Below are 232,494 nucleotides of genomic sequence, written 5' to 3' on the forward strand. Positions count from 1 at the left end.
CCGGTGAAAAATAAGTTGCTAATAAAGTGCTATATGCTTCATTGCATATTCCAAAGTGCCCGCGAGGCGAAGACGTTTGGTCACGTTTGCTTTTAATATGATTTGATTGGCCAGATGCAAAATTTGCATATATTCCCCTACCTAGAGAACCAAGCTGGGCCGTCTTATTGGCTAATAATTAAGCAATAGGATGAATAAACAAAAAAAAAATGCCTAGCGTCCTAACCTCGTTCCCAGCTTTATCTCGTGAGCCTCCAGGCTGGCAGACTGTGAGTCAGTGAGTATGGGCCACAGTGACAGTGTTAGAGAGAGTGGGCGCAGTTTTGCTCGTTCGGTTAATTTCTCCAGGGGGGAGAAAATTATTATAACACAGAGATGAAAAATAATGATTTTTTTATTATTGTAAACTATTATATATTTTTTTTACTGTTTATATTTTTGGGGAATCTTGGCTTCCCTTGGCTCCATGAATATTCGCCACTGCGTACTGTGTGGAGTAGAGAAGGATTGAGCCGAGATCGGAGCTCTACTGTGTGGAGTAGAGAAGGATGGAGAATAGGTCAGAGCTCTACTGTGTGGAGTAGAGAAGGATGGAGAAGAGGTCAGAGCTCTACTGTGTGGAGTAGAGAAGGATGGAGAAGAGGTCAGAGCTCTACTGTGTGGAGTAGAGAAGGATGGAGAAGAGGTCAGAGCTCTACTGTTTGGAGTAGAGAAGGATGGAGAAGAGGTCAGAGCTCTACTGTGTGTTGGCGGCACGTGGTGTAGTCACCTCACAGCAAGAAGATCCTTCGATTCCTGCTTGGGGATCAGGTTGCTGGGTTGCCAGGTACCCAGGTGGGGTCTCCTGGGCCTTTCTGTGTGGAGTTTGCATGTTCTCCCCGTGCTCGTAAGGGTTTCCCCCCAAAAAGAGATAAACCCAATGGAAGAACATGCAGAACAGATTGCTGACGAAGAAGGACAGGATCACTTGGATTGGTCCCCGGTTGTGGCCCATGTCTGCTCCCGGCTGCCCTTGGGGGGAAGGACAACAGGATGGGTCAAGCGCAGAGAGGCATTTCATGGAGAGATCAGAGCTCTACGGTGTGGAGTAGAGAAGGATGGAGAAGAGATCAGAGCTTTACTGTGTGGAGTAGAGAAGGAGGAGTCATACTGTATGTAGTAGGGAAGGAGCCTTACATGTAGTAGGGAAGGAAGGAGAAGGGGGTGGGGCTGTACTGTATGTAGTATGGAAGGTGGTGGGGCTGTAGTGTATGTAGTAGTATGGAAGGAGAAGGGGGCGGGGCGGGGCGGGGCTGTACTGTATGTAGTGTGGAAGGAAGGAGAAGGTGGTGGGGCTGTACTGTATGCAGTGTGGAAGGAGAAGTGGGTGGGGCTGTATTGTATGTAGTATGGAAGGAGAAGGGGGCGGGGCTTTACTGTATGTAGTATGGAAGGAGAAGGGGGTGGGGCTGTATTGTATGTAGTATGGAAGGAGAAGGGGGTGGGCTGTATTGTATGTAGTATGGAAGGAGAAGGGGGCGGAGACTTACTGCATGTAGAGAATCCGAGAAGAAAAAACGCAGTTCACCAGTTCACCGAAGTATATTCTCTCTCTCACACACACAACTCTCTATCTCCTCTCTCTCTCACACACACACACACACACACACACACACACACACACACACACACACACACACACACACACACACATAAAGAGTGAGAGTCAGAGATATTCTTCCTAGATGTGAGTTCTCTCTCTCTCTCTCTCTCTCTCTCTCTCTCTCTCTCTCTCTCTCTCTCTCTCTCTCTCTCTCTCTCTCTCTCTCTCTCTCTCTCTCTCTCTCTCTCTCTCTCTCTCTCTCTCTCTCTCTCTCACACATATACAAACACCCCTGATTGAAGGATAAGGGATGGATGGAGTGAGAGAGACAGAGAAAGAGTGAGAGTTCATGACTAGATGTGAGTTGACTATATTTTGCTCTCTCTCTCTCTCTCCTCACACATACACAAACACCCCTGATTGAAGATAAGGAGATGGATAGAGTGAGAGAGACAGAGAAAGAGACTAGACACTCTTTCTTCCTCCCTCTCTCTCTCACACACACACACCTAGTTGAAGGAAAATGAGGTGGTGAGAGATACATAGTTGGAGATGGATAGAGGCAGAGAGAGAAAGAGAGAGAGAGAGAGAGAGAGAGAGAGAGAAAGAGAAAGAGAAAGAAAGAGAGAAAGAGAGAGAGGGAGAGCGAGAGCGAGAGCGAGAGAGAGAGAGAGATAGAAAGAGAGAGAGAGAGAGAGAGAGAGAGAGAGAGAGAGAGAGTGAGAGAGAGAGAGAGAGAGAGAGAGAGAGAGTTATGTGAGAGTTCATGTCTAGATTGGAGTCGAGGCTGCGGAGGGTAACTGATTTTGCCAGGCCATCATCTTAACAGGACAGTCAACCATCTCGACAAAATCACTGCAAGGAGACAATCATTTAAATCTTCTCTTTGCATCAGAGTAACAATGGCTCAGCCGCCCCGCGGTCACCCGGTGCAGCACGAGAGCAACTCGAGAGCCGCTTCGCATAAGCGTCAAATATGAATGGATTCGAAATGACAGTAGGGAGAGAAGTTAGATAGAAGAACCTCATTAAGGAATCTGCACACTCTCTTCACAACCCCCTCCCCAGCTCGCAGTAATGCATGTTTGCGAACTGGCCATGAGCTCTGAAGGACATCTTGTCATGTGTGACAAGTGGAAACAGGCACCGTTAACATTAATAGCCCTATTGTCACCTGGGATAAATAAGAACGCACAAGATCGCGTGCATGGAGACTTTGTCACTCTTATATATCGTGAGTCGTGGAAAGAAAAACTGTGTTAAGAGGCAATTCCCCCCACGCTCCCCTAAGTTCTCACACACACACACACACACACACACACAGACACACACACACACACACACACACACACAAATATGTTCCCGTAGCCAGATGTGCGAGGGAGGGAGAAACAGAGAGAGGCTATGCTGGCTGCGTGCCCACCTCCCCAGTGGCCATTTGTCCTAGTGGCGTTATCCCTGTGGACGGCACAGCGGTGTGATGTGGAAGGGGAGCCCAACAACACGGGCACACAGTGAGTGAGACACAGTAGTAGTAGTAGTAGCAGCAGCAGTGGTAGTAGTAGTAGTAGTAGTAGCATCCCTCGAGCCCACCACAGCTGTCAGTGGCTCCATCAATCTCCGCTCTCTCGTAACGATACCACACGCCAATGGAGCTTGCACGCTGCCCGACCTGGCCAATTACAGTGATCCATTAAGACGCAGCGAGGAGTGCCAACAGATGGGAGTACGGGGCGATGTGTTCAATCGCTGGCCCCGTGTTTTGTTGACAGAAGAGACAAAACCTATTTTGCTGTTGATGCACTTCCTGTCTCTGATGTGTGTGGGGGGGGGGGGGGGGGGGGGAGATGGAGAATGTCTTGAGTCAACTCCTCACCTTTTTTTTCTCCCTCCGAGATATATTTTAGGATATCCCTGCTTTATTTAATAGCACAGAGACGAATGACAGGGAATGTGGGGTAGACATACAACACAAGGGCTGCAATTATATGGTACGTGCCTATGGCAGTGGTGCCTGCCACACACCTGTTTCAAGGCTCTCTGACACAAGGATGGTGATGAATGGCAATGATGGTACCAACAGACTCTTTTTTTATTGAGGAGGGTGGCAAGATGTTACAAGCCAGAGAGCAGATAATTACTGCCATAACATGAGGCTCTCTTTTTCTCCTGTAGTGGATGAGAATGGCTGCTTTAACCTTAGCTCTATTGACAAGCTTTATATGCATTACATATTTTCAGGATTGGGGGGGGGGAGAGAGAGAGAGAGAGAGAGAGAGAGAGAGAGAGAGAGAGAGAGAGAGAGAGAGAGAGAGAGTTATGTGAGAGTTCATGTCTAGATTGGAGTCGAGGCTGCGGAGGGTAACTGATTTTGCCAGGCCATCATCTTAACAGGACAGTCAACCATCTCGACAAAATCACTGCAAGGAGACAATCATTTAAATCTTCTCTTTGCATCAGAGTAACACACACACGCAGACACACACGCAGACACACACAAAAAGGGGAATCTTAAAGTTACCCCAGAGGGGTAACCACTGGAATCGCTGAGCGATGAGAGAGAGTGGGGGAAAACACAAGAATAAAATAAATACAAATAAAAGCTGTAGGAAACACAAAACACCAGTATAAAATAACTGGGGAAAACCCCCAAAGTAACCACCACTGCCTAGTAGTTGAAAACAACAAAACAACAAAAAACAGCACAGCACTAGAGACAGAGAAAACACTAGAAGCATGAGCTCGGGACACTCCTCAACCAAAATTATGTCATAATGTCAAACTGATGTCAGAATCGGAATCCTCATGGTCGACTTATAGATGGGAGGCCGAGTCTGTCTAAAGTGAACTTGATTGATCCATGTTGGCAGACTACACAATTCTTTGTGTGTGATATCTAGTTATTATGTTGAGTCAAAATACGTTTGTTGGCCAGCCGTCTGTTGGTCATCGGTGTTCGTAATCTTACATTTAAATTAAATGTTTGCTCATGCATATCTTTGGACACCTCTAGCTGATAAACCAATCAGGATACAGAAACGGGATTTCGGGACCCCAAAATTGTCAACAAGAACAACGGAGAATGGATCTGACTGGAACGCTAGCTGATTATACACAACATGAGACAGTAAATACTATTGTAATAAAACGTTCAAAACTATGTTCAATTTGTGTATTGTTTTGTTACTATAATAAGATTGTATTTCGCACTGTATTAACCATAACGACGTCACAGATGAGCTTTAGATGGTTAACGTGATATTAACGTTAGATCCGACGGTCTGACCTAAATACTATTGTAATAAAACGTTCAAAACTATGTTCAACTTGTGTTTTGTTTCTTACTATAAGATTGTATTTCGCAAGCCATACCGACGTCAGGTGAGCTTGCTATCCATTAGATGGATAACGTGATATTAACGTTAGATCTAACCGACCACAATTTGATTCGAAATGTATTACATACCTCACTTTGTTGGTCTCTCTCTGGTCTGCATCCCCTTAACAATTGTGTGTATTGAGCTGTACTGTATTGTACCCATTCTGCAATCTGTTAACCGTTTTCAATCAATGTCAGACGTCCTCTCTATAAAAAAAACGATTGAATTGCTCAGAATTAAAAATTATGTCCCCAATAGGACATAATAATATTAATATTATTCCCCAGTATGACACAATAAACACAGAATGAATGCTACCAAAGAGAATGCTATATGCAATTTGTGTATAAAGTGTGTATTAATCCTGTAACATGAGTCAAGGTCAGATCTAGCCTGGCATAGAGAACAGAATGTTGATTTTTTGATGTTCAAGTTTCTTTATTAGTTGTCATACAGAAGTACAGAATACTTTTATATAAAATGCTTCTTTCTGTTTTGCTCCAGAGATTGTGCTAGATAAAAATAGATAAGTATAAAATAGAAGTCAAGTACGTAGACAAGTGTTCAATATATACATACAATGTACAATGCAGAGTAGAAAAGTAACTGAGTTACAATACAATATACTATACAGTACAATGCAGAAATGGAATGAGGTACAATTTACAGTAAGGTGTAATGAGGTATGGGTTGTAGTGCAAATTCTTTGCCAATAAATATAAAGTGTGTTTAGGTGTTCTAAAGTCAAGTCAAGTCAAGTCAAGAGTTTTAATTGTCACGGCATACAGGTATACAATGAAATGCGGGTGGTCTTGCCCGCAACGATGTGCAATACAGTGGTACAACATATAATAGAATCAAAAATGAAAAAACAACATTGTGCAGTAAACAGGTACCAGGTAACATGAGTGACATCTCGGTATCTGTACATAGTTATTTACAGAGCATATGGGACATGCTAGTTAGCTTTGGTAGTGCAATACACTGTTCCTGTTATTCTAATTTAAAGTGTCCTTTCCTTTGGCCATAAGTGTGCGTGTGTGCGACATGAGTGTGTGCCCGCTCATGTTAAAGTGTTAAGTGGCTGCTCGTGTGTGAGCGTGCACAGCGTGCGTGTCGTGTGTGTGTTCATGTGTGCTTGTGTGTGGATAGTTCAATGTTCTGAGCACTCAATGTTCATTGTTCATGGCTCTGATGGCCTGGGGGAAGAAGCTGAGCCTCAGCCGCTCTGTCCTAGTAGCTGGGGTTCGCAGGCGTCTGCCTGACCTCAGCAGCTGAAACAGGCTGTTATTGGGGTGGTGAGGGTCTTTCATTATCCTGCAGGCTCTGGATTTGCACCTCTTGTTGTATAGAACCTGCAGGGGGGGTAGTGCAATACCCGTGGTACGCTCGGCTGAGCGCACCACTCTCTGTAGGGCCTTCTTGTCCTGTGCCGTGCTGTTTCCATACCAGGCAGTGATGTTTCCGGTCAGGATGTGGGTGCTGCAGTGAGTTGTTTGTTTAAAATGAGTGTGTGCGTGTGGATGTGTGTGCTGTGAGTGCATTTGATGGTTGTTACATAGTGTTATTGTCATTTGTATGTGTGTAATGTGTAACTAGTACAGTGAGAAGGCATTTGGCGATTTCTTTAAACAACGTCTCCTAACAGATGAGGTGGACTTCCATGCTCCTGTAAAAAAGATGAAACTCAAAACCTTCAAGGACACAGCAACATCAAGTGTTACCAAGGTGAGAGGCAAGGAGATGGCCCTGAAAGCAGACCGAGACCTCTTCGCCAGGCTTATAGTGGTGGGAACAGTCAGGAAGATTGACATCGGGGAAATGTTAGTCTACAGTCTGGGACCCTTCCCTGCAGCCATAGCGAACATGGATGGCTCTATGGTGAAAACTGATAAAGCCAAGTTAATGCACTTTCTCGAGGGATCAGTAAATCCACCCGCCACAGTTGAAGTCCCTGATGGCTCAACCTGGGTGTGTGATGCAATGGCTCTGATACAGGCAATGAAACCTCAGGATACATTTGGAAGATTTGCAAACAGCGTACTATTGAACCTCATCAACCCAGCCAAAGCAAGTAAATCCAAAGTGGTGCATTTTGTCCCCGACACGTACAAAACACTGAGCATAAAGAACGCAGAGAGAAACCGACGAGCAGCAAGAGGATGTCAGCTGACTACAATATATTCAGCTGACCAGAAAACACCAAAACAATGGTCCAAGTTCTTAGCTTGTGGCGAAAACAAAGAAAACCTACAGCAATTTCTATTTGAGACATGGTCAAAATCCAGCAAAGAGGTAATGCAAGACATCACGTTGATAGTTGGACATGGGTCTGAGTGCCATGTCATCAGAGTCAACAGCAGTGGCACAGGGGTGGAGGTGTTACCACTACAAACACTGTTCTCAATAGGAAGCAGACACCCGACTATTGCTTCACTGTGCTCATGCCTCTCAATACAGTTCCCATGTGGTGATCAGCAGTCCAGAGATTTCTTCGAGATTGACTGGATGTCACTTCCTCCAGCCCCAGTCGCAATCCTGGAACTTGTATACTGCTCCTGCAAAAAAACACAATGCATGAAGGGGCGATGCACATGCAAATCAAACAACCTACCATGTACAGACATGTGTCTGTGTTTGGACTGTCAGAACACTGTATCCTAAGTTTTCACTGGAGTTTTTTTCTTCTTTTTTTCATATATTTTATTTCTTTTTTGGAAGATAGGCACAGGTACAGGCATACAATGCACATTGTTGGTTCCAGCTATCTATTGTTTGATAGTTTGCACCATTTAATCTAGCTGTAGAAAGCTCCATTGTTACAACATCAGCTAATAACTGTTTCCAGTGATTAAAGGGCAGATAATGTGGAGCTTGCCATCAAAGCGCCAATTTTTTTTTCGGCAGTACTTCCTGCCAGCCAAAATCGTCTCTGAACAATACTTAAAGCTAAAGAATCATCATCATTAAGGAGCAGTAATTTGGGACAACAGGGAATATGTTTTTGTAATACATGTTACTGTTAAAATAAATAACATGTTATTTTCACACTTGTTATTGTGTTATAAATGTTGATTGATTGATTGATTGATTGAAAACGTTATTAACAGATTGCAGAATGGGTACAGTACAGTACAGCTCAATACACACAATTGTTAATGGGATGCAGACCAGAGAAAGACTTTCATCTTGTTTACATCAGGGTCCCCTATTTTCAATTCATCATAACATATTACATACATGACATACAGATAGACAGTAAACAACAGCACAGGGACCATCCAATATCAAACTATTGTTAATTGTTATATTGGAAGAGTATATTTATGAGACAGTATATTTGTACATATGTAACGGTTGTGACAACGTCAAATTTCTAACGTCACAGGCAACAACATAGACCGCTATTACCATAGTGTAACACACAGCAAGAATGTGAAACAAGTTACTATTATTAGTATTGGGTTAGAGTTGTTTGATTTACACTAACGTAATGTTAGATTGCTATCTGAGAAAGTTAAAATGCTAACGTAACTGTTGTGAAGGGCCAGATTAAAACTGAGAATCTACCTTTATTGTTTGATATACTTTGTATATTATTTATATATACACGGAATATCCCTTTACCTGCGTTCAAACCAGAGTAATATTCGCTCTCCTTATTGGACAGCGCCCTAGGCGCCACCTCGCAAGCCCCCAACGTCAGGTTCAAAGACAAGTTCAGGCATGTCAGAACATGCCCGGAGACAGCGTATTGATCCCAGACAAGGACTGCGGTTTGGGACTAGATAATCACTTAAGTATATATACAGCGCAAGGTGCGCACAGCAGTACCCTTCGTCTACGTTCAAGATCACCTGCTTGTCCATCTAAACAAGCCAACATAGTTCATCGTGTAAATTGAGCACTCGTGCGTTGAGAACATGTGCGAATAGAATAGTAAAGTGTCAGAGTTTAATGCAGTAACGTCAAGTTCGACCTAATCTAATGTGAAGTAAATAGTCGTTCATTTATTGTATATCGTGCAACCACAGTTCGTTCGTGTGTAGCATTACCCAGCGGTTCGTCGTGTTTTAGCTAGTGTACCTTAGCCAGGGTGTGTGGCCTAAATACGTCGCCCGCACCCGAGGAGGCCTAGTCGGAGAACCGTTGGACATGTGCACAGGAGAACCAGCGTCGGCGATTGCAGAACCATTACTGGTTGGATTATATTGATTTGGAACGTGTTACCCGGAGAAGAGCCTCGTTGATTTCCACTGTCGTTTGGGATTCAACCTTGTGAGGATTACAACTCGGGCTGGCCTCATGGACAGAGGCTGGCTAGCTGTCATCAGTGCTATCGAGCATTTGGATTACAGTTATTGCTTTGCTGCTGATCGTTGGATTTACAAGGACCGACTCCTGTACGTGGAGTCTCTTTATTCTTCATTGAATCAGACTGAGTATCCGAACATTCCTCTACCCTCCAGGCCTTACACCCCGGAGGGAACCCATTGTCTCCAGGCGGTACCAGCGTTGCCATATATAGTTGCTATTACACGACAGGTGGCGTCAACTTAGACCCATCGTAGGAATCCTGCTATTCCCAGTGACTCATGCTGCTGACTGACTTTATTCATATTCTTCGCCATACAAGCACGACCCTAATTCTCATTCTGTAACCTAATGTTGCATAATAATAAAATACCCTCAAATACTATTTCTTTGTCAATGCCGTGTTCTTGTGAGTGTTCACCATCTATATTTGATGTACTGTCTGGCCAGTAATTAAAGTACATAACTAGCAGTGGTTTAATCTATCACAATCTTTAATACAGTCAGGGTTTTGTAACCCCTCAGTTACAATTGGTCCTTCGAGCCGGAGGGTATCAGTGTAATATTTAATATAATATTAATATTGACATGGCCAGCGGTGAACACTCTCCAAGCGGCTCCCCTAAGCTAGAACGCCCGCAGCGCAAACGTCAGCTACCTCCATATCTGGAGGACTTCGCTGTCGTTTTACCCCCTAGCTTATCTAAACAGACGTTAAATACGGATAAATCGGATAGTTTAAGCATGCCCAATCCTATCGGCTTGGCGACCCCGCCAGTAGAGACCCCAGTGGGTTCAAGCCAAACTGACTTAGCTCACGGGGGGACCAAGTGGGACATGACGTGACTATACCTCCAGACAGCGTCACCGGGATAGACCCCGGAGCGCTCCAGGAAAACAGATCTCCAACAAGCACTGTCAGCACCCGATCACCTCCGTCAGTGTCATCCCCCAGCGAGGCGGACCAGAGACTGGCGCAAGCCTTGATCGCCACGCTGACAGCTTCAACCGAAAGAGACCGACTCCAGGGTGAGCGCGACCGGCTTCAAGCAAAGACGCTTAGTGAGCACGAACACTCTGCCACGGAACGAGAGCGCCTTCACGCGCAACTCCAAGCACAAGCCCTTAGTGAGCGCGAACACTCTGCTACGGAACGAGAGCGCCTCCGGGCGCAACAATTAAGTGAGCGCGAACACTCTGCTGTGGAACGAGAGCGCCTCCAGGCTCAACAAATGAGCGAGCGCGAACAACGAGAGCGCCTCCAGGCGCAACAATTGAGCGAGCGCGAACATTCTGCAGCGGAACGAGAGCGCCTCCAGGCGCAATAATTAAGCGAGCGCGAACACTCTGCAACGGAACGAGAGCGCCTCCAGGCGCAACAAAGGAGTGAGTACGACCGCATCAGACTGGAGGAGAGACGCCTTCAGACGGAAGAGAACATCGAACGAGACCGCGGCAATGCACAGCGCGAAGCAGAGCGCGACGCCGCCAATGCGCAGCGCGAAGCAGAGCGCGACCGGCTGCAGGCGCAGATGATAGAACAATTGATCGCCAGGGCGACACCCCCTCTCTCCGCACGGAGCTCCCGGAGATCGTCAAGACAAGGGTCTAGGGCACCGTCCCCTACCCGACAAAGCTACCCGGGACCCGGCCAACAGGAAGAACCTGCCTACGTCTCCGAGACCCCTCCCCGACCGGTCCATACGAGACCCAGCCAACGGGAAGAACCGGCCTACGTCACCGAGAGACTAACTAGGAGACTCCAGGACCTAGAGGAGGAAGAGGAGGGATATCAAGCCCACCAGCACGAACATACTTTGGACCAAGAGGCCCAGTACAGCCCCGACTTCAGCCCTGAGTCACTGCACTACAAACCCCCGACCCAACTCAAGGGTGAGTTTGACGTACAGTCAGCACAGAGGAACAGCACCTGGGGACCCGGCCTCTGGTACCCACCAAGTACTAACCCACGACCACCCATACGGGGAGACTCGCCCAGGAGGCCTCTTCCCCTACGCTCACCAATGAACCAGCCATCCTTGGCATCTTACCTTGGCACACCGACGTTCCCAGACTTTACGCGCGAGGACAGAGCACAGTACACGGAATTACGCATGTGTTTGGAGACTATGATGTCCGATGTCCACGACGAGTCGTACAAATATGCCATCCTCCTCAAGCATCTCAAGGTGCCCAGAGCGCATAACATAGCGCTGGCATATTCCAACTCAAGCACCCCATACTCCGCGGCTCTGGTGGCCCTCGACGCGCGCTATGGACGCATATGGGATTACGTGATCCAAGAAATACGAGATATCGACCGCCTCCCCCCAGCCAAAGACAATAGAGCACTGGATGACCTCTCTATCAAGGTACAATCCCTCGTGGGGATGCTGGGGTCCCAAAAGGAGAAGGGGAGATATGAACTGTATGCAAATTCTAATGTGGAGCGGATACTGGAGAAGGTCCCTCCAGCCCGCCAAGAGCGTTTTCGGCGGCAGAGAGACCACCGTGACCCCAACAGCCCAGAACCATCCCTCCTAGACCTGGCTGCTTTCCTCGCAAGGGAAGTTAGCAGTCTACGACTAGACACATTCGTGTGGAGTGGCTCTAGCCCAAGAGATGGACCTTGGAGGTCCAACGATAACCGCCGGTCAGTGACAGTTATGCACCAGGCCGAGTCAGTGCCGCAGCACAAGAACCACAGCACCCCCCACGTGAAGGGGAAGTGGAAGATTGTATGCCAGTACTGTGAAAATGAACATTGGCTGTCTCAATGTGACACCTTCAAGAAGCTGACCGCTGACGAGGTGAGTCAGTGGATCAAAGCCAACCGCCGCTGCTTCCGCTGCGCGCGCAGCCATATGGCAGCTGAGTGCCGCCTAAAGAAAAGATGCAGCAAGTGCGACGGCGCCCACTTGGAGGTCCTACACGACAGCAACAAGAGGAGACCCGTACCCCCAAGCAGCTCGAGAGTGAACGTCATGTACATAGACCCTGCGAAGAGCGGGAGCTCCCGAGTGCTCTTGAAGGTGGTCCGAGTGCTCCTAAGCTATGAGGACAAGGTCATGGACAATTACGCCGTCCTAGATGATGGGTCAGAAAAGACTCTCCTCCTCGCATCCGCTGCAGCCCGGCTGGGTCTGCGGGGGAACGAAGAAACAATGACAATCCGTACCATTAGAAGAGACCTGAAGACCATAAAGGGTGAAAATGTCTCCTTCACGATAGCAGCGGTCGAGCAGCCCGAGAAGCAGTATAGCATCACTAACGCCTTCACCAGCCACGACATAGGCCTGTCACGGTACACCTACCCCATCACAAAGCTGACGGAGAAATACATGCACCTACGTCAACTACCTATACCGCTCATCGACGACGCCACCCCGACCCTGCTCATAGGATCCGACCATGCACACCTCATCGTCCCCACGGACCGGGTCCACATCGGGCCCAGAGGCTGTCCAGCAGCGGTCGAGACCCGCCTGGGTTGGACACTACAAGGCCCCCTCTCCGGGTCTTCCAACCGACCGACAGCCCCTCGCTGCCTCTACACGAGGATAAACGAAGACGACACCACCCTCTTGCAGCACGTCGAGAGGCTATGGACATTAGACGCGATGCCCTTTAAGAATGAAAAGAAACTCGTTCGCTCAAAGGAAGACACTTATGCCATAGCCCTCCTCGAGCAGAAGACAAAGAGAGTCGAGGTCAACGGAGTGATGAGATACGCAACTCCACTCTTGAGGCGAGAGGGTATGCCCACCCTCCACGCCTCAAAAGAAGCGACAGAGCGATATCTACTGAACACCGAGCGGCGTCTAGTCAAAGACCCCACTCAAGCCACTGTGTACCGCGCTGAGATCGACAAGCTGATCACAGCGGGACACATAAAGAAAATTGACATTCAAGAGGCCGACCAGACGACTGAATCCTGGTACGTGCCCCACCACAAGGTCCACCACAACGGCAAGGATCGCATTGTATTCAACTGCGGACTACAGAATCTGAATAAAGAACTCTTGCCCGGCCCGACACTCGGCCCCTCTCTCCTCGGCGTACTACTACGTTTCCGCCAAGACAAGGTGGCCATCAGCGGCAACATCAAAGGGATGTTCCTGCAGGTGCGACTAGTGGAGGAGGACAAGCCCCTGCTGCGGTTCCTATGGAGAGAGAGGATCAACGATGAGCAACCATCCATCTACCAATGGGAGGTCCTCCCCTTCGGCACCACATGCAGCCCATGCTGTGCTACATTCGCACTACAAAAACATGTGACAGAAGACCCTGAAGCTGACGAGGAGGTCAGACAAAGTGTAGAGAGGAGTTTCTACGTGGACAACTGTCTGCAAAGCGTCTCGACGCCAGAAGAAGCCGAAGCCCTCCTACTCAAGCTCCGCGCCTCACTGATCAAAGGCGGCTTTGATCTCCGGCAGTGGGCCAGCAGTGACCCTCAAGTACTTCGCAGCCTCTCCCCAGAGACAAAGGCAGCAAGCAGCGAGACCTGGATGGCGACCACCCCAGGTGAAGCACAGGAAATGACATTGGGCCTAGTCTGGCAGACCTGATGACCTCACACGTCACAATATCTACAGTGACGGTCCTGAGTTCCTCAAGCTCCCGGAGGAAGAGTGGCCTACCCCCACCCCACGGGAGGCTAGTGAAGAGGAGGCAGAGATCAAGAAATCTATGTTCTGTGGACTTACGCACACCCCAGTCCCCACTGACCCTAACATAGACGACTGCCTCACCTTTGAGAGTGCACAGCTAAAAACATTCCTGTGGCACCACCCTGAGGTTCCCCCCACTACAGACCTTGACGCATCGAACTATGCAGAGGCAGAACTCCTTCTGCTACAGCGAGCCCAAAGAGACTCGTTCCCCGATGAGCTAGACTGCCTGCAGGGAACAAAGCCAATCCCGTCAGACAGCAGACTGCTCCACTTGGCCCCTGAGCGCGACACCCATGGCCTCATCAGGGTGGGTGGTCGTCTGAGGCGGGCCCCGGACTTAACGGATGACGTCAAGTATCCTATAGTCCTCAACAGCCGACACAAGGTCACTGAGCTCATCATAAAGAAATACGACGAGGATGTGCACCACGCTGGGGCAGAGAGAGTCTTCGCTGAGATCCGACGCCGTTATTGGATACTGCAAGGAAGAGAAGCAGTACGTCGCTTCCAGCGGACCTGTCTAGACTGTGGCGGCTTAGCCCAGTATACCCATGATGGCCGACCTGCCTCCCTGTCGCCTCCGACTCGGCGAGAAGCCCTTTCACTCCACGGGCGTGGACTGCTTCGGCCCGCTCTACGTGAAGAGAGGAAGAGGGACAGAGAAGAGGTGGGGCATTGTATTCAAGTGCATGACCACCCGAGCAGTACACATAGAACTCCTTCCGACCATGAGTACGGACTCATTCCTCATGTCCTTCCGGAGATTCACAGCACGAAGAGGAAAACCGTCTACGTTGTTGTCTGATCACGGGACAAACTTCAAAGGCGGAGAAAGAGAGCTGAGAGAGAGCTTCCAAGCCATGGGCCCAGAACTTAAGACCCACCTCGCTCCCTATCAGATCGAATTTCAGTTTAACCCCCCGAACGCCCCTCACTTCGGGGGAACCTGGGAAAGAGAAGTACGTTCCATAAAGACAGCCCTGTACGCCGTGCTTGGGGCCCAGACCGTGGCGGAAGAAGTCCTCACGACAGTCCTCACGGAGATCGAGGGAGTATTGAACTCAAAGCCCCTCGGTTACGTCTCAAGTGATGTAGCAGATGTCGACCCAGTCACCCCCAACACTCTCTTGATGGGGCGGCTGGACCCTGCGCTTCCACAGACGGTGTACAGACCTGAAGAAGCGAACGGCCGAAGAATGTGGAGGTACAGTCAAATATTGGCTGACCAGTTTTGGAACAGTTTCCTCCTCCACTACCTACCGTCTCTCCAAACCCGTCAGAAGTGGGTAAAGGACAGAGACAACTTACAAGTGGACACAGTCGTTATGATCATAGACCAGTCACTACCCCGAGCTATGTGGCCGGCCGGCCGCGTAAGCAAAGTGATCACTGGTGCCGACGGAAAGGTCAGAGCGGCAGAAGTTATTGTCCAAGGGCGGACCTACACCCGACCCGTGGCGAGGCTGATAGAGTTGCCGAGGCTCCCTGACTCCCCTGATGACGATCATGACCCACTGACTTTGTAGATTGCCCTACTCCCCACAACAGACATTGAGCAGTTGACTGGACTATTAATCTGTCTCCCTTAACTAATTAGGTGCGGACTAATTAGGAGGCGGCTGTTGTGAAGGGCCAGATTAAAACTGAGAATCTACCTTTATTGTTTGATATACTTTGTATATTATTTATATATACACGGAATATCCCTTTACCTGCGTTCAAACCAGAGTAATATTCGCTCTCCTTATTGGACAGCGCCCTAGGCGCCACCTCGCAAGCCCCCAACGTCAGGTTCAAAGACAAGTTCAGGCATGTCAGAACATGCCCGGAGACAGCGTATTGATCCCAGACAAGGACTGCGGTTTGGGACTAGATAATCACTTAAGTATATATACAGCGCAAGGTGCGCACAGCAGTACCCTTCGTCTACGTTCAAGATCACCTGCTTGTCCATCTAAACAAGCCAACGTAGTTCATCGTGTAAATTGAGCACTCGTGCGTTGAGAACATGTGCGAATAGAATAGTAAAGTGTCAGAGTTTAATGCAGTAACGTCAAGTTCGACCTAATCTAATGTGAAGTAAATAGTCGTTAATTTATTGTATATCGTGCAACCACAGTTCGTTCGTGTGTAGCATTACCCAGCGGTTCGTCGTGTTTTAGCTAGTGTACCTTAGCCAGGGTGTGTGGCCTAAATACGTCGCCCGCACCCGAGGAGGCCTAGTCGGAGAACCGTTGGACATGTGCACAGGAGAACCAGCGTCGGCGATTGCAGAACCATTACTGGTTGGATTATATTGATTTGGAACGTGTTACCCGGAGAAGAGCCTCGTTGATTTCCACTGTCGTTTGGGATTCAACCTCGTGAGGATTACAACTCGGGCTGGTCTCATGGACAGAGGCTGGCTAGCTGTCATCAGTGCTATCGAGCATTTGGATTACAGTTATTGCTTTGCTGCTGATCGTTGGATTTACAAGGACCGACTCCTGTACGTGGAGTCTCTTTATTCTTCATTGAATCAGACTGAGTATCCGAACATTCCTCTACCCTCCAGGCCTTACACCCCGGAGGGAACCCATTGTCTCCAGGCGGTACCAGCGTTGCCTTATATAGTTGCTATTACACGACAGGTGGCGTCAACTTAGACCCATCGTAGGAATCCTGCTATTCCCAGTGACTCATGCTGCTGACTGACTTTATTCATATTCTTTGCCATACAAGCGCAACCCTAATTCTCATTCTGTAACCTAATGTTGCATAATAATAAAATACCCTCAAATACTATTTCTTTGTCAATGCCGTGTTCTTGTGAGTGTTCACCATCTATATTTGATGTACTGTCTGGCCAGTAATTAAAGTACATAACTAGCAGTGGTTTAATCTATCACAATCTTTAATACAGTCAGGGTTTTGTAACCCCTCAGTTACAGTAACGTTAGTCTTTGTGAGCTGGCTACAACATTTTCCAATGTGTAATCGGACGTCAAAACGGACTGCATATAAACTGCTGATGACTCATAACTTCCTATCACGTTTGAATAATGCTGTAAAGTTAAGTAAAAATGCATTTCAATAGTAATAGTAATGAATTGAGAGCTTACCGAATGCAGAGCTATCCAGTCTTGTCAACAGACGAGTAGCAATATTTACTTCCTGGTTCCAGGGCTTGAAGAATGTCATTGGGAGAAATCAAGTCACCTGACGTTGTAACGCGTTTTGATTGGTTCCGCAGCAACGCCCCTTTTCACAAACGTAGGTAGTTTTTATCTTATCAACACATTAATTTTCATAAAGATATGACCCAAAAACCGTTGCCAACAAACGGAAATGTGTTATTATAGTATATTATGTAGTTCATATTACAATAACATATACTCTGTAAAACCAGATCAATCATTTCATTAACGGAAGCCTCTAGAGACCTTCGGCCTCCCATCTATTACACAGAAAAGTGTATCCATACATGATTCTAGGTGCTCTGGTTCAAAAGTACATTTTTCAACTCATAGAGTTCCAAAGCCAATGATGGTTTTATTCTAGATATCCTCCATCAAATCAGTGGCAATTACTTTCTAATTTATCTCCAATTCCTAAGGAAAATATGAAATGTCATAAATTACCATTGAAATTCAATAACATTAAATGGAAATTACTTACAGCTCCAAAAGCAATGCTGGCTTAATTTTACATATCCTCTCTCAAACCAGCCACAATTACTTTCTAAAATTGTTGCTAACACTTTATAATAACCATCATTATTAAATGGTAATTGATAGTTAATTCAACTTTAAGAGTAGAGAGTAATGGATAACAGTGTACAAAAGGGGAATTTTGTTCGAGAAGAGATACTGAATTCCAGAGGTGGGTGAAAGATAATAATAATAATAATAACTGGACTTTTGGAGAAGTCTTTATTCGGCATGCAGGCAGACACACACATGCGATGGGCGGCACACACACAGGAACACACACACATGCAATTAGTTGGGTCGCCGATGCAATTGAGTCTCTGTACTTGACCTATCCCGTCGTCCTTCCCCCCAAGGGCAGCCGGGAGCAGACAGGGGCATCGGCGAGGGGCTGTGCCCCCCGGGGACCAATCCAAGTGCTCCTGTCTGTCTTCGTCAGGGACGTGACAGTGTTAGCGATCTGTTGTGCATGTTTTTCAATTGGGTTTCTCTTATGGGGGGGGGGGGACCTTCTAGCTGTGAGGCGACAGTGTTAACCACTACACCGAGTAGTATCTGCAAGACAGGTTTAAACATTTCAACCAGAGGTATATAATAAAAAGAAATGGCATGATGCCACAGTGCAGGGTAGCCCTTGATATTATCTTCCTGGTGGCTGGTGTGCTACAAAACAATCCTTGACAAGTATTTTTATTTTATTTTTTATAGCAGACAGATTGTCAGAAAACCTGTCTTGTTGATACTACTAAATACCTTTCACCCACCTCTGGAATTCAACATTTCTTCCTGGACAAAGTTGCCCTTGTGTACACCTGTCATCCATTAAAACTCACAGTATTGTTAATTTAATTTATTGAAAATGTACATTGAACATTATTTTATTCATCAGCAAGTTTAATACTTTGTTTAAGTAAGTACTAATAGCATTGTATTGAAATTAATTTGGAAGGACATTGAAAATTAAGCCAGCATTGGTATTGGAACTCCACTATAACAATAATAACATTGAATTTCAATGGTAATTTATGACCATTTCATAACTTTCTTAAAAAATTGGAAAAACATTTGGGAAAGTAATTGTCGTTGGTTTGAAGGATGATATCTTGAATAAAATGAGCATTGGTTTTGGAACTCCAACTCATTTAAATTTAACGCAATTGGATTTTAATGGTAATTTCTGACTGTTTCGTAACTTCTCCTTAAAAATTTGAACAAGAATTTGAGAAACTAATTGCTGCTGATTTTGAGGGAGGATATCTAGAATTAAGCCAGCATTGGCTTTGGAACTTTAACTAATTTAAATGTAACACTATTACATTTCAATGGTAATTAAAAAAAAGGTGATCAAATACAAAAAAAGAAAATCTTGATTGTTGTCCACCCTAGCCTGAGTATGAAAACAAAGATTTTGACTTCCCCACATACAAAGGGGCAGAGGTATCAAAGATATGTGAATTGAATATTGAATATCCAATAAGTTTACTAGGGTAAAGTTGGTTTGATATATCCAATATCAAACTAACTTTACCCTAGTAAACTTGTATCTAAATCAACTCATTAGACATTGTATCTGCATGGTGCCATAATTGTATGAGGTGACAGTGCCCCCCCCTACTGGTGAGACAAACTGCAGGAGTAAAACAAAAAATACACCACCACAGGGAACTTGCACATATGGGAGAGACGCTGGGAGCATCATCTGCAATCATCTTAATCATAAACACAGAAATTATGAGACCTATAATCAGACGCATAAGAAAACCAATGGGCCACGACGTCAATAAAGGTAACGTGGGGCACTTTGGCTCAATTGCTTCCCAATACATTTTGAGCCCCTCAGTGGTGTTTATTTACTTTCAGGGGGACAATGAACACGGATGAAGGAGGCAGAGAGGGTTAGCAAGACGGAGCTGTTAAGGTAATGGGTCTGGGTTCTCTGATGGGCAACTGGGAACTGCGCTGGCTGGCTGGCGACAAAGAGAGCCTTACAGTGTCTCTTCATCCTAGTGGGAGGGGGGGCTCATCCTAAATCACAGTGTTATTGCTGTGAGTAGCGTACAGATATCGCTCCCCGGGGGACAGAACCTCAGCCTTTTTTACGAGACGAGAGCTTGGGTAATTTAACAGCAGGAGGTAAAACGGTCTAATCCACCTATCCGAGAAAGAAGTGGTGGTGCATTGAATGACTGGTAAATTGGGATTGGCACTCTCTCTCTCAGTTTGTCACTGAGATGTGTGTATGTGTGTGGGTACCAGAGGGGCCCAGACGCTGGAGCGATGGCATCATCTGGGGGATAGGTGTCCTGCAGTAAATAAGCCTTGTCACTTTATGCTTCATATGGAATATATGGGACAGTCCTGAGGGACGGCCGGGGGGTTTCGCTTTATGGTCCCCAGAAGCAAACTTGTCAGGGAAAACTAGCCCCATATGACAGTTAAGAGGCGGTGCGACAAATAGGTTCTGGCTCCTTATCTCACAGTTACTCAACGCAGACAGACTGTATGGAATTTAGAGTCGACAAACTGGACAGCCAGGAAATATTGGGTTGGTTATTGCAAACACAATGTTTTGCACTCGGGAAGGCACATATTTCAGAGGTGCTATGAAACAAAAACACAACTTCAACGGCAGACTTTTACCTGCTCAATCAACACAAGATATATTGAGTGTGCTGATTGATTGTGTCACAAGAGGGGTTTCATTATAACAATATCACAATAATTCATCATATCATTACAATATATTACCATTTCCATTCCCATGCCATTAAAAGCTAAAACTAATATCACCACAGGCGATAAAATGCCAAAACCAATCGTGCTTGTGAGCTAAAAGCCATCAAATCAAATTCACGGTGGAATTCTTTTGAGCACTTTTTCAAGAATTTCTTCTTTGCATTATGAAAGCATCATGCCGACGGGGGTATTCTGCATTCATTCCTCCTCAATTCCCCTGAAACCAGATCCGTTTTATATTCAATAATTACCCCCCATGTATTCTTCTAATCCCATACTAAACCAGCACTTGAATGAGATGTTAAGGAGAGAGAGCAAGATAAAAGGGTCTATCTATACATTCCTCATCTCAATTAGAAGTCATGAACCCCCCCCCCCCCCCCCCAGAGTTTAAAGGATCCAGTAACTTGCAATCATTTGAACATGTCTCATTTGTGTTTTGATTAAAAGGGATGTCTCTGTGAGACCCGGAGGGCTTTTCACAGAGGAAATCCAATTAACATTCAGCAGGGAGGCCCAGTAGGGAATCGGGTTGTAACCGGGTGAACCTACCATGCAGCAATCTGAAACAACCCTCTTTCAAAACATTGCACCTCCATCATACATAGCAAAAATATATATATATCCATCTCGACAAGTATTTTAAGCATGTGTTGAGTCTTAAACTTGTTCCAATCCTACTGAACTTGAATAAGAAATGGCACTTTCTATGAATGTAAACATCAAGATCATTTTGAGAAAACGGTCATTTGTATTGAAAACAAGTGACATTATCTCAGCCCATTAGCAGGACTCCCTCCCTACCTGCTACACAATAGAATATTAAATTACTAAATTCAATGAAAGTTTTCATAAAAAACACAATCTGATACACAGATCGTTTTGGCGGTGTGAATCTGCGAATCAGCATCAAGGGCGATCTAAAGAAAATACATGATGTTCTAAACAGTGTGTGCCTTTTATTTTTAGTTCAGGGGCGTTCTCTTCCACCCCCCATCCCCCTTCCAGCTCTGGGAACAGGAGTGCACAGGGAGGACTGTGGCACAGGGCACTAACACCCTAACTGTGACAGCTCCATAATGAGCCTGGAGGCCCACAGGACTGTCACCACTTCACGGCATCCCTAGTGAAAAGCACCGGTCGAAGTTCCTGTTTCCCCCAAAATGTGACTGTGTCCACTAGAGGGCGCCCTAGGCGGAGACACTCAGGAGTACTGCCAGGTGGCGAGTATAAGTAGCTATGTCTCCTCCCACTTCTTTCTCTCCCCCCATGTCTCTCAGTGAGAGAAGACCTGTAGAACTGCTGCTCTTCATGTGAATAAATAAACCACGCCAGTTAAGGCTCAAGATAGAAACCATGCCTCTTGACCACATTATTGTCGCCCTATAGCCGAATTCTGTTAACAGAGGGAGTGAGATAGAGTGAGAGATAGTGAGAGTGAGAAATGGAGAGAAACAGAGAGAGGGAGTGGGATAAAATGAGAAAATGAGAGAGAGTGAGTGAGATAGAGTGAGAGATATATAGAGAGAGAGAGAGAGAGAGAGAGAGAGAGAGAGAGAGAGAGAGAGAGAGAGAGAGAGAGAGAGAGAGAGAAAGAAAGAAAGAAAGAGAGAGAGAGAGGGGGTAAACAGATGTTGGAATCTAATCATATCCTACAAACGATCAAAGCCACAAGTCTGGAAAAATTTCTCCTTTGAAATGTGTAGGAAACATCTGTCTCTGGCAGCTTTGAAACCGGAGAGCCACATCTGTCTGACGCGATGACGTGGCTGCTACTGTGTATCATCGCATCGTCAAGAAAAAAATCTGACATCTGCACCCCCCCTTCATTCTCCCTCATGGCTTCTCACTTACCCTTGGGTACCCCACATGCTACCTTTTATGAAACTCAAATACATTTGTTATCACCCCCAAAAAATTGTATTCTTTCACATCTCCCAATAAGCTGTTTTGTTGGCACTTTGAGATCCCAGCCAGAGGAAGAGGATATATTCTTCTCTTTCTGAGATGATGATTGGTCCTGTGTGGACTGTGGACGCGGAGCAGATGGTGTTGATGTACCTCATGGGTAGAACGAGCAACAAGTGTGCAATTAATAGCCCGGAGAGGTGCTTCCAGTTCAAAACAAACAATCTGTGGAACGTAAATCCAGTCAGTCATATATGGGGAAATTAACCCTCGGTACTTGACACAATTGGCCAGGTAAATGTGACAACTATAAATCGACTAGTACTAATGACTAGATTCCACCAATGACTAGTAAAAAGCTATAATCAAATGCAAACGTGAAATGTGGATAACAAGTTTTAAGTGGTGCGGGCAGCAGCAATTATGATGACTTGCGGCTTCGCAGCTTGGCCAAAAAAATACATTAAAACGCAGCTGACCCCATGTGATCTAGAGCTTCAAGCATATTGTATAGTGTGGACTGTCTTCACGACACCTGCAACGTAGCACCAATCCCAAACACTAATAAAGGTAATTATATCCCCAAAATGTCAAATCCTATAGGCTAAATTGCCCATCCAGTTGTTCACACAAAGAACTGCAGACATTGTGAGGCCAAATGTGAAATGCAAACTGCACCATATGTAAAATAAAAAATAAATCAATTACTGTCAAATAAAAAAGAAAGTACTGTTCTCAAATGAGCCAATCTAACTTATATGCAAAGTCAGGATTCCTGTGCCTACTCCACCTGCTAACAATCCTCTTCCCTTACATCCCTCTTTCCTCCCTACAGTCTCAAGAGTCCCCTCCGGTTGGCCTGAACATGGCTTGTACAGGCTTCTAAATGGACCTGGCTGGTCAAGGCTAACCTCCATCACTCTGTGGAGGAATACATGTAGTGTGTCTCAAAGCAGCGAAGGCCTACTTGGTTAAAGAAAGAAAGAAAAAGAAAATACTGACTCGCTCCATATTTCATTCAAGCTGAGTCCGTATCAATCACCTACATGCTCCAGTGATAAATAGGCAATCTGATATCAATACCAGGAAGAGAGTGGTGGGGGGGGGGTACCTCACTCACTCAATCCTTGACCTCGTCAGTTTGGTTAAAAGGTGCAGCGATCACATAAAAATGGATTTTCCCTTTTTGGATCAATTGCCAGGGAGAAATGTTTGAGCAGAGAAAAAAATATATATATCTCCTCCTCCCCTCGAGTATTTTGACTGTGGGTTATTTAGAACCGAAATAAAAGACAATGCAAGCAGAATCGAGTGGCGTCGGTGAAGGAACTGCCGTTGGATTATAGGAACCATCTCAGCATGTGTGGAGCAGGAGGATAGACCAATTACCATCACCAGTACAGGCATGCAGGGAGACTGGAAGAAGCGGTGGAACATTTAGGTTGCGGAGAGTTCACGCTGGCACAGCTAAAGACCCATGACTTGAGGAAATCTGGAGTCAGGTCCAAGATTCATAATGTATGTCACGACATTATTGGAACAGGGTTTGAATGTCAAGGAACACGCACAACATACATGATAACACTGGTAGTGTGAAGAGGAGAAACAAAAGAGAAATAGGCTACAACTCAATGATTCATTATTCAACCTATTTATTTTTGAAGACATATCGCTCTAAGCGACTGGAAAATATTCGGTCACTATTGAATAGCATGAATGGAATTCTACCACTGGCGCAGTGTGGTTGGCACGGAATGTGCAAAATTGTGCAGTAAACTCAAATAACTATACTGCATGACTTGCTAAATGTGCTTAGCCTCACGGCCACTTAATGTAATTGCCCGTGTCTTGCTGCAGTTGACTTCATACACAGCAGCGTGCCAAACTACCATTCCTAATAAATCCCTTTGGAGTACTGCATGGATTAATTACAGTAGGTAAGAATTACTGCTGTACATTTGTGTACATACATACCAACTAATTTGCCTGTTTTATTCTGTTTCATTTATCGATCATCCATAGCAACACTACTATCACCGACATCCAAGAAGGGGGATCCTCCTTGAACGGCTCTTTTAAGGTTTCTCTCCTCCACATTGCCTGTGGTGCTTTTTTCCTATTGCTAAGTTTTTTATGAGTTTTTCCTTACCTTCGCTGGGGTATGTCTGGGAGTGTTGTTTTGGATTTCATGATGGGTTTTTTGTTCTTGATTTATTGTGATGTTTCTTCTTGACTTGTTTAAAGAAGACTTGTCCAAGACTTGTTAACGTGTGATTGCAGGCTTTACAAATACATTTGATTTGATTTTAATTTGATTTGAAACATCTTTGATGTCAAAGATGGGCGTAGGGTAACTACGCCCAGTTTAAGCATACATACATATTATTCCTATGGTCCAAGACGGTCCAAAAATATTAAGGAAAACAAACAACTCTCTCCAAAATCCAAATACTAGGGTGCTAAAACTCACATGTCTGATGTCATCCAGTATAAAGTCTGAAGCTGCTCCATAGACAACACATTGGGATAGATGTTATAGATGACAGAGCACCCAGGGAACTGTTCTGAGTATCCAGGTTTCAGAACCGAGACCACTACTATAGATAGAATAAAGCTCACTCGGATATAACAACTCAAATAAACATTATGTGGGTCCACAAAATCAGTCTCCCATTCATTGCCAATGGAGCAGCTCCAGACTTTATACTTATCTGGTTTCTGGCTTTGGGAGAGAGGAGCTCATGTTCACAAATATTGATTGAACTTCCAGGGTTTGAGTTATGGGGGGGCCAAAGGGGTCTTGGCCCCCATAGTCAACAACACCTGTGGGGGTCTCTAAAAAAAATATATATATTTTCAGTTTTTAAAATAACAGAGTAATTAATGTTGTGGAATAGGCTGCATTTCACCTCCAAGCCGATATGCGTCGCCCATGAGCGTGTCTACTAACGCTACTCCAACCCATTTGGTGAAGAAGAAGCAGCAAGCTGCATGTATTGTAGCTGGGACACATGCGAACAGCTACACACAGAAACACTAGATTCTAATCAAGCTGAGCATCATGTGTTCTTGCATAATTTTTCACAAATGTGTAAAAATAATCCTATCATCATTGACATGGGATTGAAGACATGCTTAGATGATATGGGTATGGCCTGGTGAAAGATATGTAGGCATACCTGGCTTAAAGGAATAATTGCACCCAAAAATATGAATTGAAACTGAGGAAGACAAGAGAGCTGAACTGAGACTGAATAGAGCTGAGAAAGACTGAAGAATGCATTTTATTACTGTTGTTTACTCGTAATGTTGCTGCTTATTTGGTGACATTTGGTGACAGTAGTTACTTTTTGTTGTTGTTCTAAGAAGATGCTGCTACTGAAATATGCGTCTGTTCAGTGCAATTCATTTTTCATTCAGTTCTTGATTACTTGTGCACATTTGTTTATAACATTATTTATTTATATTTATACAAGTATTTATGATTTTATGTTCTATCAGATGATAATGTTACTGTATCCTCTGCCAGACCCGAGTCCCCGCTTGACCTGGACCAACGTAATACAACTATTTATTTTCCATTCATTTTTTTTGTTTGTTTTTGTTTTATAAGTTAAATAAATGTTCATTCAAGTTCATAAATGTCATCTCATTTGTCAAATTAAATTGTTGTATTTTATCAGATGCAAAATGCAAATAAGTAAATATGGCATTATATATCAGAGGTGAGTAAGAAAATGAGCAAATATTGAGGGTTAAGAATGAGACTGAATAATGACATCACACAAGTCTAATGATTAGACTGTTGTGTGATGTCATTACTCATTAGTATTATACTCTAATCCTAATGAGATATTCCTCTAAATATGACTTCGAAAATGGAGACAATTTCAGGAAAAAAATAGCAAAAAAAATTCTGCCCCCATACCTCTCAGGTGATAACTCGAACCTCTATGGTCCTCATATCCTGCGACTCCTGTACAAGTAAAAAGTATGCCATACTAATAATAGCGCATGCCGCCAAAAAAAAAGACTGAACCCGCCACAAGGCTGGACAGCTTCGGGTTTGTAAAAGGGCCAAAGACTAACGCTGTTAGCGCAGCAGCTAGCAGCGCTACTGAAGTTGATAATGCTAGTAGCGTTAGCTCTGCTGAGGATGTTACCGCGGCTGCCACTGCCAGAACCGAGTCCCCGCTTGACCTGGACCAACTAAATACAACTATTTATTTTCCATTCGTTTTTTTTTGTTAGTTTTTTATTTATAAGTGCAGAGACAGAGGCCCCCATAGCTCTCAGGTGATAACTCTAACCCTGACTGTACGTGAGTACAATTTCGAGGTGCTTGTGCTTTACTTGAGTATTCTCATCTTAGGGAACTTTGTACTTGTACTTTTCAAAGAAAATAATGTACTCCGGGCGGCTAGGTGGTGCAGTGGGCAAGGCGCTCTCCACCAATGCAGGAGACGCTGGGTTCGAGCCCAGCTCTCCGCATTGCTATCAGCTTGGCTGGTCGTTCATACTAATACAATTGGCAGTATTAGGGGGTGGGAAGCTCATGGGTGGGGATCGGACGTTGTGGACAGCGACTCCTACAGGTCGGTTGGTGTGCCTGCGCAGCAGAATCAGGATGCGACGGGGGCGGCGTGCCCTCCAAACGCAGACCCCCGATGCTGAGAGATTGCGCTGTGCAGGTGAAAAGATGCGACTGCTGCTTCCTCGAGTACCGGAGGGGACACGTGATGTAAAGCTTAGTCCACATTGCAGCCGGCTTGTGGGAGGCATGGCCTAACAACGTTCGAGACAGGGGAGGGTAGAATTGGACGATACGAAATTGGGATGGGAGAAAAAGTAGATAAAAAAAAAAAAAATGTACTCCACTACATTTATCCGAACCCATGAGTTACTAGTTATTCTGAACGTACATAATCAATCAATTTGAAGCCTGCCAACTTCAAGAGGACATAATCAGAGCAGCATACTGTAACTGGACCACATACCAACATAAAATTTAGAAGTTGTTGTGAAGGATCAGATTAAACCGAATATATATATTTATTTATGGATATATATTTAATAGTATTTGTATATCGTTTGATATCCCTTGTATATTCTTTGTACATATACACTGAATATCCCTTTAGTCTACTACAGCCCATAATAGTTCATTCTCTCATTGGACAAGAACCTGGCGCCAGCAGACAGGCCCCTTGAGTCAAGTTCAATAGTGCCGACGAACATGTCCCAACTAGCCCCGGTTCCGCGTAGGAATACGGCTACCGAAATACGGCTACCGAAATACGAATGGTACTATTTGTTCACCGTGCATATAAATAGGGCGCAAGTAAAGTAGAACCTTCTTTTAGTCCATTAGTCCTTTACCCTCCAACCTAGTAACAGACGTGAAGCCTCACCCACGACCCACGTGTGGTGCAGTATGGCCTATTTTTGGCCCCAGAATAGGCATTGAGACCTCGTGTAAATTCATAGCTGAATTGTCATAGTTTGGCACTGTACCGTCGAGTGGGACGTATTTCTATTAAGTAATAATAGTCTATTATGTATGGTGCATCGTTCGGTTAAAGTTCTAAAGTGAGCAGCACCCCCATCGTTCCTCGCGTTATCTAGAGTCTTAACCAGGCTGGGCAGACCACGCGTGGTGCTTTCATCCGAGGAGTTCTGGGCGAGGACGAGTGGACCTGCACATTGGATTACCTACCCGGACGACTGCTGAGCCTATACGGCATGGAATATCTATTTGCTTTGGGTGCTTTGATTTGTGGAGCGGATAACAGCCAACGCCAGTGAGTGTTGGAATTACCCCCGAGAGGAGCCCAGGTGAGACGGCGCTCAACCCAGACCGAGGCCGCCTCGCTTCTCCTTCGTTGTGGACCTACAGCTACCGTCTACAAGAGGGCCCAAGTGTATTCATCTGTGGATCAAGATCCTGCAGGCACTGTTTTCTGTACCTGAATTCTCCCCAGGAATCGTTGGCCAGATGGGATGCAGCTGACGGCTCTCCAAACCCCCCCCCCCTTACTGACTTACAACCAGCAGGACCCCTTTAGTATCCCGCTATAATCCTTAAGTACCATCGCTATAGTTTCCCTAAAGAACCAGGTTGTATACTTGCTTCCTGCGTAACCAGAGATTGGACATTCAGTGTTGATTTGCCTACGAATACTCATTTGCCTTACAAGTGCATTCAAATCATAAATGTAATTAAGTGAATGTTGTATATACCTTTTGCTATATTAAACCTTCGACTGTTATATTTGTGTGGACCTGGTTTCATATGTGGGAAAGTGTTCATCATACTTAGATATCGTGTACTGGATGGCCAGAAGTTAAAGTACATCAAGCGGTAGTGGTTTAATGATACCATACTTATCAATACAGTCAGGGAATTGTACCCCTCAGTTACAATTGGTCCTTCGAGCCGGAGGGTAACTAGTGTAATATTAATATAGTGTTATTAATATTGAAATGGCCTATGATGAACACTCCACGAAACGGTCCTCCTAACGTAGAACGCCCGCGGCGCAGACGACAGACACCTCAGTACTTAGAGGATTACGCTGTCAGTCAACTACCTAGCCTTCTACAGACGGTAAACGCGGTAAAAGTAGAAAGTAAAATTATGTCTGACCTTAACGAACAGGTTACCCCGACCACAGAGGCCCTAGTGGGTTCTAATGTAACTGACCAAGCTCACGGTGGGGACCAGGAGGGAACAGACATGCCTTTACCCCCCGCCAATACCGAAGAAGTAGTCCCCGACCAGCTCCGGGAGGAAGACAACCCTCCAGAGGTGGAACCCTGCACGGAACAAGATGAGGAGAGCGCCGAGGAGATAGAGCTCCAGGACTCCCCAACGAGGACAGCCAAGAGCGGCTCACCTCTACAAGCGTCTTCCCCCAGCGAGGCGGAGAGGATGCTGTCACAGGCGTTCCTCGTCAGCCTGACAGCCTCTACCGAACGCGATCGACTCCAGGGTGAACGCGATCGACTTCAGGGTGAACGCGATCGACTCCAAACACAGCAACGGAGCGAAGAAGAGCACATACGCCTGGAGATGAGACGCCTTCAGACGGAAGAGAATATGGCAAGAGACCGGTCCGACACCCAGCGCGCCGCTGACGGTGCCCAAAGAGAAGCAGAGCGCGACATCGCTCTCATCCAGCGCGAAGCCGAGCGCGACAGACAACAAGCCGAGCGCGACAGACTACAAGCGCAGCTAATGGAGCAGCTGATCACCAGGGCAACACCCTATCCCTCCGCCAGGGGTTCAAGGGCCTCGTCGAGACAACAGTCAAGGGCAGCATCCCCTAACCGACCAAGCGACCCTGAACTTGACCACCAGAGAGAGCCTATACCCCCCGCAGACCCCCTTCCCCGACCGGTCCAAGCGAGACCCAGCTACAAGGAAGGAGCAGCATACACTGCGGAGAGGCTAAATAAACGACTACAGGATCTAGAGGACCTGATAGAAGAAGAAGAGGGAGAGGAGGAGAACCAAGCCCGACGACAGCACAGTACTCCACCGGACCAGGAGGTCCAGTACAGCCCAGGCTATACCCCCGCGGCGCTGCGCTACAGACCCCCGACTCTATTCACGGGTGAGCATGACGCACGACCAGCCCCGAGGAACAGCACCTGGACCAGCGGGCCATGGTACCCTGCCGGTACCAGCCCACAGAGAGGCGCAAGAGGAGACTCGCCTAGGAGGCCTCTCTCCCAACGCTCACCGATGTGCCAGCCATCCACGGCGTCATACATTGGCACACCGACGTTTCCAGACTTCACCCATGAGAATCGAGCACAGTACACGGAGCTCCGGATGTGCTTAGAGACAATGATGGTGGATGTCGTTGACGAACGCCACAAGTATGCAATATTACTGAAGCACCTGAAAGTACCCCGAGCGCACAATATAGCGCTAGCCTATGCCACCTCTACGACCCCATACACCGCGGCTCTAGCAGCGCTGGACCAGAGATATGGACGTATATGGGATTACGTAATCCAAGAGATAAGGCATATTGACCGCCTACCCCCAGCAACAGACAATCGCTCACTAGACGACCTGTCTATAAAAGTGCAGTCCCTGGTAGGGATGCTGGGAGCGCAACGAGAAAAGGGTATGCACGAGCTATACGCCAACTCTAACGTCGAGAGGATTTTAGAGAAGCTGCCGCCCGCCAGACAAGAGCGCTTTAGGCGGCAAAGAGACCACCGTGATCCTAACGGTCCCGAACCATCCCTCCTCGATTTAGCCGACTTCCTGAAGAGAGAAGTCAGCAGCCTACGCTTGGATACATTCGTGCGGAGCACACCAAGCTCCAGAGAGGGACCTAGGAGAGTAAACGATGGAAGAAGATCAGTGACTGTCATGCACCAATCAGAATCAGTACCGAGCAGTAAGAACCACAGTACCCCCTCGAGAAAAGAGAAGTGGAAGATGGTGTGCCCGTACTGCGAGAAGGAACACTGGCTGTCACAATGTGACCTGTTCAAGAAGATGAATGCAGAAGAAGTGAGTCAATGGATAAAGTCCAACAGGCGCTGTTACCGATGTGCGCGCAGTCACATGGCAGCCGAATGCCGCCTAAAGAAGAGGTGCAGTCGGTGTGACGGAGCCCACCTAGATGTCCTACACGACAGTAACAGAAGAAAGCCTGCACCTGCACCATCGAGCAGCACAAAGGCAAGTGTCATGTACATTGACCCCGCCAGCAGCAGCGGCGCCCAGGTGCTCTTAAAGGTAGTCCGTGTAACATTGAGCCACCAAGATAAAGTCATGGACACTTACGCCGTCCTTGATGACGGGTCAGAGAAGACCCTTCTCCTCGCATCCGCTGCGGCCCAGCTGGGACTGCGGGGGAGCGAGAACCAGATGACGATTCGGACAATAAGAAGAGATTTAAAGACGATAAAAGGCGAGAATGTCTCCTTCACTATCGCAGCAAGCGGGCAGCCAGAGAGACGGTATAGGATTACAAATGCTTTCACCAGCCAAGAAATAGGACTATCACAGTACACCTACCCCATCGCCAAGCTGATGGATAAATATGTGCACCTGCGTCAACTACCTATCCCGCTCATAGACGGCGCCACCCCGACCCTGCTGATAGGCTCCGACCATGCAGACCTCATAGTCCCGATAGACCGGGTCCATACAGGACCCAGAGGCTGTCCTGCAGCAGTCGAGACCCGCCTAGGATGGACACTACAAGGCCCCCTCGCTAAATCTCTCAACCGAACAGCAGCCACTAGCTGCCTCCACTCCAGAGTGACAGAAGAAGACACCACTCTCCTGCAGCATGTCGAGAGGCTATGGACACTAGAGACAATGCCCTTTAAGAACGAAAAGAAAGACATTCGTTCTAAAGAAGACATTTACGCCATAAACCTCCTCGAGCAAGGGACAAAGAGAGTCACAGTCGGCGGAGTGATGAGATACGCAACTCCACTCCTGAGGCGAGAGGGAATGCCCACCTTTCACGCCACGAAAGAAGCTACGGAGCGGTATCTATTGAACACAGAGCGGCGCCTAGCCAAAGACCCCGCTCAAGAGAGTGTGTACCGCGCTGAGATTGAGAAGCTAATCACAGCGAGACACGTAATGAAGATTGACATTAAAGAGGCCGATCAGACGACCGAATCATGGTACGTGCCGCACCACAAGGTCCACCACAACGGCAAGGATCGCATTGTGTTTAACTGCAGCTACCAGATCGGATCCCAGAATCTGAATAAAGAGCTCTTGCCCGGCCCCACACTCGGCCCCTCTCTACTAGGCGTGCTACTACGCTTCCGCCAGGACAAGGTGGCTATCAGCGGGGATATCAAAGGGATGTTCCTGCAGGTGAGACTAGTGGAGGAGGATAAGCCCTTACTGCGGTTCCTATGGAGAGAGAGGATCGGAGATGAGCACCCAGCCATCTACCAATGGGAAGTCCTCCCCTTCGGAACCACATGCAGCCTGTGCTGTGCTACATTTGCACTGCAGAAACACGTCGCAGAGGACCCAGCAGCAGATGAAGAGGTCCGACACAGTGTGAAGAACAGTTTCTACGTGGACAACTGTTTACAAAGCGTTTCGACCCAAGAAGAAGCCGAGGCTCTCCTACTCAAGCTACGCGCCTCCCTGATCAAAGGCGGCTTTGATCTCAGGCAGTGGGCCAGCAGCGACCCGCAAGTATTGCGCAGCCTCTCCCCCGCGGACAAGGCAGCCAGTAGCGAGACCTGGATGGCGACCATCCCAGGAGAAGCCCAAGAAATGACACTAGGACTAGTCTGGCGCTTCAAAACAGACTCGCTCCACTATAGACACAAACCCCTGACCACGGAGCAGGGAAGGTCGACGGCGATACCGACCACCAGACGGAGTGTGTACAGAACACTCGCCAGACAATATGACCCGTTGGGATGTATTCTACCTTACACCACCAGGGCAAAGATGATTGTACGAGCACTATGGGACAAGGACCAGGGCTGGGACGACCCAATACCCGCACACCTTGCCTCCACATGGAGAGAGTGGGAGACGGAACTCCGCTCACTCCCAGGCGTCAACATACGCCGCAGCTACTTCCCACCCACAGTGAGGCCAGAGACATGCAAGATGGATCTACACGTCTTCAGCGACGCCTCCGAAGTAGCCTATGGATCTGTGGCCTACTTGCATGCCCAAGAGAAGGGAGGAGAGATACACACCGCTTTCATCCTGGCTCGCTCAAGAATAGCCCCACGAAAGCAACAATCTATCCCGCGTCTAGAGCTCTGCGCAGCCCTAGCAGGAGCGCATCTAGCCACGTTAATCCAACGTGAACTCACCATCCCGGTGCAAAGAACAATCTTGTGGTCAGACTCTACGACAGTACTCACATGGATCAAGTCTGATTCATGCAGATACAAGGTCTTCGTGGGAGTCAGAGTCACAGAGATTCAAGAGTTAACAGAAGCAGCAAGCTGGCGGTATGTGGACACCAAACACAACCCAGCTGACGTCATCACCCGGGGAATGTCCCTAGATGACCTCACCCGTCACAACATCTACAGTGACGGACCGGAGTTCCTCAAGCTCCCGGAAGAAGAGTGGCCTACGCCCACCCCACGGGAGGCGAGTAAAGAGGAGGCTGAAAACAAGAAACCTATGTTCTGTGGATTGAGCACAGTCGCCTCCACAGACCCCAACATAGATGATTGCCTCACCCTACAGAGTGCGCAGCTAAAGACATTCCTGTGGCACCACCCAGAGATTCAGCCCACCACTGACATTTCAGCAGCTGACTACGAAGAAGCAGAACTTCTTCTACTACAACGAGCCCAGAGAGACTCGTTCCCCGATGAGCTAGACTGTCTACAGGGAGGAAAGCCCGTCCCATCAGACAGCAGACTGCTCCACCTGGCACCCGAGAGTGACGCCCATAATCTCATCAGAGTGGGTGGTCGTCTGCGGAGAGCCCCCGACCTACCGGATGACGTTAAGTACCCGATAGTCTTGAACAGCCGACACAAGGTCACAGAGCTGATCATAAAGAAATACGACGAGGATGTGCACCACGCAGGAGCAGAGAGAGTCTTCGCGGAGATCAGACGTCGCTATTGGATACTTCAAGGGAGAGAAGCAGTGCGACGCTTCCAGCGAACCTGTCTAGACTGCCGAAAGTGGCGCGCGCAGCCCAGCATACCCCGGATGGCTGACCTACCTCCCTGTCGCCTCCGACTCGGCGACAAGCCCTTTCACTCCACAGGCATGGACTGTTTTGGCCCGTTGTATATAAAGAAAGGAAGAGGAACCGAGAAGCGGTGGGGTATTGTATTCAAATGCATGACCACCAGAGCGATACATATCGAACTCCTTCCAACCATGAGCACAGACTCATTCCTTATGGCCTTCCGAAGATTCACATCGCGGAAAGGAAAACCGTCTACATTGTTGTCTGATCACGGGACAAACTTCAAAGGCGGAGAAAGAGAGCTGAGAGAGAGCTTCCAAGCTATGGGCCCAGAACTTAAGACCCACCTCGCTCCATCCCAGATTGACTTCCAGTTTAATCCCCCGAACGCACCCCACTTCGGTGGAACCTGGGAACGAGAAGTACGTTCTATAAAGACAGCCCTGTACGCCGTGCTTGGGGCCCAGACTGTGGCGGAAGAAGTCCTAATGACAGTCCTCACGGGGATCGAGGGAGTATTGAACTCCAAGCCTCGCGGTTACGTGTCAAGTGATGTAGCAGATGTCGACCCAGTCACCCCCAACACACTCTTGATGGGGCGGCTGGACCCCGCGCTACCCCAGACAATGTACAGGCCTGAAGAAGCGAACGGCCGAAGAATGTGGAGGTACAGTCAAGTACTGGCTGACAAGTTTTGGAATAGCTTCCTACTCCACTATCTACCGTCTCTACAGACCCGCCAGAAGTGGGTAAAAGAGAGAGACAATTTGACAGAAGGAACAGTCGTCATGATTATCGACCAGTCACTACCCAGAGCTATGTGGCCGGCTGGCCGCGTAAGCAAAGTGATCACCGGTGCCGATGGCAAGGTCCGAGCAGCTGAAGTGCTCGTCCAAGGGCGAACTTACACACGACCCGTGGCGAGGCTAATAGAACTGCCAAGACTCCCAGACACTATCGATGACGACCATGACCCCATGACTTTGTGAGTTGACTGACCCTTACAGCGGACCTTGAGTGGTAGACAGTGCGGTTAATCTGTCTCTGCTTAGCTAATTAGGTGGGACTAATTAGGGGGCGGCTGTTGTGAAGGATCAGATTAAACCGAATATATATATTTATTTATGGATATATATTTAATAGTATTTGTATATCGTTTGATATCCCTTGTATATTCTTTGTACATATACACTGAATATCCCTTTAGTCTACTACAGCCCATAATAGTTCATTCTCTCATTGGACAAGAACCTGGCGCCAGCAGACAGGCCCCTTGAGTCAAGTTCAATAGTGCCGACGAACATGTCCCAACTAGCCCCGGTTCCGCGTAGGAATACGGCTACCGAAATACGAATGGTACTATTTGTTCACCGTGCATATAAATAGGGCGCAAGTAAAGTAGAACCTTCTTTTAGTCCATTAGTCCTTTACCCTCCAACCTAGTAACAGACGTGAAGCCTCACCCACGACCCACGTGTGGTGCAGTATGGCCTATTTTTGGCCCCAGAATAGGCATTGAGACCTCGTGTAAATTCATAGCTGAATTGTCATAGTTTGGCACTGTACCGTCGAGTGGGACGTATTTCTATTAAGTAATAATAGTCTATTATGTATGGTGCATCGTTCGGTTAAAGTTCTAAAGTGAGCAGCACCCCCATCGTTCCTCGCGTTATCTAGAGTCTTAACCAGGTGGTGCTTTCATCCGAGGAGTTCTGGGCGAGGACGAGTGGACCTGCACATTGGATTACCTACCCGGACGACTGCTGAGCCTATACGGCATGGAATATCTATTTGCTTTGGGTGCTTTGATTTGTGGAGCGGATAACAGCCAACGCCAGTGAGTGTTGGAATTACCCCCGAGAGCCCAGGTGAGACGGCGCTCAACCCAGACCGAGGCCGCCTCGCTTCTCCTTCGTTGTGGACCTACAGCTACCGTCTACAAGAGGGCCCAAGTGTATTCATCTGTGGATCAAGATCCTGCGGGCACTGTTTTCTGTACCTGAATTCTCCCCAGGAATCGTTGGCCAGATGGGATGCAGCTGACGGCTCTCCAAACCCCCCCCCCCCTTACTGACTTACAACCAGCAGGACCCCTTTAGTATGCCGCTATAATCCTTAAGTACCATCGCTATAGTTTCCCTAAAGAACCAGGTTGTATACTTGCTTCCTGCGTAACCAGAGATTGGACATTCAGTGTTGATTTGCCTACGAATACTCATTTGCCTTACAAGTGCATTCAAATCATAAATGTAATTAAGTGAATGTTGTATATACCTTTTGCTATATTAAACCTTCGACTGTTATATTTGTGTGGACCTGGTTTCATATGTGGGAAAGTGTTCATCATACTTAGATATCGTGTACTGGATGGCCAGAAGTTAAAGTACATCAAGCGGTAGTGGTTTAATGATACCATACTTATCAATACAGTCAGGGAATTGTACCCCTCAGTTACAGAAGTCAATGGTTCAAAGTTTGAACGCTCCCAAAGTACTGGAAACATCATGTAGAATGCATACTGTTACTTTTGATACTCAAGTACATTCAATATCAAATACTTCTCTACTTAAGTAGAATTGTGAATGGAGGACTTTCACTTTCACCAGAGTACTCTTTTATCCAGGTATTTCTACTTACTTAAGTAAAGGAACTCTGAAGGAACTTCTTCCACCATAGCTTCCCTCTGCCATGCAAATAACATATTGGAATTCTCAATTTGGGTGTCGTTCCCCTTTAAGCAGGTGGCTTTGGGTATGTGTGTGGTCATGTAATACAGCAGCAAGAGTATATTTTAAGTTAAACATCAGTTACTTTACACATGCAAAACCAAACTGGCCAAATAGCACCATTTCTTGTAAATAATTTACAGGAGACGGTATAGTTACCCACACGATGCAAAACAAGACTCATGACAAGGAATACTATTTTAATTTTAGCGTTTCATCAAACATATCAAAGTTCAGTCAACTTCTTTAATCCGTGGCCAAGAGAACCTCACATTACTCCTCCAAATACTACAGAGATTCCTCCCTAATGATCAGAATTATGCAAACAGTAATGCAAATGAGTTTGACGTGAATTTAAATAGGCTTCGACCATTCATAATACAGGATACAAACAATATCTCAAGTGACCTTTTGGGATCACAGCATGGGAAAAAGAAAAAAAGATATATCGGAATTATTAGGTCTTCAAAGAGAATTGAATAGTTAACTGCTTTATGATCTTTAATGTGTGCTCTCTGAGGTCCTTTCATGATTTATAAATAGACTAACCACAGTTAAAAAGCAAAGATCTAGGACATCATCTAATCAGATATTGGCTCTTGCTGTTGCATTAGTGATGCGGATAGACTGCTGTGATATGTTGTTAGTAAACTGTACCAAGATACGCTCGTGTCTGCCCCTCCCCCTGCCACTGCTTACCCCCTGCTGCACGCTCACCAGGACGACCAGGGATGTAAACTGAGTTAGTTTACCCACAGCGCTTACAAAAGTTGGGAAGATTGTGCTCCGATCAGCTGGAGACGAGGGGCTGCCTCCTCCAGGGGGGCTGTGGGACGACCGCGTGAGATCAGATTAAATACTTCTCAGTGAAGCAGTTCACAACAAGGTCTGTGGATTATCTTGAGTAACTGTCATGGTTTCTGGAGAGACATTGCTGTTGGGAGTTTTTCTCAAAAAAAAAAAAAAAACGATTCTTTGGGCACTTTGATTGCCACAAACCAAATGCCACTGAGCTCCACTGTAATCAAGTCAAGTCGAATTTATTTATAAAGCACATTTAAAAACAACCCACGTTGAACCAAAGTGCTGTACAGACCAGGGCAGGTCGTAAAGTCACAAGAAAAAAACTAAAATAGCTAAACATAGGCATCAATACACACAATAGTGCATATTAGGCACAAATCAACAAATTAAAAACAACAGATCATAAGCATAGGAATAAAACGGGGATCCAAAGGCTAGAGAGTAGAAGGAATCAACAGAGGGGGATCCTGTTCCAGTCTAGGGGCTGCAACAGCAAAGGCGTGGTCACCCCTGAGCTTAAATTTAGAACGCGGGACGGCCAGGAGCCCCAAGTCAGCCAACCTGAGGGACAGCATCAGAGTGTCAGCAGACACATCTATGGCAGATATCTCCAAAACCCGGAAAGCTACACACCAAAGCTATCTGGGTGGATAGATGGCACTCTGGGCAAAAGGAAAAACCGGTTTGGTTTTATTTTGGGTGAACTGCACCTTTAAACTAAGGGGTGGGACTCAAAATGGGTCGCAAGCCTTTTTCTGGTGGGTCCCCAAAGCACAACAGCACGGTCCTACAGGAAATACATTTGTGATTTGTTTCAATGAGCCTGGGTCCCATGAAGAGAAGAAAATTAATAATTGGGCAGAGGTGTAACGTACAGTCGTAAAGACAGATCTGTGAGTGTGGTTGTAGCCTACTCAGTGATGGTGGGTAAACTGAATACAATAATATCACAATAGTATTATTTGCTTTTAAAAATACCATATTTCTGTCTGTTAGAGAGACTCTTAAAGGTATAATCTGTAATGCCGCCAAACATGCGACCTCTAGGCAAAAGAGCCCCACTTGGTATTGCACTTTGTTTACCTTTTTGTTTTGGTCTGACGTGTGGGTTGGAGTTTAGTCACTTATTAATACTGTGAATTTCTCCAGACCTCTCTTGGTATAGCCTGAGGTGTGGCCAGCAGTAGCAACGCCTCCCCTATATCCACTGAAATCCAAACCACACATCAGACAAAAACAAAAACTGTAAACAAAGTACCATGTTGTCATCTTTTGCCTAGTGGTCGATGTTTGACAACATTACAGATTATACCTTTAACTCAGTCAGCGCCATCGCTTAATGAGCCAGGGGGCGCTAGAACGCCATCGCTTTAATCAATGGGGAGACTGCAAGATTTGCGAGTGCTTAAAATATATCTTATATTATAGCTATGGGTCTAATACCCCCGTCAATTGTCAGTGAGTTGCTTCCAGTCAACATGCATAAAACAGATTGTTTTTTCATCCGTACATTTCCGTTTTGAATATGAGTATAGTTTTGGTGATTCTTAGTAATCCCAGGAAAAGACGCAATAATAGCCCTTTAGTGGAATACACTAATAAACACGTTGTCATTTTTCGCCTTCCTGAAATCAACGCTAGATTATCATTATTATCCTTCCTCGTGCATACATGAAATGGCCCTCATAGCGCGGCGCTCCCTCCGCCACCTCCTGCACTCAACGGTAAACAGCCACACACACACACAGACAGCTTCGATCGCGGTAGAAAGAAATATCAGATCAACGCAAGATTTTATATATAGAGTCCTTACCTGGTCTCTGATGTAATGCAAAAGAAATAATCCAATTATCTGATCGCCATTCCAAATACTGCTCGTGGAGGTCCGTCCCACATTGCCCGGCATTGCTATGAAGGGGGGGGTGTAACGTTGTAAACGCTAGTCCTGCCGGAGTATTTAAACCCTGCCTGCACGGCTCAGATCGGCCCAGAAAAGAAACTACACCATTTCTAATAGAGTGCAATACCGGAAGGCGTAGGATATAGCTAATAAAAGGAAAAACGAACAAAACCAGACTATACTCGTGATTGGCGCTGAACGGTTGGTGAGTTAACCCGACTTTACTCGTGATTGCCGCTGAATGAGTTAAAAGTCCCTCTAACAGACAGAAATATGGTATTTTTTAAAAGCAAATAATACTATTGTGATATTATTGTATTCAGTTTACCCACCATCACTGAGTAGACTACAACCACACTCAGAGCTGTCTCTACGACTGTACGTTACAGCCTCCGAAACACCTCTGCCCAAGAGGGCAACATTTTCTACCAAATCGGGACATCTGCTACCAAATTAGTTTGAAGGAAAATGCAGCTGTAACGTTGAATTGGGTGAATACAGAGTATCACTAATAACCAAACATGTATCTTGTCTGAACATTTGTGAGTTATGCAGTTATCAGAAAAGTTAACTATAGTGCCATGTATTTTCTGCATATGGAAACCATAAGTGACAGTGAATAAACTAAGCTGTACAGACAAAATAATATAATATTATTTATTCAATATGTTAAGGAATTACGAGTAAAAGTAGCACCGGTCGGTTAGTTTACTTCTTGTTCAGTCTCACCTCAAAACCCAGCTGTTCAACCTTGCATACCCTCACTCCTGACCCTCCAACCCCTGCATCGCTTACATTTTCAGATCTGTACACACCTATATATTAGTATTATATACTATTATTATTTATTAACATTTTCTCTGTCTTGTCTCTAAGCTGTCTCCCTTTCTCTGTAGTACCCCCACCATGTTGTCATTGTGAAAGTCCATGTACTGTTTGTCCATACTATAATGCAATGTCTGTAAAGTGCTTTGAGATACCTTATGTAAGGCGCTATATAAAATAAATTTATTATTATTATTATGTAAGAACCTGCTACACACTGAAGGGCTAACACCACACAGACGAGACTGTCCATAGCTACTTTAATGTAGTTTAGGGGAAGGACACAGGAAATCAGGAGTATCGGTTCAACAGAACCTTGGTGGTTCCTTTATCATCTGTTTGAGGCAAAATGCAGCTACTGTACTCACTGTAGAATTTTCACAATGTTTCCCATCCTGACATTATATATATAAAACAGAGAACCATGGATCTGATTTAGGATTGTTTCACTCTTGTTATATGAGAAGTATAACATTTACATTTTAACAGCAAATGGTTATTCCATCATCTGAAACCAAACCGCAAAAATAATGTAATATAATTTCCAAACTTACAGTACAGCAATGTGTCGAGCAAGGTTCATCCCAAATGTAAAATAGTAAACATTCCCTTCATGTTTACTCGACAGATGGCGGCAAGAAGGTCAGAGACTCGTATGGGGCTCCCTATGTAGGGAACAATCCAATGAGCACTCCCTCCATCGCTATGGTGGGGAACCCTGGGGAGGGGATGCCACCAAAGGCTTTTTGAAACCCAGCAGGCTACAAAGAGGGACCCCCTACGTCAGGTCCCGGCTCCATGGAGGCAGACAGAGCCCAGCTGAGTGGAGGACAGGATTACTCAGAGTGCATTCACAACTTATGCAACCTATGCAGAACAACTAACTGGATGTTTTACTAACAATAACCCAACCTGGTAGTTAACTAGACAGATCGGCAATTCCCCTAGCTGATTATATCTGACAATGAGTTTACAGACACAGGGCCAGGTGTTCACACTATAGCCTAAATTGTGATATGGAAAAGTCACAATATGCATCAAGGAACTGACAAATAAAGTCATAATCTGATCTGATATACTGTACTTACAACTAGGTAATAAAATTCACAAAGTAACAAACATTGTCCTCCTAATGCAGGGGTCGGCAACCTGCGGCTCCGGAGCTGCAGGTTTTTTTTCTTATTTTGGAGATCGATGTCATACTGTGACACTGAAATGAAAAAATATTTCATCAACTAAAATATTTAGTCAACAAAAATATTTCATCAACTAAAATATACAGTACGTCACACGCCGCGCCTCTCCCTGCCGTCTGCAAGTGGCTAATCTTGAGTTATATACTCGTACTGGCATCGCGTCCCGCTCTTAAGCCATATCGAGATATAACTCATCTCCTGTACCTACTGTACTCCATGAACGAAAACAAAACACCCAAACACTTGACCAGGCCCCGCCCCAGTGGCTTACTATAAGACACCGGGCGTGGTCACCACTCACCCTTCCTCTTTTTCGTTTTCCATCATGGTGGATGCTTGCACCCTGTGTGACTAGAGTTTATGATCTGCAGCAGGGTATCTGCAGGTTTAGCCCAGTCAGATTTAATGCTTTTTAAGACTTTTTAATGCCACTCAGAATTAAATTTAATACCAATTTCACAATAACAAAATGACAAATCATGCAACGACACCAATTAGTTTAAGTTTAGGGACACATTGGTCCAAAGATGTTTATTAAAACATAACTTGGAAACTTAAAAATCTTGAACTTAAAGGAGTAACTGGATTGGATGAATTTCAACAAAGGGTTGACCAAACATAAATAGCAAATATAGCTATACAAAATATACCAGGGGCCAAGCAGCAAGTGCAACAGCCACTGTCAGAACACATAACTATTACCACCCTCCCCAGGGTATCAAAAAAGTCAACCAACAAACAAGATTCTTGTGCCGGATCTCCTCTCTGGTAAACAAGAATACCCTGAAGACTCTAACAGGAGCACTCATTCAAGGGTACTACGACTATGCTTGCACCTCATGGTACCAAAGCACCTCAAAGGCCCTAAAAACAAGATTACAAACATCACAAAACAAACTGGTCAGACTACTGCTTAACCTCACTCCTAAAACCCACTTTACCCCTGCCCACATTCAAAACCGCTCTTAAAGAGCACCTACGGGAGGCTGCAATTAGAAACTGGGCACCGTAAATGTCCAAACCCCCCCCCCCCCCCCCCCCTCATAATGTACAGTCTCCTCCCCATCATATGTATATATTTTCTGTTAGGATCTCTGGGTAAAAGTACTGTATATTTGCATATCGTATATGTCACAATTGTAACACTACAGTACTATATACCTGTATGTCATGTATGTCCCTATGCCATAAATGTCATGATGTCATGTATGTTGAGTATGTCAATACACACGGCTTGTGTGTATTGAGCCGTACTGTATTGTACCCATTCTGCAATCTGTTAAATAAAGTTTTCATTCATTCATCCAGTTGTTTTGTTTTTGTGGTTTGGTTGAATGAATGAATTCTTTGTTTAACAGATTGCAGAATGGGTACAATACAGTACGGCTCAATACACACAATTGTTAAGGGGATGCAGACCAGAGAAAGACGTTTGTCTTGTTTACATCAGGGTCCCCCATTTTCAATTCATAGTGACATTTATGACATACTCAACATACATGACATTTATGGCATAGGGACATACAGGTATATAGTACTGTACTGTTACATTTGTGACATATACGATATGCAAATATACAGTACTGTTACCCATAGATCCTAACATACATGGGAGGATACTGTACGTCATTAGGAGGGGGTGGGTGGGAGGAAAAAATACATAGTGGGTGAAGCTCTCATCGAACATAAACACAAACGTGTCCTTGTTTACATCCGTGAATAGATTATTTTCAAGTTAAGACCTCAGCTTCAAGCTTTGGCGTGGAGCCGAATGTTATCCGGACTTCATAAACACAAACGTGTCCTTGTTTACATCCGTGAATAGATTATTTTCAAGTTAAGACCTCAGCTTCAAGCTTTGGCGTGGAGCCGAATGTTATCCGGACTTCTGTTGGTGCAAATGTTATAGTCCTACCTGATGGCGCAGCTGGTGTGGAGGAAATAGTAGTTTGCAGAGGTAACATGCTTAGTGCTCAGCATGTGCGACGCGACTGCTATTTTTTTTGTTGCAGCGGGGCTCGTAATGGTCTTTGACTGGGACCAACCATCGCGCAAACAGTGGATTGTCGAGCCAGTTCTCGTTAAATTGGCACTTTCCCATATTAACGAGTGCAAATGCTAAACTAAACTAAACGTAATGTTAGCGTTATCGCGTCGCCTTGCTAACGTTAGCTAGACTCCGTTGCTGAAATGGTTCCCCGGCCCAACACAACTCCTTGTTGGTTCCGCCCCATTCCGGTCTGCGTGATTCTACAACACGGTCAATGAAAAGTCAAACTTTATTTCCCGTTAACAGTTTTCCCCCAGATTTCATAATAAAACATAAGATGACATTGCATTTTATCTTTCCTTTCTATGGCATTTTTAAGACCTCTGAAAATGGATTTAAGACATTTTAAGACAAACTAAGGCCTTAATTATTGATAAACAAATTTAAGACCTTTTAAGACTTTTTAAGGATCCGCGGACACCCTGTGCAGAGAGAATTTGAACAATGCCGGAGATTTGCCAGCCCCTGGAATCTTCTCAGCATGTTCCATCGGCGCTCGTATGGGTTCTGCGGTCCTGCAGCTGGATGCATTTTGATGCATCTCGGCTTCGGGTCTGTACTGGGGTTTCCTTCGTCTTGTTGACAGCAGACAGAGGGACGTCGTGTGATGTGTAGCTATCGAGCTACCTCACACCCAGGTAGGATCTGCGCCGCTAGGCATTAACGCTGGTGTTTGTAATGCTGCTTGTTGTTCTGTTAGACAACCGAGTTGTGTATCTGCGCAAGGGGCAGGATGTCTGGGTAAACGTCCCTCTGAGTTGGATGTTTTCCAGGCTATCCTGGAGCGCGCGGCTAACGCTATGCTATATGCTGGGTACTGTTTGTTTTCAAATCCCCGCTGAGGGATGTCTTTATACAAGGTCTTCCCTCCTCTTAACCATTCATGCTGACGGTCAATCGGTGTCTACTGTTATGAGTATTGCGGGGGGTTTGTTTACCTTTTTCATGGGTGAATGGGCTGAGGTCTAGGGCTGGTGTGCTTTTTGTGAATATTATGAATGGATGCAGGACTGGTTTTCTCTGGTCCGCATCCCCTTAACGTTGTGTATTTGTATTTTGTATTTATTGGTTTAAAATACAGAGACAGTGCATATTAAGGAACATTTGACTGTAAATATGCCAGTTTAGCCAAGTTGGCTCATTTTCAACTGTAGTCTCTGGGGCAGGTGACATGAGCACAGTGTGTTGGTGTTTTAGTTCATTTATTCATTAACCCCTTCATGGGTGCACACCACAGTGGAGGTTGCTGGTTGCAACCACCACTGGTGCTCCGTGTTTATGAAGCAGGTGGCATCAGTCCTTTGCCTCTGGCATGTTGAAACAGTGCCCCGCCCGGCCGACACCATGAGGTGAGTCGGCCCGGCGGGTGGCTGGTGAGCTGTTAAAGCCTATACCGCCACGGTATGGAATTAGCAGCGATTAGTGACTTTGTTCGAATTGCTGTTTTTTCTGTCAAAAATGGTGTCTGGTGGCGGGGCCATGAGGGCCAGCCGACGTCGAAACATCAGGGGTTTTTGACGTTATTAGCTTTGACCTAGCCGCAAGCTATAACCGCAGGGAGGGGTCTCCCTTTGAGGGGGTGAGAAGTTAAAAAGATTTTTTCCCTCCTCAGGGCTCCCCTCTCCGCAGAGGATCTTTGGTCTTCCGCTGGAGCGCGGGCGGTATTGGTCCTAGGCCCCACACCGCCTCACGCCGCGCAGCCAGAGGTGAGAGCACGGCCTCGTCAGCGGCTATGGCGAGGCCCTCGACAGGCGGCCATGTTTCCCCCGCCAGAGGTACCCTGGGCGTTGAGTCAACAGGTGTCCACAAGGCCGACAGCCTTGGCGGCCGAGGGATCGGCCATATTGGATGAGCACGGCCTGAGAAACCGTCGCCGTCCTGCCGCGAGCAGCCCGCTCTCCGATCACTCCCTCCCCCAACACCGGCGGAGAAGGGGCTCTGATTTGTTTCCTTTGGCTGCGGGCCGCGAGCCTTCGTTGAAGCGCATGCGGCCCCACGTTTCGCTTCTCATGGGGACAAGGGCTGACACCCAGTTGATGGCTGAGCCTGGGTCTGTCCGTGAGAATGTTGTGCTGTCAAGCGGCTCCCACACCATAAGCTGTGTTTGGTTGAGCCTGGTGTTACGTCTGTCAACTACAAGTGTTGTCAGCAGGGGGGCTCGAGACCTTTTTTGAGGCAAACAGTGCGGGCTTCCCCGACCTCGCCTTCGCCAGGCCGGGTATCACGTTGGTGCCTCCCACTCCTGAAAGATTGGCAGTGGTCTCGCAGGCGCGCGTGATTTGGGTGGTAGTAATATCACTGCAGGGGCCTCACACCTTGCATGTCCAGCTGCAGAACAACTCCTCAGCATGTTCTGGAGGGGTGTTCAGTGGGGGAGCTTTTGTCACCTGGTATGATGTCAGCTTCCCCCGTATCAAACCGGCCCTTTCTGTCGGGGTCCCCCCTGGTGCGATTGCCTCGTGGGTTGTATCAGGGACCGTTGTCCCGATTCCACGGAACGCCCTTCCCGCACGGTTGGCGGGTTCAGAGTTGGCTATGCACAGCGGGAGGGACCGGGCCGCCTATCTACAGTTCCTTGCGGACCAGCGCAGAATGGCGGCGGGTGCGCTCTGGGAGTATCATCACATATGGCTTCAGCAGTGCCATATGTCGAAGTGGATGGAGAGAACGCTGAGGCAGGGACTTGTATTTACACAACCCCACCCGTTTTCAGGTTTGGTACAGACCCTATTGTCAGGGTCACCAGCAGTGACAGCTCTGGTCAACGAGATCCAATCTCTGTGGACGAAGCAAGCCATCGTTGTGGCGTTTTCCTCCCGGTATTCTCTGGTGCCCGAGAAATCGGGAAGGGGGGGGTGTCAGACCCATGCTGGACCTGTCCCATGGGAAGGTTCAGCATTTTTTGGATCGTCTCCTGCCTGTTGAACACTGTCAGGTGGGGGCCTGGTTCTCCTCCATAGACCTGTAGGATGCGTATTCGCATCCCCGATCTTCCATCCTAGGGCTTACCTACGCTTCCTTTGCAGGGTTTGAGTACCAGAGGCTGCCGTTCGGCTTTTCTCTGGCTTCACCAAGTGCGTGGAGGCCGCACTGGGGCCTCTGCGTCGTCAGGGGTTACGAAGTGTATTCTGCCCTGACAACGTTCTGGTCCTTGGCGGTCAAGGTGGATCGTCAGGTCTCATACCAGGCAGGTGGTGGAATTCCTACCAGCCTGGGGTTTGCTGTAGACTGGAAGTAGAGTATTCCTCTTCCCAGTCAACGGGTGGAGTGCTATGGGCATCCCTCTCAGAGCGTGTTATCGACACGCTCGGGAGGTTCCGTCCTAGGACGGTTACGGCGCTGTCCGTGATACGCCTGCTCGGTATGATGGCATCTGCTCATTCCGTGGTCCCTCTTGGCCTCCTCTTCATCCCAGGAGGTGGTTACGGAGGTGGATTTTTTCCAGTATGGAAATAGACCTCGCCCCCTGGGGAGGGCCTGGGGTCCTCACCAGGGGGGTCCCCATGGGCAGTAGGCTGTCACACGTCACATTTTCACCGACGCCTCCCTCGCTGGAGATGCGTCGGGCCAACGCAGTAGGGGGCAGCTGGCAAGCCATGCTGCCCGGTCTGCGCTACGTTCAATGTGTTGGTATTGAAGGCGGTCCTTCTGGTCCTCAAACTGTGTTTTGATCAGGACGGACAATACGACGTCAGCGTCGTATGTCGACAGACGGGGAGGAGTACGCTCCCCCCGTCTGCACCGGGCGGCGGACGGCTGGCTATGGGCGTTCTCCATCTGCGCAGCCTGAGGGCTCTCCACATCCCCGGCAGGGTGAATGTGGGTACAGGTGTGATGTCGCAGGGCGGTCCTCACCCTGACGAGTGGGGATTACGTCCGGACATAGTCGGGCAGGTCTGGGACCGATGCCATGGCCGCCTGGGATTCTTTCCCCCCATACATCTGTTAGGTCAGTTGTTGGGGCGGGTACGTTGAGGAGCACAGGACCTTGATCCTGATTGCGCCGGACCGGGGCGCAGCTGTGTGGTTCCCGGTCCTGTTCCAGCTCTCGGTAGCCCCGTCGTGGTCTGTTCCTTGGTCATCATGGCTGGTGAGAGGCTGAGTCTGGAGAGGATGGATCCTTCTGTGGTTGATACCATCCGGGACGCGCATGCTCCCTCCACTATCGCGGTTTACGCGGGTAGGTCGCATATTTTTCCAAGAGTGGTGTAAGGTGGGGGGCCGGGACCCGGTGTCCTGCCCCCTGAACGCTGTCCTTACCTTCCTTCAGTGTATCCTTGATAGACTGTCGGCTTCGACGGTGAGGGTATATGCTGCGGCTATATCCTCTTGTCATGAGGGGTTTGAGGGCGTACGTTGTTCAGCCACCCTCTTGTGAAGCGTTTCCTGCTTGGCGCTCGGCGTCTTAAGCCGGTGAAACGTTCTCTGTCTCCGAGTTGGGATCTTCAATTGGTCCTCGGTCGGTTGTCTGAGGCCCCGTTTGAGCCTCTTGAGCAAGCGCCTTTGGAACAGCTGTCGTTCAAGACTGCGTTCCTGCTGGCCATCCCCTCCGCTGAGCGCATGGGTGAGCTCTGTGCTCTCTCGGTGCGGCCTGAGTGCCTGTCTATTCGTGTCGATAGCGGTGCCACTCTGAGGCCTAATCCAGTCTTCGTGCCAAAAAATATCCTGAGCTCTTTTCGCTCCAGGGATATTGTGGTTCAGGCGTTTTCATCCGCCTCCTCACGCTAGTGAGTTAGAGGCGAGCCTTCAGCTGTCATGTGCGGTCCGGGCTTTTGGGTTTTACCTCAGCCAGACTCAGGACCTCAGGGCTACGATCAGCTCTTTGTCTGTTACGGTGGCTCTCGCGCTGGTAAGGCACTGTTGAAACAGCGCCTCTCCCATTGGTTGTGCGAGGGCATTGCCCTTTGCTACACGTTGGCTGGGCTGGCCCCCCCCCGGGGGTGTCAGGGCGCACTCCACTCGTGGGGTGGCGGCCTCTGCCGCCCTGTTAGGAGGGGCCTCGGTGGAGGACATCTGTGCTGCGGCCTCATGGTCCCTTCGTAAGGTTTTACCTCATGGACATGACTGGGGATTCTGTTTCCCAGGCGGTTCTGAGGTCTGGAACCTCCCCTGCTTCCCGCCTTTCGGTGGGTTAGCAGGGATGTGTGGGTGTGGACCGCAAGGTGTTGTGTCACACGTGGTCCCGCCTGTGCTGTGCGTTTAGAGGTTCTAGTCCCCTCTTTTCGCACTTCGGTGGAGTTGACTGCCGCCCCCTCTTCACTAGGAAGGAGGGGTGACGGGACTCCCCTCCCCCCTGATGTGGGCTTACGGGTCCTCAGGGGGTACATTTGTCGGGCCTCGCGTCCGCTCTACCCCATATCTCGATATGGCTTAAGAGCGGGACGCGATGCCAGTACGAGTATATAACGATAGGTTATGTATATAACCTAGTTATACGAGTACTGGCTAAGCGTCCCGCTCTTAAGCGTGCCCTGAGGTCCCTTGGGGTTTTTTTCTGATGGAAAACTCTTCCCGAGGAAGGGTGAGTGGTGACCACGCCCGGTGTCTTATAGTAAGCCACTGGGGCGGGGCCTGGTCAAGTGTTTGGGTATTTTGTTTTCGTTCATGGAGTACAGTAGGTACAGGAGATGAGGTATATCTCGATATGGCTTACATTTACATTTACATTTAGTCATTTAGCTGACGCTTTTATCCAAAGCGACTTACAAGTTCTGTACGACAAGCCATCAGGAAGGGCACAACTCTATCAGCTGAGTAACAATGTTCATCAAAGTGTTGAGTGCTACAGTGTAGGTTAGTTTATTAGGACAAGTGCATGACAGTATGGTTAGTTAGGGTTAGATAATATTTTTTTTTTCTTTTCTTTTTTTAATTCAGATAATGGTTGAAGAAGTGCGTCTTTAGTCGACGGCGAAAGATTGGACGTGTTTCGGCTGTCCTAACTGGGGTCGGTAGTTCATTCCACCATTGTGGGGCAAGGATTGAGAATAGGCGACTTCTCTTTGATGACCCTCCCGGAGCTTGGATAGGAGTAGGTCTGAGGCGGCCAGAAGATGCAGAGCGTAGGGGTCTTGAGGGTGTGTAGTTAGAGACCATTGACCGGAGGTAGGCGGGAGCAGTTCCCTTTGCCGCACGGTATGCTAGGTCGAGGGCCTTGAAGCGGATTCGTGCAGCAATGGGGAGCCAGTGCAGGTCCCTAAGAAGTGGGGTGACATGGGCCGACTTCGGTAGGTTTGAGATCAGGCGGGCCGCTGCGTTCTGAATGAGTTGAAGAGGCTTAGTGGCAGTGGCCGGGAGGCCAGCGAGCAGTGCGTTGCAGTAGTCGAGGCGGGAGATGACTGTTGATTGGACGAGCAGTTGGGTGGCTTCTTTTGTCAGGAAGGGGCGGATCCTTCTGACGTTGCTCAGGAGGAATCGGCAGGTTCTGGTTGTCGCTGCGATGTGAGCAGAGAAGTTCAACTGGTCGTCGAGGACAACACCAAGGTTCTTGGCGGTCGGGGACGCGGTCACAGCTGCATTCTCGACTGTGATGGAAAGGTCGGTCAGGGGGGAGGATTTGGCCGGCAGGTGGAGCAATTCTGTTTTGCTTAGGTTCAGTTTGAGGTGGTTGGTCGTCATCCAGGCGGAGATGTCGGACAGACAGGCCGAGATCCGCTCAGAGACGTGGATATCTGAGGGAGGGAAGGAGAGGAAGAGTTGAGTATCGTCGGCATAACAGTGGTAGGAGAAGCCATGAGACATGATAATGTTACCCAGTGATTTAATGTAGAGGGAGAAGAGAAGGGGTCCTAAAACCGAGCCCTGGGGGACACCCGTCCGCAGGGGGCGGGTGGCCGACAGGGTCCCTCTCCATGACACTTGGTAGGAGCGGTCATTGAGGTATGATGACAACCATGTCAGCGGAGAGCCAGCCACTCCCATTCCTGCGAGGGCCGCGAGGAGGATCTGGTGGTTGACTGTGTCGAAGGCTGCAGATAGATCTAGGAGAATCAGGACAGAGGAGAGGCCTTTCGCTTTTGCTAAGTGAAGTGCCTCTGTGACCGCAATGAGGGCTGACTCTGTGGAGTGACCAGTTCTGAAGCCTGACTGATTAGGGTCTAGGAGGTCATTCTGTAAGAGATAAGCAGTAAGTTGGTTGGATACAGCACGTTCAAGTGTTTTAGAAAGGAAGGAGAGAAGAGAGACAGGACGGTAGTTGCCTATGACGGTAGGGTTCAGGGATGGTTTTTTTATGAGGGGCGTGACTCTGGCTTGTTTTAGGGAGGTGGGGACCACCCCCGAGTTGAGTGAGGAGTTGATGGTTGCAGTTAGGAATGGGAGGATGTCTGGTGCTATGGTCTGGAGGAGTGGGGAAGGTAGTCGGTCCAGCTGGCATGTAGTCGGACGGTTCGACGTTACCAGTGTCAGGGTAACTTAGGGTAGCTTAAGAGCGGGACGCGATGCCAGTACTCATATAACTAGGTTATATACATAACCTATCGTTTCTGACCCCCCAGTAAGCTAAACATGGATAAATCCAAAAAAAGGAAAGTCTGAGGAAAATAGAGGGTTTAATTCACTGTGGACAGATTAATTTGCTTTCACGACTAACGATGCAGGCTTACCTGTATGTCTGATACTGTATGTGGTGCAAAATTTGCAAACAACGAAAAATGTACTTTTTATTTTATAGATTTTCCACAAATAATGGAAGGACTCAAATAGAGCTGCATAGTTCAGGGTTTTATTTCAAAGTAGGTCTACAGATGCCAGTGTTTTTTTCTCCGTTTGTGTTTTATTTCAAAGTAGGTCTACACATGGTAGTCTTTTTTCAAAGTGGACTACTTTTTATTTTATAAATGTTCCACAAATAAGGGAAGGACTCAAATATACCTGAATAGTTCAGGGTTTTATTTCAAAGTCGGTCTACAGACACCAGTGTTTTGTCTCCTCTTCTGTGTTTTATTTTAAAATAGGTCTACACAGCCAGTATTTCTTCTCCTCTTCATAAGAATTTGAGGTTTTCCTTTGTTAAAACAGGTAAAAACACCAATAAAAAGTCAAAATCTTTCTTTTTGTTGCTTTATAATTCCATTAATGCAACAAACTGTGTGCTATAAGTATAAAGTATAATAAATCGCAAATTACTTTGGGTATGGAATTGTCAGGCGTTTTATGCTAAATGTGGGGTATGCTTGGGGATATATAAAACGTTATACACTGTTATCTTCATTTTAAGGGTAAATAGGTTGTGTGAGCATTTTATTTTGTGGGAGGGGGGAAAAGTGGCTCTTTTGATAGTAAAGGTTGCTGACCCCTGTCCTAATGCATTTAATCCCATACTGTATATTGAGGAAGGACAACCACTTTGCTCCAATATAGGGTAAATCGTGTTAATTTCAACTTAATGTATGTGACAATATTGTACCAATGTACCATGAACCCAGTAAGTCAAATTGCATTGTGAGCTGAGCTGACATTAGAGCCATAAACTGCATCACCTCAAAATTACGTGTGAACGTTTCCTGAAAACACGTCATCTACCCGTCTCCAAACCTAAAACACAAAGTGCACAAGGCCTGACCTCTGGGAAGGACCTCTCGTACAGCATTCTCTCAATGCAAATGAAGACGGGACTTGTCCAATGCAGAGCAATCATACAGGAGCTGCCTAATTCTAGCCTATGACCGGATCTGCTCTGATCTACTCGTTACCTAATGAGGTGTCATGTACAGTTTATATAAAAGGTATGACCTTATTAAACCATGAGTGAAAGGCCGAAGTAGCTAATAGCCAGGGAGAGATGAACAGCAAGGCTGCAGCGTATTCTATAACCTACTGGTGGCATCACTCAATTAGATTTGAGATATTTATTTGATTCACACTGTGGCACATTTAATATCATAGCATAATATAAGATGTAGGTTTAGTTAATCAATACAAACCAGAATTTATTTCCATGTAAAACTAATTACACATTTTATTTAGTTTTTACAAAAGAATCATTGAAATTCTCACTTTTCTCACAAGTGGAGGAATACATTAATAAGTGCTTTTTTAAAACAAGACCCAACATTACAAAACCTTGTTAAATTATAAACCACACAAATATGATTAAAACTTTTTATGATTTTGGCTGATACCATTAGGCTATATTGTATACCGCAAAGGCAAAAAGAAAAGTGTGGCACGAAGCCAACATCGGAGCGACAGTATAACTCTAAATACATAAGCTTCATTCTTCAGAGACAGAGGAACCATTTTCCTAAGAGCCGGCGCGCTCTTTAAATCAACCCTCCTTCCTGAGACTGCTCCGAGCGTTCCCAACGCCGTTCTATTTATTTGTCCTTTAACTGGATTTCTGACAGCCAATTCAATTAAGCTGGTGTATGTGTGCGTGTAAAAAGAAAAAAAAGGCAACATGACACGCTCGGAAGATGGATGGCAACCTTTGCTTCACCATTAAAATCACAATCGCACTGTACTGAAGCTCAACCCGTCAGAGCGGCAGCGGCAGAGGCAGAATCACACAAACGTCTACCGCGGTACCAGACAGGGGCGCCGCTAATCATCTACTGCATTTCAGTTGCTGGTCTCTGCAATGATATGCATGCTTTATAGGTCTCCATGTTGAGCTGTGAATAGATGAGATAACTCTGCCGCTGTTGATTTAAAGTCAAGATGACAAAAGAGAAAGTAGGATGTTTTAGATCGGTGGCACTTCTGTTCCCGGAAGGTGAGGCGTGTGGTGACTCATCGGCCACCCGACCTTAGCGGCGGTCTGCGGGGAGATGCCGTCTGACCAGGGCCCCTGTCAAGGGCTGCTGGGCGCAGAGGAGCCGACCCGCTCGTAGAGGAAGGAGTAGAGGCTGACGTCAGGGCGCAGAGTGATGCAGTTCTTACACGCTGTGCTGTAGTACTCCCTCAGGAGATCACACACCTCCCCTGTAACGGAAACCGGGAGAATGGGTCATCTCACTCAGGACGACCATGAAAAACAAGCCAACTTTGTCAACATCACAAAAATGCGTAAAAAAAAAAAACATGCATACATAGTTTCACATACAGTAGCGAGAAAAGGGACTGGGAGCAGGGATGTGTCTCCCCCCAACACCGTCTTGGTGAAAAACTGGTTAAAGTAACATGCAGACATTATGGAAAATGCACTTACAGTCTTCTCCAGAATCAGATAAAAGATAGATACTCCTTTCCACTCTGCGTTCAGTAGAAAACTATCCGGCTGCAAGCTAGCCTAGCTTAGCACAAATTAATGGAAGCGGATACAGACCACTAGCCTAGCTTAAAAGTCAGTTTGGTGTTTTTGTCCATTTGCGGTTCCATTCATTTGTGCTAAGCTACTGTAGGTTAGCTTGTAGCCGGATAGCTTTCTACTGAACAGAGAGGAAATTGGTATCTATCTTCTTGTCTGACTCATTTCCCCTTCGCATTTCCCCTAATGTTGGCGTGTTCCTTCAAGCTGCATGTATTTGAACTTAGGCACAATTTCCACCTCCTAATAAGTTGTTTATAAACGTCCCACACTAACCTAAAACAGAGGTGAATTTCATTTGTTGTTGTTGTGATAATTGATTTCACCACGGCGGTTGTGGAAAGAGAAAAAAGAACAGTGCGGCAGGGAGACGGTTTGCCTTACCAACGCGGATGTTCCTCTGACTGAGGAAAGAGTGCATGTCGTGGACGTCGGCCATGAGCTTGCCGTCACCGAAGGTGAAATAGGCCACGTCTCGGCCCGCCTCGGCAGCCGCCAGCATCTGGAGCAGAGCTGAGGGAACAGAAGCCCTTTTAGTGCCGTCAACGTAGCACTGAAATCCATAGAACGGATATTTTTGAGTTTATAGCTATTCTTATGTCTGAAATGTATGCAATTTCTTATTTTGTCAATTTGTGTGCTGATTTTATGGCTATGTTAATTGTATACTAATTGCCGTGGTGCACTCTGGACTGCGGTCCATGTGTGAAGAGTACTATATAGATAGTTTTAATATTTATTATTGTTATATTGTAGAAATGTGTGCATTGAAATGTCTGTAAAGTCTCGACTACATTGAAAATGAGGGTGACCTCAATTGTAATTTCGATAATAAATAAAGGTTGACGATGATGATGAGTCTCATGCACAAGTCTATGCAGAAAAAATAAAACGTTTCCATGGCGACACTATCTAAATTCTATGAAAGCACATCTTAGGAGGCATCAAAGGAGATTGCTGTGACACACTGGGGAAGGCACTCTCCATCCACTCAAGTTCTGCTGTGATAAATCTCTTGAGAGAAAGAAGCACGAAAGCTTGTCACAATAGGACCAAGACTCCAGGGGCATATTCAAGTCTTCATATCCACCCAGATAGGCCAGCAGCTACATGCAGAACTAACCAGATACAGACAAGAACAGAGCACACAGCGAGGTATCAACTGAATAACGGCAAGCGCAACTGTGACGTACGTGGGTTGGTCATTACCATTATTACTGTATTTATGACACCATCTGAACATCAGGTTAGTATATGTAAATATGTTATGTTTTGGATGTGTGTGTGTGTGTGCATGATAGCTAATGCTGTCTCTTTTTCTCTATCAGGTGCCGCCCGTCCCTACACTGAAGAGTGCTGATTGCCTAATGGGTGACAGCTGATGGCAATCACCTCGAGAGGGACGGGTGGACAGATATACCAGACAGCACACACTCGTCCGGGCGCCTCATTCTGTCAATTGCCAGTGACCAGAGTGGAGTGGGGTTGCCATTGTTTTCCACTGTTGTGTGGATTGATCTCGTGTTGGCCTTATTGTCACTATTGTGTGTTCTCATGTTCACACTACTTACCTAGTAGGCATTTGTGTCTGTGTTGGTGTTGCTGCCAGGTAAGTGTATATATATATATATATTGTGGACTCTGTGCCACTTGCCACCTATGTGGAATTAGTTAATATATATATCTATGTATTGGGCCTTCTGCCTTTTTGCCTCCCTTGTGTGGAGCTATAGTGTACAGTACATATTTCCACTCTTGTGTGGGTTTGTATGTGTAGTTGGCCTCTGGGCCTATTTTCTTCCCTGTTAAGGGATTACTACACATACTGTTGGCTTTTAGGCAATTTTTTTGCTTACTCCATTATATTACTTGTTTGTTCTCCCCTTACCCTTCTCCCTGTTTGTTAATTGTTTGTGGGTTGTTTTTTCCCTTTGTTAAATACTCATATTACAGGTGGAGGTTTGAATTCCTGCCACAGATAATAAATATAATGTACCTTTTGAAAGCGCGTTTGTGTTGTTTTACTATCTGCCGGGACCGTGCTTTAAACGCATCTACTGAGGGGGTTGTTTTTGTTCATGTGCAGCCTGCTTCAGTTTCTATTCTATGTGGTCATTAGACCTTGGTACATGACAGCAACATATAGTATAATGGGTAATTTGCTCACTCATGTAAATACAAAAAGAAAAAGAAACAAAGACCAAAGGCAGCCAGAGACTAAAGAGTCGTCCAGTAGCTAGTGACGCTTGTCTCAATGGTCTGTAGAAGGCAAGTCATCCAGGGGATAGGACTCACCCCTACTGAGAAATTAGGATTAGTCACATATTTTGAGTGAGAGAAAGAGAGTCTGGCCCCGGAGACTTCTGAATATTTAAAGAGGCTGGAAATAAAGTGTGCTGATTAATGAAGCCTGAGACAAGAGGCACATTAACACAGTCTGTCCCAAAAACGGCTTTTTACGTGTTTGGCCGCCAACCGTTGAGTGCCATAAACGTAAAAAGTAGTTTTTGGATCGTTTGATCTTTTTACTTTGATCCACGCTCTACACAGTTGCTCAGAGCGATCTGCATCATTTAGGCACGTCCCGACACATTGGAACTGCATTCTGATAGACTATCACCAGGTGGCAGTATCGTCCGTGTCTGAACTGCATGGGGCTCTGGGCTGATAATCAGCTTCACTTTCATTCTCTCCTCAGTTAGTAGCCCCTCCTTCTCCTGGGACAGAAATGCACAGTCCTCGCCTCGGAATTCCGTTAGACTAGATAGATAGGGAACGGTCACCTTGTTTGTAGAGCTATAACTATATTCTATATTATAGCTATGGATACAATACTATGGCCCATTTGACATCACCTATCTATCGTTCAATATGTGAAAAAGAATAAATGTTTCCATCCATACGTTCCCGTGTTATACCGTGGTGAATATAAGTGTGGTTTTAAAGCGGTCTAGGGTAATTCCCGAAATGCTGAGTTATAGCCTCATACGTCGATTCCACTATAGACACGGCCGTTTCTTGCCTGTACACGCTATTATTCCAAAATCAAATCTATATCATAAGTATTATGTTCCATCATTAATGCATGAAAGGGGGGGGGGGGGGTCGTTTCTGATTATTTGATAGTCAGTAACGGCATTCGTATTGAACACTAAAAACGCTTATCAGCCGATCGGTATAAAAGCAATGCAGGATCAAGCTAAAATGTACATCAAATCGTCCTTACCCGTGAATGGGAGTATTCCAAAAATAATATTCCAATTGTTTGATCGCCATCTGGTACATTCAATGCCCATTTGGTTGACGGCATAATCCACCACAACATATGGATCGGGGATATTTGACGCGCTTCAATGGAACCGGCCAACCGGGAGAACCGCTCCCCTCGCCCGACAAGGAAAAGTGAAACCGGAGACGTTTGGCCATTACACAGGCCAAGATACAAGGTTACAAAGGGTGCTCGATAACGCCGTCTAGCTGGATGCGGCCGTTATTGCACTTTGGCGACCTCAGACTTATTCCCTATGGTAACGCCAAGGTCCCTGGATGAATAATGAAGAAAAAATATCGAATAAAGGAATAAACAACCAAAACCCGAGAAATCTTTATCTTATCTTATCTCAGGTTTGGCCTCCATTGAGTTAAGAGGCATGGCAGGCAAATAGAGGGGAACAGTTCCCCAGCTCAGCATTCAATACCATAGTCCCCTCCAAACTCATAGCCAAGCTCAGGGACCTGGGCTTGAACTATGACCTCTGCCAGTGGGTCTTGGACTTCCTGACGGGCAGACCCCAGGTGGTGAGAGCAGGCAACTGCACCTCCTCATCCATCACCCTCAACATAGGGGCCCCCCAGGGCTGTGTTCTGAGTCCACTCCTCTACTCCTTGTACACACATGACTGTGTGGCTCAGCGGAATAACAACACAATCATCAAATTTGTTGACGACACAGTAGTGGTGGGCCTGATCTCTGCAAACATACTTATCTTGTCTTATCTTGTCTAATCATACTTATCTTGTCTTGCACAGTCTCTGGAGCGTAAGAGTAAGAAGCATTTTGTATAAAAGTATTCTGTACTTCTGTATGACAACTATTAAAGAAACTTGAACTTGGAAGAGGTCAAGGTCCTGGCGGGATGGTGCCAGGAGAACAGCCTCTCCCTGAACGTTAGCAAAACAAAGGAGATGATTGTGGACTTTAGGAGGTCGGGGGTCAGGGACTACAGCCCCCTCAGCATCGACGGGGCACCGGTTGAGAGAGTGAACAGTTTTAAGTAATAATAATAATGGCTTGGATTTATATAGCGCTCTTCATGACACCCAGAGCGCTTCACAGAGTCCATTATTCGTTCATACACAGTCATACCGGTGGTGGTAAGCTACAATTGCAGCCAGAGCTGCCCTGAGGCAGACTCACAGAAGCGTCGCGAATAATCATCGCCTACGGCAAATAGGTTAAGTGTCTTGCCCAAGGACACAACGGCGATGGGAAGGACATGGGCTTGAGAGGGATTCGAACCACCAACCCTTCGATCATTGGACGACCCGCTCTACCCCTGAGCCAAAGCCGCTCCAGTACCTCGGAGCCCACATATCCGAGGACTTGACATGGACCACACACATTGACAGTGTTGTGAAGAAGGCACGACAACGCCTCTACTTTCTCAGGCGCCTAAGGAAGTTCCAAGTCAGTCAGAAGATCCTTAAGAACTTCTACTCATGTACAATAGAGAGCATCCTGACTGGCAATATCACCTCCTGGTTTGGGAATAGCACCGCACAAGACCGAAGCAGACTACAGAGAGTGACACGTTCAGCCGAACGCACAATTGGAGGGGGGCTTCCCACCCTCCAGAACATTTACAACAAGCGGTGCAGGGGTAAGGCTAAGAGAATCATCAAGGACTCCAGCCACCCAAACAACTGCCTCTTTGAACTGCTGCGGTCAGGCAAGCGATACCGGAGTCTCATGGCAAGCACAGAAAGACTCAGAAAAAGCTTCTATCCCCAGGCCATCAGGCTGCTCAACGAACAATAAACACTATGCAACAACCATCAAATGCACACAGCACACACATCCACACGCACACACTCACTTTAAACAAACAACACACTGCAGCACCCACTCTCCACACTTTAGAACACCTAAACACACTTTATATTTATTGGTAAAGGATTTGCACTACAACCCGTACACCTTACTGTAAATTGTACCTAAATTGTACCTCATCGTATTTCTGCTTTGCACTATATAGTATTGTATATTAGTACATTGCATAGTATATTGTATATTGTATGGTAACTCAGTTACTTCTATTCTGCATCGAACATTGTACATATGTATATACTGAACACTGTGACTTCTATTTTTACTTCTATTTTTACATGCTATACCATTTTATTTCACACTTATCTTGTCTAGCACAGTCTCTGGAGCGTAACAGTAAAAAGCATTTTGTATAAAAGTATTCTGTACTTCTGTATGACAACTATTAAAGAAACTTGAACTTGAAACAGAGGCAACGTCATGAAGGAAGACAGTGGGGAAACTCTGGCAATCGAGGCTACTAATTAGCAAGTCTGCATAAATGTACGTATGGTTTGTGAGCACCGTGGCTCCTATGGGCAGGCAGAAGATGACAACAGTGCTACGGGAGGGAAGCAGAGGTAACTCGCTTCAGCAATTTGAGCTACTGCCGTGGACGGTGCGTGGAGACTCTCCCGAGCCTCTCTGGTCACTGACAGTGATACACTGGCTCTGACAGAACCCCACAGCAGATTGATGGACTCGGGCGCCGGCGATCAATTTCACTATTAATGAAAAATATTAACTTTGTCAGTTGATCAATAAGAGGAAGGCGGACGAATAGGCCTTAAGTAAATGAACGCATTCCCCCCCCGAAGACTAATGGACAGCCCGCGCTGATCCGCTGGAGCCTTTCATTCGGAGATTCACTCTCGGCGCATCCAGCAGCACTGGCCACTCCGTCCCACCGCACGAGAACGCAGTGAAGGGTTCCTGCCCATTTGATCTAATAGAATTCCATGACTTTCCTATGACTGATTGTAGGGCCATCCTAGGGCAGTCATAGGACTAATCGATTAGCTGATTTAAATTGACAAATCTGTAAAATTGTGTTTTCAACATGCAGTTGTTGGATGCCAAACTTCTTTTCGTTGTACTGTACTTGTGCTGTATAATGACAATACATTTTAATCTAATCATGTAGAAGGACCTCTTTAAATCTAGTAGTATCTACGTAGCGCTCAACAGAGATGTGCTTATCATTATAAATCTAGTGCTTACCAGAGATGTGCTTATCATTATAAATCTAGTGCTTACCAGAAATGTGCTTGTCAATTTTCAGCATGGGAAAAAAACATTAAAAGCGGCTAACTGACTAAGTCTAAGAGGCAGCGGTCCTAAGACTGCTCCGTAACATTCAGGGCACTTTCCAATACCAATATCTTTCCGGCATGTATGTTCAAATGTTACTTTTATTTTATTCTCTTCTTTATTAATTTACTCAGGATTTAAATGTTCCAGGTCTTATTCTGACTTGCCTTATGAAACTGTGAAATTTATTTGGGTCATGATTTCCCAAAAGGTAAGAAGATGCCAACAGCCAAGCTTGATGCAAAACAGTTGACCAGTTGGGGAAACAAGATTTCTTCATTTCCAAAACCTTTTAGATATGTATAAGATATTAAGATTATATGACTTTCTATGAATTCTCTACAGAACAGGGGTACCCTTTATAGAGGTTGGAATTTTCCCTTTCCTTTCCTGAAACATGGGACAATTGTATGGATTATTTTACTTTATGAAAAGATTAGGAGCAGGAGTTTGGGGGACAAGGACGCAGAGAGGGGTGAGTAGGACATATGAGGCACACTCCTATGCAGAGCTGTCTCTACACCTGTACGCCACAGCCTGCTAAACAGCTCTGTCCAGGAGAGCCTAAATCTGTACCACATCAGGACATGTGGCTATAACTTATAGCCAAAGGTGTTGCTTGTCTGAGCATTTATGAGTTATGCAATGGTGTAGTAAGCCTTTATGGATATGTTATACACTGGATGTGTACTGGAGGGGGGTCTGTCTCCTTACGAACAACGGCTGGGTTAGCCCCAAGGAGATAAAGATACTCTCCCGTTCATGCTCGCCGGACCTGGAACATCTGTCCATCCAATGTCGCCTGTTTCATCTCCCCTGAGAATTCACCGCCATTATCATGACAGCGGTGTACATTCCACCACAAGCGAATACCGCCAGGGCCCTGGCGGATCTACAGGTCCATCTAAACAATCACCAGATCAAACATCCAGACGCAGCCATGATCGTAGCCGGCGATTTTCAATCAGGCGAATCTGAAGAAAGTGATGCCAAACTTCTTCCAGCACATCGCTTGCACCACCAGGGGAGGAAATACGCTGGATAGTTGTTACACCCCGTTCAGAGTCGGTTACAAAGCAGTACCGGCTCCTCCATTAGCTGGATCAACGAGCACATCGGATCATGACGCAATCTTGCTCTACCCGGCCTACAGGCAGAGATCACGTGACGCTGTCGTGTCACGTGAGGTAAAGAAGTGGTCCGACCAATCAGAGGCCACGCTACAGGATGCACTTGATGACGTCGACTGGGGGATGCTTCAGGCGAGCTCCAGTGACGTCAGTGAGTTTGCTGATGTTGTTGTCAGTTTCATAACAACTCTAGCCGATCGCATTGTACCCACGAAGACGGTCCAAGTCTTCCTGAACCAGAAACCGTGGGTTGACAATACTATCCGAGTGGCCCTGAATGCTCGCACCACTGCTTATAATCTGGGCAGAGAGTCAGGAAACATGGAGTATAAGGCTACAGTCTATACTCTGCGCAAGGCCGTAAAGCTTGCTAAGAGGACATACGCTGGCAAGATGGAGGCACAAATGGCCCAGAACGACACGAGGTTTATGACGAGGACTACGGACGATAACTGACTACAAAGGGGGGGGGGGGCACTCTCTCATTGACGGAACACAGTGTGAGAAGAGCATTTATGCGGGTGAACACCAGAAAGGCAGCTGGCCCAGATGGGATAACAGGATGTATACTTAAGTCCTGTGCTAACCAGCTAGCCCCAGTGTTCACCACCATATTCAATCTATCCCTGGCTGAGTCCGTGGTCCCTGCCTGCTTCAAGGTGTCCACCATAATCCCGGTACCAAAAAAATCCTCTCCAGCAGGCCTTAATGACTACAGACCGGTGGCACTCACCTCTGTGGTCATGAAATGTTTTGAGAGGCTGGTCAAGGATTACATTTGTGCCTCCCTCCCCAGTGATATGGACCCTTTGCAATTTGCATACAGGTCAAACAGGTCCACTGACAATGCGGTCTCTCAGGTACTAAACAACACCCTCTCTCACCTAGACAGCCAGAAGGCGGGCTATGTGAGACTGTTGTTCATTGACTATAGCTCAGCGTTCAACACCATAGTCCCCACCAGACTGGTGGACAAGCTGATTGAGCTGGGTCTGAGCTCCGCTCTGAGCGCCTGGATACTGGACTTTCTGAGTGAAAGGCTTCAGGCGGTCAGGGTAGGGGGTCAGACCTCCAACACCATCACCCTGAGTATCGGGTCCCCCCAGGGCTGTGTCCTGAGCCCCCTGCTGTATTCACTCTACACACATGATTGTGTGGCCAGCTTCAGCTCCAACTCCATAGTGAAGTTTGCGGACGACACAGTGGTGGTGGGGCTGATCTCTGACAACGACGAGAAGGCCTACCGGGAGGAGGTTGATGTACTGGTGTCAGGACAACAGCCTGCTCCTGAACATTGGTAAAACCAAGGAGCTGATTGTGGATTTTAGGAGAACACAGCAGGACGGACACACACACCACTGTGGATAAACAGGGCTACCGTGGACAGGGTGAGCAGCTTTAAGTACCTGGGGGTCCACATCCAGTGTTTCCCCTACCATTGCCTTGGCGGGGCGGCCGCCCGCCAACGGGACGCGCCGCCCCTCCAGATTTTTTTTTAATAAAAATGTAAAAATGTAAAGTCTTCACTAAGACTTTAAAATGGTGGTGCGGCACGGTCTACGGAGACGCAGAAAAAAGCAACCAAATCCATTCCGAGACAACTCCGAGACTGACTAAGTCTCAGTCTCTCTCTCTCCTTCAAGTAGCCAAACGTTACACTATAAAAACGAACTGGCTAGTTGATATAAGTTGATATATGAACTGGATAGTTCATATAAGCCATTCTCCCTTTCTGTGTGTGTGCGCGTGCAAGTTTGATAGTATTTACTGAAGATGGCCAGATAATGTTATATTTAAACTTAAAAAATAATTATACAGAGAGAAGCTTCAGCAAGTACAAAACGCTGCTGACCGACAAAAGAGAATCCCTCACTGAGGAAAACACATACCGGTAGGCCTAACCATCATGTATCACAATGGTGATGTCAGCCAGAGATGGGGAGAAGCATGAACCTTTAAAGGACATATCTTTGAAATAAATTACATTTTAGTTTTTTTCTGATTTCTTTTAAACAAATTATTATTTTGTATTATTTAACTATTTAATTATTATTTAGTTATTGCACTGCACTGGCAGTTGAACTGCATTGAAAAAAATGAAACCGCATAACCTAACTGGCACTGAACATTGAACTACACTGGCATTGCTTGCAGATGTACTGTTATTAAAGTTAGTTAAAAACATAATTTTGTATCGTTTTTTTTGTTAAATCCAAAGGAAAAAATATAAAATCAGATAAATCCGAAAATGGGAAAATTTAAAACCGAGAAATCCGAAAACTGGAAAATTCTTATCCAAAAACTAAAAACGGATTTCATAGGGCCCTAGTTAAGGTGAGTTATCACTCTAAAAATCTGCTCCGCTCTGATAAACTGACTCTTTGGTCAGAGCGTCCAGTGTGCACTCTGAGCCCTCAGAATTTCCGAACAACTTGAGTGCGCTCGCTCCAACACTGGTTGTAAATAGTTCATATGTGTGTTGTCACTACTGTATGTATAATTGTAAATAAGTTAATTTGTGTTGTAAATAAATAGTTAATATTTATTTACCTAATTTATGTGCAATCGTTTCATTTCAGCACAGTGTAGAGAAATGCACCGATACTAACTGCGCGCCCTGCGAAAACACTAGTCGTTTTGGGGGCCTAACACCCCCACTGAAAAAAATCCTAGGGGAAACACTGACATCTCAGAGGATCTGACATGGACAACACACATAGACTCAGTCGTAAAAAAAGGCGAAGCTGTGCCTCTACCACCTGAGACAGTTAAGGAAGTTCAGAGTATCGGGGAAGATACTCCTGTCCTTCTACTCCGGAGCTGTAGAGAGCATCTTGACTGGAAACATCACTGCCTGGTATGGAAACAGCAAGGCACAGGACAAGAAAGCCCTACAGAGAGTGGTGCGCTCAGCTGAGCGTACTACGGGTATTGCACTACCACCCCTGCAGGCAGGGCCGCCTCAGGGGGTGTGCGAGCAGTGCGGTCGCACAGGGCCTCGCGGGAAGGGGGGCCTCGCACAAAAAAAAAATTAAAAATACAAAAAAAAAATTATTTATTATTTTTTTTATGCGAGGCCCCCCTTCCCGCGAGGCCCTTTTTCATCACAGACCTAAAATCTAGTTTTGCTTATATGCTTATATATTTCACATTAGACACGTTCCTGGCTCTGAGACTGAATTGGTTTCAATGAGGGGAGGGGTTACAGCCAGGTAGCGTCTGTTGAGTTCATTGTGTGTGTCTGTGTGCGTGCCGGGGGGGGGGGAGGGGGGGGGGGGGGGGGGGCGTGACCCCGACTCATTGCCAGACGTGAGCGATTCGACTCACGCTCACGGCAATGAATCGGCTCTTATGAACGAGTCGCTCATGACCGACCCATCACTAGCGTCTGACTATTTCGCGCGTGCAGCATTGGAGGTTATGCCAGCCAAGATGAAGAGGACATCGTTCGGCAGATGGACTGAAGATGAAAGTTGTTGCATGTTAGACAGTTCAGTCAGGCTAGCCATCCCGGCTAAAGACAGGGACAGCTAGTTAGCTTTAGCTACATTATAATATTAAGTGTGGTTCAGTCGGGATATAGCCATGATGATGTCGGCTAGTAGCTAGCTTAGCTAAAGGCTAACTAGCGTTAGCTAACCTAGAGACAGCGCGTGCAGCCAAGATGAAGAGGATGGTCGTTCGGCAGATGAACTTCGTCAACTCCACGCGGTTGTCTCCATCCTCTTGGACGTTTGGTGAGTTTTTAATGCACTCTATTCTATTCCCGCCGTGGATATCTCTCTCTCTCTCTCTCTCTCTCTCTGGAGCCAAACTGGCCGACTAGCTGTTGTAGTACTAGTAGCTAACGGTGTGTGGCCTGGTGTCAGCACCTGTATTGCTTTTCTCACGTTGTACAGTTTTTCAGTGGTAGCCGCATAGCTTGCTTCTGCGTTAGCTAATGGTTAGCGATAGCCGGGTTGAGCTAACTGTTAGCCAGTTAGCTGTTTAGCTACGACGTTAGCTGCCGGCTGCGCTCGGCTGGGAACGTTAGTTTGATGCTATCAGTTAGCCTAGAGTTAGCTGTTAGCTTGTGCTACGACCATTGACATTAGCCGTGAGAATAGCAGGGGGTTCTGGCACTCTGACTACGACATCATCTTTGACAGAAGAGCCTTGCACCATGACAAGGCTCCGGCCATAGCTTCTTTTTGTCCCGCCAGCGAGAGGCCTTTCGTCAACGTGGAGACCTGTGTTGCGGCCTTTCGCCCTGCGTTCCTTGGTGCAGGTAAGATGAATGAAAATGTCATGACATTACCCCACTCTTCCTTCCTTCCCCTCCCGAATGTTTTGTTAATAACAATGTTTTTTTCCAGGCAAAACATTATGTTACTTCACAACATTTGGAGATACGACATGTGCTGTGTGTGAATTGTCTTGGTCGTTTGTGTAGCTTGGGTAGCGTTGGGCCGTTGGCCAAAGCTGTGTGTGGCCTGGTGTCAGTACCTGGCTAGCCTATTTAGCTGATGTCGGCCATTGGCTCCTTGCTGCTTTGTTTTCTCTGGTATAGACCCTCTTCTCTTTGGATTTAAGTGTTGATCTTTGTCCTTTTGGATCTATGTATATTCATGTTGCCTTTGTGAAGTTATCTTTTCCTTCTGTTTTGTTCTTCCATTAAAAGTTGAATATCCTTTAGGGGCTCATCTTTGCTTATCTCTCTCATACATGCTCTCTCTCTAACACACACGACAAACACACATGCTCTCTCTCTCTCTCTCGCTCTCTCTTTCTAACACACACAGTCTGCCTATGGCGGCCTTTCTCGATGGCTAGGCTGTGCTCGCTGAGTCTGTACCTAGTCAAGGATCTTCAGTCACAGTGCTCAGGTATTCTGCCACTGTGTACTCTCTGTTTAGGGCCAAATAGCATTTAAATTTCTTTCCAATGTGTCTCTCTCTCTCTCTCTCTCTCTCTCTCTCTCTCTCTCTCTGTACACTGTATATTGACTGTAGAACGGGAGCTCTCTCTCGCTCTCTCTCTTGCTATATGTTGACTGTATCATGCCCAGCCTCGGGCAGCGCTATTATTTAAGAATATGTTGACTGTATGAAAAAAAAAAAAGAGAAATTATATATATATATATATTTTTTTTACCTTTCGGGGGGGGGGGGGGGGGGGCTCGCGTTTAAATCTCGCACAGGGCCTCGCATTTCTCCCAGGCGGCCCTTATACAACAAGAGGTGCAAATCCAGAGCCTGCAGAGTAATGAAAGACCCTCACCACCCCAACAACAGCCTGTTCAAGCTGCTGTGGTCAGGCAAACGCCTGCACACACCAGCAACTAGGACAGAGAGACTTCGGCTCAGCTTCTTCCCCCAGGCCATCAGTCTTGAACACTGAACTCTCCACACACAAGCACACATGAGCACACACACAACACACATACTGTATACACTCACACACTAACAGTCACTTTAGCACGAACACACACACACACACACACACACACACACAACACACACACATGCTACACATGCTGCACACGCTCACACCAAACGGTCACTTTACAAAATGAAAAGGTCACTTTACTTTATAAAAAATAAATAAAAATAAAAATAAAGAACGGGGGTGGTTCTTGTATAGCAATAGATGGATATAGCAAGATAGCATAAGGATATATAGTATAACTGTATATTGTATAGTATTGTATAGTAGTGAGACCCAGTGCCTCATCTGTAGCTTTACACTGTATTGCACTATCGCAGGACCTTAGCATGTCTTTTACCATGCATTTTAAACTTTATGTACATTATACCTGTTATGTCTTATTCTTATTACTTGTATTATTGCACAATCGCTGCGGGCATGACCACCCGCATTTCACTGTATGCCCTGTATGCCGTGACAAATAAAACTCTTGACTTGACTTGATCAAAGTTTCCATGGACACCGTGAAATAAAATTGTTATTACTTTTTTCGAACAAATTTTCTGTGCTTATTCATGAAAGAGACAACTAAATATGGGGGGGACCAATAATATGATATTACTTGAGTTAAGGGGAAATAATAAGAGTATATGTAGCGCTGGCTAGTTGACTTCCTCTTTAGGCAGAGATGTTTGACAGTGCAAGTGGAACATTGTTCAACTCATATAACTCATAGAATGCATATTAGGGGGGGTGTGTATAATGTGGGTTGGGTCGGTGTGTCGAGGGAGATGCTGAGCATATCAATTGCTTATTTGTAATGTGATTTTGTTTTGCACGTTTATTTCATCATTGCTGAAACAGAGCACAGTGGTATAAGAGGTGCTCCTTCCGAGCACACGATTAGTGATGATCAGATGATATTATTATAGTCATTTTAGTTTGACTTTCGACAGACATTTTTTACTTTCCTCATTTCCATATCAGAGGGAACCAATAAGAGATTCCAACCCCAAGGCTGGGAAATCCTGCTATGGAAGCTACTTGGCGGCGCCTTTGCCATGAGTTTACCTTTCAACCGGGTGTCTCCCTGGAAAACCCCACAACCCCAGTTGCCTGTAGCCACAGCTGAGAGATCCTGGCTCCTTTCCTCAGGGCGAGCAAAGCCACAGTAGGCCTGACGGAGAGAATGAAAGAGATTATATTTATTAGAGATGAAAAGATAATGCTGTATAGGATGGGATGAGATATCTATATATATATATCTATATATAGATATATATCACACATGAAAATAAATAAAAACAAATAACAAGGACACAAGGTGTCATACAGTAGATGTGAAGCAATCATTGACATTAACACTTTCAGTGCCAGCAGGGGGCGCACGATTTAGTGCTTGAATGCCCATCATCCACTTCAATGTTAGCGTTAATAACGCCTAGGGATGCAACGATTAGTCGACATAATCGACTATGAAAAATCGTCGACAAGATATTGTTGCGTCGATTAGTCATTAAAAAAATTTTTTTTTGCACTACCTATCTTTGTGAAAGTGGCTTCTCAGCTCTGGTCCAGTCAGCTGAAGACTTCTTAGCTTAACATAACAGGCCGACAGTAAGTTTGGGGGAACTAATGGGATAACTGGGGATGTTGTTTGGTCCTGACAAGAGTCTCAAAGCAACTCTGAGGTCATGCTCAATGTCCAATCTGTTCCTCTGCTCTGTCTTCAGCTGGACCAGAGCTGAGAAGCCACTTTCACAAAGATAGGTAGTGAAAAAAAAAAAAAAAAATTATATATATATATATATTTTTTTAGTGCTGTCAAACGATTAAAATATTTAACTCGATTAATCGCATGATTGTCCATAGTTAACTCGCGATTAATCGCAAATTAATCACATTTTTATTTTTAATTTCTTTTTTACCTTAAACAGATCTTTTTCAAGTTCCAAGTTTTAATACTCTTATCAACATGCGAGTCAACAAATGCTTTCTTTGTGCAGCCATTTAACACAAAAGGATGACCCTCATGCATTGCAAATTTGCATCAAATTCAAAACAGAGTGATGCACAAAATAACTTAAAAGAAAATAATAATTTAAAACAATGAATAAAGTGTGCATGAAATAATAGGGGAAAGAAAATGTTAGGAACTTGTTACATTCACCAGCTCTCCACATTGTTTTCAGTTTAGCTGGTCGTCCGCAGTAATACACATTGGCCGTATTACGGGGAGGGAAACTGAAGGGTGGGGATTGGGCGTTGTGGACCGCGTCTCCTACAGGTCGGTTGGTGCGCCTGCGCAGTAGAATCAGGAAGTGTCGGGGGCAGCGTGAGCCTCCCACGCGTTACTCCTCGCCACAGAGATCGAGCTGCGCAGGTGAAAAGATGCGACTGCTGTTACCTCAAGTACCGGAGGGGACTTGTGCTATGTATGACTTAGTCCACATTGCAGCCGGCTTGTGGGAGGCAAGAAACAGCGTTCATGACAGGGGAGGGTTGAATTGGATGATACGAAATTGGGATGGGAGAAAAATATAGAAAATGGGAGAAAAAGTGGATAAAAAAAAAAGGAACTTGTTACATTCACACACACAAGGGCTGATTAATCACACACCCCCCTCTCTCCCTCACACACACACTCTCCCAGATCTTTTTATCTTTTGCCCCTTCCTCATCTCTCTCACCCCCCTCTCTCTCTATATCTCTCACACACACACACACACACACACACACACACACACACACACACACACACACACACACACACACTTCAGAAACAAACATAGTATCAATGAGAGCATCAATAATACACCTGAGTGAAGTCTAGTAAAAAAAAAGATTTTTTTTTTTTTTTTTTTTTTTTTTTTTAGTTAATCTTGAGTTAAAAAAATTAGTGGCATTAATAGAAGCGGGAGTTAACGCGATATTAACGCGATATATTTGACAGCCTTAATTTTTTTAATATAATTGTTTTTCAATTAGTCGACTAATCAAAAAAAATCGACAGATTAGTCGACTACAAAAATAGTCATTAGTTGCAGCCCTAATAACGCCTAATCTATGTTTTAAATTATGGCTATGTGCCCGTCGCTTATCAATGACTCATTTTCCAGTCAACATTGTCGAAGCGGATTGTTTTTTTATCGGTTAATTTCCGTTTTATAGCATTTTGAAAAGCCCTCGTTTTTAAGGAAAATAAAAAGATTCCATAATAAACACCCTGTACTGGAATATTCTAGAATACACAAAAACGTTGTAATTTTTCGGCCTATTTATGAATCGTTTTCAAATAAACGCTAGATTATCGATAGTATATGTGTACGTATGCACGCTGGGGCCGCGAGCTGAAAATCGATTACCTCATTTCCTCAACATCACACACGTACACACACATAGGGCGAACGCTGAGAGCTCAGCGAATACAACTCTGATTATCCCAAGACTTGTCAAATAGATTCCTTACCTCAGATCAGAAGTTCTCCAAAAAGATCATTCCAATTCCTGATCGCCATTCCAAAAATCGATCGCTTTTATTGATCCAACGCTGGGTGCTCGAAACACATATTCCACGCTGTTCTGAGGGACCAGAATGACGGATTACATGCCTGAGAAGTAAAAGGTGGATTCCGGATTTTTCTTTTCTCATCCATTTTCATTGAGTCCATTCCAAAAGGGTGCATTACCATCTGGGAGACGATAGGGGGTGCTTTTTTCACATCTGAGCTCCTGATGGGGCTGGTTTCCCAACGAGAGACTCGGTTGATGAAATATGAATTCAGAGCGCTAATAAATAAATAACACGCTAATTGTCGTGGTGGGCATTCAGGGGGCGGGCTGATAACACGTGTTATGTCGTGGTGGGCTCTCAAAGTGTTAAGAGGCATACCTCAGTGTCTTTATGATTGCCTAGGCTGAGCAGAGCTGTAACCTATTTCCCGATGGTGCAATAAATTATGTGTAGCCGAAATATTGAACATTATTGTTGAAACCTATAACACCTATAACACATGTCCAGCACAGCAATTGCTTGCATGTATTGTACTGGTCTTACATAAAGTACCATGAACCGCAACTAGGGACATATCGGTAAATGTGAGTAGTGAGTGTGTGAGTGTGTGAGTGAGTGAGTGTGTGGTGGTTACCCCATCAAAAAATAACTTGTTTCTCAAGTTAAGACCAAAGCTGACAAGAACATCATTGTTGATCTGTAATCTATTAAAACTGCGCTCAAGGCTTGGGGGTGACAGTGGCTCAGGAGGTAGAGCGGTCTTCTTGTAATCTGAAGGTTCGATTCCTGCTCCTCCCGGCAGCATGTCGAAGTGTCCTTGAGCAAGATACTTAACACCTAACTGCTCCCGATGGGCATGTTTGCACCTTGCATGGTCGCTTCCGCCGTCTGTGTGTGAATGTGTGAGTGAATGGGTGAATGTGAGGCATAACTTGTAAAGCGCTTTGGATAAAAGTGCTATATAAATGCAGTCCATTTACCATTTAGGTGCGCATTGTAAGAGAATCCAATGTCAAAAGTGGGGACTCTCTGATGTGTCTTCTTCTCTTAGGCTGCAGTGTGTATTTCATGGAGGCAGGTATAATCCTCAACCCTACTGGTAGAATTCAAGTTTAAGATGAAATCACCAGCACTGTTTTATCCTTTTGGACTAAAGGACTTCTTCTATTTTTCACTTAAGAAAATACAACCTGAAATCTCCCTAAACACCCGCTATCCTACAACGAGTTGTTTAAAAAGACTGTCCATCAACGTAAGCCTGCTGTACTTTTGATCAAGCCTGAAGTAGTCTTGCTGTGAAAATGCTGCGGGATAAAAGTGTTTTTGAGCATCACACCACTCTGCGCTGTGGCACCGCGTCCGCTAAAAACAACGGTCTAGCTCAGCGCAGCTCTGTCAGCATCTGGTTTGAAAGCCCTTGAGGTGTTGCTCCCCTGATGTGATCATTCACACAGAGGCGTACAGGCCAAGTAGCCTGTGTAGTGTGTTGTACCAAATATTGACGGTAAGAAAGGAAGCGATGCTCCCAGATAGTAATAAGTTAAGTAATACTTTTGAAGTAACAAGTAACAAGAAATACATAACTTAAAAAAGTGAGTGAGTGCATGAGTGAGCTTGTGAGTGAGCGAGTGAGCAAAATATTGAGTCCAGCTGAACTCTATTTTGTCCCAGTCATCACTTCCCAAGGTAGATTATTGTCAGTCATTATTTAGTTCACTAGATATTTGGCTGTAATGCTTTGGTTTAAAACTATTCACCACACTGTATATAAAACAATAATTTGAACACTACATTTAATTAGTATCCATCCATAAATATATAGGCTATGCCATTTTTTTTTCAATTAACATAATTTCATTGAGCTATAATTAACACCAGGAATCGGCTTCCTCACATTACATGAGGACAAATTAAAGCTCGTTAAACACTCAATATCATAATGAATTTTAACGAGACTGTTTACAATGTGGGTCACTTTGAAGTGCCACGTTGAATCACTGCGTCAAGTCAACAGCCACATGCAGCACGGCTGAATGTCAGCAAGTGGGGAACGATATCTCATTTGGTGAGTAAAGCCGGAACCAGGTCTTGTGCGCCTCTGGGCTTTGGACCACTGTGTACTGTTCCAGATCACTGGTATGTTTCATAATAATGAGGGCCTGTGTCCTCCTGCATTCACACCTAAATGGAATATAACATCTAACGCAACCATGTAATTCCATTTGCCCGCTGGCCAAATATTGCCATATTAATCAATGCATGCTCACATAAAAGCCTAGGGAGATCCGGTTGCCCTGAAAAAACGCATACATTTTTAAAATTATAATCATTTGACAAGTTCACAAGTTAAAGCTTGGTTTCCACTCATAGGTGCCGACTACCTAAAGTAAAGCCCAGGCATTAAACAAAAGCTATTTTGACATACGCACGCGTATGCGTGTAGACGCACACACACACACGCCAGGTGGGTTGTATGTCACGTCAGTCACCAGCGTACGGATAGGAGAAATTCAAAGAATGATTTGAAAGGGGGAACTGGACATTCATTTTCGCCTAGGAAATGAAGTGGATAGTGAAAATTAATTGACCAATCTCAAGCCCTGCCCTCTTTTCCTCGTAAGCAACAGTTGTGATTGGAGGATCAAGAAAAGAGGGCGGGGCTTGAGATAGGTCAATTGTAAGTACCCATCCTTCCCATAAATTCATCCTGCAAAAAGGTCAGATCTGACAGCTAAACAATTCTCCAAACAGGATTGATCTCCATGTCGGGGCATCATTTTTCACACACCCCTGTCAAGAGCCGTCGGATGCATCCATGCTTTCAGAAGGCAGACTTGACAACATCAACATCTTGATTATATACTGCCAATATCCATCTATGACAGGGAGAAATACTGTAGTAGATCCTGAAAAATAACTCATTTAAAATATTTTTGGCAGATTCTGGATAGATAGAGGACCTGAAATCATCAATACACTGGAAGACAGCATCATGTCAGCTACACAGTGCATTGGAATGGCCACACACTTCAGCTAATTAACTTTTAATACAATATTCCTTTGTTCTGCATCACACGCTCAGGAAGCTTGACTAACTCAAATATTTACCCCAGGAACGGTAAACATGTTAGTCAATTTCAGATCGGTTAACATTTGCCCGTGATTATGAGGCAGTGTTTTCCGATCATGAAATGTAATGGATGGATGGATGCTGAAGCTATTAAATCTGCACACGGCGGTATTCAAACTGAAATACCAGTTTAAGTTCTTCTCTGAAGCATAGCATTATATGAGGCATAAGCGCCACTTTCGTTGCTCTACCGTTAGACATTACGACTATGGAAGATCAAAGCCCAACATCAAAGAACAGTGGTAGACTGCTGCCCCCACACTTCCACTGTCATAAATAATACAAAATACTCATATTTGTGTCTACAACGGATTACAAATTGCACTCAGAGCAATGCTCATGGTATAGTGTTGCCAAGATGTGTCACACTGTGTTTTTAAAGGTTCCTTTTTTTTAATCTTTTCAACAAGTTTATATGAGTTCATCAAGAAAATTAAATAATAATAATTTTACAAATTGGGCAGTATATCACTGTGCCTTCAAGTGCACATCGGATATATTGTGTTTCACTGTACAGAGTTAGGAGCATATGAACGGCCCCTGGAAGTTGTAATTGACCTATTTCAAACCCGCTATCTTAATTTTGATCCTCCGATTACAAACTGTTGCCTCCCAAGTGATTGGAGGATCAAGAAAATATCCTCTCACAGCATCCATGTTCGTTGTTATGGTTACCCCTTAATTCCAAGCCAAGTACTTGATCGCCAGTCAAGTCATAAGTATAGTTTCTGACGCCATAAGTAGGAGCTTCCAGATGCACTTGAAGGCACCATTAGGTAGGTAGTGTTACTGGCTCCAAAAAGGACACATATTTGATTAATTAAAGCATGTTCATATCCTTGGTATGACATCACAAATAGAATACCTGTTTTGTTTGTATAATCTAGTTTTTTCAGGTAACAATATTGTCCACGATAAGGAAAGTACCTATGTCTTTTTTTCCCTAGTGCCTAAATAATATTTCCAACTGACAAATTTACACCAATATTAGGTAAAACCGATTTCCCATAATATGGGACTTTTAAATTGATAGTATAAGTTAAGTTAAGCATTTGACCCATTCTAACTATTTAGGAGCAGTGTGGCACCCCGGGGACCAACTCCAGGTGTAATGCCAGTACCTTGGTCAAGGGCAATGGCAGGAAACCTAGCATGCATGTATTTTGCTGTGGGAGGAAACCGAAGCACCCAGAGCAGGGGTCAGCAAAAACCCACGGCTCTGGAGCTCTCGTCAGCCCCTCTGCAGTGGCTCCCTGTAGCTTTGAAAATAATTTATAATATGGAAATAAATAATAATTTTGGAGATTGATACTGTGAACTGAAATAAAAAAAGTGTTTAATATTTCATCAATTAAAATATACATCACACCCCGCGCCTCTCCCTGCCGTCTGCAGGTGGCTAATCTTGAGTTTCCGACTAAGCTACAGTAACCATGGATAAATCCAAAAAAGTTAAAGTATTGGAGGAAAATAGAGGGTTTAATTAAGTTAATATAAAACTTTTAAAAAATGTGTTTGTTAAATTCATGCAAAAACTAAAACGAAAAAGCTACTTATGTCAATGAAAATGTCCAATAGCCCTAACTAAATAACAAAAACGCTGAAAACAACCAACTGTACTAACGAAGCAACAAGAGCAACTAAGCAACAACATAAAACATAAACATAAAACATAAATAGCCTGTCTCAGACTGACTCACATGGTCTCTGGGTGTCAGATGGGAGCGCATGCAGCCTGGTAACAATCAGTCCAAAAACACTCACTCGGATGGTACGGATGTCGCGGGTATACAGAGGTACTGGCGTGCCAGCTTTGCCAGCTCTGCCAGCGAGGGGAATCTCCTCGCATTGACTTTCCACCAGTCAGCCTGATTTTTACCCAGGGATTGGGAATGGCTTTATGAGAGACAAGTGACGGTAACATTCTCGAAGACACTCTGATGTCACGAGACTGCCGCCATCTTGGTATGGTGGAAAACAAACGGATTTCTACAATCAAATGTATGCGTTGAGCTCCGTTTTTATAACATATTTTATCACATTCTTGTTCATTTCATAACCTTTTCATATAATTTTTTTTGAAAATATTGAGGCCAACATGGCATTTCACTATTTCGAAAGCCTTTCTGGTGATTCTAAGGCGAAAAAATGGTATGTAGGCTACTTGAAGAGAATGGACTAACGTTATATGGTGAAGTAGCTAGCAGCTAACATTTCTCTGCGTGCTGTTTACAGCCTCACAGCCAATAAAACTTAATTTACGATATACATATTTGTTCCTTATTCTCACCTGTTATGAAATGGGTAGAGCAGACATACGTATGATTTGACTTGGGGGCCAGGGTCTGCTTTGATCGACTCTCCCGTCTGAGTCTACATGTGCCCTCTTGATAGCCGCCAGCTATCCGTGATGCCTCAACTGGTATTATATACAACTTTCGATTTGGATTTTTGATTATGTTATTACTAGTACAAAGCGTAACACAGCAGCTCTTTGGCATTGTGATGCACTGAAGAAAATTACCCTTGATTGCGTTTAATTTGCCGCTTTTCCGATCCGTTTCTGCACTAAATGAACCGTACACAATGTACGCGGCGTGCATGTTTCCCCCACGCCGCAGTTGCCTAGCAACAACAGACAGGAAGTTGACTTCGAGAATAGCTTTCGGTCATCAGGGCAGTCCAGCTGTCTGTCGTCAGGGCAACCTTGTGACCTAGCTCTCTCCACAAGTGCCCCTCTCTCCGTTCCGTGCGAGCACCGCGTCTGACGGCCAAATATGTATGACAGCGCACTGGAGTAGATGTATGAAACAAAATATAGAAATAGATGCGTTCTTAGAGAAAACTAATTTCAATAATATATGCCTTATTATATGCGCACTGCCAGCCACCATTATGCAACGGAAAGATACACTTTCAATTTTGACAAAGAAGATAATCTCCTGATTCAGATACAATTTAATACAAACGGTTCCAAGGATATTTAATGTTTGTAGGCATATTTTCACACCACCAACAAAGTACTGGGTCCGTTGTCTATTATTCGGAATGGATGGTGCAAGCTGTCATTTCTGCCCATCTCCTCTCCGAATTATGCAACATTTTGGATAAATTAGATTTTTTTTAAACAATAGGTACATACTAGAAATAAGCTTTTGAATAAATTCCAATCCCTCTCTATAGTATAACTATATATAAAACTGTATACACTGTGTTATATTCATTTTAAGTGTAAATAGCAGGGCTGGGCGATATGGCCTAAAAATAAAATCCCTGATTATTATTTTTTAAATCCGATTTACGATTTTAATCGATATTTTTCTCTTGAGCAAATTATTATTGTTATTATTTTTATTTGACACAAAAATATTATCAAACCAAGATGAATGTCCCTATTGGGATTGAAGTGCAAACCTAACTTTCACCAATCTTCACTTAAAAAAAGAAAATGATAATATATATATATATATATATATATATATATATATATATATATATATATATATATATATATATATATATATATATATATAATATAAAAGGTTACTCTTGATCAAACAAAGATGAATGTCCCTATTGGGATTAATAGTGCAATAACTTGCTTTTTCACCAAACTTCAATAAAAGGTGCCTCTTGATCATCAAACAAGAATGAATTTCCCTATTGGGATTAATAAAGTGCAAATCTAACTTTCACCAAACATCACAGAAAGGACCCCTGCTGGGGTTTGAACCCAGGACCTTCTTGCTGTAGGCAACTACTGCAACTACTGCTAACCACTGCACCATTGTGCTGCTTATAATGGCGTGTGTTTCGTTTGTTTATTTGTAAACATTTTCGAAAAATTATTTGTTTATGTTTATTTATTTGTATTTGTAAACATTCAAAATAAAATAATTCATTCATTCATTCATGTAATAAATAAATAAATAAATAAATAAATAAATAAATAAATAAATAAATAAATAAATAAATAAATAAATAAATAAATAAATAAATAAATACAGACAAACAAACAAACAAATGGACAGACGGACAGAGACAGGCAAGAAAAGAAAAGAAACCTTATTGAGTTCTCTGTTGATTTTTGCAGGGTGAAATTGTTCCAGAAAGCTCCGGAACTGCAGTGCATCAATGGCCACAATCTCTGTGCATTTTCTCTGCCAGCCATCCCTGAAATGAATGAATTACAGAAAGATTAGTCAATGGTTTTGTCCTAATAATTCTCAGGTACGGTTGCTATAAAAGGTGTGTCCCCTTGAATATTTGCTCAATGATTTCAGAAAAACATTTACCAGATCCACACACCGGCCATTTTGCTCTTATATCATGCTCAGGTTGGGCTTGAATCCCAATAAGAGCAAAATGGCTGCTGTGTGAATATGGTCGACGGTCATATCCTAATAATTCTCAGGTACGGTTGCAACATTCTTTTAAAATAAAAAGGTATTCACACCCCTTGAATCTTTGCTTATTTTGCAGTGCTACAAAATTATTTCAACATTTGTTAATTTTGGGGTCTAAGTATTTTATTCTATCAAATTGTAAAGTTCATTATAGATATACAGGTATTGTAACTGTAAATAAATGGTAAAAACTGAATTGCTAACTTTTCACTAATATTTTTGTACCATCTTAGACCAGAGGAATAATATGTATGAATTCTGAAATCGGGTGTAGTTCCCCTTTAACACTTTCAGAGCCCAAGCTTAATCTTGATTTACCGGTTGAATGCCCACCATCCACTTCAATGTTAGCGTTAATAACGCCTAATCTATGTTTTAAATTATGGCTATGTGTCTAATCTGCCCGTCGCTTATCAATGACTGGTTTTCCAGTCAACATTGTCGAAGCGGATTGTTTTTTTATCGGTTCATTTTCGTTTTATAGCATTTTGAAAAGCCCTCGTTTTCAAGGAAAATATAAATTAATACAACTCTGATTATCCCAAGACTGGTCAAATAGATTGGCCCCGCCTCTACATAACACTGATCCCAGGTCAGTCTAAGCGACTGACGTGCAGACGATAGGGGGCGCTTTTTTCCATTCTGAGCTGCTGATGGGCTGGTATACCAACGGGAGACTCGGTTGATGAAATATGAATTCAGATCGCTAATAAAAAAATAAAACGATAATTGTCGTCGTGGGCATTCAGGGGGGGGGGGCTGATAAAACGTCATATCACGTCGTGGGCACTGAAAGTGTTAACAAGTACTGTATTCACTTCATGCCTTCTTCCACCCATGTCTTTGTATTTCCAGTAGCTGAACTTTGTGACGAATATGCTAACCATTTATATTGGATATTACCAAACTAAATAAATAATGCATCTGGTATGAGGACAAAGCGGTTAAGCTAGCTCACCCCCCTTGTAATAAAGAATATTTGCAAAGAAATAGAACAAGAGGACTCGTGTTTTTCATTAATAACTGAAGGACTTCAAAGTCTAATATATCCCTTTCTATATAGTGTTCTTCTTGCTTAAAAACATATGATTAATGAAGACGTTTATATGACCTGCTTTTAGCTTACGTTCACAAATATTGATTTAACCGTCTTAGGTTATGGGAAAAACATATTATAATGTTTAATTGAATGGTGTTCCCCTTTAACTAGAATCGGTATATACCTTGGAGTTGTGTCCTGATGGCTCCCATCCCATCTGTAGCTCTGTGCATAACCTGTGTATTTACTGTACTGCTGCGTCCCTGTCGAGCACATACAACACACACACCAGTGGAAACTATGAATCAATATATTAACACTGAATCTGAGACTAAAGTTACAGGTTTTCTTCTCTTCACATCACAAGTCAGATGGTTTTTTGTCCTGAGAGTAGTCTTTGACCAGGTGACACTGAAAGTCCAAGTGTTCCTTCTCTTGTAATAACCTCACCACCAGGGGAGGAAATTAGGCCACTTTACTCGCCAATTGCGAGTATTTTTTACGTTTGGCGAGTAATTCATGAAGAGCACTCGCCAGTCTGGCGAGTACTAGTAATTACAAAACAAAACAAAAAAATCATTCTGCAATCTGCTGATTCGCTCACTGGCACAAACCGAACTCTGACTCCCCCCTTGATTCCTCCCATTTGCGCCACATAATAATCAGACCATAACCAATGAACATCATCGTTGTACAGATGCGCTCTAAGCTCCTCCAATGAACACTCGTTTTCTAGAAGATGCCGCCCATCTAGGGGAAGTGGACAGACCACTGCGCGCAGACCTACAAACTCCTGCCACCGGCAGCCGGCTTGACAACGTAGACAAACTTACAAAAACACATCAGTGGATGAAAATAATTGCATGTAGAGTCGTCGCTTTCGGATATCGGTGCGGTCTGACATGGGGGCGAACAACAGCACGCGACGCGTCTCCTTCGAGTCGGATGAGAATGACAAGTCAACCAGCATTAGCCGGCTAGCTACCTAGCATGTAACAAGCTACCATAACGCGCATTCAACATAGTGGACGACTATACTGAGCGGCTTTGCTTAAATGCAGCCGAGTGACATTTTATTATTACCGGGTTTCCCAGCATATCACCACTCGCCCATATGCCCTTCACAACGGTGATGTTGTCATATTTGGCATTCAGAACACACCTGCTGAACCCCTAGCGTTGTCGATTCGGTTCCAATGTATTGTCATCTTACAGCACAAGTACAGTACAACCAGAATACATTTGGCATCCAACCAGAGTGCAAATGTAACAAGTCAAGTTCAAGTTGTTTTATTTAGCTATTACATTACAGTGAAATGCTTGGTTCTTTCACTGCCCAACCCAGTATTGATTGATTGATTGAAAACTTTATTAACAGATTGCAGAATGGGTACAATACAGTACAGCTCAATACACACAATTGTTAAGGGGATGCAGACCAGAGAAGGACTTTAGTCTTGTTTACATCAGGGTCCCCCATTTCAGTCCTGTTTGCTTAATGCCTTGTCCACTTCCTCCACACTCCAATATGTTATGATGAATTGAAAATGGGGGACCTGATGTAAACAAGACGAAAGTCTTTCTCTGGTCTGCATCCCCTTAACAATTGTATGTATTGAACTGTACTGTACCCATTCTGCAATCTGTTAATAAACTTTTCAATCAATCAATCCCTTCAACCCTGCTCCTGTCAAACCTGCTCTTTCCATTCCCTCCATCATGTCCCCCCTTTCTGATGAATATTTCCTGCACTTAATAGTCAGACACACATTCCTAGTAGTTGAGCTGTGATGAATGAAAACTTTATTTAACAGATTGCAGAATGGGTACAGTACAGTACGGCTCAATACATGCAATTGTTAAGGGGATGCAGACCAGAGAAAGACTTTCGTCTTGTTTACATCAGGGTCCCCCATTTTCAATTAATTTTCAATTCATCATTCAGTATAACCTAGACCAGCCCAACCCAGCATCTTTCACTGCCCAGTTCAGCCCAACCCAGTCCAGAATAGTTCCCTCTTTCATGTTAATATGTGATTTAATGATGTAATATTTTGAAGAGTAGAGACAGTGTGATTAATTTACTATGATTGAAAATCAATTTAGACGAAGACGTACAAAGAAGTAATTATCACAATTAGCGATTTTTTTTGTCTGGTAAAAAATCGATTTGGCTGGTAAAAAAAATCAGATACCCGCCAGTTGGCTGGTAAGCCAAAAAGTTAGTTTCCTCCCCTGCTCACCACCTATCCCCCCCCCCCTCACAGTAAGCTGTGGTGTTCCACAAGGAAGCATACTAGGTCCGCTACTGTTCCTAATTTATGCAAATGACATGTCGTCAGCTTGTGACTGCAACTTGTTCCTGTTTGCGGACGACTCAGCCCTGCTGGTCTCTGACAAGAACAAGTTACAGGTTGAAAAAACCCTCAGCTCAGAACTAGGCAAAATCTGCATATGGCTCGCTGATAACAAACTATCATTACACATGGTCAAAACAGAGTCCATTCTCTTCGGTTCAAATAACAAACTCAGCAAGACCGACGGCTTCTCAGTTACAGTGGGTGACAATATTGTCACAAGGAAAGAAGATATTACCTACCTGGGTTCCATCCTAGAGGCAAATCTTTCCTGTGACAAAATGGCATCCAATGTAATAAAAAAAGTCAACCAACGAACTCGTTTCTTGTACCGGATCTCCTCACTGGTAAACAAGAATACCCTGAAGACTCTAGCAGGAGCACTCATTCAAGGGTACTACGACTATGCTTGCACCTCATGGTACCAAAGCACCTCAAAGGCGCTAAAAACAAAATTACAAACATCTCAAAACAAACTGGTCAGACTACTGCTTGACCTTACTCCTAGAACCCACCTCACCCCTGCCCACTTTGACAACCTAGGATGGCTTAGAGTAGACGACAGAGTACAGCAACTTGCAATGGGCCTGGTCTACAAGATACACTACACGACCAAGGTACCCATGTACATGTCAAAATACTTCCCAAAGGTCAGTGAATACCACGGTCACAACACCAGAGGGAGCTCCACAAATCATGTTAAACCCAGATTCGGCTCAAACAAGGGACTAAACACGTTTCGCAATTATGCCACATCAATGTGGAACGCCCTACCCAAAGCTGGAAACGAAATGTGAATCACTACCCACTTTCAAAAACACTCTCAAAAAACACCTAAGGGAGACTGCAACTCGAAACTGGCCCCTGTAAATGTCCGAACACAACCCCCTCCAATGTACAGTAAATTACCAAGTATGGTCTTGTCAATAATCCAATGTACAGTTTTGTTTGTACAGTTGTACAGTGTCCCCCACCCACCCACCCCTCCTACCCACCCCCCCCCCCCCCACCCACCCACCCACCCAACCACCTCCAATGTACAGTCCCCCCCCCACCCCCACCTACCCAATCCAATGTACAGTTTCTACGTCAAATGTATATACTCTTTTTTCTGGACTCTTTTTGTATCACAAACAGTACTGTAATTGCAAATCTGGTATGTCATAAATGTATAGATGTAGCAGTACTGTCTATCTGTATGTCATGTATGTCATATATGTTACGATGAATTGAAAATGGGGGACCCTGATGTAAACAAGACGAAAGTCTTTCTCTGGTCTGCATCCCCTTAACAATTGTATGTATTGAGCTGTACTGTACTGTACCCATTCTGCAATCTGTTAATAAAGTTTTCAATCAATCAATCAAACCAAGGGTCAGCAATTTACCGTATGCAACGTTAACGTTTATGGTCAAATGAATGGGAGTCATCATCACAGCAATCACGCGCATAAATTCTGCTCAGTTCAGTTCGACTTTATCATCCCAGATGGGAAACTTTACTCGCAGTCACGTCATAAGATAAGATAAAAAAAAACACAAGTACAGAAGTCTTCTCCTGGACATATATACAGACCACAACACAACACACAAAGCAACGTCTGTGAGCAGGGTTATTGCACAGATAATTAATGAGTTTTGACCTATTCTTTTAGGGTATTCTATATCTACAACATGAGGGCAGAGTCTCAAACTCAGAGTGAAGGGGGTGGTCTAAACTGTCTAATATAAACTAACGGGAGAACGTGCTGGTCAAAGATACATGTAGCCGACAGGGGAGTCTGTGGTGTGGGACGCCACCTTACTCACCTCGTCAGAAAATTTTGGTGAACTCAACCTTGTTTAGCAGAAAACAAAGTGATGTTGATTTAAGGTGATTCTGCGAATATTTATTAAAGATGTCGTTACCCTCGACGATTCCCTCGACTATCGGGATAAAAAGAGAGCAACAGGAAAGAAGCTCTGGAATTAAGAGGCAGATTGGTTACTTCGAGGAAGTTCTTCAAGATGATGCAGAGAACCTCGGAGCGCCAGAGTCTGTAAAATGCTAAAGGTGAGGCGTCTGCGGTACATTATAAAAACATAACAACCTTTCAGAGGGGGGGGGGGGGGGCAGTTGATTCTTACAGCAAGCGTCTCTTTAGTAATTACACCCCGATATGTGAACTGATGAAACAGGAGCAGCTGTCTCCCAACAAGAGGAAGGTCAAGTTATTACCCCCCTGGAAAGATGTGAGAGGCAGGCAACGGGCCAGTCCACAGGGGAACACTCTCTCAACACTCGTGGGGGGTGGGGTGGGGAGCGGGAGCGGTGGTGGTGGTGGGGGGGGGGGGGGGGGGGGACACACACACACGACAAGAGCACATTCAAACAAGCGAGGCTGCAAATTAACTCCCTGTTCATTAGGGCTCATTAGTACCTGGATGTGGCGGAGGCCCCTCCATGCGGCTGCCGGCCGACTAAACTAGCTGATTAGCGGCGATGGGCCCTGGTCAGCGGGTATTAGGAGGACTCTCCTGCGGGAGGGGATCTCTAGAGCACGCTCCACTTGACAAGACACGTCACTAATAATCAGCTTGAGTCTCTCTCTCTCTCTTTTTTTAACTAGCACAATCAACAGGACAGATCAGCAGAGGCTATAAATAAATATGCAATATACCATCGAGATATATATATTCTTTTTAATAAAAAATTCAAAAAACATTCGGAATAATAATTTCATACATAAAAAGAAACTGTGGATTTCAGAACTGAACATCAGCTCACACTGTGGTTGTCGATGTCAAAAATAAATGTATAGTGTAATAACCATTATTTTAGGATTATGCCTTTTTTTGGTTGGACCGGCAGGGGCCACATCCCTACAGAATGTCTGTCGCTGTCCAGTGATCTGAGTGACGGAAGTTACACGGCTGGGCAGCTGGATCAGGTGACCATCACTGAAGTTATGATTGGTCAGCGCAGTCCAGGCATTTACTAGGTTTTGACCTAGCCTTGTTACTTCTCGTATGCTGCAGAGGCCAAGTTCCATTCCAAGCTAATGGACTTTAATGTGCAGACATTATTAGCCTGAGGCATAATTGATAAAATGTCCAAATGAAAAGTCGGAAATAAAGTATAAGCTATAGGCTACGTAGTTAAATAGATTGTCAAGCCACTAAAAGCTTCGTGGACGGCCCTTGGAGCCTGACAGAGTAAGGCACCCAGTCAAAGGAAAGGCCAGCATCTGAAGGAGCAGGAACAGTTAAACATTATTCTTTCTCTCTATTGGCAACTCATAGATATAAAAGAGATCCGGTCCTCAGTATGCACGCATATGACCTTCCAATAGTGGAATATCATAATCAGTCGACGGTAATGAATGATTTGTCTGAAGATTATTGTCTGACAGAATTCTCTAAATTATCAAAAAGGTTGCATACAAAATTCCAGAGACAATTCAAATTGTTCCTGAAAAAGGCAGCGTCACAGAACACGGCGAGTTGCTTCATTCATCCGCTCTTTCATGTGTAAATATGTCTGATCAGAGTTTTTATATTTGTGAAGGAATGGCAGGCTGTAGAGAGAGGAAAAGGTCAGAGACGCATCTCATTGGCATCTCAAAGGCAAAACTGGGTAAGATTTCCCTTGAGATGTTATTGTGAAGGTCTGCACATCAATAAACCAGGAGATAAACAACTTTTATCCTTAACACTTTGAGTGCCAACAACGCTATATGTCGTTAGTTCATGCCGACCGTTGAATGCCAGCAACAACATATAGCGTTTGTTTGTCATTATCTTTTTTATTATTAGCGATTTGAATTCATATTTCATCAATCTAGTCTCATGTTAGTGCAGCAACCTCTCTCTGAGCTCCATTGGGAAAATACCACCCCCTATCGTCTCTCCCTGTGTAACTGCACCCCATTGGATTAGACTGATGGGGGGGGGGAATCCAGTTTCCTCATTTTACTTATCCGGCAAGCCATCCGGAGAGATCTAAGTCTTCGCCGACCCTCAGAACAGCGTGGAATCGGTATTTCCAGTACCCAGCGCTGAATCAATAAACGCGATCGATATTTGGAATGGCGATCAGGAATTGGAATAATCTTTTTGGAGAACATCTGATCTGAGGTAAGGAATCTATTTGACCAGTCTTAGGATAATCGGATCTGTTTTCACAGAGATATCAGCGTGTGCCATATGTGTGTGTGTGTGTGTGTGTGTGTGTGTGTGTGTGTGTGCAGGGCTGTACGCTAAGCTTTTTAGGGGCACATTTTTAAATAACAATGTTACCATTATTTATATTGATTGTTTTTGATTTAAAAAAAAAAGAAAAAAAATCTTTATATACATTTTTATTTTAATAAAATATATATATTATATAATCATACTTGTAGTTGTATTATCTGCGAGACATCGCCACCACGCAACAAGTCAAAATGCTTGCTATATGCAACCAGCTCCACTGTCTGTGTGTACTCGAGTAGCCTCCAGCTACGGCCAGGATTCTCCGGAGCTGCAGCTGGACCTATACTGTAGCCTCCAGCTACGGCCAGGATTCTCCGGCGCTGCAGCTGGACCCTATTGACTATATTCAGCGTGCCCTCAGCTCGAATACGCATCGACTCAGTGTTATAAGACATTGATATCAGGAGCTATCTGAACTATTTAGTTTAATGGGACGTTTCGTTTTGAACAGTAAGCTAACGCGAGCTATCATGCACTACTAGACTTGCTGGAGAATTTGTTGATATCAGTAGCTAGCCGGCTGGCAGGCTCACCGAGGTCCCAGTGTCCCACTAGAGACTAGTGTTTACAACAGCCACGGGTGCGGGAGGAGCAGCAGACGCCGCAGCTCTCTCTGTGTGTCTGAGTTCAGTTCAGTTCGGCTCACTATAGGAGGTCGAACGCGTCGAAAATATGAAGCAATACTAACTTTACTTTTCTTCATAGCTAAATCAGACAGTCAGCCAGTCTATCAGAGTGAGTGCTCAGTCGATTGTTCCCGCTGATCATACCTGCTGAGTGCTCACTGCTCAGCTCGCGTGAGTGACGTCATCGCGTCATCACATGCCTTGGATAATTTAGGAGTGAAATGCGAATGCAAGGCTTGAAAGCACTACTCGCAAGCCCGCCCCCAGATAATATTTACCAATCGCAACGGCCAATTAAAGGGGCAATTCGCGACCATCTCGTCGCAGTGTACAGCCCTGGTGTGTGTGTGTGTGTGTGTGTGTGCGTGCGCTGATCAGGAAATGAGAGAATAGATTTTTCAGCTCGCTTCTCTAGCGTGCATAAGTACACATATACTATCGATAATCTAGATAGTCTAATCTAAATTTCAATGTTTTTAGTGTATTCCAGAATATTCCACTAAAGGCTGTTTATCACAGAATCTTTATATTTTCCTGAAACTTTCAAGAAAACAAGGGTTTTTCAAAATGGTATAAAACGGAAATTAACCGATTAAAAAACAATCCGTTTTGACAATGTTGACTGCAAACAAGTCATTGATAAGCGACGGCCATATTATACACATAATTTAAGATCATTGAAGTGGGTGGTGGCATTCAACGGGGGTAAGGCACACCGCATTGCTGGTAATCAAAGTGTTAATGACCTTAATAAAAAATAACACCCATGCAAAAAAAAGAAGCTTTTAACTTAGATGAATCCTAAATTCAGATACGTTTTGATGTAGGCTATTTGTGGAACAGAAAATACTTAACCACTAACCCAAACCTCTACGAATAAAGTAGGGTTTGTGCAGAGTAAAGGGAATGCTCTCTAGCTAAGCCCACTATCTCCCAGTCGCTCGCCTGACTGCTTGCGTCACATTTCCTGGTCAGGAGGATTGCCATCGATGAATCACCTGCTTTCCCCTTGGTCCTATTTATACCTTTGACTGCTCTGATGGCAGCCAGAGATGTAGCAATCAAGGGAAATTCAATCAGGCCCGGGCACTTTTACAAATTTAAATGGGGGGGGGGGGGGGGGGGGGGGGAAGGTCCATTAGCCCCACCCGCCCCCGCCGTATACGCCAAGACGTATCACAGAGGAATATGATTTACCAACCTTGCCACAATGCAGCCAAGGCTAGGACTTTTGAAAGACAACAAATACAGGCAAGGTTTTAATAAAGGTGATGGAACGGATGAGTCCATTAGTGGAGCAGGGTTCGGTCAGGGCTTTTTCCCTCCTGCTATAATTAATTCCGGGCCTCTGTAATACAGTTAAGTGGTGTAAGTGGAATGGAGAGGAGGCTGAAGGTGACTCCTTCAGGAGGAAGGAGGGATGAATGGTGAGGAGGAGGAGGAGGAGGAGGAAGAGGGTGGAGCTGCCCCTCCCGGTGCCCTCGCTTTCTGCTCAAAGCGGACCTGACATTCAGTGTAACATCTAATGGCCTTTGGGCATCGATCCAACATGTCGCAGGGTTACGCAGCAAAAAATTCATAAAACTCAGATAAATCTCGTATTGAGTCTTAAAAGGTTCTATAGATAAAATCGTTATGTAGAGTAATCGTTATAATTTTTTTTGGATTAATTGATTTATCATTTAAAACATTTTTTGCAGGTTCAAAATGAATGGTTGCAGGCAGGGCCGCCTCAGGGGGTGTACGAGCAGTGCGGTCGCACAGGGCCTCGCGGGAAGGGGGGCCTCGCACAATTATATTTTTTTTTTGCGAGGCCCCCCTTCCCGCGAGGCCCTTTTTCATCACAGACCTAAAATCTAGTTTTGCTTATATGCTTATATATTTCACATTAGACACGTTTGTAGAATGTGTCTGACTTGTTCCTGGCTCCGAGGCTCTGCAGGCAGCAGAATTGGTTTCAATGAGGGGAGGGGTTACAGGTAAGGTAGCGTCTGTTGAGTTCATTGTGTGTGTCTGTGTGCGTGCCGGGGGGGGGGGGGGGGGGCGTGAACCGACTCATTGCCAGACGGCAATGAATCGTCTCTTATGAACGAGTCGCTCATGACCGACCCATCACTAGCGTCTGACTATTTCGCGCGTGCAGCATTGGAGGTTATGCCAGCCAAGATGAAGAGGACATCGTTCGGCAGATGGACTGAAGATGAAAGTTGTTGCATGTTAGACAGTTCAGTCAGGCTAGCCATCCCGGCTAAAGACAGGGACAGCTAGTTAGCTTTAGCTACGTTATAATATTGAGTGCTAACGTGTGGTTCAGTCGGGATATAGCCATGATGATGTCGGCTAGTAGCTAGCTTAGCTAAAGGCTAACTAGCGTTAGCTAACCTAGAGACAGCGCGTGCAGCATTGTTATGCCAAGATGAAGAGGATGGTCGTTCGGCAGATGAACTTCGTCAACTCCACGCGGTTGTCTCCATCCTCTTGGACGTTTGGTGAGTTTTTAATGCACTCTATTCTATTCCCGCCGTGGATATCTCTCTCTCTCTCTCTCTCTCTCTCGGGAGCCAAACGGGCCGACTAGCTGTTGTAGTACTAGTAGCTAACGGTGTGTGGCCTGGTGTCAGTACCTGGTGCGAGGGAGGTGAGCTTGGTGTTTCATTATGAGAATATCTCCATGCTCAAGTCGGCTATAGTCCACGAGGGACTTGTTGCCGGCACCGCTATGGTAAACACTAGGGCTGTCTTAAATGCTTCGAAGCTTCGAACGTTCGATTCGATGGCACAAGCTTCGAACATTAAAAAAAAAATCGAAGTTAAAAAAAAAAAATCAAAAAAAATCAAAAACAAATTCAATTTTTTTTTTTTACTTCGATTTGTGTGTGTGTGTGTGTGTGTGTGTGTGTGTGTGTGTGTGTGTGTGTGTGTGTGTGTGTGTGTGTGTGTGTGTGTGTGTGTGTGTGTGTGTGTGTGTGTGTGTGTGTGTGTGTGTGTGTGTGTGTGTGTGTGTGTGTGTGTGTGTGTGTGTGTGTGTGTGTGTGTGTGAACTACCCATCCCAGTTAGGACAGCCGAATCCCGTCCAATCTTTCGCCGTCGACTAAAGACTCACTTCTTCAACCATTATCTGAAATGATTAAAAAAAAAAAAAAAATCTAACCGTGACTAACCTTACTGTCATGCACTTGTCCTAATAAACTAACCTACACTGTAACACGCAACACTTTGATGAACATTGTTACTCAGCTGATAGAGTTGTACCCTTCTTGCTGTCTTGTCGTACAGAACTTGTAAGTCGCTTTGGATAAAAGCGTCAGCTAAATGACTAAATGTAAGTGTGTGTGTGTGTGTGTGTGTGTGTGTGTGTGTGTGTAGGTGTGTGTGTAGGTGTGTGTGTGTGTGTGTGTGCGCGCACCTTGTAGAATTCCACACATAAGAAAGAAAGATACTGGGATGAATAAACAAAATAGGAAATAAAATGTAGAAATGCATGCAATACATAAATAAATATGAATCTCCATATATGAAATATAACATTTAGATAAGGTGCTACTGAGATGTTTTGGTGAGTTCTTTGTTTTTTTGTGGAAGTTGCCCTTCTTAAAAATGCATGAACATTCACTGATAATTGGTCTGTAGTGGAGTCTACAAGGTCTACATTGCCGGACCATGTAGAATCTGGACCTTGTAGACTGACATAATTCTGTGCATAGTTTAGTCTACACAGGCCATATTTCAAATAATCAAAATCTTACTTCATTCATCTTAAACATTCTTGATTTGGGGGATTGGTAGTTCCCATGAAATCTGAAGTTGTTCAAACGACAACAGCGATCCACCTTGAATTAAATCACACAGCCGAGTGAAACCTTGTTGGATGCGTCAGTCACGAAAGGGGCTACTTAATTAATTAATCCAACCCACTTTATTTATAGAGCACATTTAAAAACAACAACGTTTACGAAAGTGCTGTACAAGTCCCACAACATAAGATAAAAAAATAAATAAAAAATTTAAATAAAAAAAAATATATATAAAAAAAAACAGTTTTTTGTATTTTTTTTTGTTTTTTGTTCGAAGCTTAGAATTAAAATCGAAGCTCGGCCCCGAAGCTTCGATTGCCAAAAAAAGCTTCGAAGGTCAGCCCTAGTAAACACCACTCTGTAGTGGGACGTGTATTGCCTTCTTTTTCCCTTCTCTCTTCGTATGAGAAGAGGAAAACACAGCGGCTGTCTGAAGTGTTGGCCTGTATTGCTTTTCTCACGTTGTACAGTTTTTCAGTGGTAGCCGCATAGCTTGCTTCTGCGTTAGCTAATGGTTAGCGATAGCCGGGTTGAGCTAACTGTTATCTGTTTAGCTACGACGTTAGCTGCCGGCTGCGCTCGGCTGGGAACGTTAGTTTGATGCTATCAGTTAGCCTAGAGTTAGCTGTTAGCTTGTGCTACGACCATTGACATTAGCCGTGAGAATAGCAGGGGGCCCTGGCACTCTGATTACGACATCATCTTTGACAGAAGATGTAGTCGGGCCTGCACCATGACAAGGCTCCGGCCATAGCTTCTTTTTGTCCCGCCAGCGAGAGGCCTTTCGTCAACGTGGAGACCTGTGTTGCAGCCTTTCGCCCTGCGTTCCTTGGTGCAGGTAAGATGTCCATTGGACATTACCCCACTCTTCCTTCCTTCCCCTCCCGAATGTTTTGTTAATAACGATGTTTTTTTCCAGGCAAAACATATGTTACTTCACAACATTTGGAGATACGACATGTGCTGTGTGTGAATTGTCTTGGTCGTTTGTGTAGCTTGGGTAGCGTTGGCCAAAGCTGTGTGTGGCCTGGTGTCAGTACCTGGCTACTCTATTTGCAGTTAGCCTATTTAGCTGATGTCGGCCATTGGCTCCTTGCTACTTTGTTTTCTCTGGTATAGACCCTCTTCTCTTTGGATTTAAGTGTTGATCTTTGTCCTTTTGGATCTATGTATATTCATGTTGCTTTTGTGAAGTTATCTTTTCCTTCTGTTTTGTTCTTCCATTAAAAGTTGAATATCCTTTAGGGGCTCATCTTTGCTTATCTCTCTCTCATACATGCTCTCTCTCTAACACACACACACGACACACAGACATGCTCTCTCTCTCTAACACACAAACACACATGCTCTCTCTCTCTCTCTCTCTCTTTCTAACACACACAGTCTGCCTATGGCGGCCTTTCTCGATGGCTAGGCTGTGCTCGCTGAGTCTGTACCTAGTCAAGGATCTTCAGTCACAGTGCTCAGGTATTCTGCCACTGTGTACTCTCTGTTTAGGGCCAAATAGCATTTCAATTTCTTTCCAATGTGTGTCTCTCTCTCTCTCTCTCTCTCTGTACACTGTATATTGACTGTACAACAGGAGCTCTCTCTCGCTCTCTCTCTTGCTATATGTTGACTGTATCATGCCCAGCCTCGGGCAGCGCTATTATTTAAGAATATGTTGACTGTATGAAAAAAAAATAAAAAAAATATATATATATATATATATTTTTTTTTACCTTTTGGGGGGGGGGGGGCTCGCGTTTAAATCTCGCACAGGGCCTCGCATTTCTTCCAGGCGGCCCTGGTTGCAGGCATGTATGCCCTCCCTACTTTCTATTTCCCCACATGGAATGCACCTGATTGGATATAATGACATGCTGGTGCTCTAGTGCGACACCTAGTGGCTGAATGTTATCTATAGGACCTGTACATTTGTATTAAAGGGGACATGCATTGCTATTCCTTGCACTATTTGGGCAACTTCAGACAATTCCTGAGTCTATGGAAGTTCATTGTTTTATATTTCTAATCAAGTACTCAAACGCATCATTTTTCAGCCTCAGGATTTCAGGCTGTTATTGGATGGGCTCCGCCCATAAGCGCTTTGAGTGACAGAGCGAGAGAGAGGAAAGATGCGTCCCCGACACACACGCAGTCAAGTTTGTGTGTAAATGCTCCGACGAGGGAGAGATGGCGCACACACATTTTTACACACACTTCGGCACGCGGTCCCGCCGGTCCCTCTCTCTCTCTCTCTCTCTCCCTCTCTATCTCTCTCCCTCTCTCGCTCTCTCGCTCGCTCTCTGCCTCTCTGTCGAAACCCGTTTGAGGAAGTGTCGGGTTACACTATGCGCTACAACCATAGAGGGGGCGTTACTGCAAATCAGTGCTATATTCACGTCAGCAAAACTGTCAAATCAGAACAGCTTAGTTGAGTGAGGGAAGATCTCGTGAACTCGAGACTAGACTGATGAGTCAATATGATAATTACAGGGATTAAAGCAAACAAACATCTCCTGACTGAACTTTTTTTCAGGCCAAGTCAGTCTTATTTTAACCTCCACTATATGTTTTTATTTATTAGCGTTAGCGTTTTAAGGGAACTAGATCATTTTTACGTAATATCAATGCTGTTTTCAATTCATTAAATTAAACTGATTGCAAGGGTTGACTGACTTTGTCATACAAATAAACAAATCTACATACTGTAACTTTTCAGTATTATGTATAGTTCAAATTATGTATTGTCTATAGTTCAAATTCAGTATTGTGTATAGTTCAAATTATGTATTGTGTATAGTTCAAATTCAGTATTGTGTATAGTTCAAATTATGTATTGTCCATAGTTAAAATTATGTATTGTGTATAGTTCAAATTATGTATTGTGTATAGGGCAAATACAGTAAAACAATAGCATTTTAAAACTCTGTTCTGTAAAATTTTATATGTTTAAAGATAATGTAGCGTAGATCAGCCTATGATTTATGGTATAGTCGATTCCCTTCTTCAGATGACTTTGGTATCTCTCATAAGAAGACAGGCACATGCTCATGCTCCTCAGTGCAAGGCTGATCCATTTTGGAGGCGTTTTTCTCTGTTGCCTTCATGTGGGACTTGATAATGGCTAAGCCTTCATAATTATGTCTCAATGTTCAGCCTGGCCCTGTCTTTTTCAATGATGTCATCCATGATGTTAAATGATCCTTCGACAAGAGGGCCAGTGAACAATGACAGAAGGGCCTTTACCAACTTCCCTAAAATGGGGAATATCATCCCTCCTTCTGGCGTCTTCATGGCCAAGATCTTACTCCACCAGTCAACATTGATTCATTCAGTATTCTCCTCAAAGTGTTTGGCCTGTGCTCCTAAATCTGGTAGGCTTGCACCTGTTCATTCAGTTGACCAAGCTCCTCAGATTTCACTGCATTTGGCAAGGACTTGGCTAAGGTGTTGAATGCAAATTATGTATTGTGCAGGGCTGTACGCTAAGCTTTTTCACTAGGAGCACACCTGCCCCTAAATGAAAAATTTTGGGGCAAAAAATATTTTTTAGGGGCAAATTTTTAAATAACAATTTTACCATTATTAAAAAAATATGTTCCTCCTGCCTCATTACTGTGGTCCTTTTATTTAACATTTAAGTGCGTTTGTTTTCAGGTTTGTATCTTTTATAATGAACCAACTGAGAAAGTGTGTAAATCACTAATAGAACAAAAACAACAAACTGTGTGTGTGTGTGCGCGCGCGCGCTTGTGTGGTGCTCCTTGAATGAGATCATCACAACACACACACCATTAATCAGGAGGACAAGAAACTCTGCATAAATTTGTTTCACAATGAAAAGTGCTTTAGAAATCAAATGAATTATTATTATTGTAAATAACCCCATGAAAGGTTTATTATTTGTATGGGTAATTACCTGCTTCATATTTGTGATGTTACTGGTTTCAGTGTGTGCCTAAAGTGATCAATGTGTTGGGCCGTTTATAGTCAAGTCAAGTCAAGTCAAGAGTTTTATTTGTCACGGCATACGGATATACAATGAAATGTATAGAGATCTATGCCAATTAATGTTTATGTATATCCGGGACTTTTTTTTATAAGAATTGAGAGAAATTTGTATATGTGACCTTTATTTTGAAAACTGTTGCAACGCAACCTTATTTACATTTGCGCTTTTGACAGTGAAATGTTCAGTCCAACTTAGCTCGAAGGAAAGACTAATAAAAAAGGTTTAATTGACCCGTATGAGGCTCTTACGGTAGGACTTTGATTGTTTATAGAAGTGGAATGTAATACTATGCAAAACGAGAAATAAACAGTGATTTTACCAGCAGTAAAGTTGCAAGCCACTTTCATTTCATATATGGGGAACCGACAATTATTAGTATTATCTTATTTGCATATTGTCTCATTATTAGATAGATAGATGTAGATAGATATAGATAGATAGATAGATAGATAGATAGATAGATAGATAGATAGATAGATAGATAGATAGATAGATAGATAGATAGATAGATAGATAGATAGATAGATAGATAGATAGATAGATAGATAGATATAGATAGATAGATAGGTTGATACTTTATTGATCCGCGGTGTCAATTTAAGTAGACAGTATTTCACGTCCTAATAGTGGGGTACTCACGTAATGCATGGCTGATCCTGAACGTTAGAAGTTTCCGTGTCCCCGTCAATCAATCATCACATCAATCATCATCATCTTATCATCTCTCCACATCGGACGTGGTTGTCATAAAATGGACTGATATCCATTATCCACTCCGTTGTTCTTGCGGAGCAAGAGCCATATTATATTATTGAAAGGAAGCGGCCACATTCAGTTTCGTTTCGCTAGGAATTATGGGATTTGGTGTTGGATGTATAGACTACGCAGACAGGGACATGGTCTTTAATCGCACGATAGACTACAAGTACCAAGTATATAGCGTGACCCAGATTCACTTCACGCAAATCTTTTTTTCACTCAGGCTATCGCAGTAAGTTCATTCATTGCCGACAGATTCTTTCATAGCACCACGACATTGTGTCTCACTGTACAGCCTTGGTTGTAGGCTAATGTTTTAAATATTTTTTATCCAATTTGTATGGATTAATTTAGGAGTGAAATGCGAATGAAGGGTTGAAATCTCTACTCGCAACGTTGCTACCAGATATAATATTTCAATCGCAACGGCCAAATTAAGGGGCAATTTGCGACGATTTCGTCGCACTGTACAGCCCTGTTGTGTATAGTTCAAATTATGTATTGTGTATAGTTCAAATTATGTATAGTTCAAATGATGTATTGTGATGTAGTTCAAATTATGTATCGTGTATAGTTCAAATGTAGCATGTGTAGTGGCTCTGACTCCAGGAGTGGAGGATTTTGAGGCTGTAGCAGATGTAGTGGCTCTGACTCCAGGAGTGGGGAAGAAGGATTTTGAGGCTGTAGCAGGTGTAGTGGCTCTGACTCCAGGAGTGGAGGATTTTGAGGCTGTAGCAGATGTAGTGGCTCTGACTCCAGGAGTGGGGAAGAAGGATTTTGAGGCTGTAGCAGGTGTAGTGGCTCTGACTCCAGGAGTGGAGGAGGCATAATGCAGGATATGTGTAATCTGACATGCGTTTTCAGTATACCTGTAACTGAGGGGTACAATTCCCTGACTGTATTAATCAAGTATTGGTATCATTAAACCACTACCGTGTTATGTACATTGCTGGCCGTACCGTACACAGGTATATCAGATGAGAACTTCTCCACAATAACACGGTTTCCACACAAATACTTGTTTAGAATATTTATTACAGATAAGAATATTATTACATAATATACTTTACTTAGATTGCGCTTATAAGGCAAAGAATGTGCAGGCAAATCAATAATGAATGTTAGGAATTAGATCTAGGGATATTCTGGGAAGGGGGGTGTACTACCGGTTGTAAGCCAGCAGGGGGGGGCAATGCTCTATGCAAGTCAATGGTTCCAAAGGGAGCTTCAATAGGCACCTGGAGACGGTATATTGCTCCCTGAGTCAGCGGGGAAAGGCAGTGGTAATCCCAGGGTGCGCGCCGCGCAGATGAAGCCGTGGAGTCTCTGCTCCGACAGAGACAGGCTCGAGTGATGTCCTCACGGGCAGGTGTAGATCCCACAGCCGTGGGTGTAGACGGTTCTCTGCTCCAGCAGCTTGGTGAAGAATGAAGAATAATAATAGTAATCCTGCCGGAAAGTGGCTCTGCAATCACCGGTGTAGGTATCCTCCGTGGTGCGCGGTGGTCCACGGTTGAACTTGACGTTACTATCCTATTAGCACGCGGCAATAAGTGCTCTATGTAGACACACAATTACCCACTTCACGTGGTCTTTGACTCGTAATGAAGGCTTACTCGTAGATAACGAACGATACGTTTAACAAACGTAGTAGGATAAACACGACTCTATTTGGGGCAATACGAGCCCTACTCTGCCCACGTTGCGTAGTGGGTGAGAGACGTCGCTTGGATAACTGGAACTGAACGAGACTGAACGGGACAAGGGACTAAGAGGAATTCTACATTTCTTGCGCCCTATTTATATGCACGGTGAACAAATAGTACCATTCGTATTTCGGTAGCCGTATTCCTACGCGGAACCGGGGCTAGTTGGGACATGTTCGTCGGCACTATTGAACTTGACTCAAGGGGCCTGTCTGCTGGCGCCAGGTTCTTGTCCAATGAGAGAATGAACTATTATGGGCTGTAGTAGACTAAAGGGATATTCAGTGTATATGTACAAAGAATATACAAGGGATATCAAACGATATACAAATATTATGCAATATATATCAATCAATAAATATATATATTCGGTTTAATCTGACCCTTTGTAACAATACCGGTAGTTAAAATTCAGTATTGTATATAGTTCAAATTCAGTATTGTGTATAGTTCAAATTATGTAGTTCAAATTCAGTATTGTGTATAGTTCAAATTCAGTATTATTGTATAGTTCAAATTATGTATTGTCTATAGTTCAAATGATGTATTGCAGGGGTGGCCAACCCGCGGCTCGCGAGCCACATGCGGCTCTTTGCCCGTCAATGTGCGGCTCTTCCATCCATTTAAAAAAAAAAAATATATATATATATATATATATATATATATATTTTACCCTTTTTTTTTTATGTCACTCATTCCATAAGGACATAGAATAAACATTTACAATGCTTTTTAAATGGTCCATTGGCATGTTCTTGGGATCTGAATCTAGGGACATAATAGATCAGTGTCAGAAATAGTGTGTCTGTTACTAGGCTTGAGTAAATTGTAATGAACCAAAGGAGAATATCAATTCTATTTAATTTTTTTGTATCTTTGACTGTGAATAACACCATGCTAAAATTGACCAGACCTGAAAAATCTAAGCAAATCAAAGGGAAGATTATTAAACAGAAGGTTTTGTAGATACAGTACTGAATTCTGCCATCTTTTTTATAATGTAAATTTCTCCACCATTTTTCATCGTATTGCAACACCGTTTTTTGCAAGACGTTCACAGAAAGATAGAGAAACTAACTGCGTTCTGTTTTATGGCAATAACGTTCAGGTTTGTGGGAGATAATCCCAAAAAATAAGAGAAATAAAAAAGTAAATCCAGAAGTCAGATGATTGACAGGGGCTGGTGTGAGCTGGGTAGGGTAGTTTTTCGAAATTCGAAAGCCCTGAGTCTCTTCCTTCAAAAGACTACACTCACTTTTGGCTGTGCCACTTCCTCCTGTCAATATGCGCCGGTTTCCGACCCAATGCCCTGAGATTTCTATAATCTTATATTTCACTAATAACAGTTAAAATAATTGGTAAACAAACGTAATGCTGAAAATATACACTTTTACTGTATATCTCGGGCTTAAGAGGTTAACCCTGTGAGGCCCAAATTAAAAAGACATTAGCAACTTCAGAGGCCAGAGGGTGGGACATATAAACACATTTACTATCAAATAGCATTGTGAGGCTGAACAACAGGACCAATTGACTATAGGCCTACATGTGCTTAACATTTTTTAAATAAACATTCTTTAAAAATTATTATTATTTTTTTTATTTCTCTTTATTTAATTTTCTGTTTTTCTCCCCGTCCCAATTTAGTCACCGTGCCAATTCCCCCCCTCCCCCACCTGGCTGCTGTATGCATGTTCTCCTACGAGTCGGTACAAGGGCGTCCTGAAGGCCTGTACGTTAATGCCAAGCAAGCAGTGCAAAAATGCTTCCGCATTCGTCACCGCACGCTAGTGCGGTAAAGCGCCCTTCTTTTCAGACAAATGCTACCGTGCGTGCACCGGCGGCGGCGTGCTCGCTCAGGTGCGTGCGTGCGCCGGCGTGCTCGCGCGAGGTGCCCGCGCATGCGACACGAGCGGAGCTCAATATATATAAGTCACCGCCCCTTATTCAGTATCCAACAAATAGCTCAATTGGCTAGGACACATGGCTGTGGATCCTATGGCTTGTTTGCTGGCGAGTTCGAATCCCATCGAAAATATTTTTTAACGTGATTTTTTTTTAACGTGTATTCTTTCGCCGATTAAGGTTAGGCATTGTTTCGGAGTTGGTTAAGGTTAGAACGGTTAAGTTTAGGCGCTGTTAAGGAGCTGGTTAAGGTTAGAGTTTGTCAAAGAGAATGGCAATATAATTTCTATGGTTAAGGTTAAGGTTAGGCATTGTTTCGGAGTTGGTTAAGGTTAGAACGGTTAAGTTTAGGCGCTGTTAAGGAGCTGGTTAAGGTTAGAGTTTGTCAAAGAGAATGGCAATAGACAGCCTATTTCCGCGAAAATGAAAGGCGCATTACTGCATGCCACTACGGTAAATTTTTGCACTGCTTGCTTGGCATAAAGCTACACGCGTCCTGAAGCCGACCGCGCGCCATTATTGTTCGCCAATGACTCTGCTTGGCGCGGCCGCGGTTGGAAAAATAATGCCCTTTTTCATGATATTTGACGCCTCTGATTGGCTCAATTTAGTTTCAATCTGTATGCATCTACAAATCATATTATACCAGGTAGCCAATTGAGGAAAAATCCATCACGACTCTGAATCAAATTGATGGAAATCCGTCTCAAGACGGAGCGCTTTAATGCCTGTAATTAACCTAATGATCCTCCAAAGGATCAAGAAAAGAGGGCAGGGTTTGAGATAGGTCCATTGCCTCTACGAATGGAATGTAACACATATCATTCACAAGTTAGGTGTGAATGTATCTGAGAACGTATTTAACACACCTGACGACCGGCGCTATTGATATGCAAAGTAGCCCAGGTGGGTACTTATAGCGAGTTGGCGAGTGCAGCGCATTCCTGTGTGCGTGCACGCGCTTCTGCTCAAATCTTTGGCTGCACGGAGTGCAATCTCGTCCCATGAGCAACGCATCACTGGATATAATCCCCAATTGCTAGGAAACAATGCTAAACACTGGAAAAGGCCATTTATAATGCATGAGACCTTTAAGTGAAAAGATCCTGCTCACAGAGGATGAGATAATTCCACTTGGTACAATACAAAATAAGCTTGTATTAAAGTCTTCCCTCTTAACACATTGGTTGCCAACAACGAGAAATCTCGTTGTTGGTCACCATGCGTTGGTTGCCAATAACGAGATCGTTATTTAATCATTATTTCTTTTATTAGCGATATCCATACATTTTTCATCCGTCTAGCCTGCGTGTATGCTTTCTCCAACACAGTTGTGTTTCCGGGTTCCTCTGATTGGCCACTGACCTATGCTATTACGCCCCCCTTTACACTCTCGCCTGAGCGCCGGCTTCTCTCACATGACTCGGTCCAGCTCCAGCAGCAGCGGCCGTCTTCCGCCTGCGGTATCCTCCCTCCGAGGCGGCTCGTTCTTATTATTATCCCCCATTGTTCAGGTGGACATGGTCGCACAAACACCCGTTGGAGGAGTAGTGGGGGAGAAGAAGAGGAATATTTTTAAATAGCAAGAATTATCGACTGGCAACTCTGTGCTCGTCAGACCTGCAGCTGCTGGTACTGTATGGAGAGAGAGGCGGGGGAAAACCCGAAACAACATTTAATAAAGACGAGTGTTAGTTGTGTTTCCCCATGAGACCCCCCGCTGTTGTTGTGTGTCTTCTAATCGGCTACTGTACATGGAGATGAGACCCCCCGCCTCTCTCTCCATACAGTACCAGCAGCTGCAGGTCTGACGAGCACAGAGTTGCCAGTCGATAACAATGGGGGATAATAATAAGAACGAGCCGCCTCGGAGGGAGGATACCGCAGGCGGAAGACGGCCGCTGCTGCTGGAGCTGGACCGAGTCATGTGAGACAAGCCGGCGCTCAGGCGAGAGTGTAAAGGGGGGCGTAATAGCATAGGTCAGTGGCCAATCAGAGGAACCCGGAAACACAACTGCGTTGTAGAAAGCATACACGCGTCCAGCCTGACATTATCATTGGGAATGGCTCTGAGCTCGAAAAGGGCAAATACCGCCCGCTATCGTCTCCCAGATGGTAATGCACATCATTGGATTGGATTGAGTGAAAACGTGCATCAGAGAAAAACTCCGCCCCAGGGTTTCCCCACCTCTGGCAAGCAGTGTCGTGTTACCAGATACACTGGCGAGGCTGGAAGCAGCTTGGATCATGCGTTTCGGACTATAACGTTGGATCAATAAACGCAATCAATATTTGGAATGGCGATCAAGAATTGGATTCATATTTTTGCAGAACATCTGATCTGAGGTAAGGAATCTATGTTACCAGTTTTGGGTTAATCAGAGTTGTTTTTCACAGATTTCACAACGTGTGTGTGTGAGTGTGAGTGTGTGTGTGTGTGTGTGTGTGTGTGTCGTTAGGCGCTGAGCGCGGCACGAATAAATAATTTTTCAGCCCGCTTTTGTATCGTGCATAAGAACACAAATACTCTCGATAATCTAGCGTTTATTTGAAAACGATTCATAAATCAGCCAGAAAATTACAACGTGTTTTGTGTATTCCAGTAAATGGCTATTTTCGCGGAATTTCTCTGAAATTACTAGAACTCTCCGAAACCATACTCGTATTCAAAACGGTATAAAACGGAAATGTACTGATGAAAAAACTATCCGTTTCGTACATGTTGACTGCAAGCAAGTCATTGATAAGTGACGGTGTATTAGACACACAGCCATAATTTAAGATATAGTTTATGCGTTCGCAAATGTGCTCGTCCTCCCATTCATTAACGTGGTGGCATCCAAGCGATAAATCGCCATATCCGGCTGGCAACCAACGAGCAACATTATCATTACCATAACAAAAATAGTCCTCTGCATATTTCAAGATATTGTCACAAGATATATTGACACAAGTTTGGTTGTATCGGAACATAAATATTCCTTTCGGAATCCAAACCTGGGCACGACATAAGAACAAAATGGCCACTATGTAAATACCACATATTGCTCATCACCACGTGTAGTGAATACATTTAACCCATGTTCCAGGTCTCAATGCTGAAAGTAAATCCATGCGGTCCATGTGCACATTCGCACTTTTAGCTTCAAGCCCAGAACATGGGATCAGTTTATTCAATGCATCGCTGGGGGCAACAGCTCAATGGTACCATACATAAATTGACCTATCTCAAGTCCCTCCCTCTTTTCTTGACCCTCCAATCACAACGGTTGCTTTCTCGCAGGATCAAAGATTTTCTTCTGGACCCTCCTATCACAAGGGTCACTTTTCGCGACTCAAGCTAAGAGATGGTGGAGCTTGATCAATTGTGGATCTTTAGGGCCGTGGACTGACATGATAAGTGCCACTGAAAACCTATTGTGCGCAGAGTGCTCCCACTCCTTAGGCTTTCTTCGTTTGGTAAATTCAGAGCACTCTCAGAGCTCTTGCTTGTGTATTCAGAGTGCAACCCTTTTAGAGCACCGTCTGGTAGAGAGGCTGTAGCAGTGTATGTGTAGCCAAATACCATGAAACTAACCAACTACACCTGGCCATCTCATTAGCTGCCACTGCAATGTGAAAATAATGCTTCCTCAGACTAAAACCTGACATGACAATGATATCATCCAAGGGGGAAACCATGCTTTTTAAACATGGTTCATTGACAGTGGCTTAATTCAACACTTCTATATATACACAATAGGGTCCGACATGATCCAATGACATCAAATCCGTTTAAATGTTTGACCAAAATAAACAAATCAATAATAATAATACTATTTTCATATTACATATTTATATGATCATTATTGCTATTATTATTACTATAATTTTTTTCATGTGCTTTTCATGTGACTTCCTAATAGTGATTTATTTAATCTATTTAACCTTTCACTACCACTCTACCAAAGGGTTAACCATTTCACTGCCACAATACAGAAGGTTAACCATTTCACTGCCACACAACAAAGGGTTAGCCCATTCACAACCACACTACAGAAGGTTAACCCTTTCACTACCACACTACAGACGGTTAACCGTCTGTAGTGTGGTAGTGAAAGGTTAACCTTCTGTAGTGTGGTAGTAAAAAGGTTAATGGTTACTAAAGCACACTGAAATCCCTTCTCCTAGCCTGTGCCACCGCCCTGGGCTACAGTGCATCTCAACAATCACTAAGCAGAGAGCTGTACCTTTCCCCTCGCATGCAGCAATTCAATTCACTTCAGCAATCAAATGCATTCAGACATGACCCCTTTATCGAGGATATATTATAGCAGACGCATCTGAGAGAAGTTTTTTACCCCGCTGTATAAAAACATAGACAGTTAACAATTTGAGAAGCCCATTTCTCAGGCCAGCCAAAACCTGAGATCATAGTGGAGTCAAGTGGACGCAGAAAAACTACTTTGCTTTGTGGCAAAATGACAAATGCATTCAACATAGGCCTAGTTCCATTTTGACTTGTCATTATATAATCTTTTAACCCCATTCTATTAATGTGAAATCAAGCAGCTAGACCGTGTCTACTCTGCACCCAATTTTCGGCTGCATTTTCAGCCACAAACTTGAGTAGTGAGAGACCGGTCAGGAACCGTCACCATCAACCTCCTGGGTTGATTTCTGCAGTCTGGCTACTGTTTACCTACAGTACCCCCCCCCCACACACACACACACACACACCCCGCACGCACGCACACACACACACACGCACACGCACACGCACACACACGCACACGCACGCACACACACACACACACACTTACACCCCACCCCCTGCCCCACCCCTTTATTTGTCAACAGCTGTACTAAAGCAACAGAGTTGTAATTACTCAACGAGAGAGACCCAGCAGAGCAATCAAGAGAGAGCCCAATCTACGACAACCCAAGTGACTGATGGGTCTCCTCTCTGTCGCCAATCAGCGGGAGAAACGAGGGGGCAAGGACAGCGGGAGCAGACACAGTGGAGAAGGAGTGATTGTTGCCACAACGCTCCTTGAGGGCCTCGCTGTGCCAGGAGGGGGTCGATTGAGGGGACCTGCCGCTTGTGCTGAAGTGCTTTTGTTTTGTTTCCCCTCGACAGATAATAGGTCAAGTGTTCGAGGCATTAACCAGTGCATTTATTGACCATGGCTTAGATCAGCGTAGGGCTGGGCGATATGGCCAAAAACGTTATCGCGATAAAATTATTTAATTATTTTCATATAACTCGATATCGATAATTGTTACAAAGGGTCAGATTAAACCGAATATATATATTTATTGCTTGAGATCCCTTGTATAATATTTGTATATCGTTTGATATCCCTTGTATATTATTTGTATATATACACGGAATATCCCTTTACCTGGGTACAAACCAGAGTAATATGCGCTCTCCTATTGGACAGCGACCCCTAGGCGCCAGCGACCAAGCCCCCAACGGCAAGTTCAAAGGCAACTCCAGGCATGTCTCAACATGTCCAGGGTTTGCGCAGTAATACGAGACAGAACTGAGGTTGGCACTAGATAATTCACCTTACGTATAAATACGGCGCAGGTACGGAGCAGCACTTGTCTTCTAAAACCTTGATGCCTTCACCACGAGACAACGTGCAGTGGAGTGAGCAACTTTGCCTCTAAATAGAGCCTTGAGAACCGCGTGCGAATAGATTGCTAAAGTGTCAGAGTTTAACGCAGTACCGTTGAGTGCGACTTATTCTAATGTGAAGTAATAGTCTATCATTTATAGTGTATCGTGCGGCTACCGTTCTTCAGTGACCAGCATTACCACCGGTTCGTCGTGTATATAGCTAGTGCACTTATCCAGGCTGGGCGGCCTAAACTCGTGCCCCCACCCGAGGAGTCCTAGACGAGAACCGTTGGATATGTACACCGGAGAACCTACACCGGCGACTGCAGAACCATTTCTGGTTGGATTATATTGCTTTGGTACCGTGACTGCTGGAGCAGAGAACCGTCGACCCCACTATCGTTTGGGATCTACCCCCCGTGAGGATCATCATTCGAGCCCGCCTCTAGGAAGAGGCTGGCTAGCTGTCTTCCATGCTGTCGAGCATACTGGATTATAGCTGTTGCTTTGTCTACTGATCAAGGGAGTACTGCACTGGCTCCTGTATCTGGAACCTCGTTATTCCTAGTTGACCCAGACTTTGTACCCGAACATTCCTCTACCCCGGCCGGCCTTACACCCGGAGGGAACCCCCCAGTGTCTCCAGCTGGTACTAGTGTGCCCTATGTAATTGCTATGCCACAGGTGGCGTCAGTTTAGACCCATCTTAGTATTCATACTATTCTCATTGACTTACTTTACGTGTGTTCTTCGCCATACAAGCGCGAGCAAAATTCTCAATCTGTAACCTAACGTTGCTTGATAATAATAAATACCCTCTAAATAGTACTTTGTGTCATTGCCGTATTCTTGTGTGGGTGTTCACCATATATATTCATGTACTGTATGGCCAGTAATTAAAGTACATAACTAGTAGTGGTTTAATATACCATACTCTTCAATACAGTCAGGGAATCGTACCCCTCAGTTACAATTGGTCCTTCGAGCCGGAGGGTATCAGTGTAATATTTAATATAATATTGATATTAACCATGGCCAGCGGTGAACACTCCCCAAGCGGCTCTCGCAAGCTAGAACGCCCGCAGCGCAAACGTCAGCCACCTCCCTATCTGGAGGAATACGCTGTCAGTCTAATACCTAGCTTTAAACAGACGTTAAATGCGGATAAAGCGGATAGTCAAAGCATGTCAAATCCTACCGACCAGGCGACCCTGCCAGTAGAGACCCCAGTGGGTTCTAACGAAACTGACCAAGCTCACGGGGGGGACCAGGGGGGACATGACATGACTATACCCCCAGACAACGTCAACGGGATAGTCCCCGGAGAGCTCCAGGATAAAGAAAGCGCTCCAGGGACAGAACCCGACACACGACCAGAAGAGAAGCGCGCCCAGGAGATGGACCTCGGGGCGCGCCCAGAGAAGAGATCTCCAACGAGCACTGTCAGAAGCCGATCACCTCCGTCAGTGTCATCCCCCAGCGAGGCGGACCAGATGCTGGCGCAGGCCTTCATCGCCACCCTGACAGCCTCCACCGAACGCGACCGACTTCAGAGTGAACGCGATCGACTTCAAGCACAGACGCTTAGTGAGCGCGAACATTCTTCCATGGAACAAGAGCGCCTCCGGGCGCAACAACTAAGTGAGCGCGAACACTCTACCATGGAAAGAGAGCGCCTTCAGGCTCAACAGACGAGCGAGCGCGAACAATCTGCAGACCAACGAGAGCGCCTTCACGCGCAACTCCAAGCGCAAGCCCTTAGTGAACGCGAACACTCTGCAACCGAGCGAGAGCGCTTCCAGGCGCAACAAAGGAGTGAAGACGACCGCATAAGACTGGAGACCAGAAGCCTCCAGACGGAAGAGAACATTGAAAGAGGCCGCGCCGATGCACAGCGCGCCGCCGCCAATGCACAGCGCGACACCGCCAATGCACAGCGCGCCGCTGCCCATGCCCAGCGTGAAGCAGAGCGCAACATCGGCCATGCCCAGCGCGAAGCAGAGCGCGACCGGCTGCAGGCGCAGATGATAGAACAATTGATTGCCAGGGCGACACCCCCTCTCTCCGCACGGAGCTCCAGGACATTATCACGACAAGGGTCTAGGGCACCTTCCCCTACCCGACCAAGTGACCCGGAACCCGGCCAACAGAAGGATCCTATCTACGTCTCCGAACCCCCTCCCCGACCGGTCCATACGAGACCCAGCAACCGGGAAGAACCGGCCTACGCCGCCGAGAGACTGAATAGAAGACTTCAGGACCTAGAAGAAGAAGAGGAAGAGGAGGAAAGTCAAGCCCACCAGCAGCAACGTACTCAGGACCAGGAGGCCCAGTACAGCCCAGACTTCACCCCCGAGTCACTGCGCTACAAACCCCCGACTCAACTCACGGGTGAGTTTGACGCACAGTCGGCACTGAGGAACAGCACCTGGGTACCCGGCCTCTGGTACCCACCAAGTACCAGCCCACGACAACACGTACGGGGAGACTTGCCCAGGAGGCCTCTTCCCCTACGCTCACCAATGTGCCAGCCATCCATGGCATCGTACCTTGGCACACCGACGTTCCCCGACTTTACGCACGAGGACAGAGCACAGTATACGGAATTACGGATGTGCTTAGAGACTATGATGTCCGACGTCCCTGATGAGTCGTACAAATATGCCATCCTCCTCAAGCATCTCAAGGTGCCCAGAGCGCATAATATAGCGCTGGCATATTCCAACTCAAGCACCCCATACTCCGCGGCTCTAGTGGCCCTCGACCAGCGTTATGGACGCATATGGGACTACGTGATACAAGAAATAAGAAATATTGACCGTCTCCCCCCAGCCAAAGACAATAGAGCATTGGATGACCTCTCTATCAAGGTACAATCCCTGGTAGGGATGCTGGGGTCCCAAAAGGAGAAAGGGAGACACGAACTATATGCTAACTCTAATGTGGAACGAATACTAGAGAAGCTCCCTCCAGCCCGCCAAGAGCGCTTTCGGCGGCAGAGAGACCACCGTGATCCCGACGGTCCCGAGCCATCCCTCCTAGACCTGGCCGCCTTCCTCGCGAGGGAAGTCAGCAGCCTACGACTTGATACGTTCGTATGGAGTGGACCAAGCCCAAGAGATGGACCTCGGAGATCTAATGATAACCGCCGGTCGGTGACCGTTATGCACCAAGCCGAGTCAGTACCGCAGCACAAGAACCACAACACCCCCTCGACGAAAGAGAAGTGGAAGATTGTATGCCAGTACTGTGAAAAGGAACACTGGCTGTCTCAATGTGACACTTTCAAGAAGATGACCGCTGACGAGGTGAGTCAGTGGATCAAAGCCAACCGCCGCTGCTTCCGCTGCGCGCGCAGCCATATGGCAGCCGAGTGCCGTTTAAAGAAGAAATGCAGCAAGTGCGACGGCGCCCACTTGGATGTCTTGCATGACAGCAACAAGAAGAAACTCGCACCCCCAAGTAGCTCGAGAGTGAACGTCATGTATATCGACCCCGCCAGCAGCGGGAGCTCCCGAGTGCTCTTGAAAGTGGTCCGAGTGATATTAAGCTACGAGGACAAGGTCATGGACACTTACGCCGTCCTGGACGATGGGTCAGAAAAGACTCTCCTCCTCGCATCCGCCGCAGCCCGGCTGGGTCTGCGGGGGAGCGAAGAAACAATGACAATCCGTACTATAAGAAGAGACCTGAAGACCATAAAGGGTGAAAATGTCTCCTTCACGATAGCAGCAGTCGGGCAGCCCGAGAAGCAGTATAGGATTACTAACGCCTTCGCCAGCCAAGACATAGGCCTGTCACAGTACACCTACCCCATCCCCAAGCTGATGGAAAAATACGTGCACCTACGTCAACTACCTATACCGCTCATCGACGGCGCCACCCCGACCCTGCTCATAGGATCCGACCACGCACACCTCATCGTCCCAACGGACCGGGTCCACATCGGGCCCAGAGGCTGTCCAGCAGCGGTCGAGACCCGCCTAGGATGGATACTACAAGGCCCCCTCTCCAGGTCTCCCAACCGACCAGCAGCCACTCGCTGCCTCCACTCAAGAATAAAAGAAGAAGACACCACCCTCTTACAGCACATCGAGAGGCTATGGACATTAGACGCAATGCCCTTTAAGAATGAAAAGAAACTCGTTCGATCAAAGGAAGACACTTATGCCATAACCCTCCTCGAGCAGAGGACAAAGAGAGTCGAGGTCAATGGAGTGATGAGATACGCAACTCCACTCTTGAGGCGAGAGGGTATGCCCACCCTCCGCGCCTCAAAAGAAGCGACGGAGCGATATCTACTGAACACCGAGCGGCGTCTAGCAAAAGACCCCACTCAAGCCACTGTGTACCGCGCTGAGATTGACAAGCTAATCACAGCGGGACACAAAGAAAATTGACATTCAAGAGGCCGACCAGACGACCGAATCATGGTATGTGCCCCACCACAAGGTCCACCACAACGGCAAGGATCGTATTGTGTTCAACTGCAGCTACCAGATCGGACTACAGAATCTGAATAAAGAACTCTTGCCCGGCCCAACACTCGGCCCCTCTCTACTAGGCGTGTTGCTACGCTTCCGCCAAGACAAGGTGGCCATCAGCGGCGACATCAAAGGGATGTTCCTGCAGGTGCGACTAGTGGAAGAGGACAAGCCCCTGCTGCGGTTCTTATGGAGAGAGAGGATCGGGGATGAGCAACCATCCATCTACCAATGGGAGGTCCTCCCTTTCGGAACCACATGCAGCCCATGCTGTGCTACGTTCGCACTGCAAAAACATGTCGCAGAGGACCGAGCAGCTGACGAGGAGGTCAGACAAAGTGTAGAGAGGAGTTTCTACGTGGACAACTGTCTGCAAAGCGTCTCGACGCCAGAAGAAGCCGAAGCCCTTGTACTCAAGCTCCGCGCCTCACTGATCAAAGGCGGCTTTGATCTCCGGCAGTGGGCCAGCAGCGACCCTCAAGTACTTCGCAGCCTCTCCCCAGAGACAAAGGCAGCAAGCAGCGAGACCTGGATGGCGACCATCCCAGGTGAAGCCCAAGAAATGACATTAGGACTAGTCTGGCGCTTCAAAACAGACTCGCTCCATTACAGATACACACCCCTGACCACGGAGCAGGGAAGGTCGACCTCTCTACCGACCACCAGACGGAGTGTATACAGAACACTCGCAAAGCAATATGACCCGCTGGGGTGTATCCTACCTTACACCACCAGAGCGAAAATGATTGTACGAGAGCTGTGGGACAAGGAACAGGGCTGGGACGACCCCATACCCGACCACCTCGCTTCCACCTGGAGAGAGTGGGAGAAAGAACTCAACTCGCTCCCAAATGTGAACATACGCCGCAGCTACTTCCCACCCAGTGTGGCTGGAGACGTGCCAGATGGACCTGCACGTCTTCAGCGACGCCTCAGAAGTAGCCTACGGCTCGGTGGCTTACTTGCGGGCCCGAGAGGAGGGAGGAGAAATACACACAGCCTTCATCCTGGCTCGCTCAAGGATAGCCCCCCGCAAGCAACAATCGATCCCGCGTCTAGAGCTCTGCGCAGCCCTGGTAGGCGCGCAACTCGCCACGTTAATCCAACGTGAACTCACCATCCCGGTGCAAAGAACAATCCTGTGGTCAGACTCCATGACCGTACTCACATGGATCCAGTCCGATTCGTGTAGATACAAGGTCTTCGTGGGAGTCAGAATCACAGAGATCCAAGACTGAACAGAATCAGCATGCTGGAGGTACGTGGACACGAAACAGAACCCAGCAGATGTCATCACACGGGGGATGTCCCTAGATGACCTCACACGTCACAATATCTATAGTGACGGTCCTGAGTTCCTCAAGCTCCCGGAAGAAGAGTGGCCTAACCCCACCCCTCGGGAGGCTAGTCAAGAGGAGGCAGAGATCAAGAAATCTATGTTCTGTGGGTTGACGCACACACCGGTCCCCACCGACCCTAACATAGACGACTGCCCCACCCTCGAGAGTGCGCAGTTAAAGACATTCCTGTGGCACCACCCTGAGGTTCCCTCCACTACTGACATTAATGCAGCTAACTACGAAGAAGCAGAACTCCTTCTGCTACAGCGAGCCCAAAGAGACTCGTTCCCCGAGGAGCTAGACTGTCTGCAGGGATCAAAGCCAGTCCCATCAGACAGCAGACTGCTCCACTTAGCCCCTGAGCGCGACGCCCATGACCTCATCAGAGTGGGTGGTCGTCTGAGACGAGCCCCGGACTTAACGGATGACGTCAAGTTCCCTATAGTCCTCAACAGCCGACACAAGGTCACAGAGCTCATCATAAAGAAATACGATGAGGATGTGCACCACGCTGGGGCAGAGAGAGTCTTCGCTGAGATCCGACGTCGCTATTGGATACTGCAAGGAAGAGAAGCAGTACGACGCTTCCAGCGGACCTGTCTAGACTGCCGCAAGTGGCGAGCACAGCCCAGTATACCCAGGATGGCTGACCTGCCTCCCTGTCGCCTCCGACTTGGCGACAAGCCCTTTCATTCCACCGGCATGGACTGCTTCGGCCCACTTTACGCGAAGAAAGGAAGAGGGACGGAGAAGAGGTGGGGCATTGTATTCAAATGCATGACCACCCGAGCAATACACATAGAACTCCTTCCGACCATGAGTACGGACTCATTCCTCATGGCCTTCCGGAGATTCACAGCGCGAAAAGGAAAACAGTCTATATTATTGTCTGATCACGGGACAAACTTCAAAGGTGGAGAAAGAGAGCTGAGAGAGCTTCCAAGCCATGGGCCCAGAACTTAAGACCCACCTCGCTCCCTCTCAGATTGACTTCCAGTTTAACCCCCCGAACGCCCCTCACTTCGGGGGAACCTGGGAACGAGAAGTACGTTCAATAAAGACAGCCCTGTACGCCGTGCTTGGGGCCCAGACCGTGGCTGAAGAAGTCCTCACGACAGTCCTCACAGAGATCGAGGGAGTATTGAACTCAAAGCCCCTCGGTTACGTCTCAAGTGATGTAGCAGATGTCGACCCAGTCACCCCCAACACTCTCTTGATGGGGCGGCTGGACCCCGCGCTCCCACAGACGGTGTACAGACCCGAAGAAGCGAACGGCCGAAGAATGTGGAGGTACAGTCAAGTATTGGCTGACAAGTTTTGGAACAGCTTCCTCCTCCACTACCTACCGTCTCTACAAACCCACCAGAAATGGGTAAAAGATAGAGAAAACTTGACGGAGGACACAGTCGTCATGATCGTGGACCAGTCACTACCCCGAGCTATGTGGCCGGCCGGCCGCGTAAGCAGAGTGATCACTGGTGCCGACGGAAAGGTCAGAGCGGCAGAAGTTATTGTCCAGGGACGGACATACACCCGACCCGTGGCGAGGCTGATAGAGTTGCCAAGGCTCCCTGACTCCCTTGATGACGATCATGACCCACTGACTTTGTAAATTGCCCTACTCCCCACAACAGACATTGAGTAGTTGACAGGACGATTAATCTGTCTTTGCTTTATCTAATTAGGTGCGGACTAATTAGGAGGCGGCTGTTACAAAGGGTCAGATTAAACCGAATATATATATTTATTGCTTGAGATCCCTTGTATAATATTTGTATATCGTTTGATATCCCTTGTATATTATTTGTATATATACACGGAATATCCCTTTACCTGGGTACAAACCAGAGTAATATGCGCTCTCCTATTGGACAGCGACCCCTAGGCGCCAGCGACCAAGCCCCCAACGGCAAGTTCAAAGGCAACTCCAGGCATGTCTCAACATGTCCAGGGTTTGCGCAGTAATACGAGACAGAACTGAGGTTGGCACTAGATAATTCACCTTACGTATAAATACGGCGCAGGTGTACACAGCAGCACTTGTCTTCTAAAACCTTGATGCCTTCACCACGAGACAACGTGCAGTGGAGTGAGCAACTTTGCCTCTAAATAGAGCCTTGAGAACCGCGTGCGAATAGATTGCTAAAGTGTCAGAGTTTAACGCAGTACCGTTGAGTGCGACTTATTCTAATGTGAAGTAATAGTCTATCATTTATAGTGTATCGTGCGGCTACCGTTCTTCAGTGACCAGCATTACCACCGGTTCGTCGTGTATATAGCTAGTGCACTTATCCAGGCTGGGCGGCCTAAACTCGTGCCCCCACCCGAGGAGTCCTAGACGAGAACCGTTGGATATGTACACCGGAGAACCTACACCGGCGACTGCAGAACCTTTTCTGGTTGGATTATATTGCTTTGGTACCGTGACTGCTGGAGCAGAGAACCGTCGACCCCACTATCGTTTGGGATCTACCCCCCGTGAGGATCATCACTCGAGCCCGCCTCTAGGAAGAGGCTGGCTAGCTGTCTTCCATGCTGTCGAGCATACTGGATTATAGCTGTTGCTTTGTCTACTGATCAAGGGAGTACTGCACTGGCTCCTGTATCTGGAACCTCGTTATTCCTCGTTGACCCAGACTTTGTACCCGAACATTCCTCTACCCCGGCCGGCCTTACACCCGGAGGGAACCCCCCAGTGTCTCCAGCTGGTACTAGTGTGCCCTATGTAATTGCTATGCCACAGGTGGCGTCAGTTTAGACCCATCTTAGTATTCATACTATTCTCATTGACTTACGCTCTTGACTTACTTTACGTGTGTTCTTCGCCATACAAGCGCGAGCATAATTCTCAATCTGTAACCTAACGTTGCTTGATAATAATAAATACCCTCTAAATAGTACTTTATGTGTCATTGCCGTATTCTTGTGTGGGTGTTCACCATATATATTCATGTACTGTATGGCCAGTAATTAAAGTACATAACTAGTAGTGGTTTAATATACCATACTCTTCAATACAGTCAGGGAATTGTACCCCTCAAGTTACAATAATTATCGTCGATATAATGTCTGTCAAGTTTAATTAACTTCTTATGCCCGGCGCCGATGGACGGGCTATTAACACTTTAAGTGCCGAAAACGTGTTTAGGCGTCTTTCCTAGCCATGCTAAAGTTGCCGTGGACGCCCTAACTCGTCTTTAATATCAATATTTCAAAAATCTGTGATCGAAATCATATTTTTCCTCCGCAGCCCTGAGACACAGTGCTGGCCTCCTCTCAACCCTCTAGCGGTTCAAGAGCGCCATCTGGTGGCCGATCGGCAGAAGCGCCAAACAGGAAGTCATGTGGATGAAGTGGTGATCGTCCATATTACTTCCGGGCACTCTCTATAGGTCCCGGGACTCGATCTCGACACAATACATAGCGATCCGTTGCCAATAACTCGATAAACAACATGATTTGGACGTATATACTATTATACAACCTGGAAATAGATTGCGTATTTCTACATCCCATAATAGGAATATTTCAGTTCCACGCTCATCGTCCAACGGCGCGAGGAAGATACGGTAAGATTCAGCGTTATTTTTTAACGTGTTCGATATAAACTGCTCTGATGATCATATCACCCACACTAGATGAATGATATAACGCTGCCCACGGAATTATAAACGATCCCCCGCCCATCCGGTCATCATCAGATGATACGTAGAAACTTCTAGAAGTACGTCCAATTGAAATGTTTTATCTCGCACAGATTCCTACCAAACTGTATTTCATCATCAATATAATGCATTTGGGGCTATAAATCACGTTCTGGAGAAAGCTGCAGAAAGAGATGAAAACATACTTATACTTTAGACCATATTTTACTATGAATATGTGAATGAAAAAGTTTAACGTTGCTACACAATGAACAATACATATAGGACCTTGAATGGGCCCTAATAATGGCAATCTAGCAATAGAATTTAAAAAGTTATAGCCCTGCAAAGAAGGGGAACTTCTCCATGTTAAATAGAGCTGGCAACGGATGGTATATCATGAATTTAGCCTTAGGCAATCAAAGTGTTAATAGACTTGTTTTGCTGCTGCAAATGTCTCGAGTTGATGTCGTCATCAGTCCGCGCACGTTAGCAGTTAGCCAGAGCAAGCAGTGTATCCCATGACAATGTACTAAATATGACCCTAAAATACTCCGTTCCGCCCCAATACATTGCAACAACGTCCACCGCATACCCCACACTACTCTAACCGTGGCCTCAGAATTCACGCCACACACCCACTCTGCACGTAAACTATAAAATAGCGCCGTGCAAGCTAATTATCCTAGCCAACCAAACTATAAAATAGAGCCGTGCAAGCTAATTATCCTAGCCAGCCATGTTTCCAATGTACTAAATATCACTAAAATACTCTGTTCCGCCCCAATACATTGCAACGACGTCCACCGTATACCCCACACTACTATAACCGTGGCCTCAGAATTCACGCCACACACCCACTCGGCACGTAAACTATAAAATAGCGCCGTGCAAGCTAATTATCCTAGCCAGCCTTGTTTACTACTTGAGTCCTACCTCTCTACCCAGAGGTGCAGCGCGGGTATCCTTCCGCTGTCGGCCATCTCCTTCACTGATTGGTTGTTAGTGCGTGTGCTCATATCCAAACTTGGAAAATCGATATATCTAAACTTTGCGACCACGTTTCATGTTTATTTCGAGGAAATAATTTATCGCGATAGTTATCGTTATCGTTTTATCGCCCAGCCCTTCGTTTTAACTTCTTGAATTCACATTTCTTTAGTTTGCAATAATGCAACTGCAAGCCAATGTTCCAAGACATATTAAATTTAATTTGTTAGGCTATTTGAATACACCGTTAGCCCTACATGGTGGATTAAAATAGCCTAACAATTACAAATATATAAATATGTCTCGGAACATTGGCTTGCAGTTACATTATTGCAAACTAAAGAAATGTGAATTAAAGAAGTTAAAACATCAATGCTATACGACTTATTTGTATCTGGTTCAGATGAATCATCTGAATCAAAACTGAATCAATGGAACGAAGACATAGAGGAGGAAATATCTTTAGAAGAATGGAGCGTGGCATGTAAAGAGGCACAGAGTCAGACAGTCAGTAGCAACCTAAAACTTATACAATATAAATGGCTGATGCGTACATATATAACTCCTGTTAAATTGCATAAGTTTAATGATAATATTCCAGATACTTGTATTAAGTGTAGTGAGGAAAGGGGGACACTGTTCCACTGCATATGGGAATGTGTGAAAGTGAAAACCTTCTGGCAAGATGTTATTGATCTGATCGATCAAATCTTATCAAAGAAGTTGCCATTGAATCCCAAGCTTTTTATTCTTGGTTTATATCCTACCACCCCACATCTACAACGCAAAGAGTTTAGATTTATAGATATGTGCATATTACAAGCAAAACGTGTAATAGCTCTTAATTGGAAAAATGTTGATGGACCAAGAATTGGTATGTGGATTAAAGAAATGGCTTCAAATATGTCAATGGAAAAGATGGTGTATATTGTTAGACGTAAACAAAACATTTTTGATAATGCCTGGGGACCATTTGTGTACTTCTTAAAGCATAATACGAATGTTGGGAACTTGCTTCAACAAGAACGGGATTAGGGGGAGTACTGTGGGACAACTCTTATCATTGTGTAAAAACGACAAGAAACACCCTTTACTTAATGTGTAAAACATTTTGGTTGTATTATTATTTATTTATGTTTATTTTTTATTTAAATCTGTATCCTTCCTATGTGAACCTGTTTTTGAAGTTAATTATTATTTTGTGGGGTGGGGTTAGGGGAGGGAGAACGGGGTGAAAATGTTTGCTGAATACTGCTCTGCTGATATACATGTTGTAATTTGCAAACTAAAACCCAATAAATATATTGTTAAAAAAAAAAAAAAGTTAAAACGAATAACAGGCTGAAAAAACAATTAGCCTATTTAATAGGCTAAACACAGCACGTAAAATATAGGCTAAACAGTGCGTAAAAGGCAACATTGGCTATAGCCTTCTAAAACAATTGCATAGGCTAAACTTCATTTTAACTTCCTGAATTCACATTTCTTTAGTTTGCAATAATGCAACTGCAATTGCGATGTCTTTTATGCTGCGCTGTGACAGCACTCCATCGTGGACAGCCAGCTGAAGCGTGTGGGCAATACATCCCAAACTTTGTAATCCTGCGTCTTTCATGCATTTGACCACGTTTCGGGCATTATCTCGGAGTATAACATGGATCTTTTCTTACGGAATATGCCACGTCTGGAACATATTCTCGAATGCTGTTGCCAGCACTGCAGTATGGGAGCCGGAGAACTCTTGGGAATGCAGGACTGCTTTACGGAGTTGAAAGTCTGCGTCAATCTACTGAGCTGTCAAACTCAGCATTGACATGGGGCTGACATCAGAGCTCCAAATATCACTGGTAAAGCTAATTGAAGAAACGTCTTCTTTCAGAAGGCTATCAATGTGCGAATACACTGCCTGGTAGAGCTCGGGTACAGGGCAATGTCTGAAAAATACGTGCGACCTGGGAGAGTGTAACGCGGCTCAATGTGACAGAGTAGCCGTCGGAATCCGATGTTTTTGACTACACTTAATGGTTGGTCGTCGAGCCCTATGAATTCCATTACTTTTCATGTGATCACCTTAGCCTTCTGACTACCACCGTTATACGCACATGTGCCCTCTAACGTGGTTTGCATTAGTGGCCGATTTGTTTCCTCTGACTTTTTTTGCGCCAATAATAACAAGTTGAGTTCACCATGTAGGCTGTGCTTCAATATGTTGTTACACACATATTATTATTCTGCAGTATTATTAATTTGCTCAAATGTCATGGCCTCCCACGGTGCCAACTGCAGGTCTCGCAATCTCAAAGATGACAGAGCATACATATGCAGCATCCCCCTGTTGGGGTTGCTCAATGCTGTAAAATATTACATAAATGTTTTTTTATGAACAACGATATTTGAGGAGCCTAATAATATTGCTACAGCGTGCTGCAGGTAGTAGTAGTAGCTAGGTACGTGGGAGGCTCCGGGCGAAACCATCTCCGTAACGTCAGCATTTAACATGAACAAAATGGTGGCGCACTGGTTGATAAATGCTACACAAAGGGACATAACAAATTTTTTTTTCTCTTAGAAACAGCTTATTTTTATAACATGGTTTTTTCTGTGTGTTACAAAGGATCAGATTAAACCGAATATATATATTTATTGATTGATATATATTGCATAGTATTTGTATATCGTTTGATATCCCTTGTATATTCCTTGTACATATACACGGAATATCCCTTTAGCCCAGACCATAATATTTCATTCTCCTATTGGACAGCGGTCCACAGGCGCCAGAGCCATGCCTCCGGAGTCAGGTTCAAAGTCACCGTCAAGACATGTCTGTACAAGCCCGGCCTTGCCCAGGGATACGCGACAGAAATGAGGTTGGCACTAGATTGTTCGCCGTGCATATAAATATGGCGCAGGTGAATACAGAAGCACTTAGTCAGAAGTCAGAGTTACCCAATAAGTTGAAGCCTCACCCACGATACTCCGTGCGGTGAAGTATGGCCTGTTTGGCCCCAAAATAGAGCATTGAGACCGCGTGCGAATTAATAACTGAATTGTCAGAGTTTGGCGCTATACCGTCGAGTGCGACATATTTCTATTAAGTCAGTAATAGTCTATTTGTGTATAGTGTATTGTGCGGCTAAAGTTCTACAGTGACCAGCATCACCAACGCTTCCTCGTACCAGCTAGAGTGCTTATCCAGGCTGGGCTGCTTTCATGGCGCTTTCACCCGAGGAGACCTAGACGAGAATCGTGTGGACATGTACACTGGATTAATCTACCCGACGACTACATAGCCCTTTGCGGCTGGATTATATTTGTTTTGGTCCTGTGATTTATGGAGCGGAGAATCGCCGACGCCTACACGTGTGGGATTTACCCTGTGAGACCAGGTCGAGTCGGCGCCTCAGAGAGCCTGAGGCCGGCTAGCTTTCTTCACTGTGGAGCTACAGTCTACGGAGAACAGCTGTATTCGTCTGTGGATCAAGAGGCTATTGCACCGTCTCCTGTACTTGGAGTCTCCTTAGTCATCGTTGACCAGACTCTCTACTACCGACAGATCCTCTACCCCTGCTGGCTTACAACCGGGGGGACCCTTCCAGTATCTCCCGCTATATATTACTAGTGTACCATAGATATAATGCCCTAAGATTCAGGTTGTATAATTACCTCCTGCGTAACCAGAGAATGGACATTCATTATTGATTTGCCTACGCACATTCCTTTGCCTTATAAGCGCATCCAAAGTATAATAGATAAGTATATTATGTACCTTTTGCTGCAATAAATACTTGATTACACCTTGGTGTGGAACCGATTCAATGTGGGAAGTGTTCATCATATTTATATATCATGTACTGTATGGCCAGTAATTAAAGTACATAAAGCGGTAGTGGTTTAATGATACCATACTTATCAATACAGTCAGGGAATTGTACCCCTCAGTTACAATTGGTCCTTCGAGCCAGAGGGTAACTAGTGTAATATTAATATAGTGGTATTAATATTGACATGGCCTATGATGAACACTCCACAAAACGGTTCTCCTAAAGTAGATCGCCCGCAGCGTAGACGGCAGACACCTCAGTACTTAGAGGATTACGTTGCCAATATATTACCTAGCTTTCTACAGACGGTAAACGCGGAAAAAGTAGATAGTAAAATTATGTCCGACCCTATCGACCAGGCTACCCCGCCAATAGAGGCCCTAGTGGGTTCCAACGTAACTGACCAAGCTCACGGTAGGGACCAGGAGGGACCCGACATGACTTTACCCCCCGCCAAGACCGAAGAAGTAGTCCCCGGAGAGCTCCAGGATAAAGACAGCTCTCCAGGGATGGAACTCTACCCGCTACAAGAAGAGGAGAGCACCCCGGAGATGGATCTCCAGGACTCGCCACAGGAGAACAGATCTCCAACGAGTACTGCCAGGAGCGGATCACCTCAACCAGCGTCTTCCCCCAGCGAGGCGGACAAGATGCTGGCACAGGCATTCCTCGCCAGCCTAGCAGCCTCAACAGAGCGCGATCGACTCCAAGCACAGACGCTTAGTGAGCGCGAACATTCTTCCATGGAAAGAGAACGCCTTCAGGCGCAGCAACGGAGCGACGAAGATCGTATACGTCTAGAGATTAGACGCCTTCAGACGGAAGAGAATATGGTAAGGGACCGGGCCGAAGCCCAGCGCGCCGCCGCCGAAGCCCAGCGCGCCGCCGCCGAAGCCCAGCGCGCCGCTGCCGGTGCCCAAAGAGAAGCAGAGCGCGACCTCGCTCTCACCAAGCGCGAAGCCGAGCGCGACCGATTACAAGCGCGGATAATGGAGCAGCTGATCACCAGGGCAACACCCCCTCCCTCCGCACGGGGTTCCAGGGCCTCGTCAAGACAGGGGTCAAGGGCACCCTCCCCTACCCGATCAAGCGACCCTGAGCCCGACCACCAGAGAGAGCCTATACCCCCCTCCGAACCCCTTCCCCGACCGGTCCAAGTGAGACCCAGCTACAAGGAAGAAACGGTCTACACCGCGGAGAGGCTAAATAGACGACTACAGGATCTAGAGGACCTGCCAGAGGAAGAAGAAGAGGGAGAGGAGGAGAGTCAAGCCCGACAGCAGCACAGTACTCCACAGGACCAGGAGGTCCAGTACAGCCCAGGCTCTACCCCCGCGGCTCTGCGCTACAGACCCCCGACTCAATTCACGGGTGAGCTTGACGCACGACCAGCCCCGAGGAACAGCACCTGGATACGCGGGCCATGGTACCCAGCAGGTACCAGCCCACCAAGAGGCGTAAGAGGAGACTCGCCTAGGAGGCCTCTCTTCCAACGCTCACCGATGTGCCAGCCATCCATGGCATCATACATTGGCACACCGACGTTTCCGGACTTCACCCACGAGAACAGAGCACAGTACACGGAGCTACGAATGTGCTTAGAGACAATGATGTCCGATGTAGCTGATGAACCGTACAAGTATGCTATCCTACTGAAGCACCTCAAGGTGCCCCGAGCGCACAATATAGCGCTGGCCTATGCCACCTCTACTACCCCATACACAGCGGCTCTAGCAGCACTCGACCAAAGATATGGACGCATATGGGACTACGTAATACAAGAGATAAGGCATATTGACCGCCTACCCCCAGCCACAGACAATCGCTCACTAGATGACCTGTCTATCAAGGTACAATCCCTGGTAGGGATGCTGGGGGCGCAAAGAGAAAAGGGTATGCACGAACTGTACGCGAACTCTAATGTCGAGAGGATTTTAGAGAAGCTTCCGCCCGCCCGACAAGAGCGCTTCAGGCGGCAAAGAGACCACCGTGATCCTAACGGTCCCGAGCCATCCCTCCTAGACCTAGCCGACTTCCTGGCGAGAGAAGTCAACAGCCTACGGTTGGATACGTTCATGCGGAGCACCCCAAGCTCCAGAGAGGGACCTAGGAGAGCAAACGATGGCCGAAGATTGGTGACCGTCATGCACCAATCAGAATCAGTACCGAGCAGCAAGAACCACAGTACCCCCTCGATGAAAGAGAAGTGGAAGATGGTGTGCCCGTACTGCGAAAAGGAACACTGGTTGTCACAATGTGACACATTCAAGAAGATGACCGCCGACGAGGTGAGTCAATGGATAAAGTCCAACCGACGCTGTTACCGATGTGCGCGCAGTCACATGGCAGCCGATTGCCGCTTAAAGAAGAGGTGTAATCGGTGTGACGGAGCCCACCTAGATGTCTTACACGACAGTAACAGAAGAAAGCCTGCACCCTCAAGCAGCACAAAGGCAAGTGTTATGTACATTGACCCCGCCAGCAGCGGGGGCGCCCGGGTGCTCTTAAAGGTGGTCCGCGTAACACTGAGTTACCAAGATATGGTCATGGACACTTACGCCGTCCTTGACGACGGGTCAGAGAAGACCCTTCTCCTCGCGTCCGCTGCGGCCCAGCTGGGGCTGCGGGGGAGCGAAAACCAGATGACGATTCGGACAATAAGAAGAGATCTAAAGACGATAAAGGGCGAGAATGTCTCCTTCACTATCGCAGCAAGCGGGCAGCCAGAGAGACGGTATAGGATTACTAACGCTTTCACCAGCCAAGAAATAGGCCTGTCGCAGTACACCTACCCCATCGCCAAGCTGATGGATAAATATGTGCACCTGCGTCAACTACCTATACCGCTCATAGACGGTGCCACCCCGACCCTGCTGATAGGCTCCGACCATGCAGACCTCATCGTCCCGATAGACCGGGTCCACACAGGGCCCAGAGGCTGTCCTGCAGCAGTCGAGACCCGCCTAGGATGGACATTACAAGGCCCCCTCGCTAAGTCTCTTAACCGAACAGCAGCCACTAACTGCCTCCACTCCAGAGTGACAGAAGAAGACACCACCCTCCTACAGCATGTCGAGAGGCTATGGACACTAGAGACAATGCCCTTTAAGAACGAAAAGAAAGACATTCGTTCCAAGGAAGACATTTACGCTATAGCCCTCCTCGAGCAGGGGACAAAGAGAGTCAAAGTCAACGGAGTGATGAGATACGCAACTCCACTCCTGAGGCGAGAGGGTATGCCTACCTTCCACGCCCCAAAAGAAGCGACGGAGCGGTATCTATTGAACAGAGAGCGGCGCCTAGCCAGAGACCCCGCTCAAGAGACTGTGTACCGCGCTGAGATTAACAAGCTAATCACAGCGGGACACATAAAGAAAATTGACATTAAAGAGGCCGATCAGACGACCGAATCATGGTACGTGCCGCACCACAAAGTCCACCACAACGGCAAGGATCATATTGTGTTCAACTGCAGCTACCAGATCGGATCACAAAATCTGAATAAAGAGCTCTTGCCCGGCCCAACACTCGGCCCCTCTCTACTAGGCGTGTTACTACGTTTCCGCCAAGACAAGGTGGCCATCAGCGGCGACATCAAAGGGATGTTCCTGCAGGTGAGACTAGTGGAGGAGGACAAGCCCCTGCTGCGGTTCCTATGGAGAGAGAGGATCGGGGATGAGCAACCAGCCATCTATCAATGGGAAGTCCTCCCTTTCGGAACCACATGCAGCCCATGCTGTGCTACGTTTGCACTGCAAAAACACGTCGCAGAGGACCCAGCAGCTGATGAAGAGGTCCGACAAAGTGTAGGAAATAGTTTCTACGTGGACAACTGTCTGCAAAGCGTCTCGACGCCAGAAGAAGCCGAGGCCCTTCTACTCAAGCTCTGCGCCTCCCTGATCAAAGGCGGCTTTGATCTCAGGCAGTGGGCCAGCAGCGACCCGCAAGTATTGCGCAGCCTCTCCCCCGAGGACAAGGCAGCAAGCAGCGAGACCTGGATGGCGACCATCCCAGGAGAAGCCCAAGAAATGACATTAGGACTAGTCTGGCGCTTCAAAACAGACTCGCTCCATTATAAACACACACCCCTGACCAAGGAGCAGGGAAGGTCGACTGCACTACCGACCACCAGACGGAGTGTATACAGAACACTCGCCAGACAATATGACCCGTTGGGATGTATTCTACCTTACACCACCAGGGCAAAGATGATTGTAAGAGCGTTATGGGACAAGGACCAGGGCTGGGACGACCCCATACCCGAACACCTTGCATCCACATGGAGAGAGTGGGAGACGGAACTCAGCTCACTCCCAGGTGTCAACATACGCCGCAGCTACTTCCCACCCACAGTGAGGCGGGAGACGTGCCAGATGGACCTGCACGTCTTCAGCGACGCCTCCGAAGTAGCCTACGGTTCTGTGGCCTACTTGCGTGCCCGAGAGGAGGGAGGAGAAATACATACTGCTTTCATCCTGGCTCGCTCAAGAATAGCCCCACGAAAGCAACAATCTATCCCGCGTCTAGAGCTCTGCGCAGCCCTAGCAGGAGCGCAACTCGCCACGTTAATCCAACGTGAACTCACCATTCCGGTGCAAAGAACAATCTTGTGGTCAGACTCCACGACAGTACTCACATGGATCCGGTCTGATTCGTGCAGATACAAGGTCTTCGTGGGAGTCAGAGTCACAGAGATTCAAGATTTAACAGAAGTAGCAAGCTGGAGGTATGTGGACACAAAACACAACCCAGCTGACGTCATCACCCGGGGAATGTCCCTGGATGACCTCACCCGTCACAACCTATACAGTGACGGGCCAGAGTTCCTCAAGCTCCCGGAAGAAGAGTGGCCTACACCCACCCCACGGGAAGCGAGTAAAGAGGAGGCCGAAAACAAGAAATCTATGTTCTGTGGATTGAACACACTCGTCTCCACAGACCCCGACATAGACGATTGCCTCACCCTAGAGAGTGCGCAGCTAAAGACATTCCTGTGGCACCACCCAGAGGTTCAGCTCACTACTGACATTACAGCAGCTGACTACGAAGAAGCAGAACTTCTTCTACTACAACGAGCCCAGAGAGACTCGTTCCCCGATGAGCTAGACTGTCTACAGGGAGCAAAGCCCGTCCCATCAGACAGCAGACTGCTCCACCTAGCCCCCGAGAGCGACGCCCATGGTCTCATCAGAGTGGGTGGTCGTCTGCGGAGAGCTCCAGACTTACCGGATGACGTCAAGTACCCGATAGTCTTAAACAGCCGACACAAGGTCACAGAGCTGATCATAAAGAAATACGACGAGGATGTGCATCACGCCGGGGCAGAGAGAGTCTTCGCGGAGATCAGACGTCGTTATTGGATACTGCAAGGGAGAGAAGCAGTGCGGCGCTTCCAGCGAACCTGTCTAGTGGCGAGCGCAGCCCAGTATACCCCGGATGGCTGACCTACCTCCCTGTCGCCTCCGACTCGGCGACAAGCCTTTTCACTCCACCGGTATGGACTGTTTCGGCCCGCTGTATATAAAGAAAGGAAGAGGAACCGAGAAGCGGTGGGGTATTGTATTCAAATGCATGACCACCCGAGCGATGCATATAGAACTCCTTCCAACCATGAGCACAGACTCATTCCTTATGGCCTTCCGAAGATTCACATCGCGGAAAGGCAAACCGTCTATATTATTGTCTGATCACGGGACAAACTTCAAAGGCGGAGAAAGAGAGCTGAGAGAGAGCTTCCAAGCTATGGGCCCAGAACTTAAGACCCACCTCGCTCCATCCCAGATTGACTTCCAGTTTAATCCCCCGAACGCACCTCACTTCGGTGGAACTTGGGAACGAGAAGTACGTTCAATAAAGACAGCCCTGTACGCCGTGCTTGGGGCCCAGACCGTGGCGGAAGAAGTCCTAATGACAGTCCTCACGGAGATCGAGGGAGTATTGAACTCAAAGCCCCTCGGTTACGTCTCAAGTGATGTAGCAGATGTCGACCCAGTCACCCCCAACACACTCTTGATGGGGCGGCTGGACCCCGCGCTACCACAGACAATGTACAGGCCTGAAGAAGCGAACGGCCGAAGAATGTGGAGGTACAGTCAAGTATTGGCTGACAAGTTTTGGAACAGCTTCCTACTCCACTATCTACCGTCTCTACAGACCCGCCAGAAATGGGTGAAAGAGAGAGACAATTTGACAGAAGGAACAGTCGTCATGATTATCGACCAGTCACTACCCCGAGCTATGTGGCCGGCTGGCCGCGTAAGCAAAGTGATCACCGGTGCCGACGGAAAGGTCCGAGCAGCCGAAGTGCTCGTCCAAGGACGGATCTACACCCGACCCGTGGCGAGGCTAATAGAACTGCCAAGGCTCCCCGATACTATCGATGACGACCATGACCCCATGACTTTGTGAACTGCCCGACCCCTCACAACAGACATTGAGTAGTGGACAGTGCGGTTAATCTGTCTCTGCTTAGCTAATTAGGTGGGACTCATTAGGGGGCGGCTGTTACAAAGGATCAGATTAAACCGAATATATATATTTATTGATTGATATATATTGCATAGTATTTGTATATCGTTTGATATCCCTTGTATATTCCTTGTACATATACACGGAATATCCCTTTAGCCCAGACCATAATATTTCATTCTCCTATTGGACAGCGGTCCACAGGCGCCAGAGCCATGCCTCCGGAGTCAGGTTCAAAGTCACCGTCAAGACATGTCTGTACAAGCCCGGCCTTGCCCAGGGATACGCGACAGAAATGAGGTTGGCACTAGATTGTTCGCCGTGCATATAAATATGGCGCAGGTGAATACAGAAGCACTTAGTCAGAAGTCAGAGTTACCCAATAAGTTGAAGCCTCACCCACGATACTCCGTGCGGTGAAGTATGGCCTGTTTGGCCCCAAAATAGAGCATTGAGACCGCGTGCGAATTAATAAGTGAATTGTCAGAGTTTGGCGCTATACCGTCGAGTGCGACATATTTCTATTAAGTCAGTAATAGTCTATTTGTGTATAGTGTATCGTGCGGCTAAAGTTCTACAGTGACCAGCATCACCAACGCTTCCTCGTACCAGCTAGAGTGCTTATCCAGGCTGGGCTGCTTTCATGGCGCTTTCACCCGAGGAGACCTAGACGAGAACCGTGTGGACATGTACACTGGATTAATCTACCCGACGACTACATAGCCCTTTGCGGCTGGATTATATTTGTTTTGGTCCTGTGATTTATGGAGCGGAGAATCGCCGACGCCTACACGTGTGGGATTTACCCTGTGAGGAGACCAGGTCGAGTCGGCGCCTCAGAGAGCCTGAGGCCGGCTAGCTTTCTTCACTGTGGAGCTACAGTCTACGGAGAACAGCTGTATTCGTCTGTGGATCAAGAGGCTATTGCACCGTCTCCTGTACTTGGAGTCTCCTTAGTCATCGTTGACCAGACTCTCTACTACCGACTGATCCTCTACCCCTGCTGGCTTACAACCGGGGGGACCCTTCCAGTATCTCCCGCTATATATTACTAGTGTACCATAGATATAATGCCCTAAGATTCAGGTTGTATAATTACCTCCTGCGTAACCAGAGAATGGACATTCATTATTGATTTGCCTACGCACATTCCTTTGCCTTATAAGCGCATCCAAAGTATAATAGATAAGTATATTATGTACCTTTTGCTGCAATAAATACTTGATTACACCTTGGTGTGGAACCGATTCAATGTGGGAAGTGTTCATCATATTTATATATCATGTACTGTATGGCCAGTAATTAAAGTACATAAAGCGGTAGTGGTTTAATGATACCATACTTATCAATAGTCAGGGAATTGTACCCCTCAGTTACACTGTGGTTTATCTAAATACTAATTTGATGCTATGACTATGTTTATATCGCTATTCAACATCTCCCCTTTAACTTCACAAGACTGAATACTAGAGAACAGATGACATGTTACAACAATGGCAGAGGATTATTTGGATTTAAACACAGTAGCAGTTCAACTGGAGAGGAGCTCAGATGATCAGTCCGGAAAAGTATGTAAGCTATTGCTTTTTTTTCTCTCTATCAGCTGTGAGAGAATGTCCGCGGGTCCCCACGCAGGAGATAGTTGGCATGTGTTGGTGACACACATACACAACGACTGCAAAAAGTCGAGTCCCGTGGATATTGTTGCAAGCGATAATTCATACATATTATGAAAAGCCAATCTGTTGTTTAGAATTTGGATGGGGGATAGGCTCCGATACCTCTCACCTCTGCCGGGTCTAACACCTTTTCACAGCGCACACGCCGCTCTTGTGTGTGTGCGCACGTGCGTTTCTTGACGCGATGTAGTTCTCTGGCAAACGTAGATAATTACAATCATACCATCTAGCAAGAATTAAACGTATTTACAAGTCGTATTAAGTTGAGCAAGTAAGGAGACATATATATAACATCTCAAAGCACTCGAAAATGTCATTTTTCTATTTTTACCGATTTCTGAAAATAGGTATTTCTGAGCATTTGGGAGAAATTCTAAATCCTTTTGTTCTCCGCCCACGGGTGCAAACAGGACTTTCGACTCCCAAGGGTTAAATCTAGAGCTTACCTGAGATGTGCTCATAATTATTTCAGGAAACAACTCATTCAGCATGAAAGAAATTAACATAAACATCTTGGTAGACTAAGAACAAACCAACCGATTAATTTACCAAATATGAGGGGGCAGCCCTACTAAAAATCAGCTCGAGAAGTCCCTGATGAAATTTGGAAAATGTGTACGGTAGATGTAAGCGTTAAATGTAGGGATGTCCCGATCAAATTTTTTTGCTCCCGATCCGATCCCGATCATGTGATTTTGAGTATCCACCGATACCGATCTTTCCCGATCCGATAAAAAAATAGATATTTTTCTTTTTATAATTAAAAAAATTTAAAATTAAAATTCATCCCAATTTCTCACATTACATTCACCCTGAATGTTGACGTTATCCAGGTGAAAAGTTAACTTCATTCAAGCGAGGCATTGCAATCCTTGACATAAATCATTTGATGTATAATTAAATCAAAGTAAATGCGTTTGTTTTGGCAAAATTCTTCTGCTCTGTGTGACAATAAATAAATGAATGGTGATATGCAATTTACAACCAAAACTAAGGCCTCAGTATGAGTTTAAAACGTGAACATGGTCATGTTTGTTGAATAATTTTTTTTTTTATTTATTTAAATTAAAAAAAAATGCCGATCCCGCTCTTCGGAAAATCACGTGATCGGCCCCGATCCCGATCACGTGACATCGGGACATCCCTAGTCCTTCCCTGGTCAGCGTGGGTACCGTTCAGTCGCACTCACCTCCCTACCCATGAAGGTCTTTGAAAAGACACTCAAGCCCCACATCATCTCTAGCCTCCCACCCGGACTAGACCCTACAGAGCCAACAGGTCCACGGAGGACGCCATCGCCACGACTCTCCACTCTACCCTGTCCCATCTGGAGAGAGCGGGGGGCTACGCAAGGCTGCTCTTCGTGGACTTTAGTTCTGCCTTTAACACCATCCTGCCTGACAGACTAGTGCCCAAACTCATGGACCTTGGACTAAACCATCCCCTCTGCCGATGGTCTAAGGACTTCCTCTCTGACCACCACTAGAGGGTCAGAATAGGCCCCCACACATCCACAGCCATCAGCCTCAGCACTGGATCCCCCCAGGGCTGCGTGCTGAGTCCCCTTTTTTACTCTATTTATACACACGACTTCACCGCAGTCCACCCCAGCAACACCATCATCAAGTTCGCTGACGACACCACGTGGTGGGCTGCATCACAAAAGGTGACGAGACCGCGTATCGGGATGAAATAGAGCAGCTGTCAGCCCTGTGCAAGGATAACAACCTACAGCTGAACAAGCTAAAGACCCAGGAGATGATCGTGGACTACAGGAGGAAGAAGACCGACATACAGCCCATGTATATCGACAGGGGATGTGTGGAGAGAGTCTCGGTCATCAAGTTCCTGGGTGTCCACCTGGAGCAGGGGTCTCAAACTCGCGGCCCAATTGCGGCCCGCGGGATGATATTTTGCGGCCCCCTACTGGACATCAAAGTGTAGTGTTAATGCGGCCCGCGCACTACTGTTTGCCGAGTCGTTGCGCGAGAGTTGGAAGTTTTATTTATTTGATCACTTGTAGGCTACCATAGCGCAGGCTCATGACAGCAACGTTATGTTAGTGACTTGGTTGAAACGTGATTCCGGAGTGATATCAAGTAAAGTGGAAGCAAATGCATCCTCGCTATCTCTCTCCTCTGCGAGCAGTGCTCTGCATGTCCGGCTGCACTGCGACTGTCTGTCTGTGTACGAGTCTGGTCCAATCACATACGCGTCCCGTCAGCGTTTTTCCCCCTCACCCACAGTCTGCGAATCAGAGGCAGAGTAGGGGAGTAGGGCGGGTCTTCACGGACTGCATGTCGTCTCTCTCTTTCAGTTCAAGTCGGAGCAGAGTTGGCAGCGCATCTACAGTAAACTCGCTCCCAGTTTTATCTCTGTGAGATAAATGTAGCTATTAGCCTATTTTCGCCAGCAGGCAGCCAGCAGAAAAATATGGCATTTTCAAAGATGGTCAGTAAAAGAAAAGTCGACTGCAATTCAAAGGTGAATGGACGGAAAAATAATTATGCGTTCATCCTGAGTCCCAGCCAGGGGCGTAGCTGGAGATTCTGGGCCCGATGAAAGAATCAATTTATGGGCCCCCAATCTATTAAAAAATGTGGGGCCCCCAATCTATAAAAAAATTTGGGGCATTTATTTATTGATGAAAACGCATAATATGGTTTTTATCTATTTTTTTTTATAAACAGCTTTGTGATAGAATAAAAAAAATGCACAGTGCATTTCCATAGCTGTGGATGAGTCCACTGACACCACTGAGAAGCCTGAAGAACCGTTCATGTTCTGAAGAACTGTTCATGTTCTGAAATGTTATTGCTAAAGATTGAGAAGATTGGATCAGTTGTACTTTTTTTTTGATTACTTGAAACCCTTTTTTTGTGGAATATTTAATGCGGCCCAGCCTCACCCAGACTCTACCTCCAGCGGCCCCCAGGTAAATTGAGTTTGAGACCCCTGACCTGGAGGATGACCTGACCTGGAGAATCAACACCACGGCGATAGTGAAAAAGGCACAGCAGACTCTACTTCCTGAGAGTACTGAGAAACTACCACCTCAGACAAGACCTGCTTGTGTCTTTTTACCGCTGCTCCGTGGAAAGCATCCTCACCTACTGCATAAATGTGTGGTTCCTCAGCTGCACAGCCGCAGAGAGGAAGGCGCTCCAGAGGGTCGTCAACTCGGCCCAGAAGATTATCGGCTGCCCCCTCCCCTCACTGGAGGGATTATACAACTCCCGCTGCCTCAAAAAAGCAGTAAAAACACTGAAGGACCCACACCACCCGGGCAACAAGCACCTCGTGCGGCTGCGCTCGGGCAGGCGTTTCAGCGTCATGCCCACCCAGACTAACAGACTGAAGTTTAGTTTTTATCCCAGGGCCATATGTGCACTAAACTCAGCTAAATTTTAAAACAACAGTCTCCCTTGCACCCCCCCCCCCCCCCCCCCCCCACACTCGCACACGCACACACAACATTAGGGATAGTGCAATTATCTTTTACACCACACTGTTTATATTAATGTTATTTATGCCCCACCACTGTGTTTAGGACTGTTTTTATTTTTTTACTAGCACCTAGGGTTGCATTTTTTTTAATTTCGTTGTAACAACTGTAACAATGACAATAAAGATCTATTCTATTCTATTCTGTTTTGATCACTGACCTGTAACGATCAGACACTCGTTGTCGCGCAGCACTTCAGTGAAGAGGCGAGAGACGATGAGTTCTGGATTGATCAGAAAGCGGATTTCTTCTTGAACCAGACCTGACCCAGTGACTCCTCCGCCCACAAACCGGTTGGCAAAATCCACCTGCAAAGCAAAACAATCACATGGAACACTAATGCAAAGTACTGTAATTGTAGATTTAGGGTACAGATCCAAAATAATGCTATTTTTATGCTTGCATCTAGGAGGGATGTGCTTTTGAATACATTGGACAATGCAGCAAGCTAAATGTTATTTCTGAATACGATACAGTCAATTGTCTTGAGTTTCCAACGGTTACATAACCAGGTTGTAAGCAGCGGTGCGTGCATTCAGTACATCACAGATTGTTCCATCCTGCCCATGGTGACGTATAATTTAAGAAGAACACTCAATTTGAAACAGCCTAGAGCTCAAACCACACTTAAAAGTATGTCTGTGTCAGTTAAAGGAGTGAAACTCTGGAACAATATACCGGATGAAATAAAACAGCAGGAGTATTTTTAACACTTTGATTGCCCAACCCGAGTTTTCTCGGGTTTACCCCCCGCGGGTTGAATGCCCACTCACGTTTTTTTTTTATTAGCGATCTGAAATCATATTTCATCAACCAAGTCTACCGTTGGAAATTCAGCCACTCCAGGCGCTCAGATGTGAAAAAAGCGCCCCCTATCGTCTCCCAGATGGTAATTCACCCTTTTGGATTGAACTCAATGAAAATGAATGATAAAAAAAATCCCTGTCTCCACATTTTACTTCTCACTCACGCAGCCGGGGTCAATCAGCTCCACTAGTGAGCCTCAGAGCAGCGGGATTATGTGTTTTTACAGTATACATGGTGAATCAATAAAAGGATTGATTTTTTCTAATGGCGATCAGGAATTGGAATAATCCATTTGGATACCATCTGATCTCAGGTAAGGAATCTATGTTACCAGTCTTAGGATAATCAGACTCACGGATTTTCACGGAGATATGAGCTTTTATGTGATTATGTGATATGGCTGATTGACTGTGCGAACGGTCAGGAAATAGGAGAATCGATTTTCAGCTCGCGGCCAGAGCGTGCATGCGTACACATATACTATCGATAATCTAGCGTTTATTTGAAAACGATTCATAAATAGGCCGAAAAATGACAACGTTCTAGAATATTCCAGTAAAGGGCGATTATCATGGAATGTCTTCATTTTTCCATGAAAACGAGTGCTTTTCAAAATGCTAGAAAACGGAAATGAAGCGATAAAAAAACAATCTGCTACGACAATGTTGACTGGAAAATGAGTCTTTGATAAGCGACGGGCAGATTAGACACATAGCCATAATTTAAAACATAGATTAGGCGATATTAACGTTAACATTGAAGTGGTGCTGGGCATTCAAGGAGGTAAAAAGGAATTAGATTGGGCAGTGAAAGTGTTAAGTTTAAAAAGATGTTTAAAAACAGGGTTCTAGAATCTTATAGTAAAATTTAACCTACAATCTGTTTTTTGTTTTTGTTTTTTTCTACCATGAAACTCTGGTATTGCAGATGAATTTTTGATTTTCCTATGTTGGCTTATGTTCTTTTCAGGAACGTTTTTTGTTGATTTTTTTGTTTTTGTTTGTTTGATTGATTGTTTTATCTTGCAAACTTGAACTTTTTTCTTTTCTTTTCTGGATCGGTTTTTGTTGATTTTTTATTGTTGATTTATTTATTTTTTGTTTGTTATATTTTGAAAACTTTAACATTTTTTAATTTGTTTTTTGAATTAGGGGTAGGTTGCTCTATAAGCCTTCGGCTTCAAACCTATCCTTTTCGTATGTTTATTTGTGAAAATGTTGGAAAAATTATTTGTTTGTTTATTTATTTGTAAACATTCGAAATAAAATAATTCATTAATTCATTCATTCATGGTCTCCGGTTGGGAAAATCCCTGATGACCGGGACGTTCTCCTCCACTAGTACTGCGATGACACAAGCATCACTTCCGTAAACACACCGATATTGTCGGAACTGTCTCTGGAACCCGTCCCCGTCAACTCAAGTGCGTCTCACACCGTAGCTTCTGGTTGGGCAGACCAGTCACCGGATGCTTCCTGTTTGAGTCTTTCTGTTTATATGGTAAATTGACTGCATGTCTGCATTTATACAGCATGTTTCATCCCAAGCGCTACAACTTCCTCACATTCACACATACATTCACACACCGACGGCTGAGGCAACCATCTGCTCATCGGGAGCAGTTAAAAGTTAAGTCTCTTGCTCAAGGACACTTCGACATGCTGCCAGGAGGAGCTGGAATCTAACTGAGAACCTCCCGATTACCAGATGACCACTCTACCTCTTGAGCCACTGTCACCCCCATATTTTGGCGAGTAGAAGAAACATCTCACTGCACTGCCAGTAACCAGAGACTCAAACGTGTGATGTCATCAGGTATAAAGTCTCAAGCTGCTTCATAGACAATGAATTGGGGAAAGATGTTATAGGTGAAACTGAGAGCACCCAGGGGGATGTTCCGAGTATAAGGGGACATTTCCTGTTTCAGAACTGAGAACACTACTATAGAATAAATTCATTTGAATGTATAAACACATTCTGTGGGGCCACAAAATCTTAGTCAATGGAGCAGCTCCAGACTTACTTGATGACATCACACGTTTGAATCTTACTTCCCTGGTTTCTGGCTTTATGAGCAAGTAGGTTCACAAATATTGATTGAACTTTCCTCTGCCATGGAAATAACATATTATAACTTCATTTGGGAGGTGTTCCCCTTTAACAGGAAAACACTTTTGCAGTGAACACAAGCAAAACGCAACAAGACTACTTATCACATACTGTCTTTCTTTAACTCTGGGCGTTCCAAATCTTAAAGGTGCGAGGAACCCGTCACGGAAAGGGTCTCTAACTGCCTCTCTGTCCACCTGACAGAAGCCCCTGACAAGCTCATAGGGATGGTGGCCCAAGGTACCGTTGCTACTCAGACATCTGTCCCCAATGTCAAAATGAGCTCTCCCTGTAGAGCAGCACTCCCTGTGGAGCTGCCAGTAGCAAACATCAAAACAAGAGAGCAGTCATACTGTATGCTCCAAAGTGTGTGTATATATATATATATATCGCGTTATCGCCCGATTCTATTAACGCCACAATTTCTTTTAACTCACGATTAACTTTCAAAAATAAAATACATTTTTTTTATTTTTTACTAGACTTCACTCAGGTGTATTATTGATGCTCTCATTGATACTATGTTTATTTCTGAAGTGTGTGTGTGTGTGTGTGTGTGTGTGTGTGTGTGTGTGTGTGTGTGTGTGTGTGTGTGTGTGTGTGTGTGTGTGTGTGTGTGTGTGTGAGATATAGAGAGAGAGGGGGGTGAGAAAGATGAGGAAGGGGCAAGAGAGAAAGAGAGCTGGGAGAGTGTGTGTGTGAGAGAGAGGGGGGGTGTGTGATTAATCAGCCCTTGTGTGGGTGAATGTAACAAGTTCCTAATGTTTTCAACTAGTCCGCAGTAGCTAGTCAAGTCCAGAACGCAGCTGAACTCAGCCCAAAGTCTCTTCACTGTCCTCTTCATCTGCCCGTCGGCAACTCTATATCGAAGTATATTACTTCACTTCTCCCAAACTATATCACGCTGCCGTTTCCAACTCGTAGCTCACTAACGTTGTAATTACATCTCACTAGCAGACCAGCTCTCTCGTAATACACTGTGGCTGGTTTACTGCTGTGCCAACACACTGCCTGGGCATGTTGGTACACTCTACAGGTGCATGGGCTCACGCTGTCTACGGCGCGATGAAGGGACATATGAAAAGAGGCGAATGATAAAAATACTCATAGGTAAATAAACAGCGTGAATATATATCTTATACAAATAAACAATATATAAGGTATAGAAAATAATAAACGTGGACTTTATGTGTTAATCTGGACCTTCATAAGAGTATTAAAACTTGGAACTTGAAAAAGATCCGTTTAAGGTATAGTATAGTCACGGGTGCTTGACTCAAATAGATATGTAAAGTTGTGGAAAAAAATCAGCACACCGTCTGCAGTGTTCCCAAGTTTAATATACTAAGTATATTAAACTTGGGAACACTGCAGACGGTGTGCTGACTTTACAGTAAATTGATTGCCACTTGATGATCTGTGATGCCATTCTGTTTGTTAACTGTTTTGTTTGTTTGTTGTGCTTGTTTGTTTTTTTGCAGGGAGTTCTAAGGGTGTTGTATTTGCTTATTTCAGTACATTTCGTCATTCATAACGGAAGAAAGATCTTTCAGCCCAGACACTCACAAACATTGAAAACACACTGTTATGGTCTGAACACAGCTTATTTTCAGGACTGTCAGTTTTGGGTCATTTGGCCTGCAGACAGCCCAGGCCAACCCCATCTCCACCCCGCCATCGAGGCTGGGAGGCAGGCAGCGAGTGGCAGCCTGCCAGCCCGATCTCCTTGAACTGGTCATTCAACTCCGGGACAGTCGGCCAGCCTCCTAAGTCTGCGTTGACAGGCTGTCAGTGTCCCCCGCCCCCCACCTCACCAGAGCGTCCATCAATCCCCGGCTAGAGGGTGCCCCGGAGCTGGTCATGTGTGCACATCAGCTGTCAGCTCGTGGCAACCGGAGGCAAACAAAAGGTGAAAGGGAGAGGGGGCCGTCCTGACAGTGTAAACGCAGCATGGCCAACACGGAGAGGGGAGGAGGCCCAGAGGCCTCGACCCTGGTCCCAGCGCTCGCTCCCAAAGACATGTCACCCGCTCCCTCAAAGGTCTTTTCAGCAGTAGTAAGCATTCTGGGCGAAAGACTCCAGAATTTGTATGTGAGGATTCTCAGTGATTGTCTATAGCAGCTGGAGGGGTGGGGTGGGGTGCGGAGGCTGGCAGGGAGAACTAGTAGCATGACATGGAGTAACCAGTACTGTGTCTGTGGAACGGGATCCTGGAGGGAGGAGTCCCCCTCAACACCAAGCTGCTGTCTCTGAAGGACACTAGTGAGGGATATAGGACAAATCAAAATGCCGGTGAGCAAAGGGCTTCCGCGTACGTAACTCCGAAACGTAGATTCAAGAGGTTTATTTATCACATACATACCAGGGCATACAGTGAAATGCGGTTGGCCATGCCCGCTTCGATTGTGCAAGAATAAAATAGTAAATAAAAGAAGTAGAAGATGATAAAGTAGACATAAAGTAGACATGATAAATAGACATGTTTATAAATCCTGAGAGAATTGCAATACAATGTTGAGCTACGATTAAAGGCACTGGGGCCTATGTACACTACTATACAATATACAGTTTTACTTCTATGTCCCTATGCTATACTTGTTATTACTAACTATACTATGCAATAATCACAACAAGTTCTTTCTTAACACATTGAGTGCCAACAACGAGATATCTCGTTGTTGGCCGGCATGCGTTGAGTGCCAATGACGAGAAATCTCGTTATTTAATCGTTATTGCTTTTATTAGCAATATCCATTCATTTTTCATCAATCCAGCCTCACGTTATCATTAGGACTGTCTATGAGCTTGAAAAGGGCAAATACCGCCCCCTATCGTCTCCCGGATGGTATTGCACCCATTGGAATGGACTCAATGAAAATGCATGTGAAAAGAAAACTCCGGATTCCACATTTTACTTCTCAGGCATGTAACCCGAGACTACTGCATTCATTGGGGACCCTCAGAGCAGCGTGGAATATGTGTTTCGAGTACATAACGTTGGATCAATAAACGCGATCGATATTTGGAATGGCGATCAGGAATTGGAATAATCTTTTTGCAGAACATCTGATCTGAGGTAAGGAATCTATTTTACCAGTCTTGGGGTAATCAGATGTTTTTTTCACATATTTCACAACGTGTCCCCTATGTGTGTATATGACGTTAGCGCTGACCAGGTCATAGATAATCGATTTTTCAGCCTGCTTCTCTAGCGTGCATAAGTACACATATACTATCGATAATCTAGCGTTTATTTGAAAACGATTCATAAATCAGCCGGAAAATGACAACGTGTTGTGTGTATTACACTAAAGGGCGATTGTATTTTTTTTGAACATTTCTAAAACTTCCGTTTTTCAAAACGGTATAAAACGGAAATGTACAGATGAAAAAACAATCCGTTTGTTGCCTGCAAGCAAGTCATTGATAAGCGACAGGCGTATTAGACACAGCCATAATATAGAATATAGAAATAGCTCCGCGAAAATCATGAAATATCAGAAAATCACTCCAAAAAGGCTGGCATTCAAGCGATAAATAGTGCGCCCCCTGCTGGCACTCAATGTGTTAAAGTGTCCTCCCCCCCCCCCCCCCCTTCCTTTAACTCATTCAGCGCCAATCACGGAAAAAGTCGGCTTAACAGTCTGGTTTTAATTGTTATTTCTTTTATTAGCTATATCCATTCATTTTCATCCATCCAGTCTGATGTTATCATTGGGAATGGGTCTGAGCTTGCAAAAGGGCAAATACCGCCGCCTACGCCTTCCAGTTGAAATGGTGTCGTTTCTTTTCTGGGACGATCTGAGCCGTACGTGCAGGGTTTAAATACTCCGGCAGGACTAGCGTTTACAACGTTACATCTGCGATGCTGCCCCCCCCCCCCCCTTCATATGCAATGCCGGGCAATGTGGGACAGACTTCCACGAGCAGTATTTGGAATGGCGATCAGATAATTGGATTATTTCTTTTGCATTACATCAGAGACCAGGTAAGGATATAAAATCTTGCGTTGATCTGATATTTCTTTCTACCGCGATCGAAGCTGTATGTGTGTGTGTGGCTGTTTACCGTTGGGTGCAGGAGGTGGGGGGGGGAGCGCCGCGCTACGAGGGCCAGCGTTTATTTGAAAACGATTCATAAATAGGCCGAAAAATTACAACGTGTTTTGTGTATTCCACTAAAGGGCGTTTATCACAGAATCTTTTTTATTTTCTGGAAATTTCCAAAAACGAGCGTTTTTCAAAATGGTATAAAAACGGAAATGTACCGATGAAAAAACAATCTGTTTCGTACATGTTGACTGCAAGCAAGTCATTGATAAGCGACAGGCGTATTAGACACATAGCCATAATTTAAGATATAGTTTATGCGTTCGCAAATGTGCTCACCCTCCCATTGACTAGAGCGCTGGCACTCAAGCGCTAAATAGTGCACACCACGCTGGCAATCAAAGTGTTAAAGGGGCACTTCACCAAAAAACAATGCTGATTTTGTACATAATCTCACATACATCTAAAAACTCAAAACAGTTTTGCACACATTCATTTTCATTTAATTTTAGTCATTGAGAGTAAATGAGTGAATGAATGACCAGTGATGTCATCGGGACATTGAATCCTTGTGTTGTGTTAATTACAGCTCCATGAAATTATGTAGATGAAAAATAGCAATCCCTTGTCCTACAGGGACTGCTACATTATCATTGCATTGAGCTGTAACACAACACAAGGATTCAATCACTGGTGGCAGTGGTGGCCATATTCAAACTCATTTACTCTCAATAACAGTCAAACTAAATGATGAAATACCGGTATGTACAAAACAGTTTAGAGTTTTTGGACGTGTGTGAGATTATGTGCAAAAATAAATCAGCATTGTTTTTTGGTGAAGTAACCCTTTAAAAGTTTAAAGTGTAATTGTCACACATGACATCAATAAAGTGAAATCCTGATGAATTGAAAATGGGGGACCCTGATGTAAACAAGACGAAAGTCTTTCTCTGGTCTGCATCCCCTTAACAATTGTGTGTATTGAGCTGTACTGTATTGTACCCATTCTGCAATCTGTTAATAAAGTTTTCAATCAATCAATCAATCAATCAAATGGTTTCCTAGCTCTCATACAGTACCTTCGTCGGGGGCAGGGACTCCCTGGGGTTATCTACCTGAAGTATGCAAGTATGTCTGTCATTGTTGTGAGGTCAAGTTCATTTGTGCCGTGTCATGTGAGTTCAAAAGAGAGTATATCTGGATCTCTTCTCACCTGCAGCATGCCATGGCCATCGTCCTCAATGGTCCCTTCGCGTGTGATATGGAGCTTTGTGAGCAGAGACTGTGAGCTGAAATAGAAAAGAAAAAGTACAAATCAATTGCCCTTTTTTAATATGGACGACGATTTAAACTATAGATCTTCTGCTTGTTAAGTGTTTGGATTCAAGCTATTGGATTTGGTGGACATGATATGCCTGCAAATGAATAAATGGGTATTTCTTGATAAAACTGGATAAATGCTGCACCTTTTCCAATTTGGAGGACTGTCCAAACATTTTCTTGTGAATGTTACAAGTCCAGTAGGCCCTGAAAAAAGCAAAACCAAAAGACAAGAATATTGTTGTTTATTCCGTAACGATAAATATGCGTTACGTTTTCATTCAAGTATTTTACAGCTAGCTGGGGCAGTGGGGGAGGGGTGGGTGTGGTGGTACGGGGGAGGGCAGGCGTGTTGTGGGTTTATATGTTTAAAGTGTCTAAATTTTTTAATGTCAATAAATATATTTATACAATTATATTTTACAGCTTTTACAATACAATCCTGTAATTGTGAAAACCTACTTTGCTCTGTGACGTTTTTGAAATAGCACATCAGGGTTTTGAGCTTTTCAATCTTCCTTTGAGAAGTACCCTCGAACAACCTGAAGAAGAGAGGAGACTCCTGAATGTTGGATAGCTCATTTGACATTCCCAATATCAATATGCATCACAATATCTGCACATGTAAGAAAAACAACAATGAATAATCCAACTGATGTTCATCGCATTGAACTGCATGGTAATGTTAAGTACCGGTATGTTATCAAACTACTACTAAAACTACAAAGTGTAATTTGCAAATGACATTCCCTCAAATATTTAAATAAAATAAATGTCATTAAATAATAAAATAAAATAGATAAATACAATTTAGACATAATATATGTGCTTCATTTTAGACTAAATAAGTGTGCACCACAATATGATTTAATCACAAAAATATCCCATCAAAAAAACAATAAACTATTTGATGTATTGTATAATGTAATGCAATGTCATGCCACCTATGTTGGGCTTAGTAAGGCTGTCCCCTAGTCAATTAGTTGATTAATCAGTTGGTTTGGTCTTAAGTTGACTAAGCATTTCTTAGTCAAGGGCAGCTTTAGTGACAAGTGTGGCTAAACTGTGTGGGGGGGAAAAGTCGATAAGCGATAATATTGAATTATTGGCCAGACCTACAGTACATGACATCGCCCCCCCCCCCCAACCCTTATTCAAGTAACTACAGCAAAGGGAAACAGCTCTGTGTAACCAGCTCTCTGTAAAAGGCACAGGGCCTCTACTTTGGCCATGTGAGTTCAGTCAAGCTTTAACTTTTGATATGAATTAGTTCATCACTCGCTCAGTGTTCCCTTTCACTTGCTGCCCCGATTAGAGTCCTCCGCGGTTACGACAATGGGACCGCCTCGGGGCCCGCCATCGCAGAGTCCCTACTCATGTGCCACTTCACAGCACTCGCACAAAAACGGAGCAAAGAGTGAAACAGGGATCCCTCCTTAGGGATACATTAATGAGCCGTATGTCCCTTTTAAGGAGCAGGGTCCTCGGGAGGCAAAATGTCAATCCCTGGGGGGAAAAAGAAGAAAAAAATACCCACAAAAACTGTTGCCAGTGAGGTGCAGTGGGGGTGTTTGAATGCACTCCCAGCATTAAGGCCACCTTCACTCGGTCCTAGCCGGCTCTTAAGAACCACTGCCCCCCCCCACACACACACATACACACACACCATCACCCCTGCCAGCCTCGCATGCCATAACAGTCAAGAGAGAAGTTCCATGTGAGCTCAAATGAAATAATGACAAAAGGGCTTGATGCTTTGAGAGCCCTTCAGGGAAACTCATTCATCGAAGCCGATGCCTTTGCTTTCATTTCTCTTTTCTGTCAGCGTGTCCAGTAGAAACAATCTGGCATCATGTAGTCCTGGGGGCGACCTGTCATTGACATGAGCAGCCGTTGGTGAGAGCGGGCTTTTAGTAATGGAGGACAATATGGTCTTTGGGGGAAAAGGGTATTAATACATAATAATTATATAATGCCAACATATCCATCACAGAAGTGGAGAGAGGTTATGATGTAACGCGGGAACAGGCTGTAAGCAACTGTGCTGTGTAGAGCGTTATGGAGTTCCTTATCATCCGAAAAAGAAGATCTTTCATTTCTTCAAAGAAAACCTCTAATAACCTATTATTCTTAGAACTACTGTATGGCTACGTTCAGTGGTGCAGTCGTAATATGGGAACTGGTAACACGCCACGCCACGTGCACGCACGCGCGGGTACGTGCATGCGCACAGAACTGATTTATACACACACACGCACGCACACACACACGCACACACACACACACACACAAGCGCATATACGCAAGTGCAATCTTTCTATCATACAAGCTCTTCTTGCTCTCTATTTGTGTGAATGTGTGCGTGGAAAGCTGGCGCGCAGCACAGACGCTTGATTCAATATCATAAGCAGGTAGACCCCCATCACGAATTCCGAGCCACATTAGTATTCACCTCCACTGCCTGTGTCACACAGAATGAAGGGGGAGATGCATTCAGATAGCCAACACCCAGACATTTAGTCTACCTGCGCTTTTTGTTATGTAAAACGGTGGCCGGGTACTTAGTCACAACGAATGGATACAGCGCATTTTTGTGTGCGCGTACACGCGAGTACACATCCGTGCGCGATCGCGCGTACTTCTGCCTCAGTGATCTGGTAACACGGCGTGTAACCGCGTGTGACCACGACTGCACCACTGGCTACGTTCATAATGTGACTCAGATCAGTTTGAGCAGCACAAATCACATGGAATTTGATCTTTTCAATTCTGATTTGGGCCACTTTCATAATATGTGGTCCTAATTCAAATACAGGTCTGGTTTTCTGGTCATATTGGAATTTGTGCAACTTTTATGTCACACACCTTAAAATGACCTCACTGCTAGATTTCACTGTAGGAGCTTCTCATGACTGGATCACACTAACATTACATGTTCCAGGGGTCAATTCCAAACTCAGAAAGACTGCTTTTAGATGTTCTGCTCCAGACTCATGGAATAAACTACAAAGCACTTTAAATATTGACTCGCTGGTGACACTGGGCCATTTAAATTGTAATTATTTCAACCAATGCTAATATTTGTGTCTTTTTTGTCTATTGTAATCTCGGCATTATTGAAAATGAGGGCCCACCCTCAATAATCTCTGAAGATATAAATTCATTCATCATAATTCTGCACTGGTGGGAGTTATTCTGTGAATACGAACATGGAAGATGAAATCTTGCTTTTGTGAAGCCGTTCACGTCATGATCCCACCACTCCTGGCTCCGACTCCACAGAAGTATAGCATTCGCTCCACAAAAAGCCATAATTAAACAGACGTCTCTCTTTCTCCTCGTTATCATCTGCTGGTGAATTATCTGGCTTCCACTGCACATCAACCATGTGCATTTGACTTCCGGTTCCGGTTCGAGGATGATGTAGTCGCTCATTGCCACGTTGTTACTCCCTTTTTTTTATATTTAGTTTTAAAAGCCTCTTTTTATATTTTCAACTCGGTTAAACCTTTTTGTATACATCCCTTTATGTTTCCTACTAACTTTTTTGGCTGAAAGAACCACAATGGCAGCGAAGAGAACACTGAGAAATGAATCCAAAAAGGACGACGCTCCCGCTGATATAATCGCCCATTGCTGGGCTAATTGAAGAGCTCAGGCAATCCTTAACCAACGAAATCAGAGCGTCCGCTGCCTCGCTCGAAACCAAACTCGACAGCCTCTGGACGTCGGTTAACCCTTTATTCGCCAATGACGTGTTACCACGTCATTCTCCGCCATGCGTAATCTGCCAATGACGCCGTAAGGCTTCTTTGAGATCAATATTTCAAAAATCTGTGATGGCAATCATATTTTACCCACGGAGTCTTGAGATCTCCTGTTGATCTCCTCTCAACTCTCCAACGGTTCAAGAGCACCATCTGGTGGCCGATCGGCGGATCGCCCAAACAGGAAGTGACGCGCCGGAAGTGGTGCTTGCCCATATTTCGTCCGGGCACTCGCTATCGTTAGCGGGACTCCATCTTGATACACTGGACATCGATCGGTTGCAAATAACTCGATAAACAACATGATTTGGACGTATATGTTATTATTATAGCTGGGCCGTTAACTAGTATCGCGCGATAATATAATTAACGCATTAATCTAAAAAATAAAAAATAAAAAATGTTTTTTTTTTTTTTTTTACATTTTTTTTTGTACCTTTATTTACCCAGGGTAGGTTCGCTGAGCACATATGCTCTTTTTCAGGAACGCCCTGCTTCACATTCACACAGTTCCATTCACACCTGGGAGCTGCCCAGTACAACCACAGTTGACACCATTGGCCACTGAGCAACTCCACTGGAGCAGTTGATTCAAGCCATGTCACATAGTTCAAGTTTGAAATGATTCTTTCTGTTTTGCTCCTGAGAGTGTGCTAGATACTGTACTGTACTGGTAATATTATTTATTTGTGTTAACTTCTGAATAAAACAACTTATTAAACACAAGTACATCTTATTGAACATTATTTTGATATTTCATTACCAATTATCATAGCAAAACAGCTTTTTCAAACAGTCTGTAATGCATTTTGGAAACGGGAGATGGGCTCATGGTGTAATGAGCCACCTGGCCTGAGAAACATAAGGAGGAAAGAAAAAGTAAGGACTCAGGCCCTGTCCACACGAGAGTTTGGATTTAATATGACCGAAGTTTGAAAAAATAAAACTCCGTCCACACGGTGAACACAGGTGGACAACCGTGTATAACTGCGTACTCACGGCAGAGCTGGAACCCAGCAACCGATACATTTAGTACAATGTAATACAATGCCAAAGCAGTAGGCGGCGATGTTGTTCAGACATGAAGGCCATTTCAACCAATCAGAAAAGACTGAACGCTCACTAAACTTCCTGTTGGGTCGCGATCTGCCATTAATTAACTGAAGAAGAAGAAGTAACGTTACCGATATGAAATGGATGTAAACGTTATTTAACAGATTGCAGAATGGGTACAATACAATACGGCTCAATACAAACAATTGTTAAGGGGATGCAGTCTGGACTGGGTTCATTATAACAATAACTTGACAACACATGAGTTTAGTTTAGCTGCAGCTACATGTTTACTCTGAGCGTCAACGGACATCAGTCGATCACAACACTCTTCAACACAGACGATACGTTTTGAACAAAAGTTTGTTACAATCATTTTCATATAACGCTACTTGGGACAGCTCTGCTGTAAACACTGGTGTAGTTGGCTCTGCTCTAATCTCTCTACCCCGCGGTCTGCCGTGAACATGGGGAATAATTGCGACAGCTCTGCTGTAAACACTGGGAATAACCTCGGTTGCTATGCCCACACGCAACTGCAAAACCGCACAACTCCACCCTGGCCACCGGTTTCAAAAGACAGCGGTTGCAGTGTAGCAAATCCCCGGTTGTGTGTGGCCGAACAGTGCAACTGCGCACATACAATCACGGTTACATTAAACCCAGCGTTCGTGTGGACGGGGCCTTACTTCTGGTCATTATTTGGGTAGAACACACATATTTTGAATGCCTTCGTCAGGTTTTTTTTCTTTTTCTTTTTTGAGCCATTTTAATCTAGATTCATCTAGATTAAATCCAGGATTGCAGATAGATTAATCTAGATTAAAAAAATTAATCTATGCCCACCTCTAGTTATTATACAACCTGGAAATGGATCGCATATATCAACATCCCATAATCGTGAACTTTCTGCTCCACGCTGACCACCCAACGGTCAGAGGAAGCTGCGGTAAGTTTTATCGTGTTTGAATATTATGATCCATATAAACTGCTGTGATCTATGTATCGCCCATACTACATGAATGATTTAACGTCGGCCACGGACTTATAAACCCCCTCCGGTCACCAGCAGATGATGAGGCATGAAGCTTAGGACCTTGCACAATTGAAAGTTTTAATATGACGTCAATCGGTATCAAACTACATTTGATGATGTAATATGTATTTAGGGCTATAAATCACGTTCTGCAGAATGCTGCAGAAAACGATAAAAACATATTTATACTTTAGACCATATTTTTGTATGAATATGTGAATGAAAAAGTAGAACGTTGCTACATCCTAAACGATAGATACTTGACGTTGAATGGGCCATAGTAATGTCAATTTAGCAATACAATTTAAAAAGTTATAGCCCTGCAAAGAATGGGAACATCTCCATAGACTTACAGTGGTGGCAGAGAGGGGTATAAAATCAGAATAATCCCTGGCAGATAAAGGGTTAATGACCATGCCGAGCGTCTGACCTCTGTGGAAGACGGCTTAAATACTTGGACTGGCAGGGTGGACGAGCTAGAGGCTAGATGTACGGCTCTAGAAGAAAGCAATGATAAGCTAAAGCTAACCGGCGTCGAGTCCCGTAGCCGCCGATCCAATATTTGCATATTAGGACTGGATGAGTCAGTGTATAGCGACCAACCCAGTGACTTTTTTGCAAAGGTACTGGCTAATATTCTGGGGAAAGAGATCCTTCCTACGCCACCCGAGTTGGACCGGTGTTACAGGGCCGGCGCCAAAACAACAACTAGCTCCAGGCCTAGAGCAGTTATTGCTTGTTTACATCATTATCGAATAAAAGAAAAAAATATTCGGGAGGCACGGAAGAGGAGGGGAACGCTGGAATACGAAGGGAAACCACTCCAAATCTTTGGAGCAGCGTTCCCGCTACAGAGATGTCATGGGCCCCCTCTACAAGCTAGGTCTCAAGCCGTCTCTTCAGTACCCTGCGAGGCTTTTCATCACAACCAAAAACGGCGCGAGAAAACCGATTCCTTCGCCTGAGGATGCCGTTGCCTTCTTGAAGACCCAGGATGAAGAGGCCACGACACCGGCCTCACCATTCCGTGGTACGCGATAGTAGCCTGTTTTTGAGCCGTTAGCACTTCGTTATGGCTAATACGACGAGCAGCGTCATACTCTTCTCTATTTCTCAGTTTTTATAAATATGGTTAACTGTGTGACGTTGGGTATCGCCTAGATGCGTTATTTAAATGTTTCTCGACATCTGACATAAGGGGGGGTCGATCGGTTCTGTTTTGTATAACTATTGCATAATATTTTTCTACATCCACTATATGCTGGGGAGATAAGCGCTAGCTTTGTTTAAATGATCTATGACTTTTATGCGTGTCACTTACGCCTCGTCATGACTTGGCTTAATACCTCTGTGGGACCGTGTAGCGTTTTTTTTTTAATTCTGTGTGTGTGTACATATTTTTATTGGGCCTCAAGGATCCATCAACATTTTCAGCTACATTCTGCTAGCCACACACACGGCATATAGTCGCGTCTACGGCCAGCGTCAGCATCTGCTGTTCATCTGTTGTTGACCTACTAGTACGCTAAAATGTCAGACGAGCTGTTGCACAGCGCCCTCTCCTGACACGGCGGTCTAAATTGCACTATGACAATGCTGCAAGGTTCTGTGACCTCTACTCTATGCGAATCATAGGAAACAACGGACTTCACAGCGGAGCATCGCCCTCCTCCGGCCTGGTGGACGCACTGCACACGCATGCAGTACACATGTAGAAAGTTTCAACTGCCATGATTCTATCCATAGTGACATCACAGGAAACAACGGACTTCACAGCGGAGCATCGCCCTCCTCCGGCCTGGTGGACGCACTGCACACGCATGCAGTACACATGTAGAAAGTTTCAACTGCCATGATTCTATCCATAGTGACATCACAGGAAACAACGGACTTCACAGCGGAGCATCACCCTCCTCCGGCCTGGTGAACGTACGGCACACGCATGCAATACACATATAGGTAGTATAACCCTAACCCCCCCCTTCTCTTGCAATAGTTCCAATTCTAGGTTTTTTTTTTATTAATTTTTTTTTCTTCTCTTCTTCTTGTTTTTTTTTATCCACTTTTTCTCCCATTTTCTATATTTTCTCCCATCCCAATTTCGTATCATCCAATTCAACCCTCCCCTGTCACGGACGCTGTTTCTTGCCACCCACAAGCCGGCTGCAATGTGGACTAAGTCATACATAGCACAAGTCCCCTCCGGTACTTGAGGTAACAGCAGTCGCATCTTTTCACCTGCGCAGCTCGATCTCTCAGTGGCGAGGAGTAACGCGTGGGAGGCTCACGCTGCCCCCGACACTTCCTGATTCTACTGCGCAGGCGCACCAACCGACCTGTAGGAGTCGCTGACCACAACGCCCGATCCCCACCCATCAGTTTCCCACCCCGTAATACGGCCAATGTGTATTAGTACGGACGACCAGCTAAACTGAAAGCAAATGTGGAGCGCTGGGCTCGAACTGACGAGCCCAGCGTCTCCAGCATTTCGTGGCGAGCGCCTTGCCCACTACGCCACGTAGCCGCCCCTTCTTCTCTTCTTCTTGTTTAAACTTATCCATGTTCGTATAAGGTTTAATGTGAATTTACTCCTTACTCTTTTTTTTGGGAGTGTGGCAAGCAGCCACTGATAATCCACAGCCACAATAATCTACTTAGTTTAGTTTAATAGTTGTCATACAGAAGTACAGAATACTTTTATACAAAATGCTTCTTTCTGTTACGCTCCAGAGACTGTGCTAGACAAAAGATAAGTATAAAATAAAATAAAATAGTATAGCATGTAAAAATAGAAGTAAAAATAGAAGTCACGTACGTAGACACAGTGTTCAGTATATACATACGTACAATGTTCGATGCAGAAGATAGTAACTGAGTTACCGTACAATATACAATATACTATGCAATATACTAATATACAATTCTATATAGTGCAAAGCAGAAATGGGATGAGGTACAATTTACAGTAAGGTGTACTGAGGTATGGGTTGTAGTGCAAATCCTTTACCAATAAATATAAAGTGTGTCTAGGTGTTCTAAAGTGTGGAGAGTGGGTGCTGCAGTGTGTTGTTTGTTTAAAGTGAGTGTGTGCGTATATGGATGTGTGTGTTGTGTGTGTTGTGTTGTGAGTGCATTTGATGGTTGTTGCATAGTGTTATTGTTCGTTGAGCAACCTGATGGCCTGGGGATAGAAGCTTCTTCTGAGTCTTTCTGTGCTTGCCATGAGACTCCGGTATCGCTTGCCTGACCGCAGCAGTTCAAAGAGGCAGTTGTTTGGGTGGCTGGAGTCCTTAATAATTCTCTTAGCCTTACCCCTGCACCGCTTGTTGTAAATGTCTTGGAGAGTGGGAAGCCCCCCTCCAATTGTGCGTTCGGCTGAACGTGCCACTCTCTGTAGTCTGCTTCGGTCTTGTGCGGTGCTATTCCCAAACCAGGAGGTGATATTGCCAGTCAGGATGCTCTCTATTGTACATGAGTAGAAGTTCTTAAGGATCTTCTGACTGACTTGGAACTTCCTTAGGCGCCTGAGGAAGTAGAGGCGTTGTCGTGCCTTCTTCACAACACTGTCAATGTGTGTGGTCCATGTCAAGTCCTCGGATATGTGGGCTCCAAGGTACTTAAAACTGTTCACTCTCTCAACCGGTGCCCCGTCGATGCTGAGGGGGCTGTAGTCCCTGACCCCCGACCTCCTGAAGTCCACAATCATCTCTTTTGTTTTGCTGACGTTCAGGGAGAGGCAGTTCTCCTGACACCACTGTGACAGATTCTCTACCTCTTCCAGGTAGGCCCTCTCGTCGTTGGCAAAGATCAGGCCCACCACTACTGTGTCATCAGCTAATTTGATGATTGTGTTGTCGTTCCGCTGTGCCACACAGTCATGTGTGTACAGGGAGTAGAGGAGGGGGCTCAGAACACAGCCCTGGGGGGCCCCTATGTTGAGCGTGATGGATGAGGAGGTGCAGTTGCCTGCTCTTACCACCTGGGGTCTGCCCGTCAGGAAGTCCAAGACCCACTGGCAGAGGTCATAGTTCAAGCCCAGGTCCCTGAGCTTGGCTATGAGTTTGGAGGGGACTTTGGTATTGAATGCTGAGTTGTAGTCGATGAACAGCATTCTCACATAGTTCCCCTGCCTCTTGTCCAGGTGTGATGCTGCTGTGTGCAGCACATGGGCTATGGCGTCCTCCGTGGACCTGTTAGGGCGGTATGCAAATTGCAGGGGGTCCAGGTTGATGGGGAGGGAGGAACAGATGTAGCCCTTCACTAGCTTCTCAAAGCACTTCATGGCTATGGAGGTGAGAGCTACAGGGCGGTAGTCGTTGAGGCAAGCGGGCGTAGATTTTTTGGGTACAGGGATGATGGTGGACTTCTTCAGACAGGTGGGGATGACAGCCTGTTCTAAGGACAGGTTAAAGATGTCAGTGAATACCGGGGCCAGTTGGTCGGCACAGACTCACTTTCACTTTCTTAAAGGTCCTCCTCACCTCATGTTCTGTTATTCTGAACACTGAATCTCCATCAGCAGCGCCGCCCCCCCCCTCCATTGCAGTGGTTTGTAGGCTGGTGTTGTTATTCACAGCCTCAAACCTCGCATAGAAGGTATTGAGATCATTTGCTAAGGAGATGTCACTGTTCAGTTTGAGGGAGGTGCCTTTGTAATCTGTCATCGTTCTGAGGCCCTGCCACATACCTCTAGAGTCAGCCTGTTCTCGTCTAGAGTCTCGCCGTCTTGTGTTCATTCATGTTGCCTGTCACAAGCCCGGCGTTGTAGGCTGAGGTGCGCACTTTCAGAGCCTCACGGACGGATTTATCTACCCAGGGCTTTTGATTTGGGTAAATTCTAATTGTGGTAGAGGGGATTGTTTCTTCTACCAGAGTACAGACAAAGTCAAGCACCGTTTCAGTGTATTCGTTAATATTGGCTGTGTTATCACGTCGGAACACACTCCAGTCTGTGCATTCCAGTGCAGCCTGGAGTGTCTCCTCTGACGTCACAGTCCAACGCTTAACCTCTCGCGATACTACCGGCGCGCGCTTAAGGCTCTGTTTATACTTTGGCAAAAGAAAGATGGCGGCGTGGTCCGACTTGCCGAATGGACTAAGAGCCTGTGCCTTGTACCCGTTCTTAAATTGCGAGTATACATGGTTTAATATGTTCTCGCCTCTGGTGGGACAGGTCACATGCTGATAGAAATTCGGCAACACCTTTTTAAGACTTGTGCTGTTGAAATCGCCCAGAGCCAAAATGGCAGCGTCAATGTTAGCTATCTGTAGTTTGTTTACCTCGTCGTGTAGCTTCGAGAGTGCGACCCCAGTGTTTGCTTGTGGTGGAATGTACACTCCGATCATGATGATGGACGTTAACTCCCTCGGGAGAAAGAAGGATCGGCATTTGATGGTGATAAACTCCAGGTCTGGGGAGCAGTGGTTAGACAATTCCTTTGCGTTGCCTGGATCGCACCACTCCTTGTTTACCATGAAAGCTATGCCGCCTCCTCTCGTCTTTAGTGATTCTTCTGCCGTTCGGTCCTTGCGGAAAACGAAGAAGTGATCTGCCGGTTCTATTGCATGGTTTGGGACATCCGGAGTCAACCAAGTCTCGGTGAAACAAAGGACGTTGCAGTCCCGAATGTCCCTCTGGAATTGAATCCGTGCTCTGATGTCGTCCAGTTTGTTTCCTATTGATTACACATTGGCCAACAATATGCTGGGCAATGTGGTTCTGTGTCGCCTGGATCTCAATCCGTTTTTCGGACCCCAGCTCTCCTTCCTCGCCGTCTCCCCTTTTCCTTGCGTCGGCCGCAACAAAGGATCTCCGCTGGCCACTGTTGTTGTTCAGCAATCCGATCAAGAGAGCAATCCAGTCGGTAAGTTTTCCTTAATCCAATGTCAATGAGTGACTGACGGTCATACACATTTAATGCACCAACAGTTGGTGCAAATAAAACTCTTAAAACTATAAAACAGTGTTAACCACTACACCTGGTCCTGATTATGGCACCGCTAACAGAACGGCGGCCGGTCTTAGCGGTGCCATAATCAGGACCAGGTGTAGTGGTTAACACTGTCTCGTCACAGCAAGAAGGTCCTGGGTTCGATTCCCCGCTTGGGGACCAGGTTACCGGGTCTCCGGGGCCTTTCTATGTGGAGTTTGCATGTTCTCCCCGTGCTCACAAGGGTTTCCCCTCCAGAAATGGAAAAACATGCAGAACATATCGCTAACGCTGTCGCGTCGTCCCTGACGAAGACAGACAGGAGCACTTGGATTGGTCCCCGGGGTGCGGCCCACGCCACAGCCCATGTCTGCTCCCGGCTGCCCTTGGGGGGGGGGGGATGGGTCAAGCGCAGAGAGGCATTTCATCAGCAATCCAATGCGTGCGTGCGTGCGTGCGTGCGTGCGTGCGTGCGTGCGTGCGTGCGTGTGTGTGTGTCACCATCTTGCACATGTTCATCTGCATGACAAATAAAGACGTCTTAAAAGTCTGCTTGTAAGCAACTGCTCTACTCCAAAGCTGGGAAGAAAAATAAACCGCACGACTCCAAATAATATAAAGAAATAAAAATAAACATAATAAGTTGGGCCAAGAAAATATGTACAATGAAATTGTACCGTTTATGAAATGTGTTTGATAACTACACATGTTTGATTACATGTCCATAATCTGGCACTGCTTTCCTCCTCAGCAAAGCCTGTGTCTGAATGAAATACTGATGGTAGGGACCGCTGTTGCCAAACAGCCAATGGCCTTCTCCATTATCAGAGCAGCCATCTCAGTCAATGTTAATCTAATTCCCCCGTCCATTTAGGTAATTACACTGCAATGCCAACAGAGATGCGGGGGACGCTGCCGTGCAGAGATCCGTCATGGTGCGGGACCCGCTGATCAGGCTGCCTCGGAGAGGAGGGCGGGGGTTCTGCGTTAAACTAATCCCATAATGGGCACAACAAAAAGAGCCCAAACGACAATCCTCACTGACGGCTCTGACGGTTCCCTCTGAAGGACATCAGATCAGGCGGGAATGTCTTTTAAAAGGGCACTTCACCAACAATGCTGGTTTATTTTGCACATAATCTCACACATCCGAAAACTAAAAAAAATTAAATTTGTACACATTGATTTAGTTTTGACAGTTATTGAGAGTGAATGAGTATTGAATATGACCACCTGTGATGTCATCGGGGACATGCTTGGGTTAATTACAGGTCCATGAATTGATGTAGATGAAAAAATAGCAATACCTTGTTTTATAGGGACTGCTATATCATTTCATTGAGCTGTAATTTACGCAATACAAGGATTCAATGTCCCTGATGACATAACTGGTGGCCACATTAAAACTCATTTACTCTCAATAACTGTCAAAACTAAATGAATGTGTCCAAAAATGTTTTTTTGGCGTGTGTGAGATGTACAAAATAAATCAGTGTGTGCAAAATAAATCAGCATTGTTTTTTGGTGAACATAGAAACTCCATAGATTTAGCTAAATATACACATACATCTTTATGAGTGCTATTCATAGAACACATTATATTATGTATTACAAAATGTATGCAAGTTACATGAAAATGGGGTGTTTTTAGATAAACATTAGATTAGTATTTTTACTTTTTACATTTTATAATTGTATTATTATATTTTTTTTATGTTGGCATTACTGTGATCAGCAACTCTACCCACCTTTAATTTGAACACTTGTATCACCAAAATGTATTAAACCATTAATTAATGAATTCATTAAAGTGTGTGTGAAGGGAACACAAAGGTCATCTGGAATCATGTACTGTACTGCAAGCTGAAACCGTCAACGGTCAAACGAGACAGAGTGGCCAGTGGCGGCGGCTCAATCTGTAAAGGTCAATGAATGGATGTGAAATGTCCCAGAATGGGGTATAAAGCGTGATGAGGGGCGGATTAGAGTTAAACCAACTGTTTGTCGATCTCAGAGAAAATCAATTAAGCGTACAATAAATGGATATAGCCGAGTGCCGTCTGATGGGTGTGTTGGTTCCGTTTTCTGCCTCTGGAAAAACCTTTCTGCCTGTTAAAACCTATACCCGTGCATGCGTCTGCATCAGTCTTATAATTCCTATTATATCAATATTGAGCACCTCAGACGAAGAACCATATCAGTCAGTTTGACGTTTTCAGGGGAACAATGTTTTCAAACTTTATTATCTAAAGATGGTAAGTTAGTGTTGTGTTCATTCATAGTTAAAGACAGTAGAGGTTGAGTAGTTTATTATCTAAAGATGGTAAATTAGAGTGTTGTGTTCATTCATAGTTAAAGACAGTAGAGGTTGAGTAGTTTATTATCTAAAGATGGTAAGTTAGAGTGTTGTGTTCATTCATAGTTAAAGACAGTAGAGGTTGAGTACTTTATTATCCAAAGATGATAAGTTAGAGTGTTGTGTTCATTAACAGTTAGATGCTGAGTACTTTCTGGTGATATATCACATTCACACTCCCAAGTGATTTGGATTTATTTTAAAATTGCAAATACACAGGCAGTCCAAAAAAGATTCAAAACAAATGTATATGGTTCTTCAGGGCAAGGGTTCAAATAGGGCTGCCCCCCCCCCCCTCTGTTTGGCTTTAGTCAACAAAGACTTTGTTAGTCGATCAATAGTCGTTTTCTTTTCAGATGTTCTCATTTCGTAATTTCTTAATGGCCCACTCTCCTTTTAAAACACACAAACAATGAAATGTGTTTCATCCGTACCTCAAGAGAGCTAGAAATAAGCTCTACCTGCTTTGGAAAGAAGCAGCAATGCACAGCTATCCTCACTAAATACCTAAGTCAGACCAACGTTAGAGTCTGCTACTGCTTGGCATGCCAGGCTCAAGGAAATGTCTGCACCGCGCTTGATAATGAAATGAAATAAGACACAGGGACTCTTACACCGGGCCATATTGAATTGTAACTGAACTGCGTATATATATATAATCTTTCACGTCTGTTTGTTGTGAATTATATATATATATATATATATATATATATCTGATAGCACAGTGTAACTGAGGCAGTTGAACTGACTGTAACTCTCCATGAAGCATTTTCATCATTTATGACCGGCCATTATAACTCTTCCAGAAATGCAGGTATTAAATCCTACTACATATAAAAGTCCTATTGAATGAATTCCTAGAGAACAGATCAGGGTAAAAAGTGATTAGTGAGGAAAGCAAAGACACTAGTGCCCCCTGGTGGAAATGAGATGAGATGTCACACACAGAACTAGAGGAAAGTGAACCGCAGAACCAGGACTCAGTGAAGAGACGACATGCGTAACTTAAAAAGACTCGCACCTGGAGAAGTTGATCTCTGGGTAGTTGGGGTACTCCTTCCTGGAGTTGCGTCGAGGGAAGGTGCAGAGGAAGGCGTTGGCCAGGAGGCACGCCGCCTGCTCCTGAGACATGGTGACAGAGTGGTTCATCCCTTCCTTAAGGAGCGGTATCGGCTGGAGGGAGCGAGGGAGGGAGGAAAGAGTTTTGAGAGAAAGGTCAAAATCATTTGTTTTGTCAATTTGCCAAACAAGATGCTGGCTTATGCTAAAGGGGACTCAGGACTAATCTAGGCCCCACTTCTGGCTTCTCTCAAAATCAGCCACCGTAATTACAATTACAATTGTTAGTTGAAGTGGCCCGTACTCCTAAGGGATTATGGCTGTACACTGCACTGAACATAGGCAATTCTGTAATTACAAACTGGAGAGATTGCCGCATAAAGGCTATAGACTGTTTAATATATGCTGGGCTACAGCACATGGCCATCACATTTCACGAGTGGACAATCAAGCCTTTTAGAAATTAGTGTTCGAGATGAATGATAAAAAGATTACCATAGTTTAGATTTGAGCTGATAATGACTAGCTGCAGCCCTCTCCAGTGCTGACCAATACACAACATAACGAGCTAGCTAGTTGCCAATTTGTGGATGGTGGTACAAGAGCAATGCAAGGAACCTGTTCCGCTTTGCCCAAACATTCAATCTCTGTATTGCTACCTCAAAGACAGGCCATAGATTGCAATAGGTGCCGAGGACCAGAAGTGGCATTTAAAATCAATCTTAGTCGAGCTGCTCAATTTTCTGTCTCATTATTGCCAGGTTAGCTCAGACCCAGGGGCAGAAATCAGCTCGATATGCTGCAACACAACGAACGAACACCATTTCAGTCCGGGTCAGATTGTTGCTTAATGGGACAGGATAGAACACTGAAATTGCCAAATAATTGATTCAACACAAGTTTAAAAGCGCCGTCATCCTAGCGTGAGTGAGTTTTATACACTTTTTGCTAAATCCATTCAAACTGTTGTTGATCATTCTTGAAAGAATGCTGGAGTGTTGTAAAACTAACCGAACAGATGATTGTTGCTGTTTGTCGGACAAGATTCCCAGAACATCTTAATGAGACTGTCCCTCCTGCATATGTGCGATGTCCTTCCGTCCTCAGCTGGCCAAAGCACCAGATGACTAACAGCGCTGTAACTGACCACCAATAACCAGTAACCAGACACCTTGACCTCCCCATTTCCCCCCTGCCATTTCCCAAGTTTATATGTCATATCCGGACCTTTAGGGGTCAACCTGCTGTTGTAATCTGCTATGTATCAGACCAGTGATTCAGTGTCTGTGGGCTGGCGGCGGGACTTTTACCTTGGTGCACAGCTCAGTTGCTCTCCGTGCTAATTGCACGATGTCTGGCAGCAGCGAGCTAAACAGATGTTGTGCGGCATCAGGCTCCAGGACCTTGGAGAGAGAAAGAGAACATGTTTATCTTTGTTTTTCGCCAAAAAGCTCAGCTGTCACATTATTAGCGGTCTGGGTTGATTGGTTGAGACCGATAGCATAATCAAAATGAACAGCTTCTATCCATATCAAAGGCCACGTTGTTAAACATTGAGCCATGATGTGTTTTTTTTGTAGCAGAAATAGTAAATATACAGCACAAATAAAAGGGAGATTATATACAAATGTCAAAAGCAATATACTCTATTGAAATAATCTCAGATGTTGCAACCATCTTGTGCAAACTATCCAAATAATGCTTCCTAACAAAAATATATCCCTAACATACAGGTGTAAAACACATATACAGTCATTCAGATAGATATACAGTCAACTGTTACTTCATTCAGATAGATATACAGTCAACTGTTACTTCATTCAGATAGATATACAGTAGACAGTTACTTAATTCAGATAGATATACAGTCAACTGTTACTTAATTCAGATATATATACAGTCAACTGTTACTAAATTCAGATAGATATACAGTCAACTGTTACTTAATTCAGATAGATATACAGTCAACTGTTACTTAATTCAGATAGATATACAGTCAACTGTTACTAAATTCAGATAGATATACAGTCAACTGTTACTAAATTCAGATAGATATACAGTCAACTGTTACTAAATTCAGATAGACACTCAACTGTTACTAAATTCAGATAGATAGACAGTTGACTATTACATAGACCGTTACTTTATTCAGATAGATATACAGTCAACTGTTACATACAGTAGACTGCTACTGCATTCAGAACATTCAAACAGGCATTTGGAAGATGACATAGTATTTATATAAAGACATCTTGCCTCCGACGATCAGTAACGTTACATTCATAATAATACTGCAGGTTCAAAGTGTAACATACTGTACTGACCATCCTTCACGTCGTTACATAGACTAAGGGCAATATTTTATAATAGATTATATTAGCCATACTTATTTACAGCCGTATTGGCAACCAAATGTCAGAATCGCAGAGCAATTTCATCAAGGTTGTCGGGACCATGTCAGCTGATTACAACAGGCTTTCCTGGAGCAGATGCAAAGGATCAATGCGCAAGGGATAGATAGGGACAACAAGTTCCCCGGACTAGGAGCTTCAACTGGTGATTTAGCCTAAGCCCGGGAGGACGCACCCCTGTGCCTCAACTAGATCCGCTATCAGTTCTATCTTTAATCTTATAAAATGTTCAGTTGTTATCACTATCAGCTCTATATTTAATTTTTCAAAATGTTCAGTTGCTATCGCATGCACTCATCTGTGTTTCACTACACACATGAGTGCATGCTTACCAACTGTTCGCCTGTTTTTAATGCAACATGCAACACTAATATCACTGACATCCAAGAAGGTAGATCCCCCCTTGAATGGCCCTTCTAAGGTTTCTCTCCTCCACATTGCCTGTGGTGCATTTTTTCCTATTGTTAGGTTTTAGTGAGTTTTTCCTTACCTTCGCATGGGGTATGTCTGGGAGTGTTGCATGCATGCATGCATTAATTTATTTATTTTGAGTTTATTATAATTTTTTGGACCTTATGGTATTCTTGTTTTTTCTTGACTTGTTGTGTTGTTTCTTCTTGACTTGTTTAAAGAAGACGTGTCTCTGTTAAGCACTTTGAGTTGCACTCCGTGTATGAAAGGTGCTATATAAATGAAGATTATTATTATTATTATTATTAAGAAGACATTTATATTATGGCAAAGGAGGCCCGACTAAACGCTGTCATAAGTAATGACCTGGTTGACATGATAAAGTGTTCCTTTGAGTGTAACAAATGAAGGCGGGTTGACGGGGCACGATGTGGATATAGCTGAGATAGCAAGAGGGCCTGGCTCTTTAAATCAGCGGCAGACAGTGCATCAAATCAACTGAACTGAACACATGACTTGAAACAGGCCTATCCATCACATCAAACCTGACAAAGTAATCAAGCAGGAGAGTGGGTGGGGGGAGGGTGGGGGCAGCAACACCACAGCTCACGACCAGATTTACCACTACTATAGCTTCCTATTCCCCGTTCCACTCAAGTCCAGAGTAATAAAACAACATGCTTTGACCGCCGCAACGGGGATATGTGGCCGTGTAAAAATGAACCATGAACCAAATCCATAAATATGGGGGCTCGGGTGTGTGTGTGTGGGGGGGGTGCAGACAGACAAAAGAGGACAAACAAATCAGACACTGTCCATCACAGGCTTTTGTAGTATTCATCATAAGGTGCATCAGCGTGGGATGAATATTCAGCAAGGGTGCAGGGTGCTTCCCCTGTCATTCTATATGCCACTCATCCCCACTTCTCCTGACACTCAAACGAATAATATTCCGACCCGACGTCTCTCCACTCCACAAGAAATGGGAAAACAGGTTATTATATATAGTTTGTTTGTGGTTAAAGGTGCACTATGCAGTTCCATGGGAGGGGGGGTTTGTTAGACTTTTGCATAAGCTGCAATTAGTGTACAAAACATATTTACAATACAATCCTTGGAATTATTATCTTATGTCATCATAAATCTAAACAAAATTGCAGGCCACTGTAAACAACCACAGTGAAATGGACACTTTTCAGGCAGATTTCAAGCTTCTCTGAGTTTCAAATGTCTCTCCCAAAGCTGCATAGTGCACCTTTAAATTTTTTTATTATCAAGATCTTTATAGTCGTTTTCATTTCATTACATTGTTTAATTAAAAATTATAATCTCGGAACGTTTTCATATAAATAAATTAGTGCCGTCAGGCGATTAAAAAAATGTATCTAATTAATTACAGGATTTGTAATTAATTAATCTAATTAATCGCATTTTAATTGCATAACCATTTTAGGCCTGATATCTTATATTCTATAATCATATTTCAAATTGCATGTGTCCGGATGGCAGAGTTCAGTACTGTATCTACAAAACCTTCTGTTTAATCATCTACAGGTCCATCTAAACAATCACCAGATCAAACATCCAGACGCAGCCATGATCATAGCCGGCGATTTCAATCTGAAGAAAGTGATGCCAAACTTCTTTCAGCACATCGCTTGCACCACCAGGGGAGGAAATACGCTGGATCATTGTTACACCCCGTTTAGAGCCGGTTACAAGGCAGTACCGGATCCTCCATTAGCTGGATCAACAAGCACATCGGATCATAACGCCATCTTGCTCTACCCGGCCTACAGGCAGAGATCACGTGACGCTGTTGTGTGTCATGTGAGGTAAAGAAGTAGTCCGACCAATCAGAGGCCACGCTACAGGACGCACTCGATGACGTCGACTGGGGGATGCTTCAGGCGAGCTCCAGTGACGTCAGTGAGTTTGCTGATGTTGTTGTCAGTTTCATAACAACACTAGCCGATAGCATTGTACCCACGAAGACGGTTCGGATCTTCCCGAACAAAAAACCGTGGGTTGACAAAACTATCCGAGTGGCCCTGAATGCTTGCACCACTGCTTATAACCTGGGCAGAGCGTCAGGAGATATGGATGAGTATAAGGCTACAGTCTATACTCTGCGCAAGGCCATAAAGCTTGCTAAGGGGACATATGCTGGCAAGATGGAGGCACAAATGGCCCAGAACGACACAAGAGGTTTATGGCGAGGACTACGGACGATAACTGACTACAAAGTCAGCGCCCCCTCAATCGGGAGTGCCGACGCATCTCTCGCGGATCAACTCAACTCCTTTTACGCGCGGTTCGGTGCAAACAGTGGCGACGCTAGCTCACCGGCTAACGACGTCACTGACGCGCCGGCCATCGTGGAGGGGGGCGGGCATCCGCGGGGGGGGCGGGGGGCACTCTCTCATTGACGGAACACAGTGTGAGAAGAGCATTGAGGAGGGTGAACACCAGAAAAGCAGCTGGCCCAGATGGGATAACAGGACGTATACTTAAGTCCTGTGCTAACCAGGTAGCCCCAGTGTTCACCAGCATATTCAATCTATCCCTGGCTGAGTCCGTGGTACCCGCCTGCTTCAAAGTGTCCACCATAAAAAAATATCCTCTCCAGCAGGCCTTAATGACTAGTACAGACCGGTGGCACTCACGGTGGTCATGAAATGTTTTGAGAGGCTGGTCAAGGATTACATTTGTGCCTCCCTCACCAGTGATATGAACCCTTTGCAATTTGCATACAGGTCAAACAGGTCCACTGACGATGGGGTCTCTCAGGTACTACACAACACCCTCTCTCACCTAGACAGCCAGAAGGGGGGCTATGTGAGACTGTTGTTCATTGACTATAGCTCAGCGTTCAACACCATAGTCCCCACCAGACTGGTGGACAAGCTGATTGAGCTGGGTCTGAGCTCCGCTCTGAGCGCCTGGATACTGGAATTTCTGAGTGAAAGGCCTCAGGCGCTCAGGGTGGGGGGTCAGAACACCATCATCCTGAGTATCGGGTCCCCCCAGGGCTGTGTTCTGAGCCCCCTGCTGTATTCACTCTACACACATGAGCCAGGTTCAGCTCCAACTCCATAGTGAAGTTTGCGGACGACACAGTGGTGGTGGGGCTGATCTCTGACAAAACGACGAGAAAGCCTACTGGGAGGAGGTTGATGTACTGGCACGCTGTTGTCAGGACAACAGCCTGCTCCTGAACATTGGTCAAACCAAGGAGCTGATCGTGGATTTTAGGAGAACACAGCAGGGGACACACACACCACTGTGGATAAACGGGGCTACCGTGGACACTGGACAGGGTGAGCAGCTTTAAGTACCTGGGGGTCCACATCTCAGAGGACCTGACATGGACAACACACATAGACTCAGTCGTAAAAAAGGCGAAGCAGCACCTCTACCACCTGACAGTTAAGGAACTTCAGAGTATCGGGGAAGATACTCCAGTCCTTCTACTCCGGAGTTGTAGAGAGCATCTTGACTGGAAACATCACTGCCTGGTATGGAAACAGCAAGGCACAGGACAAGAAGGCCCCACAGAGAGTGGTGCACTCAGCTGAGCGTACTACGGGTATTGCACTACCACGTACCACCCCTGCAGGACTTATATAACAAGAGGTGCAAATCCAGAGCCTGCAGAATAATGAAAGACCCTCACCACCCCAACAACAGCCTGTTCAAGCTGCTGCGGTCAGGCAAACGCCTGCGCACACCAGCAACTAGAACAGAGAGACTTCGGCTCAGCTTCTTCCCCGCCATCAGAGTCTTGAACACTGAACTCTCCACACACAAGCACACATGAGCACACACACAACACACATACTGTATACGCTCACACACTAAGAGTCACTTTAGCATGAACACACACACACACATGCTGTACACGCTCACACTAAGCGGTCACTTTACCAATGTAAATTTCACTTTAAAAAATAAAAAAAAGAACAGGAGTGGTTCTTGTATAGAAATAGATGGATATAGCAAGATAGCATAAGGACATATACGGTAGTATAACTGTATATTGTATATAGTATTGTATAGTAGTGTATCCATAGCTTAACACTGTATTGCAGGACCTTAGCATGTCTTTTACCATGCATTTTTTAAACTTTATGTACATTATACCCGTTATGTCTTATTCTTATTACTTGTATTATTGCACAATCGCTGCGGGCATGACCACCCGCATTTCACTGTATGCCTTGTATGCCGTGACAAATAAAACTCTTGACTTGACTTTCCCTTTATTCATTTGCTTAGATTTTCAGGTCCGGTACATTTGAGCATGGTGTTATTCACAGTCAAAAATAAAATAAAAATTGAATTGATATTCTCATTTGGTTCATTACAATTTACTCAAGCCTAGTAACAGACAGTATTTCTGACACTGGGAAATGGGAATACATGCCCTGAGATCCATACAGTAGATGTCCCTAGAATCAGATACCAAAAACATGCAATCAAAAAGAAATGTAATAAAAAAAAATTGTTATTTTTTATTAATTTTGAGTTAATTTTCATAACGCTATAATTTGCTGTGTAATTAATTAATCTAATTAACACGATAAACTGACAGCCCTAAAATAAATGTCTTGTTTTGCTACTCTCTATCGCCGACTGATACACAGTACACAGTTCATTAACGCTTTTTACATTTGCCTGTGTTGGTAGGAAAGGGCCACAGGAAATCACTTTGTGTGCACAGGACATGACAGCTTTTATGTCACTGGCAGCGCTTTGTTTGGAATAAAGTAATAAACAGAAAACTTAACTCAGTAGTGAGCAGAACATGGATACCACCTTTTCAAAGTGGAAAGCAAGTTAAAGGAAAACTCCAACATTTTGGGAAATTAGCTTATTTAACATCTTCCCTGGAGTTAGACAAGAAGATACATACCTTTTTTGTCTCTGTGCATGCATTAGGCTTAGGGAACAGCCGCTCCGTTAGCGTAGCTTAGCTTCATCACTGGAAGTGGGTCAGATTTGTACCCTGACGTTCCCTACAGTGCCCTCCAGTCACGAAATACACTCCAAATACAACTCCAAAACTTTCCTGTAAACATGTTGTGACCTGTGTATTTACCACGTGGAGAAATAAAAAATAATTGAATTCGACAATTACGTTTTCTAAGCAAATATACTCTGAACTATTTTTTGCCTAACCACTCCTCTCTGGGCGCAGTCAGTGATTTCAACGTGACGCGTGCTTTGTTTACATTCTCATTCATTCAAAGTAATCCACTCGCAATCTGACATTGGTCGCACACACACACATGCACTGAGTCGTGAGTCGTGCGTGCGTGTGTGTGTGTGTGTGTGCAACCAATGTCAGATTGCGAGTGGATTACTTTCCAGAGACATGATAGAGCGTACAGGGGGACACTGAACACAAAACTGCTCCAGGTAAGACCTAACTTTGCTGTTACTCCCGGAGGCGCAGAGAAGTGGGGCAGACTGGTGTCAATTCTGATCAGCGTTTTTTCAATAATGGAATATTCTCCGTTATGCAACGAAACTCACGTCTGGCATACCTCTGGCAACACCGCAAATCAAAGGCAATCGATCCCACCCCGATATATTTGATTCCCTGTTTATGTAATATAATTTGTGGAACCAAATAAAGTATTCAAATGTGTATGCGTGTGTCGTGTGTGTGCGCGCTCGGACGTGCGCTAAAGCTGCCTCGCTAAGCCGTTTATTTATATGTATTTATTTCTGGAGCATTAAATGCATATCCTCTCTGGTTGGATGGTGTATTGTACTTGTGCTGTATAATACCGGTAACAATACATTTTAATCTAATCTCATTTTGAGATCAGTCGCAACTCGCAAACCGCTTCCTGTTGAATGGATCAGCATGCAATACCAGACACTCTCAAGCTGTTTTGCATACACCTCACCTGCCTTATAAGGTGCATGCAGGCGTGACTATGCAAATGAAGTGAGCGCGAACGCGCATTTGAGTTTAAGAATGAGTGGGATGCATGATGCAACCGACCTGGGTAAGAACAGATTTGGACGTTAAGAACGGCTTGATGAATGTGGCAGTGGCTTTTCTTATTGTTCTCTTAACAGACAGGTAAGCAAGAATATAAGAAAAATAATAAGAGAGTATTGTTGAATGAGGCCCATTGACACTGAACATGTAAGAACATGTAAGCATCATTCACAAAATGAATCATAACAACCATTAGTGCTGTGCTAATCACCTTCCCTCCCCTCTGCTTTTGATGTGTAACTCACCATCCTACAATAAATGGTTTATTAGACCTTATGGGGGTGTCGAGACTGATAAGTCTCAAGTTGGACCAAAAGATTGTGACCCTAACCCTAAATTAAAAGCAAGTCATTGAGAAATGCAGAGTTAGTATAATCTCAGGTCATTACATTTTCACATTTACCCATTTGTATAGGAGTAACCTCCTTACTCCCACATTGTTATTTCTGGTCTGATTAAAGATGTTGTTTGTTGCCAAACTAGAGGCATGATTCACAAAGATGCCCAATGGATAATTTGAAATTAATTAATTAAATTAAGTAAACTGGCTCAATTAGCCCTATAAATTAAAGGGCATGCTATGTTATCAAGTTTCTGGTAATTTTGTTTTGTTTCGTTTTGTATTGTATTGTTTATAAATATTTATTGATGATAGATATAGATATATCTATACATATGTATAAATTATGATTGGACTCTATTTGATAGGTCATTCATTTAGTCATATTGCATAGGCACACCTGCGTTGTGATGTCATTTCCTGCCGTGTCATTTACCTGCCAGGTGTGTTTAACCATCACCTTGAATGCATTTCCAGTGCTAGCCATACCACTGATGAAGGACATTGTCCGAAACATGTCTGCTTTTGATTCAGGCTGCCAATAAAAAACATTGAACCTGTGAGTGCTGGTCCGGCTACCCTGCTTTGATATATAGTAATTGTGACACATGAAGTTTATGTCAAATGCTGAACATGCTCAGGGGGGAAATGTACCTATGTCAAGCCACGCCCCCTTTTCTTGATCATCCAATCGCAACTGTTGCTTCCCTGGAATTCTCTCTAGTTTATTTGACTGGATCCAACCTTCTGAACAGACAGGTGGCCTCAAAGGTGGCCTCTCCCATCTTTCTTTTTCACATTATCTTCAGGCGATTCAGGGGAACATTTATAAAATCTTGAATTGCCTTGAATTGAATCATAGAATTATAGGAATAAAAAAATAATAATAATAATTTTAAGGGCCAAAGTGGACGTGGCTGGCAGCGATTCAGGGGCGGTTTGGATCCAGGCTACTAGTTCACGTTCCATGCAAACTCCCCATCACCCCTTATGTAAGGTTAGGTTGTAAAAGCATCAATTACTCAGTCAATATCTGAATAAATCTGATAGAGGCAAGAGAGCATCAAACCATCTTCATAAGAAGAAATGCAGTGTCCCCTCCACAGAGATAGAAAACATAAACAAGCCAAGTCCAACCCCTGGCGTGAGCAATGATGACATTTATGGGGCTTTAAAAACTTAAATGCGACTGTCCAGGATGAGATTTACTTTGCCTTTAATTTTTTTCATTTCAGCTCTTGATCTGTCAATCCATGCCAATCCCTGCACGCCTGAGACACGGAACAAACCCTGACCAACGACGCTGACTTACTGTTCTAAACAGGAAGCTTGTTGAGTGATCAGTCTTGATGCTAGAGTGAGTTGACATAGTCAACACTTAACCTATGAATGAAAAATGTAATTATAAAAAATTTAATAAAATGCTAACTATCGTACTGTCTATTACTATCATGAACTTTGCTACTAGATAATCTTCCTTGTCTATATTACTACCTACTATGCTAATATGCCAGAGTTGTACCCTTTCTGATGACCTGTTACACCTGTACATGTAAATGTACCCAAACATTATTAATGTTAACAAATCTGTTGGGTTTGTTAAATGTACATGATAAAGATACAATCAAATTATTAGGAGTTCCTATTGCTGTCCCACTTACTGACTCAAGAATTCATAAACTTGGTAACAAAATGGTTTGATGTTACTGAACATTTCGCACACTGTTCAAAGTGTCATGATTCTATTTTGGTTCATTTCATACCTAAATCCTGCGGGCGACAAGAACAACAGCACATTTTACCTCGGTCTGGGCCACATATTCAAGTTTTGTCTGACTACAATTCCAATTCTAACATGATTTATGACATACACACTGTTTGCAATGGACTTGACAGCATAAGGATGGAATAATGTATTCCCTGTGATGTAATGCCAGACATTTTCATTTCTGACAAGCTACTAAACATGACCTTTTGGCAGAAGATTAAATTACTTCTCTTGACCCCCCCCCCCCCCTCCCCCCCCCCCCCTCACCCCTCCACTCTCAAACATGAAATCCATTACGATTCTAGAGAGAAGCGACAACTAAACATGTGACATACTGGTATCCGGGAAAAGGGGATGCATGATTCTTTTCCTGAGAGAGGACAATCAACAAATCGTAATCTATGCGTTTTTAGAGACGGTGCCGTTCCAATAGACAGGTCTCCATGGTGATATTTCTTCACAAGGAGCACATGTCCCCTAATTTAAAAGATTTAGAGTACAGAAAAGAAAATAATTTGGAGCACGATCTGTGAAAATATCATTTTAAAATGTGCCAGTCCCTCCTTTGAATCTGAAGTTGCATTTTGTGCTACCTATTCAAATTTGTTATGTTAGAATGAATTTATTATTAGAATTAATTGATTATTAGAGGGTTGGGCGATGTCTGCAGGGCAGACAGTCAGATGTGCTGGTGAGCAAAGCCAGCATCCACCAAGGAACTGTGCCGTCACCCTTCCTGTTCACAATCTCCACCTCCGTCTGGTTACATCACAGATGACAACGAGGATGAGTACAGGGCCCTGGTGGAAAGCTTTGTAGGGTGGAGAGACAGCAACCACCTCCAACTCAACATCAGCAAGACCAATGTTGCTTCTACCAGAGAGGCTAGAAGAACCCCCTCCCCTCCCCCCGCCCAACTCCCATCACCATCTGAAGGGATGAGTTGGAGATGGTGGAGACATACAAGTTCCTTGGAGTACACCTGAACAACAAATTAGACTGGTCGGACAACACAGAGGCCCTCTACAGGAAGGGACAGAGCAGGCTGTTCTTCCTGAAGAGACTTAGGTTGTTCAATGTATGCAATAGACTGCTTTACCAGTCGTTTTACCAGTCTGTAATAGCGTAACATTTTTGGGCTGGCTACATCAACTCAAGGGACACCAACAAACTGAACAAGCTGGTGAGGAAGACTAGCTCCGTGGTGGGAGTCGAGCTGGTCAAACTAGAGGTGGTGGTGGAGAGGATGAGAAGTAAGCTGGCCCCTAACCTGGAGAACCCCTCCCACCCCCTAGCTAGTCAAGAAGAGGAGCATGTTAAGCCAGACTCATACCCCCCTGACACTCCACTAACCGCCTTGGCCAGTCCTTTGTGCCAGCGGCCATCAGGCTCCATAACCGTGGGCATGGACTGCTGCCAGCAGCTGGAGAACTCGAGAACTATTACGAATGTCTGACAAATAAGTGTGTCTGACTCTTAACCACCAAAACCTGCACGGACTACAGCGTATGACGTATACATTTACATTTAGTCATTTAGCTTCTCCTTGATGACCCTCCCGGAGCTCTGATAGGAGTGGGTCTGAGCTGACCAGAAGATGCAGAGGGTAGGGGTCTTGAGGGTGTGTATTTAGAGACCATTGACCGGAAGTAGGCCAGTTAGGGTACCTTGTGTATACCGTTTACTTTTACTCATAGTATATATTCAGATTCAAATTCTTTATTGCCTATATTTATTGTAACGTATAATATAACCAATAGGGCATACAGACCTTCATCTGCACCTTCCTTTACACCAGGGGTCGGCAACCCTAGGCACGCGTGCCTGCATAGGCATGCGGGGGCATTTGCATAGGCACAGGGGGCAGCAGTAATTTTTTTTTTTTTTTTTAAATATTATAGTGAAATATTTTGCAGTTGTCGCATTTATCTTGTTGAAATCCTCCCACGGGTTCTTTTTACTACCACATATTTAATTGAGACCCTTTATTTGTTTATTATTTCAATTTAGCTGGAAATACATTGCTACATCATTCAGTAACATTTGCAGAGCCTTATAACAAAAACATTATTACGGTCACCATTGTGACCAGTGGGATTAATCAACAAATTGTATTATTTATTTTTCTATTTCATTGAACATTGCACATGTTAAAAGCCATTTTTTTACTCAAAATGTGAGTATTACCAAGTCAACTTGTGTTCTTAAAACAATGACAATAAACATAGTTTTATTAGGTTGAAATAATGTGGTTGTGTACTTATTTTTCTGTTAACTTATTATGGATTGAAAACTGAAAACCTTAATGCACAGTAACTGAACTCAATATTTTTAAGTTCTGGTAACTTATTATTATATTTTTTTTTACAGTGTAGTCTTGCAATCAATCAAAACTTATTTACACGATATACCTCACATTCACCCTCCATTCACATCCTGGTGTTCTCCATTAGGCCTGTAGGTGGAGCTATGACAGCACACGTACAGTACACACACCAATGGTGTGTGATGTGTCCAAAAATGAATGGGCAAATGTGAGTGAAATGGTCGCACTGTATGCAGCTGTTTGTCTGCATTGCATCCCCCCCCCCCCCCCCAACTCAGATTTAGGGTTGATACAACCATCATAATAATATTGTTAATAATAACAATAACAATAATGATGTAATAATGTAAAAATTATCATTAAAAAGACCTGATTATGAGAAAAAAATATTACGATGCATGGAATATTGTTGAGGCACACTAGTTACAACTATATTTCAAACAGGCACTCCATGTCAAAAAGGTTGCTGACCCCTGCTTTACACAGTTAATTAAAATACTGTTTATACTTTTCTCATCTTTTTATGTATATTCAGATTATATTGCCAATATTGATGTCTTCCTACTATTACCATGCCCATACCTATAACATGGTGGACAATAATGTCATTGTGTGTGTGTGTGTGTGTGTGTGTGTGTGTGTGTGTGTGTGTGTGTGTGTGTGTGTGTGTGCGTGCACTGCAAAAACGCCAAGCTTAGCGAGGGATTTTATATTGTATTAAGTCTCAACATGCTTATTTCAAGAAATGTTGTGTGTGTGATATTGTTTAGACACTGCGTACTGCTTACTGTAGATTATTTAACTTGTTTCAAGAATCGTACTTGTTTCAGGAGAACGTAACTAGTTTTAAGTCATTTTCTCTGAACAAGTTCCTTATTTCATTATATTATTTCTTGCTGTGTGTGTGTGGGGGGGGGGGGGGTTATCTTATGGGCAACTCCTATAAAATATATATTTGAATATGTATGCATGTTGGATTTTTTTGCACATTTGAGTCCATTCACATCCTCACCTTCTTTCCTTACTTTTCCTACAGCCTAAAAACTAGTACACCACAAAGCAGATAATCTGATAATAAAACATATTTTAAATACTAGTCTTAGTGATGTAATTGCTGAATATATACAAGTGAATATTTCTTTTCTTCTAATCAGTGCTGGGCTCAGTGGTCGATGGCCATCAGCCATTGGTGATAGACGATCCATCGGTCAGACCCTATTAGGAGCGCATGCTACTGAAACGGCACCGCTGTAGATACTGGCGGTCAGATTAAATCTTGGAAAACACTTAGGTTACGGTGTATTCCATTTGAATTTGAATTAACCTTTTATTTTTTCTAACAAGCTCTGTCTCTGTGGTCTGTCTTTCCAAATGGGCTATTTCCAGCACCTCACGGGCCAGATAGTGTGTTCTGTGTTTCTCTGTAAACAGTACACCACAGCAGACATCAAGACAGCAGATGATGGATGGTCTCTCCAAACGGGCCAGGTGCTGAGACTGGAGACAAAAGCTGTGGCCAATCAAGCAACAACCCTCAAGCCATCATGACACACTCCGGAATGATCCTCCGACGACCCCCCCCCTTTCTCTAAACAGCATATTAACAGTTTAAACCCTTTAAAATAGTTTGTGAGAACTCAACTAAATATGTTCTTTAATCATTCATATTTGAATCACTGTGTACAGTGTACAGTGTACAGTGTACACACACACACACACACACACACACACACACACACACACACACACACACACACACACACACACACACACACACACACACACACACACACACACACACACACACACACACACACACACACACACACACACACACACACACACACACACACACACACACACACACACACACACACACACACACACACACACACACACACACACACACACACACACACACACACACACACACACACACACACACACACACACACACACACACACACACACACACAGTAATTCCTCTAATAGTAACCCCGGCTTGTATTTGTTTCAACTGTAGCGGATACCAGGCTTGTATTAGGAGGAGGCATGTATAAGAGAGAGGCCTATATTTCTAATTTTCAAACAGATCATAATGAATAAATCAACATTTTGTGTCAGTTTGAACCCAGTAAAATGTACAAGGTTCATTTATTGAAACCAAGTACTGTATGAAATACGGTAGTAAACAGTGCAATTACAGGTGGTCAAAAAAAGTTAAATAAAGTAAAATAGTGCAATCACAATACTGGTATAATAATAATAACTTCGTTTTATACAATTCTGAGGTAGGCTTACTCTCTTGGTAAACATTAACACCATACCATTATATGGTATTTACTGCACAGCCAGGCCAGCATATAACAACAATAACAAAATATATTGCCTATGGTAAATCTGTTGAGGGTAATACCGTAATTCCTCTAATATACATGAAACCCGGCTTGTATTAGGAGGCCGGCTTATAATTGCTTAGCTCAACAGCGCACCCGGTCATTAATAGAGACCCGGTTTTTTATTGAATACCGGTTACTATTAGAGGAATTACGGTATACATGTCGTGTACATAACCTTTTGAAAACATGTTGGGTCTAGACTAGCTTCTGGGTCTCAGTGACCTTGCTAGTATAGTCCTTTTCTAATTTGACAACATAAACATTCTAAATTGGCCTCTTTGTATTTCCTGTCGCAATGTTTTTTTAATTACATTTTCTCACAGGACAGAAGCATGGGACATGTGAAAGTCAGGAGCAACGTAACAGACAAACTTGCGTGCCTTCACAATGTGTGAAAATCAATGAAATCATGCAAGGTTCGTGTGGCTTGCGAGGCTAACAATAACATGCTTTTATTGCATTCATAATGATTTGTGAAAATTGCTGTCCCCGTCTATGCCTCCTGTCCATTAAGCATGGGAAATCTTATACTTCTCATGTAGTAAGTATCAGGGACAGGGATGTCACGGTGCACCGGTTTCAAGGTAAACCGCTGTGTCAAAACTCAAGGTTTATTTTAAGATTTCCCCAGAGATACAATGTAATGTTACACGACTAACGTCAGCCTACTAATGAAAGAAAGTTAACTATACTGTATCTGTTGTTGTTGTTGTTGTTGTTGTTGTTGTTGTTGTTTGTGTGCTGGGTATGAGGACGCAGCAGACAAACAACTCCGAAGACAACGTTTCGTTAGTTGCTGCTGCATAGTCGGCTCTGAAGATGGCAGAGGTTGAGGAGGATCAGGTAGCGCTATTGTTTCCTCCGAAGAAACGTCTAAAGTCAAAAGGTATGGGAACAATTTGGCTATCCAAAAGGATCAGACGGACTCCTAAATTGTGACCGGTCTCCATCTTCACACTTCGAACATTCTGTGTCATCTTTGTGAGCACCACCCGATTCAGTATGCAGAACTCAATGTAAGCTAGCTAACCCGTTGCCTGTCATATATCTGTTATTAGTTAACTTGAGCGAACTAAGTAACCAACATTAGAAAGGTAAACTTAGCTGCTAAACGAGATACATTCCAGGTAGGGACGTTACATAGCTAGCTAGCAGTGGTGTGGTATGAGCGCGAAGGGGGATCCACTTTATCAAGGCGGGAGCTGAACTGTTAGTTAGATACCAGATTCCAGGTTCAACCGGACAGTGTGGTTTGTTTCATAGTTCATACCATAAATTACATTTTCCATAGAGTTCTGTGTTACATTAAATACTGTAAATTCCGTATAATTGTCCGGTTGAGCCAAATCAGAAATCCCCCAGGTATATGAAAAGATAAGCACTACACAACTTTAGAGGTTGCCAGACCCGTAGGCAGGTTTACAATTATCACAAACTAGCTGCAACCTCAGAGGGTTAATGGAACTGAATAGAAAACGTTCTATTAGTCTGGATAATTTGATAGCATTACTCATATACTACCAGTCAAAAGTTTGAATACACCTGCAAACCCGATTTTTTTATTGTCTATGCTTTAAACTATATAAACTTGTCTATAAATGCTTAATATTTCATTATAGGATATGTGTACTTGTACCTGTGCAGATAATCACAAGTTAATTGAATTCAAAATGGGATGGTCACCCAAAGCAAGGGTATTTCAGGTCTGAATCTATGTAGTACTATGACAATGAAATGCAATTTCGCATCTAACCAGAAGTGCAAAATAGTAACATAAAGTGCAATGTGTAACGAAATTAGAATAAATACAGGATATATGTATATACAGTATGTACACATATAATAATATTATACTGTATATTATAATGGATTATTTTGTTTAGAAGAATTAGGTCTGAGGCCCAGTCCACATGATCACAGCCTGGTATTAATGACATTTTTTTTTTTTTTTTTATTCAAAAAAATTAAACTCTGTCCACACGACTGGTTTAAACCCTGCACCGAGTGACGTCATATGCATGTAGTACAATGCCAAAGCAGTAGGTGGCGATGTTGTTCAGACATGAAGGCCATTTCAACCAACCAGAAGGGTTTAGGGTTAATACCGGAAATATACACGAAGCCCTGGAACACAAACATCCCTCCTTGCTCACAGCCATTTAGCCAACGTAGCATTTATTTTTCAGCAAGAAAACAAAGTGCAATAAAAGTGCAATAAACAAAAACTGATACATTCACTGTGTGTTCTGCCTCTCATTTGTTGATGAAACAAAACCAACATCAACACAATTTACCACCAAGAGCGGATAGTTTAGTCTCACAAAAAGATCTCCGGTGTTGTTAGCTACATGCTAATGTGAATGGCATTCTCCATGTATATAGTTAGCATCGAGGCTATTAACACATTGACCGCCAGGGGTTGTGCCCATCTCATACCCCTCTCTGCCACTGTTAAAAGCCTATGGAGATGTTTACCTTCTTTGCAGGGCTATAACTTTTAAAATTGTATTGCTATATCTGCATTACTATGGCCCATTCAACATCGATTATCTATCGTTCAGGATGTGGGAACGTTACTTTTTCATTCATACATTGTTATGTTAATACCGTCTAGAATATAAGTATGTTTTTAATCTTTTCTGCTGTAATTCCAAACACGCTAGTTATAGGCCCAAACGCATGATAGATTATCGATTGCCGTTTCTTTCCCATACACGCTATATTAAAAAATTCAAATGTATATGATCGGTATACATTATGCTTCATCATGCGTGGAGGAAAGGGGGGGGGGGGTCGTTTATAATTCCTTGATCATCAGTAACGGCTTTATGTAGTATGGGTGATATATTGATCAGATGGTTTGCAGTGAAATGAATAAACAATCGGGCTGAAAATAACGTTACTGTTCTCTTACTGTGGGCCGATGAGACTGGCGGTGAAAGATCCCAATTATTCGACGCCGATCGCCTAGGTCCATTTCCGGTTTGTATGGCGCAATAAACGCCGAAATCATATTGATTATTAAGTTTAGAAAGCGATCCATATGTACTATAGTGTTTGTCAGGAGTCCCGTAGCGAGATGTGACTGCCGGAGGAATTTCCTCGATGCACCGATGACACTTCCGGTTTTTGCGAGAGTGTAACTCGCCCGACCATCCACCAGGCAGCGGTATTGAGCCGTTGCAGTCCCATCTAGGGTCCCGCTAGGGCATCGGCGGTTGGGTGGATGAATTATGAATGCCATGGCAAAAAAAATTTATATTGATCTCAAAAACGCTGTACAGCGATGTTGGTGGTCAACGCATGGCGGGCAATAACGCTGAAAAGCGATTTTGGCGACCAATGTGTTAACGTTAACGCAAGTAGAATGAATGGATGCAAACTTTATTTAACACATTGTAGAATGGGTACAATACAATACGGCTCAATACAAACAATTGTTAAGGGGATGCAGTCTGGACTGGGTTCCTTATAACAATAACTTGACAACACATGAGTTTAGTTTAGCCGCAGCTACAGGTTTACTCTGGTCAGGTCAGGAATGCGACAACAGACATCATCAGTCGATCACAACACTCTTCAACACAGACGATACGTTTCAAACAAAAGTTTGTTACAATCATTTTCATATAACGCTACATGGGACAGCTCTGCTGTAAACACTGGAAATAACCTCGGTTTCTATGCCCACATGCAACCACTGCAACCGGGATGTGCGCAAAACTTCACCCTGGACTCTGGTTTTCAAAGACAGCGGTTGCAGTGTAGCAAAACCCCGGTTGTGTGTGGGCGAACAGTGCAACTGCGCACATACAATCACGGTTACATTAAACCCAGCGCTCGTGTAGACAGCCCCTAAATCTGCCCACCGACACTACTCCAGTTGCCCTGCCCACCCCCACACCTCTCAGCCCTTCAACTCGAGCAACCCCCTCCCTCCCCCCAACTGCCCACCCCCCCTCATCTCTGGTGCAGCCTGTCTGCCCCCCGCGGCTCGAAGACCCGCTCCTCCCCCCAAACACCTGAGAACCCCACAGTGTGGCTCTCTGCAGACCAGGTGAGTACACAGCTGAGCAAGTTACATGCAGGCAAGGCTGCGGGTCCCGATGGGGTGAGCCCAAAGGTACTCAAAACCTGTGCCTCTCAGCTGTGTGATGTGCTCCAGCTCATATTCAATAATATGAGCCTGAGGCTGCAGAGAGTCCCGACACTGTGGAAAACCTCCTGTGTGGTCCCTGTCCCTAAGTGCCCGCGTCCCAGCACGTCCAAGGACTACAGGCCGGTGGCTCTAACCTCTCATATAATGAAGACCATGGAGGTTAGTCCTGGAGCAACTCCGCCCGGTGATCAAACCCCACCTAGACCCACTCCAGTTCGCCTACCAGCCCCGACTGGGGGTAGAGGTTGCTGTCATCTACCTGCTGAACCGAGCCTACACTCACCTAGACAAGCCGGGGAGCACTGTGAGAGTCATGTTCTTCGACTTCTCCAGTGGCCTGGGCTGCTGGGTGAGAAGCTGGAGGCGATGCAGGTAGGGGCCCCCCTGGTGTCCTGGGTTGTTGACTATCTGACGGGCAGACCACAGTACGTGCTCCTACGGAGCTGTGTGTCAGACAGACTGGTCAGCAACACCGGGTTCCCGCAGGGGACAGTCCTCTCTCCCTTCCTCTTCACCGTCTACAGTACACCAACGACTTCCACTATCGGTCAGAGTCCTGCCACCTTCAGAAGTTTTCTGATGACTCTGCAATAGTGGGATGTATAAAGGACGGTGACGAGAGGGAATACCGGGAACTGGTAGTGGACTTCGTCACATGGTGTGATAAAAACCACCTGCAGCTAAATGTGGCGAAGACCAAGGAACTGGTTGTGTAGCTGGGGAGGAGAAGGAGTGCACCTGTGACCCCCGTTTCCATCAGGGGAGTCGATGTGGACATGGTTGAGGTGTACAAATACCTCGGTGTGCACATCGACAACAAACTGAATGGGTCAAAACATGCAGAGGCACTGTACAAGAAGGGCCAGAGCCGACTCTGCTTCCTCAGAAGGCTGAGATCCTTCAATGTGTGTACAAGGATGTTCTATGAGTCGGTGGTGGCGGGCGCCTTCTTGTACGCTGTGACCTGCTGGGGCAGCGGACTGAGAGCAGGGGACACAAACAGGCTGGATAAGCTGGTCATGGAGGCCAGTAGCGTGGTTGGGGTGGAGCTGGACTCCCTAGTGAGGGTGGCAGAGAGGAGGAGCCTTGCTTAGACATGCATCATACAGACATGACATCACAACACATCACATATACCATTTATATACATAACAGACTCATAAACGCAAGGATGCCTTTTTGCTGAGTGTCAAGGTTAATTATAGTCCCTTTTGAGCCATGTCTTCAGGCTGGTCTTGAATCTAACAGCATTAACTACGATTTTCAGGTCACTGGGCAGACTGTTCCAAAAGACACTTGCTGAATACAAAAATGACTCCTTCCCCATACAACTCCTGAATCTGACTGGCACAAAGTCAGTTGAGCTAGGCCTAGTTGGGTATGCATGGGTGTCCCTGATTCGGTTGAAGTAGTTGTTGAAGTACACTGGCACTACCCTGTGCACGATTCTGTGAACTAGGCACATCCCTATCTGGTTGACTCTGTCTTCCACCTTTAACCATCGCTCATCTAGGGGGGGGGCAGGCTATGGAGGGCTTTGAAGGTGAGGAGTAATGTTTTGAAGTTGATGCATTCCTTGATTGGGAGAGTGGAGGACAGGAGGAGTGATGTGTTCACAGGACCGGGTGTTTGTGAGGAGGCGGGCGGATGAATTTTGGACCATCTGCAGTTTATGGAGGGAGCGGGAGGTGATGCCAGTGAGGGGGGAGTTGCAATAGTCGAGGCGGGAGGAGATGAAGGCGTGTATGAGGGATTCAGCGGCAGGGGGGGGAGGCAGTGTTGAATTTTGGCGATGTTGCGGAGGGTGGAAGTATGAGGTTTTGACAATGGAGCGGACATGGGGGTCGAATGAGAGGGTGGGGTCGAGGATGACAGAGATTGCGGACTAGGGGGGAGGGGGTGATGGTAGAATCATTGATGGTGAGTGTGATGGGTCCGGATCTACTGAGGGTGGTTTTGGTGCCGATGATGAAGAGTTCCGTCTTGTCGCTGTTTAGTTTGAGGAGGTTATGAGTCATCCAGGTTTGAAGTTCGGAAATGCAGGACTCAATGTGACTGAGGGGTGGGTTGTGAGGGGATTGTGTGCTGATGTATATTTGGCTGTCGTCAGCGTAGCAGTGGAAGTTGAGGTTGTATAGAACAGACTTAGACCTACTGAACAGTATAGAACAGACTTAGACCTACTGAACAGTATAGAACAGACTTAGACCTACTGAACAGTATAGACCAGACTTAGGCCCTGTCCACACAAGTATGGATATTGCAAAACGCACATTTTACGCCTTTCATCCACACGTAAACTGCATTTTCGGTAAAAGAAAAACTGAGATTTTAGAAAACGCATTTTAACACAATGGCCACCAAAAACAAGTAAACTCGTTATTGGATCGTTATTTCTTTTATTCGCTATTTCCATTCATAATTCATCCTGCGTGCTATGCTGTAGGATTGTGTGGCACTCAGTGTCTGAGACCACAACGGTCCGATAGCGCCGCCTAACGCCTTGCGGCCTCTATTGCACTCCATTTGAAACTATGTGGTTTGTTTTCTAGGCCGAGCTGCAGCGTGCAGGCAGGGTCTAAACACTCCAGCAAGACAATCGCTTATAGGGATGGCATCGACGAGGGTCCCCGCCCCCGTTCATTTTTTTTTTTTTATCCACTTTTTCTCCCATTTTTCTATATTTTCTCCCATCCCAATTTCGTATCATCCAATTCAACCCTCCCCTGTCACGAACGCTGTTTCTTGCCTCCCACAAGCCGGCTGCAATGTGGACTAAGTCATACATAGCACAAGTCCCCTCCGGTACTTGAGGTAACAGCAGTCGCATCTTTCACCTGCGCAGCTCGATCTCTCAGTGGCGAGGAGTAACGCGTGGGAGGCTCACGCTGCCCCCGACACTTCCTGATTCCACTGTGCAGGCGCACCAACCGACCTGTAGGAGTCGCTGTCCACAACGCCCGATCCCCACCCATCAGTTTCCCACCCCCTAATACGGCCAATGTGTATTAGTATGAACGACCAGCTAAACTGAAAGCAATGTGGAGCGCTGGGCTTGAACAGGCAAGCCCAGCGTCTCCGTCATTCGTGGCGAGCGCCTTGCCCACTACGCCACGTAGCCGCCCCTACCCCCGTTCATTTTCTTTGGTGGATAACGTTGGACAGACGATCGCAATCAGTATTTGGAATGGCGATCAGATAATTGGATTCTTCTTTTTGCAGTACATCATAGACAAGGTAAGGACTATATATTATCAATCTTGCGTTGATCCGCAAAAATTTTCCCCGCGATCGCAGTATGTGTCTGTGGTGTGTGTGTGGGCCGTGTCCCGTTGGTTGCGATCAAAGCACGGAGGGCCAGCTTTCCCCCCCCCCCTTTCATGCATCGATGATGAAACATAATACAGATAATCTAGCGTTGATTTCAGGATGATTATTGATCCAGGCGAGGAGTGGCAAGATTTATAGTGAAATGCAGTAAAGCGCTGTTTGGCGGAGTTCCCTGGGATTACACAGAATCACTCTAGAACTATACTCATATTCACCACGGTATAAAACGGAAATGTATGGATGAAAAAATTATCTGTTTTTTGCATGTTGACCGGAAGAAACTCACTGACAATCGACGTTGTTATTAGATCCATAGCTATAATATTTAATATAGTTTTAGCACTACAAACACCGGCATCTACCCCCATTGCATTACAGCGCTGGCACAAACGGCCATACGCCCACAGCGACCTCTGGCGTCCAATGTGTTAAAGTGAAGATTTCTTCTGACATATTACATGTGGCTCTTGGTTTTAGTATTGGGGAATTTCTGCTGATACCGATACACCGTTTTAGCCCAGTATCAGCCTGATATCCAATACCAGTTGTCACAGGGTTCATACACTTTTTTCCTAATCAAACTCCATGACTTTTCCATGACTATTCCATGACATAGAGTGCAAAATCCATGGACGTCATGACGTGTGGGTGTTGATACTCAAATGTTACATTGTGTTGGACAGCTTCTTTGAAAGTCTCAGGTCTCATTTTAGCAAGCTGCCACTATATGACTGTAGACTCAAGTAATCACAATTCCATTCTTATTTGGGTCATTATTCCTTGAAAGGTAACTAGATCTACAGTACCCGCGGCCAAACATGACATTACAGGCTTTACTGATCACATTTCCATGACATTTCTTAAGCTTGTTTTTGGGCATGTATCATTTCCCACAACATTTCCAGGTCTGGAAAACTAAATGTTTTACATGCTGTGACCATTCCAGGTTTTCCATGACCGTATTACCAACCAATTAGATGTAACCGTGCGTTTGGTCCAGTCCTCGACGCCAACTCTGCAAGTTCCATGACAAAAAAGTTCACTGACCTTTCATGAGTCATATCAGAAATATGATAGTGACATACTGGGATTCCTAAAAGTTGATCAAACTAGTATTAATAATCTGTCTGAATCTGCTGCCTTGGATCCGATTGGTCCTTGGAGTTTCTGACCTAATTAGGCACTCGATCTTGTGTACGGTATGCGATTTGACCATGTGATAAATTCATGTGTTTACAAGTTGAGAAGGACCAACCGAAAGTGTGTGGAAAGATTTGTGTGGGATACAAGTGGGTTGGAATACATTAAATCCCTCCTTGCTGAACCGTGCTGTAAAGCTAAGGCTAGTTTCAAAGAACAATTCAAAGTGAATAAGAAATAAAAAGCTTTTACTCATTAGATGTTAATTCTGAGACGTTATACTCATTGGACCTCATTCACCAACATTGTCTTAACTAATTCAGGGCCAACCACGAGATTAGTCGGGTTAACTCGCCATGCGTTGCATGCCAAGACCCGAGAAAACTCGGGTTTTAATCGTTATTTCTTTTATTAGCGATATCCATTCATTTTCATCCATCCAACCTGATGTTATCATTGGGAATGGGTCTGAGCTTGCAAAAGGGCAAATACCACCGCCTATCGTCTCCCGGATGGTATTGCACATCATTGGATTGGATTGACTGGGAATGTGCATCCGGAAAAATGCATGCGTGCGTGCGTGTGACGTTAGCGCTGACCAGGTCATGGATAATCGATTTTTCAGCCCACTTCTCTAGCGTGCATAAGGACACAAATACTATCAATAATCTAGCGTTTATTTGAAAACTATTCATAAATCAGCCATTTGTGTATTCCACTAAAGAGCTATTATCACGGATTTCTCTGGAATTACTAGAACTCTCCAAAACTATACTCTTATTCAAAACGGTATAAAACGGAAATGTACTGATGAAAAAACAATCCGTTTCGTACATGTTGACTGCAAGCAAGTCATTGATAAGCGACAAGTGTATTAGACCCATAGCCATAATTTAAGATATAGTTTAAGCGTTCGCAAATTTCCCCATCCTCCCATTGACTAAAGCGCTGGCACGGAATGGCCTATTTTGGGCATAGGGGCGTGGCTCTGAATGTGTTAAAGGAACACACCAACTTTTTGGGAAATTTGCTTATTTGCCATCTACCCTGGAGTTAGACAAGCAGATACCATTTTCTTCTCTGTGCATGCATTAGGCTTAAGGAACAGCCGCACCATTAGCCTAGCTTAGCGTCATTCACTGGAAGTAGGTTTGCCAGTGACAGTGTAACCTAGTTCCCAACAGTCACCCCCAATACACTCCAAATACAACTCCAAAACGTTCCTGTAAACATGTTGTGACCTGTGTATTTACCACTTGGAGAAATATATATATTTTTTTTATTTGATATTTTCATTTTCTAAGCAGATATATACTCTGAAATTTGTTTTGCCGAACCACTGCTGCCCGGGCGCAGTGATTTCATCACCTCAAAAGAAATAGACCAGTTAGTCTTATTAGCATGACTTTCACTCAAAGCTGATCAGAGTAAAAATAAATAAAACACTTTTTGCTGAGCTCCTCTCCAGTCGAGCTGCTGCGGTGTTTAAATCCAAAATATTGATAAATCCTCTGCCAGTTGTGTAACATGTCATCTCTTCTCTAGAGTCTTCTTTCTCTGCTTCACATGAAATTAAATCTACTCTAGATGTGAAACTGAAACTTAAAAAGCATACACCGGTGAGGGCGGGGGCTGTAGGCAATTAATTTACTCAGTGGATGCCTGAACACAGAATGACACCGGTATCACTGACTACCACGGCAAGCCTAGGTGGAACTAAGTATAACTTAATAAAAGATAATTATATTTAATTATAATAATTATTATAAATATATAATAATTATTATAAATATTATTTTCCTGTTGTACCGAACTGTGACCCCAAAACCGAGGTACGTACCGAACCGTGGCTTCTGTGTTCCATTACACCCCTATTAGGTACTGTATATGCCTAGTTAACTTAAACCCAGTGTCCGGTAGAGCCACCCGGTAGAGCCATCCATGACACTGCGCCCACAAACATCATCACTGGCTAATGAGCCATCGGTCCTGTGTCTATGAGGAGCACTGAGTTTTATGGTATGTGCTGGAGGATAATCTGACAGCTATGATTAGACACATAATGCCTGATCGGACTAGTTAAAAAACGTTTCAGTTTTTTTTCATCATCATCATCATGTGTCTATGTTCATTCAATCATTTTCTCCCCAGGGTGGAAAATATATCCAGATAAGACTAACTGGTCTATTTCTAAGCCAATTGAAAGCAAAACACATGGTTTACCTTATTGCAGTACAGATGTAGTGCTGTGAAGTCCCACTTCTTGGCATGTGCAGCATTGTATTTCAATATGGTGTTCTGTAACGAAGCATATTCATAATTACATTTCAGTCAAATACAAAAGGTCCTACTAGTGGCTCAATGGGCTTGAGGCACATTTCATGTAACTGACGTTACGAGGACAAATCCGAATCATAACCTTTGTGTCATGTCATCCCTCCTTGGTCTCTTTGACACGTTTCCTGTCATTTGGTCTACTAGTGTAGGGCCCGGTCAAAACGAGAGGTTTGGAAACGGGCCGACAGCTTGGGCCCCGGTAGTGCTGCTTGCAGCTTTCTCCAGAACCGCTCATCCAATCGACTTCACATTAAACACTGCACTCTCTTGGGTCTTCAGCAATACACCCGCTGAGTGTGAAGTCGATAGGAGGAACGGTTCTTCTGAGAAAATCAAAGGACAGACATACAGATCCTTCCATTTTAATTAGATTATCTAAATAATATATATTTTTCAAATAAATAAAACAAAATGACTGATTCACTCATTGTAAAATATATATACATTATATATATAAGAGCTCATTCAGCACCTCCTTGAGATCAAGTGTACTAAAGATCTAAACAAATGAACAAAGGGCAGATGATTTACAGGTTTTTTTGTAGATACAACAGTTTCTGAATTTTGCCATCCGGACACATGCAATTTGAAATATGAATATAGAATATAGAATATCAGGCCTATAAATTACTATGGACCGGCACAAATCTCCTCTTTCCAATGGCAGAGTTCAATCTGCATTTCGTACCACCACCAGGTGTCTGTTACAGGGCAGAAAGGACTGTGAATGAAATCTACTGTAAGTACAGTTACTTTTGTATAATGTCCATAGCTCTGCCATTTTTACCGGATTGCGACGTGTTTATTTTCTAGAGTCGACGTTCACAGAAAGGTAAAGAAACAATATGTGTTATATTTTATGGCAATATCGTTCAGGTTTGTTCGACCCGTGAGATATAATCATGATTTTCACGTCAATATTTTTTCAATAGCTCATATTTCGCTAATAACACTTAAAATCATTGCTAAACAAACGTAGTGCTGAAGATATACACATTGACTGTTGTTTTGATAGGGTTAGGGTATTTACTCTTGGCTACATTTGAAAAAGAAACATAACATCACTTAATACGGACTGTATTGATCCATTTGTGATGTGAAATAAATCTTGTACCGGTACCGGGCCGATCAGGCTTAACCTCTTCCACCTGTGCGGTCCGGTACCGCAGATGACATCACGTCATAAATCAATCTGTCTAGACCAGCGGTTCTCAAACTACGGGTCGCGACCCAAAGTGGAGGCGTGGGTAGGTGACAGTGGGGTCGGGTCATGCATTGGCAAAAAAAAAAAAAAAAAAAAACTCCGATCCAGTTTTCCACCTGGCAGCTGTGTGTATTTGCCATGTCTCGCCCCTTCATCAACGGAGGCGACACACAGTATTCCAATACACATCTCACTACATCCTGCGCATGTATAATCGCGGGAGGGGGCCGGGGGTGTGGTCTTTTGTGTGTAACCTGGACTCGCAAAGGATAGGTTTGTTGTCAGAAACGGTGCCGGTTGGTCGCAATGAAATGGGCTCTGCACATAACCAGCTGCTATACCACACTGAAGTGAGATGGGTATCTCGAGACAGAGTATTAAATTGCCTTTTTTAACTCGGAGAAGAAGCGCAGATTTTCCTTGCAGACAAAAACAACCCATTGGCAGAGAAATGTGCTGATAATGAGCTGGATTACGAAACTCTGTTAGTGACACTCCAGGTTAATCAGCGGAGATTTTGGGGTAATTCGTCTTTCGTGTGACGAGCTACTGAAAGTCAAGTTCACTGGACAGGCCCTCGCAAAGTTCTGGATATCAGTCCGGAATGAGTACCCAGTGTTGTGTAATGCTGCGCTGAGAAAGCTTGTCCCCTTCTCTTCAACATACCTCTGTGAGGCCGGATTTTCAGAGTAGCAGCGGATCTCCGCCAAAGCGCACGTAAGCGCATTTTCTTTTCATGTTCTGGCAACATATTTTGGCTAAATATGCCTTGTTTTATAAATGTGTATACAGAAACAATTCCGTTGCTTTTGTTGATAATATGAATTAATTTCATTGATAACATAGAGCTGTAATTTCATTTTCTAATAAATATGCATGATCAAGTTCAACTTTTATTTTGATATTCCTTATTTCCAGGTTGAAATTGTGGGGTCGCCAAAAAAAATCCTAAATCAAATGGGGTCGTGGTATAAAAAAGTTTGAGAACCCCTGGTCTAGACTGTATGACATAATGTTGCATTTTTTTTTCAAACGTATCCAAGAGTAAACATCCTAACCATGTCACAACAGCAGTCATAGTGTATATTTTCAGCAATACGTTTGTTTACCAATAGGTTCAAGTGTTATTAGTGAGATTCTAGTTTTTTTAAATGTGATAATATTTTCGCGGAGATCGGCCATTTTGAATCGCCGAATGATGATTATTTGTAGTCATATGAATTCAATTAGTCAATTTCGAAAAACTACAGTACCCAGGGAATTCTAGCCTCCTGCAAACAAATTACTTGTGTATGATTTTTATTTTAATCTTTTTCTTATTTCTCGAGATATACTATATCACAAAACGTATTGGCATAGATTGGAGCGCAGTTAGTGTGTCTACCTTCTGTGAACATTTAGCAACAATCCGTGTTGCAAACGGATTCAAAATGGCAGACCTGTCGCAAGAATAAAAAGCTGACTGTATTTGCAGTAGATCTCATTCTCGGTTCTTCATGCACGCCTGGTGATACTAAATGCAAATTATTATTATTATTTTATTATTTATTATTATTTATTAACCTTTATTTACCCAGGGTAGGTTCGCTGAGCGGATGCTCTTTTTCAGGAAGGCCCTGCTTCACATTCACACAGTTCCATTCACACCTGGGGTTAAGTGCCTTGCTCAAGGACACTTCAGCGGTTGGCGTTAAGGGGATAGGAGAGAGTTATTAATTCACTTCCCCAGCCCAGATTTTTTCCTGCCGGTCCGGGGGATCGAACCAGCGACCTTCCGGTCACAAACCCACTTCTCTAACCATTAGGCCACCGCTGAACTCTGCCATTGCAAGAGTAGATTTGGCCCGGTCCATAGATGTGCAAGTTGGCTATAATAAGGTCATTTATAGACCTCATATTCTATAATAATATTTCAAATTGCATGGGTCCGGATGGCAGAATTAAGTACTGTATCTACAAAACCTTCTGTTTAATCATCTTCCCTTTATTCATTTCCTTAGATCTTTTGTACACATGATCTCAAGAAGGTACTGGACGAGCTCAGTGGCAGTTTTTCATGTCTGGTCATTTTTAGCATGGTGCCATTCACTGTCAAAGATGCAAAGAAAAATCATAATTCATATTTCCTTTGTTTCATCACAATTTAAGCAAGCCTAGTAATAGACAAAATATTTATGACACTGGAAAATAATACATTCACTGAGGTCCATAGGTGTCCCTAGATACCAAGAACATGCAAATAATAATAATAATAATAATGCAGGACCTGTGCAGAGGTCTTTATTTGGCATACAACAACACTCAATGTTTTTTAGTGGTACACACAGCGGTTAGTTTAGCACACACACCGGAACACACACGCATGCATTGTCTTTTTAGGATCGCAGATGCGATTTGTCTCTGCGATTAACCCATCCCGTCGTCCTTCCCCCCCAAGGGCAGCCGGGAGCAGACAGGCGCCAACGTGAGCCGCGCCAGGGGACCAATCCAAGTGCTCCTGTCTGTCTTCGTCAAGGACGCCACAGCGTTAGCGATCTGTTGTTGTGCATATTTTTCCATTGGGTTTATCTTATCGGGGGGGAAACCCTTGCGAGCACGGGGAGAACATGCAAACTCCACACAGAAAGGCCTGGGAGATACCCCACCTGGGTACCTGGCATCATGGAAACCTGGTCCCCAAGCGGGAATCGAACCCTGGACCTTCTTGCTGTGAGGCGACAGTGTTAACCACTACACCACCGTCCTTGTAGAAGTGGAGCAATCTTCCATTTACATAGGCATGTATTTTAGGCGGATTTTAGGGCTCCGGGCTTAACACATCCAGCGCCGGAAACGGCTTACGACGTGTTTCAAGTTCATGCTAATTCTGCCATTCCACGGCGTACAACGTTATTGAGATCATATTTCATTTTTTCGCCATGTTATTCATAATTCCCTCACGGAGCCTGGTCTGATGCAGTGGGAGCATGCACAACTCTGCAACGCTTCAATACTACCGGAAATGGACAAGTCGATCTCGGTGCGTCTGGGAAATGCGCCCGGCACGCGCATATTGTCGCGGGACTCAAGACACACACCGTGTATATGGATCAATAACTCAATAATCAACATGATTTGGGCTGTTATTATTATTATACAAACCGGAAATGGATCGACTCGATCGCCGTCAAATAAGTGGGATCATTTTGCTCCAGTCTCAGCGTCCAACGGTAAGAGGACGCTGACGTAATTTTCAAGGCGATTGTACATTTCTTTGTTTACAAACCAACTGATCAATAAATCAACCCATACTACATAAAGCATTTACTGACGATCACGGACTTATAAACGACCCCCCCCCCCCCCCCCCGTTCATCCGCGCATGATGAGTCATAACGTTTAGGATCGTATTCAGTTGGATTTTTTAATATAGCGTGTATCACGAATAAACTGCAATCGATAATCTATATTATGCGTTTAGGCCTATAACTAGCGTTATAGGAATTACTGCAGAAAACGATAAAAACATATTTATATTCTAGACGGTATTTTCGTATGAATGTATGAATGAAAAAGTATAACGTTCTCACATCCTGAACGATAGATAATCGATGTTGAATGGGCCATAGTAATGTCAATTTAGCAATACAATTTAAAAGGTTATAGCCCTGCAAAGAAGGTGAGCGACTCCATAGGGTTACAGCACAGAGTGGTATAAGATGGGCTAGAAGCGTGGCAGGGAATGTGTTAAGAGGTTAATGAAAATATTCCAACAACATAAGTGTTCAAGGCACTGTTTTGACTCTCATCATCTCTGGTATCATGATGCCACCTTGTGGCCTAATGTTGCAACAGCACATACTCAATTCATAACAACCACACTGAAATGAAATGAACATAAACGGTGGAAGTTCTGAAAGTTTAGTTTACAGGGAAACATGCAGGGAAAAGTTATGCAATCATCCCATTTTAAAGCGTTTCATTCATTCATTTAAACATACCTTCAAATCATGTGAGTTGGTGTATCTCCTTTTCAACGTCTCCTGGATCAACTCCCAGCGACTCTGCAGTTCTCTTGTCTCCTGTCAAAAGAACCCTGTCATGTCAGCCTTCTGCCAAGGCTGGGCAATAAACACCCTTTCATCATTTATTGTCTATCCGTGTTCTCATATCATGGGATTTATAATGTGAATCGTGATACACAAATTAAATAAATGTAAACAAGATTTCTCACAGTTTTCTTTTTTGCAATATTTGAGAAAGTCAAATGAAACGAAACAGCATATATTTGTTTGCCTGCAATTTATATCGTGATTTTTTCTCCCTCCTATATATTGCTCGGCAGGCAGTTATTTTAATTGCGGTATAGCTTACAGTATATGTTGAAAAGACTTCCCGACTTGACGGGTTACTGGAATATTACTCCAAGTCGGGAAGTCTTTTCAACATATACTGTAAGCTATACCGCAATTAAAAGAACTGCCTGCCGTGCAACAATTTGGAGAGGATATTGGATAACTTTCAGGAGAGTTGAACCAGGGCAGCACACAGAAGAAATGTGGCTGGAGTTATAATGACGGGAGGGAAATGCTTGTTAATTCCTTCCTATGTATGGCCTAATATAGCAGTGTAATTAAGTCATTCTCTCAAGGAAGAACAGTTGCATTATTTTCTTGTAGGTGAATACAGCGAGTGTAGCGTTACCTGAATAATAATTATAGCCTATGGAGCTTGTTGCCTCCTTCTTCATGTGAGCAGTGTATATTTATAGCCTGGGGCTGCAGAAGGCAAACCCACATTATAATAGAGGATTACATTTCTGATAACATGAAACTCTTTTTACTTTGGATTTGTTTTCTTTTAAAGAGGCAGCCCTAATATAGCCTATATATGGGCATTTCAGCCATTGGGGATAAATCCAGCATCCGCAATTTGAGAACCAACTGAGCCATGTAGTACCCCGTAGTATCCTGTAGTGCCATGTAGTACCCTGTAGTGCCCTGTGGTACCATGTAGTACCCTGTAGTGTCATGTAGTGCCATGTAGAGCCATGTAGTACCCTGTAGTGCCATGCAGTACCATGTAGTACTCTGTGGTACCATGTAGTACCCTGTACCCTAACTAAACTACCCTATAGTAAACTACCCAGTGGTACCATGTAGTACCCTGTACCATAACTAAACTACACAGATTAATCTAAAGGTCAGTCCCCGACCAGGTGAGATCAAGGTAGGTTGAAGGAGAGAGAGAAAAGATGAGTCTTAAGCAGGGATTTAAAAGCTTCGACAGAGCAGGCGCCCCTGATGACGGCAGGTAATTTGTTCCACAGGTAGGGAGCGCGGTAGACAAAGGCTCTGTGGCCGGCGGATTTCTTTTTAACCCTAGGGGTCGATAGAAGCCCCGCATTTTGTGAGCGCAGAGCACGAGCGGGCGAGTATCGGGAGATGAGATCGGATAGATAGAGCGGTGCAAGCCCATTTAAAATTTTGTAGGTGAGGAGTAGCACTTTAAAGTCAGAACGGGCTTGGATAGGAAGCCAATGTAGGGCGGACAAAACTGGTGTGATGTGATCAAATTTTCTAGTTCTAGTTAGTATCCGTGCAGCCGCATTTTGCACGAGTTGAAGATTTTTGATGCTTGAATTAGGTAGGCCTGAAAAAAGTGCATTACAGTAGTCCAGACGTGATGAGACAAAAGCATGAATCAGGGTTTCAGCATCAGCCAGAGTTAAAATGGGGCGTATTTTTGCGATATTACGAAGATGGAAGAATGCAATAGCTCCAGCACTAAATGTGTTAAAAGTACAAAGTTCTGGGAGCTCCAGTAGCTCACCACGTACCGCGAGTGCTATTTCAGCGCCGTGGACAACCGCGCTCGCGCGGATCTGGGGCTGAGCGCGTTCGAATCCCGGACGGCAGCCGTGCCTTTCCCAGAGTGTCTCTCCCCCCCATCTGAACCCTTTCAGCCTGCTTCTGTCGGTCGAACTTGACCAAGTATGAATGCGAAGAAAAAGCGATAAACGCTAAAAGAACCAGGTGACTGGTCAAAGTTTAAAAAAAAAAAAAGTACAAAGTTCTGTACCCAAGATTCAAGAGTTTATTTATACATACCAGGGCATACAGTGAAATGTGGTTGGCCATGCCCGCTACGATTGTGCAATAAAACAATAGTAATTGTAATAATAAGATAACTAGAATAGACATGATAAATAGGCATGTTAATAAATCACTTAAAGGCACTGGATCCTATGTACACAATGTGCAGTTTTACTTCTATGTCCCTATGCTATACTTGCTGTTACTAACTATACTATGCAACAATCACAAGTTATTTTCTTAAAGTGTCCTTTTTCCCTTCCTTTAAAGTGTCCTTTTCTTGTGTGTTTAAAGTGGCCTATGGTGAGTTTGTGTGTGAGCGAGTGCAGAATGTTGTGTTGTGTGTGTGTGTGTATGTTCATCTCTGCTTGTGTGTGGAGAGATCAGTGTTCATTGCTCTGATGGCCCTAATAGTTACCTTCCTAAATGCAAAATATATCATGATATGGAATAAAGCCTGTATCGCCGCCCAGCCCTAGTTGGAGCCATGAGAGCGAGCGTTACCTCAATTACTACCGGAAACAGGCTCTTCGCTGACCAGGGCATCTTCACGTAGACATCATCCCACGTATCTATGAAGGTGTTGGGATACGGAACAGGAACTCTGCCCTTCTGAAGACGGTCTGTCTGAAAAATTTAATGAAACAAAATGATATGGTTAATGGACACAGCTGAAAGGGTTAATAACTAGGGATGTCCGATATTATCGGCCGACCGATATTATCGGCCGATATCGGCAGTAAAATGTGATATTGGAAAATATCGGTATCGGTTAAAAAAAGAAAAAAAAACAATAACAATATTTGTTATATATATATCCAGTGAAATTATTAGTTACCTGAAATTATTCAGTTTTTTGGACGGGGAAACCCTGCATATATCGGTATCGGTTGATATCGGTATCGGAAATTAAGAGTTGGACAATATCGGAATATCGGTATCGGTAAAAAAGCCAATATCGAGCATCCCTATTAATAACCCAGATATCACTCTTAATTGTGCATGTATGGGAGATTCTTTTAATCAATCAATCGAATCCTTAAGCATCATTGAGATTAAAATCTATTTTTCAAGAGCGATCTGGCCAAGCAAGGCAGCAGAAAGTTTCAACATAAAAAAAGAACATCACAATAAAATTAAAATACAGATAAAACATTCACAGCAAGATCCAATTTCAGGCAAGTTATCAAACAGGCAAGTTATCAAACACAGTTGCACTGTCCGAGGGAACTGAATTTGTAGGTTTTTTAAATGGCTTTAAATTCTCAGAGGGTGACCAGTTCTGGCAATTTTAGGTCCTCCTGTAGCTTGTTCCAGGATGAAGGAGCAGCATATTTAACACTTTGAATGCCCAAAACGTCATATCACGTTTTATCAGCCCAATGCCTGAATGCCCATGACGTTTATTATCGTTTTATTTTTTTATTAGCGATCTGAATTCATATTTCATCAACCGAGTCTCCCGTTGGTATGCAGCCCCTGTAGGAGCTCAGATGTGAAAAAACCGCCCCCTATCGTCTCCCAGATGGTAACGCACCCTTTTGGAATGGACTCAATGAAAATGGATGAGAAAAGAAAAATCCGGAATCCACATTTTACTTCTCAGGCATGTAACCCGAGCCGATCAGATTCATTGTGGAGCCTCAGAACAGTGTGGAATACATATGTACAGTATGTAGCGTTGGATCAATAAAAGCGATCGATTTTTGGAATGGCGATCAGGAATTGGAATGATCTTTTTGGAGAACATCTGATCTGAGGTAAGGAATCTATTTTACACGTCTTGGGATAATCAGAGTTGTATTCGCTGAGATCTCAGCGTTCGCCCTATGTGTGTGTGTGTGTGTGTGTGTGTGTGTGTGTGTGTGTGTGTGTGTGTGTGTGTGTGTGTGTGTGTGTGGGCGATCGCTTTGAGGAAATCAGAGAATCGATTTTTCAGATTGCCTATATAGCGTGCATACGTACACATATACTATCGATAATCTAGCGTTTATTTGAAAACTATTCATAAATAGGCCGAAAAATGACAAAGTTTTTGTGTATTCTAGAATATTCCAGTAAAGGGCGATTACCATGGAATATTTATATTTTCCTTGAAAATGAGGGCTTTTCAAAATGCTATAAAACGAAAATGAACAGATAAAAAAACAATCCGCTTCGACAATATTGACTGGAAAACGAGTCATTGATAAGCGACGGGCAGATTAGACACATAGCCATAATTTAAAACATAGATTAGGCGTTATTAACGCTAACATTGAAGTGGATGGTGGGCATTTAAGCGGTAAATCAAGATTAAGCTTGGGCTCTGAAAGTGTTAAAAGCCCTTTTTCCCCAATTCAGTTCTCATATAGGGAACATCCAGTTTTAGAACATCTTGAGAACGAAGGGCATACTTGTATTCTAACTTGGTGGAGGACCCAAAACAATCCCTATTAGTAGTGATGAGCATTGACCTAGCGCATCAAAGAGATGAGTGGGCCTGAACCATGCCGGACAAAGTACCCTTCATAATTACACAGACTGAGGGGAAGCCAAATAAATTCTAATAATCGATTCTCTAGGTTTTAAATGTGATATTTTTTTTTCTTTGGCATTGTGTAGCAATTTAAACCTTTCAGCAGTAAATGAGGAAAATTCTATCGACTTTGATTCTAACCATGAAGTGTTACAACGGCACGAATAAAAGAGTTGTGATGCATTTAGGATAATCAAATCATAGCCTGAATAATTCCAATCCAACTCAAATCGTGAGATCCCTCATGAAGGATTTCCAGTGTCCACCAACTTATTATTTTGACCATAACTCTCTGAAGTATTGAAAAGGCTCAAACCCTTATCAAGACGGTGTGCCGGCCAGGAACATCCCTCAGGCGAGGAAGAGGTTGACCACACTCTGGCATTCTCCTCAGCTTACTGACGGGGGTCCCCAGCCACGTGATGTCCTCGTCCGGTTCCTCTGCAGAATCCTCTGGACTGTCACCGCGCCTCGAGGGGGGAGCAGCCGGAGACGTCGACGACGTTCCTGGGAAGAAGTCTGTTATTTGGGGATTACGTTTGACAGAGGCCTCTGATCTTCCTGCTTCTTGCCTTCTCGATTCCCCATCACTGTGGGTCACCGTCTGCAGCGTGTCCTCGGTCCCTGTAGAGCCCGGCGAGACAGGATCGTCTTCCTCCAGGTCTTGCGGCGTCAAGGGTTGGGTCTCTTCGTCCAGGTTGATGATGGCTGGCTCTGTGGAGTTACGGTGGGCCTGGCTGTGGCCCTTGGTGTCCCGGGACGAGGTGCACGGAGAGCCTCCTGGATCTGTCATCTCTACATCCTTTTGAGCCCCAGGCACTTCAACTGGAATTATGGTTTTTTTCGACTTCGTTAACCAGCTTTCGAGTGAACTACACTTCTGCTGTTGTCTAGGGCCTATTCGGTTATGTGATGCTTTCGGTTTGACACCACGGAGTACCCCCATTCCAGTCTTTGGCCGTGCATCTATTTTCTGTTCTTTGTCATCTCTCCTTTCCTGATCCATTGTCACGCCGTCTGTGCTCTGATTGCATATGCGTAGGCCTGAATTCACTATAGAAAAGGACAAATATTAATTTTGTATTCATAAATGCAAAAAGAAAACGCTCATATTCATAAATACAAAACATGGCTAACAACTATAATTTCAAATAGTTATTACTAGATATTAATCTGTTACCTTTGAGAGATAATGGGGAGTTTATGGCACCAACTTCAAATCTCAGTCTTTTTGTAAGTGGCTCAAAGTCCGTCAGTGCAGTCATTCTGGAGAAAACAATACATGAAACAATGTACTACTATGTTAGCTACATGACTAAAACACAATACCGCATAAATGTTACTTGATATACAAACAATTAGAACTGAAGGTACAGTAGGATGTGGGAGGTAATACAATGCATGCTCACAATACAACTGGAGTTAACAAAACCGACGAGGTTCGGTTTCGATTTGTCCGAAATTGTATTTTAGGCAGTCCTTCCCTTAGCAATTGAATGAATGATAACATACGGGTTGCAGCCATAAATTAATCTAGCGCGGACAAACGTTATCTCAAGCGAAAACAATTAAGAACTTTAGCGACGGGCATATCATGGAAACCCCTTCGTAGCTACAACCAGACCAGTCTGACTAGCTACAGTAGCTACAAGCTAGCTGGTTTATTATGACTACAATCTGATATGTCAATGCGCTAAAGTGCGTCAACTACTTTGTATCGGTCGTATTGAATGACACATTCCTGTGAGTGTATGAGCCGCACACTACAGTATTTACTAGTTGTTTTTCTCCATAAAGTGCACTGTGGTGACAGACAGCACAGTGTACCAGAGACAGCCCAAAGGAATCACAAACAAAACAACATCCGCGCGTGACGCACGTATTTCCGGAAGTTGTGTTGAAGTTCTTCTTCTTCTTCTTCTTCTTCTTCTTCTTCTTCTTCTTCTTCTTCTTCTTCTTCTTCTTCTTCTTCTTCTTCTTCTTCTTCTTCTTCTTCTTCTTCTTCTTCTTCTTCTTCTTCTTCTTCTTCTTCTTCTTCTTCTTCTTCTTGTAAATTTCCGGCGGACTACGCATCTAGGCGTATTCTATGTTGCCGCCCACTCCTATAGGGTCCAGCTGCAGCGCCGGAGAAACCTCTCACTGGGCAAGCCTGTGATGTACGTCTGGCGTAAAGTGCGCTGTTTTAAGTGAGCGTGTGTTATTGGATTGATTGATTGAAAATGTTATTAATGTCCGCCTTGTTTCGAACTGGTTATGCTTAGGCCCCCTTTCGAAGTCGCCGTCTTAAGAAGTCGGTTATGCTTAGCGTTTGGAATCAGGGTTGGTGGCCCACTGGTCTATCAATCAGGGGTGTAGCTGTAGATTCAGGGCCCCATGAAAGAATGTATTTGTAGGCCCCCAACTAAATTTTTTTGGCCATTTATTTATTGATGAAAACGCATTAATATGGTTTTTACCTATACATTCGGATCAGCATTTCAGCACCTGCACTGTTGGTGGGTGAGCCTAGTAAAGGATGTCGCATTGCGTTCATCTTCAATGAATGGACCAATGCAATAAAAGAACCTTGAGTCGCACTAGGCTGGGAACAACCCTGGGTCAAGTGATAGTAAACTGGACTGGACGAACAACATCGAGGCCCTCTACAGGAAGGGACAGAGCAGACTGTTCTTCCTGAGAGGGTCCACGTTTAGCCACAGACTTATCCCCCGACATACCACAAAACGCTTCGGGCAGTCCTTTGTGCCAGTGGCAATCAGGCTCCACAACCAGGCAGGGCCAGGACGGGCCAACTGCCGTGGACTGGAGGAGCTGGGTTGTGGACTGTAACCAATTAATTTTTATTATTTAACATCATGATTGGACTTGTTTCTTTTTCTTTTCACCACTTTTAGCTCTATTTTAGCCCTATTTTAGCTCTTTTTATCCATATGTATTTGTCCATCTTGTTTTTAACACATACTAATAAGTGTATGTTATGTATTAACTGTTTCCACTAACTGTTTTTAAATTTCTGTTATACTGTAATGGACATCTGAATCTCCCCTTGGGGATAAATAAAGGTTTTCAATTTAATTCAATAGCAGATCTTCTACCTCAGACACCACTACAGGTGGCTCAGTATCTGTGGAATCCTGTGTCGGAGCCTCACTTTGTCCCTGACATTGACTGTCCATAGCTGCTTCTTCCTCATCTGTGCTGCTTTCACGGTCCTTCTTGTATGAATGAATGAATGACCTTTATTTATATAGCACCCTTCACAGCACGAATGCACAGGGTGCTTTACACTACAGCTTAATATAAAAACACAATAAAACAAAATCAGAAATAAATGACAACAACAACAAACAGCAGTTAAAAACAGTGAAACCAGATAGAAAAAGTAGAATAAAAGAATTTGGATAAAATCATGAGTCACTAATTAAAACAAAACTATAGAACAGTGAGGACAAGAAGAAGTGCCTATGTATGCCCAAAGGCCTGTCTGAACAAATGTGTTTTTAGTTGTACTACTTCTGGGGGTGCGGCCTTTGAGCCGCCGCGGGGGGGTCGCCAGATGATAAAAAAAAAAGAATAATAAAAAATCCAATATTTTTTTTGCAGTCAGGCCACTGAACTTAGAAGCAGGCCAGGCCAGTGTTTCTAGTTGCACCAGCGCAATAGTTAGATAACCTAGGTGGGGAACAACCAGGAGATCACTGCAACTCACACAAGTTGGAGAACTATCTCTCTCTCTCTCTCTTGCTCTCACACACACACACACACACACAAAGGGAGCCGCATGTGATTGGTGGAGGCGGGACCTTTACAAAAAACTGCTAATCATTGACACATGCTAGCCTGTAATAATCCCCCCCTGAAAAATGTACTTTGCATTTGATATATTGCAATATGCCATGACACACACTGGCATTTAAAGGGTTAGAATTATAAAATTAATATGTGGTGTTATGATCAGGGCTGAAGTTGAATAAAATATTGTATTTATCAATTACAAAAAAACTGAAAATCCATAAAAATCTGTGTTGTTGCTAATCATATATATGCTAGCCTGTTTTTTTAACAATAATTTGTGATGCCATCACAAACACTGGCATTTAAAGGGTACAAATAAAAAAAAATCCTGCACCAGAATGCAGGAAATGAAGTCTTTGTAACAAAAAAGATCCTGGTGGGGGACCCCCAGACCCCCTGCTTAAAAAGTGGCCTGACTGGGGCTATATTTTGCACTATATTTCCTGGCCTGAATGATTTCCCCAGTCCGGCCCTGGTTAAAAGCCTCCAATGTGTATTAGTGTGTGTGCGTTTGAACGTTTGCATGTTTCAACCATACATTTCCATTTATTAAAAAAAAATTATAATTATGAATATTATTATTATTATTATATATATTTGTTTACCTCCTATAATAGTGGGGGTCGCAGCTCTCTGACACCGTTTTTTTTGGGTCGCGGCCTGAAAAGTTTGGGAACCCCTGGTCTAGCGTGTTGCTTTCTAACAGCGGAGGAGTGCAAGAATGTGACAATTTGACCATGTGACCTCCTCGTTTCTGCACTGACCTCTAAGAACAATGTTTTTATCCTAGAGGTCAAAGCGTCACCAGTGAGAATATGAAGACAAAAGCCGCCTCAGTCGGTGAATAGATCGATCAGACAGGCACGAGGGGCAGCGGGGCCGGCTGCATTGTTTTAGGGGCACCCCCCCACACTAATCAGTAACCATGTAAGAGTGGCCCCCATTCACGATTTTGCGAGTTCTTCTTGCAAAATCGTACTTATTTCTGAATTAGAAATTAACGTTTTAGCTCCGAAATTACTCACTGTTTGACAAATGCATCAAAACCAGTCAAAATGGACAAGCTTCTATAAAAAATAGAGGACAGGTCAATTATCCTTTGAGCATGTCCACCTCCGCCACTGTGACTGGCATACTGTCATGGGGCTCCACAGGGGACAGTAGCACTGTGACTGGCATACTGTCATGGGGCTCCACAGGGGACAGTAGCACTGTGACTGGCATACTGTCATGGGGCTCCACTGTGACTGGCATACTGTCATGGGGCTCCACTGTGACTGGCATACTGTCATGGGGCTCCACTGTGACTGGCATACTGTCATGGGGCTCCACTGTGACTGGCATACTGTCATGGGGCTCCACTGTGACTGGCATACTGTCATGGGGCTCCACAGGGGACAGTAGCATTGATTTATTTTTCTGGTTTATCTCAGCCTGAGCTGGGGGCTGTCTGTGAGGCTTTTAATGACCTGTGAGACACATGAACTAACTGGTCCAGGATCTGCTAATCCCCCAGGGATGAATGAATGAATGAATGAAAACTTTATTTAACAGATTGCAGAATGGGTACAATACAGTACGGCTCAATACTCACAATTGTTAAGGGGATGCAGACCAGAGAAAGACGTTTGTCTTGTTTACATCAGGGTCCCCCATTTTCAATTCATAGTGACATTTATGACATACACAACATACATGACATCATGATATTTATGGAATAGGGACATACATGACATACAGTACTGTTACATTTGTGACATATACGATATGCAAATATACAGTACTGTTACCCATAGATCCTGACAGAGTGTATACATATGATGGGGAGGGGACTGTACATTAGGAGGGGGTGGGTGGGTGGGAGAGAAATATACATACGGTGGGGAGAGAATATATACATGGTGGGGAGGAGACTGTACATTAGGAGGGGGTGGGGGTGGGGGGAGGCTGGTGTCACTCTGTGTTGCAGGCCTGGCCCACTGCAGTAGACGCTATCACCACCACCCAACACCACCACCCATCATGACGCTATCACCACCAGCCAACACCACCACCCAGCAGACGCTACCACCACCAGCCAACACCACCACCCAGCAGACGCTACCACCACCAGAACAACACCACCACCCAGCAGACGCTATCACCACCAGCCAACACCACCACCCAGCAGACGCTATCACCACCAGCCAACACCACCACTGCAGCAGACGCTATCACCACCAGAACAACACCACCACCCAGCAGACGCTATCACCACCAGCCAACACCACCACTGCAGCAGACGCTATCACCACCAGCCAACACCACCACCCAGCAGACGCTATCACCACCAGCCAACACCACCACTGCAGCAGACGCTATCACCACCAGCCAACACCACCACCCAGCAGACGCTATCACCACCAGCCAACACCACCACCCATCATGAGCTGTTCCTTCACATGTGGCTATACAAGCATCAACATTTGGCACAACACCTCTATTGAATTTACGTTACTGAAAAAGAACGTTAGCCACTTGAAAATCCAAGATGAATGAAATTATAATTTATCATAATTTTTTTTCACAACTGAGGTAGATTACATTTTTAGAGACTAAACTAAAGTACCGAAAAAAGGCACCGTTGGGTACCGGTATCGATTCAAATGTGAACGGTACCCATGACGGACACAGTCTATGCCAGACGGACACATGCCAACTGAAAGCCACACCTGGGGGATGCTGTGGAACTGAAGTATTGATTGATTGATTGATTGAAAACTTTATTAACAGATTGCAGAATGGGTACAATACAGTACAGCTCAATACAAACAACTGCTAAGAGGATGAAGACCAGAAAAAGACTTTCGTCTTGTTTACATCAGGGTCCTCCATTTTCAATTCATCAGGACATTTATGACATACAAGGCATACAAATATACGGTACTGTGTAAGAAAGAGAGAATATCATAAAAAAAATCCGAAGGGGGGGAGCTCCAGTAGCTCACCACGTACCGCGAGCGCTATTTCAGCGCCGTGGACAACCGTGCTCGTCACGGATCTGGGGCTTAGCGAGTTCGAATCCCGACTGCAGCCGTGCCTTTCCCAGAGTGTCTTCCCCCCCATCTGAACCCTTTCAGCCTGTTTCTGTCGGTCATCCTTGACCAGTATAAATGTGATAAACACATAAAAGAGCCAGGGGAATGGCCAAAGTTAATAAAAAAAATAAAAATAAAAATCCGAAGGGGAAGAAACTGTACATTAGAGGGGGTTGGGTGGGGTGGAATTGCTTCATGTTCACGACTCGACTGATAAGAGGTGAAATTTGAGATTTATTTGTCTATTCTGTGATTTATCATCAGGTATCTCATCTATTCTGTGATTTATCATCAGGTGTCTCATCTATTCTGTGATTTATCATCAGGTGTCTCATCTATTCTGTGATTTATCATCAGGTGTCTCATCTATTCTGTGATTTATCATCAGGTGTCTCATCTATTCTGTGATTTATCATCAGGTGTCTCATCTATTCTGTGATTTATCATCAGGTGTCTGTGATTTATCATCAGGTGTCTCATCTATTCTGTGATTTATCATCAGGTGTCTCATCTATTCTGTGATTTATTATCAGGTGTCTCATCTATTCTGTGATTTATCATCAGGTGTCTCATCTATTCTGTGATTTATCATCAGGTGTCTCATCTATTCTGTGATTTATCATCAGGTATCTCATCTATTCTGTGATTTATCATCAGGTATCTCATCAGAAGATTGGGCAACTGACATCTTAACCCTTTCACTACCACACTACAGAAGGTTAACCCTTTCACTACCACACTACAGAAGGTTAACCTTTCACTACCACATTACAGAAGGTTAACCCTTTGACACTACAGAAGGTTAACCCTTTCACTACCACACTACAGAAGGTTAACCTTTCACTACCACGCTACAGAAGGTTAACCTTTCACTCCCACACTACAGAAGGTTAACCTTTCACTACCACACTACAGAAGGTTAACCTTTCACTACCACACTACAGAAGGTTAACCTTTCACTACCACATGACAGAAGGTTAACCTTTCACTACCACATGACAGAAGGTTAACCTTTCACTACCACACTACAGAAGGTTAACCTTTCACTACAGAAGGTTAACCTTTCACTACCACATGACAGCAGGTTAACCTTTCACTACCACACTACAGAAGGTTAACCATCTGTAGTGTGGTAGTGAAAGGGTTAACCTTCTGTAGTGTGGTTGTGAAAGGGTTAACCCTTTGTCGTGTGTCAGTGAGAGGGTTAACTTTATGTATTGTCACAGTGAAAGGGTTAACCCTTTGGTAATGTGGTAGTGAAAGGGTTAAAGGGATATTTCACTTTAATGGAACTTATTAGGAAAAAAGAAGAAAAAAAGAAAAGTAATCTACTTTAAAGCTACTAAAGTGAAATATCACTTTAACGGGTGACTGCAGGTCATGCCTCTCATCCATCTTGCTCTAAAAATAATTGATTCTGTACACAAATGAAAGCAACATTTCCTAATATTCAGGAAGTGTTACTATCCCTGGTAAATAGGGTGACCAGGTGTCCCACTTTTGGTTGTACTGTCCCACCATTTGACCGAACGTCCCACATATTGAGAGGATGTCCCTCTTTTTGAAGCAAAAAAAAACATTGGTCTCGGTGAAGACCATGTTATTCTAATAAAAAAATTTACATTAGCTATCTGTCCCACTTTGTCCCACCAAAATCTTACTGTTGTCCTGCTTTTTGACTTTTTGCATCTGGTCACCCTACTGGTAAATGTATAGGAAACGTTGGGTAATTGACTGGTCCAGGGTCACAGACTCATGAGGTAGCCTAAACAGTTGAATGGTTGAAGGGTGTTTTTACAAAGGCTTGAATCTGAAAAGATAACAGGTTTACAGAAAATAATATGTGTTTCACTGCACCTTGAGCAAGAATTCCACTCGTGAATCTGAGATAAAGGCCACATTCAACGATAGCAACCGTTACATTATCCGATTGACGGCCTATATCTCAGAACTGATTTCACAAGTCCATTTCTTAGAATTGATTCCAGAGATGGGGAAGTTGAACGCCAACACCCCCCGCACCCACGCATCATCCCCGCCGCCAGAGGCTAACTCACTACTATACTTGGAAATATGAAATGGCTGGTTCTGCTACTGATTTGCACGCATTACACCCATGTAGGCAGGCACGTTGGAACTTTAAATTGGTAGGGGGTGCGGCCTTTGAGCCGCCGCGGGGGGGTCGCCAGATGATAAAAAAAAAAATTTAAATTAAAAATTCTATTTATTTTTTATTTTTTGCAGTCAGGCCACTGAACTTAGAAGCAGGCCAGGCCAGTGTTTCTCGTTGCACCAGCGCAATAGTTAGATAACCTAGGTGGGGAACAACCAGGAGATCACTGCAACTCACACAAGTTGGAGAACTATCTCTCTCTCTCTTGCTCTCACACACACACACAAAGGGAGCCGCATGTGATTGGTGGAGGCGGGACCCTTACAAAAAACTGCTAATCATTGACACATGCTAGCCTGTAATAATCCCCCCCTGAAAAATCTACTTTGCATTTGATATATTGCAATATGCCATCACACACACTGGCATTTAAAGGGTTAGAATTATAAAATTAATATGTGGTGTTATGATCAGGGCTGAAGTTGAATAAAATATTGTATTTATCAATTACAAAAAAACAGAAAATCCATAAAAATCTGTGTTGTTGCTAATCATACATATGCTAGCCTGTTTTTTAACAATAATTTGTGATGCCATCACAAACACTGGCATTTAAAGGGTACAAATAAAAAATGTCCTGCACCAGAATGCAGGAAATGAAGTCTTTGTAACAAAAAAAATCCTGGTGAGGGACCCCCAGACCCCCTGCTTAAAAAGTGGCCTGACGGGGGCTATATTTTGCACTATATTTCCTGGCCTGAATGATTTCCCCAGTCCGGCCCTGGTTAAAAGCCTCCAATGCGTATTAGTGTGTGTGCGTTTGAACGTTTGCATGTTTCAACCATACATTTCCATTTATTAAAAAAATAAAAAAAATATGAATATTATTATTATTATTATATATTTCTTTTTACCTCCTATAATAGTGGGGGTCGCAGCTCTCTGACACAGTTTTTTTTGGGTCGTGGCCTGAAAAGTTTGGGAACCCCTGGTCTAGCCTGTACCCCCCAGACATGTTGCTGGCCCCGTCAAAACAGTATCCTATCAGCCTCTCCATGGTCAGGTCGAGGCGTAAAAGTATTTTATACACAAAAACAGCGTCTCTGCTGTTGTGTCTGGGCCGGGCATTGTAAAAACCCCAAAAGAAGTTCTGAGCTTCCAAGTTGTCATCTGCGAACTGTATATTACACGAGAATTGTTCTTTTCCAGTGAGTGACATCAGTGGTTCCGTCAGCGCTCAAGCCAAAGAATGGGCTTTTGGATGCTTTGCCTCTAATTTGTCACTGAATATCATGGGCAAACAGCTGTAAGATTTCGTTTTGGATGTTGTTGGACATCCAGTTGTCTCTCTTTTGGAGCCAATTCTTCAACTCGGGATTAGACTCGGTGCGCACTCTTTCCATCATGAGCTGCCATAACACCCCATCCCTATTTGCATCACCCCTCAGTGGAAGCCCCTGGCGCCCGAGGGGGGGTATAGGGGAACAGTCTCAGTTAACTCTTCAATACCTGATTCTGAGGCTGAACCTGTCGTCTCTGTCTCTCTCTGACGTTTATCAGATTTAGTGGGACTGTCACTGGGACCGGCGGGACGTTTCGAAAATAAATTCTAAACTGGCCCCTGTAAATGTCCTAACACACCCCCCCCCCCCCCCCCCAATGTACAGTAAATGACCAAGTATGGTCTCGTCAATATTCCAATGTACAGTTTTGCTTGTTCAGTTGTACAGTGTCCCCCACCCACTCCTCCTACCCAACCCCCCCCAACCTCCTCCAATGTACAGTTTCTATGTCAAATGTATACCCTCTTTTCTGGACTCTTTTCGTATCACAAACAGTCTGGTATGTCATAAATGTATAGATGTAGCAGACGCAGTACTGTCTATCTGTATGTCATGTATGTCATATATGTTATGATGAATTGAAAATGGGGGACCCTGATGTAAACAAGACGAAAGTCTTTCTCTGGTCTGCATCCCCTTAACAATTGTGTGTATTGAGCTATACTGTACTGTACCCATTCTGCAATCTGTTAATACAATTTTCAATCAATCAATCAATCAAGCCTGAGGGAAGGGGACAAGGGGTACTGATCCTGAAGCCGCATCTGTGCATTAGAGCAGTGCAATGTTAGCATGTAACATTATACAGGTTAGGTTAGCTAGCCATAGCAAAAGGGCATAGCTGCTGGATACAAATTCACTGGGCTCATCTACACTCATACATTTTTTTATAGCAACAGGTAGCTGATGAATTGAAAATGGGGGACCCTGATGTAAACAAGACGAAAGTCTTTCTCTGGTCTGCATCCCCTTAACAATTGTGTGTATTGAGCTGTACTGTATTGTACCCATTCTGCAATCTGTTAATAAAGTTTTCAATCAATCAATCAATCAATCAATCAGCTAACGTCAGCCACAAAATGTTGGCCAAGCTGTTATGGGCTTCAAAACAAGTTCTGTGAATAAATACCTTTCTTGTGAAAATACTTGGTGACTAGCTGTCAACCTTTTATTATTTTCCTCTTGCAATACTGATAGTTTCTGAGCTCCTGAAACATGAGCTGTAGAGGACATTTTCCTGTCACTCTGACTCTGAAGGCTGCGCTGTGCGCTGCTGTGTATGTGGACTGAACCATGCAATGAAAGAAGAGAGGGGTGCTCATATTGTCAAACAAAGTAACAAGCACCTGTTTGTTTCTTTTGTGACGTTTTTCTTTAATACAGGCAATTATACTTTTGAGTCAACTACATTAACTTACTTTAGGATAATAATAAAACCATATTAATAAAAAGATAATAATAGTGTTCTCTGGGCCCCCCCCAGTGCTGGGCCCTTGGAATCATCCTAAGCTACCCCCCCCAGCTACGCCCCCCCTGCTCTAAAGATAAACTCTAAGCATAACCAACTTCGAAAGAGGACAGCTGTGATTCATGTAGTGGTTAGGTTTGAGGGGGTGGGGGGAGTGAGCAAGTTAGGGTTGTTCGAGCTGCCAAAACTCGTAGGTAAGCAGTTAGGAGAGGTAAAGTATGCTAGAGTTTTGAGAGATGGGAATCTGGCCGTAGGGTGTGTAAGTGTAGGGCAGGTGGAGATGGCTAGGAAGATGAGGAGCATTGGTGGCGTGGGTATAAGGGAGGTAGTGAGAGTAGGGGAGAAGAGGGAGGGGGGATGTAAGGGGGTGATAGCTGGGGTACCGGTTGAGGTTAGCGTGGAGCAGCTGGTGGAAGGGTTAGGGAAGGACGGGCGTAATGGCATAGTTAAGGGTGCAGAAAGGATGAAGAGGGGAGCAGATAGGGTAGAGACGGAGACGGTAGTGATTAAGTTTGAGGGTAAGGTTGTTCCTAGTGTAGTGTTTGTAGGGTGTAGGTTGTTTAGGGTTAGGGAATTTGTTCAGAGTCCTCTTAGGTGTTATAGGTGTCAGGAATTTGGCCATGTAGCTGTTTCTTGTAAGAAGGGACAGAGGTGTGCTAGGTGTGGCGGGGAGCATGAATATGGGAAGTGTGGAGAGGGAGTGAAGCTGAAGTGTTGTAGTTGTGGTGGGGTACATAGTGTAGCGTTTAGGGGTTGTGAGGTGATGAGGAGGGAGGTTGAGGTTCAGAGAGTGAGAAGGGATGATAGGATTTCGTATGCGGAGGCAGTTAGGAAGTTAGGTCAGGGAAAGCAAGGTGAGGAAGGAGAAGGGCATTTGGCAGTAAGGGTAGTGCAGGAGGATCAGGGGAAGCAAGGTGAGGAAGGAGAAGGGCATTTGGCAGTAAGGGTAGTGCAGGAGGATCAGGGGAAGCAAGGTGTGGATAAGGGGTTTAGAAAAGGGCATTTGTCGGTAGAGGAAGTACAAGAGGAGAAAGAGAGGGTGTGGGGGGTGAAGTTGGAGATAGTGGCATTTGTGACGAGAGTGGTGAATACTATAGTTATGGTTAGCAGTAGGACAGAGAGGTTAAGGTTAGTAGTTGAGGCGGCAGTACTAGACATGGGTATGAAGGGGTTGACAATGGGGCAAGTATCGAGGGAGTTAGCGAAGTCAGGGAAGAAGGTTGTTGTGAGTGATCAAGTAGGAGAGTTAGGGAAGGGGGTGGTGGGTGTTCAGGAAGGCCAGAGTCAGCCGCAGGAGGCAATGAGTGACTCATAGATTAGGTTGGATAGGGTGGTGATGTTAGGGCTGGGTTTTGTTTTGTTTGGTGTGTTAGGGGGTTGAATGGATTTGGTCGCGATCTGACATTGAACCGTTGAAAAAAAAAGAAAAAGAAGAAAGAAAAAGGAGAGGGGAGAATGGAAGACTGGCCCGATTTCCGGGTCGGTAGGTGGCGGTAAATGGCCCAATTTTGGTGCCCGTCCGCCGTAAAACACCAAATAGAAGAAGAAGAAGAAGAAGAAGAACTTCGAAAGAGGGCCTAAGCATAACCAGTTCGAAACAAGGCGGACATTAATAAAATGTTCAATCAATCAATCAATCATTCCAATAACACACGCTCACTTCATTCTTAGATGGCATGCACCTCCGAGTCATGAATGAATGAATGAATGAAAACTTTATTTAACAGATTGCAGAATGGGTACAATACAGTACGGCTCAATACATACAATTGTTAAGGGGATGCAGACCTGAGAAAGACGTTTGTCTTGTTTCCATCAGGGTCCCCCATTTTCAATTCATATAGACATTTATGACATACACAACATACATGACATTTATGGCATAGGGACATATAGGTATTTAGTACTGATACATTTGTGACATAAGCGGTATTCAAATATACAGTACTGTTACCCCTAGATCCTGACAGAGTATATACATATGATGGGGAGGGGACTGTACATTAGGAGGGGGTGGGTGGGTGGGAGGGAAATATACATATGGCGGGGAGGGAATATATACATGCGGTGGGGAGGAGACTGTCTATTAGGAGGTGGTGGGGGTTTTGGGCATTTACGGTGGCCAGTTTCGAATTGCAGCCTCCCGTAGGTGCTCTTTAAGAGCGGTTTTGAATGTGGGCAGGGATTCACATTCCTTTACAGCTTTGGGTAGGGCGTTCCACATTGTTGTGGCATAATTGCGAAACGTGTTTAGTCCCTTGTTTGAGCCGAATCTGGGTTTAACATGATTTGTTGAGCTTCCTCTGGTGTAGTGGTTGTGGTATTCACTGACCTTTGGGAAGTATTTTGACATGTACATGGGCACCCCGGTCGTATAGTGTATCTTGTACACCAGGCCCATTGCAAGTTGCTGTACTCTGTCGTCTACTCTAAGCCATCCTAGGTTGTCAAAGTGGGCAGGGGTGAGGTGGGTTCTGAGGTTCAGGTCAAGTAGTAGTCTGGCCAGTTTGTTTTGTGATGTTTGTAATTTTGTTTTAAGCGCCTTTGAGGTGCTTTGGTACCATGAGGTGCACGCATAGTCATAGTACCCTTGAATGAGTGCTCCTGCCAGAGTCTTCAGGGTATTCTTGTTTACCAGAGAGGAGATCCGGTACAAGAATCTAGTTCGTTGGTTGACTTTTTTTATTACATTGGATGCCATTTTGTCACAGGAAAGATTTGCCTCTAGGATGGAACCCAGGTAGGTAATTTCGTCTTTCCTTGTGACAATATTGTCACCCACTGTAACTGAGAAGCCGTCGGTCTTGCTGAGTTTGTTATTTGAACCGAAGAGAATGGACTCTGTTTTGCCCATGTGTAATGATAGTTTGTAATCAGCGAGCCATATGCAGATTTTGCCTAGTTCCGTGCTAAGGGTTTCAACTGAGCTGAGGGTGTCAACATTGGGATTTGAAAAAACAGGAGATTTCGCCCCGCCCCCTCCCAATGTAGTCTCCTCCCCCTCGTATGTATATAAATATTGTGATGTGAATGGGCCGAGTAATGACGTCAGGAGCAGGGACTCAAGTGGCTTCATTATTGAACTCAGGTGTTGCTGATTGTGTGCGGGATGAGACGCTGAGACTATTGATAAGCCAGTGGGACTCAGATATCGGGGTTGGAGCACGCAAGCAGTAACCAGACTCTGTTAGGGCCTGGGGGGTGGGGTCGATCGTGGAGAGTTATCCACCGGCGATGAAGATAAGTTAGCCAGCCGTCCACAGGTACCGGTAGCGTGAGGAGGGGAGGCTTACCCTCCTGGAGACAGATAAGGACGGGACATAGAGGGTACTGAGTTACATCGCTCCCAAAGACCTTATACTTGGAACGTCCTCGCGGACACCGGGTACGATTACCAGGTTACAAATCAAACTACAACCTGGAGGACCACCGTGTGCCGGAGCATTCACCCGGAGAGTTGGACGGGGTCCAAGCTTCGACCCTCGGGGGGGTCGCGCTGTGCGGCGAGTTAAGTCCACTGTTACCCACATTTGCACTTAGTATAGGATGTTGTATTATGCTCTATTTTTATAAACTGTATAGGCCTACTGTGTAAATTGGTATATTGTATTGTATATGGTGTTATTGGGGTATCCTATAGTTATGCTCTCTGTATTCTACCGTGCCTCTTAATTTTACCCGCATATAGGCTATTTCTTCCTATCCCCTATTTATGCCCTATTTATTGTATAGCCAAGCCGGTAGGATATTGAGTATGACCGATTGAGGAGGGACATGGGAAGACGAGAGGGGGGATTAATTATTGCCGGAAGAGTGTTCCTTAATTAACTACTATGGTTCGATGTGTTTTGCAAATGCCTCGTCGAGAGGGTGTCTGAAGTGCGTGGTTTATTAGGCCTTTTGTTCCAAGGGCTGTGCCTCTTACAGAGGGTGTTTAATGTGTGGGATTAAACACACCGTGGTGTGTGCAATTGCTGTGCCTCTTACCGAGGGTGTTTAATGCGTGGGATTAGACACACCGTGGTGTGCAGTTGCAGTGCCTCAAAAAGAGGGTGTTTAATAGGTGGGATTAGACACACCGTGTTTTGTAATTGCAGTGCCTCATATAAGAGGGTGTTGTATAATAGGAGCTCTACGGTACCCAATTGGTCCTCTTAATTAATAGATCCCGTGTCCTCGGTATAATCGCTTAGTATAGGTACTTGAATGAAATAAAGTTGTTACTCCTTGTACCCCGGTTTTGAAGTTGGTTATTTCAGGGCATTGGGATAAATAGCAGTTTCCCTGCTAAATAGCAGTTTCTCCTGCTACTGGTATAACTCACGTATTTATTACATTGGTGACAGTGGTGGGATATAGAATAAATATGTCTGGAGATAACCAACCGCTGGCTGAGGCCGGCCCAAGTCAATCAGACGCGTCTCCTGCCCCTAGTAGTAATCTGGCTATGTCCCGACCCATTTTTATGCCTGAGACTTTCACTGGTGCCGGCCGGGAATGGTCTGATTGGGCTGAACAGTTTGAAATGGCCGCTGGTGTTAATAATTGGAGCGAATCATTGAGACAAAAATGTATGAGTCTTCTCTTGTCAGGTCGAGCCCGAGAGGTATATGGTGGGTTATCTGCCGCAGCTAAAGCTAATTATGTCTTACTGAAAGAAGCAATGGGTAGATGCTTAGAACCATGTGATAGTGATGATTGGAGCAGGGCCACATTCTCTTCTCGTAAGAGGCTACATAAGGAGAATATCAGAGAATTTGGTATTGCGCTTCGGAGGCTGGTTGTTAAAGCGTACCCCTCAGCGGACGCCCACACCCAAGATTTATTGGCTAAGGATCATTTTATTTCCAATGTTGGGAATGGGGAATTGCGAGTTAGCCTTCGCAGTGCCAAACCTACAACCTTAGAGGATGCCATTAATCTTGCTGCAGAATTGGAGCTGATTAGGGAGTTGGAGAGTAGTAAATTGGCTTCTGATGCACAGGTGCGTGGAGTCACTGAGCAATCTGGGCGTGACAAACAAATGGATACGCTGCTTGGGGTCGTAGAGGGCCTGCGGCAGGAAGTTAAGTCTCTGAAAATCAAAGTACAGACTATAGCCAATCCAAGCCAATCTGTTCCTAAACCTAGACCTACCGTGCCTGCTCCCCTTCCATACTCTGTTAGTGCCCCCATTCCCCCGACTAGACGTGAGGGAGAAAGAGAGAGGGGTTGCTGGGAATGTGGGTGTAATCGTCACTTCCGACGCGACTGTCCTTATTTACAGGAAAACTAGAGGGGGTGTGCACAGAGGGTCCAATGCCCGCCCCCATTTCTGAGTCTACTGTGGCCCCTGACAGCTTGAAGGGTGGTTTGGGATATCTCCAAGCTAAGATAGGTGGGTTAGACTGTCTTGTACTTGTAGATACTGGAGCTTCTAGCTCTGTCATTCCTAAACAACTGTGGCTCTCTGCTACAAAAGGGGGATGTGATCTGTTAGATTATGTTGGGCAGGCTACAGCAGCTAATGGGGGGGGGATGAGCATTCTGGGATGCTGGCAGACGGTATGTCAACTGGAGTCACTCGCGCTGGTAGCAACATTTTTGGTTGCTGACATTCCCTCTGATGAGATTTTGCTTGGATTTGATTTTCTTTCAACATATGGTGCGGTGGTTGATTTGGGAAAGAAACAATGTCAGATAATGGGCAGGAAATTTCCCCTGGTTGACCCTAACCCATCATTAGAGCCTCAGGCTGTGATAGTGCTGTCTGACACCCTGGTGCCCCCACGCAGTGAAATTATTATTTTGGGTCGGGTCCAGAGCAGATGGGGAGATTATGCAGCGGCAATGCTGGAACCCTCCACTTCCATTTCCAAACAGTGTGATGTTTTGGTAGCTCGGGTGGTATGTAGAGTCCAGCAGGGCATATTACCGGTGAGGGTTATTAATGTCACTAATGAGGATATTATGCTAAAGCGTGGCATGAAAGTAGGCACCCTATTCACTGATATTGAAATAGAGGAAGGGGGGGCGGAGCTGCAGGACGAGAGGGAGGGGGGAAGAACCTTGCAGCCTTGGACAGTTGATACACTCATGCGTCAGTTTGGCGTGGGGGAGAGGGGTCTTGCCCCTGATGAGTTAAAGGCAGTCAGGGAGTTACTGCATAAGAACCTCACTGTGTTTAGTCAGGGGGAGACTGACTTAGGCAGGACTCATCTGACCCCGCATGAGATTGATACGGGGGATGCAAAGCCAATAAAGATGCACCCCAGAAGGGTCCCCCTCCATTTACAGCAAGAGGTGACGAGCCACTTGAAGCAAATGCTTGATAGTGGGATAGTTCGGCCATCTTGTAGTCCATGGGCGTCTCCCATTGTACTGGTAAAAAAGAAAGGGGGTGGGCTCCGGTTCTGTGTTGATTATAGGAAACTCAATGAGGTTACTAGAAAGGACGCATACCCCCTCCCTAGGATTGATGATGCCCTGGATAGCCTTTGTCATGCTTGTTGGTTTTCCACCCTGGATTTAGCGAGTGGCTATTGGCAGGTGGAAGTAGACCCGAAAGACCGCCATAAAACTGCATTCACCACCCGTCAGGGGCTATTTGAGTTCAATGTGCTGAGTTTTGGGCTTTGCAATGCACCCAGCACTTTTCAGAGGTTGATGGACCTAATTCTGGCTGATCTGCAGTGGACTACCTGCTTAGTGTATTTGGATGATATAATTGTATTTGGGCGCACTTTCCATGAACATCTAACACGCCTGGGTGGTGTGCTGGAAAAACTTCAGCAGGCCAACCTTAAGGTTAAACCATCCAAGTGTGACTTGTTTTCAACGAGAGTCCAGTACCTCGGACATGTAATCTCTAGTGAGGGAGTGATGCCAGATGCTGCTAAAGTGGAGGCAGTCAGAGAGTGGCCTGTTCCTACCAGCCAGACTGAGGTTAAGAGTTTTTTGGGACTAGCCTCATATTATAGGCGCTTTGTGAAAGGGTTTGCTGACATTGCCCGGCCTCTGCACCAGTTGACAGAAAAGGGGAGACACTTTCGCTGGAGTGAGGACTGTCGGGGAGCCTTTGAGCAGCTCAAGTGTAGTCTGATTACCACCTGTAGCTAAGGGGCTACACAACCCGGACTGTATTAAAGATTGTTTAGATTAAACCACTACTAAAGAATATTAATAGCCAGACAGTATAGTTAGACAAAATGGCGGACACTCAATTGACGGCGCGGGGACAAGGATACCAAGTTTACAGTATTTTAATAGTCATAGCAACATACATATTAATTATCACGGTTCTCCTTTAATAATAGAATGTCAGGGTATCAAAGTCAGCGGTAATGAATAGTTCCTAGGTTACGGATACTCGACCGGAGCTCTGCAGGGAGTGAGACAAAACGAGGCGATACTGGGAAAAGCAAATGGTAGCTGGAGACGATGGTTTCCCTCTGGAGCTCCAAGCTCCGGAGGAACTGTAGACCGGTCGGATAATCCTGTCGCCGCTGGAAGAAAAGGGGGTCTCGTACGGAACCGGTCCTTGTAATCCTAGCGCCCGATGGCAGGGTTAATAGCTATTAATCCAAAAGCCTGTTGGCATAGATGGTAGCTAGCTAACTTCGTTTGTACTGGAAGCTAACCCGCAGACGGTCTCCAATGAGTAGTTATATCCAAACGCCACTGGGTTTAACTATACGTTTCTCCACGTTAATTCGCTTACACAAGTCACTATACTGCGCCAATAATGGCTCTACAATATTATAGTCGTATCTAAGTAGCCATTAGCTCTCTGTAACGATACACTGCTTGTAGATCTGTGTACAACTGTACCGGACGTATCACGCTCTCACTCTGCTACTTCTCCTGTTATGTTACTGCCGCGCGGCTGCTTGCACCATCTACAACAGGGGTGGGCAACTTTGTATATGGTGAGGGCCACAAAATGTCCACAATCAATCTGGGGGGCCGCATTGTTTATCGGCAGTCCCGCCAGTAGTACCCCATCACTCAAATAGCCCTAATAGTCACAAGGTATATAAACAATTATAATTTGTTGTAACTTTGTTTTTATTCCATTTCAAATGCATTTAGTAATGCAATTTCAACTTTATGAATTTATAAACGGCTGAATTTAAAAGTATTGCTGTGTAACCCCATATATATACAAAAATGATCAATTATAATTAAGGCTTCTAATAAAATAAATGTATGAACTTAAAGCCCACTGCTCAACAAACACAAAGCAGCATTCCTGCTGCATTTCACTACAACAGTAAATCAAAAGTGCAATAATAAATGATTTTGTTAAATGTATAAACTTTTATCCTGCTACTAAACAAAACATTATAACACTGAAATGCATGTTATGGATATGAAGCACTCAGGAATGTTTTGTTTAGTAGCAGGATAAAAGTGTATACATTTAACAAAATCATTTATTATTGCACTTTTGATTTACTGTTGTAGTGAAATGCAGCAGGAATGCTGCTTTGTGTTTGTGTTATTAGTGTTATCTGAACACTACAAAAGTAAACAAGTAAAGTGCAAGTAAAGTAAAGTGCAATACTACATGCCTCCCATTGACCCTTTATCAAACTGGCATGACATTCACCCTCGCCCCACAGTGGGTCAATAATGGTTATAATAATAATAATAATAATAATAATAATAATAATAATAATAATAATAATAATAATAATAATAATAATAATAATAATAATAATAATAATAATAATAATAATAATAATAATAATAATAATAATAATAATAATAATAATAATAATAATAATAATAATAATGGTCCCCTCTCTACACCTCTCCATCATCTCCCCCCCCCCTCTCTACATCTCTTCATCATCTCTTCCCCCCTATCTACACCTCTTCATCATCTCCTTCCCCCCCTCTACACCTCTTCATCATCTCCTCCCCCCCTGTCTTTAATGAGACACTTGTGGTCTCTCCATTTGGCGCACAATAGCAGGAATGTCAACTTCAATGTTTGTGCATGCAATCTGCATCAGATGAAATAATGTTTCATCCGACAGCCTGTTTCTCTACTTTGACTTGATGTGCTTCATGTTTGAGAAATTGCTCTCACATATGTATGTGCTCCCAAACATACTGGCCATAGAGAGGGCAAAGTCCCTGAGGAGTGGGAAGCGGGGCTCAGGTAGCAGTTTCCAAAACGAAATTCCCCTCTCATTTCTCTTTGCTTGAAAAAAAGGATCTGACTGTAGCTCGCACAGTTCAAGCTGCAACGGTGGGGGCTGCTCTGACACCGTAGCGGTGAGGGGGCCGGCAAACAGCGCTATCCGTGACTGCATGCCGTTGAAATCTTCAAACCGATCATTGAATTGCATTTGCAGTGTTTCAATGTCGCTCCTGTACTTTCCGACGGCTCAGCCATTGGATTTCTGTGTGTAGCTGCAAGTCGCCATAATCAGTGTCCATCTCTTCCAAAAAGGAGACAAACTTTCTATGGTTTAGTGACCTGTTGCCTCCACGAATTAGATTGGTAACCTTGGTAACCAAATCCATAACATGGCTGTAGTAGTCAAGCTTCTTGGCACAGAGAGCCTCCTATATCAGATGAAAAAAAAGAAAAACGATTTAACGACTCTCGCATATAATTTGACTACACTCGACTCGCATTGGTCATTATAGTGACCCACAATAGATGGAAATTATGTTAGCGAACTTACCTGATGTATAATGCAGTGCAGCATTGGACACTCAACGCCACTCTGCCATAGAAGCCCGGCGAATCCTGTGTGTTTTCCTTTCATTGCCGGTGCTCCATCGGTAACAACAGCCGACAGTTTATCAAAACCCCCATATTGCTGCACGGCACTTTCAACAGCGTTTCATATGTCCACACTAGGGTTGACCCCTATTAGTCAAATAGTCGACTAATCGATCGAAAGGAGCCATAGTCGACTGCCAACTCTTCTTAGTCGAATACAATACAAAAAAATAAAAAAAATAAAAAAATAAAAAAAATAAAAAAATAAAAAAATGTTATAATTTTTTATTTTATTTATTTTTTTATATTGGCCTGGGGCCGCATGGAACGTCGGTGAGGGCCGCATGCGGCCCGCGGGCCGCCAGTTGCCCCTCCCTGATCTACAATATATATACTCAAACTGATCCCTATGGGGCTCAGCCGATTTACCTGTACCGAATCAATGCGCTTGCTATGGGCAAGTCTGAACTTGTCTGAACATGTCTAGAACCATGTCTGGGGGGCTCGTCTCTGGCGCCTACAAGGTCAAGGGTGGGACCCAATGAGGCGAGCGAAGAATACTATTATGCAAACAGATGGCGTAAAGATATATATCTTATATATATAAACAATATACAAGTTATACAAAATAATAAACGCAGACTTTCAGTGTTAATCTGGACCTTCAGAACAGCCGCCCCCTAATTAGTCCGCACCTAATTAGTAAATAAAATGTGGGGCACAGATTAATATTAAGGGTCAAGTCAACTTCTCCATAATGTGCTATGGGGAGTTGGAAATAATCTATAAGGTCAGTGGGTTATCGTCGTCGTCAGGGGGGTCAGGGAACGCAGGAAGCTCTATCAACTTAGCTACTGGTCTGTTATAAGTCCGCCCTTGGACGATGACTTCTGCCGCTCTGACCTTCCCATCTGAACCAGTAATCACTCTGCTCACACGGCCGGCTGGCCACGTAGTTCGGGGTAGTGACTGGTCTATTATCGTCACGACGGTACCCACTGTCAGGTTGTCCCTGTCTTTAACCCACTTCTGACGGGCTGGAAGGGAGGGTAGGTAGCGTAGGAGGAAGCGGGCCCAAGACTGGTCGGCCAGTACTTGGCTGTGTCTCCACATTCTCCGTCCGTTCATTCCGTCCTGTCTGTACACCGTCTGAGAAAGGGCAGGGTTCGGCCGCCCAATCAAGAGGTAGTTTGGGGTGATGGGTTCTATGTCAGCTATGTCGCTTGGAACGTAGCCGAGGGGCTTGGAGTTCAGAACTCCCTCTTCTTGAGCCCTCAGGTAGGCCACTGATCCGTATGCCACTTCTGAGGCGTCGCTGAAGACGTGCAGGTCTGTCTGACACTTCTCCAGTCGCACGGTAGGGGGGAAGTGACTCCGCGGGATGGCCACCTCGCAGAGTAAGACAAGTTCATCCTCCCACTCTCTCCATGTGGTAGCTAGGTGCTCGGGTATGGGGTCTTCCCAGCCCTGCTCCTTGGCCCACAGTTCTCTCACCGGCATCTTCACCCGCCTCAAGAGTGGGGTTGCGTATCTGAACACTCCGTCGACCTCGACTCTCGTAGTCTTCTGATCTAGTAGAGCGATGGCATACTTGTCCTCTTTGGACCAAACCATCTTGCGTTCGGTCTTGAATGGCAGCGCGTCTAGTGTCCATAGCCTCTCAACGTGCTGTAGGAGAGTGTTGTCTGTGTCGCTCACCTTGGTGTAAAGGCAGCGTGTGGACGTTGGTTGGCTGGCAGGTCCGTAGAGGGGGCCTCTGGGCCTCGCAGGTCCAACTGGGTCGCGGCGGAGGCGAGGAGGAGTGTCTTCTCCGACCCGTCGTCGAGGACGGCGTAGGTGTCGAGTACCTTGTCTCCGTGGCTGAGGAGCACTCGTACTACCTTGAGGAGCACTCTGGGGCTCCCACTATTTGCGGGGTCGATGTGGAGCACTTCTGTTCCCGAGTTGCTTTGTAGAGCTAATCTTCGCTTGTGGGCCTCGCGCAGTGATTCGCAGTAAGCGGCGTCCTTCTTGTCAGCCTCACCCCACTGATTTATTTCGGCGGGGGTCAGTTTCTTCCATACGTCGCACTGTGACAGCCAGTGTCCGCCGTGGCAGTAATAACATGTGCTCTTGAATTCTGGAACCTCCATTTTCTATTCCTCCTTTGCGGGGGGGTTGTGACTCTTCTGTTGTGACACCGACTCGGCCTGGTACATCACTGTGATGGGCCTACTTTGGTCTCCTGGTGGGCGCTTGTTGCTCTCGTGCAGTGCTTCGAGGTGAGCGCCGTCACACTTGCCACACTTCTTCTTAAGGCGGCATTCTGCTGCCACGTGGCCGCGCGTGCAGCGGAAGCAGCAGCGTTATCTTTAATCCACTGACTTACTTCGGCTGTGGTCAGTCTCTTGAATGCGTCGCACTGTGACAGCCAGTGTTCACTGTCGCAGTATTGACAGGCAATCTTCCATTTTTCCTTGGCGGGGGGGTTGTGACTCGTCTGCCGTGACACCGCCTCGGCCTGGTGCATCACGGTGATGGGCCTGCTTTGGTCTTTAAACCTCCTCGGTCCCTCTTTAATGTTCGAGCCACCCCATGCGAAGGTGTCAATTCTTAGGCTGCTAACCTCCCTGGCTAGGAAGTCAGCGAGATCCAGCAGTGACTGTTCTGGGCCATTCGGGTCACGGTAGTTTCGTTGCCGCCGAAAGCGTTCTTGGTGGAATGGGGGGAGCTTCTCCAATATGCGCTCCACGTTGGAGTTGGCGTACAACTCGTACATCCCCTGGTCTCGTTGGGACCCGAGCATCCCTACTAGGGACTATACCTTGACGGATAGGTCGTCCAGGGCTCGGTTGTCTCTAGCCGGGGGGAGACGTTCAATCTCACGTATCTCCTGAATGACATAGTCCCATGTACGTCCGTAACGTGCATCGAGGGCAACCAGGGCGTCAGAATAGGGAGTTTGTGAATTGGAGTATGCCAGCGCTATGTTGTGCGCTCTAGTTACCTTGAGGTGCTTAAGGAGAATGGCATACTTGTATGACTCGTCCTGTACTCCGGACATAATTGTCTCTAGGCACATACGCAGCTCTGTATACTGCGCTCGGTCTTCTCTTGTGAAGTCTGGGAATGTGGGTGTCCCAATGTAGTGCGCCATGGATGGCTGCGACACTGACGCACGTGGGGGGGGGGGGCATCCGTGGCGAGTCTCCCTGTACGCTGGGTCGTTGGTTCGTGCTGGGCGGGAACCAGGGGCTTGGTTTCCAGGCACTATTCCTTGGTGCCGTCTGGGGCTCGAACTCCCCACTGGGACGTGTTGGGGGTTCATAACGCAGCGTGTCGGGACTGAGACCGGGGCTGCGCTGAGCCTCCTGGTCTGAGATGGGGTAGTGCGGGTGGGCTTTCTGTCCTCCCTCGTCCTCCGTCAGGCTTTGTAGTCGCTCAGCTAGCTGCTCTGCAACGTAAGCAGGTTCTTCCCTTAGGCGGGTTCCCGTGTAGGTTTGTCAGGGAGGGGAAGGTGCCCTCGACCCGTGTCGTGATGATCTCCGGGAGCTCCGGGTGGAAGAGTGGGGTGTCACCCTCTGGAGCGCTTGCTCCATCATTTGTGCTTGTAGGTGGTCTCGCTCCGCCTCGCGCTGCGCATTGGCTGCGTCGCGCTGCATCTCGCGCTGCGCATTGGCGCGGTCTCGCTCCATGGTTTCTTGAGCCTGGAGGCGCCTCTCTTCCAGTCTGAGATGTATCGCAGCGTCAGCCTGGAGGCGACTCTCTTCCAGTCTGAGATGTTCGCGCTCACTCTCTCGTTGCGCCTGGAGGCGGTCACGCTCACCCTGGAGGTGGTCACGCTCACTCTGGTGGCGATCACGCTCACTCTCTTGTTGCGCCTGGAGGCGATCTCTTTCCGCTGAAGCGGTTAGCGTGGCGATCAGGACTTGCGCTAGCCTCTGGTCGGCCTCGCTTGGGGATGACGCTGATGATGGTGATTTGGAGTTGGCAGGGCTTGGCGGTGACCTGGTCTCCTTACGCACTCCGAGGTCCATTTCGGGGGCGCTGTACTTTGTCTTCTCCCGCGCTCCGAGGTCCATCTCGGGGGCGCGGTGCTCTTTACTCTGGTGCGCTCCGAGGTCCATCTCGGGTGCGCATTCTTTACCTTCTTGCGCCCCGAGGTCCACCTCGGGGGCGCGGTGTTCTATGGGCATAGTCAAGTCATGTCCCGCTTGTCCCCCCCCGTGAGCTAAGTCAGTTTCACTTAAACTAGCTTGGGTCTCTACCCCTGGGGTTGACAGGTCGATAAGGTTGGGCATACTTGAGCTACTAATGTTATCCTTGCTTAACGTCCTCGTAGATAAGCTAGGAGGTAGATCTACAGCGTAGTTCTCCAAGTGGGGAGGGGGCTGACGCTGGCGCCTAGGGCGCTCTAATGGGGGAGAGCCGATTGGAGAGTGTCCGCCGCTGGCCATATTATTACTAATATGATTATTATTACTGATACCATCCGGCTCGAAGGACCAATTGTAGCTAAGGGGCTACACAACCCGGACTGTATTAAAGATTGTTTAGATTAAACCACTACTAAAGAATATTAATAGCCAGACAGTATAGTTAGACAAAATGGCGGACACTCAATTGACGGCGCGGGGACAAGGATACCAAGTTTACAGTATTTTAATAGTCATAGCAACATACATATTAATTATCACGGTTCTCCTTTAATAATAGAATGTCAGGGTATCAAAGTCAGCGGTAATGAATAGTTCCTAGGTTACGAATACTCGACCGGAGCTCTGCAGGGAGTGAGACGAAACGAGGCGATACTGGGAAAAGCAAATGGTAGCTGGAGACGATGGTTTCCCTCTGGAGCTCCAAGCTCCGGAGGAACTGTAGACCGGTCGGATAATCCTGTCGCCGCTGGAAGAAAAGGGGGTCTCGTACGGAACCGGTCCTTGTAATCCTAGCGCCCGATGGCAGGGTTAATAGCTATTAATCCAAAAGCCTGTTGGCATAGATGGTAGCTAGCTAACTTCGTTTGTACTGGAAGCTAACCCGCAGACGGTCTCCAATGAGTAGTTATATCCAAACGCCGCTGGGTTTAACTATACGTTTCTCCACGTTACTTCGCTTACACGAGTCACTATACTGCGCCAATAATGGCTCTACAATATTATAGTCGTATCTAAGTAGCCATTAGCTCTCTGTAACGATACACTGCTTGTAGGTCTGTGTACAACTGTACCGGACGTATCATGCTCTCGCTCTGCTACTTCTCCTGTTATGTTACTGCCGCGCGGCTGCTTGCACCATCTACAATATATTTATATATACTCAAACTGATCCCTATGGGGCTCAGCCGATTTACCTGTACCGAATCAATGCGCTTGCTATGGGCAAGTCTGAACTTGTCTGAACATGTCTAGAACCATGTCTGGGGGGCTCGTCTCTGGCGCCTACAACGTCAAGGGTGGGACCCAATGAGGCGAGCGAAGAATACTATTATGCAAACAGATGGCGTAAAGATATATATCTTATATATATAAACAATATACAAGTTATACAAAATAATAAACGCAGACTTTCAGTGTTAATCTGGACCTTCAGAACACCACCCCTGTTTTGGCTTATCCCGACCCCAGCAAACCATTTATCCTGGATACGGATGCAAGTGACGTGGGGATTGGGGCAGTATTGTCTCAAGAGGAGGGAGGACTCGAGAGAGTAATAGCATATGCTAGCAGGGCTCTTACAAAACAGGAACGTAAATATGCCACCACTAAGAAAGAACTTTTGAGTATGGTAGCGTTTACCAAATACTTCAAGCACTATTTGTTGGGGAGGGAGTTTGTGTTGCGAACTGACCACAATTCTCTCTGTTGGCTTCATAACTTTCAGGACTTGGAGGGGCAGTTGGCTCGTTGGCTTGAACAATTGGCCAATTTCCAGTATAAGATTGTGCATCGTCCAGGCAAGCTACACAGCAATGCTGATGCCCTTTCTAGGCTGCCGGCTTTTTTGGGAAAAGAAATATCTGACCAGAAGGCCTCTCAGGCAATAACAGACAGGGCTGCTGTAAGGATGTGCGCAGTACAGGAAGCTCTGCCTTCTGTAGTGTCCAGTGGGGAAAAAGAGACTGATGAGTTAGCCGATGCACAGATGGCCGATAGTGAGTTAAGACAAATAATTAACTTTAAAAATCAGGTTGGTTCTGGTTCTATACCGGTAGACGCTGGCCTGCAGAATTATGCTACTGTGTGGAGTCAGCTCCAGGTGCAGGGGGATAGGCTGGTGCGGATTCCTCCTGCAAATTCCGATGCAGCCTCTCGGGTACAGGTGGTGCTCCCTCAGTCAATGGTGTCTGGGGTTTTAGAGCAGCTGCACAATGTCTCCACCGGGGGGCACTTGGGGGTGCAGAAGCTGCAAGGGAAAGTTAAAGACCGGTTCTATTGGCCAGGCTGGTTTGGCGATGTCAAGAGATGGGTTAGAGAATGTGTTGATTGTGGTTCAAGGAAGAGTCAGGGGAAGCGGCCATGTGCACCCCTACAGACATCCAGGGTATCTAGACCTTTTGAATGGGTGGCACTCGACATTCTTGGCCCCCCCCCCCGAGACCCCTGGGAAAAATAAGTATATTTTGGTTGTGGGGGACTATTTTTCCAAGTGGACAGAGTCTTTTCCATTGCCTAACCAGGAAGCACGGACAATTGCCAAAGTCTTGACCGAGGAGTGGGTGTGTCGTTTTGGGGCGCCAAGGAGTATCCACTCCGACCAAGGTCGTAACTTTGAGTCAAATCTATTCAGGGAGTTATGTAGGCTTCTGCACATGCAGAAAACAAGGACATCCCCCTACCACCCCCAGTCAGATAGGCTGGTGGAGCACTTTAATCGAACCCTTTTGTCCATGTTGTCTCTCTTTGTGGAGGACAATCAGTTAAACTGGGACACACTGTTGCCTTATGTTATGTTGGCCTATCGTAGTAGTGTGCATGCTAGCACCTCCTTCACCCCATATAAAGTACTGTTTGGACAGGAAATTGTTCTGCCAGTGGATATTATGCTGAAGGTGGGAAATCAGGAGTCCTGTGACTCGGTGGACAATTATGTGTCTAGGTTGCGGGATACATTGTCCACGGTGGTGGAAGCAGTTAAAAGGCACCAGGCCAGGGCCTCGGAACAGCAGAAAAAGTCCTATGACTTTAGGGCCAATTTTCAATACTATTCCGAGGGGGAATTGGTTTGGGTTCAGAATAAGGCCAGGAAGCGTGGGGTGTGTCCCAAGCTCCAGAGGCGGTACAAAGGTCCCTTTAGAGTGGTGGAGAGGGTGACCGATGTGCTTTATAGGCTAGTGCTAGTGGAGGGAGGGCCAGAGAGTGTGGTTCACTTCAACCGACTCAAACCTTTCACCTCTTCTTTGACAGCCCCGTTAAATCCAGCCCCAGCATCCAGGAGAGCTAATCCGAGGAGTGGGCCAAACCTGTCTAGCCGGCGTCAGTCCTCTGGGTCCCCGTTTGGTGCCAGTTGGGTCGGCCATCGACCTTCCAGCCGGGATGGTTCTGCGGGGGGGAGGCCACCACCGGAGGACCAGACAGGCGGTGATCGGGGGCCGGAGGACGCAGAAGGAGCACAGGAGGGGCCAGTGGACCGGATCGGCGGTGATCGTGGGCCGGAGGAGGCAGAGTATGACCGATTGAGGAGGGACATGGGAAGACGAGAGGGGGGATTAATTATTGCCGGAAGAGTGTTCCTTAATTAACTACTATGGTTCGATGTGTTTTGCAAATGCCTCGTCGAGAGGGTGTCTGAAGTGCGTGGTTTATTAGGCCTTTTGTTCCAAGGGCTGTGCCTCTTACAGAGGGTGTTTAATGTGTGGGATTAAACACACCGTGGTGTGTGCAATTGATGTGCCTCTTACCGAGGGTGTTTAATGCGTGGGATTAGACACACCGTGGTGTGCAGTTGCAGTGCCTCAAAAAGAGGGTGTTTAATAGGTGGGATTAGACACACCGTGTTTTGTAATTGCAGTGCCTCATATAAGAGGGTGTTGTATAATAGGAGCTCTACGGTACCCAATTGGTCCTCTTAATTAATAGATCCTGTGTCCTCTGTATAATCGCTTAGTATAGGTACTTGAATGAAATAAAGTTGTTACTCCTTGTACCCCGGTTGTGAAGTTGGTTATTTCAGGGCATTGGGATAAATAGCAGTTTCCCTGCTAAATAGCAGTTTCTCCTGCTACTGGTATAACTCACGTATTTATTACAATATTTTCTGTTAGGATGTTTGTTGACAGCTGCTCTCTGCTGAGCTGCCTCGTCGCTGCCATCTGCTGGTCAAAACCTGTATGTACCCAAGGACTGGGTGAACTACTAATTGCTACATTAAATTAATCAGATACCTGGTTGAAAGTGAAATGCTGTGCATATTAATTATATTGAGAGGACTATGTGTAACGGTTGTGACAACGTCACCTTAAACTTCGATGCCCTGAGTGGGAGTCGAACCCCGGTCTCCCACACCGCAGGCAGCAACACAGACCGCTATACCAAGAGGTGAATTCACTTCTAAGTAATGGGTTTATGCGTCTTTTGAGGATGTGAGAGTGAGTTTAACCCATAGCACCGCTACTCACCCCAGCCCTTCTTGACTGTGCTTCACGATACCATCCGTTACACTCACCCTCTCAAACTCACTCCACTCCACCCAAGGCATCCGGGTCAATCGGCACCATTGTAACGGTTGTGACAACGTCACCTTAAACTTCGATGCCCCGAGTGGGAGTCGAACCCCGGTCTCCCACACTGCAGGCAGCAACACAGACCGTTATACCAAGAGGTGAATTCACTTCTAAGTAATGGGTTTATGCGTCTTTTGAGGATGTGAGAGTGAGTTTAACCCATAGCACCGCTACTCACCCCAGCCCTTCTTCTACTCAGGAGCTGTAGAGAGCATCCTGACCGGAAACATCACTGCCTGGTATGGAAACAGCACGGCACAGGACAAGAAGGCCCTACAGAGAGTGGTGCGCTCAGCCGAGCGTACCACGGGTATTGCACTACCCCCCCTGCAGGTTCTATACAACAAGAGGTGCAAATCCAGAGCCTGCAGGATAATGAAAGACCCTCACCACCCCAATAACAGCCTGTTTCAGCTGCTGAGGTCAGGCAGACGCCTGCGAACCCCAGCTACTAGGACAGAGCGGCTTGGGCTCAGCTTCTTCCCCCAGGCCATCAGAGCCATGAACAATGAACATTGAGTGCTCAGAACATTGAACTGTCCACACACAAGCACACATGAACACACACACGACATGCACACTGTGCACGCTCACACACGAGCAGCCACTTAACACTTTAACATGAGCGGGCACACACTCATGTCGCACACACGCACACTTATGGCCAAAGGAAAGGACACTTTAAATTAGAATAACAGGAACAGTGTATCGCACTACCAAAGCTAACTAGCATGTCCCACATGCTCTGTAAATAACTATGTACAGATACCGAGATGTCACTCCATGTTACCTGCTACCTGTTACTGCACAATGTTGTTTCCTTCTTTTGATTCTATTATATGTACCACTGTATTGCACATCGTTGCGGGCAAGACCACCCGCATTTCATTGTATACCTGTATGCCGTGACAATTAAAACTCTTGACTTGACTTTCTTGACTGCGCTTCACGATACCATCCGTTAAATATGTACAATATAAACGACCTACAATTAAATTAATGAATGAATTAAATAAGAGGTAAAAGAGAACTTAGTGTAAATATTCCTTAATTTGTGTCAACGTTATAAAAATCCTATTGTATTCAACAAATTAATTATGATACACCACAATGTGCCCTTTCTATCTATTCTAAATCTATGGCCTTGCGATTCCACGGCTGTGCAGTGCCGACAAGAGCAGGCGTTCCATCTCCTCTACAGAAACACTGACACTTCCATTCATTTAATGCAGGGATTTGATTTGATTTGATTTTATTAGGGATCCCCATTAGCTGGTGCGATAGCAACCAGCTAGTCTTCCTGGGGTCCACACACAAAAAAACACACAAAAACAATCACTGTAACTGAGGGGTACAATTCCCTGACTGTATTACTAGATATGATACTTACTACCACTACCTTTGTACTTAATATTCGGCCACCCAGTACTCGGCATAAATATATTATGATGAACACTGTCACGTAGATGAAACGGATCCAACACAAATGTACGAATTAGAAATAGGTCTTTATTTCTACACAGCGATGGTGTGTAGAGCAAGCACTTAATCAAATCAATCACATTTATGAATGGGAATTAGTATGCACTTTTATGGCAAGAGTATTCGTCGGTATATCAATAGAGAATGTCCAATCTCTGAAGGCGCAGGTGGTACATATACGACCTGGAATAGTTAAGGAATAACAGCAATGGTACTTTAATGATTATATACTGGATACACTAGGGGGGGTTAATCCGGTCGCTTGTAAGCCGACAGGAGTAGGAAGGGGGGGGGGGGGGGTAGAATCCGGCTGCCTCATCCGGCCAAGGGTATCCCAGGTGAACCCACTGTAGTGCCGTTCAATGCGCCGGCGATCCTTGGACCACAGATGAAAGCAGGTGGACTCTTTGTGGGCCGGCGTCCTCCGGTCCACGGAGGAGAGACGTGAAGCGACCTCGTCTTGCAGAGCGTCTCCTCACCTTGCGTCCTCTCCAGGGGGGGGGGTTCCAACACACGGCAGTGTCGGGGGTCTTTATCCATGGAATAATCAACGTATACAAAGCATAATCCGTGCCGGGGAAGGCGGGCTGTCGTCGGTAGAATAATCCGGTATACAGGTCCACTCGCTCGCCGGCTCTGGGGCTCCTCGGGTGCAGCTTCACGTGGGGTCAACCACCCTGGATAAGCAGCCAGTTCTCTGCCCGAAACGATGGGGTGCTGACTACGGTAGTATTCTCACCGCACGAAGCACTATATATTAACAGACTATTATTAGCTTAATAGACTACGTCCAACTCGACGATATAGTGCCAAATATGACTATTCAAATATTAATATACACGATGTCTCAATACCGATGGTAAGCCGAACTTGGCCTTACTCCCACACGTGGCGTCGCAGGGAGGCTTTACGTCTGTGACTCTATTGGAGGGTAAGAAACTGGACTGAAAAGGAAGTCCTACTTTAGTAGCGCAGTATATATACGCACTATGAACAAATAGTCCCATTAGTGGTGCGGTAGCCAGATTCCTACGCGGAACTAGGACTTGTTCGTACATGTTGAGCGGTACGTTTGAACTGGGTCTAGGGGGTATGGCAGCCTGGCACCAAGGTCTCGACCAATAGTAGAATGGAGACTATTATGGGATGTTCAGTAGGCTAGAATGGATATTCAATGCATATTGTACAAGGAATATACAAGGGATATCAAGGAATATTAGAGAATATACAAATACAATTAAATATATATATATAATAAATATATATATTCGGTTTAATCTGGCCCTTCAAAACAGCCACCCCCTGATTGGTCCCAGACCTAATCAGTTAAACAGAGACAGATTAATCGCGTTGTCTATTTACACATAAGGGTTTGCTGTAGGGGTCAGTCAACTTCACAAAGTCATAGGGTTATAGGGTCATGGTCATCATCGATTGTGTCTGGGAGTCGGGGCAGTTCTATGAGCCTCGCCACGGGACGGGTGTAAGTGCGACCCTGGACAAGCACTTCAGCTGCTCGGACCTTGCCGTCGGCACCGGTAATCACTTTGCTTACGCGGCCGGCCGGCCACATAGCTCTGGGCAGTGATTGATCAATAATCATGACGACTGTTCCTTCTGTCAAATTGTCTCTCTCCTTTACCCACTTCTGGCGGGTCTGTAGAGACGGTAGGTAGTGCAGTAGGAAACTGCTCCAAAACTTGTCGGCTAATACTTGGCTGTACCTCCACATTCGTCGGCCGTTCGCTTCTTCAGGCCGGTACATTGTCTGGGGTAACGCGGGATCTAGCCGCCCCATCAGGAGTGTGTTGGGGGTAACTGGGTCGATATCCGCCACATCACTGGAGACATATCCGAGGGGCTTCGAGTTAAGTACTCCCTCAATCTCCGTGAGGACTGTCATTAGGACTTCTTCCGCCACAGTCTGGGCCCCAAGTACGGCGTACAGGGCTGTCTTTATGGAACGCACTTCCCGTTCCCAAGTACCACCGAAGTGGGGTGCGTTTGGGGGGTTGAATTGGAAATCAACCTGTGCTGGAGCGAGGTGGGTCTTAAGTTCTGGGCCCATAGCTTGGAAGCTCTCTCTCAGCTCTCTTTCGCCGCCTTTGAAGTTTGTCCCATGATCGGACAATAGGGTAGACGGTCTTCCTTTCCGTGATGTGAATCTACGGAAGGCCATAAGGAATGAGTCTGTGCTCATGGTCGGGAGAAGCTCGATGTGTATCGCTCTGGTGGTCATGCATTTGAATACAATACCCCACCGCTTCTCGGTTCCTCTTCCTTTCTTTATGTGCAGCGGGCCAAAGCAGTCCATACCCGTTGAGTGGAATGGCTTGTCACCGATTCGGAGGCGACATGGAGGAAGGTCAGCCATCCTTGGTATGCTGGGCTGCGCGCACCACTTGCGGCAGTCTAGACATGTTCGCTGGAAGCGTCATACCGCCTCTCTTCCTTGTAGGATCCAGTAACGACGTCTGATTTCCGCGAAGACTCTTTCTGCTCCTGCGTGATGTACATCCTCATCGTATTTCTTTATAATCAGCTCTGTGACCTTGTGTCGGCTGTTCAATACGATCAGGTATTTAATGTCATCCGGTAGATTGGGGGCTCTGCGTAGGCGACCACCCACTCTGATGAGGGTATGAGCGTCGCTCTCGGGGGCCAGATGAATTAATCTGCTGTCGGATGGGACGGGCTTTCCTCCCTGTAGACAGGCCAATTCATCGGGGAACGAGTCTCTCTGGGCTCGCTGCAGTAGAAGCAATTCTGCTTCCTCGTAGTTAGCTGCTGACATATCAGCGGGGGACTTGCACTCCGGGTGGTACCGCAGGAATGTTCTTTGTTGTGCACTCTCTATGGACGTGCAATCGTCTATGTTAGGGTCGGTGGAGGCTACGGTGCTCAATCCACAGAACACAGACTTCTTATTTTCCACCTCCTCTGGACTTGCTTCCCTCGGGATAGGCATGGGCCACTGTCCTTCCGGGAGTCTTAGGAATGCGGGGCCGTCACTGTAATCATTGTGACGGGTGAGGTCATCTAGGGGCATCCCCCGGGTGATGACGTCAGCTGGGTTCTGTTTTGTATCAACGTAGCGCCACTCTGTTTCTCCGGTTAACTCTTCGGTTAAGTCTTGAATCTCGGTGACTCTGACTCCCACGAAGACTTTGTACTTGCATGAGTCCGATTTGATCCAGGCGAGTACTGTCGTGGAATCTGACCACAGGATTGTTCTAGACACCGGTATGGTGAGCTCACGTTGGATGAGCGTGGCTAGGTGCGCTCCGGCTAGGGCTGCGCAGAGCTCTAAACGTGGGATAGATTGTTGCTTGCGTGGGGCTATTCTCGAGCGGGCGAGGACAAATGCTGTGTAGATCTCTCCCCCCTTTTCTTGGGCCCGCAAGTAGGCTACTGATCCGTATGCGACCTCTGAGGCGTCACTGAAGACGTGTAAGTCCATTTTACATGTCTCTGGCCTCACCGTGGGTGGGAAGTAGCTTCGGCGCATATTAACGCCTGGGAGTGAGTGGAGCTCCATCTCCCACTCTCTCCAGGTGGATGCAAGGTGTGCGGGAATGGGGTCGTCCCAGCCCTGGTCCTTGTCCCACAATGCTCGTACAATCATTTTTGCCCTGGTGGTGTACGGTAGAATACATCCTAGCGGGTCATATTGTCGGGCGAGTGTTGTGTACACACTCCGTCTGGTGGTCGGCGCCGCCGCCGGCCTTCCCTGCTCCGTAGTCAGGGGCTTGTGTCTGTAGTGAAGCGAATCTGTTTTGAATCGCCACACCAATCCCAGGGTCATCTCCTGGGCTTCTCCCGGGATTGTAGCCATCCAGGTCTCGCTGCTGGCTGCCTTGTCCTCGGAGGAGAGGCTGCGCAGTACTTGCGGATCGCTGCTGGCCCACTGCCTGAGATCAAAGCCGCCTTTGATCAATGAGGCGCGGAGTTTAATCAGGAGAGCCTCGGCTTCTTCCTGGGTTGAAAGGCTTTGTAGACAGTTGTCTACGTAGAAGCTGTTCCTTACGCTGTGTCGGACCTCTTCGTCCGCTGCTGGGTCCTCTGCTACATGTTTCTGTAGTGCAAATGTAGCACAGCAGGGGCTGCACGTCGTTCCGAAGGGGAGGACTTCCCATTGGTAGATGGCTGGGTGCTCATCTCCTGGCTTCTCTCTCCATAGGAACCGTAACAGGGGCTTGTCCTCCTCTACTAATCTCACCTGCAGGAACATTCCTTTAATGTCCCCGCTGATGGCCACCTTTTCCTGGCGGAAGCGGAGTAGAACGCCGAGTAGGGAGGGGCCGAGTGTGGGACCGGGCAGTAACTCTTTATTCAGATTTTGGGATCCGATCTGGTAGCTGCAGTTAAATACTATGCGGTCTTTACCGTTGTGATGGACCTTGTGGTGAGGCACGTACCACGATTCAGTGGTCTGGTCAGCCTCTTTAATGTCCATCTTTGTGACGTGTCCCGCTGTGATGAGCTTCTCAATCTCAGCGCGGTATACACTCTCTTGGGCGGGGTTCTTGGCTAAGCGCCGCTCCGTGTTCAGCAGGTACCGTTCTGTGGCGTCTGTCTTGGCGTGGAAAGTAGGCATTCCTTCTCGCCGCAGGAGTGGCGTGGCGTATCTCAACACGCCGTTGACCGGGACTCTCTTGGTCCCTGTCTCGAGGAGGTGAATGGCGTAAATGTCATCTTTAGAGCGAATGTCTTTCTTTCCGTTCTTAAAGGGCATTTGTTCCAAGGTCCATAGCCGCTCTACGTGTTGCAGGAGTGCGGTTTCTCCCTCCGTGACTCGGGAGTGGAGACATCTAGTGGCTGTACTTCGGTTGAGAGATTTGGCGAGCGGGCCTTGGAGAGTCCATCCCAAACGGGTCTCGACTGCTGCAGGACAGCCTCGGGGTCCGGTATGAACCCGGTCTATCGGGACAATGAGGTCTGCATGGTCGGAGCCTATCAACAGGGTCGGCATAGCATTGTCTATGAGCGGGATCGGTAACTTGCGCAGATGTGCATATTTCTCCATCAGCTTGGCGACGGGGTATGTGTACCGCGACAGTCCTATTTCTTGGCTGGTGAAAGCGTCTGTAATCTGGTACCGTCGCTCAGGCTGGCCGCTTGCTGCGATAGAGAATGAGACATTCTCGCCCTTTATCGTCTTCAAATCTCGTCTTATTGTCCGAATTGTCATTTGGGTTTCGCTTCCCCGCAGCCCTAGCTGGGCCGCAGCGGAGGCGAGCAGAAGGGTCTTCTCTGACCCGTCATCGAGGACGGCGTAAGTGTCCAGGACTTTATTCTGGTAGCTTAGTGTCACACGCACTACTTTTAGGAGTACTCGGGCTCCACTGCTGCTGGCGGGATCGATGTACATGACGCTCGCTTTGCTGCTGGATGGTGCGGGTGAAGGGCGCCGTCTGTTACTGTCGTGAAGTATGTCCAGATGGGCTCCATCGCACTTGGTGCACCTTTTCTTTAAGCGGCATTCGGCTGCCATGTGTGAGCGCGCACAGCGAAAACAGCGCTTGTTGGACTTTATCCATTGACTTGCTTCCTCCGCGTTCAGCTTGGGGAAGGAGTCACATTGCGCTAGCCAGTGTTCTTTCTCACAGTAGGGGCACACTATCTTCCACTTCTCCGTTCTGGAGGGGGTACTGTGGCTCCTGCTGCTCGGTACTGACTCCGATTGGTGCATCACAGTCACCGATCTTCTTCCATCATTTAGTCGTCTGGTTCCTTCTCTGGAGCCAGGGGTGCTCCGTCCGAATGTATCTAGCCGTAGGCTGCTGACTTCTCTCGCCAGGAAGTCTGCTAGATGGAGGAGGTTCGGTTCGGGGCCATTCGGGTCTCGGTGGTCTCTCTGTCGCCTAAAACGCTCCTGTCGAGCGGGCGGCAGCTTCTCCAAGATCCTTTCCACATTTGAGTTGGCGTAAAGTTCATGCCTCCCCTTCTCTCTCTGCGCTCCCAACATCCCTACCAGGGACTGCACTCTGATGGACAGGTCGTCCAGTGCTCGATTGTCTATTGCTGGGGGTAAGCGGTCGATGTGTCGGATCTCCTGGATCACGTAATCCCATATGCGCCCATACCTCTGGTCCAATGCTACCAGCGCTGCTGTGTATGGGGTGGTGGAGGTCGCGTAGGCGAGCGCTATATTATGTGCGCGGGGTACCTTTAAGTGCTTCAGTAGGATGGCGTATTTGTGGCGTTCATCCAATACATCCACCAACATGGTCTCCAGGCAAATGCGGAGTTCTGTATACTGGGCCCGGTTCTCTTGGGTGAAGTCGGGTACCATAGGCGTGCCAATGTATGACGCTGACTGTGGATACATCGGCGAGCGTTGGGGGAGAGGCCTCCTAGGCGAGTCTCCTCCCGCTCCTTGGTATGGGCTGGTACCGGCAGTGTACCATGGCCCGCTTGTCCAGGTGCTGTTCCTCGGTGCGGGTCGTGCGTCGTGCTCACCCGTGTATAGAGTCGGGGGTCTGTAGCGCAGCTCCGCGGGAGTATAGCCTGGGCTGTACCGGACCTCCTGGTCCGGTAGAGTACTGTGCTGTCGTCGGGCGTGGTTCTCCTCCTCTTCCTCTTCGTCTTCAGTTAGGTCATCCAGTGCTTGTAGTCTCTGGTTTAGCCTCTCCACAGGATATGCTGCTCCTTCCCGGTTGCTAGGTCTCGCTTGGACCGGTGGGGGGAGGTGGTCTGTGGGGGGTATAGACCTCGTCTGTTGGTCAAGTTCAGGGTTGTTTACTCGGCTAGGGGATGCCGCCCTGGAGGTGTGTCTAGACGAGTTCCTGGAGCCTCTGGCGGAGGGAGAGGGTGTTGTCCGTCTGATCAGCTGTTCTATTAGTTGCGCTTGCTGTCTGTCGCGCTCTGCGTCCCGTAGAGCACCAGCAGCTGCTCGCTGGCTGTCTGCTCGGTCTCGGGCCACATTCTCTTCCCTCTGAATGCGTCTTATTTCTAGACGTATATGCTCTTCTTCGCTCCGCTGCTGGATCTGCAGTCGGTCGCGTTCAGCAGCGGCGTTCAGGCTGATGAGGAAGGCCTGCTGTAGGGTCCTCTCTGCCTCGCTGGGAGAAGGCGGTTGTATAGGGGAGCCTTCCCTCGGGGTACTCCTTGCGGAGCCTTGGAGCTCTATCTCCACGGTGCTCTCCCCGTCTTCTTCCGTGCCGAGTTCTCTCTCGGTAGCGTTGTATTCCTCCCGGGACTCATCGGGGACTACTTCTTCAGTACTGGCGGGGTGTGAAGTCATGTCTGGTTCCCACTGGTCCCCACCGTGAACTTGGTCAGTTACATTAGAACCCGTAGGGGCCTCTATGGTCGGGGTAGTCTGGGCGTTGGGGTTAGACATACTTTTACTTTCTAATTTTACCGCGTTTACTGTTAGTAGAAGACTAGGTTGTTGACTGACAGCGTAAGCCTCTAAGTACTGAGGGAGCCGTCGTTCGCGCTGCGGGCGTTGGTTAGGAGGATCGTTTCGTGGAGTGTTCATCATAGGCCATTTCAATATTAATAACACTATATTAATATTACACTAATTACCCTCCGGCTCGAAGGACCAATTGTAACTGAGGGGTACAATTCCCTGACTGTATTACTAGATATGATACTTACTACCACTACCTTTGTACTTAATATTCGGCCACCCAGTACTCGGCATAAATATATTATGATGAACACTGTCACGTAGATGAAACGGATCCAACACAAATGTACGAATTAGAAATAGGTCTTTATTTCTACACAGCGATGGTGTGTAGAGCAAGCACTTAATCAAATCAATCACATTTATGAATGGGAATTAGTATGCACTTTTATGGCAAGAGTATTCGTCGGTATATCAATAGAGAATGTCCAATCTCTGAAGGCGCAGGTGGTACATATACGACCTGGAATAGTTAAGGAATAACAGCAATGGTACTTTAATGATTATATACTGGATACACTAGGGGGGGTTAATCCGGTCGCTTGTAAGCCGACAGGAGTAGGAAGGGGGGGGGGGGTAGAATCCGGCTGCCTCATCCGGCCAAGGGTATCCCAGGTGAACCCACTGTAGTGCCGTTCAATGCGCCGGCGATCCTTGGACCACAGATGAAAGCAGGTGGACTCTTTGTGGGCCGGCGTCCTCCGGTCCACGGAGGAGAGACGTGAAGCGACCTCGTCTTGCAGAGCGTCTCCTCACCTTGCGTCCTCTCCAGGGGGGGGGGTTCCAACACACGCCAGTGTCGGGGGTCTTTATCCATGGAATAATCAACGTATACAAAGCATAATCCGTGCCGGGGAAGGCGGGCTGTCGTCGGTAGAATAATCCGGTATACAGGTCCACTCGCTCGTCGGCTCTGGGGCTCCTCGGGTGCAGCTTCACGTGGGGTCAACCACCCTGGATAAGCAGCCAGTTCTCTGCCCGAAACGATGGGGTGCTGACTACGGTAGTATTCTCACCGCACGAAGCACTATATATTAACAGACTATTATTAGCTTAATAGACTACGTCCAACTCGACGATATAGTGCCAAATATGACTATTCAAATATTAATATACACGATGTCTCAATACCGATGGTAAGCCGAACTTGGCCTTACTCCCACACGTGGCGTCGCGGGGAGGCTTTACGTCTGTGACTCTATTGGAGGGTAAGAAACTGGACTGAAAAGGAAGTCCTACTTTAGTAGCGCAGTATATATACGCACTATGAACAAATAGTCCCATTAGTGGTGCGGTAGCCAGATTCCTACGCGGAACTAGGACTTGTTCGTACATGTTGAGCGGTACGTTTGAACTGGGTCTAGGGGGTATGGCAGCCTGGCACCAAGGTCTCGACCAATAGTAGAATGGAGACTATTATGGGATGTTCAGTAGGCTAGAATGGATATTCAATGCATATTGTACAAGGAATATACAAGGGATATCAAGGAATATTAGAGAATATACAAATACAATTAAATATATATATATAATAAATATATATATTCGGTTTAATCTGGCCCTTCACAACAATCACTATTGCAAAAAACAAAATTATTAAAAGTCAGTACACACAATGCATAATGAACCTACTGTAACAATTAATATAGATAAAATTACATTAGTGTAAAACAAAAACAAAAAATTACTTTACAGTGTTAAAAACAATTGAAAAACAATTTAAGATTCTTTTTAAAAGTGAATCTACTGTAAATGCAGCAGAGGTTCCGAGGCAGGCCATTCCACAGAGTTAATGCTCTAAAAATAAAAGATCTCCCCAGAGCGCTGGTTCTAGGACCTGGCAATTCAAGCTGCCCACTACTGGAACCTCTAGTGTAATGCTCGTGCACAGTATTACTAAAAACAATCTGATTATGTATAAAAACAGGAGTCTTACTGCTCATGACCAACTTGAACAGCACAAGTATATTAAAAGACAATCTATTTTCAACGTTAAGCCAAGAGAGGCGGGCATGCATACGGCTCACATTATACCTTAGTGAGCAGCCCAGTACCAACCGTGCTGCCCTGTTCTGGACCACCTGGAGCTTCCTGAGGTCACCACTGGCAGCAGATGACCACATCGCAGAGCAATAGTCAAGATGACATAAAACTAAACTTTGCACTATCTGACATAAAAGGGGACGGGCAACAAAAGAAGCACATTTCCTGGAAATACCAATTGCTCTTCCCATTATTTTTTGTGTCCTATGTTACTTTTATGTTTATTGTCTCTTTCTATATACACCGTGGGAAGGGGGGCACGTAATTGAATTTGTCTGTATGTCTTGCACAAATTGGAAAATGACAAAGTTGACTTTGACTTTTAACATGTGTCTATATTGTCAGACACTAATTGTAATGTTAAAAACGGATACTGCTGTAATATAAAGTGAAATGTATCAACTTTAAACATACACTAAATGTTAATGTTAGAAATGTTAATTTCCATTATTTCCCATGTGCAACATTTCCTAAGAACAGCAATGTCCATTCTATCAACTCCAAATCTGTGTGTAGCACTTGTGTCACTAACAGTAACAGCTGTTCACCACGGGCACAGTTCTAGGTTCGAATGAGGAGAGGAGTAATATGCACAATTAAAAGAATAGTAGACCAGAGACAGAGTTATAACAATAACCAGTGTTTTAATTAAACGTGCGCTAGCTAGACAGTAATAATACATACAGACGTAAAGTACAAGTAATGCTTTGAAGTATCCCTTTTAGGTTCTTTCAGTAACCTCTCCTTTCGGGAGGGTTAGTTCGATATCAAGTCCTAGGTTGATTGGATCAACACCTTGGGGTTGGTTCAGACGTCTCTGAGGTTATCATCAGTAAACTCTATATCAGTTTATCATTTCAATAGGTAAACGTTTAAACATATTAATTTAAACCTTTAAGTGTGCAGGGAATGCAAATACCTTATTAGGTGAATTTACCCTTTAAACCATCTTTCTTTACAGGAGAACCATCAGTGATTCAACTATAATCAATATGTCATCAATGGGATTCAAGTATCTTACTGGGTGAATTTACACTTTAATTCTCCCTTCTTATAGGAGAATATCAGTACCCATATATCAAATTAAATCATATCAAATACAAAATACAATATCACAATAACACAAGGTGAACTGAACAGGGTCGAAGCCCTTGGAAGTCCTTGTATAGTCTTGTTCAATCAGTTCAATCCTACCGGACTGTTGGTGTAACAGGAGTTGAGCAACAGGGGTATTCACATCAGGCTGGCATTAGCCTTGAGCTATATCAAATGTTCCGGGGTTGGCTCGCCATCTGGTATCGGTCCGGCACACCGCCTCATCCCGCGTGGGCACACGTGGTGATGGGTGGTCTGGAACTGCTCCGGGGTGCTGGTTGAGACTTGCAGGTTTCAGTCTATGTTGTTTAGTCCATTCAGTCTGTTCAGTGCTGGTTCAAGATGCAGAGGAAGAGAGAGATGCCTGAGGAACCGCCCGCTTATATAGAGACCGAAAATGTTCCAGAATGTTCGATAAAGATAAAGATATTGTTTCATTGTGTATTGATTAACTTTACATTTGCGCTTCATTACTTTACAAAAGTTATACTGGCACATGGGTCTAATACAGCAATGGATTATGGGTAAATGCACCGTTAAAGCAGTGCCAATGTAAGACTAACTTTACATTAAACAAATGACAATAATATAGTATAAAGTAGGGTATTATTTGGACTAAAGAATGGTGTTGTCTCACCCTACTCGCATGTTGAGGGAGAGCA

General features: G+C 45.2%; 1 protein-coding gene across 1 annotated transcript; it reads right to left on the reverse strand.

Annotated features, from left to right (window-relative positions):
* Positions 1-52,423: 52,423 nt before the first annotated feature.
* Positions 52,424-191,647, reverse strand: LOC311235541 (poly(ADP-ribose) glycohydrolase; the record flags this gene model as incomplete). Its single annotated transcript, XM_084323009.1, has 17 exons — positions 52,424-53,388; positions 54,098-54,226; positions 67,718-67,823; positions 77,355-77,463; positions 78,920-78,998; positions 129,816-129,963; positions 137,834-137,909; positions 138,087-138,147; positions 138,403-138,482; positions 153,104-153,255; positions 154,452-154,544; positions 179,665-179,739; positions 184,963-185,043; positions 187,561-187,683; positions 189,891-190,627; positions 190,755-190,840; positions 191,454-191,647. 17 exons carry the CDS (start codon positions 191,645-191,647, stop codon positions 53,258-53,260), a joined length of 2,460 nt encoding a protein of 819 aa, XP_084179135.1. The 3' UTR covers positions 52,424-53,257.
* Between the last annotated feature and the right edge of the window lie 40,847 nt (positions 191,648-232,494).

The sequence above is a fragment of the Notolepis coatsorum genome (assembly GCF_963971535.1).
Source record: "Notolepis coatsorum genome assembly, chromosome: 10".
Classification (NCBI taxonomy): domain Eukaryota; kingdom Metazoa; phylum Chordata; class Actinopteri; order Aulopiformes; family Paralepididae; genus Notolepis; species Notolepis coatsorum.